Source organism: Petromyzon marinus, chromosome 2, assembly GCF_048934315.1.
Source record: "Petromyzon marinus isolate PM22_M1 ecotype Great Lakes invasive population chromosome 2, UKy_Petmar_22M1.pri1.0, whole genome shotgun sequence".
NCBI lineage: Eukaryota > Metazoa > Chordata > Hyperoartia > Petromyzontiformes > Petromyzontidae > Petromyzon > Petromyzon marinus.
In genome coordinates this window covers 7,285,478-7,549,984 of record NC_133668.1, presented here as the reverse complement: position 1 = coordinate 7,549,984, position 264,507 = coordinate 7,285,478, and the positions used below count along the sequence as shown (strand labels likewise).

The 264,507-nt window shown below is 45.3% G+C and overlaps 7 protein-coding genes across 29 annotated transcripts; 3 read left to right on the top strand and 4 right to left on the bottom strand.

Annotated features, from left to right (window-relative positions):
• Positions 1 to 7,173: 7,173 nt before the first annotated feature.
• On the bottom strand, positions 7,174 to 29,132 carry LOC116948501 (protein FAM237A-like). Its single transcript, XM_032965233.2, has 3 exons — positions 29,056 to 29,132; positions 21,182 to 21,675; positions 7,174 to 12,965 (listed from the first exon to the last, which is right to left on the bottom strand). The coding sequence occupies exons 2-3, from the start codon at positions 21,651 to 21,653 to the stop codon at positions 12,889 to 12,891; spliced, it is 549 nt and encodes a 182-aa protein (XP_032821124.1). The 5' UTR covers positions 21,654 to 21,675; positions 29,056 to 29,132; the 3' UTR covers positions 7,174 to 12,888.
• Positions 29,133 to 38,737: 9,605 nt separating this feature from the next.
• Positions 38,738 to 48,553, top strand: BORCS8 (BLOC-1 related complex subunit 8). 3 transcript variants are annotated; one of them, XM_032965295.2, is made up of 6 exons: positions 38,738 to 39,796; positions 43,450 to 43,562; positions 43,709 to 43,773; positions 45,691 to 45,798; positions 47,169 to 47,248; positions 48,224 to 48,553. In XM_032965295.2, exons 1-5 carry the CDS (start codon positions 39,760 to 39,762, stop codon positions 47,209 to 47,211), a joined length of 366 nt encoding a protein of 121 aa, XP_032821186.2. In that variant the 5' UTR covers positions 38,738 to 39,759; the 3' UTR covers positions 47,212 to 47,248; positions 48,224 to 48,553. The 3 variants fall into 3 exon arrangements, with proteins under 3 accessions (XP_032821186.2, XP_032821178.2, XP_032821196.1); XM_032965287.2 differs by lacking the exon at positions 47,169 to 47,248 and having other exon boundaries at positions 38,748 to 39,796; XM_032965305.2 differs by lacking the exons at positions 38,738 to 39,796; positions 47,169 to 47,248 and adding an exon at positions 39,835 to 41,511.
• Positions 48,554 to 48,706: 153 nt separating this feature from the next.
• On the top strand, positions 48,707 to 64,540 carry LOC116948512 (uncharacterized). Its single transcript, XM_032965264.2, has one exon. The coding sequence runs from the start codon at positions 48,894 to 48,896 to the stop codon at positions 59,895 to 59,897; it is 11,004 nt and encodes a 3,667-aa protein (XP_032821155.2). The 5' UTR covers positions 48,707 to 48,893; the 3' UTR covers positions 59,898 to 64,540.
• LOC116948558 (poly(rC)-binding protein 3-like) lies at positions 62,641 to 87,870 on the bottom strand. Of its 7 annotated transcripts, none has more exons than XR_012944908.1 (13): positions 79,106 to 79,205; positions 78,497 to 78,520; positions 78,155 to 78,187; positions 77,774 to 77,896; positions 77,289 to 77,417; positions 76,720 to 76,848; positions 75,910 to 76,014; positions 75,478 to 75,519; positions 74,998 to 75,082; positions 74,216 to 74,268; positions 73,427 to 73,596; positions 68,175 to 68,311; positions 62,641 to 64,242 (listed from the first exon to the last, which is right to left on the bottom strand). XR_012944908.1 is itself a non-coding variant. In XM_032965360.2 (13 exons), the coding sequence occupies exons 2-13, from the start codon at positions 79,178 to 79,180 to the stop codon at positions 73,049 to 73,051; spliced, it is 1,002 nt and encodes a 333-aa protein (XP_032821251.1). In that variant the 5' UTR covers positions 79,181 to 79,205; positions 87,752 to 87,870; the 3' UTR covers positions 71,660 to 73,048. The 7 variants fall into 7 exon arrangements, 6 of the variants coding, with proteins under 6 accessions (XP_075925368.1, XP_032821251.1, XP_032821270.1 ...); XM_032965360.2 differs by lacking the exons at positions 62,641 to 64,242; positions 68,175 to 68,311 and adding exons at positions 71,660 to 73,085; positions 87,752 to 87,870 and having other exon boundaries at positions 77,289 to 77,420; positions 77,780 to 77,896; XM_032965379.2 differs by lacking the exons at positions 62,641 to 64,242; positions 68,175 to 68,311 and adding exons at positions 71,660 to 73,085; positions 87,752 to 87,870 and having other exon boundaries at positions 75,934 to 76,014; positions 77,289 to 77,420; positions 77,780 to 77,896.
• A 5,060-nt stretch (positions 87,871 to 92,930) lies between these two features.
• On the bottom strand, positions 92,931 to 105,406 carry RABAC1 (Rab acceptor 1). Its single transcript, XM_032965392.2, has 5 exons — positions 105,260 to 105,406; positions 98,901 to 99,089; positions 98,034 to 98,131; positions 97,233 to 97,334; positions 92,931 to 95,749 (listed from the first exon to the last, which is right to left on the bottom strand). Exons 1-5 carry the CDS (start codon positions 105,331 to 105,333, stop codon positions 95,661 to 95,663), a joined length of 552 nt encoding a protein of 183 aa, XP_032821283.1. The 5' UTR covers positions 105,334 to 105,406; the 3' UTR covers positions 92,931 to 95,660.
• A 5,139-nt stretch (positions 105,407 to 110,545) lies between these two features.
• On the top strand, positions 110,546 to 137,859 carry TBCEL (tubulin folding cofactor E like). 4 transcript variants are annotated; one of them, XM_032965405.2, is made up of 10 exons: positions 110,546 to 110,761; positions 117,248 to 117,437; positions 120,386 to 120,535; positions 129,013 to 129,152; positions 130,135 to 130,310; positions 130,823 to 130,926; positions 131,235 to 131,387; positions 131,720 to 131,846; positions 133,032 to 133,148; positions 134,297 to 137,859. In XM_032965405.2, the coding sequence occupies exons 3-10, from the start codon at positions 120,388 to 120,390 to the stop codon at positions 134,616 to 134,618; spliced, it is 1,287 nt and encodes a 428-aa protein (XP_032821296.1). In that variant the 5' UTR covers positions 110,546 to 110,761; positions 117,248 to 117,437; positions 120,386 to 120,387; the 3' UTR covers positions 134,619 to 137,859. The 4 variants fall into 4 exon arrangements, with proteins under 4 accessions (XP_032821296.1, XP_032821306.1, XP_032821315.1 ...); XM_032965415.2 differs by lacking the exon at positions 110,546 to 110,761 and adding an exon at positions 110,768 to 111,242; XM_032965424.2 differs by lacking the exon at positions 110,546 to 110,761 and adding an exon at positions 111,391 to 111,465.
• A 1,554-nt stretch (positions 137,860 to 139,413) lies between these two features.
• POU2F2 (POU class 2 homeobox 2) lies at positions 139,414 to 250,774 on the bottom strand. Of its 12 annotated transcripts, none has more exons than XM_032965445.2 (15): positions 250,698 to 250,774; positions 207,781 to 207,837; positions 165,007 to 165,098; positions 160,673 to 160,798; positions 159,812 to 160,036; positions 157,242 to 157,359; positions 157,077 to 157,144; positions 155,851 to 156,036; positions 155,597 to 155,738; positions 152,765 to 152,901; positions 152,377 to 152,508; positions 152,039 to 152,099; positions 151,745 to 151,889; positions 150,055 to 150,125; positions 139,414 to 149,398 (listed from the first exon to the last, which is right to left on the bottom strand). In XM_032965445.2, exons 1-15 carry the CDS (start codon positions 250,729 to 250,731, stop codon positions 149,223 to 149,225), a joined length of 1,770 nt encoding a protein of 589 aa, XP_032821336.2. In that variant the 5' UTR covers positions 250,732 to 250,774; the 3' UTR covers positions 139,414 to 149,222. The 12 variants fall into 12 exon arrangements, with proteins under 12 accessions (XP_032821336.2, XP_032821345.2, XP_075925359.1 ...); XM_032965454.2 differs by having other exon boundaries at positions 152,377 to 152,511; positions 250,698 to 250,772; XM_076069244.1 differs by having other exon boundaries at positions 152,377 to 152,511; positions 165,025 to 165,098; positions 250,698 to 250,771.
• Between the last annotated feature and the right edge of the window lie 13,733 nt (positions 250,775 to 264,507).

The following is a 264,507-nucleotide window of genomic DNA, read 5'->3' as shown; positions in this document are numbered from 1 at the left end:
CGATGCTGCTCATATGATGTGTAACTTTTTTTTAAATTCATCAGTCATTAATTTCTGACAATTGGGATACAATCTACCATTTGGGGAAAAAAACCCCACAAAACAGCTTTTCCACTGGAATGCATATCTCTGCACCCATAAGGGTCCATTGTAAATTACTGGCGGTATCGTGCATTCATGGAATAGGATCACAAGTGCGTGAAGCGACTGTGGCATGGCCACGATGGAATGCGCTCAACTTACTGCAGTGGGGTGGTCCTATCACTGAAAGGCAACAAGAGACTTAACACCAGAGCTGAATAGTTGTATGAAATGTGTGTATGTTGAACTTCTTTCACACCGTACGCATCAAATCATGCTAATCGAAGGTGCGGGAGAAGGACAACAAAAACAGTTGTCCGTAGCTCTTGGTAAGGGCATCACTGCCGCCAACTTCTAGTCCCAGAGGCGGTGTGAGTTTAGCAGTGAAGCAGTTTGGTTGGCACGAGTCCTGGCCTAAGGACTTAAGTGGGGGCCCCCTGTCCAATTTTGCGCTCTCTTCATAGCGTGGCGCTTGGTGTCCCTTCGGCAGTTGCACCGCCTGCACACTCGATAGCTACCAGTCGGGAACAATGAAAACATCGGAGTGTCGCATAAAAAAAACACGTTTTCTCTGAGTTAAACGTGTCAGTTATTTTTGCAGCACCTGCATGTAATGCCTGCAGCCTGTTTAAATACATGTTCATTCACTACACTCCGTGTGCACGTTCACACTTACCATATTGATCTTAGACATTGCACTCTGATTCCCTTTGTTGTTTTAACATTATTTTGACATAGCACGCACGGGCGAACGGTTTGCGAAGTATTTAGCACAATGCTCTATACCTCGGTTATATTCACAGCCACGGCAAACCGCCCCCATGCCCTTCCTCCGGCAATGCATTGACAAAGGGCTGTAAACTAAACTAATTGATGTGACCTATGTATCTTCTTTAAAACAAAAACAACAAAAAACTACGTTGTACAGCCACACCACAGTGGGGCTGAAAATCCCATCGCCGAACTTGGGAATTGGCGTCTGTAGCCATGGAGGTTCCACTCGCTGACGATCTCTGCTAACGTCCAGCACTCCCTCCCTCCCTGTCCATCTCTCGTTCCCACGCGGCACACTTCTGAGAAACCGTGCCATCGGCTGCGGTCCATCCCTCTGATCATGACTGTTATCCTTCCTTCCGCACCTCCGATTAGCACGGTTGGCTACGTGCGGTGTGAAAGAAGTTCAACGTACACAGGCTAATCGCATCTCGGTGTGCGCCGCGCTCCGATTATCTGGAGGATTGGTCTCTGCCGTGGCAGAGCAGGCACTTTGAAGCGCGACCCCAGTGTCAGGAGAGAACGCGTTGTTACCACTCATTGGGGGATTGCATCGCTTTACTTAATGGCTCATTTCGAGATACATTCCCGGTTGCAAGAGAACAGCACTTATTAAACAAAACCGCTATAATCCAGACTCGATCCTTAATTATGGCCCATCCGCTCGCTCACGTGTCACGCGCGCGCACTTACACGGCGATCGTGGGCTTTAGTGCCCGGGACAATCATCCAAGCTGCGGTCGTCATCATGCCCCCACCCCCACCCCCCCTCTGTGTGGGATTAAAATGTTATTCTACGTTTCGTTGTTTACTGCAAAGGAGCCGCGAGTGAATGCCCTGGCGAGCGAGTCGGGGACAATAAAAACATCGAGTGCTTCATTTTAACGATAATTAATTTGAAAACAGTTAATTAACGTCGGTCATAACCCACGGGGAGAGCGCTCCACCACCAACCCCTCCCCCCTGCCGATTGCCGATCGCCGATCGCTCCCATCCACCCACACCCATGTGTACAAGCAAATGGTTTACTGGGTGATGCTGCCGAGTTTGGTAGTCGGTCCACAAGCACAATTAACAAAATAAACTAAAACAGACAACTCAACGCATGCGTCGGTAACACCGCGACCTTAAAATGAAAATAAGAATATATATGATAGGCGGCGTTTCGGGCAATGACCCTTCTTTATGGCACATAGAGAAGTCATAGGTACAGAGAGTATGTCTATCTCGAGAGAGAGAGAGAGACAGAGAGAGAGAAAGGCCGGAGATGGAAATGTGACTCCACTACCTTTCTGGCCTGTGTGCTGTGAAGAAGGACCATTTCCCGAAACTTCGCCTATAATGTACACGTATAAGCAGATGGCTTTCAAATTGTATCCTTGATAGATATGCATACGTACATGTACGCATGTGGGGCGAGTTGTAGTGAGTTACCCTTGAGGGGTTGTTTTCTTTTAAGATAGACAAGCAGATTGGAAAGACCAATTCCTGCTGCCTTTGTCTCCACACTATACCGACGTTGGACACGCTGCCTTGTCGGGTACTCATCTTTGTCTGGGGCGATCTTGGTAGAGGTCTCTTCCATCTCGTCCACGGTCGCACGTCAGTTGCCAGTGACCAGGAGTCAAACCCGGGGGTGGTTGGGAATCATGGAGAGAAGTCCAAGAATTACGTGACAGCAAACGCTGCCCATGAATACTCCGCCATACGAGGCTTACCAGAAACGCCACTACTCAGTGATGGAATAGCCGCCCATTTATATTTGCCTACACATCAACATCAGAATATTCATACTGGAGGAATCCGATGAGCTATGAAGCTCTTTTTCACAGATATCAACCATCACATACACCTAATTGTCCACCATCACATACACCTCGTTGTCCACCATCACATACACCTAGTTGCCCACCATCACATACACCTAGTTGTCCACCATCACATACACCTAGTTGTCCACCATCACATAAACCTAATTGTCCACCATCACATACAACTAGTTGTCCACCATCACATACACCTAGTTGCCCACCATCACATACACCTAGTTGTCCACCATCATATACACATAGTTGTCCACCATCACAGCATAGCTTGGGCAATTGTTGGCGCCGGCTAACTGCCTAGCTGCTGCCTTTCATCTTGTCTGTCGTTCCTCAGCAAATGTGAGAAGCAATGAACATGAATGACACCCCTGTATAACAATACAATATTATTTTTTAAAATACAGGATGCTTAAAATTGTTTTGACATTTCTGAGAATTTGCAACAATACCATAAGAAGTGTGCTGCCTCCTGGCTCTGGAGACCAGCTGGAGACAATTCCAGGCCACGTGTTGACAACGATGGCGAACAAGTAGAGACTCTTTGACCTTTTGAAGCTATTAACATACAGTTGTTATCATGTTAGAGTGTATTATCCATTTTTTACCATTAAAAACAATACCCCCATTTAAGTGTTAAAACAATTGTGAAGCACCCTTTATTATTATGTTTGTGAAGCTGTGGAACAGGAATGGATGACGGGAATGTGTTGCTGTTGTTGTTGTTGTTTTTAAACGAATTGATGCAAACATTGGTGCTGTTAGGAGAACATCTGCAAAAACCATACACGCGTCTCTCACTTCATCTTCATTTCCTCCAATACAACCCATTCAAGTGGCCCATGTTTCCTTATATGGAAGTCACTTTGCAGTCAAAGCAACCCACGTAGGCTTGTGCTCCAATGCTTTTCGGGTTACTGCATTTTAAGGATTTCTTAGAAGTGTATGGCAATCGGTGGCTTAAAATGGCCACAACTGAATTCGTGAAGCTAGATTTATTGGCACGTGCAGAGTACATTTTACAATAAGTTTCCAAAGCGAAACAGATAATGAGCGCTAAAGGACTCCCAGCTGGACAATAAAAGGAGACATTGCCCCAATGGTTACGAGCTTGTTTTATGACATGTTGTGAGCACGGGGCCTATGCCATCTGGGGTGTGCGGATTTTTAATTTGACGCCAAGGTGGCGAGATGCAGAGTTCGTGGGTTCGATCCAGACACTGACGACTGTTGTATACTTGGAGTTTGCGTGTTCTCCCCGTGGTCGCGTGGATTTTCCTCCGGGTCATCTGGTTTTTCCCTCCACATTTAGAATCATGCGTTTAGAGTACTTCACTGCAATACAATTTCACATGACAAGCCACTTCGTCGGGCTATCATTTGCGGCCAGGTCGCTTCTGAAAAAAAGCTATATAGCTCAGCGGGCCTTACCTGGTAAAATAAAAATAAAAGTTTAGTTTTGTATAGTTTCATGTTGAATCCCCCTGTCTTCGCGTGCATGTCAATCGAAATCGTACGATGCAATGTCAACATTATAGTTTACGTTCACAGTTGCCTAGGAAAGCAGTGTGGGTTTACATGGTTACAACAATAACGATCCCAAACATGCAGCGGGCAATGAACATGATGAAAGCATTATTAATGGACGTTTTGAATTAATAACATGTGTTTGGCTGGCCAGTTTTTTTTTCCAGACAGGCGCTTAGTGTGGTGACTGTAGTGTTTTGGCTAACATTTCGCTTCTATAATGAAACTCATGCCTTGTTGTTGTCCAGAATAACAAGGCGTTTTAGGAGCTCCTGTAGTGACCTTTGTTGAACCTCTGCCGAAGCCAATAGCCAGGACGTCTGCGGCTCACGCCAGTCGTCGGAGAAAGCAAAATTGTTGGCCACGGAGCCCATTTAGGAGACAGAGTGCTGCCCCTTTTGAGCGTTTGCATATCTCGTGACGTCGGTCCATAATGCGGCGACTTTGAATGCAGGCTTTATGGATCACGCAGAGATTGGCCGTGCATGAGATGCACATTTGCCGGGCTACGTGTTGTACCCGTAGGTGGCGGGGGGGGGGGGTTGCTTCTTGCACGCACAACGTTACCCACAAAAAAGGAATTGGATAAAAATGCAAACAATAACATACTTACAAATGAGGAATGATACTCAACGATATAATGTTTTGGTAAACAAATATATTATTTTACCCCGGAAAGCTTCACGTCTATGCAGTGCAAGGTTCATGTCGACTTGGCATACGGCACGAAAACAAGCTGTTTTGGGGTGTTATTTCAAACACAAGAGTTTATTAAACATCAGATTCCCCACCGCAAAAATACATCAATATACGACGACACAATACAATTTGGAATCATAGAGTATCTAAATACGACCGCGTCTGAAGACGGTGGTGTACAGACACAGAGGGCATGTTTAATTTATAGACAGAGGCTTAAAGGAAGGTGATTGGTTTACCTTTTCTACACAGTACTTTGCACTCCTATCGCGTCTTTGTATTGTTTGTTGGTGAAAAATAGCTTTACAGCTCATCGGATTCTTCCAGAATAAATATTCTGATTAAACAAGGACAGGAAGTCGACAGCATCGACGGCTGTGGGAACAGGAGTTCCAGAGGAGAATTGAGCGACCTCCCACTGAGCGAAGGTTGACTGTGGGCCTCGACAGAAGGGAGTTGCAATGTAATGAAGACATGGAGGGGGGGGGGTCTCAGCAGAAGTTAGCGTAAGGACCTCGTGGATGCAGATGCTGTGCAGATGTTGGTTGAGGTCTTGCAGAAGGTTGAGGTCTTGCAGAATTAAGATGTGGAAAGAAGACGAGAGCTCAGGATTAATGACAACTCCAAGATTTTCCAAATTTTAAAAAAAGTTTGATCCTTTAACGCATTGGCTCCCTTGGATTGTTGAAGTCGCACGGTCGCATGTACGTAGCCAACCGTGCTAATCGGTGGCGTGATACAACAGCAGAACATGCAATGTCGACAAAGCCGTGGCCACATCTCCCTCAATTGCTCTCTAACTGTGCGGGCTCATCCACTCATCAACAAATATAATCGCTTCTCACTGGGTCTTCGAGTGGCTTGGCCACGTGGAAGTGAACTACCGCCTTTAGGCTCCAACCTGGTAACAGGCGCAGGGAAGGTCAATCGATACACGGATAGTCTGACTGCAAAGAAGTGAGAGTCGTCGACTCGTTTTTTACAATAAAAACCTGCTTCATCCGTCCAATCAATCAGAGATCGGCTGGAGCCCCGTGGCCGTGTGGATTTTTTCTACGTGTATTCCAGGTCCCCCCCCCCCCCACATTTCGAATCAACATGCGTATAAAGTATTTGGTTGTTATGAATTTCCACGTGATGATAAAGCCACTTCGTTGAGCTATAGTTTGTGATGGCCAGTCGATTCTGAAAACGAGCTACTATATATAGCTCAGTGAGGCTTACCTGGTTAAATAAATAAATAAAAATAGCCGTAACAGTTAATGACACACGCGGATCACCAACAAAGGGGCATTGGAACACGTCCACAGAGATGCGAGTAAAATCCCAAAGTATTCGCGTTTGGCGCAGTCAACAGTGCCTGGGCACCTGATCGCTACCAACACGGCAGATAACTGCCGTGTTGGTAGCAACACGGCAGATAACTGCCGTGTTGGTAGCGGTGAACCAGGAATTAAGCGTTACATTCTCGTTGTGCACGGATTAGATAACGTGTACACGGATTAGATAACGTGTACACGGATTAGATAACGTGTACACGGATTAGATAACGTGTACACGGATTAGATAACGTGTACACGGATTAGATAACGTGTACACGGATTAGATAACGTGTACACGGATTAGATAACGTGTACACGGATTAGATAACGTGTACACGGATTAGATAACGTGTACACGGATTAGATAACGTGTACACGGATTAGATAACGTGTTGTATTCGAGACAACTCTACGGTGGGGGGGTGGGGGGGCGGGGGCATGATTCCACTGTATTACTTGAGAATTGTTCGTCTCCCGTTATACACTAAATCACCTTGATTTTCGTGTGACTTTGGAGTGAAGAATTTGAACAATCGCGGTTCCAGTTTGGCGGGCAATGCTTTGAGACAACTGAACTCGGTCACGAACGGTGACCTGTGCTACGACAAGTGTAACACCTGGGTTACGGTCAGCGTGTGTGCACTCCTATCACGTGTTTGTATTGTTCGTTGTTGTAACGTTCTTCCCCGCCCCGACTTGACATCTGTGAAAAAGAGCTTCATTGCTCATCGGATTCCTCCAAGTATAAATGAATATTGATTTTGCATCTGACTTCATCATTTATCGCCTTTGGCCACAGCAGCCGGTCCTCTGGGATCTGTGCACGACTTCCGAAGGCGTCGCGACCTGCGGGTACTGCCACGGCCCGCCCAAGGCGCACTGAAACCACGAAACCCGCAGTTTCAGTTTTTTTTTGGCGAAGCAAAAAAATAATAATTACAGGTACACGCAGTGTATCTCTATTTATTTTAAACCAAGTGAAATGACAAATACAACAAAAACGTATTGACACCGGACAAAAAAAGGAGGGACATCTCACGATATTTTAAGAACGATCTCTCGTAGAAATGCATAAAACTCAGACAATACATTAACAAAAAAAATGTGTTGCGTGCAGTCGCAAATGTGATGGGGGGGTTTTTCTTTTGTCTCATGTGCCTCACCCCTCACGCCCAGATTGAAGCACGCTTGTTGAGCCACCTTGCAATCCCGACTCAGAGCTAACAGCCGCTGCCGATGTGTATGCTTTAACTTAGCTATTTCAACGCTAAATTCTATGCTAATTCATTCGTCAAGGGGTGCCTCTGCGGATGTGTATGCTTTTACTTTAACATAGCCATTTCTGTGACCAGTCACAAGCTAATCACTCAGCCATTTCAATGCTAAATTCTATGCTAATTCCTTTGTCAAGGCGCTTTGTTTCTTCTCACACAGCTTAAAGGTCGCGATCTGAGCGTGGCTTTTTCACTCCAGCGCTGTCCTCCAGACAGTCTCGTCCCCTTCACCTGATGAAGGCCGCTTGTGTTGTGGCCGAAACGTCGTGAGAATATTATTGTGTTATTTTATTTTATCAATGTATTATTTTATTCTCATTCCACGTGGTGACTTTACCGAAAGAACCAAAGAAGATGAATCCTTGCAGTCACGAAAGCTTTAAAAATCGAAATTCATGCCGCCTGAATTTAGAGCCCCCGTGCTTTATTGTTCCAGAGTAAAACACAACGATAAGGGCACTGTGGGGTTTTGGCGAACAAACGTTTCGATTAGAGTTACGTTATCGCGTCAAAACTGTCGGAATTCCCACGAACGCTGTTAAAAACGTAAAACACGCAGCTGCGTTTCGGCCCACCGATGACCACTATATACGTGTGCAGTTCTCAGATATTTCTCATCCACATTCTGTACTGAATGAAGAAAATGGTAATAACCCACTGTCCCGCATATTTTGACTGGGAGAAGTCTGGGCGTAGTTTGGTTGCGACAACTGTGATTTCTGCATTCAAGAGCTGTTTAAAAAGGGCCCCGACCCTTCCTGTGTTAACCCGGGGAAAACCCCCCCAAGCTGCGCCCCATACGTCGATCTAATATGCACACACCCAGCGTGCAATGCAACATTTGTAACCTCATCCCTTCCCACTCCATCCCACCCCTCCAACCATCTGTCTGCTGACCGAAAAGGATGCGTCGTCACGAGGCATACACCTCGGTAAGGTCAGAGGAAGAGTTGGTCAGTAAGTAAATGTAAGCAATGTTGTTAATAATAATCATAATAAAAATCCACGCAACTTTGATGAAAGAAAAATGTTAAGGGAAAGCGATTTAAGACTATCGTTATCATCAGCCATGATGTATCCACTTCTGGATTTGGCTTCCCAAATGTAGTTGCCATGCCTCATCACCTCGTGATCCATCGAGATTTTGAACTCAGGAGTTTGAATGGTAATCTTGCTCCATAATAGAGGGGTTTTTTTGGTTAGATCACGTAAATATATAAATGTGTCGTTAAAAACCCGCCACCACCCGACACAGCCAACTAGTAAGGGTTGTCACGTAAACGGAGCATGCCAATTCGTCACTAGTACAGCACACCGGTGTGTTGGAGAGTCAAGCCACAACTATTACAATCTGAGTACGACGTTTCGCCAGTAATTACAACTAGCTTCATCAGGCGACAGACAGATGTGGTGACCACGCTTCTGCGCCCCGTTGTGGGGGGGGGGGGGGGAGATTAATGAGTCAACGTATGTTCTGCATGTGCATTATGCGAGTCATTTGATCTTGTCCTTCCTGTCCATTGTGTATTACCAACGGTAATCCCTATTGAAGTATTGTGCCCTTTAGAGACATGCATTTAAACAATGTATTATTTTATTAATCGCTTCCACATTTATACATTTACGCGATCTAACCCAAAAACTATATTATGGATGATATTGGTCGCGAAAGCCTATGTAGTAATTTTGCTGTTTGTTATTAAAACCAGCGCAGCCTATTTTGTGTGAGCAAGGCGAGTTATGTCAGAATTTACACCTTATGACATTACGACTGGTTCCAGTCAGGGGCGGAGCCAGGATTTTGACATTGGGGGGGCTGACTTCAATATTCTGAGATACCCAGTGTTTATGTTTTCCAATGGGCGCCACAAATGTATAAAACAAACTTTATTGGATTTGAACGCGGAGTTTATTAATAGGTCGGAGCCGCTGATGTGGATAATAAGTTCGATAAGTTCGAAAGGCTGCCGCTCAAGCAGCCTGCAGGGCAGCACACAAGGTGGCAGCCTGCAGGGCAGCACACAAGGTGGCAGCCTGCAGGGCAGCACACAAGGTGGCAGCCTGCAGGGCAGCACACAAGGTGGCAGCCTGCAGGGCAGCACGAGGTGGCAGCCTGCAGCATTTTGCAGCAGCCAGATATCCGGTTATCCCGATTACCGACTTTCCCAAAATTTCAGGGGGGGCTAAGCCCCTCCCCCCAGCCCCCCCTGTGGCTCCGCCCCTGGTTCCAGTAATAGGTTATTTTACCACCATGTAGGTCAGTGCAGGTATATTCTGCTCCACTGACCTTTGCTACCAACCACGTATCTCTACAGCCACTGCCTGTAACGCCTGCTGGACATTGACAGTCGCACAACCAAGCGCTATCCAGGCTCAACCTGCTTAACTTTCGAGATCTGCGATTTGTCGCATTGCAGATTATATGTTCATAGGCGTTGGTGGTCAGTCAAATGAATGGCAGAGTTTCTAATCGCGCGGATGAGTGCATGCGTCCGTAATTGACACTGGTTCAACACGTCCTGACATTACGATGTACTCCCGATATGCACCCAAGTGATCCTCGCTCGGATCACGGATTCGCAGCTGCACGACATTTATTTTACGATCATATTTTTTCTTTAAAAGCGCGCAGGTGCGGGTCGCAGCCGCGCTTGGCTTGAGGAGCGGGGGTTGCGGGGAAGGCGGCGGCGGCGGCGGGGTCACGGCCCGGGCACCGGCGCTGTCCCGGACCCCGCACGCCGCGCCGCACGCTCCACGCACTCCCTCCACGTGGGCTCTGCGCGGCCGTGCCTCGCGCTGATTGGCTGTGGACGCCGAGTCGTCGAAGCATCGGAAGCAATGCCACGTGCTCCCGTACTCAACAATGGCGGCGCGGATTACCCGCCTCCCTTCTCTAACCTTCCCTTTGTCTCGGAAACGTTTCGGTTTACGCAACATTCTGCGTGAAACAAGATTTGCAGCGCAACAGTCTGCTCGAGCCACCGGGAGAAATGCTTGTTGGCGTCTTGACCACATGAAAGTGAATGAACGCACGCGTAAGATAAATCGAAACCAAAACGTTTTCGAGATGAAGGCGGGGAGCACGTGGCATTGTTTCCCACGCTCAGCCCACACCTACGTCGTATTGTTCCTAACTAGCAGGCCATATTGGCGAGTACAATGCTTTGTATAGTTGTACGATGCATAACTGTGTAGTACTTAATGTCCTTGTTTGAATTTTGTACGTGCATTAGTGAGAGCGGGGGTTGAAAATACTGGGTCGAGGGAGAGGGTCTGGATTTCCAGGTAGGGGGGGCAACCCCTCCAGCAATGAAACATGATAGAGGAGTTGTTAGTAAGTAAGGACTTGTCCCTTGATTTTTATTCGACGCGTGTGCGGCGATGGCGCAGCCATCGATCGAGGGTCGAATTCGAACCGCGTTGTGTGATCGGCATCGCGCTCGCTGAAGGTGTCAATGCCTTCAGGGAATTCGTGTACTGTATACGCAACTGCGCACAATTCTGTGAGTCACTTATAACCGCTTTGCCGTTACTTATTGCCAATTATGGACTCAGACTATTGTCCTATCATCTCATAGAGTCCCTGGCACATAATAATATGCTACACAGTGGCAGTGGGGGTAGCAAAATGCCGATTTATTACTAATAAACTCCAATGATCCAATCGAAATCCCTAATTTCGATCGGATCATTGGGGAGGGGGGGCACGTGCCACCCCCCACATTTCCGCCACATAGCCACCCTTGTACTCTGTAAAACTGGGTTCACACAACACGGCCTTTGCCCAGAACACATCCCCCGTGCAGAGCTTGGGTCAGGTGTACATTACAATGCACTGTGCATTGCACTATGTGGTGTGGTGTGAGTGGGTGGGTGGTGTTTGGCTCGGGTGGAGGGTTGAAAGGCTACCATGAGATTAAGACAAAGGGTGGCCAAACCGTGGCTCGCAAGCTGCATGCGACCACGGTGGGGGGAGAAGGGGGTTGGGGGGGGGGCGAGTTAGGACGCACGCAGCTCGTGTTGAACTTTTTTTGATATAAACTTCAGTTGAAAGAGAAGCGAGCGAGCAGCCCGGTTTACTCGGGGACCCGGCGGCGGTGCCAGAGACACTGAGTGGAGTGCTCCCGGAGCGTCCGTTCCCCGTACGATCCAAACGCGCGACTCCAGCACAGCACAGCGCGAGTGAACGGGGCCGCGTGTCCCGTGGCTCTGGGCCGCTCGAGGAGGTTGGCGTTGTGGCTCGTGAGGTTCAGGAAGTTTGGCCACCCCGTGCCTCGAAAGGGGTCACGTTCGTTTGAATTTATCTCTCTCCTCTGCTCCGGAGGGATCCGCTATGCACTAAAAACGCAGGCGCATGTTGAAGCGGCGACTACTGCCTCCGGACGTCAATTGAATTGTAATGATAAAATAAAAATTGTAATTATATTTAATTGTTTCCCTTCTACGTGACTTTACCGAAAGAACCAAGAACATGAATCCCTGCAGTCACGAAAGCTTTAAATCAAAATTTATATTTATGAAGCCTATATTATATAGGGGCCGTCCATAAATGACGTCACGCACCTAGGAGGGGGAGGGGGGTCAGACATTTGTGACGATGTGTGACAAAGGGGGGAGGGGGGGGTTGAGAAATGTGACGTCACATCAAAATGAGCAACTTTAAATAAATATTAATTAAATAGAATTGTTATAACATCACTAATTTTGATTAATTTTCATTATTAAGTATTTGATTATTTAAATTTACTAAGGTCACCTTTTATTTATTCCATGAAGGAGCATTTTGCTTCTCCATGGGAGAATGGAAAAGCATAAATTTAGTAAATTTTTTGAATGATTGTTATAAAAAAATTTGATTCGAATTATTCTACCGGGACTTTTCATTCTGTGAAATGAAAATATGTGATTGTTATAATTGTACTCTCCATTTTGCTTGGTTCTACTACAAAGTATTTATATAGTTATAATTATTTTTAGTATTTTAGAATTAAAAGAGAATTTAATTATAATATGCCGAACATCTGCAGTTTTAGTTAGACGTTGAATATTTTCAAGTAAATTTTATGCTACATTTCAGCTTTCTAACGCCTTTTTAATAAATGTTTTCTCCTACAACATCAGAGTGGAGCGCCACATTAAATACGCACTACAATGACAATAGTTTAAAGTGATTTGAAGCATGTTTTATTTTAAAAATGGAAATATGGTTTGGGGGGGGGCAGAGCTTTGTGACGTAATATTTCAGGGGGTTCTGACTTTTTGTGACCCCGTGTGACGAGTGGGAGAGGGGGGGGGTAAAAAATCGGCCAAATTCGCGTGATGTCATTTATGGACGGCCCCATTGGACGTTAACGACGCGTCGGTTGCGCCGACGAAGGTAAAGGGTTGTTAGAATGCGTTGGTGCGCTGATGTCGCTGGAGTCTGCTGGGCTTCGAGAGCTGGCGCCACTTGCTGGTCAACGCACCTGCGTGGTGAGAACATCGGAGCTGGTTAACATCAACGCAATCACCACAACGGTTTCAAAATCGACAGAGTAAAGGTGCCAAATCTTGCAGTATTTACAGAGCGCCGAAGCTCACATCGCTTTACATAGGCTAGAAGCGGTCGCAAGCTTCGAGTGATTTAGATGGCAAAGGGGCATGCAAGGTTCCGAGGGAATGAGAGTGACTGTAGCAGAGGGGCACGTGGGGATCACGAAAGCATACCTGTCAACCCCTTCTCAGTGCCTACCTTATTACAGACCAATTCACACCTTATTGGCCACCCCGTGCCCTTATAAATCTCAACGTTCATCCTACAAAGTCCCATCACAAGGCAGACACAAACAAATAGACAAAACAAATGTTGTGCGTATTGAAACGGCTGCACGCCATATAGACCTGAAAACGCAATTTCCCGAATACGGGTAAACCATATGGGTTGACAAGTATGCAAACGGTATATAAGGAGGGACGGGACGGAGTGGAGGGGCGAGGGGAGGGAGAAGGAAAGAAAGTAGCCTAACTATAGAGTGTGCAGGTGGTGCAACTACACCAGGGCCCCCAGTGGGCCACGTGGCCCTGATCATCGAGCTACGAAGAGGCAGGGATGATTGGACAGGAGGTGGCCCCATTTCATTCTGTGCACGAGGGCCCATGCCAGTCAAGCTGTTGTTAGCACCCTGACTCGTTCTCCAGTCCTTGCACCTTCCCAGAGGCACATGGGGCCACACATCTTTTTGACAACATGCCGAACATCTGGCAAGGGCTAGGTTACGTCCGATCAGGCCAAATTAACCCACTTGTGCCTGCCAAAAAAAGCAAACAAATAAAATATTCATTCCACTGTACAGCTTGTAACAAAAAATATCACAATTTTGTTGACAAAATAGCCGTTCTGAAAAATCATGCCTCCCAGCATCTCATGTTTCTCCATGATTATCACCTTCTCTCCCAAGGACAGCCACGGTTTATTTACAACAAAGTAGTACATTGAGTCAATGACTTACGAACTTTCACGAACTTACAACAAAGTAGTACATTGAGTCAATGACTTACGAACTTTCAGAGATACGAACAAACCTGGTCCATATGTCCAGTTGCCTGTTCGGACCGAGAGTCGTAAGTTAAACCGCCGCGCAATAGATGGCGGTGGCGGCATCTACATCTGCATGACGTGAAGAACCAGTGGCATCTACATCTACAGAACATGAAGAACCAGTGGCATCTACATCTACAGAACGTGAAGAACCAGTGGCATCTACATCTACAGAACGTGAAGAACCAGTGGCATCTATATCTACAGAACATGAAGAACCAGTGGCATCTACATCTACAGAACATGAAGAACCAGTGGTATCTACATCTACAGAACATGAAGAACCAGTGTCATCTACATCTACAGAACATGAAGAACCAGTGGCATCTACATCTACAGAACGTGAAGAACCAGTGGCATCTACATCTACAGAACATGAAGAACCAGTGGCATCTACATCTACAGAACATGAAGAACCTGTGGCATCTACATCTACAGGAGATTATACAACTTTTAAAGCCATTCCCCGTGTTCAGTGTACATGTCGTTCAACATGTTTGAAATGGACAGGAGTAAAGTTGGACTCACGAAAAAATCGACTTACGAACAGAAATCTGGAACTTAACTAGTTCGTAAGTAGAGGATCTCATTGACCCTCATACAAAGTTTTAACTCACAACTTTTCCAATATGCAATATTTTGTCAAAGGCCTCTCCATGCCAGGTCAATCATGGGCGGTTGTTTGACCATACTTCGCCACACTGGTGGGTGTGGTTTCGTGAAAGGAGAGTACCAGGATTGATTCAGATATCAGTCTTACTGCACTCTCATCTTTGTTTTGGTTTTTGTTATTTTGTTGACCCTTGACACCCTTGCAAATCAGACTACACACTGGCCTCTTTGAGTTCTCAGCTGGTTAACAAAAGAAACTTTAACCTGAACTTGAGCTTCCTTGAGCTCATGTTAGCCATGGCCGAGAATTAAACTCAGGTCGCCGGGTCAGAGCATAGTACACTCAATACTGCACCTCTTTAGACTAACTAATGCTTTTAAAATACAGCCAACACTATGTTAATTGGTGTACGTGCTATAAAAGGGCTGTTGCCTTTAAAACGTCACCTGTTATATCGTTTTCCTTTTGAGGCCAGTGTTATTGACGAATCTGTTGATTTCTTGTTAACTGTGTTAATTGATGTTGGCGAGCATTGTCTGTTACTCCACACACTTTCTCGTAATAGCAGTTTCAGCCGTGGGCCACCTCCAGATCTCACGGCCCCGACACCATGCTATCGCATCATGCTTACGGTTACCAATCAACACAGTGGCGTGGTGTGTATGGCGTGGGCCCTGGGACAAGTAAGGACATTGGTGTCCCCTGTAGCCCGGCACCTGGACCCCCCACTGCCCAGAAGCCTTGGTGCAGTTGCACCGCCTACACACACCCAGAGAGCTACATCACTGAATCAGCAGGCCACAAAACCTCACAGGCATGCCTTTTGCTCCACAGTCCACCTTGCAGAGGAACTAACTGCATCCAGAGTACCTCTCTTGCTATGGCTGTGGCTACGATTCACGTGCTACCTGCTCCAGCCACGCAGAAATTGTTCAGTGAAAAATTGGCAAAATTTGTGGTTGTAGATCAACGCCTCGAGCAGACAGAAGCGCAGAAAATGTCACCTCTGGAACTATGCTCCTCGCCTTCATCGTTCTGCACTAACCAGCGTGGTGAAGTATGGTCTAATAACCCTCATGACCCACGTGGTGTGGGGGAGGCCCTCATCTAGCAGTGGATTAACACAGGTTCACAAAATGCGACACTGTCAAGAGTCGCTGTTACTCCCAAGGGCTAACGTCCGATCGCAGGTTTGAGCACGTGCGTTGTCTTCTGTACGACCGCCTCCTGGGTTCACGGAGCTCAACAAAATCGACCACTAAACAATTACAATGTCACGTTTTCACGTGAGGCAAAGCCACCACCATCGGGTCTGCTGCAAGTAGCCCCATTCAAAGAAGATTTGGGAATCCACTGTGACATGAATTCACAATGGGGGCTAAATCGACATGGGAGCCATCATAAAAGTCCTTTTTCGCGCTGTATTGGCTTGACCGTGCATGCCACTTTGTCGTACTCTCGCCCGAGCCCTGGATCGACTTGCATCACTGCAGTGATTCGAGCTCAACATGTGGACCCAGGTTGTCAGATGGCCGAGAGTCTCGTCACCAGCAAGGGTCATCATCTCACTATTGGTGCAGCCTGTGGGACGTCCAGACCCGTTCGGGCGCACACGTAAATGTAGCCATATCATGTTATGGTTTTTTTACATATATATATAAATGTATAGACGTCTGTGCCAATTGCTTCTGAATACGTGCCAATTTAATCGCGTTTGTCGTTGTGATTACCTCTTGTTCAACAGACAAGTGGAAGTCTGATCCGTTGGCTCTCAATCGGCAAGATCCAGAGCACCAGATCCACTCTATTACCTGCCTAATGTTGTTGAGCTTACAGCCGTCTGTTCCAGAACATTGTCCATGGGGAGAATATTCTTTCTCATTGCTTCCACCCACACAACTTGAAGCATCACAATCACCAGTGCCAATGCCTCTCATTCATTACACACCCTTTCCAGCCCTTTAATCCAAGCATGGAGCAGACGTCACTGTCTCCTTAAACTCTGACGTCTGCTGCTGTATATTTGGAGTTTGCGTGTCTCTCTCCCTGTGGTCGCATGGATTTTTCTCCGGGTCCTCTGGTTTCCCTCCACATTTAGAATCACGCATTTAGAGTGTATGGCTGCGATACATTCTCACGTGATAAGCCACTTCGTTGAGCTATCATTTGTGGCCAGGACGCTTCTAAAAAAGAGCTATATAGCTCAGTGGGCCCTTACCTGGTAAAAGAACAAGTTTAATAAATGTGAAGATAAGAGTCCTTGTGCGAAATAAGGCTGAGCTTGCCACATTATCAGACAAGCACATGAAGATCAGTAGCAGTCCCTCGTTTTATGGAAATCCCTGGTACTAAATACAGTGAGGGAAAAAAGTATTTGATCCCCAGCTGATTTTGTACGTTTTCCCACTGACAAAGAAATGATCAGTCTATAATTTAAATGGTAGGTTAATTTGTGAGTGACAGAATAACAACAACAAAATCCAGAAAAACGCATGTCAAAAATGTTATGAATTGATTTGATTTTAATGAGGGAAATAAGTATTTGACCCCTCTGCAAAACATGACTCAGTACTTGGTGGCAAAACCCTTGTTGGCAATCACAGAGGTCAGACGTTTCTTGTAGTTGGCCACCAGGTTTGCACACATCTCAGGAGGGATTTTGTCCCACTCCTCTTTGCAGATCTTCTCCAAGTCATTAAGGGTTCGAGGCTGACGTTTGGCAACTCGAACCTTCAGCTCCCTCCACAGATTTTCTATGGGATTAAGGTCTGGAGACTGGCTAGGCCACTCCAGGACCTTAATGTGCTTCTTCATGAGCCACTCCTTTGTTGCCTTGGCCGTGTCTTTTGGGTCATTGTCATGCTGGAATACCCATCCACGACCCATTTTCAATGCCTTGGCTGAGGGAAGGAGGTTCTCACCCAAGATTTGACGGTACATGGCCCCGTCCATCGTCCCTTTGATGCGGTGAAGTTGTCCTGTCCCCTTAGCAGAAAAACACCCCCAAAGCATAATGTTTCCACCTCCATGTTTGACGGTGGGGATGGTGTTCTTGGGGTCATAGACAGCATTCCTCCTCCTCCAAACACGGCGAGTTGAGTTGATTGATGCCAAAGAGCTCCATTTTGGTCTCATCTGACCACAACACTTTCACCCAGTTGTCCTCTGAATCATTCAGATGTTCATTGGCAAATTTAAGACGGGCATGTATATGTGCTTTCCTGAGCAGGGGGACCTTGCGGGCGCTGCAGGATTTCAGTCCTTCACGGCGTAGTGTGTTACCAATTGTTTTCTTGGTGACTATGGTCGCAGCTGCCTTGAGATCATTGACAAGATCCTCCCGAGTAGCTCTGGGCTGATTCCTCACCGTTCTCATGATCATTACAACTCCACGAGGTGAGATCTTGCATGGAGCCCCAGGCCGAGGGAGATTGACAGTTATTTTGTGTTTCTTCCATTTTCGAATAATCGCACCAACTGTTGTCACCTTTGATTTAAAGCTTTCGTGACTGCAGTGATTCATATTCTTGGTTCTTTCGGTAAAGTCACGTTGAAAGGAAACAATAAAATAATAAAATATATTGTGACTTTACCGAAAGAACCAAGAATATGTCGTCACCTTCTCACCAAGCTGCTTGGCAATGGTCTTGTAGCCCATTCCAGCCTTGTGTAGGTCTACAATCTTGTCCCTGACATTCTTGGAGAGCTCTTTGGTCTTGGCCATGGTGGAGAGTTTGGAATCTGATTGATTGATTGCTTCTGTGGACAGGTGTCTTTTATACAGGAAACAAGCTGAGATTAGGAGCACTCCCTTTAAGAGTGTGCTCCTAATCTCAGCTCGTTACCTGTATAAACGACACCTGGGAGCCAGAAATCTTTCTGATTGAGAGGGGGTCAAATTCTTATTTCCCTCATTAAAATGCCAATCAATTTATAACATTTTTGACATGCGTTTTTCCGGATTTTTTGTTGTTATTCTGTCTCTCACTGTTCAAATAAACTTACCATTAAATTATAGACTGATAATTTCTTTGTCAGTGGGCAAACGTACAAAGTCAGCAGGGGATCAAGTACTTTTTTCCCTCACTGTATATCCCAAGTAGTCTCTTATCCGATTGAAGATATATAGAGTATATTATGTCATTGATATATAGAGTATATTATGTCATTGATATATAGAGTATATTTTGTCATTGATATATAGGGTATAGTATGTCATATTGTCATTGATATATAGAGTATATTATGTCATTGATATATAGAGTATATTACGTCGTTGATTTGAGATGCGTACGACTTCGGTCATGGATCATCGGTTGGGCAACTCTGAACCCAAATGTAACCTCGGTGGAGCGCTGGGCTGCGTCCCTTTCAGTGGAGAGGGAAAGCGATCGGTGCTTAGAGCCCGCTTCGGTAGGACACAAGGGAACATCGACTGCGCTCACTGTCATTGGAGAGATGGGCCGTGGGTGGCCGGGACCTAACATTATTATTATTGCCGTCATACAAACATCAACGTGTAAGACTGAATTATTTTAAAGGCCTTTGAAACAAATGCATAAACGCACACTGCGACAGTGTGAGAGTGACTAAGGAATCGGTGCTGTTGTTTGGTCCGTACTTGCGTTCACAGTTCACATCCACTCACACCCGCTTTCTTTTCTCTTTCTCATGGACTGCGATACTACGTTCACCTGGGGGAAAAGATGTGGTCCATAGTCCCATTCCTCATCCATTCACTCGTAAATTTGCCGGTTGATTGGCAGAGATTGACTGGTGGTTGATGGAATAGAGGAGGCAAGAGGTACAAGACCTCGAGTTTGAAATCTGCTACAGCAGAAGTCCGTGTGATCAGGGCTTAATTTCTCACTGATTATATAATTATTTTCCCCGTCACTAAAATTCTGGGAGGTGGCACGTGGCTAGGAGTCACAGCAAGAGTGAGAGGCATACTGGATGTGTGGTGTTGCTGGATTCACGAACCCATTGTGTGGAAGTTCAAGTGTTACCCTCTGGTGTGCCTGTGTGGGTTGTTATCTGAATTCTCCAGTTAACGCTTCCTACGTAAAGTTAAAACACTAAAATACAGAATCGACCAGATGTAACAAAGCCACGATGACTCGGTAAACGAGGCTTTCCTGGATAAAATTAAGTTCGCTCATTGAGTGATCGATTTACATAGATGTACAGTATGTGTGTGTACTGGATGTTGAACTTCTTTCGCACCGTACGTAGCCAACCGTGCTAATGGGATGTGTTGCTCATTGATCATCGTTCCCGTTGTTTATTTTTCGAAGTTCCCTCGGACTCTCGGTTTCCATTAGCCCTGCTGTGTGTGCAGTCAGTAGAGTCCTTCTGCCGTTGATCTTTCGTTTCTTTTCATTTCCTTTTTCTTTCCCTCCCTGTCTTCCTCTATCCCCTCCGCCCAATGTGTTTTGTATTTTCCGTGCAATTTGAAAGTTCCTTTGAGATGCCGCGGAATTCAAACGATTGAAATAAGTTCTCGCTAAATACTTTCCGCGTCACTATTAAGACAAGGTACGTGGCACGTGACTAAGTAGCCACAGCCATAGGTACAGTATGATGGATGTGGTATATATTCTTTGGGTCTTTCGGTAAAGCCACATAGATATTAAAAAATAATAACAATATCACCACGGTTCGATTGCAACACAAGCAATCGTCATCAGGTGAAAAAAGAGGGAGAAATCTGCCGAGGCAGGCTGTTTATAAAGGTTTAGAGATGGGCGGGGCAGCTAATGTTAATGTAGGAGAGGTCTCTGTAACCTGCAGTAGGTCTACACCAATCAAAGAGCTGTTCATAAATGTTTAGAGATGCTTGTAAATGTAAGCTTGTAGAGAGCTAGGAAAGAGCCATCGCCACATGGAGGTGGAAAAGGATGGAAAGCCGCCATTTACTAACACAGCTAACGGTGACTCAGAAACGAAGCTGTGGGGGTGGCCATTGTATTGTGAGAGATTAGCATGTCAATGTAAGAGAATAGCATGTCAATGTGAGAGATTAGCATGCCAATGTAAGAAATTAGCATGTTAATGTAAGATATTAGCATGGCAATGTAAGAGATTAGCATGTCAATGAAACGGATTAGCATGTCAATGTAAGAGATTAGCATGTCAAGGTAAGAGATTGCATGCCAATGTGAGAAATTTGCTTGTACATGTAAGCTCGGAAATTCTTCAACCACATAAATTCCATACACCCAGCCATCAAATTCACCATGGAGGTGGAAAAGGATGGTAAGTAACCATTCTTGGATGTTTTAATCGAAAAGAGACCAGATGGCTCGAAAGGTAGACAAATGCCACTGCGAGGATGAAAATCGCAGGTGCGGAAATGGGGGAAAGTGCAATGTACGTGACGGTGGATATTAAAGTGTAGACCACGACGATGGAATAAATGCAAATCCTTACCCTTTAAACAAAAGGCATCATTACGTTCATCATAATAATCATCATCATCGGACTCTCACCCGTGATGGCCCCGGGCACGGCAGGCTGCTTGGTGGTGAAATCGTCGCTGATCCTCCGGCGTCTGCCGAGGCCATGCGACTGCGACAGCACGCAGTCCACATACACGTCCCAGAACAGCTGCGCCAGCTCCCAGAACATGCTGGCCTGCTGTGGGTCGCCGGATAGACGCAGCCGCACCATGGCATCCCACAGGCCCCCGCCCCCGGGCGCCGGGCGCAGCGCAGCCACCCGAGTGCCCCCCAGCTCGCGCATGGCCAGCGACGACAGCTCCCAGCAGCGGGGGTCCAACTTGCCGAGCTGCGACAGCAGATCCGAGCCGAACGGCTCCGCGCGGGCGCCGCTCGTGTCCCCGGCCCCCACGCCGGGCCGGACTCTGGCGCCGCACGGCAGCGGGACGAGCGCCAAGAGCAGCAGCAGCGACGGCAAGAGCAGCAGCAGCAGCCGCGGGCAGTGGGGAACCGTCACGGGCATCTTCTTGCGATACACCTGCCGGCTCGGGTGGCAGGGACGGCGAGCGGACCTTAGGTCAACCTCGCCGGGGGGTGTTTGTGTGGTGGAGTTCGGATGCGTGGGTGGGGTGTGTTGGTTCGGTAGGTGAGCGGGTAGTTAGGTGAGTGGGTCGTTACGTTGGTGAGTGGGTTGGTGGGTGTGTGTGTGAATGGTTGGGTAGGTGAGTGGCTGAGAGGGTAGGTGGCTAAGTGTGTATCGGGTTCGGTTGAAGACGGTATCGTGGTAAAACGGTGGAAAAGCTAAAATTAAGAAATGCAGTTGTTGAATATTATAAAGTTGATACATACAGCAAGTGAGATTAAAGAGGCTCAAAGTGAGTGCTGCAGAATAAATATTGGCGGAGAGAGAAGACATTTGCCTCCTGGAGAATGAAAAAGAATTACGTTTGAGAGGGAGAGACGTTAACATTGCACCCAACTGAGCTACAAGGTCACGTGCCGTGGATGACACGAGCTAAAGACAAGTGTAAAACAACACGTCCGTGAATAATAATATTCATGGTGAAGGCATATGTCTGTAACGTCGGACGTTGAAGAAAAGACAATATCATCATCAAGACCCATCCACACTTGGCAAGTCACCAGCAGCTGCATCAACCATCTGACTGTTGAACCATCTGCACTGTTCGAGACACGGTGTGCAAGCAACGACTTCACATTCGTCGCACACACACTGTGACTCAGAAGATTCCGACGTGTCCACCGTGTCACCTCAACGCGAATGTGAGAGACCGTCTGCTACAGACTGTGCCTGAAATCAATACGAGCTCATACATATCACTCCCTGACATTCCTAACCATCTCATAACGATAATATCATCATCACGTATTATACTGATACCAGAACATAAGATAACGGGTCTTAGAGTCTGTAGTGCCAACTGTATTCTGAATATAATGAATGCACCCAATATTAACCGTGCTTCACATCAAAAGCTAGTACTGATTTTTTTTTTAAATAAGAGACTTGTTTGTATGAAAATCTCTCTCGGTGTGTGTCGCTAAACAATGTGTCAAATCCATCCATTGCACGTGAGAAATGAAAAATCTGGACAATAGGTTTGGCTTCTGTCACTGTGTATAATGAATCGATCATGCCCTGGACAAACGACAGATACCTTCCAGAACGACGTGGTTTCTGGGCGTGCACCGTGGTGGGTGTGTGGTGGTGGTGATGATGATTGGCATGGCATGAGACACGAGTGGGGTTGGTCGTAGATCAGATGGTTGCCTACCCCAACAAACAAAAAAACAACCGAGGAATGAGTTACACTCCACGGGTGCAAATTTTAGCAAAATAAACGGACGATAACACAAGCACCTCCCCACGTGGCCTCTGAGTGTGTACTTTGCGTGGCGCAGGTGATGGCGTATAAATGGAATGGCTTTTGTTCAGAGGAGGTGCGGATGTGAAGTTTCTAGCTGCAGATAATGAGTGCCGTGAACGCCAAAACTGGAAAGCGAATCACGAGAGTTAAGAGGAGGGGCATGGCGTGGCAGGTTTAGTTGGGCAGGGGTCGTGTCTCGTGGGACGGCTTCGTTTAGAAATGGATTGAAGCAAGATGAAAGTCGCTGTTTCCTTCAAAACAACTTCATGCAAGTTTAACACGGAGAAAGAGGCTTTTGCGACCAATATTATCCATAATAGAGGTTTTTTTGGGTTAGATCGGGTAAATATGATGTCATTAAAACCCACCACCACCCGACACAAACAATTAGTAAGGCGTTATCACGTAAACAAAACGTGCCAATTCGTTAGTCGTTCAGCACACCGGTTGTGTATTGGAGAGTGAACCCGACTACAACATTTACAATTCGAGTACTGTAACGTTTCGCCGGTAATTACAACAACAACCAGCAGTATCATCAGGCTACTGCCACAGCGCTCTCTATTATGGATAACTTCGTGCAACTCCATTCTCCGATGGCAATTAGACTTTTTGTTAACTCTTTCTCTTTGACAGCGTTGATGGGGCCGTTTGCTTCTGGCCACTTGACGTTTTGGGCCTATACTCAGCAACTGTGTTGATACGAAACAACATCACATACACACACTCATCCCGTCAACTACAAGGCAGAGACCCACAGGCTCGCAAAAATACCCGGAGACTGACGCAGTAGTCCCAGGTGCTAACGTAGAAGCCCTAGAGACCCACGTGGAGACCTGTAGACTTATGCAGGGTGTTCACAATAATTTCCTGATATGGTGTTAGGTTTGGTCACGTGACCAAGAAGTGACGATTTAAGATTCTCTAAGCCATGAGGCATGGTGTCAGCCATTACACAGAGTACAAAATGGAGGCACAAATAGCATCTCAGTGAAGACAGGTGTATCTGTTCATTGTGGGACTTTAAGAAGCATTCTCTGTAAGTTTGTTTATGTTCTTATAATACTGGAAATGCAGTTATGTTAGGATCGCCGTCATAATGCTGTAAAAGCCTTTAAAATGCTGTTAAATTGTCATGATAAATATGAGGCCTAGTTAACAACGAAGCCTGCCACTTGCATTTTTGTGACTGTTACTTGTAATTGAATAAATCGAGTCAGATTTGTACCCATGTAACTTTAATGCGATCTTGAGAGCAAGGATTAACAAGTATCTCATCCACAGTTCAGTGTTATGTGCAGCGCTGTACATTTAGGCTGCAGTATGGTTATTACACGATGTGACCTTATTTAACACACTAGCTTATTCTCTTGTATGGCTATTCAGTTCTAATGTAGGTGCCTGGTCCATCCAGGACCTATTGTTGAGATTCATATTATCTCATTGTATCGATATTGCAAGTATTAACAGATGCTGTATTTTGTGCTGTGTTATTCCATCAGATTTACCTCGTTTAATTCATTAAATACATCGGAGTTGGATGTTCACCCTGGCTCTGAAAGTTTATTGAATACCAGGTTAACTACTCGGATAGTAGTGCAACGCAGCGCACAGCGAGGCCGAGACACGGGGACTCATAGACTCCTCAAACGTAGATTCAACGAGAAACTGGAACGGCCTGCCAGTGACGTCATACTCAGGGCTTTCTCACATAGAGAACCGTACGCTCACACGGAGACCCATAAACTCACATAGAGACTCACAGACTCACATGAAAACCCATACTAATGTTTGTGTTTAGTTTGTTGTCCTTCCCCTGCACCTCCAATTCACATGGTTGGCTACGTACGGTGCGAAAGAAGTTCAACATACAGTCCATACATACTCTCACATAGAGACACATAGTCACATGCAGATACCCACTGAGAAACTGAGATTCTATGCCAGTGCCGTCATCATCAGCGCAAGAGACCCGTAGACTCGCCCATATAGCTATTGACTCACACAGAGACCCATACACTAACACAGTCGAGACTAATACGCTCACACAGGGGCCCATAGACTTACACGGAGACCCACAGACGCACAGAGACACCCACTGAGAAAATGGAATGCTCTGGCAGTGGCGTCATCACCATCAGCGCTTCCTCCAGCACGCGGCCCGCACGCATCACCCCAGGAGAACTGGCCTGGTGGGAGTCCAGCGATGGTGGTGGTGGTGGTGCATCGTCGACACACGCTACCTTTGAGTTGCAATCACCTATCGGTCCACCTACGCTCATTACATTACACACTCTAGCCTACGCAGGTTTTAATAACGAGACACGAAAAGTACTAGGCATGAAACGATGTGCATCGCTTAATCAATTAAATATTTCCTTGGGGCGAACACAACGGTAAAAACGAGACAGAACAAACGAGGAACGATACAAAGCGAGACGGAAAACCCAAAACAATAGACGGTTGAACCTAATCACGATCCTGAAATACGACCTTAACACAGCTGGAATAGGATGGAGGTGGTGATCGCTACCTGCCTAATAAATAGCAACTTTGTTTCACTAACACCACTCTGTGGAATGCCCAGTGATTGTCATAGCAGACCGGTCCCCGTCATAGAAATGTGGAATTTCCACAACTGGCTCGAAGCCACCAACAGAGATGCGCACCACCTTCTCGGTCACTTGAGCAAGGGGATAGTTTGACTTCTTGTAAAGACTTCTGCGTACTTACAGTGTACGTAAGGCAACTTATGAATGCACCTTAATAGGAGGATGCACAATCTGTGCACATCACCTGTTGCGACGTGGATCAAATGCGTGGGAAAATGACAGCGAAAACGAAAAACGCAGGAAGACTGCGCGAACACCAATGGAGAAAAGGATGCAGGAAATTGCCCTCATGTGGATTGAAGAACATACGCAGGTTAGAGGCGTCGTCATGTCGACTGTTAGGGAAAGTAATTGGATAAGGACAACGTCACTGGAATGGATGATGGTCGGTGGTCGAGACTGATTACGGAGTGGCAGCCAAAGGCGCCATCTGAGCAATGTGTGTACGCCGAACTTCCTTCGCACCGTACATAGCCAACCGTGCTAATCGGAGGTGTGTGCAGGTGCTAGATATGGATTGGTTACGTCGCAGGACTGTGACAGACAGTGAGGACGTGGTGAAGCCTTCCTTCCACCAGTGGGCTGATCATAGCTGATGATAATAATAAGAATAACGATGGCTGAGGAGGGTATACGCAGCGTCAACGTGCGATACGGAACACGCCTTTGCTCACGTTCCCCTGCACGTGTGGACGAAAACGGCCGGGACACGGTCGTGCCGCTTTCGCCCTTCACCTTCGTGGTGGTGACGGAAACAGCGGCACGGTGTCGCCATGCAATTCAGTCGAAGAGGAGCAATTCGGCAATCAGGCGTGAATCTGAACCCCCGTGAATTGTTACGAGCCTACAGTGTCGTGGTATGCTCTTAGCCTCTTGAGCCACGCACCGCCAAGCAACTGGGTTCGGATCTGGGTTACAGGCTTGAGAATTTTGGTGAAGCGAGGTTCTAAAGCTGTTGCGAGTTCATGGGTTTCAGGTTGGTCACAAATTGACTGCACATACACACATATAAACATCACACTATCTGCGCGGACTTTCACCGAAGATGACGAATTTATTGCTCTGAGAAAGTAAAAAAAAACAATCTTGGTTTAAGTTCAATATACTTGTATGTGCGTGGGGTGAAAGGGTCTCAATGAAGGGATCTAAGTACAGTAGTTCTGTGATGTCTCCTTCTGCGGGCCGTTTTTTTCTTACACGGCGCGTGGCACCGCTTTGCGGCAGTTCCGAGACAAAGTTAATGTTTAAAATAAACATAATTAAGGTCGCACTACGGAAAGCAGCATGCGATGCTGTTGCTCCTGATGAAGACCACAATGATAATAATGATAATCACCATCATCATCTCTCTAAGCGCTTAATGTTTAAACAACGCATTGCAGATAATGACTTATTTAAATTCAAGGCGTTTTAAAAATGAGCATTCAAAACCGAAATTCACGATGCCTGCAACCAATCAATCACATTATTGTGCAATGCTATTAAGCTGAATATCGTGGGGGGGGGGGGGGGGGGTTTACTCGTGATTAATAATAACTTTATTGTGCAATTAATTTCCACGTTCAAACTGCGGTAATAAAAACAAATCAAACGGCCAGTAAAGCTTTGAGATGTATGTTTGTGTCGAACCGCGTGTTGTTTGGCGTGATGTCCGACGTTTCAGTACCTGAAACGTGCTGCCAGCACGTGGAGCGAGAAGGCCGAGCATCGTTTCGAACAACACGCGGCACAACCCAAACACATCGGAGAGCCATAACAGCACCACCGCAAAAAAACCCTACAAGGTTGTGCAACAAAATACCCTGCACTATCTAGCGTGGAGCTGCACTTTGTAGTCCCTTGCACAGCCGAACTCCATATTCCTATGGCGGTGCCGAGTGTATCTATAAGACAACCACTTTCGACTGGCAATAAAGAGTGGTTTTCAGGTAAACAGAACATACCAATTAATTACTAGTACAGCACACCGGTGTGTTGGAAAGCAAATCCACAACATTTACAATCGGCTGGTTTAACGACATTTATATATTTACGCGATCTAACCCAAAACAACCTATATTATAGATCATATTGGTCTCGAAAGCCTACGTGTTCAACTACTATTTTTTTGTTTTTGTATACTTGTAACTTTGTTCGTACATCTATAATGTGATCGTGGTGATCTATGCATTTGACAAAGACTAACCACAAGCGTCTATGACTCCTGTTTGACGTCGTGTGGGAGGATATCAAGAGAGAATCTGGAGAAACCCCAAACGAATACGCAAATTCCTGCACGGATGGATTCAAGAATAAATTGCCCTACTGCCCATCTTCACCTGGCCACCTCGCAGCACCTGACATTCCCATGTAGTCATCCCCCCCACCCCACCCCGTGTATGTATGGTAAACATTCGGATGTATGATGAACACTCGTACGTATCTATGTCTGTTGAACTTCTTTCGCATCGTACGGAGCCAACCGCGCTAATCGGAGGTGCGAGGGAAGGAGCAACAAACTAAACACAAATAGCACTTCTCAATAAATTCGTTTTCAATCTGGATTTAAAAGTGCGTCGCTCCAGTGGATTCCTAATGTCGGAAGAGCGATCCAAACGGCCGCAGAAACGCGTCGATGGCTAACCAAAGGCCGCTGCGAGGATGACCGCGGTTCACGCGATGTTCTATACACCTCAACGGGATCGGCAAGGTATTGTGGTTCATTTGCGGCGAGTAAGTACAAAGCTAACCGGGGCTGAACTGCGCTTTAGCCTGCGAGTTTGCGACGAGGTGGAGCGCGTTCGGTGTGCGAGCTCGCACAAGAACCCTGGCTTCGATCTTCCCCGAAGCTCATGGGGGCCACAAACCCTAACCCGCATCCAGTGCGCAAACAATGACAGCAGCAGCAGCAGTAGCTGATGATGACGATTAGGATGATGATGATGCACAAATTGACATTTAAAAAACTCTCTCCGCGCAGTGTGCCATGACCGTGGTCACCAACCCAGAGCACGGAACCACGGCACACGTTGCGACTCAATGCCTCGTTCATATACACGAAGAGGGAGGCATCATCACAGCAGCGATTCACCCCACTCCGCTACTACTTACTCTGCAATCATCTGACCCATCAACCAACTGCATGTACGTTGAACTTATTTCGCACCGTACGTAGCCAACCGTGCTAACCGGAGGGACAGCAAACTAAACACACACACACAAACACACACACACAAATGAATGAAACATGAAAGCTGTCGCTCTACATCAACATCATTCACGCGAAGCAGAAGTGTGCGAACCTCAAGAAAACCACGCTTCGCGCTCTCTCTCTCTCTCTAGCTGTGGTGGTGGTGGCAGTGGTGGTGACTGCGGTGGTGGTGGTGGTGGTGGCGGCGGTGGTGCTTGTGTGGGGGTGTGCGGGACGAGGCAGGCAGGTGGTTACCGTGGCTCGAGTCGTAGAGGCTGCTGCCGTTCCTCGACTCCACGAGATGCCCCTGTGTGGATGTGCGCGCGCGTCGGCAATCGCCTTCATTTATTTCGCCACGGGGGTGGGTGGGGGTGGATGACCAGGGCTGGGCGGTGGGTGGGGTGAGGGTCAGTGTGTGTACGTGGTTGTGTGTTTGCGCGCATGTCACGGGGCATGTGCCGGAGCGGTAGTGCGGTTTGTAGTGCAGCGCGCGCTGCACTACAAACCTGGAGACCCGAGTTCGATTCACGCACACGGCCAATACCTACCGGTGGCGAATATGTGAACAGGTTCTGGGTCTCCCCAAGGTCGACTCAGCCTAAGTCGAGCACCTGGTGCGGTGTCTAAACATCACCACTTAGGGAAACAAAGGCGGCCGGGTGTGGTGCTGATCACCCACTCCCTCGTGTACCGTGCCCGCCTTCATCATAAGGTGATCGCTAACAGCACTTCCCCCAAAAGTATGTGAAGGCTATACGGGGTGTGGGGGGGGGGGGTCTTTGTATCTGTGTATATGTCATATGTCTTTGTGTGGCACTGTGGCATTATATTGACAGTATACAGAGGAGAAACATTTGTCTGGGAGTGGCTCGGCCGCACCACAGGTACGTTGCCGTGGTACTCGCTAACACCAATCATCCCAACTATCTGTTTAAAAGGCTCACGCGGGATGTGTTCCCACCCCCCCTTTGTAATAAACATGGCAGAGCGGTGGCGGTAGTCGTTCGCGCACTGTGCTACGACCCCGGCCACCGGAGCTCGACCCTCAGCCACACGAATAGCAAGATATATCCCAACCTTGGCTTCCCGTAGGTCAACTCCGTCTTCAATGAGTACCTGGTGCTCATTGAGGGCAACCGCGTGGCTGACCACAACATCCCCTGGAGTGCTGTCCCGGCATTAATAGGTACTCACTAACCGCACTAGCCCCGACAGTCTATTTAAAAGCCCACACGGCAGATATGTGTCCGTGTGATACACACCCACACACGGCATCTTCCCATGGTGTCGTCTTGTTGTTCCTTGCCAAAGCCTCGGGTTCTGTTCGCATCAGCCATGATCATCCACTGCTCGACAAAGTCCTCCCCAAGTCGTCGTCATCTAGCACGTGTCCTACGATGCAGCAGTCCACCCAGCACCCTGCACACAAGCCGATTTCACCATCGCTCCATCTCCCGAGTGGGAAGGGACAACCTCTCGACCTCCCGTCTCCCCGCTTTGCCTGCCACTCCGACGTTATTCTCGACCAACCGGCCATCATCATCATCATCATGCGTTCTGGAGACGTCTCCTCCTCAGCCTCCACGTGCTGTCCTCCAACAGTCAGCATGACGCCTATAGCACCGCGTGTGCTCTCTCACGCACCGGTTCCTCTTCCGGGTCTTCCACGTCATTCCAAGCATGCATCCTTTTGAGATATTGCCCCATTGTATTCGTCATTGTCCAATACGCCCGCCCCGTGTCATAGCAATTAATGCCCACATGGCCCTTGGCAATTTGGTGCATGCTCTGTGTGCGCGCGTGTGTGTGTGTACGTTGAACTTCTTTCGCACCGTACGGAGCCAACCATGCTAATCGGAGGTGCGGTATATAGGAGGTCCGGGAAGGACTCTGCTGGGCAGTTGAAGACAGTCGCCCTCCAATTACAACAGCGGTAGATGGAGAAGCGACGCTCACAACCGGAGAACAGAGCGTCGGGGTGTGGATAAAACGCAGTAAGTTAGCACGGGGGGGGGGGGGGGGGCACGTGAGTTGCATCTGTCAGAGTCATCTCAGTCACATAATCAGAATCTTTATTTAGACTGGAGGAGGAATCCAGCATGGGCACGGGGTCAGCAAGTTACAACGGCAAACAATAACAACAAAACGATAGGAGTGCAAAACACAGAAAATGGTAAGCAAGTAACTAAATATAAATAAATGCATTCGTTACATAAGCAAGTAACTAAATATAAATAAATGCATTCGTTGCATACGTCCGATTTATCGAGATTGGGCAAGGCAGTGAAAACAACCACAAAACAGTCTCAGACCACACCAAAATAACACCCAGCAGGGACTCAATAAAATGGCACACTGACGTTGAACTATCACACCTGGGTCTATCTCGCTACCTCCTACCAGTGATCCTTCCACACCTCACGTGAAGGCCTCACAGAGCCGATAGCCTGGCACGAAGCGATGCGCTGACGTCGCCACAAATTAATGACGAATTGGCGGTCGGTGTCGTCCGATATGGCAAGATAAAGTATTGGTGGAACCTGGATCGTGCTGGGATTGGCTGCCACCACGCATCTCAAGTGATACATGCGAGGCGGGGGTTAGATAGCAGCAGCAGGGATTGCGGCAAAATCAATTGTCGTCCTGCTCCTACACCTGTGCTCCCCTCGCTTTACAAACCTCACTGACTAGAGTGGTGAAGTATGGACAAATAACGCTCACGACCCGCACCGCGTGGGGAAGACCTTCATCCAGCAGTAGATTTACAAAGGGCCGTGGATGTGTCAACTTATATAATAATAATGCTGCTGCTTGATATACAATGCAATATAATTCATTGCTTGTTCAATCACGAACCGCGCTGTGTCTCCAGCCATGCGTGTGATTTCTGACGTTCAGCCGTGCAGTATTCGCGTTACCCTGGGGGAAACCCCACCGACCGCGCTTCCCTCCGCTGCCATCGTCTGGCCGTCTCCCGGCGGACTCGGGCGCCCTCACAAATCGCCGCGTGGATCTGCCGACCCTCGGGCCTCGCACGACCAAGGGTGGCGGCGGACGTGGCCAAGCGGATGCGCGTTCCCCCCTTTTTGTTTGTTTGCCCCCAGAGTTCAGGGTTCGAATCCATCGGCTGCCCCCGATTGTTACTTGCCGTGTGCAATCACCGCAACAGTAATAGGACCCGTCTGCTGCACAGTGGACCACAGTGAGCCCGTGTCGTCATTCGCATGAGTTGGCCATTGCGTCCAAATGTGCCACTCATTGCGCCCCCTGCTGGCAGACTCGTGCCCCGGGTCACTCTGGCAAAGTGAGACGCATCCTCGTCTCTCGGGTTTTGCATCTGGTTAAACGAATACACCTTGAACGCGCTGCTGTTACAGAGGAAGCGCCTCTGCAACCCGGGGCTACAACATGCTCAACAAACAGCTACAGCTCTTGCAGCTCTTCGACGTGTGTGGGGTTTTTTTTGGCACGATGCCCAACGTTGAAGAAGCTGGAGGCACCCTCCAGCGAAACGTCAGACATCGTGTCGGCCGGCACGCGGTACAATTCCAAAAAATCACGTAAGAGAGCCGTACAGCACATCCGCAAAAACCTGCGTAAAGTGTAGAGCCCGCTAACCGTGGAGGAGACATCTCAGCCCCAACACACAATCTTTGACGAGAAACAAATGCAGTGCACGCACGCGTGTAATGCTTGGAATATCACAGGGTTACGAACATGGGCTGTTTCGTAGCGTGGTTGTGCTCGGAGTGAAATGGACCCCACATGTCCCCTCTACCTAGCGCGGTGCAGACACTTTACCATGTTGACCCCGATGCAGTTGCACCGCCTGCACACTCAAAAAGAACGCCACCTCGCTTGGTAATGTTGTGTGTCTCAGCACACTTTACGTGATGCGGTTGAAACACCTGGTGGTTGGAGGAGGCAATAAATCCCGCCTCTGGATTTCCAGTTTCAGGTGACAATGCGTGCAGGTGAATTGAGAGACCTATATATGTTGTACTTACACAGAGACCCAGAAACGCAGATATAGATCCATACAACCACATGGAGACCCATCGAGTAATAAAGAGACACATCGAGTCACAGAAAGATCCACAGCCGCATACAGACCTACTGAGGAACTGGAATGCTACAGCAGTGACATTATCAGCACTAGAAACGCATAGACTCACCCAGAGACCCAAAGAGACTCATAGACTCACAACAGAGACACACAGAGACCCATAGACTCACAGAGAGACCCATAAAACTCACAGTCACCCACGGACGCACACAGAGGCCATGAGACTCACAGACACACCCACTGAGAAACTGGAATGCTCTGGCATTATCATCATCAGCGCTTCCTCCAGCAGGCGGGCTGCACGTAGCCCACACAGTTCCCCAGGAGAACTGGCCTGGTGGGAGCTCAGCACTAATAGTGGTGGTGCTTCGTCATCCCGCGTTACGTTTGCGCTCCATTCATCAATGAATTCGCCTGGGACTTTGGTGGATGGCCGCCAGGGTTTGCCATGTTATGAATGCGTGGGACTGCGAGGTGGCAAGGAGATGACAGTGCTGAGCGTTACCTCCTCGCATAGGCGGTGGGGTTTTCTCCGGTTTCCTTCCACATCGATGCCCACCGCGCACTAACGGAGTTTTCCAAGCATCCCCAATGCAGGACCCACCTCCAAAAGAATATTGAAACCCATTGAGAACGCAATAACGATCCGTATGTGCCATAATCTATTTCACAGCAACACGATATTGTGGCATTTTGTTCCTCGCTGCAGCACGTCAAGGATTTGCTTAATCCAGACTGTCGTGCAAACCGCGTCAACTCGAATATTCCAAATCGTTGTAAGAGTCGATATTAGAGCGCCTTGGTTTGGATGTCTGAGCCCTTGGGCATTATGAACCAGTCCTGAGCGTCCAGTCGGTCGAGTCGGCTTTTTATTGCGTTAGTAAATCAGGAAACGGGGAGACAAAGGCGGCCGCACGTGGTTCCGGAAACATCATCAACGTGGCGCGTCAAAGGTGCGACTTGACTCTACGCCTTGTGAAAGACAAAGAGGGGAATGTTTGTGGATGCGCGCTACGAACCCAGCTACCCGGGTTCAATTCCCGCTCACGGGCAACAACAGTGCTGGGCTTCCACAAGGTCGACTCAGCCTCAAATGAGTACCTGGTGCGGTGTGTAAACATCGTTACTCGGGAGATAAAGCCGGCCGGGCGTGACGTTGGCCTTCAAAAGGTCTGTCAAAGCTATACGGGGGACCTTTTGTTTTGTACGTACGTGTCTACGCGTATTCTCGTTTTTCAGACTCGGACAATCATTTGCGGAGCAGCATTGCACTCGATTGCGAAGTGTGTGTTTAACCCGCCGGCAATTAGATTGCGAATGATGCGGGTGCAATTCTGCGCAATCCCGATCGCACCCTGCCACCAGTGCACCGCCGTATTGTGTGGCACGGGCGTGTCCGTACCGAGCGAGAGATGATTGTCTCCTGGGGCTGGCTGACACGCGTCTGGAACTTCATGAATGGGAATAAAACCCGCTTCATCCCCCAGGCCGTGAAAATGACTTCCATGCGCGCTCTAGTGGCGTCTCCGCGAACATCTACGTCGCGTCAACGACGTTGCTACCTTCGCCGCCGACTCAAGCCCCGATCTCCCTTCTGAGATCTCGCTGATGTCCCCATCCTAGAATCTCACAACCCAGATCCGGAAGAACGCTGCTGCTGCTGCTTGCTATGCGAACAGAGTGGAACAGCGGGGGCCATCCAGAAGAAACTCCTCATTCGAGACCCAAACATTAACCACTTCTCATCACTTCCTCGTGCACAGGTGTAACGATCAACCACATCAGAACATCAAAAGCCACGCGTATGTATGTTAAACTTATTTCGCACCGTACGTAGCCAACCGTGCTAATCGGATGTGCGGCGGACGGACAACACACTAAACACAAAACGCACTTCTAAAGAAATACATTTTCATTTTAAGTTAAAGACACAATCTTTTTGAAGCTTTCGTGACTGCAGGACTCCATACTCTTTGGTTCTGTGTGGCCATGCAACCCAAACTATAGACACAAGCCACGATAATGCGAGTGTGACCATGCAGCTCAAACTATAGACTATATCGTCAATCACTGCAGTCTGCGATCCTTCAATAGAGGAGGAGGAACAGCAAATATGCACCAACTCTCTCTCTCCTCTCGTCGTGGCCAGCAGACCTCGAAATTGGCATTTGAGCTCTTGAACATAATCGTTGCCATACGTAAGCATAGCAGAGTGAATGTACCGTTAGACATGATTTAAAATGAACGTATATTCGTTGTCATTCATGAATCTGCAAACTTAAGTTGGTTAGCCGGCGGCAATTGCACCCGATGTTTGTCACTGTGCCAGGGACATCTTCGTGTCTGTCCGCGTGTCCCAAGGACTCGCGTCTCACAACTCAGCCCACGATCTACCAACCACGCAGCTCGGCTCAGTCACCACGCAGCTCACCGACAGCAACGTTCGTGGGACAAGATTGACACCGATAATACTTTCACGAAAACATGTTTTGTTTTAATTAAATATAAAAGTAAGCCTTGTGTTGCATACTCGTGCGTGGGCGTAAGCGTGCGTCCTTCAGCGAGGCGCACAGGAATGTGTACGTGAGTCATTGGGTCTCTTTGAGAGTCTGTGGATCTCTATGTGAGTCTATGGGTCTCTATGAGAGTCTATGGATATTTATATTAGTCTATGGGATTTGTGTAAGTCTATGGGTCTCTATGTGAGTCTGTGGGTCTCTGTGAGTCTATGGGTCTCTATATACGTCTATGGATAGTTATACGAGTCTATGGGATCTGTGGGAGTCTATGAGTCTGTGTGTGTCTATGGGTTTATGTGTAAGTCTACGATTCTCTATGTAAAGCAATGGGGAGCGTCTTCGCGAAAGGAAGTCCACGCAAGTAGCCCTGCTTCGGGAACTTCAATGTTCCCTTTTGACTTAAAACTTTCGTGACTGCAGGCATTCATACTCTATGGTTCTTTCATAATAAAATAATATTAACTTTATTTGTATTATTTTATTGTTATTATTATTTTCTATCTACGTGACTTTACCGAAAGAACCATAGACTACTTCAGTGTCCCCGTTCAAGACGAACACCTGTAGAGCAGGAGAAGACGCAGCGCACGTTGTTGACTCCAGCCTGATCTTTCCCGGAGCCCCAAGCCTGTCTCACACCCCCTCATACACCCCCCCTCCTCCCGCCTCTCCTCTTTCCCGGCAATCTACAGTATATCGTTCCGGGGATTTCCCCCCCCCCCCCAAATCCCCTATCCCCTTTCAGGCGCATTCCTTGCCCAGCACTCTGGTTATTTGGGCGTCACGGTTGCGAAATGTGAACTCTCTCGAGATGTGAACTCTCTCGAGATGTGAACTCTCTCGAGATGTTAACTCCCACCGCGCTGATAAGCGCGCTCCGTTCCGGGGTGTGCGTGCGTGCGTGTTTGGATGGGTGACGATTGTCCAGAACCGGTCCTGATGCTTCCCCTAGGTCGACTCAGCCCTCAAATCAGTACCCGGTGCGGTGCGTCAACATCGCCACTGGGAAGACGAAGGCGGGCCGGGCGTGGGTGCTGGCCACCCACCCCCTCGTGTGCCGTGCCGGCCTTCATAGGTGCTCGCTAACAGCACTTGCCCCAACAGTCCGTTCAGCCTATACGGGGGATCTTTGTGTGTGTTTATGGTGGAGCGGTTGTTTAGTGGTTAGCACATAATTGAATCGGTACTGGGCCTGAAATGAGTACAGTACCTGGTGCAATGTGTAAACATCGCCTACTCGGGAGACAAAGACGGGCCGAGGGTGGTTGCGACCAGCGCTTGCCCCAACAGTCTGCTAAAAGGCTATACGGGGACATATTTGTATTGTCTATGGGGGGGGTGTGTTTGGGGGGGTGTGTGAGCGCTCGGCCAATGAGCGTCCAGAGAGACTCACCTGCTACAACTGTTGCTGCACGTGCGCGGCGGGGTCACGGAGCGGACAAGAACCCCCCATGCACTGGAGGGGTCCCACACGGGCTCTGGTTTGTTGACGTGACAGGGCGGGGCGCGCCTTCATCCAGCAGTGGCGGGATAAAAGGGCTGTACATTATCTATTGATTTGCACGTACGCACTAATTTCCACTTTTTTGGGTGAACTCACTTTAATACCTTTAAAAAATATATAATAATACAATATTGATGAGCAGCGGCGCATTCACGACACAGGTCCCGGGTCCCACCCGAGATGTTTACACGGGGCACGTGGAAAATACACATTGTACTATGTTTTATGTGTGTCAAGCTTCTTTCGCACCGTACGTGGCCAACCGTGCTTAATTGGCGGATGCACATTGTGGTATTGATTAGACGGAAACCATGGGGATGGTGGAGAGGGAGTTGTCGTCTAACGTTCCCATTGCTGATTGGTTCCGTGTGTCTGCACCACGGCAGAATCGATCCAGATCAGCGATGTTTTTACCGGGGTACCCGTGTCCTCCGGCTGGGAGAGGCCGTGCAAAAGTCTCAATTATTTAAAATGTTCTCTGGATTATAAGACGCACTCCCTACCCCCTCTATTTAAAAACAAACTAGCAGGCCGCACGCATTTTGGACGTGTCCGTCCGTTCCTCCAGCCAGCCAGCTAAACTATTTGATATCGAGTGAAAGTATCCGTCCCCACCTCCCCATCCCTGGGTGCTCCCGTCCCGGGCCTGACAACCCCCCCTCCACCCACTTATCCCCAAAGTTGCCCCCCACCTCACCCCCCACCACCCCCCCCACCCGCGCTTTCCCTCTGTGCCCACCATCGAAATCGCCCCCCTCCCCAAACCGTGCCCCCAACCACCTCCGCTCGCTGGGCAAGGCATGGCCTCTAGCACGGTGCCAGCCAGCCAGCAACATTTTGATCTCTCATGTAGTATTATAGCTAACGGTGGTAAGGATTGATCCCTGCAACTTCTTGCTCACTCACGCCAATGCTGGCTGAAGGGCCTCCATTCAGAGGAGGCTCCAATGGTTTATACTCAAGTGGACCTCCTTATCCTCTGTTATGCAACATGTTCATCACTCCACTAAAGCAGTGTATCTGCCAAGTTAACAATGCTGTACATATACCCCGTTACTCGCTATGTTGTCTGCCACGACGAACACGCGTGTGCTGTGAGTGCGTGGCTAACATAAGATTATCTGCCCCAGCCTCAGGCCTGCTTAGGTTGACTCTTGGGATACAATAGGGACCGGGCGTGGTAGTGGCCACGCCACCCGCTCGTGCGTTGTGCCGGCTTTAACAGACGCTCGCTTATATGAGAACTTGTCCCAACAATCTGCGTATGCTACACGGGTGATCTTTGTCTTTGTATGAGATGGCGTTACAGAGACGGTATGCGTGTATGGCTAACCCATACTCATTGCGCTCTGAATCCAGGTAGCTGAATTCCAATCCCGGTCACGCCTAAAAACTTTGGCGAATTATATCTGAACCCGTCAAAGGTATCCTCCCCCTTCACCAACCTGAAGGAGAGTCAAGCAATCCCCCTGACCGAAAGACACGTGGAGATCATCTCTGGTTCTAGAATAATATCAGGTAAATGGGCAATTATCAGATGTTAGATTTTTTTTTTAATATTTATTTTACTGCCGTAAAATATGATTTGCGTATTTGGTTGCAGGACAATCTTGATAGACAATTCCCTCCCCTGCATCGCGCGGTGGGCCCTGCGTAGTGCAAGCAATGAAATGGGGCCCCTTGCCCCCCCCCCCACCCCCGCTCCATAGCCAGGCGTATCGGTCCCTGTGCAGTTGCACCGCCTGCACAGACGAAAGCTATATCACTGCCAGAGAGAGCCATGCGAGAGACCCTGCTTTTTGAGACACCTGTGGCATTGAGAGGATAAACTTTGGGATGGGCAGTTGCAGCTCACGGCCACAAGGTGACGCCCGTGTGAGGAGTCATCGCGGTCCTTCCAAACAAAACACGCAAAGGAATTGCACTTACGCGGCTAGAGTAGTCACAAGGGCCGTCGGCCGAAACGTTAGCTTATTGTATGCTAGTCTGGTTATAAGACGTGATAAGCGCATTACGCAATGAAACTCGGAAACCTGAGTTCGATTCCCGGCCACGGCGAAGATCGGTGGCGAGTAACGTCTGAACCGGCTCTAGATCACCCTGTTAGGTTTGCCGGAATCGGTATCTCTATTCTGTTGGCACGAGTGATCTACCGAGATCTGATAGTGTCGTGTTGAACTTCACGACGGTAGACTACTCGGTTTTTTTTAATAGACCTAGGCTGACTGAGAAACATGTCCGGGTTTGATTTACGGTGCAAAAAGGTGGTTAGCGAACTCTGCTGCGAAACCCGGCGACCCGAGTTCGATTCCCGCTCACGCCTAACATCAGTGACGAATATCTGAACCAGGTCCCGGGCCTCCCATAGGTAGACTCAGCGTCAAATGAGTACCCGCTACCGCGTGCAAACATCGCCACTGGGAAGACAAGCGCCCTCGGGGCGCGGTGCCGGTCACCCTCCCCCCTCGTGTGGCCGTGTCGCCCCAGCACAGATGCTGCTCACAAGCGGCTGTTTGTTAACAGCTGTGCGGGGGCATCTTTGCCTTTGCGTGACACTTAGGCGGGACTGCCTCGCGCTCTGTGTGTGTGTGTGACAGCGATTTGTGCGACTGCTCCCGCGTGGCGAGAAGCGGGGGTGCATTTTTTTTATTTATTTTTTCACCGAACGCGGGTCGCTATGTTTGCGTGAATACGGTACTGCGGTTCACGGCCGGGCACCCGCTCGCCGGCGATAGCCCGGGCCTCTCCGCGAAGCCACCCGGGCTATGTAGCCTCGCGGCCTCGCTCCCCCCCACCCCCACCGCCCTCCCTTTCTCCCCTACACGAGGCTCAGCCAGCGCCTGCTCCGTCCGACCTCTGTTGGGGAAGCCATGGAAGAGGTGGACATGGAGAACAAAGCCAAGAGAGGTCCGTATCGCCCCCCACCACCATCAACCCCCTCCCCCCACCCCCACCTCTGGCTGACGAGCGCAAGATGGCTGGGCTTAGGTTTGGTGGTATTGTAAGATGGACGTCGCCACAGCATTGCGTGCTTTGTCTCCCTGCCGTCGCGCCCGGCCTTGCGCTGTTTCTCCCTCCCTTCTGCGTCTCTCCCCGCGACTCTTGTGTGTGCGACGCGGCGGCGAGATAAGCCGGGGGTCGTGTGCGAGGCGCGGCCCTCCGGGAGAACCCGATACCCGATCCGTTTTGTAAACTTGGCACAACGGCGGTGAAATGGAATTAAATCAGAGGGAATATAATTTGTGAAGCACAAAATGCACGGAGATGAGCCCCCCCCCTCCCCCGCCTCCCACCTCGTCCAGCATTGGATTGACAAAAGGGCTGTACACGTACTACCACTTGTAGTCACGGATTAGCTTGCTCTTTATATGTATGTTGAACTTCTTTCGCACCGTACGTAGACAACCGTGCTCATCGGCTTTGTTAAAATAACAAAGTAGACGCGTTGGAGAATCGATGGCGCCCATTGAAGGCGCTACGAAATGCTACCACCTAACCACGACCCAGCATCTGACCTACTCCAACCATGCACGCTTCGTAAGAGTGAATACATGATTGACTAAATAAATGAGTTGACTTAATGCGTTAGTTTCGGGGTTTAGTGCCGTGGTTAAAATTGGATACAACTTGAAGTATCCAGTGCAAAAAGTTATTGATTAGCATATCGACAGAGCTAAATGGAAGGTCATGGTCGACGTCTCTGAGAAAGGACATGACACACAGAGAGAGAGAGCTGTGGTTAGACACAATATGAAAAACAAAGAATCGGTGGCACATCATCATCATCAGCGGGTGTCACCGGCAGTGCGATAGCAGCCACAGGTCCTGAATTGGTCTCGGTGAGTCGAGGTGACAGCGCCGCCCCGTGTGAAGTTGGTTCAGCACCAAGGACAGCGCCGGCGCTCAATCGGCCCGGGGATCGGCATCGCTGAGTGGCCACTCCAATCCCAACGACTCGATGATTTTCCGAGATACTGGGTCACGTTTCCATTCAAGAACAGATTAATTTTGCGTTGGGGTTTTTTTAATTAAATTTCGGTTTGTTTGTATTATTTGTCAGGGTTTTACTTGTCTCATTTGTACAACATTCACTCCGCATGCGTGAATGTGACGGTAAATCGCTGTGCATCCGGTTTGCATGAGTTGTAACTAATCGATTCTTACACGCACAATACGAGCCATGTCCTCAGCCTAATGATCCATTTTTAAGAGCACCACAAGGAGCATACGCAAGTTAGCGACAGACTAAAAAACGAAATACGACTCAATATTTACTTTTAATTTACATTTTTTTAAAAATCTAAATCACACGTTGGTTTGTATAACTCGGCCAAGCACGACGCCTGTGATCTTGCAGACGACGTGGATGCTTTGTTTAAATTCACATTTCAACCGCACCTCGCCAATTCCCGACATAATCGCCGAATATATATTTAGTCTCAGTTTGACTCGTGCCAAATCGCAGTCAGTCGACGGCAATGCATCCCAAGAGCCCGACACTGCCCACAGCGGGCGTTGTGAGACTGTTCACAATGCGTGACACAAAGCCGTCAGAAGCCGCTCGCGACTCCAGTGTACACACACAATGCGTGCTGCACGTCGAATACGGGGCTCCATGCCTGGTGTGTATTTAAAATGTACGGCGACCGATTTGGTGATACGTGTACATATACGTTTGCGCCACGACTGTCAATCCACTGCTGGATGAGGGTCTCCTCCTCACGCCGTGCGGGTCGTGGGGATGGGGGTTATTGACGATACGTCACCACGCTGGTAATTGCGGGTTATTTTTTGTTGTTGTGGTGGTGGAGCCATCGACGTGCAGTTGCAACAAGTATTTTTTTTTTTATTGGGCTGCCTCTCTGCTACCTACAAATGACAAGGGTGGTACGCAATTGTACAGGGGCGGTGTGGCGTTCAGGGACGTTGTGCGGTTGTACCGGAGAAATATAAAATTTGTGTAGGATACGATGGATTTTACTTGGCCATACCTTCAGTGCGGTTTAGCGAGAAGTGGAGCAGCCGTTTGAAACCAACCCACTCGCTCTGCTAATCGATTCTATTCTTGCGTATGGCAGCAATGTGGTTCAGGAGCTAGATGCCAATGTCGAGGTCTTCTCGCCACGACGAGAGGGCTTCAGGAGAGTTTCTGTAGTCTTGCTACTCCTCCGTTGAGGGAGTGCAGTCTACATTGATTTACTGTATGGTCTCCATGCTATTGGTTGCATGGTCACAATTGCACTGTGGCTTAGTCTTTCATTAACGACGCCTATGTTGCCCAGACGACGGTAGTTGCGTTTAAGGTAACGAGAAAACGCGTACCAGGGTGGGCCGCGAAAAAGCGAACATCTCCCACCCTCCTAACCCATCACACACAGAGGCGCACACGGACGAAAGTCACTCCTTACACGCTCGTGCTCGCTAGATAAATGCGATTGATATCAACCCATCCATTCACATCGATCAGCGCTTCAGGTAAGGTGAAGGTCTCGGAGTAATTAACCCACCAATTGTTGTGAGTAAAATGTATTTTCAGAGGGTAAAATACCACATTAGTTTGCGGTCATGATTCAGTTAGATAAATAGATGAAACACATTCATGCTAACCCACAGGGCATGCATTCACTTGAGACTTGCATTTGAACTGCAGCGGTGCTGTGAACTACTTTAGCTTGACTGTCTCACATTGATTTGCTGTCTTGCTGACATTGGATAGGAGGAGACACAGAGGGATTGAGTATACATGCAGAAAATGTGATCCATATTAGATTTTCTGATGACATCGCCATTGCTAATGACCAATATGAGTTGACGAAGTTAATAAAGAAGGCTGCAAAGTTGGGCACGAGAGAAATGTGAATGTAGCACAAGCTATAGACAACAACCTTGGCTAAACTAATGGAAATATTTGTCGGTTGCTTCACAACTGGAAACATTACAGTACTTACAACAAATGTTGCTGCAGTGTACACATACTGTATGTTACTAATTTATTACACTTGTTTACCTAGTAAAGCGTCACTGAGTATCAGGGGAGTCCTGCTGAGTTTTCCTAATGCTGTGCATATTCCAAAAAATGAATAATCTGCGGGTAATTTGGAATTCATGACGACGGCGGCCAACGGCCTCCTCTTGCGAATTACGTCAGGTGACATGTAACATCCCACTGTGATGCGCGTCCCGTGTATTTATACGATTAGTACGCCCGCAGCAATAACCAGAGCGGCCCGCTGGATTCGAAACCGTGACTCTCTGCAACCATCGTGTGAACGCGCTACCGCCCGACCATGTCACCACCGCCCGAATATTTGCAAAGATATTTGTGAAGATGACCGCAGCGACGGCCACCTGGCTCATATTTTATTGAGCGTGTGCGTTCGCGCCGAGCGAGGCAACAGCTTCATCATTTGGAGAACGCAGGAGGCGTCGTCCACAGACCACCGCTAGGCTCGGTTAGCGGGCAACAAAGTGCAACATCGTTTGTCTTGCACCACAGCCACCTGACTATCGGCTCTCTCCGACGGTGCGTGCGTGCGTGCGTGCGCGCGTGTGCGTGGCAGTGTCGGACAAGCTGACGGACAGCATGTACATCCTCGCCAACGAGCCCTCGGTCGCGCTCTTCCGACTGCAGGAACACGTGCGCAAGTCCCTGCCGGAGCTGGTGGAGCACAAGGCATGGGGTTCCCCGCAGCCCCCACACCAGCCCATGCCCACCCCCCCGCCCCACTCCTCGGTGGTGTACGCAAACATTTGTAAGAGCACGGTTTCACCGTCCGAGTCGAATCCTGACTGCGTGTGTCGCACTGCATTGTGCCGCAGGTCGACATGCAGAGCCGCGAGCAGCAGGGCCAGGGTTTGATCTACGACGTCGATTATGCCATCGGGTAATGGGACTCTCCGCCCTCCTCCTCTCCCCTCCTCCTCCTCCTCCTCCTCCACCCTCCTCTTCTCCTCATTCCCCTCCTCCTTCCTCATCTTCCTCCCCCTCCCTCCCTCCTCCATCCTCCTCCTCTCCTCATTCCCCTCCTCCTCTTCCCTCTTCCTCCTCCTCCATACTCCTCTCCTCATTCCCCTCCTCCTTCCTCATCTTCCTCCCCCTCCCTCCCTCCCTCCTCCATCCTCCTCCTCTCCTCATTCCCCTCCTCCTCTTCCCTCTTTCTCCTCCTCCATACTCCTCCTCTCCTCATTCCCCTCCTCCTTCCTCATCGTCCTCCCCCTCCCTCCCTCCTCCTCCTCCATCCTCCTCCTATCCTCATTCCCCTCCTCCTCTTCCCTCTTCCTCCTCCTCCATACTCCTCCTCTCCTCATTCCCCTCCTCCTTCCTCATCTTCATCCCCCTCCCTCCCTCCTCCTCCTCCCTCCTTCTCCTCCTCCCTCACCCCCCCCTCCTCCTGATCATCATCGCTGTACGAGTGATGTGACCTTGACGTCATCGCCGTAATGAACGCATTACGGGTTTCTTTTTGTCGTCAAAGAGACGTCGAGATCGTGTTGGATAGCCCGGCACGCACATCCTTGGGGTGTAGCTGCAAGACAAGACCCGTTTAAACCAATGGTTAAACTTACCGTAAATGACGAGAAGCTCTTTAGGAGGAGAACCAATCAGACAGGCTTGTGTGCGTTACACACGCAGTGTGGTGATGTCAGGTGACATTTTTGTCACCTGACATCACCACACTGCCCTCCTCCTCGTCTCCCCTCTTCCTCACCTCCGATTAGGATGTTGGTTGACTACGTACGGTGCGAAAGAAGTTCAACACACATACGTGCGACGTGCAAAGGACGACGAGACGACCGTTCTGATGGCCACAATCACCCCTTTTCGCTGTCAGGAAAAAATAATAAATTGTTGTTTTGCGTGTTGTATTATCATTATTGTTACGTTCCATGAGCAGTTTTTTTTTTAGTCGCGTCTTCCGTTAACAGTTTGCCCATGAACCCGTGATCACCCGTGGTGTGCACACGGGCAGTTGGACTTGGCAAGCCGAAGTAGAGAAATTAAAAGCGAGGGGTTGAAAACGTTTCCGTCACTCGCCGCGTGAACAAGCAGTCGGCGTTTAACAAACGCGTGCACTCGGTCATTGAGCATCTTTTCAATTGGAGCAGCACCGCCACTGCGCCACGCATGCCAAGTAGGCTCATAGTGGCCACCTGGTCTTCCGTTTGTCGCTGCCAAGGAGTTTTGCGATGCAGCAAATCGATCAATTTCAAAAGCGTTTTCAAATGCGCTGGCATTGAGACGCTAAAGGAAAATATCCATCCACGTCGTGGATTGTGGTGTGTTTTAATTTAGCTACTGTGTGTCATACAAGAACCTCACAGGGAATTGTGAGCGTTGCAGCAAAGCTCATTTCAAGAGAAGCAAAAAAATCCATTTATTGCTTCAGATTCACGCAAATCTATCGAGAATTGTCGCCAAACACTGCGCAATTCTGCGCCGGCAGTGGTGCACATGCAACACATTCATCGATAACACAGCCCTAGAGAGAAAAAAAAAACATGACGATTGCTAAGGTTTTGACGAATTGCCCTTCTGCAGAGAAAAAACGTGTTGAGTTTTTATTATTTGTGAAAGAGGCTTTGCACCTCATTTGAAGCTCTTTGGTCGGCAAAACCAACCATAATGCCGACTGCCAATAGCGGCACGCTCTGCCACGCCGTTGCCAACCAGGGGGAGCGCCGAGCGTGGGATTTAAATTAACCTGAGAGTCTGCAAAAAATCCCGGAGTGGGGTGAGAAAGCGCGAGCCAGACGGCGAGCAACGGCGGACGGCCACGCGTCTTGTGCGTTTCTCTTACCAGGGCAGTCAATAACATATCGAGAAGCGCCGCCACATTCTCCAACGTCGAAGGCCTCCTGAGGAAGGCCGTGGCCATCAAGCAGCAGCTCAACAAGGCCAGCTCGCGCACGTGAGTGGCCCGATAGGGGCCCGCCTTGCTTTGCACGTCGCCGCTGATGCCTCACTCTGTATGAAGGTCATGGGTTCCATCCCGACCCTGACGCCTGTATACTCTGAGTTTGCATGTTCTGGCTGTGAGCTATCATTTGTGGCCAGGTTTCTTCTGAAGAAGAGCAATATAGCTCATTGGACCTTACCTGGTAAAATAGAAAAAAATAGTTTAAATAGTTTAGTTTAATGTCACGATGTGAGAGAAACCGTCCCAACGACAGACGGTAACAAAATCAGAGGGACAAAATTTTATCATAGTGGGGGAGTGAAGCCTCTGACGTGAACTGACATTTAGGCCATGCCAAAGGTTCATCTCTCACCTCCCATTGATTCGACGAATTGTTGAGATTCGAGGTCAAAATACGATCACCGAGAGTTGATTATTTTTTGTCTCTATTCTTCTTCTTGCCGTCTCATTGCAATTCCTTTCTTACTCTTTGGTTCTTTCGGTAAAGTCACCTAGGTAGAAAATAATAGATCACGACATTTCGATCGCAACACAAGCGACCGTCATCAGGTGAGACAACCACAGCAGGGAAACTGCTGAAAAATTGATTCTCACCTGATGACGATTGCTTGTGTTGCGATCGAAACGTCGTGATCTTTATTTTCTACCTACGTGATGACTTTACCGAAAGAACCAAAGAGTATGGATTCCTGCAGTCACGAAAGCTTCAAATCCAGATCGCAATGCTTTCTCTCATATTTCATGCGGTTATGTACCGCTGCATGTTACAAACGTGCGTTTATCTTATACATTTGTAATAACGACTTGACACACTTCTCTTGAGATGGAACTTTATTGAAGACACGTTCACTTGACACCGGCAGAGACCCCCAATGCAGCAGCCCCGAGTCTCCCGCGCATCTCCAACACGAGGCCACGTCCCCCTTCTCCATCATTCTCGCTCCATCATTCAGACGCCCCCAACATTTAAGTCGGCCAGGTGGCCCCACAGCGTGATGCACCGAGTCATACGGATACAAAACCTGTTGTTCGATTCGTAGATTGTGTTGCGTGTGATTGGTTCATGTGACCCCTGCAGCCACTAGAGGTGTTACAGTTCAAAATCGTAAAATAAAAAAGAATCAAATCTTGCATTGAATCGCGACCCCCAAATCTTGACAATTCATCGAATTGCAAGGGGGGGGGGGGAGGAGGGAGGCTATCGTCACAACCCTGCGTAATATACCAAGGCCTAGATTGTCCACTTAGCCATGGCACCAACTCTCTACAGAACCCAGCTTGGAGGAGCCCTCAGCATGCTTTGCCACAATGAACCGGTCTGTGTACACGCCTTGCACGTGTGTGTGTGTCTCCCTCTCCAGCTCCCTTCATACGCATTGTTTCCCAGATCCCTCACTTTCGTGATGAGAGAACAGAGCTACTCTGAGCTGAGCACGCAGGCGTAAGTCCAGCAGTAGCATCGCCTGTGACACTCCGAACCAACTGGGTTTTGATGACTATAGAGAAAACAGCAGTAGAGTGGTGGGGTGTTGCAGGGGCATGGCAGGTTAGACAAGCATCTTGGAATGAAATCAGTACTACGTTTATAACACCACACATTCTGGTCGCTGGTAGACTAAAGTAAGCGTGTAACTTAGAAGTCATCGCCACAGTGAGAGGTATGATGGCTGTGGCGTCCTGGGTGCGGAGATATTTCCTATGTCACAGACCTGGACAGACTTGACTGAAATTAAATCCAAATCCCATGACATTTCACGGCCTCAGAAACCTCCCACACTTCCAAATCTCAAATCCCTGGCAGCAGCATCATTATCAGCCAGGGTCTAGCCACTGCTCGATAAAGGCCATCATCACTCACGGTCTTGCGTTGCAAAAATTCCTCCAGCACCTGCGTACGAGCTGGTTTCATCACTCAGTCTCCGTGACAGATTACTTATCAGGGATACTCCCTTCTTTGAGTTGTCACTCTCTTGTTAGTATTGACCACCAGGCCTCATCCTTTCTATCGACCTGTTCTGCCTAGGCCCACTTACGTTAATGTTAATATGATGTCTCTAACTTGTGTATGTCCGCTAAATTCCTCTTTAAGTTTCATCCCAAGTGCACGCCTCTCCACGCATACGAACTCTATTTTTCAAAATCTGCACTGGCTAAAAACGAGCACGGGTGCTGGCTGGATTGACTTTGTTACAAATTGGTCGAGGCAGATTAATAGAGACGTTGCTCGAGAGCCCCACACTTGGAAACCTGCAGAGAGAGAGAGAGAAGAGCGGTGGTCCTTCGTGCAGCTGGCTTGGCGGCGTGAGATGGCATCACCCGGGCAGAGCGCATGACACCGAGCCATTGAGCCATCTGCCCCGGCCCCCCCCGTTATGAAAATACCGCTGACCTGCACCTTTGTTGTCGTCGTCCGCAGACTCGCAGACACGGCGTGCAATACGGGGGCAACGCTGCGACCGACGGGAACATTCTAACGGCCTGTGCTTGGCTTTAAATATGAGGGTGGGGCGCACGACGCGGTGACAGGAGAAGTTGTTTCTACTCCCCTCCACCATTACCTCCCGTGGGGATAGCGTGAGGAGCCGTCATTGTCGGAGGGCACAAAAGACGCTGCCGCCACTTGGCTGGCTCGGACTTGTGGTGGTGTCGCAGTGACAATACGCGTCCAGCGTTAGGTCAACCCCGGACGATTTATGTTTTAGCTGCAGCAGCATGAATAGTAAAATAAACAATTCATGTAACCACAGGTGCTTTGAAATGTGTGCCTTGGTTTAATAATTTTACAATTTGAATTGACGCTTGTTATTTGGTGAAATGCAAATTTGCATCACGATTTTACTTGAATGGAGCGTTTGGAGACTCTCAAACGGCCACAAGCAGGGGACGTCTTAGCTGCTGGCACGTCCTCAGTACAATACCTTATCCAACACCGCTGCTGCGGAGTCCCGTGGAACCTCCAGATATCCCTGCCAGTCTTTACCACGCGCTCCCCATCTGTGCAGCGTCGTCCAGGGCAATCATTCAGACTCAAAACACAAAACGGACCGCTTGGCGCCTTGCACTAAAATTTACGCACCCGACGAGAGATGATGGAGTTCTACGTGGACGATTTCGAAAACTACGAACACTTGGGCCACTTCTACACGGAGGGGGATGTCGAGGGACCGGAGGGGGACCGAGCGGACGAGGGTGCGGACCGCAGGCATGGCCAGAACAGCGAATCGGAGAGCGACATCGACGTGCTTGACCCCGACCCAGTGGCTGGCGAGGGCGACGACGACCACAATGTCGTCCAAGAAGAGGCGGCGGCGGCCTTAGACATGTCCCAGGAGGGCTGCTGCGTCGAAGCCGAGAACCAGCAGAACCTGCGGTGGAGCCAGGGATTGTCCGATGTCCGCATCAGGGAGTTCTCCCAGAGCAGCGGGCCCCAGCACAGCCTGCCACTCGACGCCACGCCACTTGACTACTTCTTGCTGCTGTGGCCCGAGTCGCTGTTTGAGACGATCACCGAGGAGACGAACCGCTACGCCGAGCAGCGCATGGCCGCGGCGAAGAAGAAGGATCCCTACTGGGTGCCGACGGCCGTCAACGAGATCAAGGCGTTTTTCGCGCTCGCCATCATGATGGGCATCAAGAACCTGCCACGACTCTACTGCTACTGGGCGGGCAACGTGGCGTTGCGCTGCGACTGGATTTCGGGCACGATGTCTCACTCGCGCTACGTAAAGATCAACCAGTACCTGCACGTGCGCAACAACAAGAGCGTGCCGCGCGTCGACCGCCGCGATTACGACCCCATCTTCAAGGTGCGCAATGTGGTAGAGACGGTGCGGGAGAACTTCGGCAGGTACTACTACCCGCACTGCGAGGTCGCCGTGGATGAGGGCATGATTCCCTTCAAGGGGCGCCTCTTCTTCAAGCAGCACATGCCCGCCAAGCCCACCAAGTGGGGCGTCAAGGTGTGGGAGCTGTGCGAGTCCGAGACCGGCTACTGCCTCAACTTCGACATCTACACGGGCCGTAACCGCAAGGCAGGACCCACCCACGGGCTGGGCCACCAGGTGGTGATGAGCCTCACCCAGCCGTACTGGCACCGCAACCACCACGTCTACTTCGACCGCTTCTTCTCCTCGCCCCGGCTGCTCGAGGACATGCTCAAGTGCAGCCTCTACGGGTGCTCTACCATCAACATCAACCGCGTGGGCCTGCCCGACGAGGCCAAGCAGCTCAAGCTGAGGAACAAGGGGGACGTGGAGTTCTTTCAGAAGGGCAACCTGGTGCTGACCGTGTGGAGGGACAAGCGCGTGGTGGTGATGCTCACGAGCAACTCGGAGGGCAAGATGCTCACGCTGCCTGACGGGCGCCTCAAGCCCGACGCCATCATGAAGTACAACAAGTACATGGGCGGCGTGGACCGTTCCGACCAGTACCGCAGCTACTACCACGTGGGACGCACCTCCAAGAAGTGGTGGCGCTACATCATCTGGTTCCTCGTGAACCTGAGCATCGTGAACGCGTGGCTCCTCTACCGCGAATCCAAGCACGACCCGCCGCCTCCCAAGGGCTACGACCACTTCCAGTTCCGCATCGAGCTTGCCGAGCAGCTCCGCGCCGGCTTCTCGGGCCGCTGCCAGACAAAGGGGCGCAAGCCAAAGCACGACCGCTCCGAGTGCTACGCTGAGGCCATTGGGGCGCACAAGCTGGTGAGGATCCCCAACAGGAAGCGCGTGTGCCGCGAGTGCTCGCAGAACGGCAGGAAGACGCGCTCAGGCAGGCAGATCCAGACGTCGTTCCGGTGCGGCATCTGTGACCTGCCGCTGTGCCGTGCGCGCTGCTTCAGGGAGTACCACAAGAGCATCGCCGCTGACGCCGCCATCGTGGAGGACGTGGGGGGAGAAGACAAGGAGGATGAGGAGGATGAAGAACGGGAGGAGGGGGGTGAAGGGGAGGTGGAGGAAGCAGATGTCGAAATCGTGTCGGTCAATGGGCCGAATGTGGCGAGCGCGGCTTGCCTGGGGGACCAAGAGGTGAGTCAATCTCCTGCGCCACGGGAACCGAGTTTTAGCGCAGAGGCGAGCAGCACCAGCGAAGCAGCGGAGGTGGCAGGCGACAGGCGGGAGGTGGGTGTAGGGACTCAGGAGCCGTCGCTGGTGGATCCTCAAAGCCAGGCCAGTGCTCAGCCAGCTAACCCGGTGTGCAGCGGCTCCACGGAGGGGGTCTCGGGGGTGGCGGTCTGCGGCACCAGCACGGAGGACGACGACTTGGTGATCATCGTGGAGTCCAGCACGCCACCGCCCGTCTTGCCAAACTTCCAAGAAAAGCGGGCCATAGTCAAAATCAAAACGAGGAAGAGGCAAAGGAAGGCCAAATCGAAATCTGGCCCAATGACTAAGAAGGACGTGTCCACGAGTACCTCGGTGGATGCGTCAGAGGGCATCCTCACGAGAGGTACCGGGCAAGCAACGTCGGCGCCGGCAGGTCCAGACGGCAGAGACAGCAGCGCAGAGGCAGCCGCCAGGGCAAACGAGATCATCGTTATCGACCTCACGGATGAAGAGGAAGAGAGCGATTCACTTCAACAACAACTGCTTCCACCAGCTCATCCGCTGGTGCCTGCTTCCAAATGCAAGAAGAAGAAGAAGAAGCGCCCCAAAAAGCGACGATCCAAAAACAGAAATGCCGGGGAACACAAAAAAAAAGCCACAGACTCGTCAACAAAAAAAAGAAAAACAGCCATTAAGGAAAAGGTTGCCGTCAGCAGTCAGAGAAAAGGCGCTCCCCGAGCCTGCAAGGCGGCGGGCATTGGCGTCTATCAGGACAAGGTGAACTGTTCTGGTAGGAGTACATCCAGGGCCCACAAACAAGCGCCTGATGCTGTGATAATCGACCTCACTGGTGAAGATGAAGTCGCGCCAGAGAGCTCAGTGGACATGGCAGACTCCACACTCCCTTTGGCTCGTCTGGGAGACACCGATGGCGTGCAGGTCATGATGGAGGCGGCAGACAAACGAAAGGATAACAACATCCCAGTGGCGGTGGATGGGGACGTGTCGCCGAAGGAGGAACCGGCGGATCAATCACTGAGCAAAGGCGTCCCGAGCGCAGTTTGTCATCAGCCTAAGGAGGATGTCACTCGTGGTGAAGACGAGAGCGAGGCTGTGGTCTGTTTGATAAGCGACGATGCGATCCCATTGGGTGGTGCTGGTCACGTGTACCCACAGCAAAGGCACGTGACATCTGCTGCTGCTGCTGCTCTGAGAGCTGATGAGGACCCCACGAGGCAGGCAGAAGGAACCGCGGCCACCGACTTCAACATAAAAGCGGAAAGAGGAGACGTGGGCACGGCAACAGCATTGCATCCTGAAAATGCCGCCGCTGAAATGGAGAGGACAAAGATGGTGCTGCGTGAAGGCTCGGGCGATAAAAGCGCAGATGAAGACGTGAACACTCATCGCCCCGAAGAGGCCGTTGTGAAAGATGTCGCGAAAGATGGGGCTCCACAGAAGTCTGGTGAAGAAATCACGGTGCCTCAACCGACTGCAAAACTTGAAAAGACTGACGCACGCACACCGGCCAGTGACCTCCTGCATAGTCCACCGACTGTCCTCGTCCCAGGGGTTGACGTCACTGGGACCGCCGCCATCAATCCAACAGAGGACCCGGTGTTGGTGAGTATTGGCGGCACCCTCTTGTCCGTAGCGGGAAGCAGACGTGACATCTCCAAAGACACAACCCGAGAGCATGCGGAACAGAGCCAAATGGCCCGCCCCACAGAGAGCAATAATCCTCATCGAGGTGCTGACCCTAAAGGTGCGACGGATGAAAGCGACATTGTGGACAGATGCCGGCTGATGACGTCCACGCAGTGCGAAGCTTCAGCCCGAGCTGACGTCGGCGATGGGCGCGTGCGTGATACAAGACTCTGTGAAACGCAAAGTCGGCAGGGAAAGCGCGCACCGTGCAATGCCACCGAAGAAACTGCAAGTGCCAAGGACGTTGGCAATATCGGTGACCTAACGTCATCGTCATGCTCAACGTCATCGTCAACATCGCTGCCATCATCGTCCTCGTTCATTGATGTTATCAGCACAACCACTACGTGGACACCATCAGGCATCCAAAATATTAGCGATCGAATGGGCACCGCTAATCTTTGGCGAACCACCCATACGCACACGCAGAACTGCGTCTGCTTTAACCCGAGGGCCTTGGATGACTCGGTCGAAGTGGCCACAGATTCAAACCAGGAGGAGCACAAAATCACAGGGGTCTCGGAAAGTGATGTAATGACTGATGCAGACCAACCGAAGAAACCCACTGCTCCTGAGAAAGATAAACCCCACTATATCGATGAATATATTGAAACATTAAGCCCCATGAAAATTGACAATGAAGTTATATTATCACCTATCGAAACGATGCGTAGCACAAATGCAACTGTATCGTCAGGACACTGTACAAAAACGACACATTTAAATCAGTCCCACGGTGAATGGAAAGAGTACAGTAATGTCACAGTTGATTACATTTTGAGCAACTTGAGGGGCAAGGTAAACAAGACCGGCAATGCGTCAGACACGAATGACACAGCTCACGCGGGCACGGGAACGGCTTCCGTTGGTAACTGGTCATGTGGAGGTGACACCGATGTAAGTTCACAGATTTCTGACAAGGAGGAAATATGGCGGATCGATAAACAACACATTGACAAACCAAGCCCCACTGATGTTGACAATAAAGTGACCTCGTCACAGGGCAGTAATGATATGACTCCCATATATATTGATGATGATGACGACGAGACCGTGTCATCGCCATTTACTAACACGACTGTAATACCCGTGAATAAAGGGAATGCGAAAAACGCGGCCAACACCACTGGCAGTGCTGTCCGCAAAGGCTGCGCAACAGATGCTGGGGAATCTGAGAAGCACAAATGTCCTCAGCGTAACATTCCTGGATATCAGGAATCGGCCACTGACGGTCAAGACCCCAACACCCGGGGAGCAAAGCGCTCTTACAACGTACGCGAGGAAGACGTGGGCGTGATCTATATCGACGACGACGATGATGATGACGATAATTCATCTGTATCGTTTGCAGAAGTGAGCTCTTCAAAAAGGATTGACAATGCCGCAACAGGTGAAACGGGCCAGGATGAATCTCGGAAACTCTTCCATGTGCACAACGGAGACACTGACTGCCGGAACCGGAAAGGTCGAGAAATTAATGTAGATAAATTAGTGAACACGAGGAAAGGTGTCAATCCACAGATAGAGGTCAGTGACCGTGCCGAATCATGTGACATTCGAAGAGAAAAACACCCACGTCTTGATGACACAATTCAAATCGGTGAAACCGGTAAAGATGCTCTGGTAGCACAGGACAGGGCTGATGATGATGCACTTGCCCCAGACATGGATAACCATGATGATGCACCACCTGATCCATCATCGGCCAGTGACGTTAACATCGCAGCCAGTGCAGAATTGAGACGTGTCAGTGAGACTGCAGATGGGATGGGTGCTGGCGATATTCAGAGATTTGACAACACAATCACCATTGAGGGTGTTATAGATGCAGGGGATGAAACTTCTGAAAGTCCTGATGAAGGTGACGCTGGAGAACACCGAATAATGGACAATAACGCTCAAAGGGTTGGAACGCAGGAAGAAAATCATAGACTTTTTGATGAAGCTGCCATTAATACGTTTTCATCATCATCAGTTATCAACATTAGCACCATGCCCACGACTACATCAAGTATTGCTCCCAGTGCAGCAGATGATAAGGGCTCTGAAAATGTTAGAAAGTCCACCAACGCCGACATAACGAACATCTGTAATGCACAAAATAAGACAAACACAACTCGCGCAGGAGCATACCAGAAGGACCAAGCATCATCAGGGATCGTGGAAGACACACAAATATCCATCGCCCGTTACAGTGCAGGACGCCCACAGCCCAAGAGTGCTGTTTTATCACCGTCATCGTTATCATCGTCACTTATCGATATTAGTTCCACTTCCACTATCGATTCAACAATGATGACGCGAATGACGGATGACAGAGGTGCTGGCTATTTTCGTAAAACTGGAAGTGCTACGACAGGAGGAAGGTATCACGATGCGAAGGACGCGCAAAACACGATGGCGAGAGCTGCACACAGCACTGGGCAGGGCCGTGCGAGTTCCGGACTCGCTGATGACACGACGCGACCAGAAAGTGACAATGATGGCGTTCAGGTGAGCAGAACCAGAGAGGAACATTCGCATCACCGTAGAGACGAGGAGACGCCTGTCAGTCCTACGGAGGGCAATAGGGACGAAGATTCCTCACTACTTTCCGCAACTGAGATCAGTGTTGACTCCGCAAATAAATCAAAACATGTCCGCGGCCGTGCATTCGAGGAGGACGTTGGTGACAAATGGAAGAAGACCGGCGCAATCACGGATGAAACTCGCTTCGCTGTAATGGGCGCGACCATTGGGGTTGACAAAGCCGTGGACTCCAACTTGTGGGGTCGTGGGATTTCGATGAACGCCAGAGCAGCTGAAGATGACAGCCCTAGGCAAGTGGTCACGGTCTCCGAGTTGTGTAGAGATGCGGGGCGGCATGGTAGCACGGTGTTCGGTGGAGACTCGCCCTCACCGGATGGGGATAAAAATACGCGTGATGGCAGCTCGCCCGAACAAGAGAGGATGTGCCCCTCCGTGAGAGCAGAACCTGGTGGGGTACTCGAAGAACGCGCAGCTCTGGCACGGTGCGGAAGATCCCACCCGCAGGAATCGAGAGAAGGTCGCACGCGAGAACACCGTCCTAAAAAAACGGACAAAGCCACCGCTACGGCAGACGGCACAGTTGGAAACATTGCGAAACCCTCCGACGGCACAGAAAAACCAATCGTCCATTCCACCGACTTTCATGAGAGCTCACTAAACCCTTGCAACAGCGAGTGCAGAAGATGGAAACTCGCTTCGTGTGTACATGAGCCACGCGTGGAGCCCGGCATCGGTAAAGAATGCGTTGAAGGGGTCACAAAAAGGGCCACAGCTGACGGAATAACAGAGAACTGTGATATCAAAATTGTGCATCCGGCAGATGATGAGATTCGTAGGAGGCAAAGTGCCATCAGTGCACTAAATGCGTGCGATCTTGGATCACCAGATACAGGAGCGATATCCACCCAGTGGGAAGGGCACGGACAGGAAATTTCCCACAAGCTACTCAGCATACAAGACGACAGCCGTGGTCTTGAACAAGACTCCAACTCCGCACCTACCAGCGGATGCCATACCCATGTTGTCAGTGAGCCCATGGACACAAACGAGGGCATCTGCTGCAGGAAGGATAGCAGAGAGAAGCCGAAGCTCTGCATCGACACCCGTGCTTGGAGACCAGATGGAAGACGGGAGCGCGGTCCATCTGCCAGTGCTGCCCACGTTGGACCGAATAAAAGCGCTCACATCTCTGATGACCATTCGGCTTTGCCAAAGAGTGCGGTGTGCAGCTTAAATGAGGCTGCCACGACCGTGGAAGCAGCAGGAGGTGGCGATGCCACAGCTAGCGGTCGTGATGACGATGGAAATGTCAATGCAGCGGTAACGATAGTGGGTCGTTTGGTCTGCCCGCATTTGTGGGATCCTACACCATCGACCAGCGTGCTCAACCGGAGTCACAAGAGTAGATTTCAGCAACGTGGCATCAAGCGACCAGCGACTGAGAACGAATGCATGGACCCGTGTGAAACACAGAGTGACGCGACTACAGCGGCGGAAGTGGCATGGCCAGGCGAGGCCGCCTTCACGGTGCCGAGCGACGCTAAGAGGGCCCGTATCAGAGAAGAGCAGCCGCAGCCTGACCAAGAGGTCCAAGACGCCGGGTCTGTCGCAGGATGCGGTGACGATGAAGCCATCTCTCCGTTCAAAATCATCGCACCACAAGCGGACCCAGACCTCCTCCGCGCTTTTAATTCACCGCCGAGCCGTTTGGTCTTGTCCTCCAAACTCGACTTTCCGGCAGAGGCAACGTTGGCGCAACTGATCGGTCAGCAGCGTTCGTCACGTCCAGGTACGAGTGTGGACGAGCCGTCGTGTTTGACATTGAGCGGCGTCGCAACGCGGTCACTTGGGGACGATTTGGAGATGGGCGCCGATGCCAAGCCAAGCAAGGGCATCCAGGACTCTCTCCTGACTGCAAGCAGCTTTGCAAGTTGTGGATCGACCAGCATCAGCCCGCGAGCCGAGCCGAGCGGCGCCAGGAGAGGCCGTTTAGTGGTGGAGAGTATGGACAGCAGCGTGGGCTCGTCTCGAGGCAGCGCTTTCTGCTTGGCCCTGGTCACGGGCTCTACGAAAGACGACGTCTGCCCGTCACAAGAACGCCACGATCCTGAGCCGTCCGTGAACAGCAGCCCGAGTGAAGGAACCAGAGGATGCAATGAGCAACATTACACGTGGATGGCGGAGGACAATGCAGGCGATGTTGAAGCACCAGGACGCAACGATGAAGAGCTAGGAGGTAATGATGAAGCACCAGGAAGCAACGATGAAGGGCTAGGAGGTAATGATGAAGCACCAGGAAGCAACGATGAAGCACCAGGAAGCAACGATAAAGCACCAGGAAGCAACGATGAAGCATCGGGATGCAATGATGAAGCACCAGTAAGCAACGATGAAGCGCCAGGAAGCAATGATGAAGTGCTAGGAGGTAATGATGAAGTGCTAGGAGTCAATTATGAATCACCAGGAAGCAACGATGAAGCACCAGGAAGCAACGATGAAGCACCAGGAAGCAACGATGAAGTGCTAGGAGGTAATGATGAAGCAATAGGAAGCAATTATGAACTGCTAGAAAGTAATAATGAAGCACCAGGAGACAATGATGAAGCACCAGGAAGCAACGATGAAACACGAAGAGACAATATTAAAGCGCTAGGAGGTGATAATGAAGCAATAGGAAGCAACGGTGAAGCATTGGGAAGCAATGATGAAGCACTGGGAAGCAACGATGAAGCACTGGGAAGCAACGATGAAGCACTGGGAAGCAACGATGAAGCACTGGGAAGCAACGATGAAGCACTAAGAGGTAGTGATGAAGCACCAGTAAGCAACGATGAAGCGCCAGGAAGCAATGATGAAGTGCTAGGAGGTAATGATGAAGTGCTAGGAGTCAATGATGAAGCACCAGGAAGCAACGATGAAGCACCAGGAAGCAACGATGAAGCACCAGGAAGCAACGATGAAGTGCTAGGAGGTAATGATGAAGCAATAGGAAGCAATAATGAAGCAATAGGAAGCAATTATGAACTGCTAGAAAGTAATAATGAAGCACCAGGAGACAATGATGAAGCACCAGGAAGCAACGATGAAACACGAAGAGACAATATTAAAGCGCTAGGTGATAATGAAGCAATAGGAAGCAACGGTGAAGCATTGGGAAGCAATGATGAAGCACTGGGAAGCAACGATGAAGCACTGGGAAGCAACGATGAAGCACTGGGAAGCAACGATGAAGCACTAAGAGGTAGTGATGAAGCACTGGGAAGCAACGATGAAGCGCTGGGAAGCAACGATGAAGCACTGGGAAGCAACGATGAAGCACTAAGAGGTAGTGATGAAGCACTGGGAAGCAACGATGAAGCGCTGGGATGCAACGATGAAGCACTGGGAAGCAACGACGAAGCACTGGGAAGCGACGATGAAGCACTGGGCAGCAACGATGAAGCACTGGGAGGTAGTGATGAAGCACTGGGAAGCAACGATGAAGCACTGGGAAGGAACGATGAAGCGCTAGGAGGTAGAGAGGAAGCACTAGGAAGCAACGATGAATCCTTGGGAAGCAACGACGAAGCACTAGGAGGTAGAGAGGAAGCAATGGGAAGCAACGACGAAGCACTAGGAGGTAGAAAGGAAGCACTGGGAAGCAACGACGAAGCGCTGGGAAGCAACGACGAAGCACTGGGAAGCAACGACGAAGCACTGGGAAGCAACGACGAAGCACGAGATGCCACAGAAGTCGTTGCTGGTGAGCGAGCATCATCCGCGAGCGATGAATCCCGTAAGGAGCAGGTGGTGCTAAGACGAGCATCGAGCGGCGAGCCCGAAGCACTCCACGTGTCGGTCATCGCGGCCCACAGCTTGCCAAGGAGGAGCGCTCACTTCACAAGCGGAGGCAGCGAAGGTGGCAACGAAGAAGCCAAGGACGGGACGGACAGAGGGGATGCGTCAGATGTCACGAACGTATCGACGCGAGTGAGTGGTGGTGGTAACACGGTGGGGGACATGGCCCGTCACGCGGGCTGGGCTGAACACCGCCACCCCGGTGCGGGCTCCACCGGCGGTGGTGTGTGCGGCTCCAAGGTTGGTGACGCTGAAGACGACGACGACGCTGAGGACGACGACGACGACGAAGACTACGACGACGCTCGCTTCGGCAAACGCGTGAGCGATGAGCCATCGCCGCCTGGCCAGGCGAAGGAACTCGCCGAACTCGCACACGCTTCCGCGCCGTTAAGCACGGCGACGAACGCCACTTCCAAGGCGAGGGTCGCCATCGAGGGGGTAGATCGAACGGACACGAAGAGCCTCGGCACGACCACCACGACCACGACACCAACGGACGAGCTCGCTTGCGCGTACGAGGACACCACGGAGAAATATCGGTGCGAGGTCACGAGCCGCGACGTTCGAGAAACCGCGAATTCTGCGATTGCGACGGCTTGCGCCAGAGGGTTCCTCGAGAGAAGCTCCGAGCCGTGCGTGGACGTCCAAAGAGACTTTCGCTGCGTCGAAGGCGGCGTAACACCTCCACCACCGCCACCAGGCTGCGGCGGCGACACGAGGGCAGCCCGTGGTGGCGGCACTAGGAAAAGGGCGCTCGAGGAGGAGGAAGAAGAAGACGGGATCATCCTGTCGAGTGGATTTTCCAATGTGGCCAACGAGGCGCGGTCAGGAAGGACGTGCCGCCGCCGCCTCTCGGCCGAGGAGGTCGCCGCACCACTGGGGAGCCCGGCGAGGAAGCTGCGGGTGCTGGAGGCAGCGGCTGCTGGGGTGAGTCCACAGGCGAGGGCAGCAGGGCAGGAGGGGCAGTAAAAGGGAAGCGGCACTCACTCACCTCCCAACTGCAGGCCGAGACGGCGGTGTATTTGTTACCAAGGGGCATTCGTTTTTGAAAACATTAAATAATTTGCCCGAGTTACTCGAAAATGTGGATAATGTTGGTTGGGGTAGAATTAAGGATCACATTTGGGCTTCGGCCATTTGACAAGATTGAGGAATAGGGTTGGAGTCAAGGATAAGGTAAGGATCAGAAAGTTGGTCATGGTTAGGATTAGGGTTGAAATTTGGGATTTTATTTGGATCAATGCTTTAAGTTTAGCACACACGTTTGTATGTTTACCGTTGACATCACCGCTGCACCTTTTCAATGATACGTCGACATTTAGGGTATGGGACATTCGGCTGGAGAAACTAGTCCTCGTCTTGATACGTGGGTGTGACGTGGGACGAGGACAGACCCATCAGACTTGAGCAAACACAATCCTGGCGGCTTGCAGGACGAGGTGGAGTTCGTCTCGAGCATCATCCCTTGGACGAGCTTGCAATGCTTACTAAACCCCCACCAGTCTTCACGTACACATCGAAGGCACGGCGCGCGGCATGGCCAAGGCTCGAGACGCAGCCATGCGGTGTCTTTTTCAGGTTCACGCACGACCCTTGGCTGCAACTCCCACCCATCTCCGCCGCATGCGCTCCATGCAGTTTCCATGCGGAAACAGCGTAGGTGACATTCGAGTCACTGGCTCACCCCCCGAGATAAATCAACCATGGCAGCGTCTCAATGTGACACATGACGCATCCTGGGAAACTTCTCCATGCACACGCTGCCACGGTCTCCATTGCTGTTGTCAGTCGCTTAAAATTACCCTTTGGGTAACCAGCGTCCAATAAACTCGATTGCAGTGACACAGCAGGACGGAATGGTGAAATGTGTATTGCACTAAGCTTCCACCACACAAACTCCTTGCTTAAAGAAGTTTCACCATGCAATACTTACACGTTCGGTCGTGCCACGATTTATAACGCCAACTCATTCCTTGTTACATATTGTGAACGATATTTTTGGAAAAAGTACGTGTGCAACTTGAGAAACATTTGGTTTTTTTACTGTGTAGCCTGTATGGTGAGTGCAGTCAGTGTTAAGCATCGGTGTTTTGGAAAATCTTAATCCACTTATCCTCCCAGGCCCTCTCCATTCTATGCCATGCGAGTCAAATATTCCGCTGTTACACGGTGAATAGACTGGACTCGGTCCATACAAAAGCTGCCACAATGTTCTTGCTTCCGTTAACCTTCGCTCTTAAAAGTTATTGCAACCTTTTCCCAAAGCTATTCATGTCTACCAACATTACTTCCTCCTTCGACGATCGAGGCCAGACATCAAATCTACAAATAATAGGAATTGGTACTGCACACGTGTTTGAGCCGTGTTGTATATCCTTTCTGAAGTGTTTTCAGGTTGTGCCACGTTAATGTCCGACATGTTGCACCACGTACTCAGGCTCCCAGTTCCTGAAGCTCTTAGCTTATGGGAGCGAAACGTTGGCACACCATGCCAAACACGCGGCACAAGAAAATGCATCAGAGAAATATATACAGACATTAGTGACTTGCACTGGGTCGTTGTGACCTTGGGAAGTATTGGCGTGTAATGGAGGGGCCTTGAGGTGTGGAGTTGATAACTTGTGTCAAGTGGCCGAAATCTTGTCGTCTGACTCGTCTCCAATCCCTGTGGTTTTGGTCGGAGCAATGGAATTAACGAAGTGATCGCGTTGTTAACGTTATAGAAAGCAGTTTTTGTGATCGTGCGAAAATGTGGCCGTGGTTAATGGAGGGAATCACAAGATCACCAGCGTCTACTGCTGTTCGGTGTCTTCTAGAACCTCGTGGTGCCTGCCTGGTCGCGGATGTTTGGAATAAAATGGGTGCGGGAGGCGTCAATGAACGCCAACTTGAGTTGGTGTTCATAACGCACTTTAAACACACTTACAATTAGCCACCCAAATGGGTTTCTGTGCAGTGGCAGATGTGGCCTCGGCCACATTTAAAACCACTGTAAACCCCAGGGTGCTTGGGAGTGGTGGTGACATGGAGTTAAACCAGAGAAGGATTAACCACAATTTGTTTCGAAGCGAGGGATTTGTTAGTCTAATAGCCATTTCGTATATACAAAAAAATAATTTAACAGCTTAAGTACTAAATATTGTAGCAACATAAGACAAGCGAGTAATGAAGGTATGCATTTGATTTGTGACGTAGGATGTTTATACATTTTTACTTGGTAATCTTGGTCCACATGTCCCAAGAAAACAACAAAAACAGTAGCTTTTGTTGAACATCGCGCACAATAAACTCAACTGGCACGCTGTTTGCAGGAACTCTGCAACTTGATGTTTTTGACAGATGGGCGGTATAAGCGTCTTAAGAGCCGGATATTAAGAGTAGATGAAACGATGCACTTATTAATTATTCAACACAATCATAGGAAAATGCACTTAGAAATAGAATGGCCTTTAAATTAGCCCAAATGAAAGTTGCCGACATTGTAGCATCTCGCCCTCAAGTGTTTTATTTTGCCCCTCGTCAGCCTCTCACCAACCAGGTGAGCCCACCAGTCAACCACAGTATCTTACCAAGTTGTCCATGCATCAGCTCGAGCGTACTGTTCACGATCCGATGATGCTCGGAGCAAGGCTGCTCCAACTCCAGCCCTCGTTTTGATCAATTAACGGATGGACCACTGCATCATTGTTGTCATGATTCACAACCGAGCGGAGATAAGCAAACGATTTATACAATTGTATTTGATAACAAATGGTATTCCAACTGCTATGTAAGTCATAACATCAGAAGTCTTCAAGAACAAAGCGAAACACGATTCATTGCAGAGAAAACTGCTCAATCGAAACCCTATTCCAGGTAGTATAAATTGCAGGGCATTTACCAATGAACAGCAAATACCCCAAAAGCAACCGATATTCGGACGAATATTCCCTACATATCTTCAGGAAGTAGCGAGATGTTAACTACCTCGCCTGGTATAGAGGATTGTGGGTTCGATCCCAACCCCAACGCCTGTATATTTGGAGTTTGCATGTTCTCCACGTGGTCGAGTGTATTTTTCTCCGGGTTCCCCTGGTTTTTCTCTCCACATTTATAAACACGTGTTTAAAGAGTATTTGGCTGCTATAAATTTCCACATAAGCCACTTCGTTGAGCTCTCAATTGTGGCAAGGTAGCTTCTGAAAAAAGATATAGATCAGTGGACCTTACCTGGTAAAATAAAAATGGTAAAAGTAAAATAGTAATCTTACGGGAAATGCAACAAATCCACATCCTCTTACTGGCAGCCGAGAAGGCACGTACTGTCTGCCTACCAATACATTTTTATGAATTTCCATGCTCCGGGGTCGTGATTTGATTGACTAATCAATGTCTTTGTCTCATGTTGACTGTGGTATTTGCACCATTGGTCTCTTTGGTACGAATTTGCTTGCTCCTTTCGTCTAAATGTAAAAGCAGATAATTTTCATATAATAGCATACACCGTAAACAATCAATTCTTACACCCGCGATTTGAATAATTTCAGTCAATCGTTACACGCCTACATCAGCATCTTCGCGGGAGGATGGTGACGATACCTCGGTATGATTTCGTATGACCTATGGCGGGCTTCAGTTCCAAGACATTTATCAATTAAATTGCTTTCAAAGTTTGTGAATTGCAGACACACCACCTTGACATTTTTATTTGTGGCAGTTCAAAATTGTATGGTACGTGGTTTGGTGTTCTTAGCCGTAGTCGCACAAAGGAGTCTTTTCCACGGTTATGATTTCCTGTGTCCCATTGGTGGCTTTCCCTGACCCAGGTACCATCATTACACTTATGCTCTTTTAAAGTGACGATTTGCCATGTGCCATATGTCCGAGTAAGGCCCTCGGAGCTGAGCCAAGACAAATTCGACACAGAACCTTTATTTTAGCAAATTACTGCACGAGACGTGTTGTACAAGCACAGACTGAAAACACCTCATGACCGATGTTAACACTGCCTAAATCCACGCAAGCTAACCGTCTGGCCGATTAACTTTTATACAGAGCAGAAAGGGCCCATGTAATATTTTGACTTGTACTTGAACAGACATTTTACATTGTGGTGCCTTGAAAGTCAAAATATTCTAGACATCCTTTGTTACTGCGGTGTAGCGCAGTAATTGGTGACCAGGGAAAAGCCATCGCCTTTAGAGAACCTGGTCCGCCTCGGCGGATGAAATAACAATGTCGCCAGTGCCAGCTCGGTGTTCTTCACGGTCCTGAGGCATCCACCGAGCACCGAGGCCACTCCAGGACTGCCATTTGAGAAGCCCCGTTTCATCACCTGTCATATTCAAGGCATGTTTCACGTCAACGCCAGCGCATACTGTTAACAGTGCAAGCTCTAATAATAATAATAGGGGTTTTCCCCAGAAAAAAAGGGAAAAACTCTATTATTATATTTTGGTACTGGCAAAGGAGGTCCAATGATGTCGTGAGTAGTGTTGGTGTGAAGTAAAACGTGTGTTAATGTTACTCCACGAGCGTATTGTGCACAAAAAACCCTGACCCAATGTGAGGCGATTTTACAAGATTCGAGTCGGATCTGTGTTTGTCTTGATACAATAAAAACCTTTCATTCATTCACTTTCCGTCAATTTAAAACGCATAACATTTGTTGAGCATTTACAAATGTGTTTTTTTACGTCAAAGCTTACGATTTAATCCATGTGCAGGCCATACAATAGAAAACAGAAGCTCTTCAGCTCAAACAAAATGCCATGAGCAAAAAGCTACGTGGGATGCACACAATGTAGTGGCGATAAACATTTACCTGAAGACCTATCGACATCGTTACACTTTACGTTACACCACCAGCTCAACTAAACCATCCCCACTGTTATTACAGCTCGCAGTGTATGGGCATCGTAGCTCAGCCAATTAGAACCCGATGAGCTATCAAGCTCTTTCTCACTGATTTCCTAAGGGCAGGCCAAAACCAGGGAGGGTTTCCAGTCGCTGTCAAGCTGCATGCATTTGCTGCACATGTTTACGCTCAAGGTAACGTTGATGCAGACTGGCCTATAGTTTTGTATAGCTACAGTATATTTATGGCAACAAAAGAGAAACATCGAAATAGTTATTACGACCAGTGATCATTACTAGTCATAGGTCTCTCCACTGCTGGATGCAAGCCTCGCCGCACACCGTTGTCATCCCACAAGTTTGCCAAGCCACAATCCATCTGCATGAGCTGCTCTTATCACCCACATACGTAGTCGTAGTAGATTCTCCGCAGTGCGTGAATTACATATGTTCGTGGGGCCTTCTCGAAATCCAGTCGCTTGCACACCACCATGGTCCACCTTTCCACGTTCAACAATCTACTCCATTGAAATACTTATTGAAAGCTTTGCACACTGCAGCACGCATCTCGGGATTTGTAAAAATTAAATTCTGGAAATCCCAGGGACTCGAGGTTCCACGAACCAAACACGATCGGGGTGAGCAGCGCAATCGGAATAGGACAAAGTGGAGTAGGAAGCTGCCTCTTAACATTCGCTCCGCTCAGCACCACTAAGCCCCGAATCGTCTAAACATTGGGCAGTTGCAATGCACTTGCCGACAATATTTCAGGATATTAAACTGGCACCGTGAAAATTAGTCGGCCACGAGTGAGGGATTTTTTTTTGGTCAGAATTTGATCAATGCATCGGTGCATTGAAATAGCATCCTCTGCAAATATTGACAATTATGTCGGGTAGCGGATGGATTAATTTGAATGTTGGCATAAAACTACGTCGCCAAACTAATAAACAAATACGGATCGTTGATTTGTCTACAAAAAAAAACCTACGTTTTAAGGTACCCCAGGATAAAGTAATTTTTTTGGAGGTGCATTAGTTGACCAGAATTGTTTTTAGATCCGCACAAGCTACACAGCTAAAATTGGTGTTAATCTCGACTTAAATTGGTAAATGTAATCGGTTCCATATTGGCCAATGAGTTTGTGGTCATGTGCAACAGAACAAATTTGAAATATTTACTGCAAGGACTAAATATCGAAGGGGGGGGGGGGGGGCAATGCACCGGCACAGCATGCATGTCACGGTAAAAATGGCAGTGATGTTTAGATTCGGAGATGCGTTTAAATTTCCACATTTACCTTTTATTTATGTTTATTGTTACAACATGTGGAAGGGGGAAAAACCACATAGGTACTTATTTTGCACAATTTGGCAAACAGAGAAATAAGGATTTGTACACGAATATATAAATAGCAATGTATAAATAATAATAATAATACATGAGTATATTAAGTGTAAACGTCTGCATATACCTATTGCAAAGGATAGTGTTGAGCACTCAAATGGAGCAGCCAGAACGTGGCAGTGTTGAGTGCTACTCTTCATAAACACGGGTTTTCTCAAGGTATTACTTTTCCCGTCAAACAAGCTACTCATTTTTGGGATTGGCCAAATATCCCAAAACAGGACCCTCACAAAAACATAACCCCAGGGTTTTTAGCGATGCTTCTCTCCCGAGGGAATACATGGCACGCTGTACACGTGTGCACTGATTTGTCTGTCACGGGCCACAGTTGAGGAGATTCAACTCCTGTGTGTGAACACAGTCAGCCCTCATCAATCCTCCACTCCGTGTGCTGCCAGCCACATCGGAACTATATTCTGCAAAGAAAATACTATTTGACGTGCGTCAACGCTGTATATAAAATTACGTCGGTATACATTTCAACGTTAATACTGATACCAATTGAGAAATAATATATCTAACCGTGCAATTAATAACATTTAAAAAACTCTCAAACTTTAAACAAATCTTCCTTGATAACGGGAGTCAAAATATTAAGCATCACAATAATTATTGTAATATTGATATTAACTAATATTAAATGTAATTGCTGACCTTTGTGAAATTTTCATGGATGCTTCAAGGGTTGGAGCTTAAGTCACCATAGTTTGTATGCCTTTAGAGACGTGCAGAAAGTGCTATGGAACACATAACATTGCCATCAGGCTTCAAAGAATCAGTCCACAAAATGTGTGTGGAGACACACACACACGGAGGGGTGGAGAGGGGGGGTCCCCCTTCACCAGTTTTCAAGCATTGTTCATGAAGGCATCAAATGTGGGCCAGGGAAGACTCCTTTGGAATTGTGGGAACCGTCTTGTAACTCATTAAAGTCCCAGATCTGCCTAAGTGATTTTGGAAGTGAATCTATGGAATGCATGGCCCAAATGCTCACCTAAGAATAACCCTTTTTGGAATATTTAGAGAGCGCTTAGGGATCATTTTCACAATGTCTCTTTCAAAAATGCTTGCGAGTTAAGCGGGCATGGCCATAACAGAACAAGAATGGACTTAAATTTTGATTTAAAGAATGGACTTTTGTCAGCACCATTCAGCAGTTCCGTCCAGGGTCTCAACTGGGCAACCCGAGTGACTTACTTGTCACATCACCTCAAGTTATGCTCATTAACCAGGGGAAGGTAACAATGTATTTACGGCAGTCTTCAGATATGGGGTACTATTTAAGAGACCAACTTTTTACCTCCATTCTCAGGCACCCGGCGTAGAGGAACTTGGTGATGGGAACGGGTCTTTAACTAAACCCCAGACATGCTTGCTCCTCCCTCTCCTGCTGTAGGCAAATTGTTTGCTGGTCCACATGGCTCTACAGCCGTCTTGTGCTCATGAACATGTGGCTGCAGCCAGAGCTAAATGCTACCAGAGGCCACAGCCTCACTGAATATCCACACAAAATGGGACTGGTGCTGGCACAGGTGCTCCGTGGGCTAAGGCAAAAAGCCGAGCGCTTTGTGAAAAACATTTTTTAGAGTGTGCAGCACGTGCTAATACAAGGCGATCGGCAGAACCGCACTTCCTCTCGTGTCCCAAGTTTTTCAAACGTATCTTTGTGGCAACCGATCGGTCGAGACGCAGGACATCATACCAGGGGACACCAACCACGTCAATCCAAGCAGTCTTGTCGCCCATCGTGCAGACACCGACCTGAAGGAGATTACTAACGCGGCTACGGCTTTCGCGCGGACAGGTGCGCACTTCACAACCCTGGCAAGGGATGAGCCCACCCGCAAGTGGAGGGGCATTTCTCACTTGACCTTGTGGCTTCAGAGTACTCCCGGAAATGGCGGCGGAACGTGCATCTTTTTACTCCTGTGGGGGGGGGGTGGAGGGGGACACTCGAAAGGTCGTCGCTGCCGACTGTCACGTCGACCGCCAGGGGCAGTGTACCTGCACACGGCCCCGGGGGCAGCGTCCAGGAGGCCTGGCGAAAGTCCGAGCCGAGGCAGCCGTGTGGGGCCTGCGGCGGCAGGCCACGTTGCTCCTCGCTTGCCACGCCCGACGTCGCTCAAGTTGTTCCTTGGCGCCTTTTGAAAGTCACAGGGGAGGGCCGGCATGCGCCACAGTTGAGCACATCGTGGTTCCGAGCCTTGACCGCCGCCGCCGCCGCGTCACTTGCGGCTGACCTCGGCAGAGCAGAACAAGGCACGTACGGCGAACGCCTGCAAGCATCCCCCCCCCACCACCACCACCTCGTCCCGCCCGCCCCACCCTCCCCAACTCGGCACTCATTCCCACCACAGATACCACGCTACATTTGTCAACAATAAGTCGCAGGTATATTTGGGGCTATCCGCCAGCGTACGGTTGCTTAATAAAACCGTTTGCAATCACGGTTGGGGGAAGCATTTTGGTGATGACGATACATTGCTTACAAATAAATTACGAGCTGCAAGTGAAGCTGAAAGATGCAAGAGTGGACGAGGGACGCGAGCCGACAGACTCCCACAAGCATGGAAATACGAGTCGTGGGATGAGTTACGTAGCAAAGGCAGCCACAGCAAGTGTGGTGTTACTACGGCATGCAGAGTGAAATGCAACGTTTTGTACGATTAATTAGATCTTTGTGGCGATGGAACCCGCAGGATTTATTGTAACAATAAATTGACAAATCACTCGCCAGTCCACAGTATATCAGACGAAAGCAGCAAGAGGCCCTTCCCATTTCTACCTCTAGGGGCTAAAGGCAAAACAGCTATAGACAAGTCGTGGGATAATGCAAAAAAACTAGCAATACACAATTCAATGTAGTACAGCAAACATTTCAGATCACTGTTGTAGGCAACAGAATCCACACTTTTAATATTTTACCTTTAAAAAATATACTGCTCAAAGATAAACTTGCCCCAAAGGGTGAGCTCACAATATTAGAAACATTTGGTTCCAAAAACATATGTACTGTATTTCACATCACGTGGTCATATTACCGAATGATTATAGCCACTCTGGTGTACAGCAGAGCATATGGATTCTTGCTGTTTATGCAGTGAAAATACTGTGCACCTTGTTAAACATTTATCAGGTGTCTTGTTGGCACCTTCTGAAACTTAAGCATTTTGTAGGTTTCATGTTTTCCTAGCTTTTCCAAAAACGTAACTTAACGGTGCTGTCAGCATGATGTGAAGTAGAACCTGAGCGGAGTATCCAAACCAATAAATATCCAAAAATATAAAATTAACTCAAAATGCACATCGAAAATAGATAAATCAGTGAGACAACTATGAGAGTCCTGACCTTTTCCATAACTTAAGCACCGCCTCCTCTTTCACAGACGTGTAGGATTAAATTGTCCATAACGTGTTTGTGTTAAATTTTAAAAGTGGACCTGTAATTTACGAGCTTACAAACCACAGGGTTAATTGCAGGTTTTTAGCATTATCGATAAATGGTATGCAATAGGAAAACAATGGATTAGCTTGCTGCATACGTCGAACAATAACATAAACAGTAAAAGTCCAGTCCTTCGTGTGGCTGATGTACATACCACGCGGTGACTGATGGGAGCCCTGCCACTGGGTGCCTTATGATGGATGCCACTACCAATCGCTTTGCAACGCGCCGTGTGGTGTTAACGTTCAAGTGTACCAACAAGTGTATTCCTTCTAAAATTGAACTGGATTCGACTATCAGTTACATGATTCTTGAAATTAATGATTAAATATACTAAAGCGATCAATACAAAGTCGATAATCGTACTATCCAATGTTGCCCTATAGTTGTAATCTGTGGTCCGGTTATATGGTTAATGGTCACAATTGGGTTGCTGGTTTCTAGGGCACAGAGCTGAAGGGTAAAGACTTGCGTTGATGTGCTTGGGAAGAGATGTCGCGAGGAAATGTTGAAATACGAACCCAAATAAAAATGACCCAATGGTGATGAGACAATACTCTCAACTTAAAAATCTCACCCATTCGAATAATTAATTTATCAGTGTTTTCTATTGAGGTTACTTGTCCAAAAACTTGAAACGAGTCCTTGGTTGTGAAATGCAAATCAAGCTTCAAACACATTAAACACTAGCTAAATATTTCCATTTGCATGATAAATAATGAAATACAAGAAAACAAATCTCAAAAGGGTCACACCATTAAAGGGCATTGAATTAAATTTGTAATGAGGTGCAAATGCTAATAATAAAGAACTATACACAGATAAAATACACTACGCAATTGGCATTCGAATAATCTCTTGAAAATTATGGAATTTATAGAATCCCAAGTGATATTTTTTTGAGGAAGCGTGGTACATTCAGTACGAGCAGGCATGGGCATGTTGTACCCACCTGTTCATGATTTCACCCTGCACATGTCATCTACACTATAAATGCATGGGTTTTTTCTTTAAGTGAAATCGAAAAATAGAGGCTGTCAGAGTGAATGTGTGGTTCTTCTGTGGTTGCTGCAAAGATGCCCAAAGACACCGACAGAGACTTGGTACAATGGGCCCAATACTATTGTTGATGTAGTATGGCCCATGGTTAACTGCAGGGTCCATTTATGTCTAATATTTAGTAGTCAACATCACAATTTTTAGAGGACTTTTTGAACACATTTTGGCCACTGCCAAATACACCAGAAATGGTTGCATGAAAACATTCAAGTTCATAAAATTATGCATGCATTAAAACTACCATGCAATAGCAATACACACATAGGTGAAAAACATTCAGCCTTCATGACCTCACATTAAATTGCACACATCTCAATATACACACACACACGCATTCACCAGCCTCTCTGGAAGCCAGCAGTTTGGGAGTACATTGCCTGGTTTGGTAGTGGCGGTAGCGCACTTACCATCGAGCCAGGATATAGAGAATGGTTTGATTACTGCCACTGCCCACTAATCTCTGTAGTGTGAATATTAAGAGTTTGTGACAGCACTTGCAAGGCCAATGGGTCCTGTTGTATAAAAATGTATCACAACCAAATTAATCAAATCCACATACGAATTCCCACTTAAAGGATATACAATAACGTATTCTAGAAGACGTCCCGGCTTCCTACATATGCTATGTTTCGCCAGGAAACATATACGGCATTAAAGCCGTTCCCCACTGATGAATTTACACTTACCTTTCTTGATCCATTTACTACCAAAACATGGGACCACCTTGCTCTTAGAACGACTGGTCTAGAAGATCGCTGTGGATGGGCCAGCTAGTGTTCATGCACTCCTGAGGATAGGCATCACAGAAAAAAACATACATGCACTAGCCAAAGTGCACGCACGCACACACCATACAAAACACCCCCACACCACCAGTAATAGCTCCTTTCATTCTGCAATATCACTCTTCAAGCACTACGCCGCTGTCACGAGAAAGCTTGAGTATTGCATTCACTTTAGGAGAACGATAAAACAGACCACAAGAATCCGGTACATCAAGTCTTGTATTGCTCAAAAGGTCTCGGACGCATGCGTAATCGCGGGATGTGTCACCTTCCAGTACAGAATGCAGATATACACTCTTGAATACAACTCACACAAGCATTTGTTTTTTCTAACCTTATAAAACATGCGCTGGCAAGATACGGGAAGTGCCAGTAAGTATGCGCATTAGCACTGTTCACTTATTTTGATTGGAGAGACTGCACATTTAAACAGTTCAATTTAAGCCGATGCTAATCACTACTTTAAAGGAGGGTTCTGCATACGTACGTCCGTTTCTAATCGTCTAACAAAACCTCGTTATGGCCCGGGCAGCACCCCCAACCCGAGTGCCCAGTGAAAGCGACTTACATGGCTTGCTTTACGGAGATAATGAGTGAAAGGGTGAAAACTCCGCTTAATCCTGCTTCCCAATATCAATAGGAATGAATACTTAAAAAAAACCAACATGTTTTTAATGTTTACAAAACAATGGTAATGACTAATGACTTTACAACTGCTAAAGACAATGATCTCACCCCGTTTGACCACTACACTGAGATTCTCTTGAATTAACAAAAAAAAAGCAGAAAATATACTGTATTACATTGGTTTATTTCTTAAAATCAAACAATGTTTTTTATACAGGCTTATTTTTAACAGTGACTTTACTGACATGTCAATAGTACTGTAGTATAAAAGGAGACATCATTAACTTTCAAAGCAAGAGGCTTCATCATGGCTTCAGACAACAGAAAGTTTGGAGCATTTCACTGAGCCCAAGAGGTGAGGGACTGTAAACCGATACTGGTACAGCTCGACACCTTCACTTCAAAATAGTTTAATAATTCCAGCACATGTTATTGTCAAACACTTCAAAATTTACCACTTGCACTACACGCAGGCAGTAATAACTGACCAGACTTGCCAGCACTGTGCACTAAATCAGCCACACTTCGAAGCAAAAAAAAATTAACCTTTGTTTCTGAAAATCTTTTCAGTTGTCCTTTTCAACTACTATTTTTTCAATATGCTCAGCCTGTTGTTATACGTGCTGTCCCTTGCTATTAAACCAAATTTAATCAAATACCGTGTGAGAAGGGGGGTGAACCCGGTGTGAATTTAAACATCTCGATATAAAACACCCCTACAGAAAAACAGGAGCGCGATGCGGCACATGGACACAAGCACCGCTTACGGGAAAGTTCCATTTTTATGCGGGGGTGTTTTTTGGCATCACCCTAAAACCCCTGCGCAGGCGCACCGCCTCTGCACGTGAGATCTTATAGCACGCGTCGAGACCAAGCTTGTTGCCGGGGCGCGGGTGGGAGAGGGCAGGGCAGGGCAGGACGGGGCAGGTCGGGGTTGGGGGTGGGGCAGGGAGGCAGCCCCCTCTACATGTTGCCCATTCCAGACACCTCCGTGGTGAGCCTGCAAGGAGCGCCCAGAGAACACCAGCACTCAATCACGCGTGTCGCCACCGCTTCTCACTGTGCACAGTGCCACACCCGGCGGGGCAGCACGTACAATTTCGCGAGGGTCATTCGCAAACAATCAAAGACAGCAGTGTGGGCAGAATTAGAAGGTGATGACAGTGGTGATGAGATGGGTCGATCAACTGTAGCTGAGGCACTGTGAAGTTCACGGCCTCCGAATATGACAAATGCTGGCATCGGAATTGAAAAAGACCGAAGGATCACCAAAAATCTGGGGACATAGCAATAAAGTATAGAATTGAAGACCAGGTGCAAGGGAAATGAACAGCTGCTCACCTGGCATTGATGAGATACTGAGCCAGGCTGATGTTGGCCGGGGAGCCAGTGATGATGACCTGTCGGTCAGTGGCACCGTCAATGGCGCTGGCGATCTTGATTTGTGCACCTGACATTTGCCGGATCTCATTAATCTTGGTGCCCTGCTTGCCGATGATGCAGCCGATGAGCTGCAGGCACACACACGTGTATACGTGCATCAGGAACTATCCATGTGTGTATGGAGCATAGTCTGGCTGTTGCAAAGTTGAAGAAATGAAAGGTAGAGGTGATAGAATACTGCTCCTACAAAATCATAATTCCCTTTAGTGTAACTCTGTAGCACTTAAGAAATGCACTAGACACTCAAGTAGCACCATACAATCCCCGGATCCCAATAATCAGATAGCCGTTGGCTAGTCTTTTCTGTTTACAACTCATTCAGGAACTCTTTTTTTATGGTGGAAACAAAATAAACAACCACCTAAAATCTAAATCAACACAAAAAGGACGATAAAACTGCTGTAAATTATTCCATCCAATTGTGTATGGACTGTTTATGAAACAAGCCACACATTCTACTTCGGTGGTTCTCCAATGGACCTCAATCGTCAGCCTTCACTTTCCAACTGGAATTTGATGAGCTTTATTGGAAACAGAGAAGGCTTTATGAGGAAGGTTGGACCGGTATTTACGATATGAACAATTAGAAATCGGCGACAAAAAATCCGAGGCAGCCAGTGCAGTTATTTAGCTCGGGGTTCAGGGCTGTGTGTGTCAGCCAGGCCCATCCAGCATGCCTCGACTCACATTGTTGGGGATGCTGATCTCGTGGGTGCTCATCTGGGCACTGGCGTCAACACCTTTGTAAAAAGAAAGAACAAAGGTGAAGATACAGCACACACGGGCACGGTCACACAGCCGCATCAAACTGGCATCCTCACCCGCTCATGAACAAGCTTTTTGCTCGACTCTCTCAGCAATTAATGATCAAGGCAATAAAGGAGACCTGACACACACAGTTTTCCCATGTGAAGAAGGTACATTTTTAAGGAATGTGAAACCAATGCTAATGTTAATGCTGAATAATTATACTCCAAAAGTTTATAATTAAGATAGTTAAAAGTCATGGCTGATTAATAATTTCTCAGTGGTTAATACCTAAATTTCCAGTCTGAATCATACTTAGACAAAAAGTACTTTTCCCATCCCTATGCACCATGTCTCTAGTCACCTGCCAGTGCCAAGTCCACTGGATTTTGTTTATCGGTTGCTACTTTACGCTTTGCGTAAATGCAAACAATCTGTATAATGCGCCAACTTATGACCTGTCTCCTGCTATGAAAGAAACAAATCTAATCTTAATTATTAAACTTAATCCCAATTACTGCACGTCATTGCCCGTCTACAAATTGTCTTCCCGTAATCTCTGGCACAAACAGATTTGTATATATATTGAACTTCTTTCGCACCGGATGTAGCCTAACCATGCTAAACACACAGTCATAGTGAAATAATCATATAAATATATGGGCTCCTCTATAAATTGCTGCATGAGCAGCAGTCATCTGGCCAGTTTGTGTAAAACTCACCTGGTGTCGCCTGGTAGCCAGAGGATGCCTGGTTGATGGGTGTAAAGGGAGTGTGCTGCATGGCCAGCTGATGCAGCTTAGTCAGCTGTGTACACAAAGCACCACCAACATCGTCATCATAATTTATTTATAGGGCCATGACCGACTAATAAGGGTCCTTTTATAGAATGCGTTTTTCCTTTATATACTTGTTCGCAGTCCCTTTCAAAAATATATTGCTGTAAGTTAACTAGTGACGAATTGGCATGTTCTGTTTACGTGACAACCCTTACTAAGTTGGCTGTGTCGGGTAGCGGGTTTTAACGACACATTTATATATTTACGCGATCTAACCCAAAAACCTCTATGATGGAAGTTAACTTTTGTTTTGGTGCAAATTTTCAACTAATCGGCAACAGAAAGACATAATGGACAGTTCAACAAACGTTACAAGTAGCACCATTCAATGCTGATACCAGGAGATACACGCATGCAACTTACATCAGGGTTGGGGATGGCGTACTGCCCTTGAATGGTGTATGCCTGTTAAAAAAATGCAATGTTTTAGTAAAAGTACATATTGTTTTATTTACACGTTTTAATTGCTTAAGCATTGCATTACGCTTGGATGGGTGAACACATCGTGCATGCCAGAGCATGATATCACTGGCGTCTGTGGGGGCAGCACTCTCTGCATCTCAGTAGAAGGCAATGCACCAAAATCCATTGTTTTATGATTTATAGTTCCACATCTATATTCTCCATCTTCACCAACACACACTGGCCATCGTGAAGTATGAGCAGATAATCTCCATAATTAATCAACGTGGCATGGGGAGGCCTTCTTCCATGAGTGGACTGACAAAAGAGCTGCTGCCCCCCATGTACATTTGGCAAACAATGCATTTGTGAACGAGAAGAGGAATGGCGCACATTGTAGGTGGAGTGGTCCCTGACCTGGCCTCCAGCAAAGATGACAGGGGCGCTGGAAGACACTGGCTTGGGGCGATAAGGGATGGTGGCTCCCTTGGGGGGAGACTGAAGACAAATGCGTCACATCAAACGACATCACCACACATCACACAGCCAAAGCATCAAGTCCTCAGGACCAACACCACTCTACCCCAAACACTTGCTGTACACACAAGCCCCAGTTTTACTTTTCAACAATACTCCAAATTTTATTTTAACGTTTTATTATTTGGTACGTGCAGTGTATTGTTAAATTCACTTCTTTATGTTGCATGCAGAGCCTATAGGTTATTTCTTAAATGTGTTACCAGTTCAACTCAAGGTTGCACAGGCCTCCTATAACCTCGAAAATCAATCTTGCTCTTTATAGCAATCTTTAGTTATTTAGATAATTTAACGGTATGCTATGTGCGTATATCTGCCACATACATTTAAACCCGACTAATGAAAAATGGTAACGGCTTATTATTTTACACTGTGTATAAAGAAAAATCAATGGACTGGCCAAACCAGCATGATGATAAAACAGTTTCTATGAAAGTTAGGTATAATGAAGCAAAAGTATATAGAAATCTGAAACCATCAACTCGCTATATAAACATTTTTTTCAAGGAAGCTGACCAAAAGTTAATACACCTTAATAGCCAAGGCACGAAATTGGGAATTAACCTTCTGAGCTATCTAACCAACATCAATATTTAACATAAACATGGGTCACACATCTCCTTGCATGCAACGGTAAAACACACATGAATAAAAATCATCACTCACCTCCATCATGAGCACACAGATCTGTCGCACACACTGGACGATGGCGTCTGGCGTGCCGGAAATAGTGACGGCACGCTCAGTGGAGTTCGGCAACAGGTCTCCTGCCACCTGCACCTGTGCCCCAGTCGACTGCACTCACACGTGCCAAACACGTGCACAGAGACCAAATGGGCCTTTTGTTAATACAATTATAATCATGTAAAAATCTTAAAAGTTTCATGGTCACTATTCAATACAAAAATCGAGTATATATTATTTGGGTCTTTCGGTAAAGCCACGTAGATAGAAAAATAATATTATCACGACGTTTCGATCGCAACACAAGCAATCGTCATCAGGTAAAAAAAAATAGCGAGAGAGCTGCCGAGGCAGGAGACAATACGTATTGTCTCCTGCCTCGTGGCTTTACCGAAAGACCCAAAGAATATGAATACCTGCAGTCACGAAAGCTTTAAGTCAAGATTTACTCAAATGTATTTTAACATTGTGCCTAGTGGCCGCGGGGATCACATTAACCAATTACACGATTTACAACTATAACATTTATAATCGACAAACTCAGCACTCACCTCTCGGAGCTCCTGGATCTTGTTTCCGCTTTTGCCGATGAGCGAGCCACACTGGCTGGCCGGCACCACAAGGCGCAGAGTTACAGGCGGGCGGCTCATCATCACACCACCCGACAGGGTGCTGCCCATGTCCTGCATGCATTGCACATTTTAACAGGACATGACTCTCCAACCAAAACAACCATATTGACAACAAAGAACCCTGCATTTTAAACACGAGACCAATGTACATCTGCTCATGCCAAATTGCAATTGTAAACAAGGCTGGGTTGTACAGGAACCTCAGATGGCTGGATGGTTAAATGGTAATTGTTACTGATCTATAAAGGATTTAATTAAACAATGGTATAGGGACAAAACATACTTCAAAAGAATAGGCGCTCGTGAAGTTTCTTTTAGACAAAAGCTCAAACAGGCTATTCCAGACAAATCTCATACAATGGTTGCACCCTTTGCCCAAGCCCCACAGTTTGGATGCGAGACAGTGCTACCTCTTCAAGCTTGTGTGTGATCAGTGCAAAGGCCAGGAAAATGGACTCCATGGGCCCCGTCACTGTCACAATGCGCTCGGGGCAATTTGCATCCGAGATGTTGATGCGAGCTCCGCTCTGTCAATGGGAGACAAAGGGCGTAGCGCAATGACTTGTGAAATGTAACAGAAAATTGTGCAATGAGGAAAATGTGGCATTCAAGAAAGTACACACACACACACACACTTTCATTCGGGGCAGAAGAATAGTGTATAATCTTCCACCACCCAAATCCCACATTCATAGAGTCTAACTTCAGAATTTAATTCCCCCAGGATGTTAGGTGGGACAATAATGTTTATGATGACCAAGATGAGTGAGGGGACGAGTGCTTACCTCCTCTCGGACTCGCTTCACAAACTCTCCTTTCTGCACATTCCAAAGAGATGGGGAAGGACTTAATGACAGCAGCACCACTCAATATAAGCCACTCAATTAGACGCTGGTGATGTAGGTAAGCTTTTATGCAGTCCATTATTTTCAAAATATGAAAAAAATATGTTTGAACATTCAGTTCAGAAATACTTTAAACACATTCACTTTACTTATTGAAATCTGCATTCACGGTGTGCAGGTGTATAAGGAATATTACATCTAATATTTGCAGAAATATGTTTTTATTTAACATCAGTGCAGCACAAGGCTTTGATTACAATAATAATGATGCGGATGAGTCACCTTTCCGATGATGCTTCCAACTTCCTGTGGGCCAGAGATAGAAAGCATCATATTACCAACAATTGATCGCATTTCTCAACTGCAAATCGCACGTGACTTCTAATGCACTAAAACTCATCAAAACAAAGGACGTACTATACAGAGAACTGTACAATATTCACAATTGTTTGTGTGACTAGAGTATCCAATCCAACATGACACTACGACTGTTATAGATTTAATATGATTTTTGTTAAGTTTATAGAATCGCTTATCAAATTTCAAGTCATGGAATCGATAACCAAATCCAGTTCAATGTCTGGAATAATTGAGCACGATTGGCATACAGGAAGGTTCAAACGGCATGGCGCTATCCAATGAGACGTGACAACCCAAAACAAACAAAATAATACAAAAGTACCGCACTGTCAGTCCACTGCTGAATAAAGTCCTCAAAATGCCATGTGAGGGGCTTGTTTGACCATTCTTCATCATGTTGGTCAGTGTGAGATTGTGAAGGTTAATAAAGTGACAATATTTGTTATAGTTTGTATTTGAATCATCCATAACAAACAAAAAAAACCTGCATTACAGCGTGAGGCTGCAGGGTGCAAGTGTGTGCAGCCTCACCTTGCTGTGCATCAGTAGACGGATGCTCAGAGTGAAGCTGGGGCCGCCTTCGGCCTGAGTACCTCCGAGACTCATTGTGACAGCAAAGCTTGACCTAACACTACACGCGCACACACACACAGCCATGTCAAGTCAAAGGCATTGCAGGCTGTTACACAATGCATCTCCAGTAAACTATATCAGTGGCGCTGCTCACGTGGGTGTTACTAAATTTTCAGAATTACATTCCCTTGTACAAATAAATCCACACCCAAAGTATTTGTCCTTGTTGTGTTTACTTAGAATAATTATTGCAGCCTCCTGAGTGGAATTCCAGATGAAAGCGTCTCATATCCCCTGCAGGCTTCACAGTCCGCCATTTTAGTAATCCTTGATTCAGTGGCAAAACATACACAGCTTAACTCAAAGCACAGTATGGGATTATAACATATGCAATTGATTGGGCATTAGGCCAAAGACGGTGGGAGGCCAGAATGTGAACACACAATGTGCCATTGTAAGGTTACGCAGGCACAATATGGCACACTGGTGAATTATTTAAAGCCAGCAGACAATGTACAGTGCATGTATCAATGCGCACATCTAGAAAAACTCAAATTAGTTCTGTAAAGGTGATACCAATTATAATTTGGTAGTTTAAACATACAGATGATAACCACTGCTCATAGGATATATTTTTAACTATCAAATGTTTCGAATCCACAAAATTGCATTAATATTTTAAACACCTGTTCTAATATAAACCCGGAGGGTGAAGTATATTGTGCCATGTTAATCCTTTCCTCTGGTGTTTTTGTAAATGCACCACTCACTATAGCGAGTGCCTATCCCCATCCTTCATCCATATTGAGTCATTAACACATTACCACCGCTGCCTAGCCATGCCAGAGGGAGGACGCTTTTAATATCTGTACACGAATGAGATTAAAGGAAAGATGAGACTCAATGTCTTTACAATAGTATCAACTGATATAAATACACCCAGTTTACTGTGATCCCTGTGCAGATTAAAGTAAAACACGTTTATTAAAGGAAAAGCGAAATAACGAATGTGGACATATTACATTAAATTAACAAAAATTATAGTGGCAATGTTTGAACTGTATAGTGCTTACGATGATAAAGTGTTCCATTTTACCATTAGCAACCCCTACAGCTAGTTATATCAGCATGCCAGGGGGCAAAAGTCTTGATAAGTGAAAATGTAGTGACAGCAGTGTCACTTTGAGCCCTGGATAAAAAAAGACTACAAAATCAAGTCATGGGCTAGATACACGAATGAGTTAAAGATGTCAAATAGGACAAAACATATACTCAATGCTGACAAAAAAATATACATGGTTAAGTCGAACACCTGATTAGCTCTCACTGTCCAACCAGGTTGGATCAATTAAGTTAAATTAATGACAAATTGTATCTACATATAATGACGATAGTGCTCATTGTAAGTACTCACAAAACTCATTCCACTTTGTTGTTAATTTGAATGTTAACTCCACCTCGCAATATCATGCAGATAACCTTGTTTAAAATCGTACATGTGCCAGCTGCACTCCGATATACAGCAATGTTCGTTTTGAGCCAACACCGTTGTATTTTGGGAACATCACATGAGCAAGACCATTACAGGTGTGACTGAAATTAAACCAAGAAACAGGTGTTATTTAGATGTCATTCCAGAATGTGATGGGAAAAGGTGACGTGTTTTAGCGCAAAAGCGATGGCTTCCTTAAACTCCTGCGTGTCAAAACGCAAAGCTGAGTTTCGATCAGTACCTTAGCAGTCAAAACAAAACACAACCTTCAGATAAAAGGCCCTTTTCTCAGGATATTCTTCACAGGTCTAAAAACCATAAAATATGCCTTCCAAGCAGCGAAACTCAGGAGACAACCATCCATCATAATTCAACTTAAATTGGGAGTAAACAATGCATTCTGGAGCACATGGAACATTAAATTACAGCCTCAAAGTGTGGGTTTTAATGACAAATGCTGAAATTAAAAAAACCGGGCATCAAATATTAAAGTGCAATTGGAAGAAAAAGATCACAAATACCAACCCTAAATTGTATATATACAAGGATATTTATTTCAAAATCTTACCAATTGGTAAGCATTGTTGGAGTAAATATCACTGCCCTGTGCAATGATTAATCAAGCACACTGCATACACCATGACTAAATTAGCACACAGCAGCTGTGATAAAGTATGCAAGACAAAAGCAGCCATTTTATTAAAAAAAATGTACGTGGTCAAGATTAAGATGAAATTAAAGGGGTTTTTTTTCAAACGGCTTGCGTATTTCACATGATTAAAGTGGTAATGCAGAAAGAGCTGGATAAAATATCAATCCGACCAAGCCTGGGAAAAGTTCCACATTCACATGTTCACTGGACGTGGTACAACTGAAATTGTTATATTATATCATCTAAAAAGTTGATTTTGTAAATATAATTGAAAATGATGGGATCTGCTTTAAAACCATCACTGTGATGTGTGCTCAGTTTTTATTCAAAAGGAATAAAGAACATTCACTGTGACAAAAGTTATTTAGCCCCCTTTACTTAAAAAGGCACCAATACAGTTGACAGTTTTAAAATTAATGTTAAAAGCACTCTTAATATCCTGCTCAGGCAATGCAAGGCCTTGGTCCACCCACTGCTGAATTACAGAAATAAGAGACTGAATTGACTATCAATACACGACTAGACAATCTGCTTCGGGCTTTATTGTATTTCAGTCCGTGAAGGTTAAGTTAAACTGATGTGTTTACATTGCACCAAGGTGCACAAACGTATCATTATGAATACATTTTAATCGGCATTTTAGCCCTATACTAAAACCGTCACTTTTCCCATGTCATTCATTTCAACATCAATTTGCAGATAAATAATTTTTTTAAACTCCATCAAGAAACAGATTCAAATTCTGTAATGTCCATCCCTCCCAGCTAGCAAAACTTGTATTCTTATATTGTACTAGCAGGAAATTAATAGTTTAGTCCTAGTCTATATAGATAGAAGATTGCAGCCCGTGAGTCTAAAATGATAACAGTTGGCGCGCATTTGTGCGGGATGTACGGCCGACGCGGAGGGTGGGGGGGGGGATGCATGAGTTCAGCAGGCACACTGCGTAACTCTGCCGCATGCGGGTGACATCACATATGTGACGTCATCACTCACTTGCCGTGCAATATATTATATCCATTATTCCCCCCCCCCCCCCCAAAATACAAAAGTCTATTTTTATACTTTTTACATTGTGTACAGTATGGAAGCTACCCGCATGGCAAATTTCAAGTTTGTAGCATGTTGGGAAGTATCCTATTCACAAATTTCCCTTATATATAGCAATATCTCTCCACCTTTTTCTCGCCTTCTCTGCAAATCATTTCCATTTCTCGCTGTCTCTATCGGTTTTTCAATTCCTGCCCCCTCTCTCCCTCTACTGTATATCATCCACTTCCCCGATCCGTTTCTCTCTCACCTTGCACACGCTCTTTATTCTCACCTCTCCCATCTCAATCGCGTTTGCCTCTCTACCCCCCTTTCCCACTGCTTGTCACATTCCCTCGCTGTGTTCTCTTTCCGTTTTGCTTTCTTTCCTCTCCGTGTGCGGGATACACGTGTATGGTGGAGTGTGGGTGGGGAGAAGTGACGTCTGCACGCAGGAACCCGGTTCAACGGTGTGGGATGCAGGTGACGTCATCACGCAGACAAGCGCACATGCACTTGGGAGTTTGGCACACGGCCAGACAAAAATCCATTCACATCATCCAGCCAGATAACTATTTCCAAATATAGTATTGAACAAAGCACTTCACAGAAACATGACCGAATACTCTTTGGTTCTTTCAAAAAAGTCACGTAGCTAGAAATAAAATCAAATAAAACAAATCACGACGTTTCGATCGCAACACAAGCAATCGTCATCAGGTGGGACAACTACCGCAAGAAACCACTGCTGATGGGGAGAAAGCTGCCATGGCACGTGGTTATATCTATATATATAAAAGGGAAATTTGTGATTGTGTCTTTTCAAAATGTTTTGCGTACTTCCCGACATGCAACAAACTTGAAATTTGCCATGTGGGTCGTTTCCAGACTGTACACCATGTAAAAATTATAAAAATACACTTTAGTTTATTTTTAGGGGGAGGGGAGCTCAATAATGCATATTTTTTGCACGGCAAGTGAGCTGTGACGTCACATCTGTCATATGACCCGTGCGCAGAAGTGTAACACTGTGCCTGCTGATGTCACGCAGGTCTAAGGCGTTCTTCGCGCAGCATTGCTTTATTATTTCAGTCGTTTACTGCCGTACGCACCCTGAAAGTTGTGTCTGCAGCAAGCGCGTGTATGTGTACCTATGGACGCGCGCGCGTGTGTGTGTGTGGGGGGAGCGGTGGTGGAGCGGTTAGCGCGCTGAGCTATGAACCCGGCGACCCGAGTTCGATTCCTGCTCACGACCACCGCCGGTGACGATTATTTGAACCGGTCCTGGGCCTCCCCTAGGTCGACTCAGCCTCAAACGAGTAACTGGTGTGGTGTGTGAACATCGCCACTGGGGGGACAAAGGCGGCCGGGCATGGTGCTGGCCAACCCCTCGTGTGCCGTGCCGGCCTTCATAGGTGCTCGCTAACAGCTCTTTCCCCCTACAGTCTCACAGGCTACACGGGGGATCTTTGTCTTTATCCTGTGTGTGGGGGGGTGTGTGGGGGGGGCAGCGACTGCGTAGCGATTCGCGCGCTGCGCTACGAACCTGGCGACCCGAGTTCGATTCCCGCTCACAGCCACCATCGGTGACGATTATTTGAACCGGTCCTGGGCCTCCCCTAGGTCGACTTAGCCTCAAACGACTAACTGGTGTGGCGTGTGAATATCGCCACTGGGGAGACAAAGGCGACCGGGCGTGATGAATCCAAGTCCCGGGCGAAGCCGGGTAGTAAAGCTAGTAGTCTATATAACCTCGTGCCATGGCAGCTCTCTCGCCTTCTTCAGCAGTTGTTTCTTGCTGTAGTCCCACCTGATGATGACCGAATAATAAAGTTTCATACCAGCAAAGTTAAAAAGTAACCAGTGTGATATCAACAATCTCTGCATGCAACCAAAAGTAATTACTGGAAACGCTAAAAACCTCTTGATGAGCATGTTTAGTAACAGGACAAGAGTCATGGCTCTGATCTGGCCTCCTCCAGTATCCAATAGCAATCGTAATTTCCTAAGTGCTAAGTTTTCACAGAATCAATATAGAGACTCAGTGATGTGGTAGGAAACTAAGAAGTGCAACTCATCAGTCCTGGCAACAATTAAAGTGGAAAAGCAATCGACAACTGTGAGAATTGTATTGGTGCATTAGTGTCACTCCTCACATTTTATTCTGCGCCAACATACACTAGCAGGAGAGCCTGTGATGAGAGGCGGGATGATAATAATCATCCCTAATTATAATTCAACCTCCACATCAAATGCAACAATTAGCGCAGAACACGTTGGGACAATCGGCAACCTTCTGCTGAAAAATTGATAAGATTTACCCCATTTAGATAAACGATTCGGCGTCTTCACTTCATGCTTACAGATTTACGCAGAAACAAAAAAAACCCTTGGGTGGCAACAAAACTAATGTCACAATTATATTCAAAATATATTAGTTTTGTTGCCCGCTTCGCAGTTTCTCTCGTTTATAGTCCCGTCTGTACCGCCAAGTTTGTACAATCTCACGCAGTGCAACCATCAACTAAAAGTGAAAAATGCGTTAAATATGCATGCATATGTCAAATTAATCAGTTCGATACACATTCATTAACGAATCGATCTTTAAAAGCCTGCAGATTTGCGTATCAGCTGACGTGAAATCCCTCCAGATCGAGTCCAGTTGCACAAAGCGATATCACGCTCTATTTAATTAGCATGGGCAAGCATAGCTGGACACAAAGACCCGGTGACACTCGGCTTATCCCACTGTACTTTTGCATGCTACAGGAGAAATTGACTTATGTATGTAACGATGTTATCCCCTGCACAACTGGAATTTGTCGCAATCGGGTGACAGTTGCACTGACAAATATATTGATACTAACCCTTGTGGTGCATGTATTTTAGTTATCTCGGCTGCGACAGCCAAAATGGGAGGGCAATGCGAAGTCGCACTCAGCCTTCCTCCTCCAGGGACCGTGACGTCCCAAGGTACCCATAATTCCACGTGACACGAAGCAATTAAAATGTCATATTCTGTACAGAAAAATGATCGTACTGTATTGGATTTTTTTTAAATAGTTGGTGCAACGACCAAAACCAGGACTCCGTGGAATTAAAGCGTACCCTTTGCGTGAAACAGAAAATACGTTTAAAAGCTCAAAAGTGGCCAAAGCACAGGGGACATGCTTGAAATTAAGAGCTATATCACGTTAATTAGAGCATTACACAGGTTTGACTTTTTTTGCAGGTGTTATGGCCGGGGGTCAAGAATAACAACAGGGTACACGGTGGAGATGAAACGATGGCATCAACTCGTGTGCAGGTGCTAAGGTATCCGGATTGTTGCACATTCCGGGAACGTGAGCGACGTGACTGCTTGGGGAGGACTTGATTCAGCAGTGGATGTATCATGGCTGATGATAACTACTTAAGCGTTCAAGATGACGTTGAACAATTTATACGCAAAAAAACATAAGAATCGGGAATAAGAAATAAGATATTACATAACGTTTAGTATTAATGGTTAAGACGGAACAAGCAATATACTAAACGAAGGCATACCAATGAGTACAAACAATTCATGAATTTAGATATACAGTACATGAAGCGCCACACACATTCATGACGCATATATGTACACTGCATCGTTTCCAGAGCGTGTAAATCATTAATTTCCCCATGGACCGACCCCGTAGGTAGTAAACAGGACGCTCATCAGTCGGCTTATTGACCCGATTGGTGTTGGCACAAAAAAAAGACAATTCTGTCGACACCTTTCTTACAGATGTTTCTGAAGATTTACCCAAACATTTGCACGCGGTTAGGTACGGCAGATTGGACAATCGCACGTAAAACACTTTCCGGATCAATCATACCAATAAGACATTTGGGGGGTTAGATTTCGTAAATATATACAAATGTGTCGTTAAACCCGCCACCACCCGACTGCCAATTAGTAAGGTTTGTCACGTAAACAGAACATGGCAATTCGTTACTAGTACAGCACACCGGTGTGTTGGAGACCCAAGCCACATTTAAAATCCGAGTACGACGTTTCGCCAGTAATTACAACTAGTATCATCAGGCGACAGCCAGATTTGTGGAGAAATCCACCTGTTTCGTTCCTTAGAGGCGTAGATGTGATGACAATGCTTGTGCACTCTTCTTGCGCGAAGTGGGGGGGGATTAATAATTTCAGGCCCAATGATCAAATTGCACGTTTTTTAAATACAATAAACATGCTATGAAAACACTACAAAAAAACAAAAACATCCATGCAATATCTAGTGATATTATGTATGCACACAATTGTGGCACAATGCATGCATAACATATAATCTTTTGCATGAAAAAGTACGCAGATTTGGCCGTCTGTGAATCAGGACCAGACTTTGTACCAAGCGACGTCGTTTTAAGAATGTGCAGGAAACCTAAAAAAGCCATCAAAGGAAACACTCCTTTGCGTAAATTTAATCCCGGCCCGGAGTACGTGCTGTACTCTCTCGAGGTATCCGCACACAGGACCGGCTTCAGTCCGACCAAATTTATCTCCCCCCGATGCTGATCTCCCCAAATATCCCGCCGGCCTTTCCCCCGCTCCATTCTTTCTCTAATCCCGGTCGCTCGCCTTACGCCCAATTTGCCGTCCCTGCAAATCCCGAGTCCATCTCGACACTCCACCCCCGCCTTTAATATTAGCAATTCACCCACTCCAGTGTCCCCCACATCATCAATTTAATCGTCTCAACCAAGTGTTCTCACAGGGAGATCCTTTCTACCCATTTCCCTCCTTACTCCAGGGGCTCATCCGCACATTGCCCTACCCAACCTCATCTCACACACAGTATCCCCCAACGTCGGTTTTGTCCACCCAAGCGGCCAGGAGCATAAAGCACCCTCGGTAACGTGATTGTTTCTCTCACTAAAAACGACAAACTCTGAAACAAAGCGGAATTGTGCAGCCACTGGTATCTCTCCCCACCCACCCACCCACCACCCCTCTCTCAACGCGACGCTTTTCGGGCCTCATGTCTCCTCGCCTGACCTAGGCCCAGGCTTCTCACGCAGCGCGCCTCCCCAGCTCCGCCGACAACAAAGACCCCGCCGGAGGTCGCACCGCCGCCTCTTTAACCCTGTTCAAACAGAACGCCAAAAACGTCCCCTTGATGCGCTCAGGGATGTTCGGGAAGCACCGAGCGTCCCGCGGCGTCGCGGTTCTCGCTCCTTAACCGCGGGGGGTGGGGCGGACGAGGTAGGCCCTAGGCCCAGGCTTCGCGTCGTGTCCGCTTCACCCCCCCCCACCGCCACCGCCGCCGCCGCCACTCGCCGCCCGCGTCGCCGCGCCTCGCGATCGCCCGGCGGCGTCGGCGTTTCGCGAGGTGACTTCGCGCGCGACGGAGAACACCGAAATCGGCCACCGGTGCCCGCCAATGTAGCGCGTCCTCACCGCTTGGGGAAGAGCGAGGAGCGAGGAGGTGCGACCCGGGGGATGGACGGGGAAGAGGGAGGGAGGGAAGAAGCGAGGGGCGGGGCTGGGAGGGGGTTATGTGGGATCGAGGGGCGGGGTTAAAGGGGGGGGGGAGGAGGCGGGAGGGAGAAGCAACTTCACCCTGCCCCCTTTGTAATTCCAAACACTGATAGGCGCGCCGTTTACGGAACGCCGCGCTCCATTGGCTAATGTCGGCGTGACGTCGTTACCACAACCCAATAGTAAACGACGATGTGGACGGCGACGCGCACGCGCTCTGCGAAATCAAACGGTCGGCCGAGCGTGACGTCGGCGGAGCGTGCGAGTCCTCCGCCGCCGCCGCCGCTTCCGTGCTCGGTGTAACGCGGCTTTTGGCAGTCGACGCCTTCTCGGCGTCCGCGCGTCGCAAGTAGTCCGCGCTGAAGGGCGCCGGGGGTGGGTGGGTCGGGGCCAGCGTCGCACGTTAGCTCTGTACCACCACAGTGCGCACAGGTAACACGGCAGTGCCGTGGCGCTATTTAGTTAATTAACAACACTTTAATCTTATCGTCGTCTTCATCTTCTATCTATTTCATATATATGAAAGGGAAATTTGTGAGTGTGTGTCCGTTCAAAATGTTTCGCGTGCTTCCCGACATGCAACAAACTTTAAATTTGCCATGTGGGTACTTTCCAGACTGTACACCATGCAAAAATGATAAAAATACAATTTTATTTTTTTTGGGGGGGGGGGCGCAATTATGCATCTAGTTTGCACGGCACGTGAGCTGTGACGTCACATCTGTCATGTGACCCGTGTGCGGAAGCGTAACGGAGTGTGCCTGCTGATGTCAATCCCCCCCCGCAACCCTCCGCGAGTAAAGTGCCATACAATTGTGTTGCAGGTCTAAGGCGTTCTTCGTGCAGCATTGGTTTATTATTTGAGTCGTTTACTGCCGTACGCACCCTGAAAGTTGTGTCTTCAGCAAGCGCGTCTTTGTGTACCTATGGGCGCGCGTGTGTGTGTGGGGGGAGCGATAGTGTAGTGGTTAGCGCGCTGCGCTACGAACCCGGCGACCCAAGTTTCATTCCTGCTCACGACCACCGCCGGTAACGATTATTTGAACCGGTCCTGGGCCTCCCCTAGGTCGACTCAGCCTCAAACGAGTAAGTGGTGTGGTATGTCAACATCGCCACTGGGGAGACAAAGGCGGCCGGGCGAAGCCGGGTAGTAAAGCTAGTCATCTATATATTGCTATTATTTCCCGCATATAGCCCGCATACGCATATAACCCGCAGACGCATATAACCCGCAGACGCATATAACCCGCAAAAATAGCGTTTTGTGTAAAACAAATTTCAGATAGCCCGCACCTCCATATACCCCGCATGCATTCATATCTTTAACGTCGTTACCGCAGCTTAATTCCATCATTAATACGAAGTTTACATTTGTAATACATTCCACTATTAATTGTTAACATTAAAATCATAACGTGCACAAAGAAAACAAACTAACCGGAAACGAGTGAACTTCAAACAGTAAATAAGTAACAAAAGTAAATATCCAATAAGTAAGTAACACATAACTGGTAGATAAGTAAGTACAGTTTTAGCACTGGTAGATTGCGCATTGCACAGACAATAGCGGCACTACGGTAACGCCGATGCCTCGCCCCCCCTCTCTCCCCCCACCTCTCCCGTCGCCGGTAAACAGTGCGCCCACTTCAAACATTGTCGTTTCATTGTACAAACAATTCTAATCATTTAAAACGTGATAACATGTGCAATTTTAGTGTGAGTGGTTTATTCAGCAGTACTTTAGTCAAAGGTAAGTGTTGCATAGTGGATAGGCCTACCATGAAAAAATTTAAACGAGTCATGACATGTCACACGTGTAAAATATTTTTGGGATAGCCCACACCTCCATATACCCCGCAGGGTCTTGTTTCGCTTGTAAAAAGTGGTATACCCCGCGGGTTATATGCGGGAAAATACGGTACATGTCATTTATGTACTTATTTTCCCTTCGACTGATATACTCTCACCAAGAATAGAAGTTGCCATAGGAAGGTAGACAAAAGTTATGACTTTTGGTATACTTTTCATCACTTTGCAATCAACTCTTCTTAAAAAAGCACTTCAACACAGATACGAGTAGAAAGAGCTAGTAATACGGAATTTATAATTATACTCAAAACACTTGCATATGTTCTAGACTTCATGGCAAACTTAAATTACATCATTATCAACATTTTTCCTTCTACTACTAATGATTGACAATAATTTTGACATACATTTGATCACACAAATAAACGTATATAAAACTAACAAATGTTAAAGCAACTCATTATGCATACAAATATTAAAGGAGTGCCCCACGATTTTATGTTTTAGTTACAAATGTCGAAAAATATTCTGATCAGTTGGTGACGGCTGAAATTTCTTTCACTTTTCAGTGCACTTTTAAATAAAACCGTTGTTTAAAAAAAAACTTTTTTTAAGGAGTTTATTTTTCCTGAGATTAATTTGCGCACAAGTTCCCCAGCCAAACGCCCAGCCGGGATGCCGTAACGCCATAAAGACGTGATTTACACATGACTGAAAATTCAATGAAATCCATGTACATTCTATTCGAGCAATCAGACGACATGACATTCACAGAAAGCAGTACACCACCTTGTAAAAGAATACTACCCGTATAGACATCCCTGCAATTATACTATCGCGTATGGCAATACGTTCAAAGGGCTAAATGAGAATGTCAAGGTCTGGTCAGTCACAACGAGAGGGCTTCAGAAGAGAGTTCATGTCAGAACCAGAATCGTTTTATTTATACTGGAGGAATCCGATGAAGTATTAAGCTCTTTTTTCACAGATGTCCAGTTGGGGCCTCTGTGCTGTTTTTTTTTATTCCGCCATTGAGGGAGCGCAGCGTCAAATTACGGTACTGGTTGTGGTTTTCGGTGATGGACCAGGGCGCAGTCTGCCTGCAGTAAAAACTGCAGGAGTGACTACGTAGCTAACCGATTACATACCTGGAAACCCCTTATCAGTGTCTACCTTATTACATACCAATCCAGACCTTATTGGTCACCCCGTGTCCTTATAAATCTCAACGTTCATCCTACAAAGTCCCATCATAAGGGTGACACAAATAGACAAAAAAATGTGCCTGTATTGAAACGGCTGTGCGCCCTATGGACCTGAAAACTCAATTTCCCTGTACAAGAATATGGGTAAACCGTATGGGTTGACACGGTATGCGATTAGCACCGTTGGCTACGTTACGTTTGCACCAAACTCCACGGTCAAACGAGCACACTTGGCACGAAGAAGAGAGTCATGTAAAATGCACGCCTACACGTATTGTAATCCGCATTTGAACCAAATCTTTTGAGAGCGTAAGTGAATGACAACGCATTATGGCATGATGATTTGCGCAGAAACATAAACAATTACATAAAACTACATCCTTCTGCACTAACGTACAGTAATAACCATGTTACAATGCTGTTATATGCAGCAATCGACCACATTTCAGATATGACTGACATGACTCACGAATGGGATACAATAGGATTGCTATATTTAAGCAATAAAAATTTTTTGCATGTCTTAATGAAAACGTGCAAATTGCAAGGCTTGGCTATGCAGCGGCGGCAGAATTTAATTTAAACAGTGGATTGTTTTTTTTGTTAATTACAACAGGGCACATATACTTGTGCAGCCCACAAGAGGTACAAGCTGTCATCTCCATGAGTGGTATGAAAAAATGAGAATAAGTTTGACCCATATTCTTTGGTTCTTTCGGTAGTCACGTAGATTTAAAAATAATAAAAACAAAAACCACGACGTTTCGATCGCAACACAAGCAGTCGTTATCAGAAAAGGGGGGTTAGCCTCAAAAGGCAAACTTTATAAAGGTTTAAAATGGGCATAGCCCAAGTGTCAAAAGCATGGGCGGGGCAGCTTATGTTAATGTAGGTGATGGGTATTCGTGGGCAACATCGGCGCTGGTGGTGGGTTTCCACGAATTAAAGGGCTGCCAGGTAGTCATTTCACCTCACTTTACACAATCACACTGTTGATGGTAGAGGTTGCTGCTAGAGGTGATGGTAGAAGTGGGTAATGATGGTCCTGGTTGTGGGCTTCCACCAATTGAAGGCCTGCCAGGTCTAAAATGGACACATTGCAGCCAGCTATGACTTGAAATGGTTGATAACGTCCTTCCAGTGATTGCTGAGTTTGTAGCCATCTTCTCGGTTGAGATTGTCTATGTCTGTATATATGGATGGCTTCGTGTGAGCCAGCCGCATTAAAACAATGATCAGCTACGGCAGAAGTATTGGTCCTACCGTATTTATAATCTGCCTTATGCTCACGAATATGGTCCGAGACATGTCGCTTAGTTTCCCCAATGTAACTGCTGCTGCAGATACAGGCCAATTCGTTTAAAAAAACTGCATATATTATCAGATAATTTTAGTTTGGATGTTCACCAGAAGTCCGTGTGGTTAATACACTTAATCCCTTGCAAAAGGTTTATATTTGATGTTTGAACATCTTAACACCTATATTCTTGGTTCTTTAGCTAAAGGCCCCATTTTCCATGAATAGTATTCATTGTTTGGGCCTCCCCCGTAGCAGGCGCCCTAATATCGGCATACCTGACCACGTGACCATCTCAATCCATATGCATGGTACACATCCATAACCCTAACGTACCGCAAACTCTATGCGATTACAAACGTGAATTCAAAACCTGTCGTACATTATTGCAAATACTGTATATCTTGGCAGGAACACGTTCATTGTTAGACAGTGCACATATTCCAATAATTAATCATGTGTATTATGACCTGTATTGTCTGTCGACTGCACTCCATGCTGATTACATCACCCGTGATGTAACACAGACATGGTAAATGACGATAAAAGCCCTTACAGGAGCTACATTATGAACTGGCAAAGTCGCAAGAGGCAAACTGCCCTTTCTTTGTAACGTAATACAGTATACAGATTTACAAAGTTTAACACGTAGGCTTTCGTGACCAATATCATCCATAATAGAGGTGTTTGGGTTAACCGTTCGGATAGCTACCGTCTTAGTGCTGCGTGGAAGCGAATAATAAAATTATACATTTGTAATGGTTCGATAGAGGCGCACACACTCGTGTGGAGGCAACACTATTTATTTAACACACAACTGTTACACACACTGTACATAGAGTGGTGCCCACCGTCCTAGTCTCACTAACACTCGGGTACTACTTGGCGTGGCTAAGCTAGAAGGGTTTCTGCTTGGCCACGACGACTTGGGGCTTCAGTCTTCATGAGGCGTCTTCATCCCAGGCACGAACAGCCCCGCTCCCTCAGCGGCGCCCACTTATGAGCTCCCCGGCGTGGCCGGCCACACCCCGGCCACGCCCCCCTTCTCGAACCCTCGAGAATGCTCCGGACCCCAACCACGTGACCCCAAGGTCCCCCCTGGGCCCCTGGCCCCCACCTTGATCCGGTCACGTGTTTAGCCGGGGTCACTCAGAGTGCCACGGCCTGCCACGACCCCCGTGGCACTCGTCAACGGCCTCTGCACTGCCCGACCCGGTAGTGACGTCATCCAAACCGACCCGACATGGTAGTGATGTCATGTGCACAGCTTAAAGGTCGTGAACTGAGCGTGGCTTTTTTCACTCCAGCGCTGTCCTCCAGACAGTCTCGTCCCTTCACCTGATGAAGGCCGCTTGTGTTGTGGCCGAAACGTCGTGATTTTTGTTATTTTATTTTTTACCTACGTGACTTTACCCAATAGAACCAAAGAGTATGAACCAAAAATATAACCAAGCAATTTTCGAAACATGCTGCGTTGGGCTAACATTGGCATGTGATTGGAACCGTTGGACCCACGTTGGCCCAATGTCATGTTCAATGGATTAGAGATACGCATCGGAATCTAAAGAACCTAACGAGCGAGGTCCTGCATACACAAGTCACCTTTGGCCGGCAACACCAATTTATTTGCGTTTTATAATTTCTCCTCTACACTACATCGCCAGACCCCACTTTAAGATCCAGTCATCAAGATGAAAACATTGTACCGACATAACTTTAAACAAGGGACACTTGGGAAATAATAGAGGGTGAGGTTATTCTGTAATTGTTGCGAGACATTTGCAAATGTGCTCCGAGATACTAGTCCAACAAGCGATCTATTTTTGAAAACGAGGTCAGAGGATCTTAAACGTTTTGCTCCGCTGCAGTGCACTTTGGTCATATCCCTCATTAATTATGCAGAGTAACTCAGCCATCAACTAATTAACTGGGAGTAACTGAGCCATCAGCTGTGCAAACAGGCTCTGTGGTGACCACACCTGGTTTAAGCCGACCCAGACACGATGCTTCCATTTCCCATAACCATCGTCGTACAGATAAATATATCGCAGACATTAGTGTGCTCTGCAATATCTTAAAAGGCAAAAGCTTAAAAATGAACACGTGCACACTCATAGTTTTTATTACATTTTGTAAAACTTTTCATTACAGCCGGTGCCCTCAAACTTGTTCTGCACAACTCCATACAGTTGCAAGGTGTTACCAACATTTTTAGATCCTCCCACCCCCCCATCAAAATGAGCAATATTGATTTGCAGGTATGTATGCGCCAAGCCAGACAAGCTGTGGTCAATGACAAATGCACGTGGTGTTGACCTCATGTCACTTGTCTTTTTTATAGACATGCCAGCACAGACCATGCCGGCATCAAATGAATCCAGGGATATGCAGTGGCTACAGGTCCGGTAGGAAGTTCAGATCCACCTCAGGTTTCCAGGAAAAACAACCAAGCTTGGACGTCAGGCTACAGCCCTTCACCCACAGGCATATTAAATATTGTATTCACCTTCATATTAATCTGACGTATGTCATCAGCAGCTACAAAACACGAGTTCCCCTATGGCCATCAGAACTGGAGCCAACTCATGTCCCCATTGGACCCCCAGCTAAGAACCCATAACTTGCAGTACCTCAGCAATGGTCAGGTTTCTAAAGAGCGGTATTGAGCCACCTCACCCACGTCAGACAATGAGGGCTACGAGTGACAATCAGAAACTTCCAAGTGGTCCGTTTCACCTCACAAATGGTTTGTGTACGCATCCATTCACTTATGAGGTGGGCAAGTAACATTTTTACACTTTGGGAGGTTGTTAAATGTAATCCTACTTCCCAAAACACGTTCTTGTATCCCTCAACATATTTTAAAACTAAAGATTATATTCTTGGTTCTTTCGGTAAAGTCACGTAGAAGGGAAACAATAAAATAAAAATTTAAAGATTATTACTTACAGGCAATCACAACAACCAGGGGCATTGAATATGGAAACAGACCAACTGTATGCATGTTATTAAAATGCAATCACAACGTAAAGTGTATTTTAATCATTCTTCTTTTGCAAAGCATTTCAATGTTTTACACAGCAATTCCCAAACTCGTATTCACATACCCTGTTCTTGTTTTCCATTTTTACCATTAAATGTATTTGGAAAAAAAAACCCTTCACCACACGGCGATATATAAGGAATGTAATATGGTATACTATATGTACATATGTACTTTTATAACAACACCTCCAGAGCAATCTAAACATAGAAAATATTTTACTTAATCTGAAAAGTCACGTGAAAGCAAAAGCAGGAAGGTGTGCATCACTGACTCATGTCACACATGGGAAAGTGCCAAGGTATGTTAGCTTACTGGTGTGCATCAATACGGCACCACACACAAGCGGTGCTTGGCAAGGACACCGTGGTAACAGATATTGGCGGTTGTGTGGGGGGGGGCATGGCGGCGCGTTCAGCGGTGATTGTGCCAGTGCCCCCGTTGGAGGCAACCTCGCCACCACCACGACCACGGTTACACGCTCTCCATCTGCAGCTCCTCAAAGTCGTTTTGCTCCAGCTCATGCAGCGAGGCATGGCCGCCGATGACGAACAGAGTCGCGCCTGTTGGTACGTGGACAGGTTAGTCTGCCGCTCTCAAGCCTCGGGCATTATTATGCAAGCACATAATCATCATAACATTTTGTAACTCAGCATTTTAACACGTAGGCTTTCACGACCAATATTATTCATAATAAAGGTTTTTGGGTTAGATCGCTTTTATTTATAAATGTGTCGTAACCCTCCACCACCCGACACGGCCAATCAGCAAAAAAAAAAGTGTCACGTTGACAAAAGACAAATAATTCACTACTTTAGCCCATCGGTGTGTTGAAGAGTGAATCCACATTTACAGTTTGAGTACGACGTTTCGCTGGTAAATACATCCAGCATCATCGGGCAATTCTGGCGAATTGCCCGATGATGCTGTCAACGTGACACTTTTTTTTTTTGCTGATTGGCCGTGTCGGGTGTTGGAGGGTTACGACACATTTATAAATAAACGCGATCTAACCCAAAAACCTTTATTATGAATAACTCAGCATTTGTTTAACAACTCTGATTTTGCTAATGTGGTACAAAATAAGGTCAAAACCAGTCCAGAGTTTATTTGCTTAAATAAATTATGCTGGATAAAATTGGTCTGGAAAGCAAATAAGCCAATGGACTAATTCACATTTATTTATGTGGAAAGAGTTCTGCTTATTTTACCTATCATGCTCCACAACAATGGTTAATGAGTTTGTAAATAATAAGTGGACTTTACTCTGGTTTTTTGAGCTTCCAGAATAAAAGATGATTTTTAATTTTTTATATTCTTTAAAATATCATGGTTTGAGAGTATTGTAAGGTTAAATTCCCGTGTGTACATTAAGTGGCTCTCACGTATTCAGTTTGCAGTATTTATACAGTGTTGTTAGCAAGCATTAATTAATGCCGATTTTAAGTCCAAGCGAGTGGTAAATACCTCATGCCCGGCTGGCTTTGTCTCCCCACTGCTGATGTTCACACAATAATAATCTTAGATTAAGTCGACTCAGGGGAGACTGAGGACAGGTTTGGATACCACTTGAGACTAAAGTTATCCATGGTTTGGGTTCATAGATCAGTACATGATCCACTGCACTTGTTCTTCCTATATACACAAAGACAAAGATCCTCCATATAGCCTTAACAGACTTTAGGAGCAAGTTCTGTTAGTGAGCACCTATGAAGGCTGGCATGGCACATGAGGGGATGGGGTGGCCAGCACCACACACGGCCGCCTTTGTCTCCCCAGTGGTGATGTTTACACACCTCACCGGTAATCATTTCAGGCTAAGTCGACCTTGGGGAAGCCCAGGACCGGTTCAAATAATCACCACTGGTGTTGGCTGTGAGCTGGAATCGAACTGAGGTCGCCGGGTTTGTAGTGCAGCGCGCTAACCGTTGCACTACCGCTCCCCATAATATATATACACACACAACATATATACACACATTCACAATGCACACAAGGGTGTGTGTGTGTTGTTAGGAGTGTGCACACAGTGACCCTGTGCCTCACCAAGAACCCAGAAGACAGCAGAACCAGCGCCAGCCAGCCAGAAAAGAGGAAAGGAGACTCCTGCTGCTGCCCCGTACTGTTGTGTCACACTTAGCTCACGACCTGCACACACAACACAATCGCCATTCAACATTCAGAATCTACTAAAGAGCACTAAAGCTGGCAAAGGATATTGACATATTGTGCCTGGCATTTGTTTTAGGTCAGGTAGTACTATGGAAGGCCCAAGCAAAGTTCAGAAAGCCATTATATCACTGAGGCGTTATCGATTGTAAAATCCCGACTTTCTGTTTGTCCGTTTATCCGTCAAAGAGCCTTTCAGAAGGCCTGACTCAAAACGTTATGTGGGGGTAAAAAGTTGATCCAACAAGTTTCCAAAAATTGTTGACCCCCACCCATTTTTTTTCACTCCTCCACCTCCTCCCCAAAAAACTAAATGTCTTTTGTAGGCATATATGCCTACACATCCTACATACAATGGAATCCAGATTTATTTTGTAGGCAGGAGCTAGATTAAGGTGGCCATAAGCAGCCGAAATTATATTGATATACCAAAATGCACTCCCCACAACTTATATAACCAGTTCCACATTTTCATGCACTGCAACCACTCACAAAAAAACCACTTCAAATGCTGCCTTCCCCAAACAAATGGAAGGCCTGTGTGTTGATTATTTAATTGCCATTTCCATTCTGTGAGATTTGGCAAACTACATTTTTTTTACTTTGATTTAAAATTTAACGCAATCACAAAAGGCGCCTTTCAGATTCCCCTGCGGTGTAGGTGCACGGGCAGCGCACCCATAAGTACGAGCTTCGAGGTCTGTGAGCGCAGGCTGATGATGTAGCACGCGCCCAGGAACACGGCGAGGGCAAGCAGCAGCATAGGCGAGGTCATCCTGCACAGCCAAAGAACCACCCCCCACACATCCACGTAAAACACCACATGGCCAAATAAAATGAGTACACGTATGTATGGGTATTTTGCCTATCAACTTCTGGAAGGCTTTTCTACACTGTGTGGGCCATGAGATTATTTGATAATACTTCACCATATTTGTCAGTGCAGGTACGTATAGGCAGGGAGCATAGACATTGGAAGATAAAAGAACGGTACAACAATGGCATATGCTGTACTCCCCTTTACCAACAAAGCAGCTCCACAGCACCCTAAAATACCTGTGACATACATAGTGGTCGCCTATCAAATCCCTATCAAGGCTCAACCCTGATTCGATTCTGATATCTAACAAGACCAGGCACATTCCAGTTGATTTGGTCATAAACCAAATGGAACACGCATGTCTAAATGCAAAATTAAAATGCAGTCCTGTCTCTAAAGCTTTATATCAATGTTTTAAAAAGAGTCCCTGCAATGACATTGTAGTGGAGTATAACAGACATAGAAGTATTGTGGTATTATGGAGTGTCCAGTGTCACAGAGTTGTGGGGTTGCTGAGTGTCACATTGTGCTCTACTGTCATGGTGTGCAGCGTCACAATGTTAGTGTCATGGTGCTAGAGTGTCACATGATCCCCTATTCGCATGATATTATGCAGTCACATTGTTGTGATGTTAAGGAATGTTAAGGTATCACGGAGTATCGTAGTGTTACGGAGTGTCGCGGTATCACAGAACCCTGTGGTGTTGCAGGGTGCGACTTCGTACACACAATACACGGCGAGTCCTAGGAACACCATCATGTAGTTGGCCTGGAAGTGCTCGCCATTGCGGACCACGCGCCGACAGAGCTCGCTCACGTCGCGTGGCCGCGTGAAACGCTTCTGCTCCACGAAGGAGGACCAGGGGCGCAGCAATGTGCGCCGTTGCTGTACCCATGCATGCACTCGCCCCAGCCTGCAAACACACACACACACAATAGCAAGCGTTCCTTTGTTAGTCTTATAGGCCGTAGTGACACGTGTTGTTTAGCAAGCACCTATTAAGGTCAACAGGGTTGACCAGGCAATGGTGAAGCCAGCAATTGCCTATGTTGATGTAAATAACCATGAAAGCCGAGTTGACCTATTGGGGGGGGGGGGCTGGTTCAGATATTTGCTACTAAACTTGATTTGAAGCTTTCGTGACTGCAGGAATTACTCTTTGGTTCTTTCGGTAAAGTCACGTAGAAAGAAAATAAATTAAATAATAGAATACGGCATTTCGATTGCAACACAAGCAATCGTCATCAGGTAAGAATGAGAAATCAAACCGAGTAAACTTAGAAATATAATGCAACACAACACAGAGAGTGGGCCAACACAAGTCAACACCCCACCTGTTTGATTACATTCTTCCAAAGATTGCTAAATTTGAGAGAGAGACAAAACACAGACACGGAGACACACAGACAGACACACAAGCAGAGAGAGACACACACATAGACACACAGAGAAACAATGCCTCTGTGTCGAGGCCTTAAATAGAGAGGTGGGGGCAGAGAGAGAAGGGGGGGGGGGGGAGAGAAATTAGCCTGTCAATGAGAGAGTTGTGTGGAAATCCTCCCCGTAGCGGCCGGAGGAGAGAAAATGGACCTATAGACAAACAAGCATGGCAAGATTTAGAGAGAGAAATAGGAAGTTTGTGAAAACAAACTTAGAAAAATTTGGAAATGCAATGCAACACGGAGAGTCGGTTAACAAAACAGTTAACACAGCCTGGTTGATTACATTCTTCCAAAGATTGCTAAATTAGAAGTTAAGTGTGAGTTGTGTGGAAATCCTCCCCAAAGAGGTGGTTCAAACTTGATTTGAAGCTTTCATGACTGCAGGAATTTTTCTTTGGTTCTTTTGGTAAAGTCACGAAGAAAGAAAATAAATTAAATAATAGAATACGACGCATTGTTTCTCTTTGTGTCTATGTGTGTGTCTCTCTCTGCTTGTGTGTCTGTCTATGTGTCTCCGTGTCTGTGTTTTGTCTCTCTCTCAAATTTAGAAATCTTTGGAAGAACGTAATCAACCAGGTAGGGTGTTGAATGTTGTGTTAGCCGACTCTGTGTTGTATTGCATTATATTTCTAAGTTTACTAGGTTTGTTTTCTCATTCATTCTTACCTGATGACGGTTGCTTGTGTTGCAATCGAAACGTCGTATTCTATTATTTAATATATTTTCTTTCTACGTGACTTTACCGAAAGAACCAAAGATATTCGCTACTGATGTTAACTATGGCCAGAAATCAAATTCACTTCATAACAAAGTGCACAAACAACTATGCCAATACACCGACCCATGCATACCACCGCTTGTAAAGTTTTGAAAGAATAAATTAGCAAAAAGATTGCTTTATCCAGGGAAGCCTCAACTGAGTTGCAATACTCCTATTACAAGTGTCCTGCTCGGGATGTTTGGCCGATTTCGTAATGAGTATGTTTGTGAAATGGGGGGAAACTGGAAGACCCATGGAAAATGCAGACAACCAAAAGGACAGTGAACACACTTAATTTTTGCACACACAAAGTCTGTGTGATCTAACATATCCAGGTATTTTCCACCTTGTCTAGCAAGTCGGTCAAATTTTTCAATTCGGGTTTAATTTTATTTTCCAGTTATAGCCCTGTTTAGGTTTATGTTTCACTTGCAGACGCAAGACTAATTATTACAAATCAAACTGGTGATTGAATAAATGACACAAGCAACAGTCTGACAAAGTATTATTTGAGTAATATCATTAAAAACGAATTTCATGTCTTTGTAAATTATGAAAATGTGTATGTTAAGCAGCTTAGTTTAATATCTATAATAACGTTTAACTCGTGGCTATACTGGGTGTTTGATTAAGCAAGGGAACCAAAATTGTTTAATGGAAATAATCATTAAGAATTAAAATATAACTAAGCGAATATGCACTGCTATATACAGATAAACACTGCATGTACATAATACGCTTACATTCAGGACTGGAAACCTAAGTTTGCATGGCGATTAGCATTTTAAGCTTAACTGGCATACGAAAATTATTTTAAGTTGGACATGAGTCACGGTCATGTGAGAAATATGAACGTGATCTTAAAATAGGAATGCTCCACAGTACACCCATTGGTCACCACCAAAATGCCAGGGTAAATACTTGCCACGTCGACGTGGAAGGTGGGCGGGGGAGTATTTGGCCGTGCCCTTCTCAAGCACATGTCATTACTCAAAACATCATTGCTTTCAACCACGCTGCAACTGCCAAACAATATTGCTTCTGCGAGGCTTCAGGGATTCAAGTAATGGGCATGTTAATGGGCATGCTAAAAGCATGTACAGTACTGTCCCCCTTTGACGTTAACTAAATGTGGACAAAGATCACACACGAAAGTATTGTACTTCAATAACGTGTCCTGGAAAATATGCATTTGGAACTGCGTACAAATCATGAAATATATTTATAGAGAAAATGAGTCAAAATAGTGTTGAGGAGCCCCAGCTAAAATATGTACTTTCCATCCTAATTATTTTTGGGTGTCAACTCGATGTATTATGCTATTCCAAACTGCATATTTTTTTGTGGGGGAATTTTTTATATTGAGGTTATTTAGAATGCACAAGGTTTGGGAAACTATATATACAGTACGCTCTTTTAATATTTCACAAATTATATACAAGACATTTAAAATGAACAAAAACACATTCACATGTATTTGTCAGAGCATCTAGTAATTACTTAAATATTTAACAGCCTCAATAAAGCATAATATACAAATCAGAAGAGGTGTCTGCAAGGACATATTTGTCTCTCTATGGCTCTCTACAATGACACTCGGAAGATATTTTCCGAAATTCTGTTGTAGAAATAAAGATAATTAGTAAAATTATTAACTCAAATTCATTGATAACACAGTACAGTGTTTATAACTAATGCAAATCACAGACATCATGTTGACTTAAGAAAGGTCAAAGAGCTTGGACAAGACACATTTTGTAGCCGGGAAGACGGTCGATATTGGTGATTTTATGTCAGTCAAAGGGGAATCACACGCTGGAGTGCAAGAGGACCGTGGTGGAATGAGATGGCATCGCAGGACCGCCAAAGAAAGCGATGATGTGGCAAGGCCTTCATCAAGCAGTGGATGGAACATGATTCATTACAAGTGTACGTTTAATACTCAGGCTGATATACCAGTGTATGGGGGGGGCGGTGGTGTTTTGGCAGCATGAAATAATTTTTTAAATGGTAATGTTACACAACTTTGTTGTCACGTCCATGCTCCCTATCTTCTCCAAACAGGATAGAACCAACGTGGTGAAATCTGATCAGATAACCCCCACGACCAGCACGACTTTCGGGTAGCCTTCATTGAGCAGCGACTCGATGAAAGAGGCAGCACATGCAATTTTTCATACACACATGGAGGGTCGGGACTTGTGTCGTACAGTATAAAATATTGTAACGAAATGCCAAGAACATCCATGAAAATATGCCACCTCAGTGGAGAATGCATCAACATTTGTCCGACCGTTCTTTCTGAAGATGTAGCGTGTTGGCCGGACACGTCAAATCCTATTTTCTAATATTGTGTGTGTGGTGTACTTGGGGTATTTAACGCACACCGCCACCACCAGGATGTTTACTGGGCGCTGAGCCAATTGTGAGCAATCCGTGTGCACACGTCCAAGGGCAGTACAATGCATACAATATACTGATAGATGAGAGCCTCCTCACGCCACGGGGGACGTGGCTGTTGTTTGCCCATACTTCACCACGTTGGTCAGTGCCGGTTGGGAATTGTTAGCCTGTGGCTGGGCTCACTCTTTGTCAGGTTATTAATGCGCTCACCATTACGCCACCGCTTTTGCCTGTACATTATATTGTTGTCCTTCCCCGCACCTCCAATAAACACGGTTGGCTACGTACGGTGCAAAAGAAGTTCAACATACATACACTGTTACTGTAGTCTTCTTTAGTATGGCTGATGTAGATGCAGAACAGGTGGTGAACTCCCAGACAACCGTGTCAGGAGTAGCGAAGTGCATCTCTGTGATGTCTCCTTCGTATTTGTGAATTGGAACGAAACTGGAGTATTTCTCCATAAATCTGTCTGTTTCCTGATTAAGCTAGTTGTAATTACTGGCTAAACCTCGTACTCAGATTTTAAATGTTGTGGATTTGCTCTCCAACACACCGGTGAACTGGACTAGTGTAATGACAGTAGAGTCTACATGCGGTGTGAGTGGACTAGTGGCCAAGGGAGGTAATGACAGGGGAGTCAGCCTACAGTGCGAATGCACGAGTGGCCATGGAAGATGACAGGGGAGTCAGCCTACAGTGCGAATGCACTAGTGGCCACAGGAGGTAATGACAGGGATGTCAGCTGTGAGTGCGAAGGGACTGGTGGCTACGAGAATGATCGAGAAGGGAGCGTGGTCAGGTGACGGAAGAGGACGGTAGAATCTGCTGGTGGAGCGAGCGTCCAGTCAGCGAGAAGGTTCGGAAGGGGTTCGTGGCCTCGGACCGTATATAAGGGAGATGCGTGGGAGACTCGGGGCTGCTGCAGTGGGGGTCTTCGCCTGTGTCGAGTGAACGTGTCTTCAATAAAGTTCCATCTCAAGAGAAGTGTGTCAAGTCGTCGTTACACTAGTAACGAATATGTTCTGTTTACGTGACAAACCTTACCAATTGGCTGTGTCGGGTGGTGGCGAGTTTAAGGGCACATTTATATTTACGCGATGAAACCCCCCAAAAAAATCTTTATTATGGATGATATTGGTCGCGAAAGCCTTCGTGTTAAACTGAATTGGGCATTGCGTCGTTATACGGTCTCTTCTGGATGACCACAGTCGCACACTACTGGAGAGTTTTTAAAGTTTCTATTCGTGCATCAGGTATCCGCATCTGCTGCCATTGTTTGTGCGGATGCAGTTTTAGAGTGGACCATGAGATATAGTATATACAGTAGCATATACTGCAGTGAGGCTCTGATTCGTACGGGAGAGATGTTAACTACCTCGCCTGGCATGCAGGAGGCCGTGGGTTCAATCCCATCCACTACGCCACCTCTTCTCTCTGTACATTATCATACCCGTCAACCCTTTATCAACGCCCTACATTAGTACAGACCGATTTAGACATTATTGGTCACCCCGTGCCCTTATAAATCTCAACGTTCATCCTACAAAGCCCCATCACAAGGGAGAAACAAACTAATAGACAAAACATTTATTTTGCTCGTATTGAAACGTCTGTCTGCCGTATGGACATGAAAACTAAATTTCCCTGTAAAATAATGCGGGGTAAACCGTATGGGTTGACAGGTATGCTACTTCTTTGGCTCTTTCGGTAAAGTCACGTAGAATGAGAATAAAATAATAATTTGATAAAATAAAATAACACAATATTCTCACGACGTTTTCGGCCACAACACAAGTGGGCTTGTGTTGTGGCCGAAACGTGAGAATATTGTGTTATTTTATTTTGTCAATTTATTATTTTATTCTCATTCTACGTGACTTTACCGAAAGAACCAAAGAAGATGAATCCTTGCAGTCACGAAAGCTTTAAATCGAGAGGTATGCTACTATACACTACTATAAACTACACTATACACTACTATACACTACATTATACACTACTATATACCACATACCTGTATCAGTGCCTACCTTTTTACAGACCAATTCAGACCTTATTCATCACCCCGTGCCCCTTATGAATCTCAACGTTCATCCAACAAAGTTCCACTACAAAGGAGTAACAAAAAATAAGACATTTTGTTGCCCGTATTGAAACCGCTGTACGGAGCTGAAAACTCAATTTCCCTGTACAAAAAATACGGGGTAAACCCTATGGGTTGACAGCAACGCATTACATAAACCGGTCCTGTAGTAAATACACTACTGTATATACATTATACACAGTAGTGTAATACTGCACTGTAGTGAGGCCGTATTGACCAGTTACGCTGTCATGTACCGTGTTGATTATCAGGCCGCACGCGACGTGTTGAATCAGTTAGCGGTGTGCGTGGTGTCGACGGGCTGTGTGACCTCCCCCCACCACCCCGTTGTTGTCGTTGTTGTTGTCGTTATTGTTGTTGTTGTTACTCGCCTGCCCACGAGCCCCGCGCCGTCCGCCTTCATGCCGAACTCCGCTGGATCCGTCTCTCCGGCCCTGTCCGCCATGCCGCGCCCAATCGATTCTCTTTCTCTTTCCGGTTTGGGGTTAAAGCGAATCGAGGGCCAGCCGGTCGATTTGTCACGCGGAATTAGAATTCGTTTCGGATCGATTCGTAAAGAGAGACGGAATGAGAATTCGAAATCGCGGACGATCACGATAGGAAGGTCGCTACACGAATCGATTCACTATTGAGTTAAACGCTACCGGGAGGAATCGAATTGACAACGTCAACAATTCGGGACAGGGGTGGGACGGGGGTCGTAATGTGAGCGCACAGGTGGTGAGAGGGGCCCAGGAGTGGAGGGTTGAAGTCACGTGCGCGCGATAAGCCACGCCCCCGTTTAAAATGGCCGCGTGTAAAGTGGACGGCCATCTTTCCTGGGGGGAGAGTTTTTTTTATGGAGGAAGCTTTCGTCAACCAATATAATCCATAATATATATTTTTTTGGTTAGATCGCGTACATATAAATGTGTCATCTTTCCCTCTATGTAAGGAACAAAACAGGATTCATCCACAAATCTGGCTGTCCGCCTGATGATGCTTGTTGTGATGACTGGCGAAACGTCGTACTAAGATTGTAAATGTTGTGGCTTTGCTCTTCAATACACCGGTGTTTCAGTTTCTTTATTTTTTTCTTTATTTTGGTATAGCCCTGTGAGCCATTCGGCTCTTGAATCGCGTGCAACCGCAACAAACAAAAACAAAAACACGAGCAAGAAAAACATCTTAAAGTGACTACGTGTGACTGTGCAAACAGAAAATCCATGGAAAAAAACAGCAAAATATTCCTGAAAAAATCACCGTGTGCAAAACAATCCCAGTGGGATGCAAGTTTGCTGTACTAGTAGCGAATTGGTATGGTCTGTTTACGTGACAAACCTTACTAATTGGTGGTGGCGGGTTTAACGACATGCGATCTAACCCCAAAAAAACCCCAATATTATGAAGTTTTTACGGACTGGGAAAGTTCACTGCTAACCGGAGGCAGAATCCCGATGAGCTATGAAGTTATTTTTCCACAGATGTCCAGTAGTGGCAGGTCAGAAAGTTGCAACGACAAAAAAATACAAAGACACGGTAGGAGTGAAAATGATAAGGAAAGGTTAAACAAAACACTTAAAAAAAGTTCACAATTAAAACTTTAGCAGTTCTTTTTTTAAAAATCTAATCAAGTAAAGCCCACTGAGCGATTAGCTCTCTTCTTTTTTTTTCAGAAGCGACCTGGTCATCACAAATGATGGCTCAACGAAGTGGCTTATCGCGTGGAAATTTCTAGCAGACAATCTCTCTAAACGCGTGTTTCAAAACGTGGAGGGGGAACAACTGGAGAACCACGGGAAGAACATGCAAACTCCACGTGTACAACAGGTGTCAGGGTCGGAATCGAACCCACGACCTCCTTGTATGCCAGGCGAGGTGGTTGACATCTAGCCACTGTGGCGCCCCTTATGTTACTTATATTCTCCACGATGCTAATGAGGAATTCATATTATTAGTTCGAGACGCAACCACATTTGCAAATGTAATTTGCAACTTTCATCATTACCCACGTATTGATCAATTTGAATGTTCAATTTTATCGAAGGACTGTGTTATTCATACTCTTTGGTTCTTTCGGTAAAGTCACGTAGATAGAAAAAAAATAACTAATAGAGAACGACGTTTCGATCGCAGCACAAGCAATCGCCTTCAGGTGAAAAAAATACAGCAGGCGGACTGCTGAGGCAGGAAGAAATATAGCGAGAGAGTTGCTGCAGGCCAGAGGTTATATAGGTTTGATGATGGGTACAACCCAAGGGTAAGTGGGCAGGACTGGAGATGGAATTTGCCAGCAAATGTAAGATCGCAGAGCTCGGCAAACCTCGGCTAATCCGAGGGGGGAAGGGAGGGGGCTTCCGTAACGTGCGAGAGGGTGTTATTGTCTTGGTGTGGTCTGGGAATGTTTATACTGGTAAGGAACCTCCTGGTTACACCACCAGCCCACAGGGGATCATTGTGTCTAATAAAGCATTAAAGCTTTCGTGACTGCGTAAAATGACTCATTGGTTTGGTTTTGACTTTACCGAAAAAAAACAGTGAGTGATTATTGTGTCTGTCCGTCCGTCGTGCATCCAAAAATGGGAGGGGTGGGTGGAGAGGGGAGAGTGGGGAGGGAGGGGCTGGGTGGGGAGGGGAGGGGCTGGGTGGAGAGGGAGGGGCTGGGTGGAGAGGGGAGGGTGGGGAGGGAGGGGTTGGGTGGAGAGGGGAGGGGCTGGGTGGAGCGGTGAGGTGGGGAGGGAGGGGCTGGGTGGGGAGGGGAGGGGCTGGGTGGAGAGGGAGGGGCTGGGTGGGTAAGGCGGTCACGGCACACCACGTGGGGGTGGGTGGCCACCAACCACGTCCGGCCATCTTCACGACATTTTCCCCTCCACGTGGAGAATCAACAACGTGCGTTTGGAGTACGCGGCTGCTCTCAATCTCTACATTATAAGCCGGCCAATTCGTGGGTATTGTACTCTTTTTTTTTGAGGAACAGCTTTTTATTTCTCTCCACCATCCCAGGTCCCCACTCGGTCCCCACCCTTCACGCTGGCTTGTGCCCGCCCTCACAGTCGGGCATATTTGCGGAATACGCCACGTGGTGGTGCCGCCGTGTGACCCTGGCCATTGACCGAGCAACCCAACGTTCCTACCAGCCCCCTCCGCAGGAATGTGTTTTTGCTGACTTGCCCAACACTGCATTTGTTTAAAAATTCGCAATTTATACTTTATTCGTTTGTATTTCTTTATAATGACTTGCTTAACGTTTTTCTGTTTTGCACTCCTATCGGTTTTTTTTGTATTGTAACTTGCTGATCCGTCCATACTCAGGGCCGGATTAAGATTTTGTAGGCCCCTGGGCTACAGGTACTGTGAGGCCCCCAGTAATATTTTTAAAAAGGAAAACAAAGTTAAATAAATTTTTATTTAAAGCTTTCGTGACTGCAGTAATTCATATTCTTAGCTCTATCGGTAAAGTCACGTTGAAGGAAAACAATAAAATAATATATATAAAACAATAAAAATTCTCACGACGTTTCGACCATAACACAAACGGTCATCATCAGGTGTGAAAAGCAACGGCAAGAAACATGTTTCAAGAAATTTGTATTGTTTTATATATTATTTTAGTATTTCCCTTCAACGTGACTTTACCGAAAGAGCTAAGAATATAAAAGTTAAAGAAAACAAATTGACAAGGCTAACAACTCATTAAATTCAGCATTCGCAAATTAAATCACTTGACTTCATCTCTGGAGGCCCTCCAGCTGTCGGAGGCCCCCTGGGCTTGCAGCCCCCTAAAGCCCCCCCCCCCCCAGTTTATTTATTTTGGTATAGCCCCTGTGAGCCATTCGGCTCTTGAATCGGGTGCAACCACAACAAACAAACAAAAACACGATGGATTTAAAACAATAAATGTTCCATTACTCATGAACAAGCAGCTTGGTGTCGCATTAGTTTTTTTTTAATTAACGAGTGAAAGGCTTTGACTACAGGAAGGGTGTTTGTGGCCAACGTCGGTCTAAACTATTCCCACCGTCACAGCAGGCGTGCGGTGTTAACAGCACTCGGGAAATTGCCACCGAGTGGCTGATGTTGGGTTGGAGTAGTGTGGCACAGCGCTAGAGACCCCACGAACTAAGTTCAAGTCCCAGCCACGCAGCTCGCGACCGTTTAAAAACGAGAATCTACAACGCATTCCCGGAAACTAAACGTTAACACTTTTTTTTTAAACTTTATTTTCAATTCTTGAAAACGCTTCATTTTCATCCGAGGCCGATCGTCCAAATACCCCCCCCACCGCTCCCAAACCGAACCTTGATGGGAGTTTCTGTGCCAACCGAAGCCCTTTGTGACGTGGGCACATTTCTGACTGTGACGACGACGACGATACGATCGCCTGTGATCTAAACACCTCGTTGAATAAAAAGTCTGCCGTGACCCCCCCTACCCCCAACACTTATCGTCCCGAGTGTTCTCTTATTTCCAGCCAAACCCCAAGTAATTTCCCCATCCCATCACCCCCCCCCCCGCAGCTGCCTAACATTCCCACACGCGCTCAAGGGACCAAGTAGAGTGACATTTGTGTTGTTGTGCCAAACTCTGTCCATAGTGGACATCGTTTAAAAAGGTCATCGGAGTCCTCAAGTCCAAATAAAGAATCTGACGTTTACAAGTACACTTCTGTTGAATATATTAACCACATGCAAGTTGCGTCTATACTGTATTCATGTATGTTATATGAAGTTGAATTAACTAAATGTAATAATAGGGGTTTTCCCCTTTTTTCTGGCAACAAAACTGAAACCTTTTTTTACAAGGATTCATGTCTGCATTAACCACAATACCTGCAGTCAAAATGCAAACATAAAAACATACTATGATAATATATGCATTGCCTACATTATCCAATGCATATATTATCAAAGTATGTTTTTTTTGTTGCCAGAAAAAAGAGGAACAACCCTATTATTACATTTTGGTACTAGCAAAGGAGGTCTAATGATGATGATAACTAAATGTTGCTTAGCCACAAGTTGCACATACAACTCGCCCCCTTGGCCCTACGGGGCTGTCTGCATGGAAATCGTTGGGACAACGTTGCGTGTTTACTGAGATATCTAATTACTCCAATGGGATTACACACAGCAGCATCGCATCCTACTACGAAGATTTGGCAGGACATTATTTGGTGATGCTGCGTTGCCAGTTGTGCAGAACAAAACAAGAACACTGCCTTACATTCGACGTTTTGGGCAATCACCCTTCACAGCGTATGCCCCTTTAATTGCCCGAAAACGTCGCCTATTATATATTTAAGGCAGTGTCACTGACGAATGCCTTAAGTTTATTCAATACAAATAAAGTCTTATCCATAATAGAGGTTGTTGGATACGACTTTATTTATATTTAATTAACTCAAGGGTGGTGGCGGGTTTAACAACACATTCATATTTTTTATATTTATAGGCTTCTAACCCCAAAAAAACCCTCTATTGTGGATAATATTGGTTGCGAAAGCCTACATGTTTAGACTAAAGTCCTAATTGCAACAACAACATAAGCACTTTTTTTTAAACAGCTGTGTTGTGGTTGCGTGGGGGTCATGGCAACGGTGGTGGGGGGGGGGGAGCGTGCTCACGAGATCTGATTGGCTGGCCGACGGGGGTCGTGGGTGGGGAGCTCGGGAGTTTGGTCACGTGAGCGGGTTGCGAGGTCAACGAATCGGGGAGGACGGGGATCATCGTCGTCGTTGTTGTTGTTAGTGGCAGCGGTGGCCGTGAGGGGACGTGGTGGTCACCCGCAGGACCCGGGGTTGGGTCTCTCCTTGCTCCGCGCTACTCGGACACGCGCAAGGGCCACGACGGGCTGCGGGTGGAGGGGTTCGACCGATCAATCCTCGCACTGCCACGGTAACTCGCCGCCCCGTGGCGGCAAAAATCTGTCGCGTGACAGTCGATGCACCAAGTGTAGCGTGCATGTAAAGTAACTAACACTGACAACAAAATACGCGTTAACGTTGCACATGAACGCTCGTTTAATACTGTCCAATAGCGGACAGCCGTAAAATCTCCCTCGCTATTGTGGGGGGGATATTGCGTCGTGACGTCGCACGACCGGTAGCGCGGTGACGTCACGCGCCGCGCTCTCGGGCGGTGTGACGGAAGGCGAAGCCGCAGTAAAGGACGTCATCACGTCGTTTACGCGATGACGTCGCGTGCCGGCGCTGTGCAAATGACGCAATTACGTATCGAGGCGCGGGCCGGCGTCTTCCGTCCCGCCCTTGCGTGGTGACGTCACGGCCCTGTGTTTACGAGGTGACGTCACGGCCCATCGTTCTTCAGTGCTCTCTGCGTCGCGACCTGGACCCAGCGGCTCCCTCCCCGTCTCCAGGTGCGAGTCCCCGGGACCTGGAGGGGCAGCGGGGACCTGGAGGGGCAGCGGGGACCTGGAGGGGCAGCGGGGACCTGGAGGGGCAGCGGGGACCTGGAGGGGCAGCGGGGACCTGGAGGGGCAGCGGGGACCTGGAGGGGGGGCGTCCGGGAAGGAACGGGATACCCAGGGGCGTCCGAGAGGAGATTGGGGGGTTGGTTAGGGTCCCAGAGTCTGGGAGCAGGTAACCATAGATGGAGACGGGGGGGACCCAGGGACTTTCGGGAGGGGATCGGGGACGCGGGGACTCCCGGGAAATGATGGGCGTCCAGTGGTGGGCTCGCTATCTTGGTGGGAATAGAGGGCTTCGGGGAGTGCGGTGAGGCGCCCCTCGGCAGACTCAGGAGGTGATGGGGACGAGGAGTATCGGGGGTTCGAGGGGGTTGACACTGCGGCTTTTGTGTGTATGAGCGGCCTTTGTGCGTATGTCAGTGTTTATTTAGGGGGTTTCAATGCGTGTAAAGTATATGGGTGCAGCAAAGCGTGTGGTATAGGTGCTCTGTAAGAGCGCTTGCCTCAACAGTCTAGACTACAGTGTACGGGGAATATATGTGTGCGTCAATATTATTGCATTATGTTTGTATGTCAGTGTGTTTGGGTGTGTCAATATGTATGTCAGCGTGTATGTTGGTGTGTGTCAACACTGTTGGTGTGTGCCAATGTGTATATGCCAGTGTGTGTTGGAGTAGCATTGTGTAGGTATTTTGGTGTATGTAAATATACCTGGTGCGTGTGTGGGGAGAGGTAGTGCAGTGGTTAGCGCTACGAAGCCCTAAACGAGCACCTGGTGTGTGTAAACATTAGCAGTGGGGAGACAAAGGCGGTCGGGCGTGGTGTTGGCCACCCACCCCCTCGTGTGCCGTGTCGGCCTTCATAGGTGCTCGCTAGCAGCCCCAACAGTCTTTGAAAGGCTATAAGAGGTGTCTTTGTTTGGGCCGTGTCACTATGTGTGCGTTCGTTTTTCGTGTACTGCAAAGGCAATTATTTAGTGTGCATGGGTGTATGTCACTCTCTGATCACATGGATGTTGCTTTTCTGAACGGTTCGGCTCCCATCCTTTCTGGCATTGTCTGTTGTTGTGTGTGTATGGCCTCAAAGTGCACCTAGCGTGGGACGAGCAAACGATGGTGACGTTACCACCAATTCGTGGCGAATGACGGTTGTTTTTGTATCTCAGCATGTCATTCTGTGGACGTCAATAAATACAGTATATGCCTGGCATGGCTTGGAAACGTCAGCAGCGGAGAGACTAATGCGTCGAGGCGTGGTATTGGTCACACCACGCCTCGTGCGTTAGGTCGGCTTGAATGTCCTCGCTACCAGCATTTACCCCAAACGTCTACTTCACCTACACGGAGGAGCTTTGTCTTTCTGTGTCGGCATGTCAGTGTCTTTGTCGGGAACATGCTATGGCTCCAGGTCAGGCAGACAACGAAAACCATTCCAGGTTTTCCAGCCAATAAATTATTGCAGCCTCCAGGACGATACGTCTGGCGACGGCCCAATAGCGCCCACTGTGGGGGATTGCACGTTGCGTCTGCTCCTTAATACCTGATGTCACCTGCAATTACAAAACCAAATGTGGATCTCACCGCCTGCTGTAACGTAAACCATCACACGTGCCTGGTCTGTGTGTATGTATGTACTTCAGTGCGTGCCTTCGTGTGTCTCTCGGTGTCTCGATGTGTGTGGCTCCAGCTCACTCGCAACCCAGATGGGTCACATGAGTGTGTTTTTCCTGAATGGTCGGCACCCATGCATTGCGGTCATGTTTTTCTTAATTAGTACAACATTTCTTAGCAAAGTGAAGCAGTGACGCTGAAGTTCTATGAACCCCTTCTATCCTGGGTTCAATACTCACCCATGGATAACATCAGAAGTGGTATCTGAGACTGTCCTGATCCTCTCCTCGGTCAACTTAGCCTTAAATGAGTATGTGGTACATCGTGTGAACATCACCACTGGGGCAAAGGTGGCTAATGTGGTTGCTATACATAACACAACATCACGTTGTCCTGTCGATCCAGGCAGGTGCTTGCTAACAGCACATATCCTGTAAAAGATGGGTGTATATTTGTTTCGGTATGTATGTGGCCCTGGCCCACTATGTGGACAGCAGAGGAGCAAAATTGGTTGTTGTACTATACTTCTGTTCTGATATCTATGATCCCTGAATTAACCAGCGTGGTGCTGCATGAGCAAATAATGCCTATGATTGGTATGTACAGAATTGGGAGGCCCTCATCCAGCAGTGAATTTAAAACGGACTGTACATGTACAAAGTAGGTGTATGTGTGCACAGGTGTGTGCTGGCCACCCACCCCCTCGTGTGCCATTCCAGCCTTCATAGGTGCTACTTGCTAATAGCACTTGCCATAACAGTCTGTTCAGGCAAGATGGGGGTTATTTGTATTTGTGCACTACTGCACCCCACTTCATGCACCCTCCTGTGCTGCTGCACGTGTCCAGCAAATGCCAGCCGCCGTCCAAGCCAGGAGAGAGATACGCCAAGCCCAAGCCCTTGGTGACGTGTGGAGCTGTCGCTGAGCATGAGCTTCTGCCAACTCTAATGAGTCTCATTCCAGGAATATCGCCGTGCCGCTTCCTTGAGCTGCGTCCGTCCCACCCCACTATTATATTAGTGCATTGCTCTTAGGGTATTGCTCTGCTGGCTCATCGCCAGTGTGAAGCCGCTATGGTTTGTGGTGCAGACGCCCTGCATGTTGTGTTTAGCAGAGTTTTCATTTCTCACTGAATATTTTTTTCTGGATTGCTGGTAGACTGCAGGACAGACGTGCACACACAGAGACAACAGCAACAATGGATTGTGCGAAAGGTAATAACGGTGGTGAATGTGCAGACATGAAATTGCTTGCTTGTGCCACTCCTGGAAGAAGGACCTTCACTGCATTGATCTCAAGAGAACTCCTAGACCGTATTTTGGCCTACGCTTTCAAACTGGCGGTGGGAGTACCCACACTTTATCCCTCTGCCCGCCACCTGCTAATGGACTAACTGTCGTGTACAGTACAGAATTATGCTGCTGGGTGCAAAGAGGCAGGGGATGGATATAAGAAACTTGCCCATTGTTTCAATTTCCACATTGGGAGATGGAAGCAGCAGCATCAGCCACTGGAGTTAGTCACAGCCATAGCGAGATGTATACTGGATGTAGTGTGTTGGATGTGGACATTTTTTTCTGGATTGCTGACCCAGAGAGACTCTGATTAAATTAAGCCTTGGTGTTTAGTTTTAAATATTTAGAGAATTTAGACAAGTGCTGTGCGAACCCAAAGTCGTTCCTTGGGTTCGTTTTGAGTGTTCTTAACAGGCTAGGTAGCATGCACGTTCAAAGAATGTAGATAGGACTGCACTCACAAAAAAGCAATCGCTTTGGTAATCGTTAACACTGTCTTATGCAAGAGACAAAGTAGGCTAATGCTTCAGGCATTGTCCCTTCTTCAGATACCATATACTGCTTTGTTGATAATAGCCATGATGCTAGTCGAGTAAGTATTGGGGAGGGTAGGTGTTGGAGAGGGTAGGTAATAATTATGGAAAGTACTTTTTTACATAGGTTAGGTAGGATTGACAATAGATAGGATAGGTACTAGTTCTGGTAGGTAAGTACTAAATATAATAGGTTGGGCAAGCACTAGTAATAGGTGTGTAAGTTATTTAGGTACTAGTTCGGCTAGGTAGTGGGTAAGGTAAGTACTGAATAAGGTGTGTAGGATAATAAATGAGTAGGGTAGCTATTTAATTACTAGTTAGGCTAGGGAGTGGGTATAGTTAGGTGCCAGTGTTTCAACGTGATCGTGATCGCTCTGCACACTGAGGAGTCGGTGAACGTGCCAGGACTGTTTAACATCATTACGCAATGCACAGGGGGTTAACCAGATGATGGCACATAGTGTGCTGAAGTGTATGTTCCCACATAAATTTAACATTACATAATTTTTTTATGGATATATACTTCTTTGTGTTTCCATGTTTGGATCCTGTATATTATCCCAGCTCTCCCCTGCAATGAAGTAGGTATGGTAATTATTCATCTTTGTTGCCGTTTGATGCCATGCCATATCTTAAACACACATTTTATTTTTTGTCATTGTGGTGCATGTATAATATCTCTTGGCTTTCATGTAAAGCAATATAATAGCATGCATGAATTGATGCAAGTATCATGGGCGTAGGAATCGATTTTAATAGATAATCCATTACATACCTTTGTTTTTTTGTCCCAATGGGCTCTCATGAGCTTTTAAATAGAGTTCATTGATTGTTGCTTTCATGAGCACATGGAATCTAAAATATGAATTAAGGAGCTTGGGTTACCGGATTGAAGCCAGCTCCGCAACTCACCATTTATTCCCCATCCTCGCTGCCATGCTGTATTGTTTAATTTTATTATTAAAAAACATTTTAAAGCTACCGGTGGTGAGATGCATCCCCCAGTGGGGTACTGGCGTCCAGACTTGCCTCTGCCAGCTCTCACTGCAAAGTCACCACATCAGCATCAATACTTTCACCACAACATTCACCATTACCACTGTCACCACCACATAGAGCATCAGCGCTATTACCACAACATTGAACACCATCACATCACCGTCGCCATGATCACGGTCACAATAATCTTCACCTCCTTCAATGTAATCACTACTTCCATCACGACCACCACGATCACAAGCCATTATTACCAGCCTCGATAATCACCACCTCTTTATAGCCCATCAGATTAATCCAGTATAAATATTCTGATTGTTGCACCATTACCTTCACCACCTTCATCAACATCATCATTACGTTTGTCACGAGAGACCCATCCACATCACCTCTTATTATTACTATCTCCATCACCACCTTCACGATCACCTTCATCGAAGGTCGTGCGTGGCACTACTGGAGCTGCTCGTATTGAATAATAAATGATGATGGGGCTCCTGCACGGGGATGGAAGCGGCAGTGCCATCACCGCGTGCACTAAGCAGTTCATGCCCTGAGCCGCGTAGGCACCTGCTGGCTCCCATGCGGGTGCCTGAAAGACGAACACTCGCGTCCCCGTCTGGATGCGTGCTCCTGCTGCAGATGTGTGGACGTGTTGCCCCTTCCTTCGTGTTTCAATCAGGCTGGTGTGTTTCTTGTGATAACCTGGACGGGAAAAGTAACTTATTTTATCACTCTAAGCTTGAGCTGAGCCGGCTTTTCATGCCACCGTGGTCGTGGTGTGTAGATAACGCATAATCTGAAGGTTACAAATTCAAGTTCTGGCCAGAGTGGTGGTGGAGTCGTGGGGGGACATTGTGGCCTGTAATTTCTCCAGGGTTGATACAGTTGAGTCCCTTTTTTATGAGTATTATACTGCTATGGTCGCTTTACAGAGAGGTCAGCATTTCAAGCAATAGGTCAGTAGTCCATGAGCCCAGGGCAGATATTTTACTTGTTGGTACCACTTGAGGTAGAAAGATTTCAGTGGTTCCAATTATATTGTAGCCAATAACAGTGAATCACGTGGTAACCATTTGAAATCAGTGTATCAACAAAAAGTTCACTCTCATTCATGTAGGTAAATCAGTACTATTAGGATTTTACTATCTTAGGTGGTTCCAGTTTCTGCTCTGGCCTATGGACTAAGATGGCTGTCAATAGAAATGGGTGATGCCTCCACCACAGTGCATACAATACAAACTTACGTGAAATATTTGCTTTATTTATATAAATATTTGTGGTTAAACTTTCGCCCTGCTATAAACACCGGGGTCTTCTTGGAAGCCCTGTCTGCAGTAAGCCCCAACCTTCACAGCTAAGGAAACTTAACACTGCATCGCGTGATGTTCTTCTCGATGGTCCAAAAGGGATTACACATCGGCCTCATGTAAAGTATGCACTCCAGTGCCTCCGTTGTATTTGGCGCGCAAAGACGATAACAAGCCACGGTTTTTCATGTGCCCCCTCCTCGTCAGTCTGTTGACCGAGTGGCGCATGACGGGACCTTTTTAACGGACAGCAGCGCACGCGGGGGAGTGGATAAGGTCGCGTCACAGTTGGACCTTGCTCCTCACGCACTCGCGGGCAGCTCGACAGGTGCTACGGCGGCGCAGCTCGGGGGCACAGCAGCAGTGGTGGCACAACTCTGAAGCAGGACCGCCGCAGGTGAGCCCGACCCCCTGCGATATACAGCGAGGCTTTTCAGCGTCTTCCAATGTGAGCTGCGTTCAGACGCTATGTAAAAAAATATATTGTGAACAGCAGAGGGCAGCAATGCAGCTAAATCCAATGTTTTACAGTGTCTATGTTTCTTACTTATATGCTCTCAGTCGTCGCCAACCCCTCACTGAAATGTGTTTGACTAACCCCCCACCCATGACCCGCACGGCGTGGAAAGGCCCTCATCCCGCAAGTGATTGACGAATGGGCTGTGCATGTACATAAATCCACGTGTTATTGCGTTGTGCTTTTCTACCCTTGAAGAGCTTTGTGATATTGCGGTCAGCGCGTGTCTTGGTGCTCCTCCGCACCACGGTGGAATCGAACCAACGTGGGGTGTTCAATCCCTTTGTGCTCAAGCGGCTGATAGCGTTGTCGAGGCACGCCGATGGCTGCTCTGCCATCGGCGTGCCTCGAGCCCTCGCGATGTGTCCGGGGACTCGGTTGGCAATGGCGTAGAGGCACAGTCCGAAAATACTTCACCACTGTCATCATTCACGGGCACTGCCTTACAAGTCGTAAACACAACAAGCCAACGTTTCAAGACGCTGACATTTTGCAGATGGTGATGAAGCATCCTCTTAGCCTCTAGCACATTTTACATGACCGGTTCAGCAAGACATTATCTCTCAAAACAGTTAAAAATAACAAACCACAGTGCTGACAGTGGATGTTTTGTGGCAACATTTTAAGAGAGAGAAGTAGTTTTATATAGTCTAGTTGAACACATTGTCTGAGGAAATTGTTATTCTAAACTGGTTTATGTTTACATAAACAACTTAATTTATTACTTTTGTGGTAAGATGATAAAACCGTTTAGTGGACAAAACTGTAAAAAAATACTTCATATTTGTGCCTTTCCATGTATTTTTTTGCTTTGCTGAATATCCAACTCACCAGAGCCGTGGCAGGCCGACTTGGTAGCTGAGTATTTTCAGGTTTATTTTAGCCTTCTTCTACGCATGTAAATATTTTGTTTCGTAAAAAAAAACACGAGCAGAGTGAAGCTAAACCGTTTCCTGTTTTGTACAGTTCCGGGTTTATGTACAGTAATAGCAAGGCTGTTTGTTTGTGTCACTGTCTGAAAATAACTAAAAAGGAATTCATATGCTTCTCCCAAGGACACATCAGCCATGATTTTATAACGTGTGTATGTTGAACTACTTTCGCACCGTACACAGCCAACCATGTTAATCAGAGGTGTGGAGGCAGGACAACAAACTCAACACAAAAAGCAGTTGTAAAATAAATTAGTTTTCAATCTAGTTGATTTAAAAATGATCTTCATAATATCGGAAGGAAGAGCATCCCAGACGGCTGCAGAAGCACATCTGAACGCGCGCGAAGCAGTGACCTCAAGTTCTCTAAGGATGATGTCTTTAGCCTGAATATAGAGCTTCAAGGGCTTTAAGGTTTTATGCCACGTACTGGTGTCGCATCGTCCCCTCCCATGTGTCCGTGCCCCCCACACTTCCCCCTCCCCTGCTGTTGTCCCTCATTTCCGTGAAGCATCTTGAGATGCAGTTGCATGGAGTCGCTATACCAATAAAAATTGTTGCAGGGCGTTGACGAAATTTGGCATTCTCCTTATTTTTCCCTGACACTTCCCAATTCAAACATTAAAACCGTTGCTTTTGGATTGAATTGCAGCAAATGTTATTTAACGAGGCTTGTGACAAGATAAAATAAACATCCTTTTTTGTTCGTCAGGGCTTGGCTGTTCTGTCACACCTGGTTGACAAAGCGGGGGAGATGGGGGTTCAGGATAGGCAGATTTTTATTTAAATTGGTATTCTACTCAGACGACTAAAGACCGTTTAACAGACACGTGCGTTACAATTGGTCCATTGGATTAGAGCCCTGACGCTATATCGGACCGCAGTACGGTGAAATATGTGAATGCAGCGGAGGCCACTGAAACCAATTAGGCACAGAGTAACTCCCCCTTCGTACATTTCACAAAGACAGAGCTGCCCACTACCCCCCCCCCCCACTGTGCCCCGCCCACTAACCCCCCTCCCCCCAACTGCGTTAAACTTGGCTTGTGCAACCGAATGACATCACCTCCACGGCCAACAATGTTTAAACATCTCCCACGTATGGAGACGTTACATCATCCTCCACATTCACGTAAACCAAAAGCCATCCCCTGTCCAGCTCTCGTCTTACACAAATAACCACGTGCAGTGCAGCAGAGTAAGCGGAGCACATCTTTTGCGTTATGGTACAGCCAAGGTCATTCCTCAAACCAATTTTGACACTTTATTTAAATTATCAAAAAATTATACTCTTTGGTTCTTTCGGTAAAGTCACGTAGGTATAACAAAATAAATCACGACGTTTCGATCGCAACACAAGCGGTCGTCCTCAGGTGGGAAAAATATAATCCAGCAGTGGAACCGCTGAACTAGCGAGAGAGCTGTTATACCCACGTGACTTTACCGAAAGATCCAAAGAGTATGGATTCCTGCAGTCACGAAAGCTTCAAATCAAGATCAGAAAATTGCCTGCAGGCTGAAAACAAATATGAGTCGTGATAACTGCACGCAAAATTGATATCCATTGGGCAAAAGGTGCCATTGTGTGCATGTGTAATGTACACAGCCTAGTTCTAGGCTACCAGTTCGCAAGGTTCAAAGTTGTGACACGCAAGGCGTGTTGGTATGACTGATACTACGGTCATACAATCACTCCTTTTACGTGTATTATTACTCTTGGATCACACCTCTTATCGCACACTATGGCACTTTCCAGCCCAAAGCAAATGGGGCAAATCCAATTTTTCAATATCATACTTTCATCATCCCAATCAAACCAACCGCTTGTGAATGTCGATGGCTTGCGGGACACGCGTGGTCGTGCACGTTCAATAGCAAAGGTTTTCCTCTGTGCAGCTATGTTACAGGCCTGTTGGTGCACGGGCGTCAACATGAGCTGCGAGCATGGGCGCAGCCTGGTGGACATCATACGGGAGAAGTACAACCCCGACAACTACCCAGTGCGGCGCATCATCCTCAACACCCCGCCGCAGATAACGCCACGTGGTGTGTGTATGGTTGTTTTAAAACGAGACGTTAAAATTGGTGTGTGTGTGCACATAGCCTGGGACAAGCGCCGTGGTGATCTCACCGCCACAAATTGGCGAATGGCGGTTGTTTAGAAAAGAAGAATGACTCCTATTCATATTCTTAGTTTTTTCGGTAAAGTCACGTTGAAGAGAAACAACAAAATAACAAAATATATATAAAACAATAAAAAATTCTCACGACATTTCGACCATAACTCAAACGGTCATCATCAGGTGTGTCGGTTTGCATAAATTTATTTTGAAAACGGCATATTTATTTATATATATATATAAAAATAACGTTTGCGTCACGCGCAACGATTGGCAGTTTGCCCAGGACTAGTCCATCTATTTTTTGAAAAGAGGAGGGGGGAGACGAAATTTGTTTTTATGTATGCTGTCTGAAAGCCACTGTAAGCGTGAACAATCAATCAAGAACTGAAATGATTTATCAAATCTTTCCAATGATTGCTAAGATAGAATCCATCTTCTCGGTTGAAATTGTCTATGTGCTTGTATATGTGGATAGCCTCATGAACGAATCTCTCATGGAAGCCAGATGGCTTACAAAGAACCTCCGTCTTGGAAAAGTCAATGGCATGTGAGCCTACTGAATTAGAACAATGATCTGCTACGGCCGAGGTGTTGGTCCTACCGTGTTTAAGGTCTGCTTTATGTTCACGAATGCGGTCCGAGATATGGCGTTTGGTTTCTCCAATGTAACTACTACCACAGAGGCAACTTAGTTTGTAGACACCAGGGTATTGTATGTCCGGAATCACATCTTTTACAGACGGAACCAGATCACGGATTTTATGTAATGTGTTGAAACGGACCTGGATCTTGTGTTTATTCAAGATTTTGGAGATCTTTTTTGTGATCCCAGCAATGTAGGGTAAAGTTATGGTTTTGAAAGGCTCCTCAAGAGGGTTCTTCTTCATGGTTTGAGTGATAGCTTTGCGGATTGTATAGTCGGAGTAACCATTAGCCCTAAGAGCTTGGTGTACGTGCTTGAGTTCACTGCTTATGTGTTCCTGGTCGGATATGCATTGGGCTCTATGATACAGAGTCTTGATGAGAGAATTCTTCTGTGATGGATGGTGGTGGGAATCCGGTTTCAGATAAGCATCCGTATGGGTAGCTTTCCTGTAGACAGAGTGGCTCATTGAACCATCAGGTCTCTTTTTAATTAGGACATCCAAAAAAGGTATCTTGCCATCTATTTCGACTTCCATGGTAAATCTGATGGCTGGGTGTATGGAATTGATGTGGTCGAAGAATTGGTCTAGAGCAGGCCGGCCATGTGGCCAGATGACAAAAGTGTCATCCACGTACCTCTTCCATAAGGTTGGGCGCAGAGTGGCAGTCTGGATGGCGTCAGTCTCAAATTTCTCCATGAAAATGTTAGCTATAACTGGAGAAAGGGGGGAGCCCATTGGGGTGCCCTCAGTTTGTTTGTAGAAAGTTCCATTCCAAGTGAAGTATGTATTGGTTAAACAGTGTCTCACCAGGGGGGGTACCTCAGTGTTTAGTCCTTGATGAACCAAGTCTTCAATGATTGCAATGGTGTCAGGTACAGGAACCTTGGTGAATAAGGAAACTACATCAAAACTGACAAGCAGGTCGTCTGGGGACAGGGAAATACCCTTGATTGTTGATACCAGGTGAGTAGAATTTTGTACCGCAGAGGTGGTCTTTCCAGTGAAAGGACGCAGGATTTCAGACAAAAAACGAGCTAGTTTGTAGGTGGGGGAGCTGATAGTAGAGACTATGGGACGAAGAGGTGTATCAACTTTATGTATTTTTGGTAAGCCGTATAATCTTGGTGGCCTGGCAGCAGAAGGTTTCAACGAAAACTGTTTAGATTGATCAATTAATGCGGTTGAATCAGAAATTATTTTGTTGGTTTGTGTGACGAGGCTGTTGGTGGGATCTCTTTTTATTTTTGTATAACTACCATCGTCGAGTAATTCTTTAATTTTGTTGTTGTATTATATTTTATCCATGATGACAGTAGCATTGCCTTTGTCAGCTGAGAGAACTACAATATCATTCCTCTTTTTTAATTTATATAATTCAAAACGCTCATCTTTGCTGAGGTTGCTAGCTGGCATCTTAGCGTTTTTGAGGGTTGCAGCGATTTCAGATCTTGCTATGTCTGCAGCGATGTGACCCAGGCCCCTGAGAGCAACGTCTACTTGGGCAATTATATCATTAACTGGTATGTGTTTAGGTGTGATATAATTGCCCAAGTAGACGTTGCTCTCAGGGGCCTGGGTCACATCGCTGCAGACGTAGCAAGATCTGAAATCGCTGCAACCCTCAAAAACGCTAAGATGCCAGCTAGCAACCTCAGCAAAGATGAGCGTTTTGAATTATATAAATTAAAAAAGAGGAATGATATTGTAGTTCTCTCAGCTGACAAAGGCAATGCTACTGTCATCATGGATAAAATATAATACAACAACAAAATTAAAGAATTACTCGACGATGGTAGTTATACAAAAATAAAAAGAGATCCCACCAACAGCCTCGTCACACAAACCAACAAAATAATTTCTGATTCAACCGCATTAATTGATCAATCTAAACAGTTTTCGTTGAAACCTTCTGCTGCCAGGCCACCAAGATTATACGGCTTACCAAAAATACATAAAGTTGATACACCTCTTCGTCCCATAGTCTCTACTATCAGCTCCCCCACCTACAAACTAGCTCGTTTTTTGTCTGAAATCCTGCGTCCTTTCACTGGAAAGACCACCTCTGCGGTACAAAATTCTACTCACTTGGTATCAACAATCAAGGGTATTTCCCTGTCCCCAGACGACCTGCTTGTCAGTTTTGATGTAGTTTCCTTATTCACCAAGGTTCCTGTACCTGACACCATTGCAATCATTGAAGACTTGGTTCATCAAGGACTAAACACTGAGGTACCCCCCCTGGTGAGACACTGTTTAACCAATACATACTTCACTTGGAATGGAACTTTCTACAAACAAACTGAGGGCACCCCAATGGGCTCCCCCCTTTCTCCAGTTATAGCTAACATTTTCATGGAGAAATTTGAGACTGACGCCATCCAGACTGCCACTCTGCGCCCAACCTTATGGAAGAGGTACGTGGATGACACTTTTGTCATCTGGCCACATGGCCGGCCTGCTCTAGACCAATTCTTCGACCACATCAATTCCATACACCCAGCCATCAGATTTACCATGGAAGTCGAAATAGATGGCAAGATACCTTTTTTGGATGTCCTAATTAAAAAGAGACCTGATGGTTCAATGAGCCACTCTGTCTACAGGAAAGCTACCCATACGGATGCTTATCTGAAACCGGATTCCCACCACCATCCATCACAGAAGAATTCTCTCATCAAGACTCTGTATCATAGAGCCCAATGCATATCCGACCAGGAACACATAAGCAGTGAACTCAAGCACGTACACCAAGCTCTTAGGGCTAATGGTTACTCCGACTATACAATCCGCAAAGCTATCACTCAAACCATGAAGAAGAACCCTCTTGAGGAGCCTTTCAAAACCATAACTTTACCCTACATTGCTGGGATCACAAAAAAGATCTCCAAAATCTTGAATAAACACAAGATCCAGGTCCGTTTCAACACATTACATAAAATCCGTGATCTGGTTCCGTCTGTAAAAGATGTGATTCCGGACATACAATACCCTGGTGTCTACAAACTAAGTTGCCTCTGTGGTAGTAGTTACATTGGAGAAACCAAACGCCATATCTCGGACCGCATTCGTGAACATAAAGCAGACCTTAAACACGGTAGGACCAACACCTCGGCCGTAGCAGATCATTGTTCTAATTCAGTAGGCTCACATGCCATTGACTTTTCCAAGACGGAGGTTCTTTGTAAGCCATCTGGCTTCCATGAGAGATTCGTTCATGAGGCTATCCACATATACAAGCACAGAGACAATTTCAACCGAGAAGATGGATTCTATCTTAGCAATCATTGGAAAGATTTGATAAATCATTTCAGTTCTTGATTGATTGTTCACGCTTACAGTGGCTTTCAGACAGCATACATAAAAACAAATTTCGTCTCCCCCCTCCTCTTTTCAAAAAATAGATGGACTAGTCCTGGGCAAACTGCCAATCGTTGCGCGTGACGCAAACGTTATTTTTATATATAAAAATAAATAAATAAATATGCCGCTTTCAAAATAAATTTATGCAAACCGACACACCTGATGATGACCGTTTGAGTTATGGTCGAAACGTCGTGAGAATTTTTTATTGTTTTATATATATTTTGTTATTTTGTTGTTTCTCTTCAACGTGACTTTACCGAAAAAACTAAGAATATGAATTACTGCAGTCACGAAAGCTTTAAATCAAAAAAGAATGACTCCGTTGTGGCTTTTGCAGGCCAAAAGACTGTAGTTGAGGTTACACTACGGAGGCTGGAGAGCACGATCGCTACTCTTTAAAATCCGTTTTGGTAACTTTTGCCGACTCGGAAAGCACAGTCAGGCAGAGCGCGACACCGCAGTACGTAGCATAAAACCTTCAGCAGAGCCCTGGAAGCTATGTAATCAGGCTAAAGACAATATTTAGAGAACTTGGGGTCACTGCATTGTGCGCATTTGGATGCGTTTATGCGGCTGTCTGGAACGCTCTTCCGATATTAGGAAGCTGCTGGAGCTGTGCACTTTTAGATACAGATTGAAAACTAATTTTTTTAGTTACTGCTTTTTGTGTTTAGTTTGTTGTCCTTCCCCCACACCTCCAGTTAGCACAGTTGGCTACGTCCCAGGCTCTGAGACAGATTCTCAACTCGAATCAAAACTGGATACAACTAACCAGGCTAGTCCACATCAACAGAGATTCCTATCAATTTTGTCAGCAATGACAACCTTGGTGTCGCAGTATGCCACTATAGTCAATGGCCCCAAGACGTTGTTTGTGAGATTTCCGGTGAGACGCGTCATGTTTCGGTAGCTGGGGTGGCTCAGAGGTTAGAGCGCTGAGTTGGCACTGCTTAGATCCTCTATTTGTATCCAGACAGCCAGCCTAAAATTAAACCGAATTCTCAAGCGAAATTAGTTAATGGTCTGACTGCACACCAATGGTGTTACCAATGATTGCACAAAAAAACATCACTGTAGTTTTGGTTCGGAACTAATTTTGTTTAAATTCCAGCTTAAAGTATTGTTGTTTCCACCCAACTGTGAATATTACTGTCGAAAGCTGGACATATGGGAAAGTGCTGTCCCCTGCTTTGCAAACCAGACATCCCTTGAATGAATACACTATGTAACACAATTTTGTTCCTGGGTAGTAAGTGTTATTTCGAATTTGCTAATGCCTAAAAGGTATAGAAAATGTGTAGTATTTTTCAATGAGAAAACGGGCGAATTTGTGTCTTTTCGTTCACATAAAGTCAGAAAAAACAACATATGAATCAAAATTAACATGTATTTATACTAAAGTAATACAAAATGACTACAAAAGATTTGCAAGTGAGTAGTTTTTCGAGATTTACGATTATACTGTAAATCATTTTCACGAATCAGCCCCCAAATGTAGCCTCCCATCATGTTCTCGTTATACTGTCCTTGGTAGCGGAATTCAAAGTCCAGTATATCCTGGTGGAAGTGCTCGCCTTGCTCTTCTGAGTACGCTCCCATGTTCTTGAATTTATCAAGATGAGCATCAAGGAAATTGACTTTGAGGGACATCCTACAGCCCATTGTTACGTAGTTCTTCACCAGAGTCTCAACTAGATCCACATAGTTTTCGACCTTGTGATTGCCCAGGAAGCCACCAACCTCTGCGACAAAGCTGTTCCAAGCCGCTTTCTCCTTACTAGTGAGCTTCTTGGGGAATTCATTGCACTCCAGGATCTTCTTTATCTGTGGTCCGACGAAGACACCGGCTTTGACCTTTGCCTCAGACAGCTTAGGGAAGAAGTCTTGAAGGTACTTGAAGGGTGCCGACTCCTTATCTACAGCTCTGACAAATTGTTTCATAAGGCCCAATTTGATGTGCAGGGGTGGCATCAGCACATTCCGGGGGTCCACCAGTGGCTCCCACTTGACGTTGTTTCTCCCCACAGAGAACTCGGTCCGCTGTAGTGCACCTTGGTGTCCCTGCTGTCCCAAAGGAAAAGATAGCAGGGAAACTTGGTATAACTGCCTTGGAGACCCATCAGGAATGCCACTATTTTGAAGTCTCCGATGACCTCCCAGCCTTAGTCATCATACTTCAAGGCGTCCAGCAAGGTCTTAATGCTGTTGTAATTCTCTTTGAGGTGCACCGAGTGAGGCGGGGAAGAGACGGGTACTTGTTACCATTATGAAGCAGCACGGCTTTGAGGGTCCTGGATGAGCTGTCAATGAAGAGTTGCCACTCATTCTGGTTACAGGCGATTCCGATTGCCTCGAACAGACTGGTCACATTGTGGCAGAAGCAGAGCCCATCTTGACGGGTGAAGAAGCTGCAAAAATGTTGGTGAAGCTTCCTCTAATCTGTGACTTGCACCCTTTTATTCAACAAGTTCCACTGCTTGAGCCTAGACGTCAAAAGCTCGGCGTTGGACTTGGTGAGACCAAGATCTCTGATCAAGTCGTTAAGGTCTTTTTGGTTGGGGTAGTACGGGTTTCTCTCCTCAGCTCCACCTCTGAAATTGTCATCTGGATCTACAACATCTTCCTCGCTCTCTGACTTGCTGCTCTCTGTCTGCTCTCTCGGGGGAGTGGGTACGGGGAGCTCATGGCAGTGTGGCACCGGGGCTATGGTTGAAGGAAGGTCTGGATATGTGATAGCAGGTGCATTCTTGCCAGTCCGACGTTTGTAAGGGTTCACCATGCAGAAGTAGCAGTTGCTTGAGTGGTCAGTGGGTTCCCGACAAATTCTTGGGATAGCGAACTTCATGGCTCTCTTTTCCCCTCTGTACCATCCTACAAAAACACATTTATTTCACCCATGACTAATGTGTAACAGATTCTCGCAAGATTTTTCATGCATATATTTTTTCAATAACATTGAAAATTGTAAAACATTTTAAAATAAAAAAAACTTTTACAATTTCAATTTTTTAAACAAATTTTATAACATCAAATTCCGAGCAACAATTGTCCATCTTACCTTCCAGAGTTTTTTGCATTGCTCGCAGGTGAAATGAAGTGCCCAGGGTTTGTCTTGATCCCCGACAAGCATGCCGAAATATGCCTTGTAGGCCTCACACATCATAGCAGATGCTTCCATAGGGTACTTTTTCGCTCTTGTCTTGATAAATTGGCCACAGACATAGCAAAATGCGTGTGCCAGATGCTTGCAGACTCTTGATGCCATCTCAGAAAAATGCAGATATGTGTAGTGAGTCCAACTGAGTCGCAGACGTTATCTTGGGAGCAACACTATTTATTCACATTAACACGCAACACAACATGATCTACACTCGGGTCTCGAATGCTCATCTAGCCACGCTACGGCAGAACTAGACACGGTTCGCTATCCCGGTCCGGACCACAAACGGGGTCCTGGACCGCGTGGCTCGAACCTTCTTCTCCCCGACGTGGATCTTCGTAACACCGGCACACGAAGAACCCCGAGCTCCTCACGGGGCCCTCGTTATATGACCCTAGGCTGGGGCTGGCTCCGCCCGTCGCCCCGCCCACCTTCCAGGTCTCTCGAGCTCCTTCTCGAAGGTTCCCGAGAGCTCCTGTGGACCACGTGACCACCCCACGGCCCCATGTCCCCTGGTGGCCCCGTCCAATATCGTCCGGTCACGTGTCAGCAGGTCAACTAGCGTATCATGCCCCAAGGTAACCCTGGCTGGCTGACGCTCCCTCTCGCTCCCTCACCGGGAGCCCGCACCGCACCCTGCTCGCGGTGCCTCCGCGCTAACCAGCGCTCACCCAAACCCCGCTAGGGCTGGCACTACATCCCGTAATCCGGGCTGCCCATAATGACAACACATTACCGGCCGTGGCTTCGCAAGCCCCGGCACCATACAGTGACAAGCACAGTCACTACATCTGTATCCGCTTAGGCAGCTAGAACTAAGTGAACTGGTGGGCTTAAGGCCACTGGAAAGTTCTAGAATGTTCTAGAAGTTACTCCAAGTTTACTCAGCACTGGAAAAATACAAAAAATATCACTGTCCTGGTCACAAAAGCACAGTTTGTTGGGAATAATAGCCATTTTCTGTACTTTTGAGGCATAAGCAATTAGGAAATAACACTGACTACCCAGGAACAAACCATTACACAGCGATATCAGAGGTAGTTCTGTGACATCCACTTCTGCAGGTAGTTTTCTTCACAGAGATGCCTGCACTGCTATGTGAGAATGGTAGCTTTGTCTCGTAACATGATGCTGATAGCACAATTGGGATACAATTATGGGAAAAGTATCTTAATTTTTTAAAAGTAAAGGCTGGTTGTACGTGCGGTGGCTGTGTGCCTTCGCGAGCAGATTATCTCAACGTGCCTCCCATCCTGGTGCTCAACATGTGCGACATCGCAGCTGCCGGTGACGAGTCACAAATATTGGAGCTGTGCAGTCACGTGACCGAGCTCGACCTATCGCACAACAGCTTCAAGGACTGGGAAGAGGTGAGGCGGCTGGCAGCCAGGACTGCGTGCCGTGCTACAGAAAGTAATTATGAGCGTATTATTCACTCTCATACACAACAGTCCTGACAGTACAGTGGTATGTCAACGGTCAGCCGTGTGTTTCCACCGCCATAGCTATGCAGCAGGTCATTAAATGGCGATTGATTTGTAGCGCATGTTCATTTTGTGTTATTCTGTTGTGCGACCACAGTCTGTGTATTTTTTTCTGTTTCAGCGTCTCATTGATTCTATGGTTTTCGGACATTTTTGTTACGTAGTGTAAGTCATTTATAGACTTATCAATGAAACATACTAATGCCATCATAACTGGTTTCATCATAAGCCATCATCATTAGCAGCCCTGATGTGTCCACTGCTGTATGAAGGCCTCTAATAAAGTGGTTCTTAACCTGGGGTTCACGCACCTCCTGGGGATGCGAGATGCCCTTTCTGGCGGTGCGAGATAGAAGGTAAATCATTAAAACACAAATTAAGCACGGGCACATAAGTAGAACGACTTTGTTTCATCAAACATGTATTTATTAACAATTTTTACGATTGAGAACCAAAGGGGTGCAAGGCTGCAATAAAGCTTAAGAAGCACTGCTCTAATACATTTCTGTCTCTCACATATCTAGCAATACAACAAAATAAACCCCAGCTTTTTTGTAACATTCGGTCAATATCTAATGTTTCTGATCCATATTTCACAGCAGCTAACAACTAGAGGCATATTTGTATGTTGATTTGCATTATTAGGCCATACGTCTAATATTGTCTCATGAAATGTATTGATGTCAAAACCTCAATATTCAGGATTTGCAGCTGAACAAGGTGAAACTCACAAGGCTTTACCGTGAGCATTGGATTCTCGTGTCCGAGGTGATGTGTAGAGACTTGGCCGACGCTTTGAAGCTGCTGCTGGTTTGGTCGTAAGCAAGATGTGGGGATGGGGGAGTCACTGCCGAGTGCGTCTCTGCAGATCGGCAAAATTGTTGGGCAGATGCCGAGGATGCAGTTTCTCAACCTGAGCGCCAACCCTTTGGGGACGTGCCCCTCACCACCCAGCCTGCGCCTGCCATCCCTGCGCAAGCTGGTACTCAACAACACCAAGACGTCCTGGGAAACGGTTCACACCCTCTTGAGAAATATGCCACAGTAAGCAGAGGCAGCCTGGAGTGCACCAATACACGATCGCTTTCGAAAAACGCTTTTTTTGAGTGCAGACCCACACCTTCATGCACGCTTTACGTGTGGCTCCAGGCCTGACTGTTTTTTCTTTTAAATTCCCCTAATTTTATATCCCTCTTGTGCTATCGATGTCATGTCATGAGATGAAGTATCCATTTTATTCTCTTGCAGAGCAGTGCAATTTATCATGTTAGAGAATGGCCCATGGAAGCGGATATCATCGAGCTACATCTGAGATCCCTTCTGAAGTGCATACAATATAGGGGAGCAACACTTGCTCCGCCACTAAGTTGTGTTCATCAGATGACAGTCAAACTGATCTTTTTGTAATTCTCAGAGCTGGAATTTAGACAAATTAAGTATGGGACCAAATTTTATGCGGTGGGTTTGTTTGGGCTGCCCATTGGTGAGGCCATGAACTCACACTGCACTTGAGTGATCACAGGCGGTCGATGGATCTTTTCTTGTATCTCCCGCAGGCTGGAGGAGTTGTTCCTGTGCCTCAACGACTATACAACGGTGGTGGTGTCGCCTGACGTCTACCACAACATGAAGCTGCTGCACATCACCGACAACCAGCTCCGTGAGGCTCTAACCTTTAAACATGGTGCATCATGCGTGCAGAGTTCCCACGAGTGGTGGAGATGCCTCCGGAAGTGCAGCAAGTACAGTGCTCGCCTTTAAAACCCAGTGTCTGCGTCGAGAAAGCGACGTGTGGTATTTGCAAATGCAAGTGGTGTCCATAATGCATGCAGGGCCCTTTCGTGCGGTGCTGATCATGGGGACCATACTTCACCGCGCGGTGCTGAAGGCAGGGAGCGTAGACGTGGTTTAGCATCGTGGTACAGCATAGAATTGCAGAGTGTGCGTGGCGGCATTGTGTGCGCGCAGGCGAGTGGCAGGATGTGCTCATGCTGGGCCTCATCTTCCCATCTCTGGAGACCATGGTTCTGTCCAACAACCGTGTGGGCAGCCTGAGCTCTGAGCCGGCAGAGCTCACGCAAGCCTTCACCAACCTGAAGCACCTCAACCTGCACAACTGGGGTAAGGCTGCTCAGCCCACCTGTGGTGCAGCAGGCAATCATTCGGAAATTCGTGTATCATGAGCCGCTTTGCCTAAAAGCCCTGCCGTTTTCCTCCTTCCTTGCCACATTTGCAAATGTAACCACGCGGTCTGCAGCATTCAGTTTCAGCCGACTGTTTGCTTCCGTAATTTCCAGAAGTAATCTGCAGGATTAAAGTTACCAATTCACCAGCACTAGAATGCATTGCCTCAATCAATAACTGTCCCTATTTAATTGTAGTTTGCAGAAATGATGGACCCAAATGAGATTTTATTGTTGCTGTCGCCTCGCGTGCATTTGTGCATCGTTCAGGCCTGTCAGACTGGTCCGACGTGGAGAAGCTGAATCACTTTCCGTCGCTGGAAGAGCTGCGTCTCCTGGGCATCCCCCTACTGTCCGAGTATAATGATGAGCAGAGGCGCAAACTCACCGTCGCCAGGTGAGAGCCCATGGAGGCAGGCAGGCATTATAAGCCGCACGCACGCAGGCAAAGGCACGCACTCGCACAGACAACAGCAGCAACATCACAGCCGCCATTCGCCACTCAGTGGTGGCGATGTCACCGCAGCACTTGTGCCAAGCTACAAGCGAAATTTGAGGCCACGCGAACTGTGGAATGTGACCAAATGTCCATAATAAAGTTTTTTTTGCGTGAAGAAATCACGTGAAGACTTCTGCACAATTCTGGCTAAGCACCTGATGAAGCTGGTTGTAATCAGCAGCGAAACGTTGTACTCGAATTGTAAATGTTGTGGGTTTGCTCTCCAACACACTGGTACGCTGAAGTAGTGACTAATTGGCACATTTTGTTTGTGACAAACCTTACTAATTATCTGTCAGGTGGTTGCCGGTTTAACGACACATTTATATTTACACGATCGAACCCAAAAAACCTTTTTTATGGAGAACTGTGGAATGCTCACTGTCAGGAGGTCACTCGACAGACTCGGGTGTTATGGGTTAACAGAGATGACTGGCAGATTCATCACCTGTGCTCCCCACTAGGAGACTCCCAGACACATATAAGTACTTACCAGTGCGACCGATATATGCGGTAGGCTGACAATTTTTTAAGGCCGTTTACCGTATACCAATTTTAAAAGTCAATCATGCAGCTTCATAAATATTTTGAATCTTTTGATTTCAATTCTTGCTTTTATAATTGGTGTGCGGTAAAATGAGTTGAGAATTGTCAGCGTCAATTTAACACCGAGGCTTTTGCGACCAATATTAATCATGTTATGAATTGTCAGCGTGTTCCTTAATCTTTATACTTGTATAAACACATGCACCCTCACACATTTACTTCAAAACACGTGCACATGTTCACAGACTCTAGCGCAGTCGCACATACCCACACACACCCAAGACGTACGCTGCAGATTGCTGTTCAAGGTCCACCTACTTGAGCCGTACGTGTGCACACGTTTCCAGTCCCGCTTGCGGCAAACCCGCCACCCCAGCACCGAGTTGGCCTGACGCCGCATGTTTGGCGCACCGTGGCATGTCACCGTCGTCACGCAATCGTGGGGTCAACCCGTTAGGCCGCGCATCATTAGGCTGCGCAGCGTCACGTGCTCCCTGCGCGCCAAGCGTGCCGAGCGCTGTCGGGCCTCTCCTGCAGGCTCCCCGCGGTGCAGGTGCTCAACGGAAGCTGGGTGAGCGATAGCGAGCGGGAAGACGCCGAGAGGTTCTTCATCCGGTACTACATGGACTTCCCCACCAATCAGCAGCCTCCCCGGTGAGGGCTCCTCCGTGAGCTATAACAGTAGTTATAATAATAACGTAGGTTTTTCTTATCAAGGAAAGCCTCGCTCAACATCAAGACTCTTTTTTCAGGCGCATCTTGCATTCGGATGTTTGCCCGATTCTTTTTTCAGAAGTGATTTTTTTTCACGTGGAAGGAAGCGGAATAACCAAAGAAAACTTGCGTGTGCACAGCGGTGACACTCACAGGTCCACAGAGATGGGTTGTGAACATATTTGCTCAACTGAGGTATACTGACCGTCTTGCATCCCCTGCGGGTTTGAATGTTTCACAAATGTTTTCCACCAATCCCTGTGTCCACTGCATTGGCTTACCCAAAGTTTACCGGGGGGAACCCACTTTTGTATGTAACCAACAGGCAACTGCTTGAGGGGGAAGAGAGAGGGAGGGAGGCTTTGAGGATTTGAGGCGCCACACTCTTGCACATTGGCCAAGCAGCCATTGTGTACTCACAGGCTCTACATTCAATTTCCTGATGGCAGATTCGCCCACTACCTTCACAAGTGGACGTTAAAAAAAATCCCGGCTGCGTTTGTGGAAACACTCACCAGATCACCGATCTTATAGTAGAGAATTCCTGTTAACTCCTAAACTTCAGTGGGTTCATTGAAGCAATCCACAGCACATCAAATGAAGACATTTCCTGGCTAATTCATCAAATCCAAATCATTCGTGCATTTGGTATTCGCATCATTCTCATAGTGCAAGGCTATGGCGAATGCACTTTTTTACAGATGAATATCGTCTGCAGCAGTTTCACAGTAGGGGGTGATATTCTGTGGTTTTAAACAATTGGGTACCTTGCGATGTAATTTTTTCATTTCGGGAATTTGGACCATGACACTTGCACACATTTCCTACTATTTTTTTCATTGAAATCCCATGTGAAGCAGTCGGCATGTATTCTATGGAAAGACACCTGCAGTATTAACCAGGGCAGCCGCAGGCCGCGAACCTCGAACCTCTGGAAGAAGCGGCGTGTGGGCTACTACCCGGCCTTGTCATCCATAGACTGAATAACTTCTCTCCGGCATGCTTCCACTACTCCTGCATTATTCTCCCTCCTACCCGCCCCCTCACCCTGCACCCCCTCACCCCCCCCCATCACCACCACAAACCAGGCTGGCGGAGCTCCAGGAGCGGCACGGGCAGCTGGAGCCGCTGGCCGAAGTGGACCTGACGCCGAAAGATGTCGCGCAAGTGCAGGTACATTTCGACGGCTGCTGCAGGGCACTGGCGATCCGTCTGGACCAGACGGTGGCGCAGCTGAAGCGGGAGCTGCGCGAGGCGCTGGAGTCACGGGAGGGCACGTGCCGCATCCGCATCTTCCACGTGGCCGAGAACATGGGCGCCCAAATTGTCGAAGAGATGCGCTTTCCGCGACGCAACGTGCACACGTACGGCGTGCGGGACGGCGACGAGATCCACGTCATGCGCAAGTGACGCGCCGCCCCTCGCTCCCTTGCCCTCCCTCGCGCCAGCCTTTTTACGACTGGCACGCCAGTTTGGCATGAGTGCCACAGCGCAGTGGGGAAATAATTTAAAATTAAAGGTGAAAAATGAGTGTATTTGCATTTTAATTGGAAGAACCAAAGTGGAAGGTGAGGGCAGTCTTACAGCTTAAAAGTGACATTTAATTTCAATCTGAATGCACCATATGTATAGTATATATTTAACTATGCAGGTAAATTAGGTGCCATAACCTGTCGACAATTATTGACGTTAAAAGCACGTGATAAAGTTTTGAAAATTTTGGTTTTAAATTTGAATGCTTTAAAAACACTTAATATTTCATCATCTGTTGCCCAGAATAAATGTATTTCACTATGGTGCCCGATTGTTTTAGACAAATGGAATGTTCAAACTAAATGTATAAAAAAAGTATCCAAACATTTGGTGGTAGTGTCACGAATACTGTACATTTAAAAATTAAATCATCGAGATAATTACTTTCAGTACAGGTCTGTTAAACCAACTGCACATGTCCCCAAATTCTTTTTACAAAAGGCCGTAGAAATAGCCTCCAGGTTACGTATTAGAATACACACTTGTACCAGACTCTTAAGCTGTAAGTAAAGAGGAAACGTTTTGCACAAAGTCCCAGAGTTCAGCACTTGTGCCTACCCTGGGTCTGTCTGATGACACCGGGGGCCCTGCAGGAACGGTGGTGCCAGGCAACCAGGTGCACACGCGTACAGATTGTGCCTGGCAACCAGGTGCACGCGTGTACAGATGGTGCCCCACGTCTACGGTACACATACCGGCACTTGCTATCAGGCTGTGTGCTCCGCGAGTCAGGGAGCTTGGTGGGTACACGAAAGAAGCAGTCAACATGATGTCATGCCCAGGGTCAATCAATGTGGGACTCTGAATAGCAGGGGGGTGCGTGCAAGTGGGAAAAAATATATATATCTATTTGTGGATCGAGGTATTTGTATATAGGCAATGATAGCATGGTTATCGTTAGATGACAAACTAGGGTTTACTGCATTGCAAATCAACAGGTTAGGAGTAAAGTCATTAGGAAGAGTAAGAACAAAGAGTTGTTTTAATGGATTCACGTTAAATGAGGGCTCAATTAGTGGGTTGTAATGACTGGTTAGCTAGGATGAGTTATTTAATGCTTCTCCTCCCCTCGATTCGATGAACCGTCACTATTTGCATTGTGGCGATTGTAGCACCTCAAATTTTTGCAGGGGTAATGTAAACCAACTACATACAATGCGTAGCAATACAACGTAATGCATGTATCATGAGAATAATCTTTAATTGAGGAATAATGACATGCCTTAGTAGGGTAGTGTAAAAGTAGGTTAGAAAATCAGGTGTTAGGAATAATCTCAACTTCATATCAAGATATTCGCGGGTGTTAAGGTTGGTTCGGGGTAAATGAAATAGGGGTGGAGAGTAGAATTGAACGAGTTAAAGTTTGATCAGAGTGTGTCTTCGCATGGCAGGGACAAAAGGCCCGAGTTCAGCTGGGGCCGAGCTCAGCTGGGGCCGAGCTCAGACCTCGAAGCCAGAGGCCGTGCCACTTTACGAGCATTCACAACCAGCCGGCCAGGTCCCCCCTCGCGGCCTGCATCTTTCCAATTGGTGCAAGCTAATTGGAAAGATGTATATGAATGTAAAAAAAAGTTATGTATAGTGTTGCACTTAATCTTCTGCCCATGTATTATTGTGTAATTTAATAATGCAGTGAATGAAGGATGTAGTTTTCCAGGCTTTTATTTGATTATTTTATTTTTGTTTATCTGGGCTAGGTTAATTGCATTGCCACGTCAGCTAATGCAGGTGTCTTGGTACATCTGTGAACACGACTATAGTCTGGTTTTTGAGAACTTTTAGCATTTCCACCAATCTCCACCAGGCATCCATGTATATATGCAGGTGTATGTAACATAGCTTACAGCTGTGGTGTCTGCATTGTGGAAATGTGTTTCAGAGCAGACACCAACCCCAGAATGGCAATTTTACAAAAACCCTGACAAGTAAACTTTTTATTTTCCCCAATTGTTTAAACAGAGGCGTTAAAACAGCGATAACCAACAGTGGCTCGCCAAATCACCATATGACTTCATGTTACTCAATTTTATTTATCAGTTAAAAAAATATATGGAAATGAAGATTTTTCTTGAGTCTTGTGGTACCATCCACCACACATTTTCTATTTGACACCAGACGTGTATTACGCAGCTATATGCAAAAGCAACAAAAAAAAATCGTGGCAATTCTCTCTCTTGCATGGCCACACGAGGCCTCGGATATGTAAAGAGCGTGGCGGACCGTTCTTCCCAGACCTCACGCCAGCGCCCGTGAGTCCACATGGGATTGTATTGAGGCAGTTGCTTCACGATGCTCCTCTAAACCCTGTGTGTTCGGGGCACTGCCAGTGTTGTCTGTTTTTATGCCGAAAACGTCCTCGGATCATGACACCGTCTCATTTGTCCAAGTTGGTTGGTTCGGGGTTTGACAGCAACGCTCAAACAAATGACATCATCTCACAGCCTTCTTCCTCACACATGGCATGTGCACGTTTGTCAACAAAACGAAGTGCAGTTTTACATGATAGATGCCAAAGTGGTATTACTCAATTAAGAAAAAGTAATTTTCTCCCGTTGCTGCCCCGAAATGAATCTTTTAGAAATGCACAGATCATTAACATCCATCTGTAAATACCTACAGGTGCCGTCCATGCCGATAATGCACCTACATTAGATTTATACCGCCAATGCTAAAATGCGTGTTGTTTACTACTTGTGTATTCATTGTAAGTTTGATATATTCTTTGTTTGCCAAGTGACTTATGTGTATAAGTGTCATAACAGCATGGTCAATATCTTGTGTGGACAGATGAACCGTTTGCTTCAAAAACTCACCGCTTTTGTGGGGATTGAGGCTGGAGCGGCAGATGTACAATTTCTAAACCGTTTTCCTGCTCTCCAGCAATACATCCAGGGTGGTGGTTCTTCTACTTTTGTTCATCCCTTGTAGAATTGTAAAATAAAAGCACCATCAGTTACGTGACGAGGGATTGGATAATGGCCGTGCTCATTTCATAGAAACAAGCATTTCCATGTTCTAAATTACTTTTATTGGTTATTGGAATGTTAAATCATTTTGTACTTTATACGTCTGTCGACCATATTTTGTGTTTTCTTTGCAAATAAACGGCGACATATTTGTTGGCGCTTGTTTTCCCTTGATGGCAGAGGGGCTTGGCAGCAAACGTCTTCACCCACATCGCCTGGATATAATAATTAATCACAGTTCTCTTATTGCATATGCTTCAGTACGGTCAAGGCTCGCTGTCAACCAGAACATCATAATTTCACATTCATAAACAAAGTATGGGTGTAATGAAAGATCATACTTTCACTTTTGAATGATCTTTCATTACACCCATACTTTGTTTTGGTGCTCATCGACTCTGAGCCTTCTGGTTGCCCAGTGATTGAGATTCCACCATTGTCAATTTAACGGGTGTACTGTTGAGATGTTACAGACACAAAAAAGGCCTCTGTCATGTATTAGTCGTGTACTCAATGCACTGCATAACATGGGTTAGGTGACTATACAATGTAATACAGGGGGGGGGGGGGGAGCAGTTATGTCGTTTTTCTATCACGTAATAACCTGTTTACCACAGGTGTCAATGCCACCATTGCCAATGCAATGCAATAACTATATCGCTCGGGAAGTGCAACCAACCAGTTCTTGCCAACCAAAAATACCCTTCTAAATACGTGCACACCCTTCCCCGAGGCACCTGCACTGGAGTGTCACTCTCTTTGTGTCGCGTGTCAAAGTTAACGAAATTGTACAATCCCCCAAAACATCAAACCCCTCCGACTCCGTGGGACTTGGTACAGATAGACAACAGCCAAATCCCTTCCAAAGCTGGAGCGGAGTCGGTCACCAACAGCCAAGCACCACCTGGGGAGATCCACCCACAAACGGCCCTCTGCAGTTCCCACCTTCCACACGGGGCTCCTTGGGGCACCGATCCAGACGCGAGCAGAAGAATCTTCCCGTGGAGGTGTGCGGGATGCAACTGTGGCAGTGAAACGAGTTTTGACGATGTATGCAAATGAAAATTACTTTTCCCACGGTGCCGCCACTACCATTGCTTGCGAGGAGAGTGAAAATCCATGCGAACCGCACGGCATCCAGCAAGCCTCCCTCCCTAAAGCCCCCCCACCCTCTCTACAGACGCCAGAGGATTCAAGCCATAACCACTTGTGAATGTGGCTGTCCAGTCACTGCCACTTAATCCTGCACTGGGCTCCCAGTTGACACACAAGCATAGTTATTACAGATTGAGTTTGAGTGGGCCCTGATCCTCCTAAGAGGAGCTTGCAGGTGGAGATGTATCTTTTCAACCATAGCTCTAAACTTTTCTCAGAGGCAAGTCAAATCACGACAGGTTCTGTAATTGGGACAAATAACTCGGCTAGGTCGGTCTAAAAAGGCATGGGAGCATAGATGTGTCTATTTAGCAGTAAACAAAAATGACTTGCAACACTAAAGGTAGAAATGTTAATTGAATTGTAGGTGGTTCACGTTTTGACTGAACAAAATTGTACACAGCCGGAAGAACCATCGTCCTGACAAATCTTAAATAGTGAAGTCAACTTGGATCCAGATCAATTCCCCCAAGGTAATGGATGTGTGGAAAGGATACCAACAGAAGCACCTGGCAATACGCACTCATTGGAAGGCAGGCAAAACGCAAGGCCACTCTTACTAGATACCTTTAATACTTAAAATACAGGAGTACCAAAATCTCAAATATACATGATTTAAGAAAACCCAATATATTAAGGTTGTATTAGAACATAACAGTGATAGTCAAAGGGTGAAGGGAGCTGCTACACGATGGGCCAGATGAACAGGGCCAGCTTTGCCTGGTGTCGCCTGACCGCATGTGCAGGGTCAGATGTAACGTCACACGAGACAAGGTCTCCTTAAACTTCATGTCGTAATTATTAAACTCCTCTATGTCATGCATAATCCCCTCCCCCCTCCATGGTACAACTTTTGTATTTATCAGTGAAAAGATGCGCTCGGTGGACCCTAATAACCAATCTGCGGGTGAATGTGCAGAAAACTGATCGTACAGTAAAACTGGACCATGGACCAGGCATGTATGAGTAGGTTTAGAGGAATGATACTCGAGACTTTTTAAGCAAACCCGAAAAAACTACATAACTTAGAATTCAATGGACAATCTACATAGAGAAATTCCAAACCACTGGCACTGCGCCAGCGATTTCGCGTGTGTAATATAATTATAAACTGCATTCTATTTTCTCTGTGAACGTTTCTTTACACTGCTATAATAAAAGTCATGCCGAGGTGAAGGGCAAGGCTTCAAGTTCATCATGGCAAATCGAGGGCCCTCCGTTAACCCCCTGGGAAAGCGGGGAAATTATGTGAAGTAGTCATTGATTTAAGTGTTCAGTATTCGTCGGCTGCTTCAGCACACCACACGTTATAAGAGTACAAAAACCACCAGGGATTTGGGGGGGGGGCAAATCCCACCAATGCAGGAGTCACCACGAGCATCGACGTACGGGGCGGCTCCTCGAGCGAGTGAGCGAGCCGATCGAACCCGCTGAAGCGTTTTAATGGCACTGTACGATAAAGCAAGGCGACAGGGTCAGTTTGTACAAGTCGTATGTGCACACATTCACACGGACAGCAGTACAGCACTCAGTTTTGGTTTTAGTTACAAATTTTCAGTAAAAAAAAACAATTATTATTCAGGCACCCGGACGGACGCCCCGAGCTGAGGATCCTTCCGGGCAAAGAATGCTTCTTTGGTTTTCGAAACGAATCAAAACAAAAAACAAATCATTTCGCTCGTCTCGTTACAGTTCACAATCGGAGTTGCACGTAGCACTTGAGATGAACGTCACATTCTGCTCGAGAAGCTACAACCACTGGACGTCGTAGGAACCCGCGCAGCTAACGCGGACGGCGAACGCTTAACGCCACTTGTTTGCGCAAACCACGAATACAAACAACGCTCTGCGTACAGACGCGGGTCGTCGCATCCCCCCCCCCCCCCCCCCCGGGACCAGAGGCTCGAACCCGCCAGCTGCAGTAGGACATAACGGTGGCACCTTGCCAGCAGCAGCAGCAGAGTGTACACCGCGCCCGTGGCTCTGCATTCGCAGGTCGAGCCTCGAGGCCTCGGGCTACGTGGCTCAAACACGCAAGCAAGCGGGTGCGCAGTGGTGGGGTTAGGGAAAGCTGCTGGTGAACGAGGCCTCGTGAAACGTAGCAGTGATGGGCAGCTCTCAAGACCTACGCTGGGCACGGCCAGAGGTGCTGACAGTGACCCACAGTGAAAACTCAAAAGCATGTTAATGGCAGACACCAGACGTTGTCCCGGGTGTTGTCTCATGTCCCAGTCCTTAAGACTCCCCCCCCCGCCGCCGCCCATTACCACTCCTCCAGATGCAATGCAAATTATTCAGATATGAAAATGACTTGTTCATATAAGGGAACCATAAGGGAGGAGTTGTAAAGAGGACAAGTGTGTCTAGGACAGAATGTAAACCATAAGTATCGATGCAGCGCGTGTGCTCAACAATTATCCTGCTAAATGTATTAAACCCACCTGGGAAATGTACGTGAATCGTGGATAATTTATTTCAGCCGATTCAGACACTAAACAATTATCCCACAGAATGCTACAATGAGATAAAAACGAATGGCATTTCATACGAAACCAATGGTAATGAAACCTCGCGTAACTCACACAGCCACCTACCAGTCCAGCTTCTTCACCAACCAATGGAAAACGCGTGCCACCGATTATCCAATTTCCAATTCAGTTGGTGAACATGACAAAAAAAATGGGGAAAGCTGAACTGAAGATGCACCGCGGGGAGGGGTCGAGGGGACTTGAGTGTCACAACTGCTACGCTTATTATTCGTAGAATGCAAGCGTGCACCTCACCTATGCATCGCATTCAAGAGGCACCCACAGAGGTGATTACGTGACGGGGGGTGGTGGTGGGGGGGGTGGAACAATCGTCAAAGCAGCAGGGAAGAGCCTGCACATCGGAACGGGACACCCGGTGGCAGGAACGTCACACGTCACCCCGACACGAAATGGAACGGTCCGAAGCGAACGCCTCTCACATGCTGCGCGAAACAATCCCAGTGACGAGGCGGGTGCGAGGCCGTTCCGCTGCAGAGCGTTCCAAAGTGAACCGTGCGCGAGATTCACGCCTTGTTTCGGGCGAGGGAGCAATACGCACATCCAGTGCCATGCAGCAACTTAAACCTGAACCCCATGCACGTTCATCATCGCGGTCCCGTCTCTAGGTTCGCCCATCACACATCCTAATTAGCAAACTGAGCTCGCCATCGATCACGATTTGAAGCAGTGCTGCGCGTGAACGCACAAAGCCACGAAACAATGCAACTCCCAAACTGTGCAACTGGGGACAAGCTAGACATTTGGTTTCTAGACAGATGAGGTATTTAAGTAAATGGTGCACTCCTCCAACATCCACAGCCACTTTTCTTCTGTACCCGTTCGATCCCAGGGGAGGTGCGAGCACGAGGTCATGGGGGTCCGAGCGTTCGAGGGGGTCAAGATCGGAGGCGCGCGCGCGTGCCGGCGACTTGCTGGCCAACAGAGGGACGCGCACGAGCACAAACCCGAGCCGTACGAGCTACTGTTACAGTAAGCGAAAGTCTGTCTTGCTGACGGTACAAAAATATTTGTTTTTATTTGCATCGTCATGGCCCTATGTGTATTCACGTGAGGTTAACTTCCGTGACGTATGTGGCGTGCACCTGCGCTGGGTTAACCATATTCATCATTAGCCCTTTTGACATGAAAGAAAATTGTTCCAGCGCAACAGAAAGCTACTCGTAAAACACTTTTAATGGAACTCAGTTTTGAATAAACCTTTTTTTTTAATTAAAAAAATGTTTCCCATTGCTTAAATGTGTACGTACTATATTCTTTATTGTATCATTGTAATTAATGGTTTAGTCAAAATGGTTGCACTGAACTGTCTTTGAATTTGTCGAACTGCTCGTGTTACATAGCGATTACAAAATTGCACTGTGCAACGTAAAGTGGACATTAAACACCCTGTGACACAATACGCAGGAGTAGATCCACTGTATCTGCGTCATTGCCAATATCATGTGAAAATTACCTCCACAGAAATTGGAGCATTTTAACTACTCGATTCCTGTACAACTAGTCATGCAGGAAGCCTCTGCATAAGCGATGAGTAATCTCATCACGTCACGGCCTAGTTAATCGGTGGACATAAATTCATCATTTTAGACTGGGTTAAGATTAAACTAGATTTTAGTATTTTGATTTAAAACTTTCGTGACTGCAGTAATTCATATTCTTAGCTCTTTCGGTAAAGTCACGTTGAAGGGAAACAATAAAATAATAAAATATACTTTAGCGAAAGAGCTAAGAATATAGATTTTAGTACTCTGGCTAAATCTGGTTTTCATAGGTGGTCAACGACACATTACCACGTGAAACCAATAATTTATTTCCGACTCGAGCAGGCGGGGGGGGGGGGGTGGCTTCATTTCAGTGGGAGGCGCTTACCCAGTCCGACCCCGTAATGAGTTAGTGAGGGGTGGTAGACGCACGGAAAGTCGTGAACTCAATACTGCAAACTGGTCGCGGAACCTTGTACAAGAAACCGACGCCGTAATAACAGCAATACCTAAGTATATATATATTTTTTTGTCAACAGAATGCGAATTTTTTTTGCCGTTTGTTAAACGGGACACTGCCGTTGGGAATTTCCACCATGATATTGGCCACCTCGAACATCAAAAGTCTTCATCGGCCGCACGCACAGTTCAGCTGCGTGCAAGGCTGGTTGTGGACAGCGCTCGCCGAATTGGCGACATTGAGCGCAACAACAAAAAAAACCCCGCTGGATTCTAGATTTGAAGCTTTCGTGACTGCAAGGATCCATACTCTTTGGATCTATTCGGTAAAGTCACGTAGGTAAAAAAAAAATTACCTACGTGACTTTACCGAATAGAACCAAAGAGTATAAAAACCCCGCTGGAGCCAATCCGCAATCGGTGTTGGACTCAGAAGCACTCGGTGATGAACAAGTAGAGTCGACGATGCAAACTGGCTTCCAACGCTATTTCTCAGGGCATCGGTATCTCGCACACAACAGGCACCGACAATTATTTATGTTTTATAAGTTCCGATGTGCAGTGACCCGGACTTGTGTGACGCCAGTCCGAAGGCTAACGTAGTTTTTCTCATCACAGCCGAAAGTGTGCCCTTTAAACAGGTTCGGCTTTCGTGACCAATTGCATCGCCTTAGGAAGAAAGCGTCGACCCAGCTAAATGGGAATGAAGCATCGTAACTGTGTAACTAGCAATAGAAGTCAGCGCTTAAGAACTTTTTAAAGAGGACGCACATAGAGGTTTACGTACATCTGCGCATGCGCACAAATCTCTTCACAGGCTGTCATTGAACCTTTAAAAAAAAAAGAATTATATCTCTATATGTACAGGACGTAACACAAATATATATAAAAAAAGAATGTACATGTTAAAATAATGTTTTAGAATCCACTGGCTCCCAACATCACTTTCCCTGCAAATAAAATAAAATATTTCGAATTAAAAATAAACGTTTTTTTAGGGCCCTCACCCTGAAGATGCCCAATGCGGATATCCAGGGCCCCGAATTGTGGATCTTGGCACCCAGGTTGCGGAGCCAATGGCGTTTATCAATCAATATACTCTTGTTAAAAACATCACAATGTAATTATTCACTGGAGTACTACCACCGCTATATAGTATATACAAAAAAAAGACCATAAAAACGTGTTAAATCAAACTAAACAATATTTTAAGTATTATTTCACCTGTAATAAACCCGTAACCTCTTGAAAACTACAAAACCCCAAGATACGATGAAATTAAATTACAATGTCGCCGTGTTTGCTTCCCTCTTCTTAATCATCCAACTGCGTGCGCAATGCGTTGCCCACAGCACAGCCATCTGAATGGGGGGGGGGGGGCATCTGAAACGGAGGCAGCGAGGAGCACGGATGAGAGCCACGTCGACCGCCGGACTGAATAGGCGACGGGGCAAATATAAAGGTGGTCAGAACTTACTCAGAAGGGGTTCACACTTGCTGAAGATCTATTTATCCAGGAAAGTCCCCGTTGAGTCACAGGACTCTGTTTTTCAGGAGGCGGTTGTCGTTGTTGTTGGGGTGGGGGGGGTGTCCTGCCAACATTCCCAGGAGGGGGAGATGATGCGAAGTATTTTGAGGTCCGGAGAAACGCCGATCTCGCAACACAGCATCTCTACGGAGCGCCAGTGCAAACTGTTTAAAGACTCAAGAGCTACAAGGAAGGCAAACGAAGAGCATTTAAGCAAGCGGCCGACTTGAGTGCCGAAAGCGTAAATCTCGAGACATTTCGAACGCTGTGCAGCAATGTGCGCACTGGGTGCCACGAACTGTAACATCACTCTCGGGCAGGAGCTCCAGCTGACGCTGCACTGAATGGGCAAAAAGCACTTCGGGGGGAGTCTCGCTCCAACAACAAGTCGCACTCGGACGGGGGTAGCAACTTCTGTGGAAGGAGGACCAAGCGCGCAAAGCCCGGGTTTTTTGCCACGCGTACTGGGGTCTGCATCAAATACATTTCCCACTCACCGTTCTGCCATTCATTTGGACTGCATTGCGAAAAATAAATCTCTTAAGAGTCCGTAAGTGCTGTGACTGCAGTGCTCAATTTAATTAGAGCCCCAAAAGACAATTAATGCTGTTAGCGAGCACCTATTAAGGCCGGCACGGCACACGAGCAATTGCCAGTACCACGCTAGGCCGCCTTTGTCTTCCTAGTGGCGATGTTTACACACCGCACCAGGTATTGATTTGAGGCAGAGTTGATCTTGGGGATACCCAGGACCGGATCAAATACTCGTCACTGGTGTTGGCCGTGAACGGGAATCAAACTCGGAACGCCGGGTTCGTAGCGTGGCTCGCCAACCGCTCCACTACCGCTCCCCACAATTCAATAGAGCAGGCACAAGTGACACATTACGTTCTCGACCTCTAGGTTTCGATCTCATATACATGACCAGCTGCACACCAAAAGGAGCTCCCCTGGTGTGACTTCTCAAGAGATAAATGAATGCCCTCAACGAAGGGAGTCAAAACTCCCTCTCTCCAATGGACGTTACCATTCGACGCTGCTGCATGTGCCACTGAATCGATGTTGAAACACAAACGACCGTCGTCGTTTCGATCCAGTTCTCTACTTTTACCAAACTTATTCAGCTGCGAGGAGCGCGGCCAATTTCTTTATCGGCTGTTACTCCCCCGTGCGATGCAGAAATGAATCCTGAGCAGAGAAGCTTCGTCACCCAAATTCAGCACTTCCAGATGAAAGCCGGCAGGCGGCAGACGAGTGACAAGGTGGGGACGTGCGTTCAGACTCCTTCAGATTTTGTCTAAGTCGCAAGTCGACGACGGATAAAAAAAATCGACGCGAGTAGCATCAAAAATATGTGAAAAAGAGCTTCATGGCTCATCGGATTCCTCCGAGATAAATAAATATTCTGATTCTTACAATAAACACCTCCTGTAACGCTGCCTCGTTTGACGCGGAGGACTTGCCCCGAGCCACATTACTTATTCGATTCAAAACCTTACCGAACCCTCATCAAAACATTATTCTTGGCATGCAGTCACATCTCACGTGAACATATGTTCAACTCGATGAACTCTGACCCTGGTTATCAAGTTCATAGATTATATTTTTTTGCATGACCACAAAGCACCGTATCCCCGTGCCAGCTGAAAGCAGTTAAAGCTCACCAAACGTGCATTTATATTTTTGTTTAAAGCTGCGCGCATGGAAGATTTCCTGTTTACAAACGGCATGCAGTGGGGGGGGGGGGGGTGACGATGATGGACAGCTCTCTTAGATTTGCACTTTGTCTCACTCCAAGCACTCCCAACAACCGGGTTCAAGTGATGAGCAGGAATCCATTGACCCAAATGCACATTGCTTAATGTAACCAAACCAACATGCCCGAATGTTGGACTCATGTGCAAATAGAAAGCAAATCCTACACCGGAGCAATGAGAACTGTGATGAGAAAGCAGCAGTGTCTATCCACAAAAGAGAATGGGACTACTGCAGCCTGCACTAACCTTAATTTACCTAACAATGTCTTATTATCATTATTCACAAAATTACATGAGTGCGCGCCACTAATTTACCCTTGGAAGTACAGTATTAAGTAACGTCACACAGATGACAATGGATTTGTTGGACACGAGAAGACAGTGATTAGTAGTCTTCAACTCAATGTGGCTGGAACTGCCCAGCTGCATCTCCCTTGGCAAATTCTACACACCTTTCACACTGACCATGCCTACGACAATGCCCGACCGATTGAGGACCAGGCCTCCTCTATAACATTAAACGGTGCTGGCGATTCCCCCACGCACCTCTCCCAACTGCCCCTGCCTGTTCCAAGTGGCAGCTCGACGAGTACTGGGTGAGAAAGCACATCGAGCCATCGGGCGGAAGCTATTGCTCGGGCCGCAGGAGACAGCAGGCAGTGATTGCTGCACACATTTGCAAACTTGTGACCTAAAGGCAGAAAGTTAAACCTGAAGGTTTAAAAGCCGGCTGCTCTCCGAACTGACTTAGTTTGTTCTCCTTCCCCCGCACCTCCGATTAGCACAATTAGCTACGTACGGTGCGAAAGAAGTTCAGCATCCTCCACAAGAGGTTTTTGGGTTATATCACGTAAATGTGTCGTTAAAACCCGCCATCACCCGACACAGCCAACTTGCAAGGGTTGTCACGTAAACAGAACGTGCAAATTCTGGCTGTCGCCTGATCAAGCTAGTTGTAATTACTGGCGAAACGTCGTGCTCAGATTGTAAATGTTGTGGCTTGGCTCTCCAACACACCGGTGTGCTGTACTAGTGACGAATTGGCCACGTCCTGTTTACGTGACAACCCTTACTAGTTGGCTGTGTCGGGTGGTGGCGGGTTTAACGACACACTTATATATTTACGCAATCTATCCCAAAAACCTCTATTATGGATATTGGTCACGAAAGCCTGTGTTAAGAAGTTCAACATACAGTACACGTACAAAGGGCATCGCTACACGTATTTGGCAATGTAAAACAGCCTCATAATGCAGCATGTACCATTTACAATGCCAAATCCAACTTCAGCTTCCCATCCTCCTTGTGCAAATCCAAACCATGTCTACGTCACTGTGGAACAAGCATTTAAAAACAAGAGCTGTGTGCGAAACGGACAGAATCGGCAAAAACTAGATGTGCACTTCCATAGTTGCTTGCGCCTCACTCTTCACCACGTCTGCAACAACCAGACGCACCACGGTCTGCAACAACCGGACGCATCACGACGGGTGGAGAAAGAAAACAAATTACTCAAAAATTCAATCTCAACTGGACACACAAGTCTCCTGACCGCACATGTATCACACACACACACACAGAGCACACAGAGATAATCTTTGGATAATCTGCAAATTTTTCATACGGATGCTTGCTGAAAAGCTCCGTGACCCTCCAAGGGTGTGCGTTCAGATGCATCACACGAGTGTTCAGGGGAGGCTATAAAATGTTGTACCATAGGGCTTCATCCGAATACACTCTGATACAGTTGATCTCTTTATCACTTCAGTAGAAGTGCACACTGGCAGATGAACAACTTGAGGGCACCGGTGTGTTGGAGAGAATCCACACTCGGGCCCAGAGCAACCGCTCATCTTGTCGGGGTGGAGAAAAATGGCCTCTCCACTTCACGATGCTCTGCCCAAAACCTTAACAGCGCACTCACGGCCCCTTGCACCGCACCATGGCATTGCCACAGATATTTCTGAAAACGAACGTAAGTAGCGGCGGCGTTAACGCGAGAAGCACGGTTATGCTGGGGTCAGCACTGCCCTGCGGTTCCCATGGGCGGAGGGTGTGACTGCCATGTGGGCTTGCGACGCTTATGAGGGCGGTTGGCTGGCTGGCGCGCGTGCCGCTCGCACTCTGGCGGTGCGTTTTGAGCGACAGCCTGATCCACCACCTGTTAATAATTGGCCAACGGCTGCCGTGTTTACAGTCCCGAGATTGGTGCAGCAGCAGCAGCAGCTGAAGTCCCTCCGCCCCTCACATCAAGTCTCATGGTGGGCTGCACTCGCCCGGCTACTGTGGTGGCAGTAGTTCGGCAGTCGGTTTTTTGCAGAGGCTGTGGCAATGATGGGGCGGACAAAGCAAATGCCGTGGTGACGAAGTAAGGGAAACAAACACAAGTTTCCACCGTCAGCAACGACGACCGCCGTTTCTCCTCGAGTCTCCCACCGATGTTGTTTGTTGACATCGTTCTCATTACACAGAAGTCGCATCCTCAACATCTATCGCCACGGCCCGGTCGGCAGCCAACGTGGCGCTGGCGAGGCCCGGCTGCGGCCGTTGAGGGTGAGGCAGTGGCCACGCGCGTCACCGCGGCGGCTACTGCACGCGCGCCGTGGCCTCGGAGGTCGCGCTGGTGCCGGCGGGCGTGGTGACCACGGTGCTGACGAGTGGGATCCCCGCAGCACTGATGAACAGCGGGGTGGAGCCCGCGGCACCCGCCGAGCTGCCGATCAGGAGGCTCCCGTCAATCAGGGTCCCCCCACTCTGCAGCGCTGTACGGAGCGGAGACGCAGTGGAAGGGGGGGGGGGGGGGGGTCGGCATCATCGTCGTGATGTATTATTTAGATTGTGCGCCTAAAAAAATGGACGCATGTGAAATCGCAAGAACTGAAGAGGTAGTGGTTTAATTTGAAATGTTCGTTTGTTGAGCGATTTTTCAAAAGCCCATGACAACGGCACGCGGTTGGCCTGCTCTTATGAAAGGTGTCACGGGAGTGAGATCCATGTTAAGGCAGACGCTGTAAATACGGTGTGAGCACCACATTACCGTCGGACAATGTAAAAAAATACTAACAGACCTTGCCGGGATCAAGTGGTGGAATCAATAGCACGCACTGGTGTGCATTGCATTTTTGACACATTCATTCACAATCTCTATTGGTAGCAGCTTAATTAAGAGACAACCCCAAAAGCTTAAAGAGATATTTGAATTACTTTTGATAAGACATTCAAACATTTTTGCATTGTAATATGCTAATTTTTGACAGTATATTTTTTAAACCTCGACGAACAAAACCTCACGGGGCAAAACGGTCTCAGGACACGATGGTCAGAAGGTTCTCAACTTCGATTTGGTGCAGGTGCATAAGTTGGGTTCAGCATCGGCCAATCGTGTGCGGGGCGAGTGTGCGGGGTGCTGCCGCCATACTCTGGATGGTGGCAAAGGTGGGGGCCGAGGACGATGCCAGTGGCGCCGGCGTGAAGCTGACGACAGTGCCCCTGAACGACGAAAACAACAAAGACAATGGAAAAGATCCCCCGTGTAGCCTTAACAACTCTTAGGGAAAGTGCTGTTAGAGAGCACCTATGAAGGCCGGCACGGCACATGAGGGGGGTGGGTGGGGGGGGGGTGGGTGCCAGCACCACGCCCAGGACCAGTTCGGATAATCGTCGCTGGTGTTGGCCGTGAGCAGGAATCGAACTCGTGTCACCGGGTTCGTAGCGCAGTGCGCTAACCGCTGCACTGCCGCTCGCCACAAACAACACCACCACGACCATCACGGTGCGGAGCAGGCAGAGTTACACACACATCCGCCACGCAGATGATCGCGCGGGACCAGTAGTCGCACATGTAGAGGTATGAGTTTCACGCGGGGAGAAAGTTGAGTGGGCACGGTGGGGTTAGGGAGTACAGGGTGCATCGGGAGCAGGGCAAGGCAGCTAGCAGAAGAAGAGTACAGAATGAACAATAAGAACTGACAGGGGAATAAGAGAATAGAATTCAAACACATGACACAACAAGACAAGGTCAGGATTGGTTCAAAATGCTGCAGCCACTGTGCTTACTTAAATTCAGGATTGATTGTACATTTTCAAATACCACTTATGAGGTCCTTCAGTCTTAGGCTTTTAATATTTATTGGAACATCCAACACTTTTTTCCTAGAAGTCAGTTCCTAGAAGCAATCGAACATGTATTGATTGGACACTGGGTTTGAGTTATATTTTCAGAAGCACCTTGGGATAGCAATGCACAAAGAGTTTATTTGCTATATATTTGTATATATCACAGTTGCTGAGTACAGATCCAAAGGCCAAAGTGCCAAGCAGCCAGCAACAACCAGCACTATTTATGAGGGGGGATAGAAAATAATTAAGAGGCTTATTGAACTGAGCAAATTTAAAATAACTTGGGGAAAAAGGACATTGGGATGGACAAAAAACAACCTGTGTATGTGGGTGTTCATGGTGCAGCGTGCTGGTCGAGATTGTGTTCATGTGGACCACACCATGAACACAATCGGATAAGCTAAATGTGTTTTATAATTTGTCTCATTAATTTTTAACTGTGTACGCTTTTTCTTGTTTTGTGTAACTCATATTGTTTATAATAAAGGATTTTGGGTTCGATCGCGTAAGTATAAATGTGTCGTAGCCCTCCACTACCCGACACAGGCAGTAAGGTTTGTCACGTAAACAAAACGTGCCAATTAGTAACTGCTTCAGCCCACCGGAGTGTTGGAGAGTAAATCCACAACATTTACAATTTTAGCATGACGTTTCTCTGGTAATTACATCCAGCATCATCGGGTGATATTCTGGCAAAGTAGTCACTAATTGGCACGTTTTGTTTACGTGACAAACCTTACTGGCTGTGGCGGGTGGTGGAGGGTTACGATACATTTATACTTATGCGATTGAACCCAAAAACCTTTATTATTAACTCGTATGTATTGACGCAATAGTAACGTTCACTTGCGAAGCGCTCCATGATAATATTATTGCGAAGGGCACATAGCAAAAAAAAAAAAAGAATCTAGTTTAATTAATCGATTGATTAATTGACAGGGCAAGAAGTTAAGGAATGAGCAAGGCCGCTCTCGCAACAGTGGATCCACCCCGCCAGCTGCGCCATCTGCCCGCTGGAGAGCGAGTGCTGCCGTGGAGACGTCAGCATCTCGCAGCCGGTGGCAGGGATGGGTGTGGAGGGCAGCGCCGCCGTGGTGACCAATGCGCTGCTGCTGCTGCTGCCCAGCGACGAGCCTGCACGGCCACGCAAAACCGAGGGGTTCTCAGAAAGGAGGTGCCATCGTTGCGGGCACACGCTGGCGCTCGCAAGCGGGCGAACAACGGAAAGGACCGCCCCTGACTTGACAAAAACCCGACGGAGGATTACGTGATGGGAGTTGTACCTGAGTGGGGCATCATTGCGGCGTTGAAGCTCACGACCGCGTTAGAGTTGGTGCTTTCTACCTGTCATGCACACATACATATGCGTCCGGCATGTTATCAGTGGCCACGCCTCTCTAAAGGCCAAGGATAACCTGCATCTTAAAAAGCCTCAACGTCCGTTATTTGCACTCAGCGTTACATATATACCAAACACGACGCAAACACACAGGTTCAAGTCTTTGTATGCGTACGTAGCCCCAACATCCAAAAAACCTTTTCCAAAGTTAGCCCCACACCCACAGCACTCCCTCTGCATTACTACAGCCTGTACCGAAGCCCTTTAACAGTCGGCACGCACCAGGGTATTGGCAGGTGGGTTAATGCGTTTCTCCTTCTGTCGGCGGTTACAGAACCACACCCGCACCACCTCCTTCTCCATGTGCAGCTGCTCCGCTATCATGCTCAACTCCTCCGATGTCGGTTTGCAGTTCTGCTACGACACGCACACATGCACGGACAGAGACATGCGCGCGCGCACGCACACACAGCCACGCGTATACCACAAGCGCGCGCACACACACACACACACAAACACGCAGCTCCTTGAGTTTCATACACGAAACAAAACATTCCGTACACTCGGAGATGTTGATAAATGAAAGTAGTTGTCGTTTTAACATTCCATGCCGCAAGCCCTGTGGCTATTCACCTATGCGAGCAGGATACGATTGTTCATTGGGCCTCACCTCCAGGAAGCTCTTCTCCAGAGCCACGCGCACGTGCGTGTCAATGCTCGTACGCTTCTTTCGCCGCCGCCCCAAGCCCTCCAAGCCCGAGGGGGACGCGTTCTGATTTCCGGGTGAGGAGTCAGCCGGAATGTGCTCTGGATGCATCCGTTTGGGGACAGGGGGACGGGGGGCAAGCCAGGTGAGAACAGTCAGGGAGAGAACACACGCGGAATTACGATTGCGAATGGTGATGACGGCGCTGAAATCCTGCAGAAGGCACCCGGCTGGCGGGGTTCCCTCGTGATGCCCTGACATGTGCTCGCGGGACCACTAGCAATGCAACTACGATTATTCTTTGGTTCTTTCGGTCAAGTCACGTAGATAGAAAAATAACAATAAAGCGAATAAAAATGATCAAATATAAATAATAAACAAAAAAACACTATTCTTTGGTTCTTTCGGTCAAGTCACGTAGAAATAGAAAAAAATACATAATATCATACTATTTCTACGTGACTTTACCGAAAGAACCAAAGAATAATTTCTGCAGTCACGAAAGCGTCAAATCAAGAAAAAAAACACTAATGTAGACTGTAGTCTGGTTCTTAATCGGAGTGAATGTACTAGCAGTCTATAATGTAGACTGTAGCCTGATTATTAAGTTTGGTGAGTGTACTGGCAGTCTATAATGTAGACTCTAGCAATGGTAATTAAGCTGGGTGAGTGTACTGGCAGGCTATAATGTAGACTGTAGCCTGGGTATTAAGCTGGGTGAGCGTACTGGCAGGCTATAATGTAGACTGTAGCCTGGTTCTTAACCTCGGTGAGTGTACTGGCAGTCTATAATGTAGACTGTAGCCTTGTTTTAAAGCTGATGAGCGTATTGGCAGTCTAATGTAGACTGTAGCAATGGTTATTAAACTGAGTGAGCGTACTGGCAGATAATAATGTAGACTGTAGCCTGGTTCTTAACCTCGGTGAGCGTACTTGGCTGTTTATAATGTAGATTTATTCTTGGTTCTTTCAGTAATTAAAATATAATAAAACTACATAAAAAATATACTAATAAAAACAAAAACCATGACGTTTCGATCGCAACACAAGCGGTCGTCATCAGGAAAAGGGGGGTTAGCCTCTAAAGGCAAACTGTTTATAAAGGTTTAGAAATGGGCGTAGCCCAAGTGTGTCAGCAGCATGGGCGGGGCAGCTAATGTTAATGTAGGAGGAAGCAACGCCAACGCAGTGGGTCCACACCAATCAAAAGGGCCACCACCGGGCAATCATTTGCACCTCGCTCCACATACCCACACTGCTGACGGTGGAGGTTGACAAGAAAACACAAATCAAGTTATGACCCAAAGTGGTTGATGACATGTTTCCAATGATTGCTGAGTTTAAAAACCATCTTATACTCATTGGTTCTTTCGGTAAATTGACGTATGTAGAAATAAAATAAAAAATAAAGTTAAATAGAGCACGACGTTTCGAACGCAACACAAGTACTCGTCCTCAGGTGAACATGGCGCAAACGACACAGCGAGAAAACACAGAGGATAAGGACTTGTGCTCTGTGTGTGATGTCCCTCTGTGTGCTCTGTGTGTGATGTCCCCTCTGTGTGCTCTGTGTGTGATGTCCCTCTGTGTGTGATGTCCCTCTGTGTGCTCTGTGTGTGATGTCCCTCTGTGTGCTCTGTGTGTGATGTCCCTCTGTGCGCTCTGTGTGTGATGTCCCTCTGTGTGTTCCTTCACTGTGTGGTTTACGCCATTTTCACCTGAGGACGAGCATTTGTGTTGCGTTCGAAACGTCGTGATCTATTTTAATTTTATTTTATTTCTACATACGTGACTTTACCGAAAGAACCAATGAGTATAGTAATTTCTGCAGTCACGAAAGCTTCAATCCTAGATTATAACCATCCTCTCGGTTGAAGTTGTGCCTGTGTCTGTATATATGGATGGCTTCATGAACGAAACTTTTTGATAGCCAGTAGGCTTCCAAAGTACCATCGTCTTAGAGAAATCAATTTCGTGTGGACCAGCTGCATTAAAATAATGATCAGCCACAGCAGAAGTATTGGTCCTACTGTGTTTCAAATCTGCTTTATGCTCACAAACACGGTCCGAGACATGTCGGTTAGTTTCCACTATGTAACTGCTGCTGCAGATACAGCTTAGTTGGGCTACGCCCATCTCTAAACCTTTATAAACAGTTTGCCTTTTGAGGCTAACCTCTCATTTCCTGATGACGACCACTTGTGTTGCGATCGAATTGTCGTGTTTTTTTTATTTTATGTTAATTTAAATATATTTAAATTACTGAAAGAACCAAGAATAAGTCTACATCATAGACTGCCAATACGCTCACCAGTTTAAGAAACCAGGCAACAGTCTACATTATAGACTGCCAGTACACTCACTCCAATTAATTACCAGGCTACAGTCTACATTCGTATTTTTATGTTGGTTAATATTTCTATTCACTTAATTTTTGTTGTTATTATTTTTCTTATATCTATGTGACTTTACCGAAAGAACCAAAGAATATGAATTCCTGCAGTCACGAAAGATTTAAGTTAAAATTCAACTACTATTTTTCTTCTCTCATCAAATGGATGAGGGACTCCGCACACTGCGAGGGTAGCGGGGGATTATGGACCGTACTTCACCCCGCTGGTTAGCACAGGTTGGCCGAAGAAGGGGAGCATAGACGTGGGGGGCAGGGACGCACAGAATAATAATGGATGTTGCCGCACTGCCCTCTGCTGCCCGCCACGTAGCCTCGTAGTCACAACCACTGGCTGTGCGCAGCGGTTGCCTGTACACCCGCTGTCCACTCACGCACGTGCACACCTGTGTCATTGAGCCACTTCTCCAGCAGGGGCTTGAGCTTGCACATGTTCTTGAAGCTAAGGTTGAGTGCCTCGAAACGGGAGATGGTCGTCTGACTGAAGTCGTTGCCATACAGCTTGCCCATCGCCAGGCCTACATCTCCCTGCGAAGGATTACAGAAAACTAAACAGACGGACGAACTGGCGCGTACAACACGTGCAACAAACCGCGACGCGTGTCAACGTGGGAGCCCCCTCCAGCTCACGCTCTACTACCTGTGTGAAGCCCAGCTTGATGCGCCGCTGCTTGAACATTTTTGCAAACACCTCCAGCTCCTCCAGGTCTCTGGGGTCCTCGGGCTGGATGCCTGGGCTGGCGGCGCCGCCAGAGCCACCCGTGCCGACGCCCGTGCCCGCGGCCACGTCGCCCACGGGCACCGTCGCTCTGCTGGGCAGGGTAAACTACACAAAGACAACACGCGCGTGCAAGCCACTCAGCGGGCTGCGAAAGCAGGCCATCACCGGGCAGAGTTGCCCGTCTGGGCCTTTTTATCAGGATCGTCTAATGAGCATTGGGTTGTCCTTAACGACACTGACACATGCGACTTCGGTGAAACAAAAACCATGGGGCATCTATCGGTCTGTCGGATCCGAGTGGAACCGTTTATTTTGGAGGACTTCGCCAGGGCTAAAGACCGGGCCATGTCGTCATCATCATGTGCCCGATACTGGATAAACATTATTGGTGGCAAGAAGCGACAATCGAACCAGCAGTAGATTGATCAAAGCTGATGATGCTGATGAACCATTTAACATCATCAATGACACGGCATCATTAAAACAAAGGGCCCACGGCACCTATACACCAGATTTGAGAGAAATGTCTTGGAAAGATTACACTGGTAGGAACCTCCTGGTTACACCAGCCCACAGGGATTTATTGTGTCCGTCCGTCGTGCATCCAAAAATGGGAGGGGTGGGGCTGGGTGGAGAGGGGAGGGTGGGGAGGGGCTGGGTGGGGAGGGTGGGGAGGGGCTGGGTGGGGAGGGGAGGGTGGGGAGGGGCTGGGTGGGGCTGGGTGGGGAGGGGAGGGTGGGGAGGGGCTGGGTGGGGAGGGTGGGGCTGGGTGGGGAGGGGAGGGTGGGGAGGGGCTGGGTGGGGGGTGGGGCTGGGTGGGGAGGGGCTGGTCACCCCGTGGTGCCCTTATAAAACTCAACGTTTAACCTACTCACGCCGGCTTGTGCCCCCCTCACAGTCGGGCATATTGTGCGGATTACACCACGTGGTGCCACCGTTGACCCTGGCCACTGACCGAGCAACCCAACGTCCCTACCAGCCCCCTCCGCAGGAGAGAAAGTGTTTCCCATACGAGTGATGGCCAGTGCACGAAGTATAGATTGTCTCGTCCGTAAGCATATGATGAGTAACCACCCGAACAGCTCTCGCCCCCATCAGTGCAATGTAGGCTACATGGGGGAATCATTGTCTCTGCGTGCACCCACCGGAGCTGCGACGCTGCGCTGCGTCGCTTGAGGCAACTGCTGCAGGACGTTCTGTGCTTGCGCGAGTCCTGCGGGGACATCGAGGGGGCGTGAGCAACGGCGGCAACGGCGAAGACGGCGGTGCATTGTCTGAGCCACCTTCCCGCCCCCGGTCCTGCCCCTCACCTGGCCTGGTGTGGCCCGCCTGAGGCAGGATGACTTGAGCCTGCTGCAGCCCGGTGGCTAGCCCAGTGGCGGGCTGCACTAGAAAGAGCTGGTGAAGAGGCAGCCCAGTCTGGAGGTCCTGACCACCGGCACACGACGCGGCAGAGGGGTTCCGTCAGCGAGCGATGCGCACTGGGGCTTTGTGTCATAATCACTTTGCGAGCCTCTACATGAGCTGCCGAGGATTCCAATTAGCATGCAAACGTGCACGTGTAGCCATGCGTAACAGGAATTGAACAGATTCACCACCTTGCCCCCAATGTAATTGATCAATTGTCACGATTATGGGTCATGATTCGATTCAAGAATCTATACATTCTTGCCATTGTGGTGAAAGTAAAGCTTGCAGGGTTTATATAAAGTCAATTACGTAAAACATCTGATTTAAATATATATCAATTTTCACGCACATAGATGCGTGCGCTGCGAGCATGATAAACTTTTTTTAATAGATGAGCCAAAGCATCGTTACATAAGGTTTTTTTATTTGTTATGCAATCTGGATTTTGATTGTTGTTGTTGGCAGCGTCCACAGGACACCCACTTGATGGGCCTCGAGAGCAATTGCGAGTGTAAATAATAATAGTCTGTGGACGCCAGAAACGATGACCGACATACGGCTAAAGCTTACAGAAGGAAAGTGTTACGTGCACTTATAAGACAGTCAAGCATCGAATTACACAAACCATGCAGCGATATCCAATGGATGCAAAGCAGGATGCATATATATGCCTGATGTTTACAAGTATCGACATAATTATACATCTACAGATGAAGCTCAATAGGTTTTAATTAACGCCCAAAAAATATTTTTTATATATACTGCCCAAGTTGTATCACGAATGCGTACATTTCCACGACTGGAATGTACCGCACGACATGCAAACAACGGATGTTAATCGGAGGACCCAATCAGCCCTCATCCGTGTTTCTTTTAATGCATATTATATATTACAGCTGCAACTGCCGATTGGCCTGTTAATTTTTACTCCGACAAAAAAAAAGGTCAATTTTGTTTTCTGTATTCAAGAAACCAGTTTCTATTGTAACTCTCATCCAAAACCACCATCCACATTGGATACCCGCTCAATGTGCATGTTTTAATCTACCAAATACAAAACCATGGCCTTATCAATGTTTCTATTTTAGCTCAATGTGCACAAATTCAATTTAATTATAGATATATATTTCAAACTACAACCCTTCAAATTAATATACCCATCCAAATCATAACACATAAAATGCTTATTCACAATATATAAACAGTATATGATGATTGTTGTCCAAATTAACTTTCACCTGGTTCACCTAAATAGGCATACAATAAATTTCGCATCGTAACTAATCAATTGTTGATTACACATTTAGTCATTTGTTGCAGCTAATATATTATAATATTTTTTGTGTTTAGTTAGTTGTCCTTCCCCCGCACCTCCGATTAAGCATGGTTGGCTACGTACGGTGCGGAAGAAGTTCAACATACATACGTATATTAACTCAAAGTATACTTACATATTTAAATAAAAAAATGTTTACTTAAAACGGTCATACAAATCACTACACATCCACTTATTTGCACACACTTGACAGCAGGTAATGGTGGAGGTTAAGGGTTTCACGACGGACATTAGGGCTGGTCATGCAATGGTCTTCGAGCAGGGGATCATGCAATGGTTTGAGATGTGGTAGAATGTCACAGGGCTATTTAACAGTCACATTACAGCGGCACAGAGATTCCCAACAAGGTGCAATTCCGCACACATGGTACTCAAGGAGGCCAACTGCACGGCGCCTTTCCTGGACAACCAGTGTTGTCGAACGAGGCTGTCCGTATTTCAATCAGATGACCACTTCTCCCAGGCTCACGTTAAAAGCTGCACCACACTCCATTCCACCCCGAGTAAAGAAGGAACTTGATGGTGTTACCAGAAACACCGTCAATGGACGGTGCTCGCCGCTAACTCACGAGAAGGAGTGCGGCTTCGTTCATGAGCTGGTGAAACGGAGTTTCCAATGCCGCAGCTACGGTGAGAAGAGAAGCTCGTGCAAGCTTCGTGATAGAGCCCAGGGGAGGGGGGTCAAGGGCGAGGAAAATGGCCAATTAGAGAGCCCTGTGGAGATGACAAGAGGTCACTAAAACTGCATTGCACAAAAGAGTCTCACTAGTGTTAAAGTTGAATTTCTCAATGTCATATTTGTTTACATGAACAAGAGTATGCTTTCAACGTAGTGAAACTAAACAAACTCATATCCCACAATTTAAAGAGAATATTTAATATTTTATCATTAAAATGTAACATCACAATTTTAATTAACAAAAGATGTCTCACTTATCAACTGCACAGGGCTCTGTGTATGGAATGACGATGACGAAGCCAGGGTCTGTTGCCGGTTGTTTAAAACATATAAAGTGGACCTTGCTCTTACTGTCTTAAAGCAGTGCAAGTGAAGGAAAAACAAGGTCACTTGAAGTGTTTTATGCAAATGGCCACAGGAGTCATGCTGATAGAGGTGGGTGATCATGGGGTCACCTGCGTTGCAATTTGTATAGGCTGAGCCAGGGATATCTGTCCCTGCAGTTGACTTAGTGAAATCTGTCCTGTGGACTGGTTTATGGTGAAGTGGGCAGTTGTCTGCCCAGCTGTTGTAGCCTGCTGCTGCTGCTGCTGTTGTTGCTGTTGCTGTGTGGCTGAAGTGATGAGCTGAGCCTGCGCCTGCTGTATCAGCAGGTGCTGCTGTACACCAGCCAGCGTCAACTTGCAGGAAAAAGAAACACAGACCTAAGTGCCATGCGCCCGGTGGTAACCACACAACTCGGTGGCCGAGTGGATTGGTAGTTTTCGGTGAGCTGAACCAATTGTGCCGCAGCAACCATAACACAACACAAATTAAAGGATGCATCTCAACCGCAGTTGCGTGTCGTGGAACACACCATACATAAGTGTCAATATTTACCATTTAAAGTTTTCCTCTCGGCAACAGAGCACAAAAAGAAAATCAGGCTTCACTTTCCTAGCACCCTATCTTACAAAATGGAAAGTTACATCAAAGTACAATTTTCAGTATTTTATACTGCAAATAAAAACAATTTACTGCATTGACACAGTCTTCCCACGAATGCCGACATAACCAGACTCTCTTTTTTTGCATCTGTGTGGCGCTGAGAGACCACATCGATAAAGTTATTAAAACCTTCATCCAGCAATGGGATGAGATGAGCTAATAACACAAAAATGCAACAAACCACTTTTTACCACATCTTGCGTGTGTGCTCTCCGGATAAAATAAAAGGAACGCACGCCACAGCCTTTAGTCAGTTGTGGCTGAGCTCACACAGTAACCTTCGCTTTTGTAATGTAGATGAGCTGTTTAAAATGTTAAGAGGTCGTTACCCCAGCGATCTGGCCGCCTGCAAACAGCAGCTGTGCCTGTGGAAGAGCTGCCATGGTGATGGAGGGCTGGCTGGTAACCTGAGACATTTGTGCAGGTGCCTGGGCCAGACTAGCTTCGGCCTTAACCTGCGAAACACACGTCGATACGAGAGTGCACAACCCCACACACAAGACACAACTACGTTAACGTGCAGTCTGCACCACAGGCGGGAGGGCGATTGCATTCACGGCAAAGTACAACAGCGCAGCCTTACAGTAACATAAGGCAAGACTATTTCTTGGCTACTGTGAAGTTCTGACAAGGCCATTAGGATGAACCGAGGGGATATACTCAACACTGCCCTTTCCCCCTTGCGATCAGCGTGAAGGGAGGGTTAACCACCAAAATGTGCAAGCTCACTAATCCTCCCTGCCAAATTTGTAGCGATCAGGAACTAAGTTTTAAAGTCAACAGACACTCCGAACAGGTAGCTAAAAGCTTAAAAGAAATCCCAAACAACAAGTTCAGCACCAGATGTAGGTTTCAGGGTGCCATATGGGACCTGACTTGTGGCCTTTACTGTTTCATCGCCTAAAAGAGCCTGGTTAATGTTTTAAATGAGCCCATGGGCAACCCCCTTTTCACCTCCTTGTGAAAGGTCGAGATGGTCGAGAACCTGACCTTCTTTAAAGCCACTAAAGACAGGCCTACAACAGAATTCCATTAAAAAGTATTTGCCACACAAGAAGAGACCAAGCACACGAGACTGGGTGCATGCTCTCTCTTGACCGCACCATGAACAGTCTCCAGGTGGAGGGTCTTCTGGACTTTTACAGAAATTCCTGAATGTCGGGGTCTCGATCCCAACTCTCAAACCTGGCTCTTTCAATGTCCAGGCCATTACGCGTAGGGCTACGAGGCCCTGGTATTAGTGTATATCAAGGTTGTCCTTCCCTTGCACCTCTGTTTAGCACGGTTGGCTACGTACGGTGCGAAAGAAGTTCAACACAAATATCAATTAAAAGTATAAGTATAGGTTTTACCCTTTTTGGCAATAAAACAGTTTGTGTTAAGATGTTAAAACACCAAACTGAAACCTTTTGCAAGGAATCATGTGTGATAATAGGGTTTTTCCCCTTTTTTCTGGCAACAAAACCTTTTTTACAAGGATTCATGTCTGCATTAACCACAATACCTGCAGTCAAAATGCAAACAAAAAGCATACTGTGATAATATATCGATTGTCCTTGAAACTTATTGGTCCACACCAAGGGACGGCTTTCTTTTGAGCCTCGACCCAATTGGGTCGAGGTTCAGATCTAATTGGGTTGAGGCTCAAAAGCAAGCCGTCCCTTGGTGTGGACCAATCAGTTTCAAGGACAACGCATATATTATCATAGTATGTTTTTTGTTTGCATTTTGACTGCAGGTATTGTGGTTAATGCAGACATGAATCCTTGTAAAAAGGTTTCAGTTTTGTTGCCAGAAAAAAAGGGGAAAAACCCTATTATTACATTTTGGTACTGGCAAAGGAGGTCTAATGATGAATCATGTGTGCATTAACCACATGTACGTGTGGTGAACATGCAAACAAAAAAACATGCTCTGGTAGTAATTAATCAATTAAAATGTCTGCTATGAGGCTGGAATTTAACACTGACCAAACAATTTTTTGTTGAGTACTAAAACTGAGGACTATTGGAAATTAATAATTTCAACACATTTTCTGATGGTAAATAAGCAAAAGCTTACGTTACGTGGCACACAGTGACACTTACAACAGTGCAAAGAGGGGGGGGGGAATGCCATCATCATATTGTTTTGTGGGGCAAAACCACAGATGATGCACACAATGAAAAAGAACATCGGTGCAGATGCCAAGGAGAGGACCGGTAAAGTGGCAGCGACGTGGAGCCACGTGAGGGAGCCATCGCCTCTCGTACGTGCCACCAACTGGTACAGCGCAAGGAAATTAGGCCAACTCATGCGCCGCTCATAAAAAATATAGTTGGTCACGTAGCTAACACCGGTGCATGTAGTGTTAATGCCACAGGAAATATAAATATAAAGAATGAAGGCGGCAGTGAGTAAGGTAACAGCAAGGAGTGACTATTGATCCTCTTGCCTGCAACTCTAGGGAAGGAGATTAAAGTGGGATTAACTTTCGCTAAACCTTCCCTTACCAGCGAGTAGGAAAATGAGCAGGAGCAAATTTTCGGGCAGTGCACAATGAGACGTAGGTAGCATCAGATCTATGTATGTCCGTTTGTTGAACTTCTTTCACGTCGTTCTTAGCCAGTGCACAATGAGACGTAGGTGGCATCAGATCTATGTATGTCCGTTTGTTGAACTTCTTTCACGTCGTTCTTAGCCAACCGTGCTAACCGGAGGCGCGAACCAGAGATGACGCTAACCGCGGAGGGGGTGTCAACGACCAATCGTCTCGTTAAACGTTTGCGGGATCCGCAAGGATGGCGCAGAACTGCTGGAACTATGCGGTGCAGCAGCATCATCATCATCATTCACCCCTATGGGGGGGAGGAGCGGGGGTCACAGAGTGAATCCTTATTTTTCAGTGCCAAATTTTCGGTGGCAATTAAACCTTTGTAATCTGGGTCCACGTAGAATTGACGCAACTGGAATGCCGTTTTCTTGCGGTTTGCACAATAGGGTGGGGGAGCAGGCACACTCAAGGGAAATAAAAAAAAGGAAATGCAAGTGTACACGTTTTGCTAAAACGAGCACATTTTATGTTTTATTTTTCTAAGTACACGGTTAAAATTTCCAAATGATTGCCAATGCAATGCACGACTGTACCATACTTACGTACGTCATTAAAAAAACAAATCCAGATTGCCATTGATGAACAAAAGAATGAAACTTAACTTTTTTGTTACCAAGTGACAAAGCATTAAAATGCAAGCGACCTTGACATGAATTGAATTAATGGGCCATCGCTATGCGACACAGGCAAGATGCCTAAACAAAAATCCAACGTACGCGTGTAGGACGTCAGAACGGCTAAGGCTGTTTTTTTTAAGGGAATGTGGTGACTGCAGTAGCAATGCTTTGGCTCAAGTACGGTGGTGCGTTCCAAGTGCTGCAAAGATTAGACCCACTGAGCGACAGCGTGTAATAGGCATCTCATAATTCCACTCCCTGCAAATGCCGCAATGCCATTACAAAACATCTAGAACTTTTTTTGTTTACCGAAAGATCCAAAGAATATTAATTCCTGCAGTCACAAAAGCTTTAAGTCAAGATTTTTTTTTTGTCGCACTGTTACATGGTCTCTGTGAGTCTTCCACGATCTGCCTTGCGTGTTCCATAAACCCAAAGGTAAAAATGTTACATTTGATTTGAATGCTATTTGCATAAACTATAAATAATTCGATCTTAAAAGTGTGATTCAATGCGTGTATTGTGAGCACAATAATGAATTTCAATACAAAAAGTTGACAAATGGTTATAATCCATGTATATTCCAATAACAAAAAACATTACTCATGTAAATAATTAAGAGACAAAGCAAAGACAAACAGATATATAAACAATTTAGCTTAAATGATCAGTTGAAGCCTAAACCTGTAAAGGCTTGGCTCGTTCCTGCGGACAGTTACCAAACATCTGCGGATGTAAATTTAAATAACGGAGTGGTGCTCTCCCCCCAGCTGATCACCAACACGGATGTGACCTTATAACGTCCAGTGGTCACTCGTGGGCAGCACTGCGTGGCCTGAGTTTCATCTATCGTCTAGCAAGGGGGCAACTGGCCCACACGTGCTTACTTCACAGCAACAGCCACAGGGAAGGGCACAACAGTGCTCAGCAGTGTCAAATGATGCTCTCAGATGAGAGCATTGCCACCAGCTCAGGAGTTCTATGGTTTTGCATTCAAAGACGTAATGTAGAGTTTAGAATTGGGAGAGAGATATATATACGGATCTCAATTCCAGAAGACATTCTATCTCAAAGAGCTCTGACCTATTCATAAATAGTTGGATGCCTAATATTTTTTAAGCTGACGTTTTGATGTTTTTTTAAATGTATGATTGAGTTTTTGCTATTCGAGCGCAGTGTAATACCATAGCATTCCATTCCCAAAGACTAGGCAACCACCAATTTATGGCATCGACATTCACAGATAAAGATCTGTGAATATGGCAAGGGAGTCCTCACTTGCCTTTTTAAAGTCTGGACGCACTGATCATTAATTATATATATACATCTCTGTGGAGTGGGGATTTTACTAAAATTTATAGGTTTCCCTTCAATCGTCTAATGTGTTTTTTTATCCTGATATGAAAACACTGGTGACTGAACATGTGGAGGGAAGTGAATCGTGCAGCCTTACCCAGAGTTCCCTGCTCACCTGTCCCAGCATGCTTAGAGGGAGACCATCATGGGCGGGGATGATGTGATAGTCCACTCCATTCACCTTCGGTCCTGCATGCAACAAATGACAATGCTGGGATTCAAGGTGCTAGGATGACCCCAGCTAAAGCATTCAAATTGCACAATTCAGATTTCATAAGCTCTTTGTACATATGCTGAACTCGACTTACAAAAACTGAATCCCTGTTGTAATGCGAGAGGTAAAGTGCAGAGAGTGAAAGAAATCTCTTTTGGACACCGCAAAAACGAGTACAACAACGCGTCATGTTGGGAAACAATCCAGGGAAGAGATAACAATTAAATACTCTCAGTTTATTTTAAAATGTGTCATGCCCAGAAATCAGAACAGGGCACTCCTCTCAAGCGAGGCGGTGACTCTTCACCAATATACAGTATAAGCCCTGAGAATGGACATTAATTGAATTGCAAAACCAAATTATGAATTTGATATATACAGTGACTGGCAACAATGCCGAGAAATGAATCTAATTACAAGTGAGAATCTGTTTCACTCCGAGTGGTTGAACGGGGAGGGGAGGTGTGAACCTATGATTTAAACACTTTTGATGCTGTGGCTCTGACAGGGCGCCGATGGATCCAGGTGCCTTTTATCTTCTACCTTGCAGGTATTCGCAGAGCTATTAAAGGCTGTAAGCGCGGGAGCACACCTAACTCTGCTGAGCATTACGTGTACTCTGGTAATATACATGCTCCAGCCTTCTGCTCAAAAGGCATGGCATTGTGATGTTGTGTTTTATATTCTTTATTTTTTAAGTAATTGTGATGGCAAGGGTATAGTAAATATGGGAACTTGTTAAAAGCGTGCGTATGTATCCATAACACAGGTTTTTTTTTTGTTAGATCGCTTAAATATAAATGTGTCGTTAAATCTGCCAACACCCAACACAGCCAATTAGTAAGGTTTGTCACGTAAACATAACATGCCAATTCGTTACTAATACTGCACACCGGTGTGTTGGAGGACATCCACTATATTTACAAACCGAGTACGACATTTCACCAGCAATGACAACTAGCATCAAGTGACGGCCATATTTGTAGAGAAATCCTGTTTCGTTCCTTAAAGAGGGATAGATGTGATGACGTCACTTGTGAGCCCTTCACGTGCGAAGGGGTGTGGGGGGGATTAATGAATACATATCAATTACAATGGGTATTCATTACCGATTTGATTATTCATATGGTAATCAACGTATGTTATGCATGCACATTATTATTGTACCTCCTGTCGTTTGTGTGCACTAAAAGAGCAGTACCTCTTATTGTCAGCCCTCTTATTGTCAGCCCACAGGCTGACAATAAGAGGTATAGACTTGCATTTAAACAATGAATTATTTGATGATTCGCTTCCAAGTAGCACTAAGCCTGTAGCTATCCTAACGGTTACATTTTAATTTCTCTCAATTTCGATATATTCTCTAATTAGCCTTGGCCAGTAGTAACTAGTTTTGGAAAGAACTTCAATATTATCAAAATAAATTAAGTGTCCCCTGCTATGTATGGAAAAGTGATGGTATTGGTTGGATCCTCAGATGGCTGTCTCCCCATGGCTGAGGATACAGCTTTGCAGATTGTACGGTCAGAATATCCGTTCATCCTGAGGGCTAGGTGTACGTGCTCCAGCTCACTGGCTAGGTGGTGCTGGTCAGAGATGCAGTGTTTTGATGACGAAATTATTCTGGGCTGAATGGTGGTGGGAATCAGGCTTTAGATAGGAATTAGTGTGGGTGGCTTTCATGGAAAAAAACAGTGTCCCAACGAGCCATCAGGTCTCTTCTCAATCAAAACATCCAGGAATGGTAGCTTGCCATCATTTTCCACTTCCATGGTGAGTTTGATGGATGGGTGTATGGAATTGATGTGGTTGAGAAATTGGTTCAGTGCTGGCAGGCCATGTGGCCAGATAACGAACGTGTCATCTACGTATCTCTTCCACAAGGACATAGGGTAGACGTCTGGATGGCATCTGTCTCAAATTTCTCCATGAAAACATTCGCTACCACTGGTGATAAGGGAGAACCCATTTGGGTACCCTAATTTTGTTTGTAGAATGTACCATTACAGGTGAAGTAAGTGTTGGTAAGGCAGTGCCTCACCAAAGTTGGTACATCTGGATTCAGTCCCTGTTAGACCAAGTCTTCAATGATTGCAATGGTATCAGGTACAGGTACTTTTGTGAACAGGGAGACTACATCGAAACTGACAAGTAAATCATCTGGAGACAGTGAGATGTCCTTGATTAGAGAAACCAAGTGAGCTGAGTTAAGTACAGCTGAGGTGGTCTTGCCCATAAAAAGGAAGCAGGGTCTCAGACAGAAATCGGGCCAGTTTGTAGGTGGGTGAGTTGATGGTGGAGACGATAGGACGGAGCGGGGTACTGTTGTATATATAGGCCTTTTTCCAAAAATTAATATAAAGAATAATTCTGCCAATTTTTTTCCATAAAAATCGACATTTAGTTAATTGCATAATCCTACCAATGAATTCATTGAGGTCTACTTTTGCTTTCGGGACATGTTTCTTTATTACTGTTCGCATGAATATTGTCCCATTAATTTTTAAGGACTTTTTCCTATCGCCGTATATGCTCGCTTAATTCTGAGGAATGAGCCAATTGTTCTCTTATCCAGTTTAACAAACGTAACCATTGAGGGTTAAATGTACGGATCAATGAGGAGGACATCACCAGGAGTATTGTGTTGACATTCCTAGCATAAGAGTTCGCATATTAGAGTGTTGTGTTTTTTTAGATATTAAAGTTGTTTAACACAGAAGAGTCTGAGTGGTGCAGTGAGATCTGAATTTTGAGACCTGACATAAACACACTAAGACATAATCAGTAAAAGTTAAAGCGAGAATCATTGTATTATCCAGATTGATAATACAACCCACCACAACGAAACCGAGCCTAATTAGCATAAGTGCATAAATTTGCATGCTTACAGACACTTACACATGATTCAATTACTCGTTCCTAATTAGCAAAAATACACCTGAATAATTACATAAATTAGCATAAATAAGAAAAATACACACTTTCAATTTATATTTAATTTGTATTATTTTTATTATTTTTCAAGACCCAATATATACAACATAATCGGATTGCTCATCCGGGATCTCTTGCAGACAGTTTATGCCTGAATTAAGGAATGAATCACTGTTGTGTTAACCAGAGTATTGAGAACTAAAATTCCCTTGTGATTGTAAACATGCGTTTAAAACAAACAAAAAACGCACTCTGAGGCGAAGTACCAGAGTAGCAGGTTAGAACAAAGATAGGTAGCTTGAGACAATATTCTCGAGTCGAACGGAATGCATCCTGTGATAGGATCAAAATGATTTTTTGAGTGGATTGCGGAATATTGGGAACTCGTATTAATACGTACAGGCCGGTCTGCTAAAGAGCAGACAAGGCAGAGGGACACATGGGAGGGGAGCCGTATCCATGACATTAAGACACATCGAGGGAAACTACTTAAGGACTGGATAAAATGTGACAAAAGTGAACACGATGTAAAAATTGCAGAAATAGCAAGACGGGACTCGTACCGTCTCACACAGGCAGACATACAGAGATTATGGAATGAGGAAAAATTCGAAAAGGAAAAGGGCAGGAAACTGTCTCTGATAAACGAGGTAATGTCTTCACACCCTCGTAGGGGAGAAGGAATCGGGGCTAGCGACACCAGCGAAACTCACAGACGTTGATTCACAGAACAAATACGGAAGTAGCAGTATACCACATCCTGGGGTACGTGAATGTAGTCCAGGAACAGACCCCCACAAAAAGTATGGCTATCGATCAAAGTAGGTTTGACAAAGAAACCCCCTCACAACTCGAGAGACGGGATGGAGAAATACAGATGCAGCAGGAAACAAGTGGGACTGACAACCCCCGAAGTCAGAGGGAGACAAAATCTTAAAACAAAGTTGCCAGGATAAAAAGGGAAGAACCTGGGCAACACGAGCGGCACAGCAGAGACAGCTCACTAGAAAGACACACGACACGCAAGCATGACCAATGTGGGACATGACAACAGGGGCCGCTCAGCAGGAAGACACACAACACGCAAGCATGACCAATGTGGGACATGACAACAGGGGCCGCTCAGCAGGAAGACACACAACACGCAAGCATGACCAATGTGGGACATGACAACAGGGGCCGCTCAGCAGGAAGACACACGACACGCAAGCATGACCGACACGACACAGATGGCAGGGACAGCTCACCAGAGAGACGCATGCAACGCCAAAACCACCAACAAAACAATCCGCACCACAGACGACAGATTTTTTCAATAACAGATACAATTTCTCACACTAACACAGCTACCTTGCGCGCCATCCTCGAGGTTTCTGCTCGGCGATATGCCATTCACATCTGTCACATTGACATGCTAATCTCTCACATTAACATAGCCACCTCGGCGTGCACGCCGTGGAGGATGCTCGGTGATCTCACATTAACATGCTAATTTTTACCTGGCAGACCTTTGATTGGTGGAAAACCCACCACCGCCGCAGTCACTGCCCACCACTTACATTGGCTGCTGACATTTGGGCCACGCCCATTTCAAACCTTTATAAACAGTTTGCCTTTAGAAGCTAAGCCCCCTTTTCCTGATGACGAGCGCTTGTGTTGCGATCGAAACGTCGTAGTTTTTTGTTATTTTCTTTGAACCTATCTACGTGACTTTACCGAAAGACCCAAAGAATATGAATTCCTGCAGTCACGAAAGCTTTAAGTCAAGATTTATTACATCTTTTATTTTAAAAAGGTGATAGTCAAATGACGGAAATCACATTTTTTCTAACAAGGTTACAGGTAAAATATTGAGTTAGTTGAAGCAAATATTCAGTTTACATGCACACGTGTAGTAATATTTAAAATTAGCTAATAGCCCATCCAAGGACGGGTGTATTGCAGTAAATCTGACATATTCAAGCGAAAAGCAGACAGTAAAACCATATTCACTGCATCCATTGGTGTGCCATTTGTACATTCCGGTAACAGAGACGTCTCAATCGGGTGTGAGTTAACGTGGTATGAGGGTTCTGGCTTGTTAATGAGGGTTAAGTTTTCGGTAAGGAGGCGCCCCCCCCTCCGCCCCCCATGTGGAGTGACGTCAACTGCTCATGATTATTAATGACAGCGCTACGGAGTGAGCGTGACATCAAGGCTCTGGCTTTTTACGCATTATTTATTTATTTATTCGCTTTACTTTCCATAAAGGTCAAAATGAAAGCTAATTTGCATAAACAAATTTTCGTTTTCGCCTTCTGCATGCGGAGTGACGTCACCCGTTCATGATTATTAATGACGGGGGTGTGGGTCCATGTGGAGGACCCCTCCTGTTCATGATTATTAATGAGGGGGGCTGGTCGACGTGGAGTGACGTCACGCGCGTTACACGCAGACATTATTGGCTCATTATATTCGTGAATATTAATGATTTCTTTATTAGCTTTACTTTCCATAAAGAAAGGTTCAAATGGAAGCTAATTTGCGTAAACAAATTTTCATTTCTGTTCCACCTTCTTCATGCGAAGTGACGTCACCCGTTCATGATTATTAATGACGGGGGGGGGTCCATGTGGAGGACCCCACCTGTTCATGATTATTAATGACGGGGGGGGGGTCCATGTGGAGGACCCCACCTGTTCATGATTATTAATGAGGGGGGCTGGTCGACGTGGAGTGACGTTATGCACCCTTTTTATTTCTATGTCTCAATAGCGTTACGGAGATCGCGTGACGCGAGGGTTCTGCCTTTGTAGGGTTCTGCCGACGGAGCCGGGGGGGGGGGGGGGGGGGGGGCGACGGAGCCGGGGGGGGGGAGACAGCGTGAGCAGAGGGAGCCGACACTGACTCACTCACACCATGCACTGACTCACTCACACATCATACACTCGCACAACCACTGACCCATTCACTCATCATACACAGGTTCACTCCACGTGTGCTGGCTCACTTGCACATCATACACTGACTCACTCATCATGCGCTAACACATCGCGCGCTGACTCACACATCATACACTCACTCAACCTAATACTGACTCACACATCATACGCTGACTCGCACATCATACACTCACTCACTCTGCTGCTGACTCACTCACACATCATACACTGGGAGTGTCGTGCTGCCAGCTATGGCTGCAGGTTTTGTCGTACGTGTTATGTATATCGTTTATTGTTACATTTAAAATCACAGTTCCTATGATTACTGTTGTTACATTGTTTTTGTAGCTTTATTTTGGTCTGGTTGTGGTGTAATAGTTTTCTGCAATGTAGATTCATATTTTGTTTGTTGCGGCTGCATCCGACTTAGGAGCCGCATGGCTCACAGGGACCTAATAAATGAAACTTGAAACTAGTGAGGGTTGTAAGTTGACGCTGAGGAGGGGGGAGGAGGCGCCTCGCCCCCCCATTTGGAGTGACGTCACCCGCTAATTATTATTAATGGAGGGGGGGTGTCCATTTGGAGGACATCACCTGTTCATGATTATTAATGAGGGGGGGGGGGGGGTTCTCCATGCGGAATGACGTCACCCGCTCATGATTATTAATGATGGACGGGTCCATGTGGAGGACATCACCTGTTCATGATTATTAATGAGGGGGGGGGGGGGTTCTCCATGCGGAATGACGTCACCCGCTCATGATTATTAATGATGGACGGGTCCATGTGGAGGACGTAACCTGTTCATGATTATTAATGAGGGGGGCTGGTCGACGTGGAGTGACGTCACGCGCATTACACACTGACATTCTTTGGTAAACACAGTCGTAAATACGTTACTGAGGGCGGAACAAATGAGGTGTGGGACCGTGCCGAATATATGGGGACTGCATTTCAAACAGAGTTACCATGGTGCAGTGCTGTGCTAGGTCATGCGGATTTTTGAAAACAACATTAATTTCGATTTAAAGCTTTCGTGACTGCAATGATTCATCTTCTTTGGTTCTTTCGGTAAAGTCACGTAGAATGAGAATAAAATAATAAATTGATAAAATAAAATAACACAACATTAATTTGTTTTTGAAAATCTTGGTGACAGAAACGTATTTAATTATTAGCCAGGAGATATATTTTCGTGGGCATTGTCCTATTTAATATTTATTTAGTTTTTTGCGTTATGGCTGGCACACTTTAATCCCTGGTTAATTACGATTGCTCTTTTTCAGTGGACAAGATAACAGCTTATAATTGTGTATGCAAACCCCGTGTAGTATGCACAAACTCTAAATGTAACGTGATTTGCTGCGGTGTGTGCAAAGACTGATTAAATCCCCCAGAACGCAGCCGATCTCATCAGCGCTTGGACGCGAAAGCACAGTTGGGGGTCTCTGGACGATGCTTAGATGGGCGACCACCCTCCAAAACAAGTAGGGGTTGTGGGCAGCAGGGGACTGTGCCGCTAAATCCAGTTTTTTGCACTCAACCCCAGCTTCATCTTCAATAGTGTTTCACCAACCCCACAGTGAACCGGCGTGGTGAGGTATGGTAAAATAAGCCTGCCTACATGGTGCAGTGAGGCTCTTAATCCTGCAGTATACCGACAAACAGGCAATACATCTACGTGAAGAAAGCCCATTCATCCAAGCGGTCACTCATACACAGGTGCACTGTATTTGGTTAAAACAAACTGGTTGCGAAAGCAACTATTAAGAGGTGCATTTGTCAACCAAATAAGCTAATCTTCTTGGTGCTGCAGTCACGAAAGCTTTAAATCGAAATTCAAAAAAGCTAACTTATTTAAGTGGTGCGGTCATTTTTTACGGTGCTACACTGATTAGTGCAGATGGTTTTCATGCCAAAATAATAATGGCAATAATTGACTTATTTCAACATTGTTTCTTATTGTAGCACCGAGGAAATGTGGTAGATTACCTTGTATTTCTGGATGGAAAAATATTATTCGGTTCCATTAAGTGAAGAGAAATTGCGTTTATAATGTTCTTAGCACGAGTACTCATTATGTTTTGATGTATACAACTTCAGACTTGGGATGCCTTCCCCGTGACATTGCTAAGTTAGGCTGCTACAATGTGCACAGCTTGCCAGCTGCCTGTGAACATCACTTGCCAGTTGGCAAGTGATGTTCACATGGCCACCTCCAGCCATGTTTTGCCTGGCGTCGCAATGCTACAGTGAGGGAATAAAGTATTTGATCCCCTGCTGATTTTGTACGTTTGCCCCCTGACAAAGAAATATAATCAGTCTATAATTTTAATGGTAGGTTTATTTGAACAGTGAGAGACAGAATAACAACAAAATCCAGAAAAACGCATGTCAAAAATGTTATAAATTGATTTGCATTTAAATGAGGGAAATAAGTATTTGACCCCTCTGCAAAACATGACTTAGTACCTGGTGGCAAAACCCTTGTTGGCGTTGGCCACCAGGTTTGCACACATCTCAGGAGGGATCTTCTCCAAGTCATTAAGGTTTCGAGGCTGAAGTTTGGCAACTCGAACCTTCAGCTCCCTCCACAGATTCTCTATGGAATTAAGGTCTGGAGACTGGCTAGGCCACCCCAGGACCTTAATGTGCTTCTTCTTGAGCCACTCCTTTGTTGCCTTGGCTGTGTTTTGGGTCATTGTCATGCTGAAATACCCATCCACGACCCATTTTCAATGCCCTGGCTGAGGGAAGGAGGTTCTCACCCAAGATTTGATGGTACATGGCCCCGTCCATCGTCCCTTTTATGCGGTGAAGTTGTCCTGTCCCCTTAGCAGAAAAACACCCCTAAAGCATAATGTTTCCACCTCCATGCTTGACGGTGGGGATGGTGTTCTTGGGGTCATAGGCAGCATTCCTCCTCCTCCAAACACGGCGAGTTCAGTTTATTGATGCCAAAGAGCTCCATTTTGGTCTCATCTGACCACAACACTTTCACCCAGTTGTCCTCTGAATCATTCAGATGTTCATTGGCAAACTTCAGACGGGCATGTATATGTGCTTTCTTGAGCAGGGGGACCTTGCGGGCGCTGCAGGATTTCAGTCCTTCGCGGCGTAGTGTGTTACCAATTGTTTTTTTGGTGACTATGGTCCCAGCTGCCTTGAGATCATTGATAAGATCCTCCCGTGTAGTTCTGGGCTGATTCCTCACCGTTCTCATGATCATTGCAACTCCACGAGGTGCGATCTTGCATGGAGCCCCAGGCCGAGGGAGATTGACAGTTATTTTGTGTTTCTTCCATTTGCGAATAATCACACCAACTGTTGTCACCTTATTCTTAGCTCTTTCGGTAAAGTCACGTTGAAGGGAAACAATAAAATAATAAAATATATATAAAACACCTTCTCACCACGCAGCTTGGCAATGGTCTTGTAGCCCATTCCAGCCTTGTGTAGGTCTACAATCTTATCCCTGGCATCCTTGGAGAGCTCTTTGGTCTTGGCCATGGTGGAAAGTTTGGAATCTGATTGATTGCTTCTGTGGACAGGTGTCTTTTATACAGGTAACAAGCTGAGATTAAGAGTGTGCTCCTAATCTCAGATCGTTACCTGTATAAGAGACAGCTGGGAGCCAGAAATACTTCTGATTGAGAGGGGGTCAAATACTTATTTCCCTCATTAAAATGCAAATCAATTTATAACATTTTTGACATGCGTTTTTCTGGATTTTTGTTGTTGTTATTCTCTCTCACTGTTCAAATAAACCTACCATTAAAATTATAGACTGATCATTTCTTTGTCAGTGGGCAAACATACAAAATCAGCAGGGGATCAAATACTTTTTTCCCTCACTGTACGTTGGTGCAAACAGCAGCACGATCCCAAGATCCATTCACACCACAATCTTCATTATCGTCACCATTTTATCCTTCATCTCCAAAGGTGTACCTTTCAGTACCTCCTCTAATATTAACACTTTATTCCACAAAGTGCAACACATCACATTTTACACCGTGAACGTGAACCCCCCCCCCCCCCCCAAAAGAACACCAATTATATTAAGCACTCACCTAGTTCCCAGATTGGGCTATCACTGGATTTGTACCAGAAGTAATCTGAGAGAACGGAGAACACGAAGTGGGCAGCCACCACACATGGCTGTAAGCAGGTGACCAAAATCACTCGGAAAGCAGCCGATCATGAAAGCAGGGTTTCGATTTGGCAAGAAGCACAATTTTCATACACGATATGCTTAATTTCGATTTTTGGTTTTCGAATAGCCAGCTGAAGCATGTACGTTTCAGACATCCGCCCAAAGAGACATTACCAACAACCAAAACAAGGCTCAGAGAACTACCGTTAAGAGGTGTCAGTGCTTACACAATGTGCTCATATCGTGCTGCCATTGCAAGATGACAACCGGTTACAATGTAAGCATTGCGTAACTATAATTTAATCAATTAAGGTTCATGGCTAGGGACTCCAGACATATGTAACCTTTCTAGTAATGGATTAACGAGTCACGCAAAAACACGTGTGGTGAGGATGGCCCCCGAGATTGCCCAATGACAGCCTCCTCTTGTCCACGTGTGGTCATTGACCGTTTGGTGCAGTGCCGTTTCCTACAATGGGGCCTACTTCTGAAACGAAATTTTTTTATTAACATTGTAAGAAAGAGTATTTGTAAGGCATGAGAGATACGTTGGATCGACTGCCAGTTACATATGCACAGACACAACTGAACCGTAACTAATGGGACCAAAAGCCTTTGTGGAGGCTACATAACGACAACAACGATGAGGGTCACACATGGAAAGGTCCATTGCAAATTACAACCCAGTTATGTAAATGGTACTCTGTGTGAATGAGTACAAATTTCAGGTTAATCTTGAGGTGCTGAAGGGAAAGTGAGGCATTCTGGGTAGAGGGGACTTAAGGGAGGGGTGGTGGCGGAGGGGCACAAGTGCACAGAACGTGTCGTCTGTGAATTATCTGCAATTTCATCATCACAAACTTCAACATAAACCAAACATCAACCGTGCTCAGGAATTTCGTTTCTACAATAAAACCTCATTATTTCGGTATTTGATCATTCGTAACTGGGATAATTCGACACGGCTGCCCTTTCGGCATATATAAAATATTAGTAATTCGCCATGAGCCGAATTGCCAGACCAAATGGCCCAACTTCGGCATGCACATGGAGCGACGCCGTACGCCACGACCAAAGCATTGACTCAAGTCTGGTGGCGGCGCACGTGGTGAGCGTTAGTGCAGACCTGTTTGCTTTGGACTTAATCTTGTTTATGCCCTCTGTGCAAGCCAACCCTCTCAGAAATGCCATCCACACCTAAATCAAGAAGTAATAGAAAGGGACTGAAGTATAAATCCCTTAGTCTGCGAGACAAATCCAAAGGTCAGAGCACCATGTGTCGAATTAACAAAAGTTTATTATATGTCCCAATTATGCAAATGTTGTTCAAGCCCTTCAGGTACAAAGCAAAACAAACTGAGTTCCAGTACCCAGAGCACAATTGGCAACCCTTCATTTTACTTCAGTGAAAGATGAAATATTCTCAAGAAAATGCATACTTGGCAGCCGCGTAGCATACCATTTGGCATCGTTACCACTGAGCTATAAGTTCGATTGTTGCCACCAATGTGGGGGGACTATCATGCCATGTAATGATGCAAACCCCCCCACCACAGTGTCCGCAATTCTTGGTGCCCCGCATGTTACGCGATAAGGGTTTCGTGTCAGGAGTTCACTTTCAAGTGATCCTATGTAGCTTAAAAATATCGTTCAGAATGTTGAGTGCCGTTGATGAGTGAACAAAGTGATATTGTTAGATCTGAGGCTTGTGAGATGGCGTTAACCAATGAGATGATATTTCTTGATTTGAAGCTTTCGTGACTGCAGGAATCCACACTCTTTGGTTCTTTTGGTAAAGTCACGTGGGTAGAAAAATAATAGATCAGGTGGGACAACCACAGCAAGAAAAACTGCTGTTGCTTGTGTTGCGATCGAAACGTCGTGACCTATTCATTTTCTATCTAGTGACTTTACCAAAATAACTGAAGAGTAGAGATGATATTTGTAGCGTGAACGTTGTTTCTTGTAAATTCACCCTCAATGATATATATTTATCGAAAACGTTGCGTGGTAGACATGCCACGGCAGACATGCCACACACTACCTCTCACTCCTGACAACAAAAACACCTATTCACCCAAGCAAAAGGGGTGCCACTCTCTCTCTCTCTCCGTCTGCAGTGCTTGGTTAAACTGACACGGTAAAGACATTGTTGGGAGGCTAGGGAAGACCTTCATCGCCCATCAAAATGTATTAACTGCAAAGCAGGGCATCACTCTAGCCTGCATGTGGTCTCCGATGTTGTTCCGGTGTCTCAAGATTTATTGGTTGCACGCAGAATCTCTTGAGGTGTCTAAGCCTCCATAATAACACACAGGTGTCACCTTGGACACGACATATTGAGTGCAAAACAGTAATGTGTTTGCATCCAACGCAGAAACGTCTTCTACACAGCTGCCTCGGCGGTAGGCATACGACAGTGCTTGATCACTGCGCCTCAGTGCATTTGCGATGCAAAGTCCAAAAATAATGCTAAGAATTTATTTTAAAATGAAAGGCGGCATTAACTCAACCATCCCTTTAATGGCCAGTAACACAAATTAATGCTAAATGTTTGCAAACTAACCAGGCAAACACTATAAACAAGATAATCGCATGTATAAAGCATACTAATACAGCAATGCTATGTGCCTCAACACACTATTTGTATGCCAAACCACCAGAAATTCGATAATGATGTATAGACAACAAAGATTTTACCCCAAATACTAAACGATCTAATATATAGCTATCTCAGTATAATCACATATGATTTCTTTACAAAACAAATATTAATGTATCCTAACACAAAGGACTTGTGTGCCTCGCACTCTTGCTGTAATTCAACAGGAACATGGATGTTGGAAATGAACACCCCATTTGAGACCAAATCATCACAACTCCTGGCTTTGGAATTCCTCCTCCTTGAAGACACCGATGGTGTAACCATCAACCGCATCAGAACGGCAACGTCCCGATGGGCACATTTCCTTCGTAAATAGGAAATTCAAGGCATAAACCATAGTAGTGTGATTGTGGCCATGCAACGCAAATTATGGACCATATAGTAAACCACTGTAGTCTGCGCTCGCTCAATGGAGGAGGAGGAACAGCGATAACTACACCAGGTCTCTCCTTGGGTCAACTCGTGGCTGTAAAGGGCATTTATCTCCTGAACATAAGGCCATAGGTAAATAACTTTACATTTATTTTTTAATGTTATCCTTTCTCTTGTATTCAAACAGCCTTGAGCCTTGCGACGGTTCAACTCAGTCTTGTTTAAATGGAGAAACAACAAGCATATAAATTATACTCTTGGTTCTTTTGGTTTTCACACCTGATGATGATTGCTTGTGTTGCAGTCGAAACGTCGTGAGAATTCTGTTGTTTTATATTTTTATTATTTTATTGCTTCCCTTCTACGTGACTTTACCGAAAGAACCAAGAATATGAATCCCTGCAGTCACGAAAGCTTTAAATCAAAACATATAAATTATAACAATATTTTAAACAAACAAACACAAACGAGGCTGGTAAGAACAACACTCAGACATTAATAAACAAACGAGTGTCTGGACGACACCATACACCTTGATCTCATGAATCCACACAATCCACAAACCCCCATATGGGAACGAATACTTCCCCAAACACAACGATCATATTTTGCAAAGACATCCTACGATGTTTCGGTGGCAAATCTTTACACACGTGTATACAAACAACAACAATACTTACTTAACAAGTGATAATTAAATAATAGCACTTTTTTTCTTCTTCCAAAAAGACACCCGGACCGCAAGTGTCAAGAGTTTATGGCGATGAATGTTAGCATGGCAATTTTCACATCATCACGACGCAACTTCTGTTTCATGCTCCCAGAAGAGGAGATGAGGGAAACTAAAACTGTCAGATACACCACCCCCCGCCACTCGATTTGCATTGTTACAAAAGGTGGATTTCGATACCTTGCCACCATCAACCGTGATGAACACCGCTCAGGAGTTAGCATACTGAAAATAATTAAGCAGAAGGCATTTCTCGATCTACATCACCCTCACCGCTATCCTAGAGCAAACGGTACACACTTCACATGCGGCAAACATCAGCACAACCAAATTAAATTATACAAGTAGTAGAACACGCTTGTTTGGAGCTGGGTCCAAGGCACTTTTTTGTTGTTGCCAGGAACATGTTATTGAATTGAGAGACTAGGCATGTGTAAGGAGGGGGGGGGGGGGGCTGGGCTTCGGTGGTGTTGTAGTAAGAAGGGGACCTTTTTTTTTTAAAGACCTCACACAATGCTTCATTCAAGAATTCTTAGGGGGGGGGCTGCTGAGGACTGAATAATAATGACGGCTTAAATGGGGGAAAAAAGCACCGATGCCCCACTTCATGACAGGTCTGCTGCATGCTGCACTCGGAGCCCTCACACCGAACAGGAACGAACAAAGATCATGCCGACTACATTGCAATGATACGTTTACAAAGTGTGAGCGTCTCCGTGTTCAAATGAACGTTGTGCAGTGCTCATCTATGCTGGATTTGGATCTCGAGAGAGTAATGGATAATTCCGAGTCTCACGGTGGCAATTTGTCTCTCTCTCGACTCGCAAACCATTCCAGACTTCCCACAAAGCCATATTAATTTCACCAAACTGAAAAGAATGATGGGTTGACTTGACCCCCTGTTTGGGATTTGAACTTATGCACTGGAAATTGTTAGACACTGCTACAGTGCCAGCTGGCAGGATAAAAAATAATGAGCAGGTTATCTATATAACTGTCATAAAACCTAAATTCATTTGTGGACTGATGTTAAAGTGAAGATTCATACCACATTGTAATATTCAATTACAGATCTTACTATTTTAAACATGATGATGAACAAAGCATCTTCAAATAACGGCGTTAAACAACTAACACCATCAAATTTTGTCATAAAACTAATGTGTGGATGTGTAGGCCTTTACTTTAACATCTATTTCTGTGACCAGTCACAAGCTAATCCCTTAGCTATTTCAATGCTAAATTACTAGTTGCCTCTGTGGATGTGTAGGTTTTGACTTTAACATAGCCATTTCCGTGACCAGTCACAAGCTAATCCCTTAGCTATTTCAATGCTAAATTACTAGTTGCCTCTGTGGATGTGTAGGTTTTGACTTTAACATAGCCATTCCTGTGACCAGTCACAAGCTAATCCCTTAGCTACTTCAATGCTAAATTACTAGTTGCCTCTGTGGATGTGTAGGTTGACTTTAACATAGCCATTTCCGTGACCAGTCACAAGCTAATCCCTCAGCTATTTGATATGTAAACCCCTTTGTCAAGGTGCCTCACTTCTCCCAACCAGCTTAAAAGTTGCTACGAATCTTAACATTGTTCATTGAAGCTCTGTCGTCCTGACAGTTCTGTACCTTTCACCTGAAGACAGCCGCTTGCGTTGTGGCCGAAACGTCGTGAGAATTTTATTGTGTTATTTTATTATTATATTCTCATTCTACGTGACTTTACCGAAAGAACCAAAGAAGAAAAACGAATGGCCTGTCATTACTTGCAGTTTCTCTCCATGCAAACTAATGAGCTCAATGCTATGAATTTTTTGTGGTGAACAAAGGCCAACGATCTACATTGGAAAGCCTAAGGATGCAGCCACACTCGATGTATCCTAAGCAGCATCCAATTTGAATGTACTTGCAATGCTTTTAGGCAACTATTTCCCAGTAAAACGAACATTAATTTTGAAAACAAGCCGTTTCTTTGAATCAGTGGAAGCAACGTCACTCTCTCAGGCGACCCCACACAAGCTGTATAATGAAGGCCATAATGATGACCATAATGGAGGAAAAATACAAATAAAAAGCGTGTGTGGGTGGGTGTGAATGCCAGCCCTGGCGTACAATGAAAGTGAGCAATGGCCGATTACATCAATTGTGGGTTAAAGACACACATAGATTTATTTGTAACTGCAACTAGCCAAAAAATAAGTTGCCAACGCACTTCCAATTAGTACCGTAGGCTGCGTACGGTGACAAAGAAGTTCAACATACATACACATGCTATCATACATTGCTTGCAGGTTTTGTAATCCTATAAATTCGGTGCTCTCAAATTACACTACGTAACACAATTTTTGTTCCTGGGTAGTAAGTGTTATTTCCTAATTGCTTATGCCTAAAACGTAGAGAAAATTGATATTATTGCCGAACAAACTTTGCTTTTGTGACCAGGACAGTGAAAACTATGTGGAGCTTGTTGAGACTGGTGAAGAACTACGGCACAATGGGCTGTAGGATGTCCCTCAAAGTCCATATCCTTGATGCTCATCTTGATCAATTCAAGAACATGGGAGCGTACTCAGAGCAACAAGGATATACTGGACTTTGAACGCCACTACCAAAGACAGTATAACGAGAACATGACGGTAGATAATAGATTTGGGGGCTGATTCGTGAAAGTGATTTACAGTTTAATCGTAAATCTAAAAAAATGTATCACTTATAAATCCTTTGTAGTCATTATTGTATTACTTTAGTATAAATACATGTTAATTTTTATTTATATGTTGTTTTTTTCCTGACTTTACGTGAACGAAAAGACACAAATACGCCCGTTTTCTCATTGAAAATAGGTGAATTTCTAAATATCACTGTCCTGGTCTCAAAAGCAAAGTTTGTCGGGAATAATAGCCATTTTCTGTACTTTTTAGGCATAAGCAATTAGGAAATAACACTTACTACCCAGGAACAAAAAAAATTGTGACAGTGTTATAGGCCCTTAAAACTTAGAATATGAAGACCATCACTGCTCTTAATTCAATCATATTTATTACAACAGCGATCCTTTACATGAACGATTGGGCAGCAAGTCATGCATGCAGCACGAGCCACTATCCCCACCTCCCAAGTCAATAAAATTTACCTCACACTGGGTTACAAAGTGTAAATTTTGACCTTTGCCTGCTTCAGAGAACATTTCGAGCCACGGCTGAATTCTCACACAGCGATTGGCGGGCAAGACAAGCAGCAGCCAAATAATTCATCACGAACCCACGAGCAATGCTTACAGAAACTCCTTACTCGTAGACCATAGGCTCAGTTCTTCGAGGTGGAATACTTGGTTGTGTTTTATGAACATTTTTTTATTAGAGATATAAGAACGTAATTCTAAACACAACAGCCTTACTGGTAAAGTATTCCCAGTGCCTGTTGCACTCATGACTCAATGTGGGAGGACAAGGTGAAACAAGACCAGCTGAACCTAAGTATTTAAAGGAGATATTGCTGATAAAAGCACATCTTATTAAAACTGTTAAACAACTCATGCCCGTGTTTTAAATGTAGAACAATGCAGCTGTTACCACCCTTAAAAGACGCAGGTCGTGCTTCCCTAACCAGGACAAAATCTTACATGAATAGCAAATTCAATGTTTCAAATTCAAAATTTATTCTGACACATCTGCACGAATAATTATGTTTGCGGCTACATGTTTGGCAACACAAACGTCCAACTACACCCATTGTACATGGTACCTTTCAAGCAATTATCTCACAAGCGCGTTGTATTCCAATGCCGATTGCCACTTGTGTATGCAAAGCTTATTAATTAGCATCAAATACAAATGTACCGTCAAAAATGTTTTGCAAACTTCTTTGTCAGCTTGCTTGGTGAACCCTGAGATATGCATACTTAGGTGAATGTACTGATTTTGGCTAATAATCAGTTCAAGTGTAACTAATTGACATATAAAGCAAACATTTGCCAAGTTGGAAAAAGCAAAAACAGGTCAATTAAAATCTGTTAAAAGTGTTTTTGGAAGTGACTTCTTGGTAGAAAATCTAAAACTTTAAAGGTTAGTTTCCACTTGGAACTAACACATTGCCAACACCTCGGCGCTGTGTGCTTCATCCGTCGCACGATGGAGGGTTCCGCATAAGAAACGCGGGTGCATATTTCAAGCACTTTAATACAGAAACGGACAGACCTGATCATTTTGGAGTGTCAGCAGAGCAGCATTATCTTATTTAACTCCGATTGATTGTTCGAGTGAGGTCATGGCATGTACTTAAAAAGTCAAGCCAGGTGCTTCTGTTATTCTGAATTCCTGGATTTTATTCTCACTGTCCTGTAGATGCTAATGTCGAGAAAAACATCGTATTTTAGCCTAAAAAACTAAGTGTGCATCCTTGAAGTCCTATATGTCAGACAAGGGGCTGGATTGGCTAGCACTACAAGTAGTCACATTTGTTTTTGCTGGTGTTGATCTTGATCCACATTATTTTATTCTTAATTTAGAATCAAGTCAATCCAGGGGGAGGTACAGATGTTATTGTCAGTGTGTATAGTCAATAATTGCACCCAAGTGGCCAGACAAGAAACGTTGTGCTAACCCTCGAAACACCACCACGTCCTTCATTTCTATTAAGCCAGGAATGATTGATTGATCAATTTAAACCTATTCTTATACTAATGACACCTGCATTGAAGAATGGGCAAAAAACAATTATGTATGCTATTGATATGCAAATTACACCTTTAATGCTACCTACGTGACTTTCCCGAAAGAACCAAAGAGTATAGAATAAATGATGCGGACCCAAAACAGATAAAACCGACAGTAAAAAATTATACAAGAATAATACATTTTTGAATCTAATACTGACAAGACGCGGAATATTCTTAGTTTTTTCGGTAAAGTCACGTTGAAGAGAAACAACAAAATAATAAAATATATATAAAACAATAAAAAATTATCACGACGTTTCGACCATAACTCAAACGGTCATCTTCAGGTGTGTTGGTTTGCATAAATTTATTTTTAAACGGCGCATTTATTTATTTATAAAAAAAACGTTAGCGTCACGCGCAGCGATTTGGCAGTTTGCCCAGGACTAGTCCATCTATATTTTGAAAAGAGGAGGGGGGAGACGAAATTTTTTATAATGTATGCTGTCTGAAAGCCACTGTAAGCGTGAACAATCAATTAAGAACTGAAATGGTTTATCAAATCTTTCCAATGATTGCTAAGATAGAATCCATCTTCTCGGTTGAAATTGTCTCTGTGCTTGTATATGTGGATAGCCTCATGAACGAATTTCTCATGGAAGCCAGATGGCTTACAAAGAACCTCTGTCTTGGAAAAGTCAATGGCATGTGAGCCTACTGAATTAGAACAATGATCTGCTAAGGCCGAGGTGTTGGTCCTACCGTGTTTAAGGTCTGCTTTATGTTCACGAATGCGGTCCGAGACATGGATTCCCACCACCATCCATCACAGAAGAATTCTCTCATCAAGACTCTGTATCATAGAGCCCAATGCATATCCGACCAGGAACACATAAGCAGTGAACTCAAGCACGTACACCAAGCTCTTAGGGCTAATGGTTACTCCGACTATACAATCCGCAAAGCTATCACTCAAATCATGAAGAAGAACCCTCTTGAGGAGCCTTTCAAAACCATCACTTTACCCTACATTGCTGGGATCACAAAAAAGATATCCAAAATCTTGAATAAACACAAGATCCAGGTCCGTTTCAACACATTACATAAAATCCGTGATCTGGTTCCGTCTGTAAAAGATGTGATTCCGGACATACAATACCCTGGTGTCTACAAACTAAGTTGCCTCTGTGGTAGTAGTTACATTGGAGAAACCAAACGCCATGTCTCGGACCGCATTCGTGAACATAAAGCAGACCTTAAACACGGTAGGACCAACACCTCGGCCGTGGCAGATCATTGTTCTAATTCAGTAGGCTCACATGCCATTGACTTTTCCAAGACAGAGGTTCTTTGTAAGCCATCTGGCTTCCATGAGAGATTCGTTCATGAGGCTATCCACATATACAAGCACAGAGACAATTTCAACCGAGAAGATGGATTCTATCTTAGCAATCATTGGAAAGATTTGATAAACCATTTCAGTTCTTAATTGATTGTTCATGCTTACAGTGGCTTTCAGACAGCATACATTATAAAAAATTTCGTCTCCCCCCTCCTCTTTTCAAAATACAGATGGACTAGTCCTGGGCAAACTGCCAAATCGCTGCGCGTGACGCTAACGTTTTTTATAAATAAATAAATGCGCCGTTTAAAATTAAATTTATGCAAACCAACACACCTGAAGATGACCGTTTGAGTTATGGTCGAAACGTCGTGAGAATTTTTTTTATTGTTTTATATATATTTTATTATTTTGTTGTTTCTCTTTAACGTGACTTTACCGAAAAAACTAAGAATATGAATTACTGCAGTCACGAAAGCTTTAAATCAAAATTTAAGACGCGGAATCTTTAAAATGTATCTAATCATTGGGGTGGGGGGGCTAGTGGAAGCGTGTTCGTCATGTATGGCAAATGTTTGTCGTTCAAATCCAGCGGCCGGCCTCGCTGATTGATACTGTGGGTATAGTAATCGGAACAGTCATCACTTTTGCCATGTCACAGATTCTATGCCGGAATTCCCAAGAGGAGGATACAAAAATCCAAGCAGTGTCATGAACAGATTTCTAACATTGTTGAAATGGTGGGAAAAAAAATGAATCTGATTTCTTGCATGTTCTGTGGGCTTGCACCAAGCTGTAAAGACCTCTTTATAGAGTGAATATGCAACACAATGTGAATGCATTACATGCATGATGTTCCCCACTTGAGGTTCCATGGATTAAATGAAATAAACGTCAATAAATTATGGTTACCGAATATTATGTCGGCTTTAAACAAACACCAGCTGGTGAGCTTCATGTTTAAATGCGTAACAATAATAAAATAGAGGTTAAAAAAAATCATCATAACATCACATTTGAAATTATGACTTGAATGAATGTTTTTTTTATTATCAAACACCCATCACTTACAATCACACTGCAATGGATTCTAAAGTGGATACCAGAAATAATGGATGTTGACGTGCACACGTATATTTTTCATAAAAGCAATTTGCATTTCATGCCACTGCCCTCGGTGGCTCAACACCAAAATGCAATAAAGTTAATCCAAGATTTGTTCAGGTTATTCTTACATTAAAATATTTCAATAATTAGTTAGTTATTCCTGCAAGAACTTTTTAATGTAGTACTGTAATAACACTATTTATCCTGATAAAAATCTGATGATCCATGAAGCTCTTTTTCACAGGTGTCCAGTAGGGGTGGGGGTCAGAAAGTTACAGTATATGCATCGAATTATGCATATGAGAATCGATTATTTACAATTTAAAAACGAAAAAGAACACTGCATTCCCCCTTGGTCAATCCACTGATGGACAAGGAAGGCCCTCTGCACACCGTATGGGCCACGGTGGTTATTTGATCATACTTCACCGGACTAATTAGTGCGGTTTGTGAATGCGGCGGAGCATATGTGTTGGCACGTGTCAAGTAGAACAATAAATTTTGCTGCTTTGCCCTTTGCCGACACCATATGCAAATGAACACGTGCACAAAAAAAACCTAAATTATAAATAGGATGATAAAATACGTGTTGAGGTTGGGACTCACCAGGGGGCATTGTGCACACATCAACACCCTTCAGGAAACGTCACACAAACGTCACACAAATGTCACACAAACGCTCGTGCTTTAACGGCATCCACAAAACAGAACAACACTAAAATTAACAAAACTAAAAATTTAGCAGTTAATTCACTTACCTTACGAATTAGCAACTGTCTCATACTGACAAAATAGATTGCAGCATATGACAAACACGCTCAATGATGCGCACCTGGGTCGAAGCTGCGAAGATAACGGCAAACGTGCAATCACTAATTGACGTAAAGCTTTCGTGACTGCAGGAATTCATGTTCTTTGGGTCTTTCGGTAAAGCCACGTAGATAGAAAAAAATAACAATATTACGACGTTTCGATTGCAACACAAGCAATCGTCATCAGGTGAAACTATAGCGGGAGAGCTGCTGAGGCAGGAAATAAGAAATGTCGGGAGCGCTGCTAAGGCAGGGAGTTATAAAGGTTTGAGATGGGTGTAGCCCAAGGATCAGTGGGCAGGGCTAGAGATGAAATTTGCATGTAAATGTAAGATTGGGTAAATCTTGACAAACGAATGTATTGTGAGAGATTAGCATGTCAATGTAAGAGATTTTCTTGTCATTGTAAGAGATTAGCATATCAATTTAAGAAATTTGCTTGTCAATGTAAGAGATTAGCATGTCAATGTAAGAAATTTGCTTGTCAATGTAAGAGATTAGCATGTCATTGTAAGAGATTTGCTTGTCAATGTAAGCTCGGAGAGAGCTCGGAAAGAGCCATCGCCACATGGAGGTGGAAAAGGATGGCAAGCCGCCATTTACTAACACAGCTAACGGTGGCTGTGTTAGTGAATGTAACTCAGAGTTCAAAATAACTGCTCACACAGGTAGGTAGGAAGGGAACAACACAGCCAGTTATGACCTAAGCTGGTTAATAACATCATTCCAATGATTGCTCAGTTTGTACCCATCTTCTCAGGTGAAATTGTGTCTGTGTTTATATATCTGGATGGCTTCAGAATAACAATCACTAATTGATTTTCAATTAGATGGCATTTGCATGTCCTTCACAGGTGCCACATGTATGAAAACCTACACTGCGGTCACGTGAGTAACAACAGTCCTCTTTTAAATATCATCTCTATCGGACACAATTTCACCTTTATAGAGGAAAGCAATTTAACATGTAGGCCTTCGCGACCAACATCATCCATAATAACGCAATATAACCCAAAAGAACTAGTATTATGGATGCAGACAAATGTTGTCTCCCATTATTTAGTACTTTAGTAAGTACAAGGTCACGCTTTGTTTTTCATAAATGTAAAAAAAATATAGTAATTATTAATTAACTTACACTTTCATATTTTATGCCCATGGTGCTCTCTGCTGGTTCAAATTGAGACTTCTTACCAAACCTGTCACTTTTTAAAGAAAATAACTAAAATCATAGCAGTTACGCTGGAGGGCATTACCCTCAATAACTTGATGAATAGATACAAAAACAAGGGCCAAATTTTATCTGAATTAAATAAAAACGAAGTCAACACAGGCACCATATATTTAGTTCTCATGTCTTCATATTCAAGATTTTAAACTTTTCACATCCTTAGCCTTTACTAAATACCAGTCATGAAACGGTCTGAGGGAGTTGTCACAGTTGGGAATTCTGATTTGATTCAAGAATGCATTATTTAAACCAAATTTGTGTCGTGTCTCATCCTTTCAATCAGGCTCGTGGTCACATGAGCACAGGTAGTCCCCGAGTTACGATGGTCCGACTTAAGATATTTCGATCTTACGATGGCGATATGACAAAATTGTAAAATATTTTAAATTTCGCGTGCCAAGCAAACGCAGCAGCGTACGACGTACAATACTTGTACGTTGGGACGCTGCCGGGATGTACGCATCTCACGCCTTGTGTGGTGATGCCTCACTCTCACCAGCGGTCGACGGAGTTAAGTTGTCTCGGTGTTAGCGCGTGTATTATTTTCTGTGTTTTTTGTGTTTCAAAGCCCAATTTGAGTGAAAAAAGAATTTCTTCCAAATGCCCAAGTATGTCTCCTGCTGGTAGTGAAAAAAAGAAGAGGAAAGCCATCACTTTGGAGCAGAAAATGAAAATTATAAATCAGCATGAAGCGGGAAAGGCCGTCACAGTCATAGCACGTGATAACCAGCTATCGCAGTCGACGATATCGGCAATCGTAAAGGACAAGAAGCGAATAATGGAAGCGGTAAAAAATCATCTGCTTCAGTTCATTCTACAATAATATCAAGGAAGAGGACAGAACCTTTGGAAGAAATGGAGCAGTTACTGGTCACGTGGATGGAGGATCGGATACAAAAGCGTATGCCGCTCAGCCTCCTGACGATCCAAGCAAAGGCGCGTATGCTTTTTTATGACCTGAAGAAACGCTACGATGACGCCACTTACAACCAATAATTTATCGCAAGTCACGGCTGGTTTCAGCGTTTCAAAAACCTGCCATAATTTTCATAGCATAAAGATTAGCGGTGCAGCAGCAAGCGCCGATGCTGAAGGAGCCGAGAGATTCAAGGGAGAACTACACAAGATCATCGTTGAGGAAAATTACTTGCCGGAGCAAATCTTTAATGTCGACGAAACAGGAACAGACCTACATTCATAAGGCAAAAACGATGGCCGGATTTAAAGCATTTAAAGATCGACTGACGCTTCTTCTTGGGGGAAATGTAGCTGTGTATAAACTGAAGCCGTTCATGATCTATCACTCGACGAATGCAAGGGCATTAGCTAGAATTAGCAAAAATATGCTTCCAGTTCATTACCGTCATAATAAGAAAGCATGGATGACTGCAGTCCTTTTTGAAGATTGGTTTGTCAACTGCTTTATCCCAGAAGTGAAAGAACATTGTAGGAAAAACGGCATTCCCTTCAAAATTATGCTCATACTGGACAATGCTCCCGGCCACCTTCAGTACATCGGTGATAATGATCCAAATGTTAAGTTGTGTTTCTTCCCCCAAACACAACTTCCATCATACAACCTATGGATCAAGGCGCCGTGGCTACAAGTCAAGGCCTATTATCTGAGAAACACGTTCGTGCAGGCTGTTGAGGCTACAGAAGAGAAAGAGCTCCGAATGATCTGGAAGGAGTCCAACGTTCTGAACGCCATACGAAACATCGGAAGGGCGTGGAAGGAGGTTACGAAAGAGTGCATGAACGGAATTTGGAAAAATCTGTTAAAAGTGTATGTCAACACGTTTAAAGGTTTTGATAAAGATGATGCAGTTGGGGAAATTAATAAGAAGATCGTGTCACTCGGGAGAAGTTTGGAATTAGAAGTTGAAGAGGAAGATATTCAATAATGCATAGATGTGCAAGATGAAGCGCTAACATCGGAAGATATAATTGAGCTTGCAGAAGACAGAAAGAGAGCAAAAGAGGAAGAAGAAATTGAAGAAGAGCCAGAGAAAAAGTTTATGACGAAAAAATTGTCAGAGGCATTTTCCTTCTTTGACAAAGGATTGCAACTTCTTGACGAGATGGATGTCAACTATGACCGTTTCGCAAAAGTTCAGAGACAAATCCAAGACAGTCTTGCATGTTACAGAGTGATTAACGAAGAACGAAAAAAAACGCACTGTGCAATCTACAATGGATATCTTTCTCAAGAAAACGTCTGCATCGACATCGCCTTCCAGCACATTGGAGCCTCATCCTTCTACGTCTCGTGAAGACTCTTTCATCGAAATAACAGCCGAAGAGGAGCGAATTGATGAACCTGCTGCTTTATCATCGCCATCCTCCTCTTCCGACAACTAAGTTAATGTATATTCTTGGTTCTTTTGGTAAAGTCACGTTGAAGGGACTTTACCGAAAGAACCAAGAATATGAATCACTGCAATCACGAAAGCTTTAAATCAAAATTTAAGTTAATGTAGCCATCAACAACCTAACATCGTTCAAGTATGCAGACGACGGACAGAATCTTGGCGAGTACAGTACAATATGATACGTTACGATACATTCAATGCGTGTATGATACGTAGCTTTAGCGATTCCATTTTAGGGTTACCACGATACATACGTTCAATGCATGTTACAAGTTTTTATAGCAGATAGGATTGTTTCCTGAAAAAAACTTTATATTAAATTGCAGTTCATATAGGTAGGCTAAGAATTTACCTTGTTTTTATACTTTACATTTTACTGTGCAATACAGTATAGTAATTAAATACATACAGTATATAGTTTATACAGTACGGTACTGTAAATTGCTCTGTTTTGCTACATTATCACCATTCTTTAAGACTCCTGGGTAGGCTAGGCCATCTTCGACTTACGATAATTTTTGACTTACGATGGGGTCGTCGTAACGCATCTCCATCGTAAGTAGCGGACTACCTGTATATAATTTGCATGAAATTGTAAATAATCTATTCTTTCGATGCATATATCCTGAGTACAAGGATCTACTTGAATACTGGGACTCCTCTACTTACGAACATTCGACTTACTAACTTTCAGAGATGCGAACAAACCTGTCCGTATTTCCAGTTGCCTGTTCGGACCGGGAGTTGTAAGTTCAACCACCACGTAATAGATGACAGTGGTAGTTCAGTGTCGAGCACTGGCTTGTTTTTGAGTCTCAAGACCCAAACACTGAAAGGTTTACGAAGGTGTCAGTAGCTCAATTAGAAACCTCATTTGCCAGTAACAAAATATGATAATTGTTTTTTTACCCTTTTATCTGGCAACAAAACTGACACCTTTTTTTTACAAGGAGTCATGTTTATATTGACCACAATACCTGCGGTCGGAACGCAAACAAAAAACAACTCTGATAATGTATGCACTGTCCTTGAAATTGATTGGTCCACACCCGAGACAGCTTTTTTTAGAGCCTCGACTCACATGGTGTTGGACCAGAAGACGCCAAAAGGCGCACAACTCAAAGACAATACACCATCAGAGTATGAGAGCTCGGGGTAAGCATTTACACCATTGGAAACCTCATCTGCCAGTAACAAAATATGATAATTGTTTTTTTACGTTTGCGTTCCGACCGCAGGTATTGTGGTCAATGTAAACATGACTCCTTGTAAAGGTGCCAGTTTTGTTGCAGATAAAAGGGTAAAAAACCAATTATCTTGTCAGTAGCTGTTCATGATGCTATTGCCTGTTACAAGTTGATTTATGAAGAGAAGAAGAGAGCAACTGTGCAGACATCTCTTGGTAAGTTTTTTCAAGAGATTGGAGAGGAAACACAAGCACCAAAGGGAATTAGAATCTACATCTGCAGAACATAACAACCAGTGGCATCTACATCTGTAGAACATGAAGAACCAGTGGCATCTACATCTGCAGGATACTTTACAACTTTTAAAGCTATTCCTCGGGTTTAGTATAAATACCGTACAACATGTTGGAATCGACAGGAGCAAATCGACTTCCAAACAGACCTCTGGAACCTAACTCGTACGTAAGTAGAGGAGTCCCAGTAGATGCAACGTTACGTGCCAAATAAATAATGAAGCTAAAATGCAGTTGCAGTTTTTACAGAATAAAAACAAGTTAATTTCCTTCACTGAACACCATGACTATTCAGAGCAGTAATTAAGTGACTGTCAGAATACATTTTCCACTTTCAAATATGAAAAAATTGCATTTGACTCAAAGGAAATGTATGTAAGGTCTCACGAACCTAAATTAAAACATATTTAGAAACAAGAACCGTTCACAAATACAAAACAGTGACATTGAGATTGCATGGAGAAAGTACCAATATGCAAATAAGGAGTCAAACAAGAAGGACAATCGCCAACATTATTGACAGCAACATGACAAGTAGTTTTCATTAAATTGGATTCAAGAAACAAAGGTATAATATTCAAAGGGAAAACATTACTATGATTTTGATTTAAAGCTTTCATGACTGCAGGGATTCATATTCTTGGTTCTCTCGGTAAAGTCACATAGAAGGGAAACAATAAAATAATAAAAATATAAAACATTAAAATATGATTGTCATAACAATGAATAGGAATGCACTGCAAGGACATTCTATACAAACTAAATATAATAGAAGGATGCAAAGTGGGGCACAAGATAAATATAAGCAAAACAAAAGCCATGTATAACAAATTTGCTATACAAATTAAGATATTTGAATGCATGTTGAATTTATTTCACACCGTAGCCAACCGTATAAACATGATCAAATAAATAACGGCTGCGAGTCCTTTTGTAAAACTGATCTCAATAAGGAAAAGCTATTCATAATACAGGTTTTTTCGGGTTAGATCGTGTAAATATAAACGGGTCATTAAAGCCGCCACAGATAACTGCCACTGCAGACATCATAAATACCAGATACTGAAGATGTATTACCGAAGCTCTCAACAGAAGGTGTGTATCGGATTAATTGCTCTTATCGCAAATGCTATTTTGTATTGGATTTATTGCTCTTATCGCAAATGCTATTTTGGGCAGACAGGACCAATGATCAGCATGAGACTAAAAGAACACCAAAGGAAAATTAAAAACTATCAAATAAAACTTTCGGCAGTGGCAGAACACGCGTGCCAACAAGGACACTCAATTGACTTTGATAATGTTGAAGTTATGTGCAAAACTAGTTACTACTGGCCAAGAATTATAAGAAAATCTATCTAAATTGAGAAATAAAATGTTTTAACCATTCAGATAGCTATAGGCTTAGTGCTGCTTGCAAACGAATTATCTAATAATACATCGCTTAAACGCATGCCTATACAGGTCACCACCATAAGTCAATGGGGATGACCTGTACGCAGACAGTAACAGGTACTGCTATTTTAGTGCACGCAAACGACAGGCAGTACAAGAACGATGTGCATGCATAATGTGCGCCGATTACCGTGTGAATAAACTAACTGATAATGGATATTTATTGTCATTTGTATTCATTCATTAACCCCCCCCCCCCTTCGGACGTGAAGAGCTCACAAGTGACGCCATCACATCTATCCTTCTATTTAAGGAACTGGTGTTGGCCATGAGTGGGAATCGACGTCGCCAGATTTGTAGCGCAGTGCACGAACCACTGCACCGCATCTCCCCACTGTATAGGTCTACATACAGTACAGGGTGTTTAAAAAAGATGGACCAGATATGAAATCGCGACATCTCTGCAACCATGAACAGCCCATGAATGAAACTCTTACCACTTGAAAGGGCGGGGCATAGAGTTTCAAATTATTACTGCTAGATACCTCTCCCAGCGCACAAACAGCCTCTAGCCTCAGTCATTCGCAAGGTGGTGACCCCGCAACACAAGGGGCGTTTTGCGTTCTGCAGTTCAGCAAAACTGAATCCGTAATTGCAGTGCAGCGTGCGTTTCAACGGCGTTTTGGCATTGATCCGCCAATGTCAAAGAGCATTCGTCATTGGTACCGACAATTTGGGGGAGGAAACGGGCTGCTGTTTATTGTAAGGGGTAGAGCACAGGGCGACCACACACCTCAGAGGAAAACGTGAGAAGAGGCGTTTGGGACGAATTCAACTATCGTCTCGATGTTGTCTGTACAGCAGGTGGAGGGCACGTAGAGCATTTATAAAATGGTTAGTAAAACTTGATAACTCATTAAACCGTTTGTAACTTTTTTGTGTAATTGTAACATGTTGCCATCGTGAAATATACTGCTTTGAAATTGGGTCCATCTTTTTTAAATACCCTGTATATGCGTGTTCTTTGGGTCTTTCGGTAAAGCCACGTAGATAGAAAAAAATAATAAAAATATCACGTTTCGATCACAATACAAGCAATCGTCATCAGGTGAAAAAATATAGCGGGAGAGCTGCTGAGGCAGGAAAATATATAGCGGGAGAGCTGCTGAGGCAGGGTGTTATAAGGGGTTGATGGGTGTAGCCCAAGGGTCATTTGTGAAGTGGGCGGGGCTAGAGATAAAATTTGCATGTAAATGTAAGATTGGAGAGCTGAGCCACCTCCACGACGACGAAGCTGTGGAGGTGTCCATTGTATTGTGAGAGATAAGCATGCCAATGTAAGCAAACGAAAATCACCACATCGAGGAAAACGAGCAACGGTGGCTGTGTTAGTGAGACATTTAGCCTGTTAATGTAAAGACATTTAACCTGGTAATGTAACTCAGTCGAAAATTATCGCTAACATTGCCAGGTAGGATGGAAACATCACAGCCAGTTATGACTTCAACTGGTTAATAACGTCCTTCCAATGATTGCTCAGTTTGTACCCATTTTCTCGGTTGAAATTGTGTCTGTTTATATATCTGGATGGCTTCATGAACGAATCTTTGCTGATAGCCAGTGGGTTTGCAGTATATACGTGCACACACAATTACATATATCCCCCATGTAATTATGCAATAATAACATCAAGGAATGTGCTGCTACAAGTACATGACAGCACAGGATCGGGGTGGTATCACAAAGGGATTGTATCACTACCTCACTACCTCTGTCGTTCCAAAACCAATGTTGACAGCCCACACCAGCTAGAGAAGACACAATCGGCAGGTTCAGATACCAATTGTGAACGACTGGGCATTGAACCATCTCTGGTGGTCAGGATTGAAATGCAGTCAGCAAACTGCAACTGGCTCCTCATTAATTTACATTAAATCTACAATTAGCATTTCTATAATATAAAAATATGTATTTCTTTAAAAATCTTCATGTTTTTTTAGAAGCAATTACAGTACTTATAACAGCAAGCCCAGAAAATATTCTAATTAGCATATTGATGAAAATTACCATAGACATTCAATTATTATAAAATGCAAAATAGACAAACCACCACTGTATGTTTCATACAGTATTCTGGAAGCATCAGCCCTTGAAGCCAAAGTCTTAAACATTGCACTAGACTTGCATTCACATAGCCTCAACACCAACATAAAGTAATGTTTAAGTGACCGGAAAATAACACAGGATGTAGGCTTTGCTATGCAAATCACCTGGGCTAATGTTGACTATTATTTACCATTCAGCCAATATTACATTTTTACAACGCTGGAGAAAATTTATGGATGCAAATGTATCTTACAAATTCAGTTGCGTGTTTTGTGCCATTAAAGAAACAGACCCCCCGTGTAGCCTCTGACACACTGTTGAGGCAAGTGCTGTTAGCAAGCACCTCTGAAGGCCGGGATGGCACACGAGGGGGTGGGTGGGTGGCCAGCACCACGGCTGGGCGGTCTTTCTCTCCCCAGTGGCGATGATTTTACACCCCGCACCAGGTACTAGGGGAGGCCCAGGACCGGTTCAGGTAATCGTCACTGGTGTTGGCCATGAGCGGGAATCAAACTCAGGTAGCTCCCCACTTTGTGCCGTCCCAATGACAGTCATGAACCAAAATGAACATATGCAAATCAGTGACCATACAAGCAGCACACAGCAAACAACACCCCACACAACTGAATGGTCCTGAGCCATCACATTTACTTGTGAATAAAAAAAAGCACCTCTCACATTGACGTGCATTACAAAATAACAACCAACAGGCACATTGATTCATCTGCAGTCGATTTGACGGAAGGCTATTCTTGGTTCTTTCGGTAAAGTCATGTAGAATGAGAATAAAATAATAAATTGATAAAATAAAATAAACACAATAATATTCTCACGACGTTTCGGCCACAACACAAGCGGCCTTCATCAGGTGAAGGGACGAGACTGTCTGGTAGGACACTCCAGCGCTGTCCTACCAGACAGTCTCGTCCCTTCACCTGATGAAGGCCGCTTGTGTTGTGGCCGAAACGTCGTGAGAATATTATTGTGTTATTTTATTTTACCAATTTATTATTTTATTCTCATTCTACGTGACTTTACCGAAAGAACCAAAGAAGATGAATCCTTGCAGTCACGAAAGCTTTAAATCGAAATTGTACATTCTTACATGCCTTAGTCAATACATGTCAATACATGGTGCCATCTGTTGACCATATGGATGCGCCATATAACAGCCAACCATAAGGGGGGCGTAACTGGGCCAAGGGTCAGAGGCCCGGACCAGTCGGGAAGCTCCTGGAACCTGCATGAGAGTTCTAGAAGGGGGGGGGCGTGGCCAGAGGCGGGGCTTGGCCACACTAAGGAGTATATAAGAGGGAGGTAACCGGAGGTTCGGGGCTGTCGTGGGGGTTCGGGTCCTGGCTGCCGTCGCTGTCGTCGCCGTCATCTCTTCTTCATCGTCCGGCCGTGTGGACGGTCCGCTGTACGGTCCCCATCGTCGTCGTCGCTGTATTAGTCAGCCAGCTAGAAAGTACGTCGGCGATGTGGCTGTATGAGTGGGTCAGCTCTACGTAGCCCAGTGTATATGTCGCTCAGTGATTCTGCCTGTAAAGTGTGAGAAATAAACAATGAGCTCTCTACACGTCGTGTCTCGGGAACTACACATGAACCTTATGGCGGGAACCCGGCGTCCCATAAGCCCCCAGCTCTCGTATAAACTGCGTTGCGACATCATTTTATGTCTGTTGAAGGCAAACGATACGGCAATCTATTCCTCTCGACGAGCTCTACACGATGCGCTAATCAAAGTTTCAAAGTTTTCTTTCTTCTACGCATTCGTCCAAGGGCAGCGAGGACGACACGACAACAGAATGATACGTGCCAGGTGGGTCGCAGCGTTTATGTGCGCGGTGGGACGGAGTCGCCAAAGATAAATAAATTACGATTTTGACTTCTGTTTATTTGGGGCCCCGGGGTCCCGCCATAAGATTCACATGTACAAGAATGCAATTGTTTACATTCACAAATAAATGCAATGTCATAATGCCCAAGTTTAGTCCATCGGCCGTGGGGGAGGCCCCTTCTGGACACATTTTTTCCACTGTTTTTTTTTTAAATCAGGACAATTTTAAAACCTATTAAACTTTGAGCCTCATCGGGGAAGGTCAGAGCTGTTAAATAAATGCTGTTGGGTGGGTTTGCCCGATGTTATAGACAAGAGCCATCCACCAAGACTAAGGGAAACTTCTACCAGGGGGGTGGGGGGGAAGAATAATATTGTCATCTACATGGGAGCTGACACTGACAAATAGAAAATACTCCTGCTCATGTAAAGTTTTTTTTACCCACAATCTTCCATAATGATTCGTCAAATTTTCCGCTGAAGGATTGGAGGCTCTTAAGTAAATTGACTTGCAAAGTGTTTGCCAGAATAGGACATTGAGCAGGCGGCATCCCATGTGGCAGCACTGACGGCATGACACAGGGAGCATTGCTCCGTGAACGCTGGTCTGCCTTCCGACTGGCCATGCAATATCACGTGGTATCACCCCTTATAAAGTACCGTCACGTGAATACATTTCCATTGAGAGTGATCCCAGTCAATTGTTTTTTTACGAACATCGTAAAACGCTCGGTCCAAATTTTCAGATTTTTTTTTGTAAACAACACACGGAAAGAACAGACAATATAATACAAATATCCTTCAAATAAAGTTGAAAACAAATTTTGTTCTATTCTATTCCTACGTATGACAATATGTTCAGGAGCTAAATGCAAATGGCAAAGTGTACGATGAGTGCAAACAGTGGATTAGTCTGTAGTCCGTTTGGGTTGAATTGCAACAAATGTTGAACAGCACTAGTTCACACTTCACTTGGCTCGAGGCAAAGGGAGCCATCCAAATTGCACGCACAGCATCGCACCACATGACGTTCTGCTTGGCAGATAAGGTATACATCATTACTATTGTTATAATAACATTATTTGGATGCAATGTATCTTAAAAACGTGATAAACTCATATGTATGTTTTTTTGCAGAAATAAATTAAAAGGAAAATATATACGTTCTAAACTTTTTTATTTTTCAGTTTGGCAGGCAGTAAAATGTTTGTGTTGTGGAATGTAACCACAATTATGTAATATTCTACCAGATCAAATAGCTTATCAGCAGTACATCGAGAAACTCTGAATGATGAGAGTTCAAATCCTGACTCAGCCCATCATCCCTCTGGGATATCTATATATAAAATGGAAATTTGTGAATGTGTCTGTTCGAAATGTTTAGCATACTTCCCGACATGCAAAAAACTTGAAATTTGGCATGTGGGTAGCTTCCAGAGAGTACACAATTCCAAAAGTATAAAACTACACTTTTGTATTTTGGGGGGCGCAATAATGGATATATTTTGCACAGCAAGTGAGCGGTGATGTCACATGTGATGTCACATCTGTGATGTCACCCGCATGCGGCAGCGTCACGCAGTGTGACTGCTGACATCACGCATCCCCCCCCCCCACCCTCCGCGTAGGCCGTGTATTAATCCAAGACAAGAATCCAAGTCTCGGGCGAAGCCGGGTAGTAAAGCTAGTGAGATATAAGTACCACTATGGACTCACCCCTGCCATAGAAATGTGGATTCTCTACCACTGGGCTTAGGGCTGTAAACTGGAGATAAGTACCAATGCCTAAATAACAATTTTGAGCAAGAAATCCCTTTTACTTTTGAATAGTGTACGTAAATAGAGAGTGTATGTCAATAGAGAGCTCAGGACACACACTTTGTAGTGTGGTTTAATATTCTACGAATGTTATATATTTAACACGTACGCTTTCGTGACCAATATCATCCACAATACACATTTTCTTTGGATTGGATCTTGTAAATATATAAATGTATCGTGAAACCCGCCATTTTCATAAACACAACATGTTGTGGCTTTGCTCTCCAACATACCGGTGTGCTGTACTAGTAACAAATTGGCATGTTCCGTTTACGTGACAAACCTTACTAATTGGCTGTGTCGAGTGCTGGCGGGTTTAACGACATTTATATATTTAGGCAATCTAACCTTAAAAATCTGTATTATGGATGGTATATATTGTTTGAACATTCATACATTTGCATCAAAAATGTCTAAATACACTTCCATTGTGTGCTATTTTATTTACTTCTGATTTGTTTTAATTAATTGCTCCAGGAGGCCGATGAAAACGAGATGTTTCATTTTGTTTTGGCTAAAACTGTAAGAGCACAAAAACAGTTGCTATTCATCTAGCAGTGGATAGGCAATGGCCGCTGACAAGAACGACAATAACACGAGTATTTAAAACAAGAAATACTCCTCACATGTAACCCAACGCTTGACCTTTTATGAGTTATACTTGCTTGCGACAATTTATAAAAAGAAAACTGAATTTTCACACTTATAATCCCTCACCACTTACTACCGGTACATGGGTGAAATTCTTCAAAGGACCAGATGCGGAGGGAAGGTGCAACACTTCACACCGTAGAATGTGAAAGTTATCATTTCTGAATTATAGCAGTGCACACACATTCTCCAAAAAATTCAATGGATTTCAAGGGGTTTGCCTATGCCATTTATTTACATTTTTAATACTTCACTCTCACCCCTCAAAACTATAAGAGCACAAGAACGTGTTGTTGAACAACTTCCGCACCATTCGTAGCTAACCGTGCTAATCGGAGGTGCGGGGGAAGGAGAACAAACTAAACACAAAAAATGATGGGTGACCAACGCTTAGTTTCCATGGTCCAAAGGAATTGTGCTGGCTCATGACATGACCCGAACTCACCGGATTGGCCCGCGTTCCCATGGCAGCTCTTTGCTGATCATCGTGTAACACCACAAGCCCTATGACAACCTGTTCGTGCATGGTGGTCACCCATCCAAGCAATATCAAAGCTCAAACGGGCTTAGCTTAAAAGATCAAACCAAATCACTCAGAAGACATTGTACACAGTGCAAGAATGAAAACCCATTTTGAACAAGCACTGCAGCAATGAATACTGGCTCATGTTAGATCACTGAAACACACACACAACTACTCACACAACCCGGATAAATATAAAAAAACGGAGCAAATAGTTCAAGCACAGTGGATTCACAGTCCAGAGCACCTGATCGACAGCCGGAAGGGGGAGTGTGGCGAGACTTATGATACAATCGCAGTGAGTGAGGCTACAGCTCCACTCGCACACACGCCCACCAATAAAACTTCTCAAAAGTATTTAACATTCATTTAAAATAAGATGTTTGTTAATTTCTAAGTCCGCTTGTCCTGGCGAGAGTCGTGGCAGCAGCATGTTGAGTTTGGCGGTCCAGACCTCCCTTTCCCTGGCGAGAGACTCTCGCTCCTCTTCCTAGGGAATTCTCAGGCGTTCTCAGGTCAGCTGAGCATGTACTGGACCAGCCCCAGAGTCTTCATCCAGTGGGACATGCCCGGTAGCGTTCCAGGGGGAATCTTACTGGGGGGCATCCTTACCAGGTGCCCGAACCACCTTAACTGGCTCCTCTCAATCCAGAGGAACAGCGGGTTGACTGAGGCTCTCCCGGATTAGCGGGAGACTGAGCCCGGCAACCCTGTGGAGAAACCTAATTTCTGGCCTCTTGTACCCGTGATCTCATCCTTTCGGTCATTACCCAAAACTCATAACCATAGGTGAGGGTGGGAACGTAGATCGACCTGTAAACTGAGAGCTTTGTTCAAGAACTCAGCTCCCGCTTCACTACCACGAAATGGCCCAGTGCCCACAACACTGCGGACGCCGCACCGATCCCGAGCTCCCTCTTACCATCACTCGCAAAAGAGACTGAGGTACTTAAACTCCTCCACTAAAGGCAACTGCTCCCCCCTCACCTGGAGAGAAAAATCCATCATCTCCCGGAAGTAAACCATGACTTCGGATTTGCAGGTGCTGATCCTCATCCCAGCCGCTTCACACTTGGCATCAAACCATTCAAGTGCACGCTGGAGATCACAGACTGATAAGGCAAAGAGGATGTCGTCTGCAAAAAGCAGCGATGTCACCTCCATGCCCCCGTACTGGAAACTCTCCATATCTCAACTGCGCCTTGATATCCCGTCCATGAAAATCACAAACAGGAGTGGAGACAAGACACACCCTTGGCTGTTCACCACCCAGAGTGAACGACTTTTATTTATACTCTCTGGTTCTTTCGGTAAAGTCACGTAGATAAAAAAAATAAAAGAAAAACGACGCTTCAGTCGCAACACAAGCGTCCGTCATCAGGTGAGAAAGAATGATCTGCTATTGTGGCTTTATATAGGTACGGGAGGGGGGGAAGGGGGGGGTTTGTAAAGTCGTGGCTGCAGGAGTTCACGGGAGGGCGGGGAGAGGGGAGAGGGTTTGTGGTGTGCAGGGACGGGTGGGGGCTGGAGAAATTAGCATGTCAATGAGCTTGAATTAGTAAACGAAAACAGCACGGCTGGGTGAGTGAAAATCACAGAAGTTAAAACTGGATGTGCTTTATTGTTCCACGACCATGACCGAATCCACATTTTCCTCCTGAATCTGAGGCTCGACCACCGGGCAGGGCCTCCTCTCCAGCAGTCTGGCATAGGCTTTACCTGGGACGCTGAGGAGTGTGATTCCTACGTAGTTGGAGCACACCCTCTGGTCCCCTTTTAAAAAAAAATGGTAATAACGACCTCAGTTTGCTAATCCTGAGGTACTGTACCCACCACCTTCCATGCAACATTGAAGAGGCGTTTAAACCACGACACTCCTACACTATTCAGCGCATTCAACAACTCTGGGCGAATCTCATCCATCCCAGCAGCTTTGCCGCTACGAAGGCCCTCGATCGCCACAGCAACTTCAGCAGTCGTGATGGATCCAACCCCGCCCGCCACCCCCCCAGCTGTTTCCAGGGCTGCCTCCTAAGAGGAGGGCATGTCTACCTGGTTGAAGAGCTCCTTAGACTAACCCTTTTAGTCGAGGTCAATGTTATGCCACCCTAACTGAAAAAAGCTTGGGCCATGTCCCATCGACCTCTCCTAAAGCGTCGGATGGTTTGCCAGAACATCTTTGAGGCTGCCCGGTAATCCCTCTCCATGGCCTCTCCAAACTCCTCTCACACCAAGGCTTTTGCGTCCACGAAAGCTGCAGCTGCAGCAGTTGGAATACTTTTTTTCCGAGCATAGGCCGGAGAAAAGCCTCCTGCAACTTGACAGCTTCCCTCACCACTTGTGTCCACCAGTGGGTCCTAGGGTTGTCACCACGACAGGCACCAACTGCTTTCAAGCCACAGCTTTTCGCAGCTGGATCCACAATCGAGGTTCTGAACATCGTCCACTCTGACTCAATGTCCACGACCTCCCCTGGAGTGCAGGATAAGTATTCCCGTAGGTGGAAGTTGAAATATTTCTGCACTGGGTCTTCCGCCAGACGTTCCCAGAAAACCCGCGCTATTCGTTTGGGCCTGCCACATCTATCTGGTCGGTGTCTCAAGCGTCGGATCCAACTACCACCAGGTGGTGATCTGTTGACAGATCTGCCCCTCTCTTCACCCAGGTGTCCAGAACATATGGCCTTAGGTCCGATGATACAACTAAAAAGGGAATCATTGACCTTCAGCTCAAGGTGCTCTGGCTACCAAGTACGCTTATGAGCATCCTTGTGTTCCAACATGGTGTTAGTTCTTGACATTCTGTGACTAGCGCAGAATTCCAATAACATCTCACCATTCGGGTTCAGATCCTCCCAATCACGCCTCTCCAAGTAGCTCCATCGTTTCCCACGTGAGTAGGCGGCACTCTGTAGAGCAGTGCACCCACCGTCTCCAAGAAGGCCGAATACTCTGAACTGCTGTTTGGTGCATAAGCACAGACAACAGTCAGAGTTTTCCATTCTGAGACCTGAAGTCTCATTGAGGCGACCCTCTCATCCACTGAGACAAACTCCAACTGAACAGCACCCAGCCGGGGGCTTGCGAGTATCCCCACATCCGCCCAGGGCTTCTCACCATGGGTTACTCTGGAATAGGAGAGAGACCTCCCCCGATCGAGAAGTTTCATTTCAGTGCCAAAGCTGTGTGTGGAGGCGAGACCGACTCTATCTAGTTGGTACCTTTCCACCTCCTCCACCAGCTCTGGCTTCTTCCCCCCAAGTACGTGACATTCCACGTCCCAATAGCTGGTGTCCATTGCCAAGGTCCAGTCAGTGTGAGACCATCCCTCTCCCTGCAATACTAGCATCGCACCCGCCCTTCGACTAGCGCATGGTGGGTCCACATGACTGCACCACGCAGCCATTTTCGGGCTGGGCCCGACCAGGTTACGTGGGTCACCAGGCCACCAGGTGCTTGCCGGCGAACACCACCCCCAGGCCTGGCTCCAGGGGTGTGTCCCGGTATCAATGAAGATGTATATTACATTATTATTCCCTTCTTGAGATATAGCTAGCACTGTGGATTGGATCCGTGGAGCCTATAGTCATATACAGTGAGGAAAAAAAGTATTTGATTCCCTGCTGATTTTGTACGTTTGCCCACTGACAAAGAAATGATCAGTCTATAATTTTAATGGTAGGTTTATTTGAACAGTGAGAGACAGAATAAGAACAACAAAATCCAGAAAAACGCATGTCAAAAATGTTATAAATTGATTTGCATTTTAATGAGGGAAATAAGTATTTGACCCCTCTGCTAAACATGACTTAGTACTTGGTGGCAAAACCCTTGTTGGCAATCACAGAGGTCAGACGTTTCTTGTAGTTGGCCACCAGGTTTGCACACATCTCAGGAGGGATTTTGTCCCACTCCTCTTTGCAGATCTTCTCCAAGTGATTTAGGTTGAGGCTGACGTTTGGCAACTCGAACCTTCAGCTCCCTCCACAGATTTTCTATGGAATTAAGGTCTGGAGACTGGGTAGGCCACCCCCAGGACCTTAATGTGCTTCTTCTTGAGCCACTCCTTTGTTGCCTTGGGCGTGTATTTTGGGTCATTGTCATGCTGGAATACCCATCCACGACCCATTTTCAATGCCCTGGCTGAGGGAAGGAGGTTCTCACCCAAGATTTGACGGTACATGGCCCCGTCCATCGTCCCTTTGATGCGGTGAAGTTGTCCTGTCCCCTTAGCAGAAAAACACCCCCAAAGCATAATGTTTCCACCTCCATGTTTGACGGTGGGGATGGTGTTCTTGGGGTCATAGGCAGCATTCCTCCTCCTCCAAACACGGCGAGTTCAGTTGATGCCAAAGAGCTCCATTTTGGTCTCATCTGACCACAACACTTTCACCCAGTTGTCCTCTGAATCATTCAGATGTTCATTGGCAAAACTTCAGACGGGCATGTAAATGTGCTTCTTGAGCAGGGGGACCTTGCGGGCGCTGCAGGATTTCAGTCTTTCACGGCGTAGTGTGTTACCAATTGTTTTCTTGGTGACTATGGTCCCAGCTGCCTTGAGATCATTGACAAGATCCTCCCGTGTAGTTCTGGGCTGATTCCTCACCATTCTCATGATCATTGCAACTCCACGAGGTGAGATCTTGCATGGAGCCCCAGGCCGAGGGAGATTGACAGTTCTTTTGTGATTCTTCCATTTGCGAATAATCGCACCAACTGTTGTCACCTTCTCACCAAGCTGCTTGGCAATGGACTTGTAGCCCATTCCAGCCGTGTGTAGGTCTACAATCTTGTCCCTGACATCCTTGGAGAGCTCTTTGGTCTTGGCCATGGTGGAGAGTTTGGAATATTGATTGATTGCTTATGTGGACAGGTGTCTTTTATACAGGTAACAAGCTGAGATTATGAGCACTCCCTTTAAGAGTGTGCTCCTAATCCCAGCTCGTTACCTGTATAAAAGACACCTGGGAGCCAGAAACATTCTGATTGAGAGGGGGTCAAATACTTATTTCCCTCATTAATATGCAAATCATTCATAACATTTTTGACATGCGTTTTTCTGGATTTTTTGTTGTTATTCTGTCTCTCACTGTTCAAATAAACCTACCATTAAAATTATAGACTGATCATTTCTTTGTCAGTGGGCAAACGCACAAAATCAGCAGGGGATCAAATGCTTTTTTCCCTCACTATATTTTAGAATGGGAATGAAGGCTGTGGTGAGGTAGGAAATACTCAGCCAACCTAATCCACCTGCTGCAGCTATACATGCCGACTCAAAGGATTCTCAAGGATGTAGTATGACCCACACTTCCATAGCACACATTGCCATAAGACACAATGGTCGATTCCCATATTTTATGCAAGACCCCTTGTATGATGTATGAAAAGCAACAATTCAACTCCCCTGCCCAACGTGCAGATTTGTACTTGTACAGTCAAGAGGGACTAAGATTAGGAAATGAAAATATGGAATTCTGGCCATAGCAGAACTTGTTAAGCCGACCACTTTTCCTGAAAAAGGAATAGATGTCTTGCCACAGCATGTGAGCCAAGTGACATGTGTGCCCAAGTGTGTCTAATGCCACAAAACCCCTGCATTGAAAAAAAACTCTGCATTTTCACGTGACAAACATGTATTGTATGTCATCTGGACCTTGTTTAAATTATTTTTACTTCGAAGGCATCAACATTCACCCAACACATTATTGCACCAAATAGGAGTTTTACAGTACTCCAAAAAAACCCTGCTTATAATTAAATGGGGCATAACAAGTTGGATCATGAACATAATTTTATCCAAAACCATGTGTTCTTAATCAATGTCGGCAGCCGCACACTCTAATCCTGTAGCATTTTAAACACAGTCCAGGTGATTAAATAGCCAGGACAGAAGGATTCATGTAGAAAAGGTTTAAAATTGTGCACCAACGCATGAAAGTTGAAACTTGTGAAACTGTGGCTGACCTTTATTGTCAAGAGTTTTTCTTGGTCTACATTGGCGGTCAGGCATGGATGTTAAGTCTGTGCAAGTCTACATAGAGCACTACAAATCTAGTGCTCTCACATCAAGATCTAAGACAATTTAGATGTGTTGAGAGATTGTCAGTGGTTAGACAATAAGGTAAACAAAGTAATTTTATTTAAATTTCCTGGAGAAATTAAAGATTTATGAATGCATGTATTCTCTTTGGTAAAGTCACGTAGGTAGAAAAATAATAGATCACGACGTTTTGATCGCAACACACGCAATCGCCATCAGGTGGGACAACCACAGCAAGAAAAACTGCAAGAAAAACAGCAGTTTTTCTTGCTGTGGTTGTCCAACCTGATCTATTATTTTTCTACCTACGTGACTTTACCAAAAGAACCAAACAGTATGGATTCCTGCAGTCACGAAAACTTCAAATCAATGCATGTATTATTACGTTTGACATATTTTGGCCATTTTTCCCCAACGGCATCCCAACTTATACTAAAAGCATCGTGTCATGAGGCGAGGTATCCATCCGGATCTCTCGGTAGAGCTGGAGTTTATTTAACATGATCATTTTTCTGTGTAGTCATTAATGACCGGCCTGAGACTATCAGAATCAAAAACGGCCGCCGATTCGAACCCAGAATTTCAGTGGTGGCAACTTTTGGTGCTCTCACCTCTGAGTTAACCAGCCACCTCTTTCTTTTTTTTACAGCGCCATGAGGTGGCATGTTAACCTGTACATGTTCGCAGGGGCACTGATGCAACCTCAGAGACACCCAAGAGCCACAAATTCACCACTTTCAACAAGAATGAGACGGAAAATAATTTAAATTAAGGGTTGCACAATGCTCAGTAAAAAATAATCAGCACGTTTGATGGAAGTCACTCAATTTCCCCATTAACGTCCACCTCCAGACGAGATTGACATTAAATGCACCGATTTCCATTCAACACTTTCAAAATACTTTCTTACCATCCTGCACATTTCGCCGTACAATACACCACACAATGCGCCATTAATGCTGCTCTGAGTATAATGCATGTGGTGTGTGGACAGAATCGATAATGCCTTTGCATCGGCGTGGTTCCATTGAATCCATGGCTTCAGGAACTGGTACATACAGGCCTGCCAAGCGCTTGTGTGCTCGTGGCACTCCCACTCATGTGTTTGGCTTCGAAAGCAAACTGTCTACAAAGCTTTATACGGATACAATCCATGGTGACACCAGGGTGCACTTTGCCAATGCACATTCTAGGAAAGGCCAACGTGCCAATTTTCTTGTAAAAAAGATCAACTTTTGCCTACACTAGAGCATGCAGATTGTCATCGAGGGATACTTTTAAATGGTGTTATTTACAATGCATTTTTTTTATTTTGGATAAAACACCTTTTAAGCTTTCTTCAGATTTACTTTTTGTAAGCCAACAAGGTGCAGAAGACATTGGAGGTCCCACAACATTTCTGTAATGTGATCAGGATGAGATTGCAAATCAGTTATTAGTGGAATAAAATAATCCATGTAAAAAAGACAAACCGTGTGAATGATGACACAATCAACTCACCTGAAGGATCACCCTGCCCATTCTCACTCATGCCTTCTTTTCCAGCCATGCCGTTTTCTGCAAAATGACAAGATTCCCGTAAGATCTCAAATGAAACCGACTTCATACCTCAGGAACCTCAACAAAAACAAGTTAATTTTAACAAGGAGAAAAGGAAAAGAAAGACTCATTTAAAAAAAAAACCTAAATTCTCTGCTAACCTGCTTCCATGTCCAAAGGGACTGGGAAAGGGACGCCGCGGTGAGAAATATTTCAGCCCGCGAGCGAGTCGAAAGTGAGAGAGCACACAACAGAGCCACGGCGTAGCAGCGCGCGCCTTGGCTGCAGACGCCGCTGCTGCTGCTGCTGCGAGGGCAGCGCACGTCTCCCGGCTCTGTCTCAAGGGTCAGCATGGCCGCGCAAGCATGCAAATCACGCCGAATTAAATTAACCACTCTTTTAGACGTGTTTAATGTATGCAAAAGCAACGCCCACCCCCGGCGCCACCGCCACCATCATCAGCGAGGCACGGCAGATGCCCGAGCAGAAAGCGGGCCCGCGAGCTGCCCACCGACAAAAACTCGCTTAACCCTTCCAAGGCTAATTGTGAAGCTGGGTTATGCATGATTGATAATCATGGAAGGGAAAAACAAATAATGTTTTAAATTAAATCGACAAAATAAAAACTCGTCCCAATAGCTCCATATCTGAGAGCCAATTCATGCGATGGTGAAAAACAAGGCTTCTGCTATTTTTTTTTAAAGGAAAATATCCAAATTGTGGGGAGATAAATCAGTAATAATGTTGTATTTCTACCAATTATTGTTATAAACTGCCTTTAAATCTTGACTTTAAGCTTTCATGACAGCAGAAATTCATATTCTTTGGGTCTTTCGGTAAAGCCACGTAGATAGAAAAATAAAAAATAAAAATAATAACAATATCACGACGTTTCGATCGCAACACAAGCAATCCTCATCAGGTAAAAAATATAGCGGGAGAGCTGCTGAGGCAGGAAAAAAATATATGTCGGGAGTGCTGCTAAGGCAGGGAGTTATAAAGATTTGAGATGGGTGTAGCCCAAGGGTCAGTGGGCAGGGCTAGAGATGAAATTTGCATGTAAATGTAAGATCGGGTAAATCTTGACAAACGAAGCTGTGGGGGTGGCCATTGTATTGTGAGAGATTAGCATGTCAATGTAAGAAATTTGCTTGTCAATGTAAGAGATTAGCATATCAATGTAAGAAATTTGCTTGTCAATGTAAGCTCGGAGAGAGCTCGGAAAGAGCCATCACCACATGGAGGTGGAAAAGGATGGCAAGCCGCCATTTACTAACACAGCTAACGGTGGCTGTGTTAGTAAATGTGACTCAGAGTCGAAAATAACTGCTCACATAGGTAGGTGGGAAGAGAACAACACAGCCAGTTATGACCTAAGCTGGTTAATAACATCATTCCAATGATCGCTCAGTTTGTACCCATCTTCTCGGTTGAAATTGTATGTGTTTATATATCTGGATGCCTTCATGAACGAATGTTGGCTGATAGCCAGTGGGTTTGCAGAGTACCTTCGTCTTGGCAAAATAAATTTCGTGTGTGCCCACAGCGTTAAAATCATGATCAGCCACGGCTGAGGTATTGGTCGTACAGTGTTTCAGATCTGCCTTATGTTCATGAACCCGGTCCGAGACACGTCGCCGAGTTTCCTCAATGTAACTGCTGCCGCAGACACAGCAGAGTTTGTAGACTCCGAGGTATTGCACGTCAGGGATCACAGATGGGATCAAATCACGAATTTTATGTCCTGTGTTGAATCGTACCTGGATCTTGTGTTTGCTCATGATTTGGGAAATATTTTTGGAGACCCCTGCTATGTATGGCAAGGTGATGGTTTTGATTGGGTCCTAAGATGGTTCTTTCCCAACGGTTGGGGTGATAGCTTTACGGATTGTGTGGTCTGAATATCCATTCATCTTGAAGGCTTGGTGTACATGCTCCAGTTCACTGACTAGGTGGTGATGGTCAGAAATACATTGAGCTCTATGGTGTAGAGTTTTGATGAAGGAATTCTTCTGGGATGGATGGTGGTGGGAGTCAGGTTTTAGGTAGGCATCCGTATGGGTGGCTTTCCATTGAGCCATCAGGTCTCTTTTCGATTAAAACATCCAAGAATGGTAACTTGCCATCCTTTTCCACTTCCATGGTGAATTTGATGGACGGGTGTATGGAATTGATGTGGTTGAAGAAATGGTCCAGAGCTGGTAGACCATGTGGCCAGATGACGGACGTATCATCTTCGTATCTCTTCCACAAGGAAGGATGTAGGGTGTATGCCTGGATGGCATCTGTCTCAAATTTCTTCATGAAAACATTGGCTACAACTGGAGATAAGGGGGAAAACCCATTGGGGTACCTTCAACTTCTTTGTAGAATGTTCAATTCGAGGTGAAGTAAGTGTTGGTGAGGCAGTGTCTGACTAGGGCCGGTACATCAGCATTCAGTCCTTGTTGGACCAAATCTTCAATGATTGCAATGGTGTCAGGCACAAGAACTTTGGTAAACAAAGATACCACATCGAAACTAAAAAGCAAATCATCTGGAGATAGTGAGATGTCCTTAATTGAAGATATCAAGTGAGCTGAGTTAAGTACAGCTGAGGTGGTCTTACCAGTGAATGGTTGCAAGGTCTCAGACAGAAATCGGGCCAGTTTATAGGTGGGTGAGTCAATGGTGGAGACGATAGGACGAAGTGGTGTACCTTCCTAATGGATTTTTGGTAAGCCATCAAATCTGGGTGGTCTAGCAGCAGAGGGTTTTAAGGAAAGCCGCTTGGTTGGTTCGATCAAAGATGTCGAATCAGTGATGATGTTGTTGGTTTTCGTAACCAGGCGGTTGGTAGGATGTCTCTTGATTTTGGTTTAGCTGCCATCACTAAGTAGGATGCAAAAAGGTTTTGTTGCTTTTTACATATTTGTGCACAAAAGCCATTTCAACAACCTCAACTTCAACATCCGACCCGTTTGCCTGGCTCCTAATGCAAGCTCAAATACTCTGCATATGATTCATTCGCTCTGTTCATTACACTGAATCTATGGAACTCTTGCCTTGTATATGCTTAACGTTAAACTTCTAACCTGCTATAACTTCAAAAGTTATGTATTAACCACCTGAAATGTGTTTAAGTTTAAATGCTATTTCTGGAAACCATTGGATAACAAGACAGGCAAGCCTCAGATTGGATGACTGACAATAGATTCACAGAAGAGACTTGACTCTGGGGGAATGTTCAGACAAGAGACTCACAGAGTGGTGTTGATTACATTTTTTTAAAACAATATAATACTGAGACCTTTGCAACATTTTTTTAAAACCCAATCAATATGGAACTGGCTCCTTGATAAGCTGAATGTAATAGCAAAATAAATAAAATCAACATTGATTTATGTACTTTGAAATTACAGTTGCAAGTGAAAGCAACTGCAAAAGAACCCTATTCTTTAACAAAACTCTTGTGAAGAGAGGACGATTCAGTTTGGGTCACAGAATGCTAATTTTTACTGAAACATTGGGAAATAGCATACGTATATACGATCATTGAAAGTAATCACTTATCAATTTATTATATTCTAAAACTGAGCTTTAAGTGGATTACAAGATTACACTTTTGGTTGCTGGTAATTTGGGGTAATGTGAGTATGGCTGCCTGTTGCCCAAGGAGACTACTTTCATTTTAGGATTTAAAGCTTTCGTGACTGCAGGGACTCATATTCTTGGTTCTTTCGGTAAAGTCACAAGAAGGGAAACAATAAAATAATAAAAATATAAAACAATAAAATTCTCACGACGTTTCGACTGCAACACAAGCAATCATCATCAGGTGTGAAAACCACAGCAAGAAAATGTTTCCCTTCTACGTGACTTTACCGAAAGAACCAAGAATATGAGACTACTTTCATTCGCAAAATCAGATTGGTTGAATTTGTTCTCTGAAAATATAAAAGTAAAATGCAACAAATAAAGTAGAACCCCTGTTAACGACAGGCCCAATGTGTTCGCTTACCAACCATTCCCCTGTTAACGATGGGCTGTTGTAGTTCCAGTAAATATAAATTAATGCATTGATTAACCATATTTATTTTAATACTATGTATTTATGTTGTTAGTACCTTCCTACTGTACTAACCAAACCAAAGCCTGCAAATCATGAGTTGATAACCTGTGAAAGGGTTAAGTTAATTTACATATCCTGGATGCAAGTCAAGCTTTCTGCTGGATGATGCGATAAATGCTTGCCAACGGTGCCACAATAGAGCAACAGCGCAGCCTTTTCCCAATACTCAAATTTTCGTTGACGGTCTCCTCTTATGTGTACTCAAAAAGTGCACTAGCAACATGAAACAGCTATTTGTGCATTCCATGTTCCCGTTCCCTTACCTGGAGTCTGTGTTTCATGTAATGAAATGGTTAGACTTGTTAATTAAATATTGTTTAATTAATACAGCGTCAAATTTTGATTTAAAGCTTTCGTGACTGCAGGGATTCATATTCTTGGTTCTTTCGGTTTTCATACCTGATGATGATTGCTTGTGTTGCAGTCGAAACGTCGTGAGAATGTTATTGTTTTATATTTTTATTATTTTATTGTTTCCCTTCTACGTGACTTTACCGAAGAACCAAGAATATAATATAGCGTCGTCCATGTATTATATTCTTGGTTCTTTCGGTAAAGTCACGTAGAAGGGAAATTATACAATAATAAAAATAAAACATAATAAAATAAAATTCTCACGACGTTTCGGTCACAATGCAAGCAGCCATCCTCAGGTGAAGAAACAGAGCTGTCGGAAAGACAGCGTCCTAATGAACACTGCTAAGCTTGGCAGCGTATTTTAAGCTGGGTGGGAGGAGGCGAGCACCTTGACAAATGAGTTGACACATCAACAGAGGAATTTAGCATATTGTCGTCGTAGTAATTTCCATCTCAGACAAGCTAAACGGCAACCAGGTAGTGAGCCGGTGTCAACAATTACCCAAGATCTGCAGTCCTCTATGTATTTAGATGTTTTTAGCCAATTAATGTTTTTATACATGCGGGAGGAATCCAGAGCACCCAGTAAAAACCCATGCATATGAAGGAAAAACACTATCCTAAAGAGAAGGGGCAGATTATGTTTGTCCGCACATTGCTGTACTGCCTTCTTCTCGAAAGCCAGGGCGTGTGGCACCTCGATGCCCACGGGAAGGGAGTTTTGCAACATTTGTGCAGTGATCCACCAACTCTCGCTGCCTCCACAGTCCTGGGTTCGAGGAGGGCGCCACCACTGAAACGCATTCAAACAATGCCGATCCATATTTATTGTAGGGTTAGGCAACGTGGTAGTTTTACGCCAACATTCTTGTCATTAATTTACTGATCAACTTCTGACCAATACAATTTCTCGCTGGAAGCTTAATACTATTCATTACTGAATTAAACATCAACATATGCCATGCTTCGCTCCAACTGCTTTGAGCTTCATCAGGTAATGAACTCTGAAACCGAGCGAGCCACCTAATGTGAATCTGTGCTTGAGTATCTGCCAAAGCATGTCATTTCTTTGTAATTTGGGCCTGGTTACTTTTAATGTTCATTATTTCAAACTACTTCAAAGAAATACATTTCAGTGGTCTTTAACAGACCTCTGGTTCAATGAGCAACTTTAAATACATAAATCGTTTCTTTGTTATTTTCTTTAAAGAAGGCCATTTCCAGAGGACTTCATTGAAATTGATGCCTCGTGTGCTATATGGTATTGCCTTGCCATGTGTAAGGGAGCAAGCAGGACCGACCGTCCATGCAAGGGGTGGATTGACAGCACAAAGGACACTGAAACATGGGTCTACAGGAAGCGATTGCCATGACCAGAGAAAGGAAGTAGCCTATTAAGTTCATCCAGCCTCATCGTCAGCTGTTATGGGACCACTAACAGAAGAGGAGACGGTACAATGCAATGGAGTACATTTTAAATCACGACAGCCAAACTAACATCTATCATCTTGCAGACACTCAGGCTGTGTATTCCAAGCTGTCACACATAATATTGAAGCTACTTTAATGAGAAACTATAAGCCTCGGCAGTAGAGGGGGAGAGAGAAGGGGGGGGGAGGCGGGCAGAAAGTGGACCCCGCGGCAGCACATGGGTCATTGCTGTAAAGTGGACCATCGCGGCAGCACTGGAGAGATTGGTTGCAGGGGGGGAGAGAGAAGGGGGGGGGGAGGTGGGGCAGAAAGTGGACCCTGCGGCAGCACCTAGGTCACTGGAGTATAGATCGGAGAGAGATGCAAAGAGAGTCGGAAATAACAGCTGACATAGGCAGGTAGGATGGAAACATCACAGTCAGTTAAGACTTTACCTGGTTAATAACGTCCTTCCAATGATTGCTCAGTTTGTACCCATCTTCTCGGTTGAAGTTGTGTCTGTGTTTATATATCTAGATGGCTTCGTGAACAAATCTCTGATAATAGCCGGTGGGTTTGCAGAAAAGTAAATTTTATGCGAGCCCACTGCGTTAAAACAATGATCAGCAACGTCAGAGGTATTGATCCTACCGTGTTTCAGATCTGCCTTGTGTTCGCAAACGCGGTCCGAGACATGTCGTTTCGTTTCCCCAATGTAACTGCTGCCGCAGCCACAACTCAGTTTGTAGACACCCGGGTATTGCATATCAGGAATCACATCCTTTACAAATGGGATCAAATCACGGAGTTTGTGTACTGTGTAGAAACAAACCTGGATCGTGTGTTTGTTTAATATTTTGGAAATCTTTTTGGTAACCCCTGCTATGTATGGAAAAGTGATGGTTTTGGTTGGATCCTCAGGTGTTTGTGTCCCCATAGCTGTGGAGACAGCTTTGCGGATTGTACGGTCAGAATATCCGTTCATCCTGAGGGCTTGGTGTACGTGCTCCAGCTCACGAGCTAGGTGATGCTGGTCGGAGATGCAATGGGCCCTATGGTGTAGTTTTTTGATGAGGGAATTCTTCTGGGATGGGTGGTGGTGTGCGTCAGGCTTTAGATAGACATCCGTGTGGGTGGCTTTCCTGTAGACAAGAGTGTCCCAACGAGCCATCAGGTCTTTTCTCAAACTGAGCAATCATTGGAAGGACGTTATTAACCAGGTAAAGTCTTAACTGACTGTGATGTTTCCGTCCTACCTGCCTATGTCAGCTGTTATTTCCGATTCTCTGTGTGTCTTTCTCTCTCTCTCTCTTTGTGCATCTCTCTCCGATCTCTCTCCAGTGACCCGGGTGCTGCCGAGGGGTCCACTTTCTGCCCCGCCTTTCCCCGCCCCCCCCCTTCTCTCCCCCCTACTTCCGAGGCCTATATAACCTTGTGCCACGGCAGATCTCTCGCCTACTTCAGCAGTTTTTTCTTGCTGTGGTTGTCCCACCTGATGACGATTGCTTGTGTTGCAATCGAAACGTCGTGATCTATTATTTTTCTACCTATGTGACTTCACCGAAAGAACCTGCACTCACGAAAGCTTCAAATCAAGATTGAGAAACAATAACTTAAAAAAATCTAGTGACGTCCACGTAGTGTCACTCATGATGTGAAATACAAGGACACTGCAGTGATATCAATGTAGCAATCGTTTTAATGAAAGCAATATATCACTAACAAAACCACAAAACTTTAAAATCATGTTCGCTAGCATTGGGCAGTCTTGGTATAAACCTACAAGAGATATCCGTTTTATGTAATGCAATTTCATTGTTTTGCATATACTGATGGGGCGATACACCAAGATCAAATGTCCTGACAAAAGAGCTGCTCGTTGCATCTCACTAAAGCAGATAAGTCAAGCCATTTTAACTGTGACCCTGACTTAAGTGTTCAGTTTTTCCGACACTTGAGCCAAATAAGGTTTCTGAAAAAAACAGTCACATCAGAAGTATCAGCCACACTCTAACGCAACAATGAGAATGCATCTCGCCTCGGTTTTTACTGCAGAAGGAAATGGAATGTGTTGCCGAGACAGTCTGTCAGAAGCAGGCAACATATTTTGCAGCAAGCTGACATTTGCAACGTAAAACAAAAACACTCACCATGTGTACTGCTCACTCACTGTCAATGGATATAGTCATGGCGAACTTAATGGGTATAGTTTATCAATCGTTTCAAGAGATGTTAAAAAACTATATTTACAGTAAAGTAAATTAAATCTCCATTGTAAATGTTATCTTTTGCTCAATTTCACACAATTATGCCATCAGTGCCATATCACGTTCCTAAATATACATTTGGATTTATTGGCAGAAACACTTTCTTCTAAAGAACAGCCCATGCAAACCGTATCACAAAGTTACCACTCAGTCTTCGATCTCGACAAGTAACCATTGGGTCCACACAGAGTACGAGGCAGCTGCCACTGAGTAATGCTTGTCACATGACAGTCAAACCGATATTTCAACATCTCAAAGCTATAAATTTGAAACATTACATGCAGAACCAAATTCAATGTGACGTTTCTTTGGTTAGCCCTTGGTGATCCAGCCTGCGACCATCAGCTCGCTACACTTGAGAACTTCATTTAATCAGTTGGCTTGCCTGGATTGAACTTCAGGATCACAGTAGTGATTTACCCTCGGAGCCACGCAGCCGCCTCCAATCTCAATATTAAGCATGCAATTCCTCGTCAGAATACGAGTCGGTTTTAGAAAAATAATCACGAAATTGATACGATGAGACGGGATGTTACGAACCTTTCGGAGAAAAAAAAGTCATAAAAAATTCCACTCTGTCATTTCATGTTGCAATGTTCACGTAGAAAAAAAGAAACCCGTGAAAAGCTAGGGGACGTAGCAAAAGGTGGCGGGGGCCTTGTGCGTTAGGGCAGGGACTAACGTGAAGCTTTGACTGGAAGCACACACGTGTGGGTTGAGACTGGCCTACAAAGCAACTCCACGGGATGACCAAGGGGTTAACCTCCGGCACTGGCTGGGTACTTTTACATAATTGCATAAGCGCCTCCCTAACGACCTGAATATTAACCAGGTCATTTGCATAATCCAACCACCGAATTCACTCCCTGAAGGTCGTTAGTCAAAGTGAGCATTTGCATATATGCAAATTAGCCCATCTGCTGCTTTGTGGCATAAAAAAAACTAACTTTCAACATTACTCGTTATTTTATTTCAAGGTGAAGTTTTCAGCAACGTTTATTGCTTATGCATGTATAGCAATGCATATTTTATCAACGAAAAAATTATTTTGCGATACAAACGTATAAATGAAGTCTTGTGTGCTTTGCCATTATTAACATTTCATAACATAAAAAAATAACCAAGTGAAGCAGCAAATCACAAGGAAAATATGAAAGCCACAGCCAGTGTTTGACCAATGTGTTTCATCAATGCTCGGCTTTAATCTGCATACATTTGGATGAGCATTGCTTTCAGTGTCTGTTCTAAATTTTCTTTGCCAAACGTTTCCATCAACAATTTTTCTCATGCTCAACTCAAAGAACGGCAATGTCGTAATTGCACACAAAAAACCACGCGAAAATGTTTTCTTTTAAATCACTTCCTATTCCCCATTTCCTCCATGTCCACTCCCTCCCGGAGTATTCTCAGCTCGCTTCATTAGCAGATATGCAAATGTCAGTACATCTGCTGCTGATTAGACAGGGCATTCTGCAAGTAATTACCATATACCGACTCATTCATATGCAAATTGTGATGCATATTAAGCAGGGACAAAATTAGGAACCTACTTGAATATGTAAATCAAACATAACTCATGAATATTAATTAGGCAAGGGAGGAATGAGGGTGATTTATCTTCGGAGCACTTAATTACTTGCAACGATACGAAAACCAACTCCCCTTAATTACATGCTTTGAATATGTAAATTATGTTTATGCTAATCAAACCCTAGGAGAGAGGCTGACTTCACGAAGGTCCTTGCAACGGGACAAAGTGGGGAGTTTAAAAACGTACACGTGCAGTTTTGTATCGCTAATTTATGTACATATAGATGCAGTGCAGTTATTACAATAAAACCACCGGCTCACTGGCGTGCAAATGTATGCTTAAGGCATGGGCCCACAATGATGAGGCACAAGTGCTCAGGGGTGTTTTGGTTGACTAACAAGAGCGGCTACGGTAGTGGCCGTGAGGCACAGAGTGGCAAAGAGTGAAAAAAAAACATTTTATTCCCCACCCTTGCATACTGTGTGTGTGAAGCTACATGGAACGGAGTATTTAAACAAAAAAGCTTTAAGTTACATTTACTAAACCCTGCACGTTAGCAAGACACGAGCACGCCACCACTCACTGTAAACACCGTAACCTGGCACTTCGTGTCGAAATCACCGAAGGATTCACAAAATGTACAATGCCCAGTTTTACATGGATAATATATCACCACCCCCCGATTGACCGGCATGGTTAAGCATGGCTAAATAACCCCCAAGACCTGCGTGTACATGTATATGCATCAAATGTAAGGCACGGTTGGGCTCGTAGTTCATTGTCACAAGCTTCAATCCCAACCATTACGGATTCAGCCCATCGTTCTATTGGGGTGAGCTAGATAAGTACAACTTCACAAAGCTGTAAAAATATGTCTAGTTCAATCGTCCGATATAACCTTGCTATGGACATGTAGAATTTCTCAAGACAAACAACAGAGCTGGACATTATGCTTGCTGGAGCACAGCAATATAAATTATTTTTTTTCCTGACGGAAGATTCATGAATACATAGTGGTTGCATTCTGGCAAGGATACAGACTGCAGTGTTCGAAAACTGGGGCCATACAATTGCAATCTGGGTGTGTGGTGTTACCGTGAAGACATACTTTGTTTGCGCGCATTTGTCTAAAATTAAGTCAAACCAGAGTTGTTAAACGCACAATTACATGGTCACAGCATGCACAGCACATGGTACTAAGCAATGGTGAAAAAGTGAAATATTGTTTTTAATGCATTTACATAGGTGTGTATGTTTAATTTATTTTGCACCATTTATAGCTAGCCATGTTACACTCAAATACGCCACACTTTTAATTTAAAAAATGGCCTACATTCCTTCATCTCAATTTTTAATGCATTTCAGGAGTTGTACGACATGCACAGTCGGTTGCACGGACAGCACAGCACCTCCAGTCACTGGCGGAAGGATAGCTCTGACGTTTGGAATATTCGTCTGTATGCATCCGTCCTGGATGATTTTCATATCATGAAAATTACCATTTCTAAACATAAACTAAAGCAAATAATGGCAATTAAACACATTTCACGTGTGCATGTTAAAGGCTGGTAAATGTCACATGACTACAGGATGGCACATTCGTACAGACACTCAAACAACTTTCACATTCGAACCGTGACATATTTCTGTTATCACGGCAAATCAATGGTAAGGATGATGTTCAAAGCTGGCGGAGGTGTCTTAAAATAGTGATGGTGCATAATGATCCATTTACCTTAAGAAAATAACACCATCCAATGCCAAGTTGCACCATTGACAAACAATAAGAATGAAGCTAAAATGGTGGAATACAAAACACAACTCGAACACTTTTGGTTAAACCTGTGGTTTGTCATAATTTGCTCGAGGCCACAATGTCTTATTAAAAGAGCCCAATCTGGCAGTTCAAAGTAGACCTCTACACTGCTTAACCAGCTCATTGCATAATTAGCATGATAGCAGAGCAAATAAAGAAAGACGAGGAAAAATCTCTGTTCACAAATGCACTACGTTAGGATGCGAGAAATGCCACTTTTACTTAATTAAACTGCACCACTGTACTTGGCCACAAATCACCGAAAGGTATGGTGACGCATATGTGAAATTTGCCACTTTGAAGGCAGGGTTGTGGTGGAAGAGGTTCTGTTATGGGAGTTAAACTCACAACCTGCAAGGGTAGCACAGTGGCCAGGAGATCACTGTGCACCAAGCGGGATCGTGATGCATTTGTGCAGATTGCAGTGTTACCCCAATGATAGAGCTCAAAGAGACCAGGATCATCTTATTTGCAAGTGACCTGGGGCATTAGTCTGCCAGTAGGGGGGCATGGTTGCTATGTGTAATCCAAATTGAGTAATTTGTGGGTAACTTGAGGAATTTTGCAACTTTGGACCACAACGCCGACACAATTATCTACTCTTGTAAAAGACATCAAATAAACTTTAACATCCAATGTAAAAGCAGACAACGTATTACTAAGGAATTGGTTCCATCCCAAGCAGGACCCCCCTGAAAGTGTCTTAGGACTCGGTGAGGTTTGCTTGTAAAAAAAATAACATCATTACACGCAGACCTCGCTTGGCGCTCAAGATGCGTTCCTGGTGAAGTGAGCACTCATCAATGCGTTCTTGACAGCGTTATTTATCTTGTTTGAGCGATATACAAGACCTTCCTTGCGGTATTGTGTTCATAACAATAATAATAAATCAATATCGGCCAGCCTTTCCAAACTGAATCCTGCCCTGTCCTCCGCCAACAGCATCAACTGTGGAATAATACTACTACTAATAGTAAAAGAATCATAATACAGGTGGTAAATATTTAAATATATAACAAACTAGCGGGAAGTACCCGGCGTTGCCCAGGCGAAAAAGACACACACACACATCGACCCACACTTTTCACAGAATTGCAGATTTCCACATTAATGTGTGCCTCGAAGATCTTGCACAGAAGAGGGCAGACGGAACAATTCACCAGTTGTAAACCTTCATTTCAGAGTTAGTGCCAGGTCTGAGCGTTGTTTCAAATCCACCATGCTCAGTATTTCTGCGACGATATAGAGGATAGCCATCATGGCCCGACTGAGTGTCTTCCAAGAAATTTCGTGGATACTTCTTGGTACACCTGCGGTCTTGCACACATGGCGAATTAGGTTTGAACTGCCCACATGGGCCATGGACCATTTGCTTGCAGACCACATCAAATAGGGCAGGGTCTTGATGGGGATCAGGAAGCTCAGCACTGACAAATGTGTCAATGTCACTTGCATGAATTTTTTCCCTCATTCATAGCAAAATGTGAGCATGAGGAAGAGCACGTTTTTTGCCACTCAATGGTGTGCAAGTCACATGTTGTCTTTCCAAAGACGCCACCTTCCTAAGTCGTAATAAACCTCATGAGTTAATCAACTTTTAATGATGTCATGTCTGTCTGTTGGCTATTGGTTTGGATAAAGCTCAACCTGGATCTCTTTCCATTTAGGATTGCAAGTGAAGGTGATAAAGATATGGGGCCTGCCGTATTGGCTGATGTACGTCATGGCATCCTGAGTCTTATCATGCATGTATCTTGGTCCAGCTGTGAAGAATGAAGGCAAAATAACTAATCTGTCCACATTCTGAGCGTTTGCATCTACGTCGGCATTGATAGCATCCCTGAGATGAGCATACTGTTCTACATGCAGGCGTTTTTGATGGAGTTGAATGTAGAGAAGGCGCTCACTCTCAATTTTGGCATACTCATCAACAATTTACTGGTGGAAGAGGTTGGCGCACTGCAAATATGGGGTTTTCTCCTTCTCTGTCCATGATCATGAAGGAATAGAAGTCTTTAGAGGAGACAGTTTTGTGAGGATGTATTTGTCCTGTAGCTTTAATAATTTGAGGAATCTGGACGTGGTACCCATCTTGGACTTGCCACAGTATCATGGGGTAATGTAGGGCATCATATGCTCTGTTTGTCTCAGGAATTCGTTTGATGGTGTTGTCTTGGTATCAAGGCACAATATGTCTCTCTTACCGAAAAACTGCATTGTCGGCAGGCACTGTGATAATACGCCAGAGTAAAGAAAAGCTTGTTTGATAAATAAAATTGTATGATTTTGAAATAAAGTTGTCAAATAAATGTCAGTGTCATAAATATGTAAGGAATGCAGTTTAATTAGGTGAATGCTTAAAAAATTGAAAAAAAGAGTAAATGTGCTCGCTCCGTCAGGTGAATGTTGAAACAAAAGCTGCAGTGTGCCAAATGTAAAAAGGGTGATTTTCCCAACAATGTAACAAAATGATAGACGAAATGTAATGAGCTGTAGCAACGAAAGTCCAACGTATTCAGCAGTATAACAAAGAAATCAACATCGCAGTACCACATATCAGTGAAGAGCGTGAGGTGAGCAAACGAACCAATAGAAATGCATTGAAGATATAAGCTAGAATAAGTCTACATTATAGAGCAGCAGTACGCACACTTTAGTTAAGAAGCAGGCTACATTCTAGATTATAGACTGGCAGTACGCCGACTCAATAACATAAGCATTGCTGCAGTCGACATCATATGCTGGCATAAGGGTCAGCACCTTAAAAAGCAGGCTCCAGTCTACATGAAAGACTGGCATGACACTGACCGAGGTAAAGAGGCAGGCAACAAATTTTGATTTAAAGCTTTCGTGACTGCAGTAATTCATATTCTTAGTTCTTTCGGTAAAGTCACGTTGAAGGGAAACAACAAAATAATAAAATATATATAACAATAAAAATTCTCACGACGTTTCGACCATAACACAAACGGTCGTCTTCAGGTGTGTTGGTTTGCATAAATTTATTTTTTAAACGGTGCATTTATTGATTTATCAAAAAACGTTAGCGCCACGCGCAGCGATTTGGCAGTTTATTTAGGACTAGTCCATCTATATTCTGAAAAGAGGGGGGAGACGAATTTTTTTATAATGTATGCTGTCTGAAAGCCACTGATTGTTCACGCTTACAGTGGCTTTCAGACAGCATACATTATAAAAAACATTCGTCTCCCCCCTCCTCTTTTCAGAATATAGATGGACTAGTCCTAAATAAACTGCCAAATCGCTGCGCGTGGCGCTAACGTTTTTATAAATAAATAAATGCACCGTTTAAAAAAATTTTATGCAAACCAACACACCTGAAGACGACCGTTTGTGTTATGGTCGAAACGTCGTGAGAATTTTTATTGTTTTATATATTTTTTATTATTTTGTTGTTTCCCTTCAACGTGACTTTACCGAAAGAACTAAGAATAGGCAGGCAACAGTCGACGTTATCGACTGGCATACACTCACCGTGCCTTATATCAATATTTAGCGTGTAGATAATAGACTGGCAGTGCACCGACTTTTAATTAATAAGCAGGCAACAGGCCACATTACAGACTGCCAGTACACTGGCTCGGCTTCGTAAAAATGTGCACAGTCTACATAAGAGACTGCCAGTACAGTGACGAGGCAACAGTGGACAGTAAAGACTGCCAGTACACCGAGTGCGATCAAGAAGCAGGCTGCAGTGTAGGTAAGTGTTGTACTTTAAAAGTGTAATAGTATTTGTATTAATATATTCCGTAGTAACGTTAAAGATGGCATGGCAATTGGTCTATGTACGTGACAGTAACGAAAGAAGCAATGTGCGTGACGTTGGGGAAAGTTGGAAATAAGTTAAATGAATGCGTTAAAAAAAGTACAAAAGTACGTTGACGACGTTGTTGCTGGCATGTTGGTTTGTAATTTGTACAGCGAATGCAAAATGGAGATAGTAATTTAATTAATGGTGATGCATTGCAATATAATTTGCAGAAGCGTTAATAAACAGTGTAAATAATAAATAAATTAGAGTCCCCGGTGCCGATGTTTACTGCACATCGCAGCAGGTTCTCATTTGAAGCTGAGTCGACCTATGCGAGGCTCACGACCGTTCAGATAATGAAAAGTTTGCGAGGCAAAAGAGACAATGGCTGTACTAGTGTATATTTGCTGTAATGAAACGTCTTGCTTGAACAATTAGCAGCGAGCAAAAGCGAAAAATAAATGTAAACAAAGCAATAATAGTGTGACTTAAAGTCGTGCTCACAACAGGAAAATTTGTGGGCAAAAAGACACATTGGCTGGACTTTGTTGTCTTAAGAAAATTAAATGTAACTGCAAGTTGCCAGGGGAAAAAGCGTGTCGCATCGTGTAGATTTACCGTCATAAAACATTGGTTAATGTGTACGCAGTATTATGAAAAAAACAGTAATAGAAATGAGAGAAATAAGATAGCTGTATGTTTGAAGGGAGCTCTAAATTCGCGTGTATTACCTCGCTCAGTGTCAGCACGAAAGAGAAATGGCCCTTCACCCCCACAGAACGCGTGCGACTTGGTAGGGGCAGTCCCCCCCCCCCACCGAAGGCACGTGAGTTGGTATGGTCAAGCACGCGCTCAGTAATAAATAATTAAACGAAAACAGCACTAAATCGCTAATTAACCTACTTTAAAGTTATACTCCTTGGTTCTTTCGGTAAAGTCACGTAGGTATAAAATAAATAAATCACGTTTCAATTGCAACACAAGCAATCATCATCAGGTGAGGATTTTTTTTTAGCTCTAGTGGGAGAGAGATGCCGTGGTAAGAGGTTATATAGGTAAGAGAGGGGGGAGGGGCAAGTGGGGAGAGAGAGGCGGGGAGCGCTGCGTGGACGCTAGGAGAGGGACGTGAAGCTGGACGGGGGGAATTGGGCAGAGGAGTTCGTTCTACCGTGTTTCAAGTCTGCTTTGTGTTCACGAATGCGGTCCGAGACATGGCGTTTGGTTTCTCCAATGTAACTACTACCACAGAGGCAACTTAGTTTGTAGACACCAGGGTATTGTATGTCCGGAACCACATCTTTTACAGATGGAACCAGATCACGGATTTTATGTAATGTGTTGAAACGGACCTGGATCTTGTGTTTATTCAAGATTTTGGAGATCTTTTTTGTGATCCCCGCAATGTAGGGTAAAGTGATGGTTTTGAAAGGCTCCTCAAGAGGGTCCTTCTTCATGGTTTGAGTGATAGCTTTGTGGATTGTATAGTCGGTTCAATGAGCCACTTTGTCTACAGGAAAGCTACCCATACGGATGCTTATCTGAAACCGGATTCCCACCACCATCCATCACAGAAGAATTCTCTCATCAAGACTCTGTACCATAGAGCCCAATGCATACCCGACCAGGAACACATAGGCAGTGAACTCAAGCACGTACACCAAGGTCTTAAGGCAAATGGTTACTCCGACTATACAATCCGCAAAGCTATCACTCAAACCATGAAGAAGGACCCTCTTGAGGAGCCTTTCAAAACCATCACTTTACCCTACATTGCGGGGATCACAAAAAAGATTTCCAAAATCTTGAATAAACACAAGATCCAGGTCCGTTTCAACACATTACATAAAATCCGTGATCCAGTTCTGTCTGTAAAAGATGTGATTCCGGACATACAGCACCCTGGTGTCTACAAACTAAGTTGCCTCTGTGGTAGTAGTTACATTGGAGAAACCAAACGCCATGTCTCGGACCGCATTCGTGAACACAGAGCAGACCTAAAACACGGTAGGACCAACACCTCGGCCGTGACAGATCATTGTCATAATTCAATAGGCTCACATGACATTGACTTTTCCAAGACAGAGGTTCTTTGTAAGCCATCTGGCTACCATGAGAGATTCGTTCATGTGGCTATCCACATATACAAGCACAGAGACAATTTCAACCGAGAAGATGGATTCTGGCTTAGCAATCATTGGAAAGATTTGATTAACCATATCAGGTCTTAATTGATTGTTAACACTTACAGTGGCTTTCAGACAGCATACATTAATTTTTCGTCCCCCCCCCTCCTCTTTTCAGAACATAGATGGACTAGTCCTTCTAAATAAACTGCCAAATCGCTGCGCGTGGCGCTGACGTTTTTTTATATAAAAATACACCGTCAAAAAATTAATTAATTAATGCGGGCCGACACACCTGATGACGACCGTTTGTGTTATGGTCGAAACGTCGTGAGAATTTTTATTGTTTTATATATATTTTATCATTTTATTGTTTCCCTTCAACGTGACTTTACCGAAAGAGCTAAGAATATGAATTACTGCAGTCACGAAAACTTTAAATCAAAATTTAACCGCCTCTACGGGGAGGGTTTCCACATAACTTTTAGATCCTTCAACAAACTCCGGGATAAGAAGGCTCAGCTGATCAAGTCTCTCACCTTTCTGAAGAGATGCCGCGACTCTGGGGTAATACCAATCGCATTTACACTGACCTCCGCTGCTGTAACTTCTTCTAATGCGAAACGAATTATTTTCAAAACTAGCTTAGCTCTTATCTTAGAAAAAATCAGACTTATACGCACCGAACTAGACCAGTTAGACAAGACACTCTACAAATCACACTTATCATTGACGGCAACAATGTCCACATCGGATTGGGAACATGTAGACAATATGACTGCCTCTTCAGCTGCTATGTCGACCAAATGTAAGGACAACCTGATTTCCAAATTTAACCTCCTCTTCAACAAAAGACTGGACCCACACACCAAAAAGTTAGACGTTAACAAAGTCGTAATTAATCGCAGTAACAGTTCTATTTCCGATGGTCTGAAATCCGTTTTAGCTAAAGGTCTAAACTTTGCAGTCACACCTAAACACATACCAGTTAATGATATAATTGCCCAAGTAGACGTTGCTCTCAGGGGCCTGGGTCACATCGCTGCAGACGTAGCAAGATCTGAAATCGCTGCAACCCTCAAAAACGCTAAGATGCCAGCTAGCAACCTCAGCAAAGATGAGCGTTTTGAATTATATAAATTAAAAAAGAGGGATGACATTGTAGTCCTCTCAGCTGACAAGGGCAATGCTACTATCATGGATAAAATAGAATACAACAACAAAATTAAAGAATTACTCGACGATGGTAGTTATACAAAAATAAAAAGAGATCCCACCAACAGCCTCGTCACACAAACCAACAAAATAATTTCTGATTCAATCGCATTAATTGATCAATCTAAACAGTTTTCGTTGAAACCTTCTGCTGCCAGGCCACCAAGCTTATACGGATTACCAAAAATACATAAGGTAGATACACCCCTTTGTCCCATCGTCTCTACTGTCAACTCCCCCACCTACAAACTGGCTCGTTTTTTGTCTGAAATCCTGTGTCCTTTCACTAGAAAAACCACCTCTGCGGTACAAAATTCTACTCACCTGGTATCGACAATCAAGGGTATTTCCCTGTCCCCAGACGACCTGCTTGTCAGTTTTTATGTAGTTTCCTTATTCACCAAGGTTCCTGTACCTGACACCATCGCAATCATTGAAGACTTGGTTCATCAAGGACTAAACACTGAGGTACCCCCCCTGGTGAGACACTGTTTAACCAATACATACTTCACTTGGAATGGAACTTTCTACAAACAAACTGAGAGCACCCCAATGGGCTCCCCCCTATCTCCGGTTATAGCTAACATTTTCATGGAGAAATTTGAGACTGACGCCATCCAGACTGCCACTCTGCGCCCAACCTTATGGAAGAGGTACGTGGATGACACTTTTGTCATCTGGCCACATAGCCGGCCTGCTCTAGACCAATTCTTCGACCACATCAATTCCATACACCCAGCCATCAGATTTACCATGGAAGTCGAAAAAGATGGCAAGCTACCTTTTTTGGATGTCCTAATAAAAAAGAAACCTGATGGTTCAATGAGCCACTCTGTCTACAGGAAAGCTACCCATACGGATGCTTATCTGAAACCGGATTCCCACCACCATCCATCACAGAAGAATTCTCTCATCAAGACTCTGTACCATAGAGCCCAATGCATATCTGACCAGGAACACATAGGCAGTGAACTCAAGCACATACACCAAGCTCTTAAGGCTAATGGTTACTCCGACTATACAATCCGCAAAGCTATCACTCAAACCATGAAGAAGGACCCTCTTGAGGAGCCTTTCAAAACCATCACTTTACCCTACATTGCGGGGATCACAAAAAAGATCTCCAAAATCTTGAATAAACACAAGATCCAGGTCCGTTTCAACACATTACATAAAATCCGTGATCTGGTTCCGTCTGTAAAAGATGTGATTCCGGACAGGACATACAGTACCCTGGTGTCTACAAACTAAGTTGCCTCTGTGGTAGTAGTTACATTGGAGAAACCAAATGCCATGTCTCGGACCGCATTCGTGAACACAAAGCAGACCTAAAACACGGTAGGACCAACACCTCGGCCGTGGCAGATAATTGTTATAATTCAGTAGGCTCACATGACATTGACTTTTCCAAGACAGAGGTTCTTTGCAAGCCATCTGGCTACCATGAGAGATTCGTTCATGAGGCTATCCACATATACAAGCACAGAGACAATTTCAACCGAGAAGATGGATTCTGGCTTAGCAATCATTGGAAAGATTTGATTAACCATTTCAGGTCTTAATTGATTGTTCACGCTTACAGTGGCTTTCAGACAGGATACATTAATTTTTCGTCGCCCCCCTCCTCTTTTCAGAACATAGATGGACTAGTCCTTCTAAGTAAACTGCCAAATCGCTGCGCGTGGCGCTGACGTTTTTTTAATAAATAAATACACCGTTTAAAAATAAATTAATTAATGCGAACCGACACACCTGATGACGACCGTTTGTGTTATGGTCGAAACGTCGTGAGAATTTTTATTGTTTTATATATATTTTATTATTTTATTGTTTCCCTTCAACGTGACTTTACCGCAAGAGCTAAGAATATGAATTACTGCAGTCACAAAAACTTTAAATCAAAATTTACATCAAAACTGACGAGCAAATCATCTGGGGACAGTGAAATACCCTTGATTAGAGAGACCAAGTGAGCTGAGTTTCGTACTGCTGAGGTAGACTTGCCCGTGAATGGAAGCAAGGTGTCAGACAGAAAACGGGCCAGTTTGTAGGTGGGTGAGTTGAAAGTGGAAACGATGGGCCGAAGTGGAGTACCTTCTTTATGGATTTTAAAGTTGACGGACGGGAAAGCGAAATAGCGCTGGCTCACCACGGGGCTTACGGCGTAGTACCTGGCTACTTTTTTTAAACGTAAACACCACGGTTTGGGAGCCAAATCCTTCGCAAAAGTTTGGGCCGCACAGACAAAAAATGCCCTTTATAGGTAAGAAAAAAGATAGAAAATACTAAATATTTAAGAAATAACATTTATTTATTATAACATCAGTAAGCATTATGTACTGTAGACTCATTAGTGCATTCTACTCTACTCCTCCTACAAGGTAGCGCGGTAGGGGCAGCTGCTGCGCATCCAATGCGGGTCATTCTCAAAGAGCTCCAGGACCTCTGTGATCTTAGCGATGCCCTCAGTCTTAATTTCTGTGGCGAGGTTTCTTTTAGGTAGAGCCTGAGACGAGCCTGGTCTGGCGAGTTCTCACCTGGCTAAAAAAAAAATTGTTTGTTATGTAATTGTGCTTACCAATAACTAACCTATAGCCCGTCCAAGGACGGGTGTATTGCAGTAAATCTGACATTCAGCGAAAAGCAGACAGTAAAATCATATTCAGTGCATCCATTGGTGTGCCATGTGTAAGGCCGGTAACAGACTTTTTTTATTTCACGGTTATATCCCATGTTCATCATGACACCCTTTTTCCTTCTACGTCTCAATAGGGTTACAGAGTTTGCGTGGCATGAGACGGACGCCATCCAGGCATCCACTCTATGCCTGTCCTTGTGGAAGAGGTATGTGGATGACACATTTGTCATCTGGCCACATGGCCAACCAGCTCTGAACCAATTCCTCAACCACATTAATTCCATACACCCAGCCATCAAATTCACCATGGAGGTAGAAACGGATGGCAAGCTACCTTTCTTGGATATCCTAATCAAAAAGAGACCAGATGGCTCATTGAGCCATTCTGTCGACAGGAAAGTAACCCATACTGACGCCTACCTAAAACCTGATTCCCACCACCATCCATCCCAGAAGAATTATCTCATCAAAACGCTACACCAAAGAGCTCAATGTATCTCCAACCATGAACACCTATCTCCGGCCATGAACACCAAGCTTTCAAGGCGAATGGATATTCTGGCCACACAATCCGCATAGCCATCACCACAACCGTGAGGAAAGAGCCATTTGAGGATCCAATCAAAACCATCACCTTGCCATACATAGCAGGGGTAAACAAACATTTCCAAAATCATGAATAAACACAAGATCCAGGTCCGATTTAACACAGTCCATAAAATTTGTGATCTGATCCCATCTGTGAATGACAAGATTCCTGACATGCAATATCCCGGCGTCTACAAACTAAGCTGTATCTGCAGCAGCAGTTACATTGGGGAAACTAAGTGACATGTCTCAGACCGTGTTCATGAACATAAGGCAGATTTGAAACACGGTAGGACCAATACTTCTGCCGTGGCTGATCATTATTTTAACGCAGCTGGCTCACACAAAATTGATTTCTCTAAGACGATGGTACTTTGCAAGCCTACTGGCTATCAACAAATATTTGTTCATGAAGCCATCCATATATACAGACACAGACAATTTCAACCGAGAGGAAGGTTATAGACTCAACAATCATTGGAAAGATATCATCAACCACTTTGGGTCATGACTTGACTTGTGTTTTCTTGGCAATCAACCTCCACCGTCAGCAGTGTGGTGTGTGGAGCCAGGTGCAGTGATTTCTTGGCGGCCCTTTGCTGCATTGGCATTGCTGCTGCATCGCCATTGCTGCTGCATCGCCATTGCTGCTGCATCGCCATTGCTGCTGCATTGGCATTGCTGCTGCATTGCTCTCCTGCCCATGCTGCTGGTGCTGCTGATACACTTGGGCTACGCCCATCTCCAAACCTATAAACAGTTTGCCTTTCGAGGCTAACCCCTTTTCCTGATAACGACGGCTTGTGTTGCAATCGAAACGTCATGATATTTTTTATTTTTTATATGTGACTTTACCGAAAGAACCAAAGAATATGAGTTCCGGCAGTCACGAAAGTTAAGTAAATCTTGGCTCATTATATTAGTGACTAGCCGAAAGCCCATCCAAGGACGGGCGTATTGCAGTAAATCTGAAATATTCAAGCGAAAAGCAGACCGCAACATCATATTCATTGCATCCATTCCTATGCAATTTGTAAGGCCGCGGTTACACGGACTTACATGATTTAAAAGTTCGAATCCCTTGTTCATCAAGACGTCCTTTTGAATTCTATGTCTCAATAGCGTTACGGAGATCGCATGACGTGAGGGTTCTGCCTTTGTAGTGAGGGTTATAAGTTGACCCTGAGGGGGGAGGAGGCGCCTCCCCCCCCCCCCCATGTGGAGTGACGTCACCTGCTCATGATTATTAATGAGGGGGGGTGCTCCATGCGGAGTGATGTCACCCGTTCATGATTCTTTATTGGGGGGGGGGTCCTAGTGGAGGACCCCACCTACTCATGATTATTAATGCGGGGGGCTGGTCGACGTGGAGTGACGTCACGCGCGTTACACAGACATTCTTGGCTCATATTAGTAAATGTGTTCATTTAATCGCGGGGGGGGAAGGCTGGTTGGCTCAGCGTGCGTCGCTCTCATTGGTCGAGTGAATAATGGAAGTGGGTACGTTTGTACGGCCAGCAGCTGCTGCGTGTTCTGAACTGTAAGTATAAATTAACTTTCTTTCGTAGCAAAAATGTTCTCCAGAACGAAAAGGGCGATAGCTAATTAGCCTTCTACGGGGTCGCGCAAAGCGAGGGTGTGCCTGCATTATCTGTTGTGCTTTAAAGTAATTGGAATGTGAGCAGATGTTCTTAAGAATCAGCATACACTGTGTTTTCATTATTTTAATGCACCTGTTGTCTAAATTTGCAATGCAGAATGAACGTTTGGCTGATAGGCCAAAATCGTACTATTTTTTGGTGGATTATTGCATGTCCATTCATTAATAAATTTTCCACAATCCACCAAGAGCATAATAATGGTGTTGGCATTGCCTGAAACTTCATAATACTCAATGCAAGTCTTTGCGTTTGCGAGATTAACTCTACAATAATACGCCATTTGTTTCAACATTCTCCCCATACAACACCGAATAAAAACACATCAATGACTAACGAACACACACATTAAAAAAACCCACAAAAACAGTCAATAGATTAATCTTATTAAAAAATTATTTATGTAAGCCACATTTATGCAAATTGCTCATTTCAACATTTGTATGACATCAATAGAATGTCATACAAATGTTGAAATGATACCTCATTAGGATACCAATTAAATTAAAAATATTACAGGATATAGGAATAATTTTCCATGACAAATACATTAAAGCACCCAATCTACATTTCCTATATAAATACGGGCAATGTTAGTTCAAGAGAATAGCTGAATTTAGCAATCATGGTTATCCAAAACACACAGCAGCAATGACAATGGTCTTCGTGACGGGCAGGAATACTGCTTTTAAGCAGCACAGGAATAGCTAACGTCAAAATTCGGATACACCAAAACACCGTCACCCCAGGCAAGTAAGAGTAAAACCGGCTTTTCTTATTAGACTCTCACCTGAGTCTGCCCGACTGATACTGGATAAGCATAGGTCCTTATTATACCACTCGGGTTGTTCGGGGGCACCTGCGGCGCTCCTCACAACCATTTACAGCCTTGGGCCAGGAAATTCACAAAAAAATTGCACACGAACGATGCATTCACGCAAGCACCCGATGCTCCGGTTTGAAGTTTTAAAATGAAACATCTTTGAATTGTATTGTTTTGAATTAGATTATTTTAATTCTTCATTAAAATCTTATATAATTTTACATCTGGAAGATTTCATTGAAAACGACATTTCGTGTGAATTTTCGCTCGTTGTTAAGTCGATAGCCTTGCTGGGGGTTCGGTTCGATGCGGACTTTCACCTGTTTGGGATTGCGGGATCAAAATAAGGCGACATAGAGCTGGCCGTGCGAGAAGACCGCCGTCTGCAGATCGATTCCAACGTAATCGAACGTCTGTCCCTGCGCCTCCGTCGTTCATGCACGGGGCGCGTAAGGTTTGCAGTGCCCACTGCATGAAAACAACGGAAAGTGCAGCGTTCATCACAGATAAATAAAGTTGCGCGCTTATATAAGAGTATTATGAGCAGCTCATTATAGCGCTCTGGCTGTCTGAGGACAACACTTGGAGCCTAGTTGTTCTCAATCAAGACCTGATAAGATCACTCGCCAAAAAACAGACAATACATATAACCATCATTCTGTGATTGTTGCAAACATATTTTAATCTTCAGACTGATTCAGCTGATGTTCAAGGGTAAAACTACTGGGGAATTATTGAGATGAATACAGAAGACATTCTACGTGAACTGCTACAAAGATTGGTGCTCCCGCAGACGTCACAAGCAAGCTGTGCAAAATGAAAACAAATTTACAGAAGCAGGCACCAGAGGTGCATGAAGAAATTAGCTGTGGGTTAAAACTCTGGAAGAGTTTTAGGTCCATGCATGTCTCATTAAAAGATGTTCCATGCAGACACACCCAAGGCCCAATGTCACAAGTGACATTAATACTACAATATGGAAGGAGCGCAAATTTCGTGAAAACGGACAAATCGCTGTTCGATCGCAAACTCGAGGGCATGGAGCACAGGCATATGGTTCCCCCTGTGTCAGTCTGAACAAGTGTGGTGCCTTTAGCAGACTCCTGAAGGTAGACAAGAGTTTGAAGCTTTGTATGTTGAGCATGACATCACTCCAGACAAGCACAGTGAGGGTCACCAAACTTCATTGTTGAAAGTGACTTTTAAACCTACATAAAAGCGTTCTCTTGCAAGGTTTGGTGAAGAGATTTTACAACAACAAAAAACTTACGGGAGTGAAAGGGAGAACAATATCTAACTGGACCAAGCACGTCCGTGTGTTTGGCTAAAGTGAAGTGGTACAAACTTTCATAATAGATATTCCAGCTGTGGTCACGTTGATATGCTGATTGGGGGTTTTACTGATCGGAACCTCTGGTTGCACCAGCCTACAGGGGATTATTGTATTCGTCCGTCGTGCATCCAAAAATGGGAGGGGTGGGGCTGGGTGGGGAGGGAGGGGCTGGGCAGGGAGGGGCTGGGCAGGGAGGGGAGGGTGGGGAAGGGCTGGGTGAGGAGGGTGGGGAGGGGCTGGGTGGGGAGGGGCTAGGTGGGGAGGGTGGGGCTGGGTGGGGAGGGACTGGTCACCCCGTGGTGCCCTTATAAAACTCAACGTTTAACCTACTCACCCTGGCTTGTGCCCGCCCACACAGTTGGGCATATTTGCGGAATACACCACGTGCCGCCATTGACCCTGGCCATTGAACGAGCAACCCAACGTTCCTACCAGCTCCCTCCGCAGGAATGTGTTCCACAGCATTTCATTAAAAATACAATTTGACAAACTCAATAAAAACACATGACCCCAATTGTCAATTCAGACAGAATTGACAATTTTTCAAACATTCAGGGAACACATCACAAAGGTATGCCTATTCAGCATGAGTACTGCAGCTACCATCTGGTACTAAAGATGTCGGTAGTGGCAGTATCGGTGGCAGCTTTAACGACACATTTATATTTATGCGATCTTGCCCAAAAACCTGTATTATGGATAGCTTTCCATTATTAAGATCTGATTTACCAAAGGACTCACAACCGTTATATATTTAATCATTTTTTGATAGTTGGCTACTTATGGTGTGAAAGAAATTCAACATATATTCAAATAACTACCCTAGGTAATCTGATGTTTTTTCCAGTTGGATCTCCTGACACATCTTCATTTGCATCGCAAACTTGTTATACATGGCTTTTGTTTTGCTTATATTTATGTTGAGCCCCACTTTGCATCCTTCTATATTAAGTTTGTATAGAATTTCCTTGTAGTGCTTTCCTATTCATTGTTATGACTATAGTCATAACAATAGAATGACTACTAATTATTATGACAAGTCATAACAATTAGTAGGAATGCTACGATAGCTATCAGAGTAATGTTTTCCCTAATAATATTACACCTTTGATCCTTGAATCCAATTTTATGACAACTTCTCATGTTGCTGTAAATAATGTTGGCGCTAACCCTTCTTGTTTCACTCATATGCATGTTGTCACTGTTTCCATGCAATCTCAATATCACCATTTTATATTTCTAAATGTGTTCATTTAGGTTCGTGAGAGCGTATATCACTGCTTATATTTAAATTTTTTCATGTTTAAAAGGGGAAAATGTATTCTGACAGTCACTATTAATTACTGCTCTGAATAGTCATGATGTTCAGTTAAGGAAATTAACTTGTATGTATTATGTGAAAACTCCAACTGCATTAACACAACATACCATCGGGTGGTGACCACCCAACTAAACACGCTACGGCGGAACTAGACACGGTTCCGCTATCCCGGTCCGGACCACAAGCTGGGTCCCGGACCGCGTGACTGGAGGCTTCTTCAAGCTTGACGTGGATCTCCTGCCTCTCCAACAGTAAGAACCCCGAGCCCCTCACAGGGCCCCCCCTTATATCGGGTCGGGCTGGGGCTGGCTCCGCCTCTCGCCCCGCCCACCTTCTCGATCTCTCTCGCCCTTGCCCGAAGGCTCTCGAGAGTTCCTCCCGGACCATGTGACCACCCACTGGCCCCTCCACCGGTGGCCCCCCTCCAGTATCATCCGGTCACATGTCCCCAGGTAAGCCAGAGTATCATGCCCCCAACGTAACCCCAGCTGGCTGACACTCTCTCGCTCTCAACGGGAGCCCGCACCGCATGCTGTGCGTGGTGCCACCGCGCTTAACCAGGGCTCACCCAAGCCCCCACTAGGGCTGGTACTACACCCCGTATCCGGGGTGTACACACAACAGTATACATCCTTTTTAAAGCTTTCGTGACTGCAAGGATTCATCTTCTTTGGTTCTTTCGGTAAAGTCACGTAGAATGAGAATAAAATAATAAATTGATAAAATAAAATAACACAATAATATTCTCACGACGTTTCGGCCACAACACAAGCGGCCTTCAATAGGTGAAGGGACGAGACTGTCTGGAGGACAGCATTGGAGTGAAAAAGCCACGCTCAGATCGCGACCTTTAAGCTGTGTGAGAAGAAACAAAGCGCCTTGACAAAGGAATTAGCATAGAATTTAGCATTGAAATAGCTAAGTTAAAGCATACACATCCGCAGAGGCACCCCTTGACAAAGGAATTAGCATAGAATTTAGCATTGAAATAGCTAAGTTAAAGCATACACATCCGCAGAGGCACCCTTTGACAAAGGAATTAGCATAGAATTTAGCATTTAAATAGCTGAGTGATTAGCTTGTAACTGGTCACAGAAATAGCTATGTTAAAGTCAGAGCATACACATTCACAGAGGCACCTAGTACAAATCAAACAGGAGAATTTAGCATTGAAATAACTAGGCGAATTTAGCATTGAAATAACTGAGTGATTAGCTTGTGACTGGTCACAGAAATGGCTATGTTGAAGTCAAGGCCTACCCACACAGATGCTTACTTGAAACCGGATTCCCACCACCATCCATCCCAGAAGAACTCCCTCATCAAGACTCTATACCATAGAGCCCAATGCATTTCCGACCAGGAACACATTACCAGTAAACTCAAGTACGTACACCAGGCTCTCAGGGCTAATGGTTACTCCGACTACACAATCCGCAAAGCCATCACTCCAGTCATGAAGAAGGATCCTCTTGTGGAGTCACTCAAAACCATCACCTTACCCTATATTGCAGGGGTCACTAAAAAGATCTCCAAAATCCTGAATAAACACAAGATCCAGGTCCGATTCAACACAGTACATAAAATCCGTGATCTAGTTCCATATGTAAAAGATGCTGTTCCAGACATACAGTACCCGGGCGTTTACAAACTAAAGTGCCTCTGTGGTAGTAGCTACATTGGAGAAACCAAACGACATATTTCAGACCGCATCCGCGAACATAAAGCAGACTTGAAACACGGTAGAACGAACTCCTCTGCCATGGCAGATCACTGTTATAATTCAGTGGGCTCACATGACATTGACTTCTCCAAGACGGAGGATCTTTGAAAACCAACCGGCTACCATGGGAGATTCGTTCATGAGGCCATTCACATATACAAGCACAGAGACAATTTCAACCGAGAAGATGGATTCTGGCTTAGTAACCATTGGAAAGATGTTTTAAACCATTTCCGTTCTTAATTAATTGTATTTTACGATGACCTTCAGACCGCAGCTCTTTCGCTGGCATTGACTCTTAATACCTCTCACACCACGGTTAATGTTATGGTTTACAACATGGAGTATAACAGCGCCTCGCAGCTGTCTCTCTCCCCCTCCTCTATTCCGACCATGGATGAACTCGTCCGTCTGAACGGGGCCCGTAGATATCCGTGTTGCTAAAGTTGAGGGTAAGAATCCACCCATTTTTTCGCCATATAGCATTGTGATATATAACGACTTATTGTTGGTAGCTTAGCTGATTGGAGAATATATAGAGTTTATTGATAACATTGAGGTCATTTATATTTTAGTTTTTTATTGGTTCACTATATAGTATTCATTATATATTGTAGTGTATACCCAGTTACTGTGAATAGCTCAGATGTGTAGGCCTTGACTTCAACATAGCCATTTCTGTGACCAGTCACTAGCTAATCACTCAGTTATTTCAATGCTAAATTCGCCTAGTTATTTCAATGCTAAATTCTCCTGTTTGATTTGTACTAGGTGCCTCTGGGAATGTGTATGCTCTGACTTTAACATAGCTATTTCTGTGACCAGTTACAAGCTAATCACTCAGCTATTTCAATGCTAAATTCTATGCTAATTCCTTTGTCAAGGGGTGCCTCTGCAGATGTGTATGCTTTAACTTAGCTATTTCAATGCTAAATTCTATGCTAATTCCTTTGTCAAGGGGTACCTCTGTGGATGTGTATGCTTTAACTTTAACATAGCCATTTCTGTGACCAGTCACAGGCTAATCACTCAGCCATTTCAATGCTAAATTCTATGCTAATTCCTTTGTCAAGGCGCTTTGTTTCTTCTCACACAGCTTAAAGTTCGCGATCTGAGCGTGGCTTTTTCACTCCAGCGCTGTCCTCCAGACAGTCTCGTCCCTTCACCTGAAGGCCGTTTGTGTTGTAGCCGAAACGTCGTGAGAATATTACTGTGTTATTTTATTTTATCAATTTATTATTTTATTCTCATTCTACGTGACTTTACCGAAAGAACCAAAGAAGTATACATCCTGCCTGTACAGGTCATCATACATCAATGGGGATTACATGCACGTGTAAAATAACAGGTACTGCTATTTTATTGCACCAACGACAGGAGGTACAAAACAATGTGCATGCATAATGTACGATGATTACCATATTAATAACCCAAACGACAATTGATACCCATTGTAATTTATATGCATTCATTAATCCCCCCCCCCTTCGCACGTGAAGAGCTCACAAGTAACGTCATCACATCTATCCCTCTTTTTAAAGAGGATTTCTCTACAAATCTGGTTGTCCGTCTGATGATGATAGTTGTAACTACTGGCGAAACGTCGTACTCAGATTGTAAATGTAGTGGCTTTGCTCTCCAACACACCGGTGTGCTGTACTAATGTACTGCCATAGCGCTGGCTGCTGCCGAAAAAGGAAATCTGCGGTGTACAGCAGGCCATGACAGACGAGAGGGGAACATCTAGGGGAAAGGTCACAGAGGGGGGCCCATCAGGAAGCCTCGGGAATCCGCTAGTAGGTTCGAGAGGGGGCGTGGCCGGGGCGGAGCAAGACCACACTGAGAGTATAAGAGAGGCTCCTGTGAGGGACCTCGTGGCTGTTGCTGAAAGTGGGATCCCCGTCGTGCTATTCAAGATCGTCGTTACCATCTCGTCGCCATCGTCTTCACTCGATATTGCGCTGCTAGATAGTTGTTGGCTGTCTCGGTTCAGCGCCGTCAGTGTTAGACGGTTAGTGTTGTGCAACGGCTAGCAACAGTAATAGTGTGTACCCACGTAGAGTTGTGTATAGGCGAGCGACTGTAGTGTGTGCATTATACTAATGGTGTTCGTTAAATAAAAGTAGTGCCTCCAAGTCCTACTGTCTCCGAGTTCAGTCACTACACTAGTAACAATTTAGCATGTTCTGTATATGTGACAAACCTTACTAATTGGCTGTGTTGGGTAGTGGTGAGTTTAACGTCACATTCATATTTACGCGGTCTAACCCAAAAAACCTTTATGTTATGGATATTGGGAGCAAAAGCCTACGTGTTAAACCGACGTTAACAATGTCAATGCCCCCACTACCATCCTCCATAAAGTCTGTGATGTGAAAGCCTCAGCCGAGTTAATTTCAGATGCACGTCTGCGACCATCTGGAACGCTCTTCCTTCCCATATTAGGAAGCCACTGGACCTATGCAGCTTTAAATCTAAATTGTAAAACTCATTTCTTTAGAACTGCTTTGTGTTTAGTTTGTTGTCCTTTCCCCACACCTGTGATTAGCAGTTGGAAGTGTACAGAACGAAAGAAGTTCAAAATACGCACATTAATTGCCCGTAGCAGCTGCACAGCCTGCAAAGACGCATGACATGCAAGTACGGTAGTTCAGCAGCATTTTCATTTCCACACACTGTTTAAGCAACTTAGTCGCACAGCAACAAAACAAAGGCAAAACTTTATATTTACACTCAAAGAACAAGCGCTGGTGAACCACAGTTCAAACCACTTCTGCAGCATTGACTGTAAAGCAAACTCGGCCTTCACAAAAGAGCACGGCTGTTACCACGGGTGAATGTACTGTGGTTTAAAAAAAATGTGCCAAGTTTCATTTGTTAAATATATTTGTTCATTTTAATTTCTAAAATAAATTATTGTTTGAATAGATTATGATTCAAAAAGGGAAATTATTTTTCAAAGCATTGCTATATTTTAAACAAATGCGTTCACAAGCAATACCTTGTATTATGCTAAATTACTCTGACTTGGCATTGGCTAAATCATTGAGGATCATCCTGAAGGATACAAGACAAAATATATCTCATCCTTGTCATTAATGTTGGTTTAAAACCAAAAACGACACGAGTAAGCTAACATTTCAAGCAATTGCCTTTAAAAGAGACAGCACAGCCAGTGTATATATGATCGGAGCCTGTGGCTAGGGTATTTTACGTGGCGAATGAAAACATCAGTCCCTTAGGACTTTCCTGAAAATGAGCACATTGCTGTGCAGAAATGTAACTATTTATCTTTTTTTTTAAACTGTGCATTGATGATACATGTCAAACCGCGTGTCATTTTTTTTCAAGTACGAATTCTGCAAAAACGTTACCTCTTGGCTAAATGGAACAAATGTGACTGCCACAAATGAAACAGACCCTGAATTATGGTAATGTATCCATATAATCGAGGGGGATGAGGGGAATGGGAATAATCATATGCCCCTTGCTTTCCAGTGCAAACGTGCATTACTTATATATCTGGATGAAGAGGATGGCTTTTCGCTTTAAAAGTGTACAGCACATGGCCCAATCAAGAGTACTATGAACACAAGTTAAAGTTTCCCTCAAGTAAATTGTGAGGTATCATTACTTGCACACAATTTTCACAATGCTTGTACAACAAAAGCCTCGTAACATACAAAACATTTTTTGCAGCCTACGTTTGAAAAGTGAAGCTTTTAAGTGCTTAAAAAGGTCAGGTTGTCTATGTCTGACAAGCTATTTATTTTATGCGCATTTTTCCATAAAAGGTGGGCACATTATTTATATCATGTTTGCTAAATTATTGGTTGGCATGACAAGTAAAAAGTCACTCAATGATTATACAATGATTTTACACCTTTAAAATACTTTACCTGGAATGTATGTCTAGAATCATGCCAATAAATTAAATACCATGCTACCAAGTCCATGTATAAATAACTTTGCGAGGTGAACCATGACTAAATATTGTCTCTTGATTCAGTGATTTTAGAAGACTATTTTCCCAACTATATGAAAAGCACTGTAGATGAGAAACTGGTGACAATACAAATTGAGTGGCAGTGGCTACTCACAAAAGAGTGATGCCCCCTGCTGAGATTTTACCACGTAACACAAAGGACAGCAAATACTTGATGTCATTACCAATAAACAGACATTATATCCGCATTTCCAAATAAACAAATAATAAAGTATTAAATAAATGCTAAGATCTCGCATTCCTTTCTCACAAAGTTAAGTTAATGGTCGAACAGCAGACGGCATTTATTTCATGATAGTATTGTCCCTTTAGGAATATTCTAACTGATTATAACCTGAAAAAAGTACAAAATAGCAGAAGCCATCCAATGCTAACACTAAACAATGATTTCACAGAACATGTTCTCTCAATTGTGTATTATTTAAATCCAAACCCTAGTGCAGTTTCAACGAATTGATGAATAGGCTCAACATAAACATTGTAAATGTTTTGAAGGACTGTGACAATAGGTTTTTCCCCTTTTTCTGGCAACAAAACAGGTGTAAAGATTTAAAGCTTTCGTGACTGCAGGGATTCATATTCTTGGTTCTTTCGGTAAAGTCACGTAGAAGGAAAACAATAAAATAATATTTTCATTAAAAATATGTTTATTAAATGTAAAAGGTTTCAATTTGGTGTTTTAACATCTTTACACCTATTCTTGGTTCTTTCAGTAAAGTCACGTAGAAGGGAAACAATAAAATATTTATTATATTTTTATTATTTTATTACAAAAAAACACTGATAATATATGCATGGTCTAACACCATTTGAGACGAGGCTCAAAAGAAAGCTGTCTGGTGTGGACCAATGAGTTAAGGACAATGCATATATTATCAGAGTGTTTTTTGTTTGCATTCTGACCACACGCAGTGGTTAATGCAGACACGATTCCCTGTAAAAGGTTTCAGTTTGTTGTTTTAACATCTTAACACCTGTTTAGTTGCCGGAAAAAATGGGAAAAACCTATCATATGTTGGTACTGGCAAAGGAGGTCCCATGATGAAGGTGAGAAGCTTGAAACTTCAATTGGCAATTCTTGCATTTAACATACATACCCTAAATAAGCCTTGATTTGGCAGTATCCGAGTTTTCACTCAATCTTAAGGCTCACGAACGTGCAATGTGGCTCATCGACTCCCTGGCTATGAAATGAATTATACACATTGTATATTATTCAGTGAATCCAAGAAGCCCATACAATGTGCAGCAAAATAAAAATTATCATTTAAGTAATCCTAATAATTTATTATATAAGGCTAGGTAAATTATTATAGATACATTGTATTGCACCGAGAACCCCATCTATGTTGCCAGGAGGGGGCACTGCTCCAACACTGTAAATGCTATCCTTTAACTTGTACTGACTAGCAATATTTAATTATGGTCAATAATCCATCTTAATCCACAGTGTGGAGAAGCCCTCATGCAGCAGTGGATTGTCGAAATGGTTGTGCATGTCCACCTACACAGTAGTAGTATCATACTTGACTCGTGTATATTTTCAATTTTTTTAAAGTTTTTTCCCCCAAGTGGACAATGGCGCAGTGGTGACGTCACAATGCACATGTGCGTTATGTCGTCAACCGCATGGTACAGCGTTGAGCTGCGTTCATACATGTTGACGTCACACCTCACCCCCCACCCACCTTCCACCCTAGCCTTGTATCCCGTACAAATGCACGGGCAGTGCTAACTATTGTATATTAAGGAAAAGTTTATATGTAGCGGTCTCGTTAATATTCATCCGATTTGTGCGGATACAACTTTAATATTTATGGTATGCGTGCGCACTAACGGTCTTCCTCCACCCCCCTTCGCCTCGCGCGTGACGTCTGTCCCTTGCTGGCCTGGTCACCACTGCCCACAAGGCGAGAAAGGCAGGCGTGCATTCATGAATAATTCACAAGCGTGCCGAGCCATTCCATTTTGATTGCCCGGCACATTAATAGAGATCACTTAAAATAAATAGTAAAAAAATACTAAGTCAGAATGTTAAGTTACCGATTGTTAGGAATTAACCTAAAAAAGTCTGGACTGTACCCGATTATCTGCACTTTAATTCCACTCATCATAATTAACTTGTCTGAAGTACAATGTAGTCTTAAATTAGTTTGATAACTTCTCTGTTTTGGTCATTATTTGAACTATAATATATTACTAGCCTTTTGCCCGTCCAAGGACGGGTGTATTGCAGTAAATTTGAAACTTGCAAGCGAAAAGCACAGACCGCGACGTGATAATCATTGCATCAATTTGTGTGCAATTTGTAAGGCCGCGGTGACACAGACCTATTTCATTTTAAGGTTATAATTCCTTGTTCATTATGACGTCCTTTTTACTTCGATGTCTCAACAGCGTTAGGGAGATCACGTGACGTGAGGGTTCTGCCTTTGTAGTGAGGGTTGTAAGTTGACTCTGAGGGGGGAGGAGGCGCCTCGGCCCCCATGTGGAGTGAAACCGCTAATTATTATTAATGGGGGGGTCCATTTGGAAGATGTCACCTGTTAATGATTATTAATGAGGGAGGCTGTTCGATGTAGAGTTACGTCACCTGCTCATGATTATTAATGAGGGGGGGGGGGGTCCATGTGGAGGACGTAACCTGATCATTATTATTAATGAGAGGGGCTGGTCAACGTGGAGTGACGTCATGAGCATTGCACAGACATTCTTCATTCTTGGCTTATTTTATTAGGTAATAATAATGGGGGGGGGGGGGGGGGTGTCCATTTGGAGGACGGCACCTGCTCATGAATATTAATGAGTGACGTCACGAGCATTAAGGACAGACAATCCTGGGTGATTATAGTAGGTATAGGAGCCCACATCGTTTAACTTGCAGCCATCATTTGTCCCTCCATGCTTAAGAGGTTGAGAACATGTGGCGTCACAATACACAAGTCTTAGCATTTCACCACTTTCACATGAATAGGGCTTTTCCCCTTTTTTCTGGCAACAAAACTGAAACCTTTTTACAAGGATTCATGCCTGCATTAACCACAATACCTGCAGTCAAAATGCAAACAAAAAACACTATGATAATATATGCATTGTCCCTGAAACTGATTGGTCGTCCACACCAAGATACGGCTTAAGCCGTCCCTTGGTGTGGACCAATCAGTTTTTTGTTTGCATTTTGACTGCAGGTAGTGGTGAATGCAGACATGAATCCTTGTAAAAATGTTTAAGTTTTGTTGCCAGAAAAAAGGGGAAAACCCCTATTATTATATTGTGGTACTGGCAAAGGAGGCCTAATGACACTTTTACATTGCCATGTAGTGAACCAATTTTGGAAGCTTGTGCCAAAGAATATCCAAGGAAACTGGTACCCATTAGAAATAACAAAAACTGCACCTCATCATTTAAGTTCTACTTAATACAAGACAAGTGAATGAACATTCAAAAGTTTTAAAAAAATATGTAAATACACGTGAAAATATTATGCTCGAAGCCCAATCATATTTTATGCAGTGATACAAACTGTGCCAACAAAGAACTGGCTAGATTTAACAACACACAAAGACGTGCATCTATTTATTTTCCAGCCTGCACGAATGTTTGCTGATGTGTTAACTCGTCACTTGCAGATTTGAATGAGTTAACTGGCTGAACTTGGGTGTACCTTACAAAAAGGCACATTTAATCTTCCTGGTTATTCATCTACTCTTTTTAAATAGCTACTTTGCACTCGAAATGTATTACTACAGGATACTGCATCTAAACTGGACCCAAGGAGTGACCAACGTAGAAGTAAGAAAAAGGTTGCACACCTGATGATGCAGGCACTGATAAGAAGGAAACTGGCACTATTTGGACACATGTAAAATGGACAACAGGAAAATTAAAAATGTGTCGTTCTGAAAAATGGAAGGAACCGGAAAGAGAGGGAAAACCTAACAGAGAATGGCTTGAAGATGACAAGAGATTGGGGTCAGAAAGATGCAGCACTACTTGAACATATTGGCACAAGACAGAAAGCGGAAACAACTAACGAAATGTGCAATGGACACTTACAGGCTATCTGCCCATGGATCGTGATGATGATGATGCTTTGCACTTGTATGGATCGCAGGTGATAGGCATCGACTAGACATTGCCTACATGAGTAAAGTGCCGTAATGAACGCGTTCCAAATTGTCAGATGTAAAATATCGCACAGTACATTATTCAGAAAAGCGTCCCAATAGCCTCAAATTCTGAGTAGTTTTGTTCCTGCTCTTTGAACTGATATTTATCAAGCACACATTTCAAGAGCATTAAACAAAACCCCACACAATTCAAGATGACCCAGGATAACAATTAACAACTAGACACATTGATACAACTTTTCAGTGTTTCTCTCACATTAAGAATGATCAATTACACTAACATTTTTCTGTTGCTGTTATTTGCTCATGCCTCAAAAGTACAAGTGGGAGCCACTGGTAGACCCCCGGATGGTGCCGATGCCACCACTCCACATCAAATTGGGCCTCATGAAACAATTTGTCAGAGCTGTAGATAAAGTCGGCAGCCTTCAAGTACCTTGAAGACTTCTTCCCGAAGCTGTCTGAGGCAAAGGTCAAAGCCGGTTTCATTGTCGGACCACAGATAAAGATCCTGGAGTGCAAAGAATTCCCCAAGAAGCTCACTAGTAAGGAGAAAGTGGCTTGGAACAGCTTTGTCGCAGTGGTCCGTAGCTTCCTGGGCAATCACAAAGTCGAAAACTATGTGGAGCTGGTTGAGACTGGTGAAAAGCTATGGCACAATGGCCTGTAGGATGTCCCTCAAAATCCATATCCTTGATGCTTATCTTGATAAATTCAAGGAGAACATGGGAGCGTACTCGGAGGAGCAAGGCGAGTGCTTCCACCAGGATATACTGGACTTTGAACGCCGCTACCAAGGACAGTATAACGAGAACATGATGGGAGACTACATTTGGGGGCTGATTCTTTAAAGTGATTAACAGTATAATCGTAAATCTCAAAAAACTACTCACGTCTAAATCTTTTGTAGTCATTGTATTACTTTAGAAAATAATACATGTTAATTTTGATTCATGTAGTTTTTTTCTGACTTGATGTGAACGAAAAGACACAAATACACCCGTTTTCTCATTGCAAATAGGTAAATTTCAAAATATCACTGTCCTGGTCACAAAAGCAAAGTTTGTGGGGAATAATATCCATTTTCTATACTTTTTAGGCATAAGCAATTACGAAATAACGCCGACTACCCAGGAACAAAAATTGTGTTACATAGTGTTATCACTGTCCACATTGTATAAGCGAGTTTACTATTCACACTGCGATCAAAATTAACCATTCATGTTTAGATGTCAGTTGAGTATAAATTAATATTCACAAAATGGTCCTATGCTCTTTGGCAGACTGGTCATGGTCATAAAAAAGAAAACTTTTAACGGGTCTCTTTTGCCTTACAAACTCATGAAAACACACTACAGTAAGGCCACCTTTACATTTATGTATACATCCAATCGACGATGACAAGTGCAACGTAGCTGGCACACGCTTATTAAATTAAGCGAGATATTCAAATGTTCCATCACTAACACTAATTTTCTAAAATATTTCAATGCGTTTACCAAAAAAAAGTACATATGTTGTATAAAGTATGCTAATTCGAGCCCTCGATAAACCAAATCAGCGTGTTGCGGTACACCGATAACAGTAGGAAAGGCCAGATTATAATGCGAGACAGTGGTGGCAGCAACGAAAAACACTTGCACTGTGGTAAAAAGGAAAAACCAAATGCGTGATCGCAGGCTCTGTTACTACCACCGCCACAGCTGGAATGACTTACTCGTGCGGCGTGGGCCGCGTTTTGCCAACTGGAGCAGCACGTGCAGTCGACAATGCCTACTCTGTACTTCACGCTAAATGGAAATTCCACGATGACCTCACTTGTGATACAATCAGTACCTCCTGCTCAATGTATACTTTTGTTTTTTTGTAGGATTGGCAGTGTTGAGAGAGATGCATATATAGAGCTCTCTCAATTATAAATGTAAATGCATATACCACTGGAATGGTCCGAGTAATTCTTTGAAAGTAAATGTAATGCTATTTGGGCATCCAAAATAAACAGTGATCAGTTGACTAGAACGGTTGCCTCAAGCAACACAGGTGCCTTGCAGTCACACCTCTCATTTGGATTTTTTTTTTAAATAGTTATATGTTAAGGTAATATTAAACAGGCTCTACTACATTTATTTTCAGCTATTTTTTTATTTTACCAGGTAAGTCTTACCGAGCAATATAGCTTTTTCAGAAGCGACCTGGCCACAAATGATAGCTCAACGAAGTGGCTCATCACGTGCAAACTTATAGCATGTTTTTAAATGTGGAGGGGAAACCGGGGAGAACATGCAAACTGTAAATATACAGGCTTCAAGGTCAGGATGGAACCCACTATCTTCTGTATACCAGGCGAGGCAGTTAACATTTCACCACCGCGGCACCCCTACAGGTGTGCTTTGTAAATGTGGGAAGATTGCCAGACACTACAGTACTCTCACTCAGGCATTAATGCACATGTAAGGTTACATTTACAGGCTTCAAGTAAATGAACTGTGTTTTTTTTGTTACGGTACCTTTAAAGACCACATTACAGCAAAGATGACAATTCTAAAAACACAGTTTGAGAAGAAAAAGTTATCTTTGAAAAAAATATGCTTTGTATTACCCAAAAGTCTAATTACCAAAAGTATGCTTACCAAAACCATAAGAAAAATAGTTACAGTAAACACTAAAGTACATTGGGTTTAAAAAAAAAAGTATTCATAACCGATGTGTTTTGGATTCAGTAGTGAAACCACAAAGCAGATTAACTCAGCCATGGCCCCATTCATTGCATCAGGTGATATGACAATGGGAGTGGCAAACGCGTAGCATTAGACGTTAGAACACACGAGTCTGTATCACTTATTAATAATTAGATTAATTACTGTATTACGAGGCGAATCTGCACTTTGTCTAAAACCAACAAGTTATAAATTGTTCTTAATGCCGCTAAAACAAATATAATTGCAAAATTCACACTGCCCGCCACACTGACCCACTTCAGAATGTCATGTTTTACGTTGGTGGGAAAAAAAACACGCTTGGCTATGCCACTGTTTTCAGCACGTCAATAAAACGGAACAGCCTCCTTCATAAAAACCGTGACATCGCCAAGTGAACCCAGATGCGCCGGACGTCTGCAACAGTACCGAGCCGACTTCTGCGTACCAGTGTCCACCAACGAGTCCCAACGACGCCGGAGGTCTGCGGAGCACGGTGAACCTGACTTATTCCCCAGTATAAAATAAATGCTTGGGTAACCACACCTTTGCCGGCCCATATGCCTGGAGCAGTCTGCCACTGCATGTTTGAGCTGCGGCGTCGCTGACATCATTAAAAACTGCCCACCTGCTAAAGATCCACAAGTGACACGACATGTTTAATGTTTTATTCAGTTATTCGGTGCCCTTGTAATGGCTTGGAATTCTACGGCGTTTTATACATTGTTGTTACAGACATTATCGTGAGTAAAGTAAATTAAAAACCAATGCCAACCCAATCGGTCTCTAATTTGTTGGTCAAAATTATTCAAATGAAATAGTGCTGCATCTATGCAGTACACATTTTAAACGTTTAATGTTGATGAAGACGTCTCACAAATAAGACAGTGCCAACACATGCCACTTAAATAATTAAATCATGGACTATAAATTCCCTGTATGGGGCATACCATGCACTGTACTGTAACTTCACACGAGAGCACGGCTAAATGCAAACATTTTCACTGCAAGACAGTGAAGCTTTTTTTCCATTCTGCCTCGCAAAAAAACAATGTTACAAACGCACGTGGATCGTACTGCTTACAGATAGATGCCCATGGTATCACACGCAATACAGTAAGCTTACCGCCTTCAATTGCTGTAGCAATACCAGCATTTAATGCGTGTATTTGTATTTTTGTGAGATTTCCTTCGCCATTTTTCCAAACAATTATCGATAATCGATCATGCATACGGATTTTTTTTTATTTAAATCCGAGACGGATCCAACTGCTTTATTTAGCGGGCTGCAGTGCTTTAAAAGGCCACTGCACAGGGTATATTTTTTTAATTCCGTTACATAATTGAAAGTCAAGGTTACATTAGAATCAGTACGGCAGTTCAAATACGGCGTTTGCAGCCTAAATCAGACGCAAGACACGATAAAGTGGTACACTTTTGCGTGGCCCCAGAAAGGATAACGATCAGAACTGCGTAACACATCCCGAGAAGGAATTCAACTTGTAGCCAGATGTCATTTACCATGCTATAACTACAGCACCTCCAACACGTTGCGATATGCCAACGTCATATACATCGGGAGTTTACACGAATGGCTCAGGACCAGACACTTGGGGGGCACAAAGAGCAGCAAGCAACGCCAACGTTGGGTAGCAGCAGCAGTGATATCGGCAACAAGAGCGGCATAAATTTCGATTTAAAGCTTTCGTGACTGCAGGGATTCATCTTCTTTGGTTCTTTCAGTAAAGTCACCACGTAGAATGAGAATAAAATAATAAAATAAAACAATAAAATTCTCACGACGTTTCGGCCACAACACAAGCAGCCTTCTTCACAACATAAGCGGTCTTCTTCACCTGAAAAAGGCCGCTTGTGTTGGGGCCGAAACGTCGTGAGAATTTTATTGTTTTATTTTATCATTTTATTCTCATTTTACGTGACTTTACCGAAAGAACCAAAGAAAAAGAGCGGCATAAATTTAGATTTTTTTAAAAGATTTCGTGACTGCAAGGATTCATCTTCTTTGGTTCTTTCGGTAAAGTAACGTAGAAGGGAAACAATAAAATAATAAAAAAAAAGATAAAAACAATAACATTTTATTGTTTCCCTTCTACGCGACTTTACCTAAATAAACAAAAAACGCAATTCGTTGCCACCCAACTTTCCCTCGTGGACGCAGACAAACCCATTCCACCTTCCAACTCGAACCGCACTGAGGACCCAGGCCCGCACATCCCGCCACTGTTTTTACAACCACAATTAACACCAACAAGAGATGTATTATCGGGACAACTTCTAAAAACAAGCAAAATAACCTTCCCAAGTCAGTGGTGCAAATGGAATGCTTGATCGATTCCATTAAGAAGTGTACGCCAATGTTCTTCCGACACGCGCCACTGACATTATTAAATCCGGTTCGGTCGCGATCTGCCCCATCACGCGTCGCTCATACAGTCAGTACAAGCTCAAGGTGAGACGCAACCTTTTAAGATTTTAGTCTTAAGCATTACAGTTAAGTTATTACAAGAAAGTGCAAAGGCAAACGCTCGCAGTTGACGCGACTAGATGGTTCCCGGCCGCGACTTCTCTCGCGGGCTTTTTCCACTCACTTTTTTTTAAAAAAAAAATCAACAAAGCTTCAAAACTCAGGCGATGAAACGACACCCGGTGGGGGGGGAAACAAACGTAGTCAACAGAGTAGCTTACCGACCACCAACAATTAATGCATTTCTCAATGATTCCGCTCCACCTTTTTTTAATTTCCCACCACGGGTCGCGCCCGGCGACAAACACAAGCACAACAGCTTTTGCAGCAAACGCTCAAGATCCGACCCAAGCAAAAACACATCATCCCCTTTTAAAAAAAAAAAAATTACAAACTCATGGCGGAACAAATTATAACAAATAAGCAGTTCGCTCAAAACACCACCACAGCAACCACCGCGTATCATAACCTCGGCAGCAACAGTTTAACGCAAAGATCAGGCGACACCCAACCCGACTCGCCTTACTTTGCTTAAGAAACTAGATAGATAACCTTACATCGCTGGGAACGTAACGCTCACACGATGGTAACAATACAAAATAAGCATCAAAGACACACACAACACACACACACAACACGTACGCAACGGCAGTAAACAGTTTCACGCCGATAGAAAGAACGGGCTAGAACACACAAACCAAACAAGCACTCAACACAATCGCGATGATGATGATAATGCTGCTGCTCATAGCGTGGAGCACATGTTAGTTGGTGTGGAGAGAGCGAGTGGTTGTTGTTGTATTAGTAGTTAATAGTAATTGGAGGCGGGAGAGCCGACGAGAGATGTTGATGAATATGCAGCAGGAGACTCGTACCTGGAGTGGCGCGTGCGGCCGCCCCGTCCGCCATTTTGAATATCAATCGCGCTCCAACAATGCACCGCGCGCGCGCCCCCCACGCAGCGAGGCTGCCATCACGCCGCCGATCACCCCCCCCCCCACCAACTTCTCCACCCCCACTAACCCCCCCCACCAACTCCCCCACCCCCACTAACCTCCCCCCCACCAACTCCCCCACCCCCACTAACCCCCCCCACCAACTCCCCCACCCCCACTAACCTCCCCCCCACCAACTCCCCCACCCCCACTAACCCCCCCTACCAACTCCCCCACCCCCACTAACCCCCCCCCACCAACTCCCCCACCCCACGAACCTCCCCCCCCACCAACTCCGCCACCCCCACTAACCCCCCACCAACTCCCCCACCCCCACCAACTCCCCCACTAACCCCCACCAACTCCCCCACCCCCACTAACCCCCCACCAACTCCCCCACCCCCACTAACCCCCCCCCCACCAACTCCCCCACCCCCACTAACCCCCCCCCCACCAACTCCCCCACCCCACGAACCTCCCCCCCTACCAACTCCCCCACCCCCACTAACCCCCCCCCCCACCAACTCCCCCACCCCACGAACCTCCCCCCCCCACCAACTCCCCCACCCCCACTAACCCCCCACCAACTCCCCCACCCCCACTAACCCCCCCCCCACCAACTCCCCCACCCCCACTAACCTCCCCCCCACCAACCCTACACCAACTCCACACCAACCCCCACCCAACCCCCCCATCAACTTCCCCCCCACTAACCTTCCCCCCACCAACCCCCCACATCAACCCCCACCACCAACCCTCACCAACCCCCCCAAACCCCCCCCCTACCAACTCCCCCACTAACCCCCCCCCTACTAACTCCCCCCCCCACCAACTCCCCCACTAACCTCCCCCCACCAACCCCACACCAACCCCCACCCAACCCCTCCATCAACTCCCCCCCCCCCCACTAACCTTCCCCCCACCAACCCCCCACATCAACCCCCACCACCAACCCTCACCAACCCCCCCAACCCCCCCCCACCAACTCCCCTCCCACCAACCCCCCACACCAACTCCCCCCCATCAACGCCCCCACCAACCCCCCCCCCCCACTAACTCCCCTCCCACCAACTTCCCCCACACCAACCCCCACCCAACCCCCCACCAACTCCCCCCACTAACCTCCCCTACCAACCCACACCCCCCCCCCCACCAACTCCCCCCACACCATTCCCCCACCAACCCTCCCCCCACCAAGCCCCCCACCACCCCCCCCCCACACCAACCCCCCCACACCAACCCCCCCACTAACTCCCCTCCTACAAACTTCCCCCACACCAACCCCCACCCAACCCCCCACCAACTCCCCTCCCACTAACCTCCCCCCCACCAACCCCCCCCACACCAACCCACGCGAACACCCCACCTCGAATCGAATCCTCGACTCGACAAATTTAACGATTCGATTCCTACGCGACGAGTATTATAACAAAAAAACAGAATCGAATCGTCAACGTTGGTTAAGTGCTTCGGAATGTTTTCGATTCCTTCCCGTAGTTTACCGTCTTGTCCAGATTAGAAGGTAATAGAGTTCAAGGGTGCAGCCCCTTGCCATCGCCTGATCATGCCACTGCTGGTGGAAGGGTCCCCACTAGAGGGGCTATATACAGCCCCCTCTATGGACGATAAAGGTGCAGCCCCTGCAATTTCCCTGATCACGCCACTGCTGACAGAAGGGTCTCCGTTCGAGGGGGCTACAGACATCCCCCATCTGTGCAGTGTTTAAAGATAAAAGTGCAGCCACTGAAAAGCAATTTATCCCCGACAACTCTTGTCACAATACATCTATTTACCAATGATGTTTTGTGCAATTGTCTGGACGTCTTTTGTAATCTCGGTTGTTTTTTTCTCAAATTTCTCTTTGGTTGTTTTTGTACTCTTTGGTTCTTTCGGTAAAGTCACGTAGGTAGAACTAAAATAAATCAAATCACGACGTTTCGATCGCAACGCAAGCGATCCTCATGAGGTGGAACACCCACAGCAGGACAATTGCTGAGGTTGGTATTTTCTACCAAACGCGATTACTTTACCGAAAGAACCAAAGAGTATGGATTCCTGCAATCACGAAAGCTTCAAATCAAGATTGGTTGTTTTTTTATTTGACTTCTCTTAAGTTAACACCTGGTTAAACAAACTAAACTGGAAAGCTAAATGTCGCTGGACAATGTAGAAAACAAAAGTACGAAACTGGTGCAGAATTTGTCCCTTTTGTTTATAGTTTTGTATTGTCAACATGTAAAACGAATTGGTATCATCAGCCATGATCAATCCACTGCCGGATGAAGGCCTCCCCCAAGCTACCGCCACCCTCTTCACGATCCTGCGATGCAACAATCCACAAAGCAACTGCACAACGAACCTATTTAATCGCTCTATCTCCCAGGTGTCCGTCCTTTCGAATGCGTTCCATTCTCGTGGACATATGTGAAAGAAAAAAAAGCTTTAAAGCTCATCGGATTCCTCCAAGTATAAACAAACATTCTGATCTTATTCCTTGGCTGTCACTCTTCTGTATTTATTTATTCACGACCATCGTCCATCATTCCTTCAAGGCACAACGCCGTCCTGCCCAAGCGTAACGTTTCATCGGTATAACTTTTTTCACGAATTAGCGAATACGCGATTTTTTACAAAACGCGATTTCTTCGATGCGTGAGCGTTTGAAAGGCGCGAAGGCTTTGTGCCGAAACGTCAAATTGCAACGGCATAAGTGCACGGGATCGACGCGCTTACACGTAAGATTCTAACTTGACGATTCATGCAAATTATATGCAAATAAAGTTCCTCTGTGCTGTAGCGTTGGTGTAAAGGGAACTGGAAATACAGTGGACACGGTGCGGGGGAACACGTGCTGGATATTCTTAGCTCTTTCGGTAAAGTCAAGTTGAAGGGAAACAATAAAATAATAAAATATATAAAACAATAAAAATTCTCACGACGTTTCGACCAAGGTCGTCATCAGGTGTATCGGTTTGCATTAATTTATTTATTTTTAACGGTGTATTTATTTATCTATAAAAAAACGTCAGCGGCACGCGCAGCGATTTGGCAGTTTATTTAGAAGGACTAGTCCATCTATGTTCTGAAAAGAGGAGGGGGGAGACGAAAAATTAATGTATGCTGTCTGAAAGCCACCGTAAGCGTGAACAATCAATTAAGACCTGAAATGGTTTATCAAATCTTTCCAATGATTGCTAAGCCAGAATCCATCTTCTCGGTTGAAATTGTCTCTGCGCTTGTATATGTGGATAGCCTCATGAACGAATCTCTCACGGTAGCCAGATGGCTTACAAAGAACCTCTGTCGTGCTGGATAGTCGCGCGCGTTGATTGATTAGCACGTGCGACGCAGTTACGGGCAGCACACACGAGCACGTGCAGAGGAGACGTCACAGGCAGCGAGGTACAACCGTGGCAGTGGACGCGAGATTATACGCAGTAACAAAGACGGTTTTCAGTTTCTTTATTTTGGTATAGCCCTGTGAGCCATTCGGCTCTTGAATCGGGTGCAACCGCAACAAAAAAAAACCAAAAACACGAACAAGAAAAACATCTTAAAGTGACTACGTGTGACTGTGCAAACAGAAAATCCATGAAAAAAACACAGCAAAAAGACAGCATAAAGCACAAATACACACAATGCAAACTTAGACAGGGCATGCAAGTATAAACGAGACTAAAATCAAGACGGCACGTGCAGTGCACTCATGATACGGTATGGCGCAGGACAATCCATGTGAGAGTGCGGATGCCACGGTAATTGAAAGACAAACATGTTATGCAATGGAATCGTGTTCGATTTGTGAAAATTCACAGGAGTCAGCGTCGAGGGTGAACGTTCCACGTCCATCTATATATATGAAAGGGAAATTTGTTATTATGTGTGTCTGTTCGAAATGTTTAGCATACTTCCCAACATGCAACAAACTTGAAATTGTGCCATGTGGGTCGCTTCCAGACTGTACACAATGCAAACAGTATAAAAATAGACTTTTGTATTTTTTTTGGGGGGGGGGAATAATCAATATATATTGCACGGCAAGTGAGCGGTGACGTCACATCTGTGATGTCACCCGCATGCGCCAGCGTCAAGTTGTGTGCCTGCTGACGTCACGCAGTGTGCCTACTGACGTCACGCATCCCCTCCCCCAAGCCCTCCGCGTAGGCCGTGTATTAATCCAAGACAAGAATCCATGTCTCGGCGAAGTCTGGTAGTAAAGCTAGTTTCCCATAAACCCTGAAGGCTTGCTGCAAACAAGTAAACCCACGTATGCGTTCTATACGACCACAACCTCAGATGAGCACGGTTAGCTACGTAAGGTGCGAAAAATGTTCAACATATTGGAAAACAAAGAATGGGGCTTACCCTACGTGACCTTACCGAATAGAACCAAAGAATATGGATCCTTGCAGTCACGAAAGCTTCAAATCTAGAAGAGTAAAAGTGTTAAGATGTTCAAACACCACATAAGACACCCATCACAATGTCCCCTAAATACAAACACGCATAGTACTGGAGACATCGTAAATATAGAATGGAGATGTGTTCGGACTCGCACCCGTCATGGGAACGTGGAATGTATTTTCACCACTGGTTGGAGATCAGTACCGCCCTAATGATAACTTGACAGGAAAATTACGTTTGCGACTCAGGTATTTTTTGGGTTAGGCCACGTAATAGGTCAGAACATTGCCTAATCCAAAATATCTATTGAGTCATAACTGAGAAAATTTTCACTTGATTCTTAAAAGCATCATTCAATATACTGTACATGTCGAGAACGTAATAATCGACTAAAGTCGATAAATCATTGTCAGAATGGAACGTTGGTGGCTTTGACCACATCATTCGTAATGTATCAGATCTCATTCTGGGATGGGTGATCTTCATGAATTCGTTATTAGCTGCGATGCGACGTTATTTCGACAGCAGAGGGCAGCGCACGAATTAGCGAATACTCATGCTCCCACGTAATTTGCTCTGGGTTGACCACCAACCCGCACTGACAAGCGTGGTGAAGTATGGTCAATGTAGCCTGCACGGGGAGGCCCTCATCCAGCAGTGGATTGACATAATAGGCTGTACATGATTTAAAGCTTTCGTGACTGCAGTAATTCATATTCTTAGCTCTTTCGGTAAAGTCACGTTGAAGGGAAACAAATAATACAAAATATATAAAACAATAAAAATTCTCACGACGTTTCGACCATAACGCAAACGGTCATCATCAGGTGTTATGGTCGAAACGTCGTGAGAATTTTTATTGTTTTATATATATTCTATTATTTTATTGTTTCCCTTCAACGTGACTTTACCGAAAGAGCTAAGAATATAATAAGCTGTACATACACATATATATGATGGCGTGTTGATGGCCATGGCATAACAATACGTATTTGGCAACGGAACGAATTGGATAATGGATAAATGTCGCTGCAGCACTATATTTTTCAGAGGAACGCCTTTTACACCAACGTTTGAATGCAGTACTATTGCAGTGAAATGAGATGCCAATAACTATTTTGCTGTATTTGAGATACATGTGATTATTATTACATCACAGGATTTTGAAAGGTACTAGTGGCTTGGGGAGGCCTTCATCCAGCAGTGGATTGAACATGGCTGAGGATATACAGTAAATGAATGTATTGAGTGAAGTCAGGCGGGTATTGTAACCCCCTAATCATGCCCTGGGGGACTCGTGATGCTACATTTACCGTGAAATAAACATCAATCATCACTGCTGGAAGAAAATGAGAAAATACATTAAAATACTGCAGTGAATATCTAAATATAATTGTTTAAGCACAGTACATGTAAACCTTGTTGAAAGAAAATACCCGTACTGCCAGGAGTACTATTTTTGAGAGATTAAGTGGTCAAATTTAGACTTAAAACTTTCGTGACTGCAGGAATTCATATTCTTGGTTCTTTCGGTAAAGTCACGTAGATAGAAAATAAAAATCGAAATTAAAAGCGCTTCAATTTAGATTTTTGTTTTCTATCTACGTGACTTTACCGAAATATCATCATCATCATTAGACCTCCTTTGCCAGTACCAAAATGTAATAATAGGGTTTTCCCCTTTTTTCTGGCAACAAAACTGAAACCTTTTTTTTACAAGGATTCATGTCTGCATTAACCACAATACCTGCAGTCAAAATGCAAACAAAAAAAACATTCTATGATAATATATGTGGCATTGTCCTTGAAACTGATTGGTCCACACCAAGGGACGGCTTTCTTTTGAGCCTCGACCCAATTGGTGCTCGACCAGATGACGCCAAAAACTCGGGTAGCCGGGAATATAAGATTAAGTGGTCGTGTGATTGGTGGTCGTGTGATTGACATAGCAATGGAGAGTTTGCACTCCTGCAGGTCCACGGTAAAATGAGCAGCACTCACCCCATGCACGGTTGAACAGAGACAAAAAATTAATTATTGCTCACGCGAGGTGAATGCACGGCCCGTTAAGCAATTGATAAACGTATTGCAATCCACAGCTGGACGACGGCTTACCAACGCCATTGGTATGGACACATCCCGGTTGGATTTGCTGCTCGCACGAAACACGTTATCGTATCGTGCAGGCGAGAACCCTCATTGAAGTTGTACGCAAATGAGATGCAAATTTTTTTAATGCAAACGTTACCTTAAAGCTCAAGGAATCAACGAGGCCGAATATATGAGATTGGTCATGCAACACGTGAAAAAACAAGATGAAAATTATCGATTTTCTTTTTTTCCTTGCGAATAGCAACAGTCCATCGAATCGCTGGACCTATACTAATTATGGTTTACCAGCTTTACTACCCGGCTTTGCCCGGGACTGGGATGCACCACGCCCGTCCGCCTTTGTCTCCCCAGTAGCGATGTTCACACACCACACCAGTTACTCGTTTGAGATTGAGTCGACCTAGGGGAGGCCCAGGACCGGTTCAAATAATCGTCACCGGTGGTGGCCGTGAGTAGGAATGAAACTCGGGTCGCCGGCTTCGTTGCGCAGCGCACTCACCACTACACCACCGCTCCCCACACAAATACGCGCACGCAACAACTGCCATTCGCCACTAAGTGGCGGTGACATCACCACGCTTGTGCCAGGCCATGTGCACCTTGAGGCCACGTGAAGTGTCGAACGCCCGCGGGAAGGAGGTCACGGGGCAGACCCAGGTGCCACGGGTTGACTGACTGAGATAACTTGCTGATGCACCACCTGTGCCCCCCACTGTGCCAACCTGCTGTGGTTTAGCCACCCGGCGCTCCGCTCGTTGTTGTGAGCGTCGCTCCTCCGCCCTCCGTTGTTGTTGGAGGGCGACTGCCTCCAACTGCCCAGTAGCGTCCTTCACGAGCCTCCTCCACAGAGGCCGATCTTGACACCGCTGGCACCAGTCATCGGCAAGTCCACTCAGCTCCACGTCCTCCTGTACCACATCACTCCATCTCTTCTCTAGCCCGTGCCGCGCCCGTTTAACCCCCTCGATCAGCCCGAACAAAAGCTGTTTCGGCATGCGGTGGCTGGCCATGCGGGCTACATGACCCAGCCAACGCAGCCTTGCCTGCCGGAGGAGCTCACCGATGGGACCTTGCCCAGATCTTTCAAGGATTAGTGGGCTCCTCACACAATCCAGTCTGGTTAAACCCAGGATGGATCGTAGGCAGGCTAGCCTAAATGTTTCTAACCGGCGAAGATGTTCCATTAGGGGGGTCCACGTTTCGCAAGCTTAGAAAAGGGAGGGAATGACCGTGGCCGAGAAGACCTGAAGCTTAGTGCGGAGCGACAGACCAGGTAGCTTCCACACAGCGTTACGCAACCGATGAAAAGATATTGCCGCTCGACTGATTCGGAGTGAGACCTCTGCTGTTAAACTGGAGCCGGTCATAAGCACACTGCCCAGGTATGGGAAACTCTCCACTCTCTCCACAACTGCCCCATCACCGATTGGGAGTTGTGGGGGTGGAGTGTCCGATGGTACAAAATACCCAGGCAGGTGCTTAGTTTTGGTGGGGCTGATGGTAAGGTCCCATCTCTTAGTGGCACGCTCCAGTCTCAGCAGCAGCGTCTCCAACTCCTCCTCTGAATGAGCAGCTATTACCAGATCATCGTCATACATAACGTGGTTGAGCAATAGGGAGCCATCCCTTGACCGCACCCGGGCATCGATCAGCCTCCCATTATATCTGTACCTATGGACGCGCACGCAACGTTCAGGGTGCGTACGGTGGTAAACGACTCAAATAATAAATAATAAACCAATGCTGCGCGAAGAACGCCTTGGACCTGCAACACATTTGTATGGCACTTTACCCGCGGAGGGTTGTGGGGGGGGTGACATCAGGCACACTCCGTTACGCTTCCGCACACGGGTCACATGACAGATGTGACGTCACAGCTCACTTGCCGTGCAAACTATATGCATAATTGCGCGCCCCCCCCATACCAAAAAAAAATATACAAAAGTCTATTTTTATACTTTTTGCATGGTGTACAGTCTGCAAAGTACCCACATGGCAAATTTCAAGTTTGTTGCATGTCGGGAAGTACGCTAAACATTTTGAACAGACACACATATTCACACATTTCCCTTTTATATATAAGAAGATTACCTGTGTGTCAAATGCAAATAATGTGACATCAAATTCCGTGGCAGGAGAAACGAGCAAAGCATAACATGAGAATGGATTCGAATAATGATACACTATTAATGTCATGCGCTCTTGAATTTACAGCATCCACGTCTTAAAAGACACGATTCTGTCATAAAAGCAATTGTGCTGTTTTAGAACTACTGCGTTGTGTCAACTCTAACATGTATACACACGCATGGAAATGTAGCTGTTCAGATACGTATATAGTTTAATTAATGCTATTAAAAATACAAGACGTAAATGTATGTCTATGAGGGTGAATAAATTATTATAAGAGAAGTTTGAGTCACTAATGTAACGTAACATGAATTAATGTACTTTTCATAAATATATTGGTTTATAAATATGGTTATAAATATAAAAATGTTCACACAGGTTAATGATCAATTATAAGGAACTCTTTGAGTCACTAGTGTAACAACAAAGTAATTACTGTACTTTATTTAAACGTATATATTTTTAATATGTGCTTAAAATACAAGGCATAACGAATATTCACAAGGGGGAATTATCTCTTACTGTACACGGTGGTCCAGATGTCTTGTGACTCCAATTTAATTCTTTAAAACGTCATATTTTTGTAGAACAATGGATGTTTAATGTAAGCAATATAAAATAAAATGTTACAGTTTAAATTAATTTGGGTCACAAGACATATGGACCACGCTGTACAATTGATTTGTTTTTGTTACAAGTGTAAGAACCACAGGAGGACGCCTTAAATAGATAAACTAAGAGGAGTAGAATGCCACAAATGCTGGGAAGTGGAACATGGGAATGACCAAGTGTTCAAGTGGCGAAAGAAGGCTGGAAAACGGTTAGGGGCGGTTAAGGAAGAAAATACTGTAAGTAGATTCGCGGAGACGAGAAGGAGGAATCGACAGATGACCTTCTGGAAGGTTCGATAAGAAACGGATGGAGAGATGATAGACATTAGGAGCGTTGTAAGAGCACGGGGTCTTTGGCAGTGAAGCTTCGTATGAGTGCGTGTGTGTGGTCTGGGCAAAAATAAAAAAGAGCCTTACCCAAGAGACAACTCGTGTGGATTTCCCTTTCGCAAGCCTAACAACGCAGGAATTACTTTATACTATATATTGAATGTGACTAATATGAACACTAATACGATAAACAGCTGTCACATGACGTCCCAGCAAAGGGAGGACCTTTCCAACAAAAGCGATGGAAAGAGGCACCTAAGTGTGCAATCACGCGAGGATCTCTTGAGCCGTGTAAAATCTGGAAAAAAATATTTACAGCCAATCTCTTCGTGAGTCTCTACAGTTGTTTTTAGGTGCTCTGGCCAGTCGGTTCGGTAGCCACCTATTATTCACCTACAAATATCTGCCTGCCAGATGTGAAAATTAGTGTGCAACTACGTCAGTTGCAACCATCTGCGTGCAGTCTGCATGATCTGAAATCGGGTTGATAATATGCAATAATCCATAATACAGGTTTTTTTGGGTTAAATCACGTAAACATGTGTCGTTTAATCCGCCACCACCCGACACAGACAATTAGTAAGGGTTTTCACATAAACAGAACATACTAATTCGTCATTAGTACAGCAATCCGAGTATAACGTTTCGTCAGTAATTACAACTAACTTCATCAGGCGACAGCCAGATTTGTGGAGAAGTCCACCTGTTTCGTTCCTTATATAGAGGCGTAGATGCGATAACAACACTTGTGCGCTCTCCTTGCGCAAAGTGGGGGGGGGGGGGTTAATGAATCAACATACATTATGCATGCACATTATGCGAGCCCATTGATCTTGTACCTACTGTCCATTGTGTGTACTAAAATAGCTGTACAAACGGTAATCCCTATTGAAGTATGGTGGCCTGTATAGGCATGCATTTAAACAATGTATTATTTGATGATTCGCTTCCAAGCAGCACTAAGTCGGTAGCTATCCAAACGGTTAAAAAAATGTTTCTTTCTTTAAATTTTGATAGATTCTCTAATTAGTCTTGGCCAGTAGTCACTTGTTTTTTTCACAGAACTTCAACACTCTCAAAAATTAATTGAGTGTCCTTGTTGGCACGCGTGTTCTGCTACTGCTGACAGTTGTAATTGGGAGTATTTAATATTTATTCGGTGTTCTTTTAGTCTCGTGCTGATCATTCGTCCTGCTTGCCAAAGATAGCATTACCTCCCGTGGCCACTGGTACTCGTGTCATTACACACGTGTAATGTAGCTCTCAGAGACACCGTCTTGTCTTTCCGTATATTTATTATGAATAAAGTCCACTGACAACTCAACGAATAAAGTCCACTGACAACCCGCGAGTGACTATATACACTTGGGTAGTTAGACAAACTCTATTCTGAGACACCATAACTTCTAGTCTCAAGACAACTCGAAGATAATGGAGACGATCCGTTCCAAGGCGACAAAGACGACGGCGAATCCCCACACCGACAGCCCCCAGGTCCGGTTCGCGTCAGCTCTTATGCCTCGCCCGATCCGGCCACGCCCCTATTCTCGAACTCTCCTCGCCTCACCTGGCTCTGTCAATCTCCGCCCTTATTACACTTTCCTGCCATTGGATCCCGTGCTCCCCGTCACGTGACCCTGTCAACGCTCGTCCCATCAATCATCATTAGCACGTCCATTAGTAACCATGGTCCCGGGGAATCATACTGTCAATCTATCGCTCCGTACTGTCTTTACACATGTATTACTAAACTACATTGCTTCTGATATCTCAAGTGACGTATATTATCCACACTAGAGGGCGCTGCTTTTTATTTCCCTTTTATACCTCAGGACTGGCATTTGTCAAGTAGCGGGAAGTGAAGCCTCAATTTTTATTATTCTTGTTTTGAGCTAAGACCATCAACTCACCACACTTGAGAACCTGATTTAATGACAGATGGCTTCCCAGATTTTAACCCAGTATCTCGGTGAAGGTAGCTACAGTAACTTATGTGCAACCTGGTTACTTCTCCATAGATACTTGTAAGTGGCCAGGAGTATTCCTGTGCTAAAGCACGAGGCTGTGATTTCCACAAATTAGAATAGCACAGCTGGCATGAATCTTTATAAGTGTGCTGGGCCTACATATAGTAAGCTAGGCCTGGTTCTGGCCTAGTTCATCCATAGCAATGCTCCACAGCATTTTCAGTATTTCAGCTTTTAAACAAAGACATGGCTGAATACGTAAACCCCTTGGTACAATTGCAGCTTATTTTGTAAAAATTATTGGCTGACTACCCAAGAATCAAGAAAATCGAGGTTTATTTACAATATTCAAATATTCAGTGAGCTTCTATTAGCCAATAATGAATTATTTTCGTTCCTTAATAATGAAAGTTTAGATGTAATTATTAGTCATCTCTGATTTAATATTAATTACGTTTTGGAATGAATTGTGTATTTTTATCTCAAATTATTCATGAAGGACGTCCGTAATCTTCAGGAATACCATATAAACCTCAAATGTACGAAGTAAACCCCACTTTAGAGACCGTGGGACCACTTAGGGTTATTTATTTACGTTTCAACATTTCCAATTTACCGTGCTTTTTATTTTAAAGTTAATCCCTATATACAGTGTCCATCTCAGCAGGTGGAGGCCCATATATGTAAATTAACAATTAAACCAATGTTCATGCTGGTCAAGGGGGGTTATAAAAAGTGGTTATTGGAGATCCACATTTTATCACTTGCTGTCGTGCAACTATTTATATAACTGGGTGGACAAAGGCAATTTAGAAACGTATTAACACCTACAGAACATTGTACACGTCAAGCGAAATGAACCAATTACTCTGGAAACAAATTAAAGAAAGTAAATTGAGAATGTGATTAACCAACTCCCAATTTTCACGAATGTAATGTTCAATTAGTGGTAATTTGGATATGTGGAAGGGAGTCTATTTTGCGTGACACCAATGTAAAGAATGTGTGAAATAAACTCCTTTAAAAACTTATTTTTTAAAACAACGGTTTTATTTTAAAGTGCACTAAAAAGTAAATACTGTAACTCGTCTTCTTGGTTCTTTCGGTAAAGTCACGTAGAAGGGAAATAATAAATGAAAAGATTTTCTTTTATTTTACTATGTTTTATTTGTATTACTTTATTGTTTCCCTTCTACGTGACTTTACCGAAATAACCAAGAAGATGAATCCCTGCAGTCACGAAAGCTTTAAATCGACATTTACGGTAACACGATTGGATAACGGGTAGTGGACGACATCCTGATTACAAGAGACACGTGGCGCCTGCTTTTTGTGCGAGCCGATTCCACAGTTTAGGGACCGCGGCGTTTTTTACCAACACAAATATATAAATAATGTGTCCATACAAAATGTAAGTTGCTTTAAAGTAGCGCATTAATTGATTAATTCATGCCGATTTTGATACAGGCATGCATTGTCACCGGATCTGAGTACGTGTGCAAAATGTGGAATTGATTGGACAACGGGAAGTGGGCGAAAATTTGAATACAAGATTTGACCACGACAAACAGAGGAATCAAGTTAAGCAAAATCGTTGAAAAATACGGGTTATTTGGCATCGTGCATCTTTTATGACATTTAATAAATTTCAGCCACTATATCTTGTGCTGGAACATTTTACATGTGTTGTAATATAGAAGCCCATTGTTGATGAACTTAAAGGGAAATGGATGCACAAAAACTCAGAAAAATATTGGCTTCCGGTTTTATGTCATCGTTGCTTACAGTATCAGACATGGGCAAGATACATTTTAACGGGGTTTAACCCACACTGATCATCGTGCTGCAGTATTGCCAAACAACCCCCGTGGTCAGGGATCAGTAACCCAAATAAAGAAATCGAATTCGGTAAAAATATATATATATTTCAAGAGCCGTCATACATGGGAATACGAGACGGTCCTAACTGAATAATGTCATGAGGAAGTCTTTAAAGAGAGGCATGCTGCTCCGGAATCGCACGTTGCCGATTCCTGCCCATGACCAACGCGACATGGAGAGGCTTTTATCCCGCAATGGATTGACAAAGGGCTCAACATTAATTACTTTTAATTGGGAACTAACTGGCACCAATACTTTTCAAGATTTACCTCTTCCAATTTGGTCTGTCGCGACCCAAAAGGAGCATCGTTGTGA

Excerpts from the sequence above, each read along its gene's own strand:
- LOC116948501 (XM_032965233.2), bottom strand. The coding sequence starts at position 21,653 with ATGCCCGTGACGGTTCCCCACTGCCCGCGGCTGCTGCTGCTGCTCTTG. Across the intron at positions 12,966-21,181 it reads CGTGCCCGGGGCCATCACGG|GTGCGTTGACCAGCAAGTGG; the intron begins GTGAGAGTCCGA and ends CTCACCACGCAG.
- BORCS8 (XM_032965287.2), top strand. The coding sequence starts at position 39,760 with ATGGAAGAGGTGGACATGGAGAACAAAGCCAAGAGAG. Across the intron at positions 43,774-45,690 it reads GACGTCGATTATGCCATCGG|GGCAGTCAATAACATATCGA; the intron begins GTAATGGGACTC and ends TTCTCTTACCAG. Across the intron at positions 45,799-48,223 it reads AACAAGGCCAGCTCGCGCAC|ACTCGCAGACACGGCGTGCA; the intron begins GTGAGTGGCCCG and ends CGTCGTCCGCAG.
- LOC116948512 (XM_032965264.2), top strand. The coding sequence starts at position 48,894 with ATGATGGAGTTCTACGTGGACGATTTCGAAAACTACGAACACTTGGGC.
- LOC116948558 (XM_076069256.1), bottom strand. The coding sequence starts at position 79,180 with ATGAGTCTCGGAGGTACTCAGGCCGAAGGCGGCCCCAGCTTCACTCTG. Across the intron at positions 78,521-79,105 it reads GTCTACTGATGCACAGCAAG|GAAGTTGGAAGCATCATCGG; the intron begins GTGAGGCTGCAC and ends TCTGGCCCACAG. Across the intron at positions 73,597-74,215 it reads AGATCAGCATCCCCAACAAT|CTCATCGGCTGCATCATCGG; the intron begins GTGAGTCGAGGC and ends GTGTGCCTGCAG.
- RABAC1 (XM_032965392.2), bottom strand. The coding sequence starts at position 105,333 with ATGGCGGACAGGGCCGGAGAGACGGATCCAGCGGAGTTCGGCATGAAG. Across the intron at positions 99,090-105,259 it reads GGCGCGGGGCTCGTGGGCAG|GCTGGGGCGAGTGCATGCAT; the intron begins GCGAGTAACAAC and ends GTGTGTTTGCAG. Across the intron at positions 97,335-98,033 it reads CTCGAAGCTCGTACTTATGG|GTCGTGAGCTAAGTGTGACA; the intron begins GTGCGCTGCCCG and ends TTGTGTGTGCAG.
- TBCEL (XM_032965405.2), top strand. The coding sequence starts at position 120,388 with ATGTTACAGGCCTGTTGGTGCACGGGCGTCAACATGAGCTGCGAGCAT. Across the intron at positions 131,388-131,719 it reads CCTCAACCTGCACAACTGGG|GCCTGTCAGACTGGTCCGAC; the intron begins GTAAGGCTGCTC and ends TGCATCGTTCAG. Across the intron at positions 131,847-133,031 it reads CGCAAACTCACCGTCGCCAG|GCTCCCCGCGGTGCAGGTGC; the intron begins GTGAGAGCCCAT and ends CCTCTCCTGCAG.
- POU2F2 (XM_032965454.2), bottom strand. The coding sequence starts at position 250,731 with ATGGCGGACGGGGCGGCCGCACGCGCCACTCCAG. Across the intron at positions 160,037-160,672 it reads CAGGCGGCCAGATCGCTGGG|TTGACGCTGGCTGGTGTACA; the intron begins GTAACGACCTCT and ends TTTTCCTGCAAG. Across the intron at positions 149,399-150,054 it reads CACCTTTGCCACCATCCAGA|CGCTGCAGAGTGGGGGGACC; the intron begins GTATGGCGGCAG and ends CGCTCCGTACAG.